This window comes from Dunckerocampus dactyliophorus, chromosome 1 (genome assembly GCF_027744805.1).
Source record: "Dunckerocampus dactyliophorus isolate RoL2022-P2 chromosome 1, RoL_Ddac_1.1, whole genome shotgun sequence".
In the NCBI taxonomy this organism is placed as follows: domain Eukaryota; kingdom Metazoa; phylum Chordata; class Actinopteri; order Syngnathiformes; family Syngnathidae; genus Dunckerocampus; species Dunckerocampus dactyliophorus.
This window is the reverse complement of record NC_072819.1, coordinates 16,510,494-16,798,851: the sequence shown is the minus strand read 5'-3', so window position 1 is coordinate 16,798,851 and position 288,358 is coordinate 16,510,494. Positions and strand designations below refer to the sequence as shown.

The window sequence follows — 288,358 nt, the reverse complement described above, 5'->3', positions numbered from 1 at the left end:
GGCCTTGAAAGCACTGATCACGCCTTGGTCCATGGGCTGAATCAGCGATGTAGTGTTTCCAAAATAAGCCTGTCTCATCCATATTAAAAACTTGTTCAGGCTTATATCCCCTTTCCTCGATGATGGCTTTAAATTAGTTTTATGTATGCCTCTGCTCCGGCATCCACAGAGGCGGCCTCTCCGTGGTCTTGTTTGCGGACAGTTAAAGCCCTTTTTGCATCCTAGTTAAAATGTATTGCTGCTGTAGTCCTTATGTTATTTTTCTCCTTCTTTATGGTACGAACCAAAGATTAATTTATTCCATAATGGCGCCCTACAGCTGCGTAAGTTCTACCTTCCATCAGTATGTCCAGAATTCCAACTTTTTTTGCATCTCCCTCTGCCTTTTGGGTGCAACTGCAGATGCCTTTGTGAAGTGTATGGACTGCTGATTTGGACATGTGAGTCTCTTGTAATAAGACAATGTCTGCTTGGATGTTCTTCAAATGGTTAAAAAAAATATTTGTCTTTTTCTATAGACCCAACTACCCTGACATTCCAAGTGACAAATTGTATTGAAGTCATCCTAGACTAGCTTTTGGTGATGTGTGTTTAGACAAGTACAAATGTGAAGTACAGTATGTGTACCTGTAAGTAAAAGTCATGTGAATATATATGTTTAAATTTAAGCTTAAATTGTGCATAGGCAAACTAACATGGTCATCCTGAGTTAACTAAACTACCGTAACTAAAGTGAGGATGTGATATGGGTTTGTGCATGTGTGAGATAAGCGTGCTTGTAAGTGGGGGTGATGCAATAAGATTATAGTTATTACAACTGTGTGCATTACAGTTATTGGGCGGTTATTAATCCTCGGGCACTCACCTCAACCACAAAACAAATGAGGAAGTTGAGAGCAGCCACAGCGACAATCAGCATCTTGAAATTAAAGTCTAAGATGTCGTAGAGCTGCAGAACTTTGATGAACAACGACCCGGGATACAACGCCAGGTAAGTCATCGCGGCAAAAAGAATGAGGAGTAAACACAGGAAAATGACTGGAAAGATAAACAAAGAAGACGTAAACGACTGAGGATTGCAAATGTTGAATATGATATCTTCTAATATGTGTTACCGTTGCGGTACAGAGGGTTCTTGTGAGGGTAACCTTTGGTGACCACAACGGCCACAAAGATGTACTGGAAACCTGACAAGGAAAACACTGCAGTGTTTTCCATGTTGGGTAGGTTCGCTGCCCCAAACACAGTGGAATTGAGGGGACTATACCTGAGGGAACAGAACATGACTTCTAAATTCTAAACAAACAAATATCTACTATCTACTCTTTAATTATAGGTAGCAAATGAAGTAGGGCTCACTAAATGGCAAGAATTAGGACAGACTGGCAGGTCTTGCTAATTTAGCTATTTAGTCATCTCACTCATAAATAACCAATGTATGAACCCATTACTGTACAGAACAATGTTGATGTACATCCAAATAAGGGCTGTAGATCTATTGCAGTTTTAACTGCTCTAACTTGTCTTTGTACTGACCAGTCCTGTGAGACGGTGAGAAAGAGTGCAGCCAGCTGGCCCAGTATGACCATGCAAATGTGGATGAATAGGCTGCCCAGGACGGGCAGGGTCAGGAGATTGGCGGGGGGTCTGCGGGGGCTCAGCTCCTTACTGGGGCCTCCTCTGCCCATCACAATGGCCAGCTGGGTTACCAGTATGAGATCAATGAACAGGAACTGCATGTCAGCCAGGTTGGTGCCCATCTAGAACAGGTTTAACAGTGGCAATACAGTTCTATCCTCCAGACTGTCATAAGGTTTGTGTGAGACTCACTGTGTAGAGCAGGAGCACAGATGTGAACTGAATAATGCTGTAGAGGGCCATGTATCTGAAGAGACTGAATGAAGTCACCAGCGAGCATCGGCCTTCTCTGCGGAGACGAGAGGAAACTCGGACATCAAGTTATATTTTTTTTAACAGTTTACACTATAGGAGGTTTAATTGCCTGATGAGCAGCGGCACACAGCTGATGTTCTCTGTCTTGGAGGTAAAAGGCGACGCAATAGAGGCCTCTGCTTCTGACAGCGAAACCCCGACATCAGCCGCTCTAAGAGCGCCGCAGTCATTGGCGCCGTCACCACACATGCCCACCCGGTAGCTGTGGCAATGAAATAGAAGCTTGGATCAATTTGGTGTTGTTGTTTTGCCCCACTAAAAATACCTCTTTTTTTAGTTAAAACAATGAAAAGTAATGCTGCAGTGTCTCAGAATTGATTTTAAATTAATACAAATGAATTTAGTGAAAGTCAAACATCCCAGAGGTCGTACAATCTTGAATTCAAACGCAATGCAAAAGTCCGCAAAAATATGCCTTAGTTATGCCATGTGTGTCACACGAGACTAGACAATTAATTACACAATTATTATTATACACTGTATATCTTATTTTTTTTGTGAAATCACCACAGAACATTACCCACGCTGGCAAAGAGGAAAATAAAGATGATAACCATAAAACCACAAATGGAACTTCCAGTGACAGCGGAAAGAGTCTGGCTGCTCAGTACAACGAGCAATACAATTCATTCAGTTTCAATGACATAATACCTATAAAATGCCACTAGGTGTTGGCATCGCTTCTTCTTAATTTTCTACTACCTAACTGTCAAAATGACGTGAGAATGTTAAAATTATACCTAACACTTTGCCTGCAAACTTAATAAAGCTTTTATGAGGGCTTGAGTGTTCTCTTCTTGTTTGTGTGCACAGACTCACTTCAGCTTCTGTAGTTCTTTCACCAGTCGGGTTTTCTGGTCAGGTGCCATGCGTGCAAAGACTGTGGCTCGCATTAAAACCTGCAATGACATAATGTCACTTCGGTGTATAAATGTTACGTCACAGAGAAGACTTATTGGTAGTGAATAGTCATTACCTTTGACAGATGTTCAGGGAAGTGGTCACAGACGACAGCGAAGGAAGTGCCACTAATAGCCAAGTGATAGCCAAAATCTCCCTGGTAGACATCCTGGGAAAAGAAGGGAAAATATCAACTACTGCAAAGTTAATGATTCTAGTACTTAATTAGGCATAACCTTTAAGTATTTTTAGCTCATGGGATTTAGGCAACAAAACAAAACTGTCAAAATTGAAATATATGCAGGCTGCAGAAGACGTGATACTATCATTCCTAAATCAAGCCTTTTTGCCAATCAGATGACCAAAAAAAGGAATTTCCAGAAAGACATGAAAAACAGAATTACTTGTGAATATCACTTTGAGTAGGACAACAAAAATCAGCTGAATACATGAAAAAATGTACAGTCAAACTTGTCTATAGCGGCCACTAGAGGGAGTCTGCAAAAGTGGCCACTATAGACAGGTGGCCTCTATAGACAGGTTGGTGTCCAGGTTGAATGTTGACCAGTAGAGGAAAAAAAGAAAAAAAAGGGAAAAAATAATAATAATAATGTTGACCAATAGAGGGCACTGCGGACTGCGGATAAAAGTTGTACAGCACTACTAGGCTTGTTATTATCATGGTTCATAGTTCATGGTTTTAATTCATCCTGAACATGCATATGAGTCAAACAGTAGCACATCACATAGTACAATTCACAATTTTGCATGTCCAAAAAGGAGTAGGAAGAAGCAAAGCTTATTTAATCCTACCCCTCATCAGTTTCACATCAGTTGCAATACATGTATTCACCTCTTGTTCTTCCAAGTGTACTTAGTAGGTCTACATGACAATGTAGTGCAATCATAGCCAAGTTTTTTACTTACTAAAAGGAAGCTAGAGGCTTAATAATAACTGGTAGAATATATCCACGACCCACAGAACAAAGCTGTGCTAGTAATGTCTTACGCTTGTTTTTAATATTTTACTTTTTATACGGCAGAGTGTCATTACAGCTTTAGTTCATCAAGAAGTGACGGGAAGTGACGGTGGGCGTCCCGAGCAGGAGAGCTAGGCTCAGTGCTAGCTGTGAGTTTCGAGAGAGTTGGGAAGTGTGTTTATGTTGGCGTGGATATAAAGTGCTGCAGTGTTCTCCGCTGTTAATAAAGCCATTAAAGTGCATCGGCGACGTGAGTTTCTCCTTCTCACAACAAGTGGCATTACAGTATTGACCAGTGCACACCAGGAAATAGCGAGCTCAAAAGAAGACGTTTTTTTTATGTGGAACAACTGACAGTTTGTGTGGATCTTGTGAATGTGAGCTAGGACTCAGACACCCACAGATTACAGCACTTCATTTGCATGACAAACTGGAGTCTCAAACATAAAAACATAAATAAAAAAATGTTTCTTCTTGACAGTCTCCTACAGGCCTTCCTTGCTCACAAGGCAGGGGCAGGACAAATAATCATCCAGGATAACATCACCGTTTCCAAAACATTTGACCTTTTTTTTCCATTTTCCATGTTTTCCATGGCTGGAAAAATGGTCAATCATTTTCCAGGACGCGTGGGAACCTTGTACAAATGATAAAATAAAATACACTTGCCCATGTGGACATCTCTAATAATAATAATACTAACACGGAAAGTAAATAACAAGAATCAACAAATGATGGGGTTTACTAATACTAGGCATGTCCGATAATATCGGCATAAAAAATGAAATATCGGTTCGCATTGGTGCGTTTTTTCTGCCGATAATGATATCGGTGCTTGAGTGATGACATGCTCCACACAGCAACAATCTTGCTAGCCCAGTACATCCGCAGTCTGCAATTATTTCCAAGTTTCGCCTTTGGACTATAAATATGCCTAATACCGAGCATCTCTAACCAAGACTGTACTTATTTTGGTCTGTGAGCATCGACTGACCCGGGTTGTGACCACTGATCCCTCCCCATCCTCCATGTAGAACCTCAAGGTGGCCGTGGCCTGAGTTGTGTGGGCGGTGGCTTCAACAAACATGACCACCTCATCGGACCTCACCATGCCGCAGCTTTTAGCCACATTGACTGCTGTTAGGATGTTGTCTCCTGTGTTGAGAATAGCAATGTGTGATTGATGTGAAGGTTTAGCACATTGTTAAGAGGTTGTCGCTCACCTGTGACCATTACAGTACGAAGCATTGCCGTCTTTAGCATTTTGATGACCTTGCTGCTCTCTGGTTTCACCAGGTTCTTCATCATTAGCAGACCCAAGAAGAACATGTCTTGCTCTACCTCGCCTCTACGGTTAAACATATACATACATGTAAATAACCAGGATCTCTAAGTAACGGCAGGTCATACATAGATATATATTTGCATTAACAACTGTGACTATGGGAAATGGCTTGGTGTATTTTTTTTTATTTTATTTTTTTTAAATAACTCTACAACCAGCGACATTTGAAGTAACATGAGTGGTCAGCATCCAGCACCTTTATCTACCTCTGTCGTTACTTTGAAACAGTGATTCTCAGCTGGCGGGTTGCGACACAAAAGTGGGTCACAGAGATGTTTTCACAGGGTCGCAGGGTCTTTGCCAAAAAAAAAAAAATAGTGGAATGGCCTGATGTCCTTGAACACACCTCACGTCTGTGCTATTTGCTTTGCTACGCAACCATGGGGTGCGTGCCATGTTTATGGGTGACTTGGTCAAGCTTGAGCGGGAGGGGAAGGACATCAAGTATAGACTTAAGGCACCGTCACACAGCTAGATATCTCCTGGAGAAGAGCGTGGCATAAAGTGAAAGCTCATGTTGTCCTACGTGGGCAAATTCCACCCACAATGAAGACTATCAGGTACAAAATGATGGTACCGTTTAATGCCCAATCAGAAGAAATGGTCCTCCTATTATTATTAAACTTATCTACTGAGTGTTGAATCAGAGCAACTGGACTTGCTTCATTTTTATCTTCTTGGATCACTTCTTATCCAGGTCCAAGTGCAAATGCTCTGATTCAGCTCCCCAGATATAACATGTACTGAAACCTTTACCCCCACTTTTTTTTATTTTTTATTTAAATTGAATTTTGAATTTGTGGATAAAAAACGTATTGTTGCTGAAATGATCATGAAACTTGTTTTGTGCTGGTACACCGTGTTATTTTGCATTACCTTAAATACAAATTGCACTTTAATGTTTTGTTTACAACTGGCTCAAAATTACACCGCCAGTGCTTAGCAAAGGCTCCTGCGCATGTGTATGTAACCAGGGCCGCAACTTACATGCTCGGAGCTTGACGAGGGCGGGATATAACACTTGCAACACGTTCGAATGTTAGCGCCCTCTCGGCAGCCCCGTAACCAGGGCCGCAACTTACATGCTCGGAGCTTGACGAGGGCGGGATATAACACTTGCAACACATTCGAATGTTAGCGCCCTCTAGGCAGCCCTGTAACCATTGCCAACAGTCTTTTTACATTTAAAATTTACATTTATTCATTAAGTTTACATTTAACAATTTCCGCAATCTGGGTCACCACTTGTCATTGAAGGGTGATGGTGGGTGCCGCAAACAATGTTACAATGCTGTTGGTGTGATACTCATGCGTGCTACACTTGCCCTACTATTGTCTGCAATTAACTCAAAAGTGCTATTAATGCTGGCTGAACAGTTTGCTCCTTACCACCATTACAACATTGGTTCTGTTGCTGCCGTGTTGTGAAATAGCGTGTTAATAAATGACGATGAGGTTCAGAGAGAGCTACAGTAAGTCGTCCTTTTCACTTTCTCATGCACTCCAAACAGTTCTTAAAGTTAAAAAATAAACTTATTCTATATAATAAGTTTTAACGTCCTACCGTTCAATGGTGCTCAGATTAGCACATTTGTCCATTGGTTTATAGGCAAGAGCAAGGACCCTGAGACCTTCACTTGAAAAGCTGTGTAGTTTGCTTGAGAACTGTGGCGGCACTGTAAACATAAAGTATCTTATTTAGCATTGCTATACTATCTACTTAAAAAGCTGCAAAAATGACCTTGATGATCAACAGATCTATAGCATTGTGTAAAAAAAAAGGAAAAAAAAAGATGGAGAACAACTAATAAGACCCTAGACCCCTTTAAGTTTCCCATGAATCTTAATTCTGACCTGTGTCTTGTCGGCAGAGGCTGGCCACCATCTCCGGGGATCCTTTCATAAAAGCCACAACCGAGCATCCCCCGCAGGCCACTGTAACCACACTCATCCTCTGCAGGGCTGAGCAGAAGGGAAACCTCTGGACTATCGCCACCGGCTCGCTTGCAGGCTAAAAGAAGATAAGCAAGGCCCCGTGATGTTATGTCCCCGTGGCTGATAGATTGGTTCTAGTTAGTGTAGGCAAGGACACTCACAGTTTCATGAAAAGGAAGCGGCATTGCAGGAGGTCTCATCACAGCTAAAACTCTGTGACCTCCAAACTCTGCATCCAACACCCCACCGTCCTCTCCTGGCTCTTGTAGTGACTGCAACAGAAGCACAGAATTGTGGTTCTGCAGAGGTCTAAAAATGTAAATAAAGTACATTTAACATGAAAAAATGTGACATAATAGGTGTAATTTCTAGGTGGTGTAAAGAAAGTTTTAAAGGGCCCATATTATAAATTTTTTTAGGCAGAGCCCTAGGCTTTATTTGAATAAAGCCTCTGTCCTCTGTGGGCAGATACATGGAGCGGGCTCACCTAGACACGGGGGTCAGAGGCAGTATCACACCCATGAGGAAGGTGTGCCCTACTATTTTGTTACTGAGGTCAAAAGTCAACCGTTCCTTGTCTGTAATGTGCTCCAATACTTGTCTTGTGAAAATATCCAATTGTTCAAGATGTGAATGATGGTGTGAAAGCAGTCAGTTTTTTAGGCTCCTACCCAACCGGTGGAATTGACCATTTTCATCTCCAGAGGGTCTCCAACGGGCTGCCCTTGCAGCAGAGTCACAGTGTGACAGCAGGCCAAGCCCGAGAGCAGGGACCCCGGCGAGAGAAGCCTGGGGTCGGAGACCACCTCTGTGAAACCGGCAGGTCCGCCCTCCATCACGCCCCACACATCCAGCCCCTCCTCTGTCAAAGTTCCTGTCTGGAGAATAGGCATGGTGCTCAAAGACAACCTCAACATACTATATTTACTAGGACGTCTGATAATATCGGCCGAACAATATAATTGGCAGATAATGACATAAAATCGAGTTCATATCCATATTGTTTATTCTGCCGTTAATGATATCACCGCATGAATGATGGCGTGCTCCACACAGCATCTCAGTATGTCCACGGTGTGGAATTATTTCCATGTTTCGCCTTTGCATTGTAAATATGCAATTTGGAATGAAAGCGCTAATAATGCAAGGTGCAAGTAAGGCATCTTCCTTTAATACTTCTAATCTAATATGTTTCCTTGATGCTGAATTGGGGTGTCACAAGATCTCGCGAGATTAAAACATGACAAGATAAGAGAAAAAAAACGTTTTGTGGGCACTCGGCCAAGGACGATAATAAATTAATTAATTAATTAATCAATCACACAATAAATGAAAATGAACTCGATAAAATTGCCGGCCTTAAGATATTGCCATGTGCATGCGTGTCCGTTTCCAAAATCTCCTGCCTCCAAACAGGCAGGAAGGTGATTCACTCTTTGTGTTGGTTTCAGTAACCTTGGAGTGAACCCTTTGGTCTGTCATACAGTCTCTTTGTCTCGGTGGGTGGAGGTGGGGGCAGTAGTATACAGTACACACAGTGTGCAGAAGAGTGTAACGTAGTAAATTAAATTACGTACTAATTAAATTAGTAAATTGCAATATATTGTCATATATACATTTTTTCTTTGAACCTTTCTTAAAGGTAATGTTAAAATTCTGTCTTGTCTCATTCTTGTAGACCCAATCTCATGTATCGTCTCGTCTCATGAAGTGAGTGTCTCGTGAGATTCCTTGTGCTGAATGAGCCCAGTTTATAATTTCACTGATTGCATTACTCCAGAGTTACTCCATTACTGTAAAAGAACGAAACTGAAAAACAAAAACAATCTTATCGTTCACGAGATGTCTTGATCAGGAGCACGCAAGTGGAGAGTAGGAGGGGGGGGAGGACTAGCCCGAGTCGAAACGCGACTCAAAGAGTCTAAGAGTCAGCTGGTCTCACAGACAAACGCACACGCACTACATGATAATGCTGTGTGCAAAATTTTAATTTGTAACTTAACTTAATTGTTTATAAGTTAGTTTAAGGGCGACTACGAAGACGAAAGGAAGTTGAAGGGACAAGCCTGTCAATCACACAAACTCACATATGCGCTGTATGAGTCAGCCAATGAGATGAGAGCATAGGCGGTGCCCCGATAATCAGCCAATGAGATTAGAGCGGAGGCGGTGCCCCGATAATCAGCCAATAAGAGTGTGAAGCGTCAGAGTTTCTGGATCATTTCCTGCTTGGTTTCTATCGACAACTTTTCCCTTTTTTTTCTTATCACTTACACTACAATGAGGAAGAGAGGTTGAAGGGAGCAGCATGTCTCACACAAACACACGGACGCGCTGGATAAGTCAGCCAATGAGATGAGAGCGTAGGTGGTGCCCTGATAATCAGCCAATGAGAGCATGAAACGTCAGAAGGCGTCACCAAGCACTAAACAAATGGAATTTCTGAACTTGCACCGACTTGACGCTTTACGTTATATGGAATTTCTTCCGTAATACGATGCAAAAACTTTACATAAATTCTTTACATTCAGTAGAATTTACATAAAAGGAGGTTTACATTATGCGAGGTACTAATGTATATCGGATATAGGTAAGAATGCCAAAATCTATCAACTGCAGAGCGTACCAGCCTATTTTTTGTTTGTTATTGAAATTGTTGAATTATGTTTGCTCTGGAATTGAGTACTTTCATTTAAACCCTTGAGACCATTTTAAAATTAAGGTGCACTTCTTATCCTTAGGTCCCAAAATGGGCCCCTGTCATAAAAGTCTTTTCACTTCCATTACAAGTCTTCATACTTAACCGTATATCCAGTACAGTACAGTATATCCTTTTCAGAACTCCTGTTTTTCCCCCCATGGAAAAACAAAAATAGGCAATATTTTCCAAAAATGACATGCAAAATGGCCGCATGGTGGTCTAGTGGTTAGCATGTTGGCTAATTGGTGACTCTAAATTGTCCATAGGTATGAATGTGAGAGTGAATGCTTGCTTGTCTATATGTGCCCTGCGATTGGCTGGCGACCAGTCAGGGTGTACCCCGCCTCTGGCCCGAAGTTAGCTGGGATAGGCTCCAGCATACCCGTGACCCTAATGAGGATAAGCGGCATAGAAGATGGATGGATGGATGGAAAATGTTTATGTACCTGTGACAACCTTTGAAAATGCAGCATACTGAATCGAACCTACAGTATACAGTAAGTGCACATCCAAAGTTGTTTTGTTTTTCATTCTTCTTAACATGTCCTTAACATTGACTCATAGTCGACCCCAATGACAAAAAAATGTTAGCTTTGCTGTAAAAAAATATCACAAACAATTGGTTCCAAACCCAAAGGTGATAAGCGAATGTCCGCAATGTAGGATTCCTTATTTATAAATGGAATGTTTTCATAGTTTCATAGTCATAGCATTGTGTTTCTCACCTTCTAAATACGGTTTGTATTATTAGAGCGGAGAGGACATGCAAAATGTAAGAATGTAGCCTTGAGTAGGTCAATAATTGATAACAACATTGATTTTGATGCAATATTATTTTTGAAGCAAACTTCTGCAAAAAAGTTACAATCTTTACTAGGGATGTCTGATATTGGCTTTTTTTTGCCAAAAACCGATGCCGATATTGTCCAACTCTCAATTTCCGAATCCGATATCGGTATGTGTAACATCACATATCTTTTCTTGAGCAAAAAGTAACAATACTCTTAAATGAGTACAGTTGTTTTGTTGGCTACTCTATGAGTAGATAATTAATGTATAACATATTTTATGTAAGAATACATTTGTGTTTCTTGTGCCTTGATTTATGTTATTTTTGGAAAGATTTATTTTTAGTTTAAGGGGTATCGTTTAAAATATATTAATTTGTTGATTATTATTTTGAGTGATAACTTTCATGTTCTTATTTTATATTCTAGTTTTATTGCATTAAAACTACTATATACTCTCCTGATCAAAATCTTCGGACCAGCTGAAAAATTGCTAGAATTTGTATTTTGCACATTTGGATCTTAATGAGGATTTAAGTAGAGCTACAATATGCAGAAACAAGAAGGGGGAGTGAGACAAAAAGCATTTTGAAAAAAATTAAACTGAAATAGGTTGTTTATCAGCTGATCAAAAGTTTAAGACCATCGCTCAAAAAATAACAAAAAACTCTCAAACCAGAACAAAAAATGTTCTCAGTAGGACTCAGTAATGAGTAGCTCCACCCTTCTTGTTAATCACTTCAAAAATTGCTTTGGGCTTGCTTGATGCGAGTGTTTCCAGGAGGCTAGTGGGAACATTGCTCCAAGTGGTGAAGATGGCTTCATGAAGGGCATCAACTGTCTGGATGGCTATTTTTATAAACTTCCCTTGCCATCCATCCCCAAATGTTCTCTATGGGATTTAAATGAGGGGAACATGCAGGATGGTCCAAAAGAGTGATGTTATTCCCTCTGAAGAAGTCCTTGGTCAAGCGAGTATTGTGAACTGCAGCGTTGTCCTATTGAAAAACCCAGCTGTTACCACACAGACGACCCTGCATCACCTGAAGCTCCAGTGTTCCACTGAATGAAAAAGCACCCTAGATCATGATGGACCCCCTCCACTGTGTAGAAAACATCTCAGGTGGATCTCCTTGTCTTGCCAGTAACGTTGGAAGCCATCTGGACCGTCAAGGTTACATTTTTTCTCACCAGAGAATAAAACTTTTTCCACCTTTCAATGTCCCATGTTTGATGCTCCCTGGCAAAGTCTAAACGAGCAGTTTTGTGGCGTTGAAGGATGAATTTGTTTTTTGTTTTTTAAACCCTTTTCCCACAGGTGCCGTCTGATGGTTATTGCGCTGCAGTCGGCACCAGTAAGGGCCTTAATTTGGGTGGAAGACCGCCCAGTGTCTTGATGGGCAGCCAATCGGATCCTCCGGCTCAGCACAGGTGTGATTTTTACCACTTGACTTTTTTGTTCCATAATGCTCAGGATCTTTAAAAATGTTTTGAATGACTGTTTTATTGCGGCCAACCTCAGCAGCAATGGCACGCGGCGAGAGGCCTTGCTTATGCAGCTCGACAATCCGACCACGCTCAAAAAAAAGAAAGCTTCTTAGCTTTAGCCATCAGGTGGGCATGACAGTGTGAATGCCTGACAGAAAATTAACATTTTAAGCAGATTTGGGCTTTGGGCTTAAACTTCTGATCAGGAGATAAACAACCTATTTCAGTTTTTTTTTTTTTGTTTAAAAAAATTACAAGTTCCAAATATTTTTTGTCTCACTCCCCCTTCTTGTTTTTGCATATTGTAGCTCTACTTAAAACCTCATTAAGATCCAAATGTGCAAAATGCAAATTCTAGCAATTTTTCAACTGGTCTTAAGATTTTGATCAGGAGTGTATATACACTGTGTGTGGTTTTTCAGTGTTTTTTGTTCTATAGCTGATATGATGTGAATTATTACTGTGTTGGATTAATAAAGTTCTTATCTAAGCCAAAATGTGCCTAACTGTTTCCCAAGTATATTAGTGCGTGTTTGAATGTATAAATGAGAGGCATTAACTTAAATTTCTTTGTAGAAAGGATCTTTATGAAGTACATTTACTTCTATTCACCTACAGCGCAGCCTTGCCACATCCAATATGGTGGCAATACTGACATACGGCTCAGCGAAGCGGCATCTACATATATGGTTTTGACAACAGCGCTTCCTGCATCCCAGCGTGCTTTGCTGTCCTGTTGTTGTAAATAGCCACTAACTTAATTTTTTTTTTTTTTAGCTCTTTCTTTAAAAATCACAGTGAGAAAGACGAGTGTGTGGAATGGCAACCCCCCCCCTACTGTAATTCTCAAAGACTTCTGAGCAGCACAGTATGCATTTCATGATGTAGCAAGTTCAGCAGTGTTGCAAATTTGCAAGCTTGGCGCTAAAAGTGAATTTCCCCGCTGTGGGATAAATAAAGTACAAATACAAAAGCTCTGTATCGGCTTTTATTTCGGTATGTTGGCCGATCACGTTTTTATGCCAGTATCAGCCCGATAATTACCGGTGGCCAATAATATCGGACATCCCTAATCTTTACCCAATACGGTTCCTCTCATAAGAATTTTAAAATAAGACTTAAGAAAAAGCAAATCCTGGTCAACCAAGTGTCATACAATTAGCCTTCAAAGCGATTGATATATTGAGACTCAAAACAATTAGATAAGCAGAATGTACACTTTTGGTTCACTAAAGGACTTATCATGGTAAAACATCAACTTTACAGATGCCACATCTGCTGTGCAGATAGGTGCGTGTATTGTGGTAAAAACATCTGCTGCTACACATGGCAGCATTGGATGTCATATAGAGGTAATTAAAAGGTAAATATACTTCACACGCAAAATATGCTTTCTGTTTGGGGAGATGGTTTACTTATTGACGTAAACAATGCAAACCGTGATTGATTGGAGCACGGCATCTATTACAGCAGAGACCACTATTGAAGGAAATATGGTATGTATACATACAAAGCACAAACCTGGTCCTCACCTTGTCAAAGCAGAAGAGCGACACTTTGCCACTGATGTTGATGCGCGGCGGACTAATGCAGAAAATGCCGTGCTTCTTGAGCCTGTGCTGGGCGTAGATTGTGCCAGTGGTGATGGCAGCGGGCAGGGCCGGAGGCACGACTATAGTGACTAAATCCAAAGCCCGAATTACCATCTCAATCCAATTCATCTGGAGACAAAAATGTCATCAGTGAGATGGGTTTGGAAAGTCAGCAAAGTCCTTAATTTTCCAATCCAGTATACACTTACATCAAACCATGAGAAGACAACCAAGCTGTAAATGGTCCCGAACAAAGCTGTATCAAGCAGAAAGATATAAAAAAAAAAAAAAAGTTGGTGTGCATCAGAGTTGAACCGATGACCAATAAGGTGATATATGAAAATATATATGGATAACTTATCCAATATATGGAAAAAGGTTGTGGGTCACACACCTCTCAGGTAATCAATCGGGAGTTTGAATACTACTTTTTCTCCTGAATTTTAAAGGATCCATAATGTACTATTTTTCAAGAAGCCTCAGAGGTCCCACAATATTGTATTAGAAGTGTGTTGTCCAAAACCTAGCCTTAATGCTGGAAGTTTAAAAGTACTTTTAGTAACCCATACTGGGGACACACTTTTGTGTGTCTGTAGTTTTAATGTTAATGAGCTTAGTTTGTCCACACCCGTCTCCGACAGTGTGTGTCTCTCCAAGAAGCGCTACTGTGTACTTTATCCACTTCTTACACATACACTGTAACTCTGCACTTGTCCAACGTAGTAGAAGCCATACAGTATATCATATACAACAAACTAACATTAAAGAGTGGGACAGGAGGACAGAAACTGCACCAGGATAGCTATGTGAGCTACAGTGATAACATTACACTAACATTTTAACAGCAACGCCATGTTGGTTAGGCTATTCACTGAAGAAAAACTAAACGATCAAACTTACAACTCCCATGTGTATGTGCTCCAATCTGTGGCTGACTGACAGATACTGTAGTTGGGTGAGTTAAAGGCCTTATTTTAAGATGTGTAGCCAAGCCTTTTTGTAGCCGTTTATACATTAATTAACTTGCTGTTTTGGTGGTCTTACCCAAAATGCCCAACGTGATCAGGAACTTGGTGGCATCTTGGTAGAAGCGGAAGTTGGTAGGCTGAGGGTACAAAATGGAGCTGACCAAGCTACCTTTGGCGGTATAAAACCCTGTAGATGACACATACAATAACTGTTTTTTGGATATTATTGTCATTCTAATTACAAAGCAATGGAAAAAAATAATGTGCAGTGTCATGCCTCACTAAAACACTCCACTTTTCACTTTCACTACTTACCAGTGCCCGTGACGATGGCGACACCACCAGCACCAGTGGGCCCCCCACCTTTGGCCCGGATGACCTGTGTTCCACAGAACAGTGCATGCTTGCGCTCAGCTTCTGAGATATATCTCCTGTCGGAAGCCGGCAGGGGGGTTTTCAGCACTGGGACACTCTCACCTGGACACATGAAATAGTAATTATTGTCATATTGATACAGTATATATGTGTGTCCCCGTGGTTTATGCCATCAACACCAGGAAGCACAAACATCCTTGCAGGCTGGGCGGCCTCACCTGTCAACATGCCTTCATTGACAAGACACTCCCCGATCAGCAGAGCAGCGTCACAAGGTAGCAGCAGACCATCCTTGGGTAAACATATGCAGTCACCAGGTACCAGCTCCTCCGAACTGACATTCTCCTGTACTTTGACAATACGTTTGAAAAGGTAAAATCCTCTAATCAAAAGAATATATAAGAATTTTAAAAAATAAAATTACCTCCTGAGCTTCTTAGCACTGTGACTTTTGTGACCAAGCGGGCCATGCTGTGAAGAGTGGTACTTTGCTGTGGAGGGCACAGTGTTTATCCATTCTTTCTGTATATACCTGTATATACTGTACCTGTGTGTACAAAAAATCAGTATACTAGATACCTTGCGAATCTCATAAAGTGAGATACCGATGGAGAGCATGGAGACAAAAAATATGCACGCTGCGTAGAAGTAATATTCATCAAACAACCACAGGATGATACTGAATATTTGGAATAAATAGAAGGGGTTGAGGACCTGAAAAAGAAGAGTTTAATTGATATGAAGAAAAACAAATCAGTTGGTGCAGTATCTGACAAAAATGAGGACACCCTCAGATTTCAGCAACAATTGCTACTACAATATAGAGTATCTTCTTAAGGGACAATACTTTAGTAAGTAAACTTGGACTACTTATACATTAGAATAGCCAGTGTACCGTTTGTATCAAATATAGTATACTATCCACTGAAAATGAACCATTATTGTCTAAATGGCTGGCAACACAAGTGAAAACCAACATAATTGTGTCTTGCCTACAGTCAAGCAGGGTCGCTTGATCTAGGCTGCACGAATGCTGCTGGCCCTAGGGGAGCTGCGGTTCATTGAGGGGAAGGATGAATTCCAACATGTACTGTGACTTTGTGAAGCAGAAACATGATAAGGAGACCAAACACTTCCAAGATGACAAGTGTCTTGCTGAGGAAGCTGAAGGTGATGTAGCGGTCAAGTAGGTCTCCTGCAGACCTGAACCCAATAGAGGACCTGTGGGGCATCCTCAAGCAGAAGGGAGAAAGGTGGAGGAGTGCAAGGTGTCTAACATCCACCAGCTCCATCAGTGATGTCATCATCGAAGAGTGGTAGAGAATTCCAGTAACAACCTGTGCAGCTCTGGTCAATGCCACACCCAAGAGTTAAGGCAGTGCTGAATAACAATGGTGCTCACACACACTTTAAACATATTCACTATGAGGTGGTCTCATTTGTGTTGCCAGGTATTTACACAGCAATGACTGACCAATTTTCTGTGGACAGTAAATCTATACTGCTATACAAGCTGTACACTGAGTATCCAATTTTACTTACTATAGTATTGTCTAAGGGTGTCGCGAGATCTTGTGTGACGAGATTTCTCGTTTGGAGAAAAGCTGTATCGCGAGGACAGGGCAGCGAGAAGCCAATCAGAATTAGTATAGTATAGTATATATACAGGATAATTAGTATAGTATAACTTAGTATAACTGCCTGTTTTACTATGCATATGACAATAAAACTCTTGAATCTTGAGAATGTGAACAATCGCATCGCTACTATGAACGATAATACAGTAATATGGAAGTCGCAGTGTGCAAGACATTATTGGAAGCGCACATCAAGTGCTTTAGGCACACCTTGCAATCCGACCTACAGTACCTCGGTGTTCACAGCACCAGCGAGTGACATGTGGCTGTTTTTTTCCATCAGATTTGAACAGCTGCGTGCTACTTATGTCCAAGCAGAAGCTGTAGAAATCTACATTTGATCAATTTTATGTAAGATTTGTCTTATCAACCCACATAAATGTTCGGACTTGTCAGCACCCTTAATCACCAAGCGCTCATTGCATTTGGCTAAGTACCGGCTATCATCTGCTTCATAACACTCCTCATACATAGAAGAGATCCGTGTTGACAATTTAGCGGCATGGTCATATACACCGTATAACAAGTAAGGGTGTGCATTTAAGTGTTTCTTGCGCCATGCATTTATTCAGAAACTAAATACAAGCAATCAACAAAGTGTCCGCCAAAGTGTCCTTCCTGGCAAAATACTTTTTCCCCATGCCATGCAACTTTTCAACACAAAAGAGTGGGGGGCAATAAAAACACACAGGACTGGACTTATTACCTTATTAGGTATTATTATGATTTATTATGTATTATTGCACAACAAATTTGAGGTGATCTGTTCCATATTTAGTTAATTAGTCTTATTCTCCTTTTTTATCTCTCATGTCTTGCCTTGGTTGTTTTATTTTGAGATTACGTGATTAAGTTCATTATGACATTTGTGTAGAGCTGCTGGAAATGTGAATTTCTTTTTGAGATTTTAAAGTATCTATCTATCTATAGTATTTATAGGTGTACAAAGTCAGGCACAGGGGCCATCTGTGGAACGTGGCTCATTGCAGAAATAAAATGACCAAAAACCCAGCAAAATTGGAAAAAAATAAGAGCAAAAAGGCATAATGTAACAAGAAAAACTTAAAATTTGGATACTAATGACGAATAGAAACAAAGATTTGTCTTTAACTACATGTATAATGTTGTCTTTTTATAATAAAAAAAAATTACAACAATCAAAGGGCAGCTGGACACACTATATGCTGCTGTACATAATACAAACAACATCTTTGAGCGTCAACTTGTGCGACAAGAAAAATGCATTGTTTTGTGACTCAGTTAAATAAAAAAAGTTTGTCTAGTCATATTTTTTCATTGTATTTTTTTTTAAATTAATGTGAAAATGTCGCCGCATCTCTTTCTCGTGGACCCGAACTCGTGTATCGTCTTGTGAGTTGGCTGTCTCGTGACACCCCTAGTATTTTCCCTTGATAGAACAAATAAGATATAATAAAATGCTTGCTGAAAGTTGAGGGGTGTACAAACCCTTATGAGATATTGTATAAAATATAATCTCCATCTCACCTCCTCGGTCAGTAGTGTGTAGTAAGACTTCACAGGCACATCAATCAGGTTGGGTCCATACACTTGTTTCCTAGAAGATGGCATTGAACTGACTTATTAACTAATGAGTTGTTCATGACAAAATATAGTTTTGTAGTCGGCTTCTGAAGAGATTAATGTACAGTTGTCCCTCACCACATTGCGGATCAAATTTTGCGGCTTCACTCCATCACTGTTTTACAAATATATATTAATTAATGGATCCTGCTATTTTGTGGTTGAATACGGCCTAATATTTGTAAAAAAATATGCATATTGAAGCAAATGTTCCGTATTTATTGCCTAAATTAAGCACTGTCAAGCATAAAATGGCTAAATGAACTAAAATACAAATACAAGGAATTAATAAGTCGCATTAAAATTGTGAATGTAGCATTCTACATTGGTCACTAATTGTCATTAATTGTTCGGTGAGACAAGCACCAGACTTGATCGAACAACAGGCTTTTGTTGCGGGTTTAAATTATCTCACAACAAACAGAATAACAACAACATAAAAATCAAAATAATAATAATAATAATCATAATAATAACAACACAGGCAACTGTTGTGACAGTAATCCAGCTAATACTCAACTCTGAACCCCTGACATCACTTCCTGTCCGCACATCCAGAAGACATTTATTACAACACACACAAGCATGAGTCTTATTTATGTCTTAAATGGCTTATTTTCTCTGATTGTAGCCACTACATTGGGTATTACAAATGTAAAGGTGACTCTATATGGGTGTTATTTGATGTCTAGAGGGCTCTAATACAGTAATGTTAAAAAACATATTTAGTAGCGCGTGAACAGGTTTTGTATTTCATAACTACGAAAATATTCAGTGGAAATTCACTTGTCACGGTCCTGTCAGGAGCCAATTAACCACGATAAACGAGAGATTAGTGTATATCCGTGCTAGTATAAATTTTCAATTAATGTGTGAAAACATCACCTCACAGTGCTAACGGGTGTTGGACATGTGCTCACCTCACAATCTGCTCGGATTGACTCAAACCTTTTTTGAAGCCATGGAGGTCCTTGCCGGTCCAATCGTCATTGAGGACACTGCAGCCAAAACATATACCATTGTGATGATTCTCCCAGATTTTCAATGTAATGAAACTCATTTGAGTATCAGTACTGTATGTAGTGGCTACTTGCATACTACCTAACACGACAGAAAGATGACCTCGTGTCCAGCCATATGTAGCGCAGCCCTTCAAACAGGTAGTAGCGCAGCAGCGTTTTCTGTTCCAAAATATTAGTAATTGAGTAATATTAGTAATTGAGTAATTGCTCAGCAAATTCCTTGTAAAAAGCCACAATCGTTCCTCACCTTCTCTTTGTAGAGCTGAACTGTGTCTCTCCATTCTCCATTCTCTTCGGAATCTCCCAATAATTCCAAACTAAAGGAACACAAAAACTTTTAGGCCTTTCAGACACACTTTTAAGTGCTACAATTAACGCTTCTGTTCAGCAAATAACCGCCAGGGTCTGTAATTAGCACCAAGTCACAAAACACTGTCATAAAATGGATAGTTCAGATTTTTTTTACATGAAGTTGTATGACATCCCCATCAACAGTGCCAGTCAACAGTATCAACAGTGACTTATCCCCTACTTTGTTCCGTGAGCGGAGTTCTGGTCGGATTTTGGTGAGAAGGAACGTAATTCCGGTTAGCTGCTGGGGTCACTGAAGTAAAGAGTTTAGCTTCTCAAAACAATATGCGTTCAAAAGAGTAATACATTTGCATCACAAAACCATTGCTAACAAAAAAGTCAACCTCTCAGTCACTCTGCGTTATTTCCTCTCCGTTGCTGTCACTACACACTCTCACCTGCCCATTGTTGTGTATGTGTTCCACAGTGGATGGAGACTCATCATAGCAGTCGAACACACACACCGTGGAACACACACACACACAACAATGGACAGGCAAGCACGTGTAGTGATACGAACAGAGAGGAAACAACACCAAGTGACAAAGAGGTCTGACTTTTTTGTTAGTAACGGTTTTGTGATGCAAATATATTATTCTTTTGAACACATATTGTTTTGAGAAGCCAAACTCTTTACTTGCCGCATGTTATTTACAATGAACACATCAGCAATATTAACTGGTGGAGCTGCTTCCTCCTTACCGGTATTACAACATTGGTTCAGTTACTGCAATATACTTTAAAAATGACCATGTGATCAAAGAGAGCTGCAATTTTCTTTCCACTTTCTTATGCACTCTAAATTATTCAAATTTAAAATGTACTTATTATATATGATGAGTTTTCACATTTAGGAAATAATAGCCTCTCCAATTTTTGCCTGCTTTCTATAACACCACTGTCTCTTTGTACTTTTACTAATTAAACATCCCAGGTATAACTGGTTAATATTTATTAATTAATTTGAGTATTTAAGGTATCCACGTAGTGTTGTACATTTAATAAATATGCAAAGAGCCTAAAGCTGACCTGCCCTCCTCCATCTCCTCTGTGAGGACTTCCACCATATGCTGTTGGCCAAAAGTATCCTGAAGGAAAGACAAATATTTCATTGCTATGTTTTCACTTGTGAGCAAATAGCAATATAGTACTTAAGCAACAATAATCTTACTCTTATTAGCACGAAGTCCGCTAGTGCCAGAGGGCAGGGGCAGCAGCGTGCCAGGAGAGCCAGGCGCGGGAACCAGCGAAATACAATCAGAAGAAAACCAAAGGACAGCAAGGCCACAATGCGACACAGCCACACCCGCCATCTGACCCACTTATAGCCCTGAGCGTCCTGGTGGGAGCACAATGTGAGGTTGTTAAGTATATGCAATCTATGTACAGTGGTGTGCCCTCTTCCTGGTTCCTGATTTATTTGCATGTTTGTCACACTCAAATGTTTTAGATCATTAAACACACATTTAAATATTTGTCAATGACAACACAACTGAACACAAAATGCGTTTTTTAAATGAAAGTTTTTATTATTAAAAGGGAAAAAACAAATCCAAACCTACATTGTCTTGTGTGAAAACGTAAACGTAATAACTGGTTGGGCCAGCCTGAGCAGCAACAACTGCAATCAAGCGTTTGCGATAACTTGCCAAACTTGTCTCCTACAGTGCTGTGGAGGAATTTTGTCCCAGTCATCTTTGCAGGATTGTTGTAATTCAGCCACATTGGTCATGCCACAGCATCTCAATGAGTCAGGTCATGACTTTAACTAGACCACTCCAAAGTCTTCATTTTGCTTTTCTTCAGAGGTGGAATTGCTGATGTGTGTTGAGTCATTGTCAGCTTGAGGACAAGAACACATGACCGGACATTCTCTTTCAAGATTTTTTTGGTAGACAGCAAAATTCATGGTTCCATTTATCACAGCATGTCTTCCAGGTCCTGAAGCAGCAAAACAGCCTCAGACAATCACACTACCACCACCATATTTTACCGTTGGTATGATGTTCTTTTTCTGAAATGCAGCGTTACTTTTACGCCAGATGTAATGGGACACACACCTTCCAAAAACTTCAACTTTTGTCTCGTCAGACCACAGAGTATTTTCCCAAAGGTCTTGGAGACCAAGATGTTTTCTGGCAAAACTGAGACAAGCCTTCATGTTCTTTTTGTTCAGCAGTGGTTTTGCTCTTGGAACCCTGCCATGCAGGCCGTTTTGCCCAGTGTCTTTCTTATGGTGGAGTCATGAACACTGACCTTCACTGGGGCAAGTGAGGCCTGCAGTTCTTTGGATGTTGTTGTGGGGTCTTTTGTGACCTCTTGGATGAGTCGCCGCTCCGTTCTTGGGGTCATTTTGGTTGGCTGGCCACTCCTGGGAAGGTTCACCACTGTTCCATATTTTCGCCATTTGTCGATAATGGCTCTCACTGTGTCCCAAGAATCAGATTTGGCCGCCGAAGACCAGGTCGCCCAGGCGCCTGCCCTCGACCGCCACACAAAACACATTGCACCAGACCCTTATGCTTGCCCATGCAGGTGGTGGGTCTACAAGGGGGAGATCCTGTGTTTGTTCTTCGGGCTGTTATGTTTAATAGGGGCAATCACTTTTTCCACACAGGGCCATGGAGGTTTGGATTTTTTCTCCCTTCATAATAAAATTTAATTAAAAAACTGCATTTTGTTTTCAGTTGTGTTGCCATTGACTAATATTTAAGTTTGTTTGATGATCTGAAACATTTAACCGTGACAAAAAAGCAAAAAAAAAGAAATCAGGAAGGGGGCAAACACTTTTTCACACCACTGTATGTAAGTTTTTGTGGCATTGTGACATGCAGAGAGCTGCTTACTTACCATGTGTTTACAAGGCAGTCATGAGGGCTGACTGTGAGAAGTCCACTCTGAAGCAGTTCAACCACACTTCCTACGTAGCAGGTCACCAAAACAGCTCATGTCAGTTGCATTAACAGCCACCAGACAAGATGACACACTTGCAAAGTCAATATAAAGAAGATACATAATGCACTGACATGTAACAACAAATAACAAGTACATCATTAATTCTATGACAAACACGGTCCAAATGATAAGGGCAATGAGACCTTCAGACCTTTAGGGAGGACTGTATCAATAATGGGCATAAAGTATGACTCTAATCAGCAGGTGACAGTCAAGAGAGGAAAGTGAACCGCCTGTCAACACAGTACAGTAGTACCTCGCATAACGTAAACCTCCTTTTACGTAAATTCCACTGAACGTAAAGAATTAATGTTAAGTTTTTGCATCGTATTACATACGAAATTCCATATAACGTAAAGCGTCAAGTCGGTGCAAGTTCAGACAAACAGCGTACACTTGGTGACGCCTTCTGATGCTTCACGCTCTCATTGGCTGATTATCGGGGCACCGCCTCCGCTCTCATCTCATTGGCTGAATATCGGGGCACCGCCTACGCTCTCATCTCATTGGCTGACTTATACAGCGCGTACGTGACTTTGTGTGAGAGACAGGCTTCTCCCTTCAACCTCCCTTCCTCTTCGTAGTCACCCTTAAACTAACTTAAACAATTAAGTTAAGTTACAAATTAAAATTTTGCACACAGCATTATCTTGTAGTGCGTGTGCGTCTTGCGTGCTTCTGATCAAGACATCTCATGAACGGTAAGATTGTTTTTGTTTTTCAGTTTTATTCATTTACAGTAATCTTATTTATTACCTTATTTTATATTGGAATGTTACTCTACTATGTTTATGCTAACGTTTTCTTATATTTTCCCACCATATTTGGTGGACTTTGAATATTATGAAGGGCCAAAGGGGGGAGTTTGGGAAGATCTTGGAACGGATTAGGCTATTTACATGTATTTTACGCATCGTATAACGTAAAAACCCTATAACGTAAAGGTTCTCGGAACAGATTATTTACGTTGTAGGGGCGTCACCTCAGCAAGTCTGTCAGACCTCAACAAATAAACAAAAAAAATACATATGCACAGGAAGTGAAGCATAATTGAAAACATATTTTTGCTTGGTTAAAGTACAATTATAAATACACAAGAGAAAATAAAACATTTCATAGATAATAAACAATTTTATTTCTTAAATTCACATTGCACATAGGAACAAAGTGTATTTTCTTGGGTCTGATGCACTGCATGACTGTGTTTTTGTAGATCAATTTATCCATCCCAGACTCTAAGTAACTATTTACTGGAAAAGGAGAGAAATAATAATTACTTTACTAAGACATTACTAAGACTAAATTATATATTACATTATGTTGATGGATGTGCATTTATAAATCCTAAACATAGACAGGCTGACTAGAAATAAACAAATAGACAAATATTCTTTATAAGATATTGAGTTTTTGCAGTCTTCAAAGTAAAATGAAGACACCTGTAGTGGAACACATTACTCTCAACTACTGTAAGTGAGTGAGACATGCACTTCCTTGTTCCATTACACATCATTGTTCACTACAAATGAGCAGCTACTGATTAGTGAGCTAAATTGTTTTTATTTTCCATCTTCTTAACTCATGGCACTGTATTTTTGCGGGTGAAATAAACCCTGTATGAAGTCACCATCGTAATATAAACTGGCACACATTCAACAGTAGACATAACTAAGAGAAAGCCAGCCCTCCACACGGCCACCGTTATGTTAGTAATCTAACTGATTTGCGCTATGTTAATTTTACCTTGTCTCTGATCTTCTGCTCCATTCGGGAGGAGATGATGCAACATATAAGATGTGCTGTTGTAGTTTATAAGGGCCACGTTACAACGGATACACGTCACGGTGTTCAACTTGCTGGCTAGGCACATTTTCTGTCTGTTTTTAACGTTTTGTTTTCCTTCTCTTTCTTTGCCTTGTCACGTTCTCTTGCCTCTTCAATCTTCCCGCACCCTCCGCTTCCTTCTTTGTCGTCTGCGTGGGTGACGCAAGCGCATTGGTGACGTAAGCGATTCCTTGAGGCAGAAAAAAATCCTTGATTATTTTTTGTAATCAAGGTACTCGATGGAATCAAGATATTCGAGGAATCGTTGCACGTAGTTATTGCTAAGGGTGCACAATAAATATTGGGCTGATAATTATCGAGCCAATATGAGAAATTATGATGTCATACCAATAAATCCAGGGCCCGCTCTTATCGCTGTGGCATCTTCCACCATCCCCAAACCACACTAAGCCACGGTTTGTATTTCTGAGCCGCCACTATTTTTTGTTGTATATTTTGTTAATGGTACTGATATCATGATATTTGATTAGGACAAATCTACAGGTCCAGTTTGGCAAAGACAACTTTGGTTGAGTCGTTCTTACCTCCAGGTGTGCACAAACCACAATTGAATCTAAATTAAAAACGAAAAGACATAAAGTTATCGGTTATCAGTATAGGTCTTGAGAAGCAGGAAGTTATCAGTATCGGCTTGAAAAAAATATATTGTGCATCCCGTTACTACATTGGTTAACTTATTTTTACACTTTAAAGAATAATAAAAATGAGATGTGTGAGGCGACCACTTATCAAACCATCCTTTTGTTTGCTGCTTTTGATATTAAAATGTGGTTAACTTGCTTTTACATTTATATCACAGTTAAGAATATTAAAAATATTTTACTTAATACTTTGCTGTTAATTCATATATTTCTTATGATGGTGAAAGTTTGACCTGTTCATAAAATCATAAAATTACAAAATGAGGACGAAATTTTGGGGCATTATTCTTGATAATGACAGTCTCCCACTCTCAACTATAACGAAGAGAGCGCATCAACGGACACATTAACTTTTACGGCCATACAGAGAGGAAAAGCACTGTAAAACGATTAAGTGGACAAACTGTCGTCTCGTTTAAGATAACAACGCCAAACATAATCGCAGTGTTGTAAGCAAAATGTCATTTACGTTGGGTGCTTACATTTAAGAGCGCTTAACATGGCACAACAATCCACATTGAGAGTTCCCGACACCAAGAGTGGACATGAACATACCGTGAACGGGAAACAGTCATTTGAAGGTCTGTAATGTTCTGTTTCTTGCTTTGCTTTCCAGGAGATCGAGTGTGGAGAAAACGGATGACCGCGGTGAGGTGAAGGAAGGGGGCGAAGAAGGTGCAGGATGTGCTGTTAGCACCTGGGATCGAACAACTGAGCGCCGAACCCGGCATACGTCACCACAACCAGGAAGTGTCCATCACAAGGCAGGGGCAACAGTACGCATGCGTACACTGCGTATCAATGCTAAACATTAGAGAGTAATGTTTTATGCGGTATTTACTAGGGGTGTATATTCTTATGATACATCGATCTGGGTTCTCAAGTTTCCATTCTGGACGACATACTGTATAATATACCAATCTAACATTGTTTAAAAGGTAATCAATCGATTTAATTAATACTATGAAATGAAGCATTGGCTTTTTGTGGATGTGTTTTTTTTTTTTAGCACTTTTAATGATAAAGACGTTAGACACCCCCCCAATCAACTTTATTAATGCCTTACAAATTACATTAACAATGCATCAAACCATGGGCATTAACAAATAACAGTTGGATAACAAAAACACATAAAATAAATCATACAGAAATCGAGATTAAAGAAATAAAAACGTAACAGAAAAGTGATAAATATATAAATTAATAAAAAATAAAGATAATAATAATAATAATAATAATAATAATAATAATAATAATAATAGTAATAATAATAATTAAAGTAAGATACACCAGGGGACATGAGCAATGAAAATTAAATTGAATTAAGGATATTGAAGTGGGAGCACAGATTTATCCTCTTGATAGCTTTCTTGTTATTAGCAGAGGATATTGATTTGAAGTACAGCTTCAGAAAACATAAAAAAGGCGTTTCACTTTGGCAAATTTACATTTGTGGATGTAGAATTTTGCAAGAATTAAAATGAGATTAATTAAAAAATATTCTTTGTAAAGAATGATGCTCCAGCTGACAAAGGCAGAAAAGGACATTTTGCAGCAGGAGCTCCACATCACAGCAGATATTGTCATGTTCTGTGTTCTGCTCTGCTGCCCTCTGCTGGTTATGTGTTGCAAAACATCCCTGAACATGACCCAGACCTAATTACACACACCTGCAGCTCATTACCACCGGCCTACTTAAGCTCCAGCCTAACTCCAGACCAGTGCCAGATTGTACTCCCTGACTCCTAGACGACCTGCTTCCTGTACCGCTTTGTCCGGCTTCCCGCTCCTTACCCTGCTCTCTGGCTCCCCGCTTACCCGAACCTTCCTGCTTAGTGTTTGTATCGACTCCTGTAAGGTTTGCCTACAGTGTATTTTTGTTATCGCTCGTTTTTGTCCTAACAGCCTTTGGCTGTTAGTGTTTTTTGTTAGTGACTCTTACCCTTGCTGGATTTTCCTTGTTTGTACTTTGTGTTTTCATGTTTGGACTCTTTTTGTAAATTAAATTTTCCTTTTTTTTGTATTTTGCCTCGTTGTCTGCATTTTGGGATCCTGAGTTACTCGCCGTGTTCCACGGCCTCGCATGACAGATATGATGTAAAATAAATCTACAAACATCTTGCCACAGTTTACGGGTATATTCACATTTCCAAAACAGATGAACAACAGTCTCAGTATGGGAGTCACAAAAAGCACATTTCAGATCTAAATCATCATACTTGAATTTGGTAAAGAAGGATTTAACTGGATAACATCTGTGAATAATTTTAAATGACACTTCTTTCAATTTGTTAACCACAAAAAAATTTTGAGGAAGAGACCAGATTTTTTCCCAACACAAGTTATTAACACGACTGTTCCAGTAAGTTATTACAGGAGAAACAGAAACAATATTATATTGGAAAAGAGCACGGATTTTACAGTTGTTCTTACTACCAGATGGGTTGAAGCATATTTTACCAACTGGTGAGTCTGTTACGACAGTAAAGGGAGCATCAAGTATATTAACAGACATACTACTTTTGAACAACATGAGTACAGCAGATGGAATAGCGTCAAATACTATGGCATACTGTTTGGGAGTTATAGGCATACCTTAATATTGAAGAAACTCCTCACAGGAAAACAAACACCATTGCCGTTGAATAGCTGCCTTACCCAAATAATATTACTGTTAAACCACTCCCCAAAGAATATGGATCTGTTCTTGTAAAGTATATCCTTGTTATTCCATGTAGAGTATCGGTGTGGTGAAAAATTGTGTTTGAATATCATAGACCATGCAAGCAGTACTTGTTTATCAAAGCTGGAGAGATGAATAGGGATTTTTTCTATGTTATAGTTACACACTAAAAGGAATTTGAGACCACCAATTTTAGAGAAAATATAATTGGAGATACAGTTCCATATTGAGTTTGTTTTTTTCAAGAATTGTTTGATCCAATTGATCTTAAAAAGGTATTATTTAGAGAAGCAAAGTCCAAGAAATTAAGTCCCCCATTCTCATATGTGAAAACACATATGTGCGCTGCGAAACTTCTGTCAGTGTATTCTTGCTAGTTGCTACACCGTTCTTTCAAATGGCTGCTCTGATCAGGAGGATTATCAGTCCAAAAAAAAAAACCCTGCTGCCATAGGCCCGTACAGGTGAGAAAGCTTCAACACCTAATTAAAAGATACCAGAGGCGGATCTAGCTTTTTTGAAAAGGGGGGGTGTGGCCGAGGCCGTAGTCTGAGGCGCTGGAAATGTAATTGGGGGTCTGGGGGCCCTCCCCCAGAAACATTTTTAAAATTAGACCTCATTTCCTGCAATCTGGTGATAACTGAGGCCAATTTTATGTCCTTAATCTCAAGAGCTTGTTGTTATTTTTATCCTTGGAATATGTCGTTTAAGCCAAAACATTCTATTTATAAAATTACCGGTACTAGGAGAATCCCATTTTAGCTCAATTTCCTGAAATATTTTCCAATTTGAAGCAGCTGTAAATTCCGAGGATTTGAGTATAATTTTATGTCACTGGGGATCGCTTTTCTGGTTAATTTTCATTGTGAATAGACAACAGTTTTCCTTACAGTCATGATGCCAGAACCTTTATTTTGCACCTCCACCTGAATAACCATGTACAGCACACGTTCAATGTCCCATGTAAATTATCAGCCTGACAGTGGGTTCAGGAATAGCATGCGTCTCGGTTGCATTCTGGCGTATGCGTCCACCACGCGCCCATAATTCAGATGCATGTCCCTATGGACATACGTACATCAGAATCAGGCCATTGAGCCTGTCCTGGCCCATTGATGACCTCATGACACTTTTCACCTGCTTCAGCGCAGAGTTGGCACGCTCCACGCCTGCACTGGTCACAGGGATGATCAGCATCAGGAACAGGATGTGTGTTGGGGTACATCAGCCGATTTGCCTGAGCAAGAGCTTCAGGGAGGGTGTCCGGTTTGGGAAGAATGTCAGACTCCCACTTCTTTCTCCAGAGACTGACCTCTGTCTACAATGTGTCTGGGGATGGTAGATCTGGCCCGTACCGCTGCTGGAGATCAGCTACGTCTTGATCGGTCAGGCTGGCGACATTTGATGGAAGGAGCTTAAAGCCAATCAGTGCCCTTTTGGTGTCATCACTGAAACGATCCTTCAACTGCTGCAGAAGGTCATCCATGAAGGGCACAAATACAGTGCGCCTGTAATAGACCTCTGGTGACTCCCCTGGCATGTTGTTGCGCCTGCTTTGTCGACCACATCGCCTCGGGATGCTCATCTGTGTTCCACCAATCTCAGCCATCTCTTCAGTTGCATGGAAGATCTTGGCGTACGCCACAGTTTCCTGCTGCCTCAACTCATCCAGAACATCATACACGACCTTCAACTCAGGAGTCACTTTATTGACACCCAACTTCGTCTTGACCCTTCTGGCCGTCACAATAAAAACAGCAGCGCGTTCCATCCTGTCTGACTGCACTGAACAAAATCAGAAAAGTAGCTTCCAACAACACTGAATTAAAAGTACAAAATTAACACAAACTCAATATTGGTACAAGACTGGTGTTTGTTTTTCCAGAGAGACTATGATCACATCGTTGTTGGATGTGTGGGTTACAGGCAGTGTGCTGACATGAATTAAATTGACACCCGACGAATAGGAACACCAGCACTCAACACACATATCATAACGCCCTCAAAGATCACCTTAATACTTGTACATTCACACAGCATCAGCATTTGGGAACAAAGATGAACAGCAAAAATATGAGTCCATTTGTGGCAGCATCAGAGAGCATCAGCATCAAAGTTATACGTTACTTTCACTTTCTTCACTATCTTAACTATAGTGCATTCAAGGACCACTGTGAGTAAACGCTTGACGAAACGGAAAAAATTAAACGGATTTTATAGGGCCCGAAAAAAAATGTCATCTATTCTAAATCACACCACAAATTTATTTATTTACAATGTCGAATGATTAGTCCTACCCTAAAAGTATTTTGCACGCTCATTTTTTTTCAATTTGATCTTTTATTGGATCAGGTACCTGACTCACAGAGGTTTGTTACAAAAGCCAAACAATATTGTTGGCCAATTCGCCAATACTTTGGCTGCATTATTTTTAATGCTTTGAAGAGCTGTTTTCATAACCACATTTAATTCCACAATTCATGTTTGTAACAAAAGCATAATATTATAAAAAAAAAAACACACAAAAAAAACATCGGTACCAGATCGGATCGGAAAGACTAAAAAAAAAAATCGGATCGGAAGCCAAAAAATGTAGACCGGGACATCCCTACTGATTTACTCTTATTTTGTCTCCTATATTGGGTAGTACGAGTGTAAAGGTGACTACAGGGGTGTTATTTCATGTCTAGAGGGCTCTAATAATACAAACCGTATTTAGAAGGTGAGAAACAGAATGCTATGACTATGAAACAATGAAAACATTCCATTTATAAATAAGGAATCCTACATTGCGGACATTTGCTTATCATCGTCGGGTTTGGAACCAATTGTATGTGATATTTTTTTTACAGCAAAGCTAACATTTTTTTGTCATTGGGGTCGACTATGAGTCAGTGTTAAGGACATGTTAAGAAGAATGAAAAACAAAACAACTTTGGATGTGCACTTACTGTATACTGTAGGTTCGATTCAGTATGCTGCATTTTCAAAGGCTGTCACAGGTACATAAACATTTTCCATCCATCCATCCATTTTCTATACCGCTTCTCCTCATTAGGGTCGCGGGGCATGCTGAAGCCTATCCCAGCTGACTTCGGGCGACAGGCCAATCGCAGGGCACATATAGACAAACAACCATTCACACTCACATTCATACCTATGGACAATTTAGAGTCGCCAATTAACCTAACATGCATGTTTTTGGATGTGGGAGGAAACCACAGTACCCGGAGAAAACCCATGCACACACGGGGAGAACATGCAAACTCCACACAGAAATGCCCAACATTTTCCATTTGTATGTAAACCTACAGTGTTTGCTTATCTTTGAGCCACTGTTTATCCAAAAAAGGTCTTAAATCAATTTGTCATTGCAGCTTTATCAGAATAAAGAAAATCAAAGCCTTGACAGAAGTATCACAACAAATCCATAATTTACAACAACATGACTGGCCTGAAATCATGTGAGAGTGTGCAAAGCTTCATGTGGTGAAATCACATGCCACCTTCACATTGTCTAAAATAAGCAAGTGTGCAGCCACAACAGCCAACTTCCCCAAAGGTTTTAAGAACAGGTGGTTTGTGGTTATTCATTTGTTTCTGTTAAGGCAGTGGTTCTTAACCTTGTTGACGGTACGGAACCCCATCAATTTCATATGCCCATTCAGGTATATGTTTGTTTATAGGTATGTTTGTTTACTGGTGCACAAAATGACAGAAACAGGACACTGACTCCCATCACGGTTCGTGATACATGTGAATCCATGCTGTACATATTCGTCCGACCACTTCCTTTTTTTGCTCGACACAAATCACACGACGTAGTACCACATCAGTCACACATTGACTACTTGACAGTGCGTTTCATTTGTACTCGGAACTGGGAAGTCGGAGTGAGAGTGACGTGATCTCTGAGTTAAAAGCGTTCCAGTTGCCAAGTCAGAAAAACTTCACACTATAGCAATACATTTTTTAATTATTTATTGATTATTTATCCTTTACACACAAGGCAGCCATCATTGATTGTTAACTCAGAGGTGGTGTGGATGCTCTGACTTCCAAGTTGAACATTCCGACTTCGGGGGGCGTTTCAGTCGGGTGTTCCCACTCGGAACTCGGAAATTCTGACTTCCAAGTACAAATGGAACGCACCATGAGCGCACTAAATTCTTCGCAGCACTGATTGGGCAAGGCAAGCAATGTAATGTGATTATCTGCAGCCAGTGATGGCTAAGCGGCAGCGTGTCATCACGAATTGACACGATGCGTCCGATGTCTTAACCTCCGTGGCGGAGGCTCCGCCGAACCCCTGGGGCCGAATCACCGAACCCCTAGGGTTCGATCGAACCCAGGTTAAGAACCCCTGTGTTAAGGTAATGCATGTATTGTGCAATAGTTATGGGTGTGTAGGAGTTAATAAGGTTTGTAATGAAAACACTGATTACCATAACCTCACCCAGTGCAGCTTAGCATACTCCAAGCTATTCAAACGATAAACAGACTCTTTTTCACACATAATTCATGCTGCAATGTCAACTTTCAGTATGTCAACATTTACTAGATGCACGCTCTAAGTTGTCATTCTAGTTAAATATAAAATAGCAGCAACTACCAAGTGGCTAGGAAATCTAATGTATACGGGTTTTATAGACACTGATTATGCTACACTATTGGTCATATAGTGTGTATATTGTGTGTATATTGTGTTGAAACTAGCTCTTATAGTGCCTCTTGCTAAAGTGTTAGCCCCTTCCTGATTTCTTTTTTTTCTGCATGTTTGTCACACTTAAATGCTTTTTTTCATCAAACAAATTTAAACATTAGTCAATGACAACACAACTGAACACAAAATGCTAAATGCAACATTTTATTATTAAGGGAGAAAAAAAATCCAAGCCTACATGGCCCTGTGTGAAAAAGTGACTACCCTCCCTGTTAAAACATAACTTAACTGTGGTTTATCACACCTGAGTTCAATTTCTCCAATCACACCCCAGCCTGATTACTACCACATCTGTTCTCAAGCAAGAAATCACTTGCATAGTACCTGCCTGACAAAATTATGTAGACCAAAAGATCCTCAAAAGACAGACATCATGCCAAGAATTGTGAGCACTGGGACCCCACAGGGGTGTGTGCTGAGTCCGCTCCTCTACACGCTCTTCACCTACGATTGCGTGGCCTCCCAGAACAACACCAGCATCATTAAATTTGCGGATGACACTACAGTCATCGGACTGATCACTGGTGGTGTTGAAACATCATACAGAAGAGAGGTGGTGGACCTCATAGCTTGGTGTCGTGATAACAATCTCCTTCTCAATACAGATAAGACTAAAGAGATGATCATTGACCCAAGAACAAGGGAAAAGGAGCCGCATAAACCCCTGTTTATTGATGAGACTGAGGTGGAGAGGGTGAAAACCTTCAAGTTCCTTGGCACACACATCAGCGAGGACCTCACCTGGTCTCACAACACCCAACAAATTATGAAGAAGTCCCAAAGGAGACTGTACTTCCTGAGAAGACTGAGGAAATTTGGCATGTCCACCAAAATCCTTAGTTGCTTCTACAGATGCACTATCGAAAGTGTCCTTACCGCCTCCATCACTGTTTGGTACGGTAACTGTACAACACGTGATAGGAAGGCACTCCAGCGGGTGATCAAGACCTCACAGAACATTGTTGGGGCAGCCCTCCCCTCACTGCAAGACATTTATAAATCTAGAGTCCTACGGAGAACACACAACCTCATCAAGGACAGCACTCATCCACAACACTCATTATTCACACTCCTACCGTCAGGCAGACGCTACAGGAGTTTGAAGTCCAGGACCACAAGGCTGGCAAACAGCTTTTACCCACAGGCTTCTCAACGAAGCACTCACACCCGCCGCACGCAACACACGCACACACTCATAGCACTATTTATTTATTTATTTGTTTATTTATATGTATTAATGTCTCTTCTATTGTTGTTGCTTAATTTATTGGTATATATGTTTATGTTTCTTATGTTCTTATTCTTTCTTGTGTTTTTCTTTCTTTTCTTGGGAGAATGAACAGAATAAGATTTTCATTGCATAGTATAACTGCTGTTTTACCATGCACATGACAATAAAACTCTCTTGAATCTTGAAGACCAGGAACAAATGAGAAAATAATTGAGATTTATCATTCTGGAAAGGGTTATAAAGCCATTTCTAAAGCTTTGGGATGCCAATGAACCACAGCAATTCCATTCTATTCCATTCCATTTTCTTTCGCTAATCAGGGTCCGGGTCGCGGCGGCAGCAGTCTGAGTAGGGAAGTCCAGAATTTCCGGTCCCCGGCCACCTCTTCCAATTCCACACCAAGGCGTTCCCAGGCCAGCTGTGAGACATAATCCCTCCAGCATGCCCTAGGTCTGCCTCGGGGCCTTCTCCCGGAACACCTCACCAGGGAGGCGTCTGGAAAGCATCCGGACTAGATTCCCAAGCCACCTCAACTGGCTCCTCTCGATGTGATGGAGCAGTGGCTTTACTCTGAGCCCGACCCAGATGGGCGAGCTCCTCACCCCAGCTCTTAGGGTGAGTCCAGCCACCGTACATGGGAAACTTATTTCAGCCGCTTGTATCCGCAAGCTCGTTCTTTCGGTCACGACCCAAATCTCATGACCATAGGTGCAGGTGGGAACATACAGTACCTGTAAATCGACCGGTAAATTGAGAACTTTGCCTTCTGGCTCAGCTTTCTCTTCTCCACAACGGCCCAGTACAGCAACCGCTTACTGCAGACCTTGCAGTGAGCCGCCTGTCGACCTCACACTCCAACCTTCCATCACTCGTGAACAATACTCTGAGACACTTGAACTCCTCCACCTAGGGAAGGGCCTCACTCCCAACCCGAGGGTGTAGTCCACGCTTTTCCGACTGAAACCCATCGCCTCGGATTTGGAGGTGCTTAGTCTCATCCCAAGAGCTTCACACTCAGCTGTAAACCGGCCCAGTAAATGCTGAAGGACACAGCCTGATGAGGCCATCAGGACCACATCGTCTACAAATAGCATAGAAGAGATCCCCAGGCCCCCAAACTGGACCCTCTCGACGCCTTGGCTGCACCTAGAAATTCTGTCCATATGAACAGAATCGGTGACAAAGGGCAGCCTTGGCAGAGGCCAACGTTCACTAATGTTCTCTGTGAATCACCTTATCGTGGTGGAGGGGTTTGAGTACCCGAGTGATCCTAGGAGCTATGTTATCCGGGCTATACGCCCCTGGCAGGGTCTCCCAAGGCAAACAGGTCCTAGGTGACAGGCCACACAAAGAGTGATTCAGAACACCCTATGAACAAAAGCAAAAGGAGGGACCGCACCTCGCCTGGATGTGGGACACCTGGTCCTCACCCTGGAGCCAGGCCCGGGAGAGGGGCTCACAGGAGAGCGTGTGGTGGTCAGGCCTTCACCCGTGTGGGGCCCGGCCAGGCCCAGCCCGAAGAACAAACACAGGATCTCCCCCTCGTAGACCCACCACCTGCATGGGCAAGCATAAGGGTCCGGTGCAATGTGTTTTGTGTGGCGGTCGAGGGCAGGCGCCTGGGCGACCTGGTCTTCGGCGGCCAAATCTGATTCTTGGGACACAGTGAGAGCCATTATCGACAAATGGCGAAAATATGCAACAGTGGTTAACCTTCCTAGGAGTGACTGGCCAACCGAAATTACCCCAAGAGCGCAGCAACGACTCATCCATGAGGTCACAAAAGACCCCACAACAACATCCTAAGAACTGCAGGCCTCACTTTGCTTCAGTTAAACTCAGTGTTCATGACCCCACCATAAGAAAGACACTGGGCAAAAACGGCCTGCATGGCAGGGTTCCAAGATGAAAACCACTGCTGAACAAAAGTAACATTTAGGCTCGTCTCAATTTTGCCAGAAAACACCTTGATGATCCCCAAGACCTTTGGGAAAATACTTTGTGGTCTGAAAAGACAAAAGTTGAACTTTTTGTAAGCGTGTCCCATTACATCTGGGGTAAAGTAGCGCCGCATTTCAGTAAAAGAACATCATACCAACAGTAAAATATGGTGGTCGTAGTGTGATGATCAAGGACTGTTTTGCTGCTTCGGGACCCTAGAAAAATTGTAGTGATAAATGGAGCCACGAATTCTGCTGTCTACCAAAAAATCCTGAAGGAGAATGTCCGGCTATCTGTTTGTGACCTCAAGTTGAAACAAACTTGGGTTCTGCAGCAGGACAATGATCCAAACACATCAGCAAGTCCATCTCTGAATGGCTGAAGAAAAACAGAACTTTCGAGTGGCCTAGTCAAAGTCCTGACCTGAATCCTATTGAGATGCTGTGGCATGAACTTAAAAAGGCGGTTCATGCTCGAAAACCCTCCAATGTGGTATTCTGTAAAAATGAATGGGCCAAAATTCCTCCACAGGACTCAGTGCAAGAGACTCACACTTGATTGCATTTGTTGCTGTCAAAGGGTGGCCCAACCAGTTATTAGATATCACTTGTTCACACAGGGCCATGTAGGATGGGATTTTTTTCTCCCTTAATAATGAAAAGTTTAATTTAAAACTGCATGTTGTGTTCAGTTGTGTTGTCTTTTTTTTCCAATCAGGAAGGGGGCAAACACTTTTTCACACCATTGTACTTGTATATTACAGTGTTTCCTTTTAAGTGTGTGGACGTATTTGCATAAAACAGTGGGGGATGTTCGACAAGTTTGAATGTTTTCGAGACGGATGTCCGAAATCCGATTCCACTTGAAGCTTTCGAGGTCCGACCTCGTCGTATCGTTGTTCCTCATACAAAAACAGAACATTTGGCTATATTGCTTAAATAAACTATGTGACATCCCAGATTGTTTTTCTACGACTTTAACCGTCACATAATAAACTCCTACTATGGCGTCGGTGTGCAAATATGTGCACGCTGCATTGTACCTCCATAAAGTCTGCACAACTAGCAGTAGCAGCAGCGTAAGCAAATAGGTTAACCCGCTGGACTGTGCCAACTGCACTTCTCTAAACCATTTTAGTATGGAGCACAGAATTAATTCACAAGTAAAACGCACTTACATGTACCGACGTTACTCTGGTCCAGATGACAGCTTTATGCCGGCTTGTGTCACCGTACATTTATTTACACCATGCTGACCGCCCAAAACAAAACACATACTCTACGTCATCAAGACGTTACGAGCCTATGGGTACAGACGAGGTCCAAAACTTACTTCACGCCTTATTGTAATATTCTTGTCGATTGTGGTAATCAAGTTGTTTCTTGCTCAATTAATTTACCCCTCAATTAAACAGTATATGTACTGTGTGTATTTTACATACCAGCAAGTATAGTATAACTATAGGTTGTGGCAAAACCAGCTAGACGGATTATTAGTGTATACTGTACTCAATGTCTGTTGTGACCTAAATATGTCAAATATAGTAATGATACCACACAAATTAATTTAATAAGTACATTTAATGTCATTATTCACAGTTTAAATACATTTACATTGTTGCTAGAAATGTTCAAAACTCTGTTAGAGAATCTCTGTGGAGTATGTATGTCCTTCCTTCCCATGATTGCTTGAGTTTGCAGGTTAACTGGACGTTATCTGTTAGGTTAACTGGATACTCTAAATTGTCCATAGGTGTGATTGGGTGTGAATGGTTGTTTGTGTATATGTGACTGACTTGACAACCAGTCTAGCGTGTACCCTGCCTTGTGCACCAAACGTTAGCTGGAATAAGGTCCATATCATGCAAGTACCACAAGTAACTATATGGACGGTGGAAATATGGTCCAACATCTTGCTCGCTTCTCTGTTTTTACGGTAATGTAGTATTCAATCGCAGACAAACACATGAACAGACACAAATGACCTCTCAGCCTCAGCAAAACTATCACTGATTTGCAGCGGAGAGAGCTAATTAAAAAATCAATTCTCCACCGTGACCCCAGACATCTTTAGATTAGATATCAATGAATGATATCTGAAGATCAAGACTTGAGCACTCAGCTACTTCGGCTAGCTTGTGTGAGGTATCATTCAATATGTGTGATGTTTTTTTTAATAAGTGATCATTAATGGATGGTAGATTCGTTAAAAAAATTGGCCTTGAATCTTTGATTTCAGCTCCCTCCCTGAGCATGATTCAACCAACAATAAATGGATGGATCCATGGATCTTGATCCGGTGTTCACGCCGCCACCGCTTTCTTGTCTTTGTAGGTCGCCATCATTTTCTTGATCTCTGCGATGGCCTTCCCTGGATTGAGTCCCTGTGGAGGCAGAGAAAAAGAGCAGTGAGAAAGCAGAACTCATCAGAAGGAGAGAGTGTTTATGTTTAAAATACCTTGGGGCAGGCCTTGGTGCAATTCATGATAGTGTGGCAGCGGTACAGAGAGAAGGGGTCCTGAAGCTTAGACAGACGCTCCTCGGTAAACTCATCACGGGAGTCGATCATCCATCGGTATGCCTGTTTGACAGCACAGACATCGACAACTATTACCTGCATTCCTTTTGAGTACACGCAGTAAAACATTGAAGCAAACCAAAATGTGTCACAAGTTTAGTTTAAAAACTGCTAAAAAGACATTATATATTTAAAGACAAAACTTTGTGTTATATAGTTATTAGTTCCCATATTTGTGTAAAATTACAACAAAATTATTGTTTGTCTATATGTGCCCTGTGATTGGCTGGCAACCAGTCCAGGGTGTACCCCGCCTCTCGCCCCAAGTCAGCTGGGATAGGCTCCAGCATACCCCCGCGACCCTAATGAGGATAAGCGGCATAGAAAATTGATGGATATTTTACTGTGCAGTAACTCAACTCAACTCAAAACTCAACTCACCTTTTTTTCTCTCCTCGCAGTGAGAATCACTGCATACACTAGCCTACCTCTCCCTCCCTTGCTCATCCAATCAGCAGTCAGAACCTAGTCTAGATGCATTCACGGACTTGCGGTGAGTCAGCTATTTCACATCCATTTCGAAAATGCACATTTCCCCGACTTCGGTGTTAAAAAAAAAAATCACAGCGCTCAGCCGAGGGAGCCACAAGAAGGAGGCTGAAGAGCCTCATGCGGATCCGTGTTGCCACTAACTATGGTGGAACTATAGTGTGCAGTTTAATACCAGAGATTCACGGGGGTTTGCAGCTGAATCTGTCCAGGTCACTGGTGTGTGTGGGGGTGACAGGAAGAAAAGCTCTGACTCCTTGGGGGAGAAGCCATTTGGTGGCACCTTCTGGTTTGCATGTATACATCTGTAGACAACGGATATATAAAATTCTGGCCCTTGGACAAATGTAACTGAGGGCCCCTGGGCTACAGTGTTCCCAAACAAAGTAAACATTACTTTGTTTGGTCACGTGGGAACACTGATTAATCAACCATACGTAAATAGTTTGAAAGTACATATCTTGCAGTGTGTGCCCAAGTGTGTGTGTGTGTGTGTACAGAACATACCTGCATGAGAACAGCAGGTCCGAGGTATTTGTCCCCATTCCACCAGTAACTGGGACAGCTGGTGCTGCAGCATGCACACAGGATACACTCGTACAAGCCATCCTGTTGGGATTATCACATTTGAAAGGACACATGGATGGGATGTAAACAATTTTAATATGATGTGAATCAATTTTTAATGTGATACAGTCAAACCTGTCTTAGCGGCCACCTCTATAGAACGGCCACCAGCCTATAGCGGCCACTGAAAATCCCCCGCAGAAAATTTACGTGTTGTAGACCCTGTGTATAGCGGTCACCTGTCTAACACGGCCAGCGGCCACTCATTTTGTATCCCTTGGTCAATATCTGACCGCATATAGCGGCCAAAATGCCGACTCAAGCAGAAGCTTCATGCACGAAAAAGTTTCGTTTTTTAAGCAATGAAGCCGTCGTGTGTAGACTTTAATTACTGAGTCCTAGTTTGACATAAAAAAGCTGTCTTCTTACTTTGCAATGCCGCCCTGAAAAGATTCAATGACGGCCAAAACGGTAATCTTCCCACTTTGCAATGCCGTGAATAGATTCTAAAATAGCCAAAACACCTGAATAAAACATCTAAAATATCACTTAATTGCCGACTAATTAGAGATTAGAAGCCCATTCAATAAGAAAGGAGCGATGGTATTGTTAGTTTACGCCGATCTTTGCACCTCCACCGCACTCAATTGTTCACGCACATACCCATTCATGACTGCTTCACGCGTATCCTGTACATATATCCTCAGGCTCGTTCACTAAAATTTTTATTTCTTGCTTTTAAAATCGTGTTTTAAAAAAAATCAAAGATGGAAATTTGTGACGTTCTGCAGGACAGGAGCGAGCGTCCTCTGTCCTGCGCTCTTATTTGGCGGGCTGTGCCTTCTCCGGGGAGGAAGAGTCAGCTGCTTCACGCCTTGTGGCCGCGCAGCTGCGGTCAATTAACATTTGTGGAGGATAAAAGGCCAGCGCCGTCAAATGTGCTGCGCTGGTTCATTGTTGTTATTGATATTACTAGTTTCCTCACCGGAGCTGTTACCTAGATTTACCTACCTGTTTATGTGTCAACAGAGCGTTTTCCCCTATGTCTCTTGGTTTTGCTCCAGTCTTTTTGTGAATACATGTTAATATGTGTGCGCAGAAATTCAAAATGGCCGCCAACCTGTCTATAGCGGCCACTTTTGCCGTTTCTCTTCAGTGGCCGCTATCGACAGGTTTAACTGTACTATTAAAAACTCAGATAAACGGCCCAAAGTTGTTAAAATCCATCAAATGTGAGACAAATCTATCATCTCCCTCACTTGTGCGCTGCACCTTTGAGAGAAGAGGCACTCCAATCCTCCTTTTTGAAGTTTTGAAGCAACTTTTCATGTTTTCATGTTTCATGAAGAAAAAATCTTCATCCTCATAGACTCGATACCACCTCTGACCCACCGCTCGCTAAATAAGCCCGCCCCATTTATACACTCACCACTTCACGGAGGATAGCTAGAAAAATAAAATAAATCAGGATTTGCTACACATCTTGAAGTCAGGCCTCTGCCAACTAGTCAAGTCAGCTACAGATTTGTGAGATAACTATGTTTGATCATTTCGTTTTTTTTCACTTAACCTACCGTGATGTTGCTGTTAAAATGTGAGTGTAATGATAGTACTGTAGCTCACGTTGCTATGCTAGTGATGACTAATGTTTGTGTCCTCCTGCTGCTTTCCAAAATGTTATGTTGTCGTATGTCCCACAATTGTGGGATTTATTTGGTGAATAATAGTAAAATATGGGACAAACCATATATTACGAATATTTAGTGATGACTGTTAAAATGCATATTGACATTTCTGCTGCTAAATCTGCCCAACAACTGTAGTTTGCTGAACTGAACCGTTCCACTTGGTGGAATCTTAAGAAGCTAAGGTAACTACCAGCTTTTGTCTGTCCTCCACAGACTGGTAATACTGGTCCTTCCCCTCTTTAGACTCGTCCTTCTTTTTCAGATAGGGCTCAATAGATTTGTACTGTGCGTAGAAGTTGCTCATGTCCTGGAAGACAAAGTGGGGTGGGGGTGAGACGGATCATTAATGCGCATCATAATTTACCAATGTTGAAGCAGAAATGTAGAAGACCAACATTTCAACATCCAATTACAAAACACATTCACTATTCATCAACATCGTACAAGAATAGAACATTTTTGGCCTATGTTGACATTTAACACTGTGAGCATATGACCAAACACGCTTGCATTACTTACAGGCACCAGATCTTTGACCACATACATGTGAGGAAGCGGGTAGATTTTGGTGGCTTTGCCTGTGTTGCTGTCAATTTTGTTGAGGCACGCCAGAGTATTACCTCCATTGATGTTCATGGCACAGGAGCCGCAGATACCTGGAGAAAGTCCAAACATTCAGATTAAAGGTACTTGTGTTAAGGTGTTAAGCAGGGGTTGGGAACCTATGGCTTGGGAGCCAGATGTGGCTCTTTTTATGACTGCATCTGGCTCTCAGACATTTGTAAACACGATAAAATTTTGTTATTTTAATTTTTTTTGCTAATATTTTCAAGTAAAACATTACAGAAATCACAATGCTGAAAATAATGTTCAAAATATAAAACTTTGTTATGCATTTTAATCCATCCAAATTTTCTGGGTCAGACACCAAAACTTGATTATTATTGGATAATGCAGTAGCCTACTGGGGTCTTCTCTTCTTTTCTGCAGAGCAAAGCCTTTTGATGAAGAAGATGGCGAAAAGAAAGGAAGATACAGAGTACGGTGCAAAACCATACAGCACCAGAAGTCACATTAATAGTAAGAAGTCATTTATTTATTATACTGTAGGTTAGCTTCAGTATAACAACATTAAAAAGAATAATGTATATATATATATATATATATATATATATATATTCTAAAATTGTTGGTCTTGCTTAAAAATACACACATTTGGTTGTATTCGGTGTTAAAAAAAACATTATATGGCTCTCATGGAAATACATTTTAAAATATGTGGTTTTCTCTTATCCAAAAAGGTTCCCGACCCTTGGTGTAAAGGAATGTCCGTGCGATGATCTCTCACCCTCGCGACAGGAACGTCTGAATGTAAGGGTGGGGTCCAGTTCGTTCTTGATCTTGATGAGAGCATCCAGAACCATTGGACCACAGCTGGATTTAGGAGAAACACAATACTGAAGATTTTCATACTGAATGCTAACATTAGCCACAATCTAACAGCAACATCATGCTAGGTAAGCCTGAAGAAAAACAAAACGATCAAACTTAAAGCTCCCACATCTGTAGCTGACTTTTTATAGATGTGTAGGGATGGCTGGATGCTTTATTAATCTCCAAAAGAAATTCACATTTCAAGCAGCTCTCCAAAAATCATAAAGTCGTAATAAACAATCAAGGCAAGACAGGCAAGAATAAGAATAAATACATAAATAAATAATGTGGAAAGGTTCACTTCTACCTAATTAGGATAAGTGGCGTAGAAAATGGACAGATGGGTTCACATGCTGCAACTATTTACGCTGCATTTTAGGTAAGAAACTTTAGTAAAAATAAAACAATTATCGCCCTGTTCAAACTCTTACTGTAGCACTTGCACCTTCCTAAAAAGAAACACTGAAAACCAAGGGTATCCAAAGTGTGGCCCAGGGGCTATGTTTGGCCTGTAGCTTGTTCTTTATTCTTTCTAATGAGATTTGATTACATATTACACAAATTTGCTTTGTCACCTATAATGCAAAGTTTATATAGCTTATAGTACAATATAATGACCTACATTGGATTGGTTTTAGCATCTTTAATGTACATATTAAAGTGGCCCCCACATCCTTCATTTTTACTATATGCTATATCATTATTTTTATTTTTAGTTGAGAATTTTATTTATTGGAGAAATACCTGCCAGTAGATTGCAATTTCATTTTCATGCTTCATTTTCAACATTTTGTGACAGTCTTTTCGGGAATAAAAATGTTGTTCTCTTTGTGCACAAATAATGCACTGAAACCATAGCAAAAGTGTAGCCCAAATACCGAGGTACGGACCGTGCCGTGGGTTACCTGCACCGTTGCACCCCTAGTAAATACACAAAATTTTGTGTATTTTTTAAAAATTTTTTTCAAAAAGTTGAAAAATTATTACTTATTGGATTTTACTGGATTTTTGGATCTTAAGGAGGTTCTAAGTACAGGTTCAAAATGCAAAAATAAAAAAATGGGAGTGAGACAAAACATTTTTTAAGTAATTTACTGCAAACAACCATCAAAGTGAAATAGGCTGTTCATCAGATGATGAAAAGTTTAAGACCACCGCCTTTAAAAGCCAAAATCTTTTTGTGAGATATTCACACTGTCCTGATCTGTTGATGCAAAGGAAAAAAGCTGTCTCACTTTCAATGCAGTCAGATTGTTGAGCTGCATAAGCAAGGACTCTCACAGCGTATGTATTGTGAGTGTGCATATGTACGTACGTGTGTACAGGTATCTCTGTATGTGTGCAAGTCTTCATATATATAAAGGTGTGCGAGTGGGTGAGCGTGGAATTGTCACTGAAAATGCATGAAAGGAAAGGGGCCCGCCTCCACTGCCCAGAAAGCCCCACCCCAAATAGCCAGGCCGAGCCCCCACCGCCAGAAAGCCACCAGGCCCACAGGGGCAGGCAACACAAAGATCAGCCCCTCAAAAGCCAGCCCAGACAGCCCCCCCCCCCCGGGAAGACCAGCAAGGGGCCGCAGAGAGGCAATTCCAACCAGAAACAGGGCACCGGCGGGCTAGAGGACTGACAACTCCCGAGACCGGCGAGAGATCACACCCCACAAAGGCCACACACCAGCAGGCCCAGAGAGGCCACCGCAACTGGAAAGAAACCCACACAGCGCCAACCGACACCCGTGGGGCACAAATCCCGGAGAGGGGGTGGGAGTGCCGCACCCCCAAGCCGCAGGGAGGCCGAGCACCAGAGCCGGGAAGGAGAGACCAGCAGCAGACCAACAGCCAGACGCCACGAGCCACTGGGAGCCAGACCACCCACATGCCACCAGAGTCAACGGCGCGCCACCCGCACACCGGAGCCCCACCCCCAACAAGCCCGCAGACAGACCACAAGCCAAGAAGACACATTTAAAAACATGATATGTCTATGAGTATAGAGGGTGTTATTTCGTGTCTACAGTGCTGTAATAATGTTTACAAAAAAAGCGCATTTAAAAGGTCATACACGTTTTCTATGCTCTAACTATTCCATTTATTTAAGAAATTCACTTACCACGGTCAGGTCTGGAACCAATTAACCACAATAAATGAGGGATTACTGTATATTCATTCTGTTCAGTAAATAATATTCATTTCATCAAAGTGTACGCGCTGCACATTACTCTATATTACACTCTGATCAAGTGAATACATTGTATACTGTTGTGCACTTAGCTCCGCCCATCTCGCATCATGGCAGACTTTGTGCTCCATTGCGTACTACATTCTATTACATGCAATCACAGCTAATAGGCTGTCTCCCTGATCTAGAGTCTTTGCTCTCAACTATGTTGCCTGCAATGACTAACACAACACCGACACGGCATCAATAGGCTGAGTAATGTGCTGCAAGGCTTCACGAGGCCTCATCCACCGTCCTACATTCAGATTTGCACTTGCTGCAAGGCGGTAAGACCATACTGTCGTGTTAAGTTTGTCATGTTTTACTGAATTTTTTAAGCAGGGCCTCCACCTTTTTGTGCTACTATGGGATGTCACAGAACGGTACTTCTTGATGGAAACTTTCCCAATGTTGATATCATTACAGCTACTTACAGCAGCCACCTTTTACTTTTTCCTGAGGAAAAAAAAACACCGGTAAACTGTTTTATTGGACAACGGCTTCTATTTGTGCAGATACACTAGTAGTCATGTCTTACGTGTTGAGGTCAATTTCATATGTCTGCATCCTTGGCTTGTCTCCTGCAGTGTCCGGGTCCCAGCGGTAAATCTGGAACTTCTTGATCCTAGGCTCAGGAGCTGGAGCAGCCACTGTCTGAGCATAGCGCACCATCTGCATCATAGACAACAAATGTAATATCTATAAGAATCAAACTGTAAAGGGCATGTGTGTTTTCATCCACTGTCCTACTATTATACAAGAGTAAGTATTAAAGAATTGTGTGTCAGCTAAACATAACTTTAACCTGCTATTTGCACCATTGAAGCCATAATGACCAGCACGTCCATATTGCAGTGCAAGTTAAGCACTAACATTCCATATATGGAACTCAAATACATGCAAAAAATGAGCAACAGACAAAATACGTTTTACATTAATAAAAAGCACAAGCAAGCTACGTAAATAGAGACATTTTGGTACAGATCTTGAATTGGCTAGAGATTGTTGAGCTGTACCTAATGATGTGGCCGTTGAGTGCCTCTTTGTATAATCCAAGTCTTGCCTCGCCCCCTTGTGGTCGTGAACTGTCATAGCTGCGTTACATCACTGTGGTTACCCAACTGTCATTCGTGACAATTGAAGGGTTAATTTAAGAATAACCCTTGTTATTGTTTGTAGAGTTTTTTAATGCAGTAATTTTGTACAATATGCCAAATACATCAGAAACTCGGTTATGAAATTACACCTTGAAGGACAACTGCCAGCTTCAAGTACATCAAGGACGTTTTCTGGCGTATTATCACATATATTTCGCCTCTAGAATGGCCTATATTACCCCTATAAGTTATTTAACGTGGTGTTAAAATAAATATGACATATAAATAGTATAGCCGTGCATGATAATAGCAGATATTTTAAACACAAATTCGGCAAGTGTCCGAACGACTGTAAAAGTGTCTTTTAGGCGACTTACCACAGTCGTGCTAGAGTTCCTCGCCGCCAAGAAATTCCGGGCAAAGGCGACACAAATTACCGACATTGTGTAGGAAATAAACTAAACTAAATCTACGAATAAATTCGCTGTACACTACAGCCAAGTTGAGATAGCGTAAGCCTTAAACCACGCCCTTTTATCTATGGTGCATTCAGGCGGCGTACGTAAAATTTATTTTCACGTTTGTTGCCTTCAGTGCCCTCTTTCGAAATGTACTAAAAACAAATCACCTTATATATGCTATGCTAAGATTTCACGTTGAAACCAAATTTAATATACATAGATTTTTCCACTTACTTTATTGGGAATAATATAATATAATTAGTTAATATAAATAACGTGAAACAAGTTGGGTTTTGTCATGTCCGATAGCAATTGAATGCAGCCTTCTTTCACAACTGCAGTTCAGCACTAAGATAGCTGTGGATGACGGTCAGTTACATATTGTTTGCATACAGTACATTAAGTAACCTAAACATACTGCAGCATATATTAGTAATTCATTTATAGTAACGGTTTAGCTCATTTCGAACATGCTCAAAGTTACATTAAGGAACATTATTATTGTTATTTATTGTTTATTTGATGTGGACATCACATTACATTGGACAGACCAGATGCATTGTTTGAGTGTTTTAGCACATGTACTAATTCGCACATAGGCTTTTGAAATTATAAAAAATTAAAAGTAACAAGAGTAAAAAGAAAGAAAAAGAAACTGGAAAAAGAAAATACAATGTACAATAACATTCCAACAATAAAAAAGAGGCAGTTTTTCAAATTAAATATATTTGTAAGTTAAAAAGCAATTAATGTGAACACTGTTGTATTGATTACTGGGGGTCAAGCACTCGACAGCTCCACAGATCGTGACAGAATGAACCAGCCAGAAATGACCCCCGCAGAGAGAGCGCAAAAGCATTTTTTTTTTTTTAATGGCCGCTCGGAATGGAGCGGGCTCATGGAGGGCCTCCGGAAGATGAAGACTTCTATCGCTCAGCTCAGCCAATCGCTCGGACGCAAGACCCACCACCAGCCTCTACTCCACCCTTCTGGCTCTCATGGAGACGTCCGGAATCCGTCTCTTGAGGGGACGTCTATGGTCGTCTATGGCGTCCACAGCCGCACAGCTGCTTCTGGATCCGGTCACTGTGACAACACTTCACCAGACCGAGGTCAGGTCACCTCCAGCACCCGCTACCTTTCCACGCAGGGCCGAGGTTGGATCACCTCCGCGGCTGAGAGCAGTTCCACGCAAGAGCGAGCACTTCCTGTCCTGCGCTCTTATTTTGGTGTGCTGCACTTCCTGCAGGGGGGAAGCTGCAGCCGCTTCACCTCAGTGGTTTGTTGCGCAGCTGGCAGCAATTGCAATTAGTGGTGTTTAAAAGCCCAGCACGTCTCAAGTACACCGCTGGTTCATTGTACCTTTTCTCTGACCTGTCGATTCTGCCTTGGACTATAATTGTGTTTTGTCACAGAGCCTTTTTTCACCTCTGCCGCTTTCTGTTTATCCCTGCTTAATTAAAAGACTTTTATTTTCCCACCGCTGTCTGTCTCTACATACTGGGGGTCAAGTGACAGTTCATGCGCAACACTCTTTCAGGGTTCGGCCCAGGGCCGGAACTTGGATCCCAAGATGCATGAGCCAGCGACTGGGTGTAATAATATTTATTACACAGGGAGCACAAAATACAAAGAGAGGATGCAAGAGTACAAACAAGGAAAAGTTCAACTAAAAATCACCCGGAGGGTACACAGGGAAAAAATACTAGTACTAACAAAAGGAGCTACCGAAAAGGAGTGATAGAAAAATACCGGGCAGGCTGGAACAAAGGACGAAAACACTGCAGGCGGCAAGTGTGGCAAAAAACAGAAAAACAGTGCAAGGCTGGCGAGAAATGCTGAGGGAAGCAACGGGTCAAAAACGCTGTGAGGTAGCGCCTGTGTTGGCGGGTAGTTGGCAACTATCTGGCAACGACCCTGCAGGAGCTTGCTGCTTAAGAGGAGAGCGCTCCTGATGGGCTGCAGGTGTGTCAATTAGAACCTCGGTGATGGAGGAGGTGCGCTGCAAAAAGACAGAGAGAGAGGGAGAGAGGGCAGCAGAGCAGCACACGGAACATAACAGTATCCCCCCCTCTTATAAAAGACGCCCCCTGGCGGCATACCTGGCTTGTTGGAATGGGACGAGTGGAATTGGCGAACCAAGGATGGGTCAAGGATACAGGAGCACTATTAAGTTTAACGAATAAACAGGTAAACAGAACATTAACTGATGTAAGCCAAGTCAGAGGTTACGCCTTAATACTGAAGTTGCGGATTAATTTACGGTAGAAGTTAACAAACACCAGAAACCTCTGTAAGTGCTTCTTTGATGCAGGAGAAGGCCAATCGACCATCGCCTGTACTTTGGCGGGATCGGCCAGGAGCTTGTCCTTCTCCACAATGAACCCCAGATATGTGACGGCGGCGGAGTGAAATTCATATTTCTCGGCCTTGACTAAAAAACGATTCGCCAGGAGACATTGGAGGACCTGGCGTAGTATTGGAGAAAATTAATATGTCGTCTAAGTAGATAAAACAAGACTGGCCTATCATGTGCCTGAGGACATCATTGATGAGGCATTGGAACACTGCGGGCGCATTAGTGAGTTCGAAGGGCATAATTGAGTATTCATAGTGGCGCAATGGAGTATTAAATGCCGTAATCCACTCGTCCCCCTCCTGTATGCGTACTAAATGGTAGTTGTTACGTAAGTCCAATTTAGTGACTACCTTTGCCGCGTGCAAGGAGGAGAAGGCTGAGTCCATTAAAGGTAGCAGATACTTATTTTTAATGGTGATATCATTTAGACCATGTTACCAATACAGGGACTGAAGGAACCATCCTTTTTAGCAGCGAAGAAAAACCCCGCCCCAAGGGGTGATGATGAGGGGCAAATGTGGCCTGCGGCAAGGGACGATGAGATGTAATCTCGCAAAGCCTTCTGTTCCGGGCCGGAAATATTGTACAGCTTGGAGCAGGCAAGAGGTGCGTCAGGGAGCATCTTAATAGCACAGTCATAGGGACGGTGCGGGGGCAGGCTCTGGGCGGAGTGCTTGCTAAAGACATCCCCAAGGTCATGGAAAACTCTGGGCACCCCAGACAAGTCTATAGGTGTGGTCTGAACCTTTGGCATGTCCCCCTGGTGGATAACGGAGTGTAAGCAACAAGCGTAACAATTGCTGCCCCACGTAACTACTTTCCCCTGGTCCCAATTAAACACAGGATTATGCAGGCATAGCCAGGGGAGACCCAGGACAACCGGGGCGGCTTGGGAAGGTATAATATAGAAATGCATCAATTCGTGGTGATTACCAGATAAGAAGTGTGACAGCGCGTCGGTCTGGTGCATGACAGGAGCTAGTAACCGCCCGTCTAAAGAGCGGACCTCCATGTATTGATGCACTAAAAGTTTTTAATGTTGTGTGACGTGTTTTTTTTTTTGCTTTTTCTTTGGCTGTTTTGTGACACTCGTTCCGTAAGAATGAGTGTCTTTTCTACTTTTCTACATCTATTTTACGCTGGATTAACAGCGGTTAACTTCTTTTTACACTTGTTTGACCGTACAAATGCGAAATATGTTACTTTGCCTGTACGGTTAATAAATGTTTTATGGTGGCTAATGTTTGACTCTGGAACAGATTTTTAATAATTGTCTGTTTAATAATCTGTAATAATAATAATGATACTGTTCTATTTGCATGATTTCCTACGGGAAATGTTGTTATTATACTTGTTGGCTGATGTCACTGACTGTCTTACACAACACAGTCACCGTTTGTAGATGGTGCAGTCCTGCAAAAAGTGGGCCACAGTGAGTTCAGCAGCAGTGCCATGCGCATGATGACGGTGATGATACAGATATGCATCAGCTTTTATTCACATATTTATGAGTCATGAATATTTTTGGAGCTCTGAAATAATTTAGCAAGGACTTCAGAGCTAAACCTCTGTATTTGTGTGCTTTTCTGGAAGACGAGCAAGAGGGTCTCGATTATATCAATATTATTCCGATTTTAAAAGGTCACAGGGCTCATCTATTTACAATATATCGCAGTCTTCTACTGCTTTTAAGTACCTACTACAAAACACTAGTCAAAGATCCACAACATAAAGGGAGCACTCTACAGTTTTGAAGGACCTACTGCAGAGAAGCTAGTCAAAGATCCTCTATATAACAAGAGCGCTCTTCTATTTTTAAGGGCTTACTGCAAAAATGTTGGTCAGAGATCTTCTATATAACTGGAACACTATGCCGTTTTCAAGAAACTATGCAAAGACGGCAGTCAAAGATCCTCTACGTGACAGGACCCACTGCAAAAACAATGAACAGGCATCCTTGTTCTTATTGGCTGTTGTAGTTGTTATGACACAATTAAACACCAGAGGTCACTGCTGTGCTTCAGTGGCACTTTTAATAAAACAGACATCTCATCCTCACAACAGCAATGCCTGGACAGTGGAGGAGGGGGGGGGCAAATGTGGGTTCCCCTCGCTTCATGTCTGATGGTGACAAAACATAAAATATTTTGTTAAAAAGACAAACTCAAATATGAGAGTTTACACTTAAATTGTGTCTTGCTTTCAAATATGTATTTTGTAATACAGAACAGCGATTTTGCTTGCAAAATTACTGGTAATTCTCATATAGTGTTGGGGGTATTTACTAAACTGCAGAGAGCACCGGGCATATACAGTATTAGGGTAAGGCATTCATTAGGAAGCCTTATTTGTATTAGTAATAATAATGAAAAGTATTTTTTCCAAATGGTCTATAAGAGAGGGCACTATTTGAGAAAATATGGTACATCGATTTGTTTTATAATTTTTTTAGGGCTGTGTGTGCATCATATTTTTCATTGACCAAGCTGATGCTTGAGCCCTGTGAATTCTGCCTAGCGGCAAGCAAAATGTTAAGAAAATAAACTAGAATGTACTAGTGTGTGATAATAAAATACAAAGCAAAGAGAACCCAAAGCACAACGATTTTTGCCCCCACCTCCCCTCTCCCTCTCACATATTTACAAGAAATAAAATTACATTCAGTTTTTTCACTATGTAACAAAGCTAATTCAATCTGTGTGTGTGTGTGTGTGTGTGTGTGTGTATGTGTGTGAGACACATGTTTCCGCATCCATCTTTCATTGGTTCCTTCGCTGTAATCCTGGACCCGTCAAGCCAATCATTAGTGAGAAACACGTAATCAAAATCCCCACTGACCCCTTATTTAGAACTATGTACACAAGCAGCAATCTAACATCACAAAAAAACCACCCTGCATTCACGCCCACCCAAAAAGAAAAAACAAACACTGCCCGCATATTACCCTGTTCTAAAAGAGCATGCCGAGTTAAACAATCAACACAGAAAATGTCTCTATACAGAAAAAACACTCTTAAAAATGTTTTTGTTGCCGATCCTCCTCCAGGTGATCACCTCCTTGCGTCAATTTGGGCCCATACAGGGTGGGGTTCCTGTGAGGAAGTAACATTTTCAGAAAGGGGAAGGAGTATTCTCGAAGGGCAGGCTCAGGTTTTTCTTGTTGTTGAGTCAGAGGTGGCGAGGGCTCGGGTGGCCGTTGTGGTAGAGCTTCTGCTTAATGTGCACCATGTTGCCGCTGGAGTCGTCCAGCTGTCGGAGCTGGGCCCGGCGACGCAGCTCTCGGAAGTTACAGAACTGAGGCAGCCACGACCAGGACGGCGTATCTAGAAACGAGAGACAGGCGGAGTCATGGTGCTCCAGTCAGATTTTGTATAAATTCATTGGAAACTTCACCTCAAACATCTCAACAGTCGTACAAGTTGGAAAAAAAAAATCATCATTGTTACACACGTATGTTGCACATCACAGCAGCAACAGAACCAATGTTGTATACCGCTGATGAGTTCATTGTAAACACCAGTATGGCAAGTGTAACACGCATGACTTTCACAAGAATAGCCAACATTTTCAAGTGCATTCAGAGGTGCTGTTGTATACTTTTTGTTAAATACTGTATGCTATCAAACCATTTTTCAACTTCTAAGTACCTAAATATTTTGTCAAATATATAACAACATATTTTAGTTTAGTTTTTAATGATTTTTAATGATCATGATTTGTAGTGCATGAGAAAGTGGAAAGGAAAACCCAGATCTTATTGACCAAATAGTCATTTATGAACAAGCTGTTGCACAACACAGCAGAACCAATGTTGCCATGGCTATAAGGAGCAAACTGCTCAGCCAGCATTAATAGTGCTGATGAGTTCATTGTCAACAACAGTACGGGAATTGTAACACACATGAGCAACAAGGAGCAACATTTTGAAGAGCATGCAGAGGTAGATGTGTTTGTAGATGCTATGTTGAGCAGCAAAATATGTTATCAAACCATTTTCCAAAAGTATGCATATATAACTTCATAGTAAACAACAGTAATGCAAATGTAACAACCAACCAACATTTTAAAGCGCATGCAGAGGTAGAGAAAGCTTCTGGATGCTAATGCTCTGACACTAATTTAAAATTGGTGAAAAATAGCATTGTATGTGACCTTTAAGCCGTGGTTGAGATCTATGCTCTCTGTGAGCACACTGTGTTTTGATTTTAATTTCCATTGTCAAACAGCTGTCATTTACAAATGAAAGTGCTTATCAGCACATCTTCCATGCAGCCTTTTAGTGTGTCAGGAGGGGCAAAAAAATCCAGAATCTTAGGCACTGAGGTTCCAGTCATTTGCGCAGCATAAAAGTGACTTATTGAGCTCACACAGACTTTGGACCGGCTTGGCTGAGATCGTTTAGTCACCGTTTTCATCATTACTCTAATAACATTTAATTCAGGCAAGTACAAGTTAGTGCTCTCACGCTGGCGGGGGTGCACTGTGCTGGATTTATTTCTTCTGATATCACGTCATGGAGATGAAGGTTGGATTTATATTTCAGCCCAGCGGTCAGTGTAATCTTTGTGTCTTTTCGTGAAGGATATGAACTTTGACATGTACTATTACTGATCATAAAAGAACCGCAGTACAATACACAACTGGATACCGTTAAAATGGTACATTGCTGAAAACAAAAGGGTTAAATTATGCCAACTTTTCATGCCTATTACAGCCTTTCATGCCTTGATTCTAAACATGAGTTAAGTTGGAGTGAAACAGTTTGGTAACACTTTACAATAAGGTACACTAAATTATAGTAGTTAATGAGGAACGAACCTACCTAACCCTAACCACTACTCATTAGTTACTCATTAGCTCTTCATTAGTTCCTCCGTAACTACGGTACTCTACTCATTAGTTCCTCATTAGTTCTTCATTAGTTCCTCAGTAACTAGTCTGAATGTATGTGCCTTAGTCATTAGTTCCTCATTAGTTCTTCAGTAAGTACTGTATTTTTGTGTACCTTATTGTAAAGTGTGACCAACAAAAACACTTACTGTAGCTAACAGACTACATACCAGAAAGAAGTACTAGAGGTGTCACAATACACATGTAACCCACCCTGTTTCGCACCTGGCCGCACCGGGGCTCGAACAAAGGACCTTCGTAATGTATCAATATGAGTTTTATATGAAAAAAACAACATTTTAAAGTGTTCCCATAATGCATTTTGGTTGACAAAAACATTTCATTAGCCATTTCATTGGAGGAGCATAGAAAATGCTGCTTCTGTCCACCAGAGTGTCCAGTCAGAGTGTTGTTATACTGGTATATATACTGACCTGCACTGACTCCCAATGGGTTGACAAGGTTGTTGTGAGTACACTAATAGCTCCTGATTGGCTCCTGACAAAGAAAGAGCTATTGTTTCACACGCTATTTAAACAATCAGTAGTAGTTCTGAAGTAAAGGAGATGTCACGTGATTAGAATTTAGCCATAAATTAGCTGCACAGCTGTAAAAGCCACAACGTTCAAAGTTTGAGAAAAAAGTAGCGACTTATACACCGGAATTTACGGTACGTGTATTATAGCGATGCCATAGTTCACAGTCTGATTGGCTTCTGCCTTCACTTTTCTTGCAAGACAGCTTTTCTCTAAACGAGAAATTTCATCACGGTTTAACCTAGCAATATGTCATGACACCCCTATGTTGTGACCAAAAAACATTTTCCGTGAAAATGTACAAATGCATTTTTTGTGACAAAAGTGGTTATTTATTAAATAAAGATTTAAATGTCATTCATTATTTAATGTGACTTTTATTCTATCCTTTTTTGGTTTATTTGAGATGCGGTCTTTAAAATATGCTGCAATTAAATAAGTGTTAGGTTTGGGTTTATTTAAGACACACACTCCAATTAAATATGGGTTAGGATTAAGGTTCATTGAAGACACACACTGCGTTTAAATAAGGCACGGCATCTATTAGGAATAAAAACAGCAGGCCCCCTTGCCTTTAAAGCAACATAGCCACTACTATGAATGTTGATAATAGGGGTGTCACAAAATATCGGGAAATTAAAATGTGACAAGATTTCTCGTTCAGAAAAAAATCATGGGAGTTCACTCTGTGCATTGGTTTCAGTACCTTGGAGCGTTTGCTCCATAAAACAACAGCATGAACGGAGTGATCTCTTTTATCAGTCATTGCAATATATTTTCATTTTCTATGCCGCTTATCCTCATTAGGGTTGCGGGGGTATGCTGGAGCCTATCCCAGCTGACTTGGGGCAGGAGGGTACACCCTGGACTGGTCACCAGCCTATCGCAGGGCACATATGGACAAACAATCATTCCCACTCACATTCATACCTATGGACAATTTAGAAATGCCAGTTAACCGAAAATGCATGTTTTTTTAATGTGGGAGGAAACCGGAGTACCCAGAGAAAACCCATGCACGCACTAGGAGGACATTCCTAGTTGATAAATATAAATAAATAAATAATATGTAAAATAATAAATATAAAGATCTTCCGGGGGGGCTCAGAGTAGAACCCCTGCTCCTTCACATCGAGAGGAGCCTGTTGAGGTGGCTCGGGCATCTCGTCCGCATGCCCAGCCAGGAGAAGGTCCAGGGACAGACCTGGGACACACTTGAGGGATTATGTCTCACAGCTGGCCTGCGATTGCCTTGGTGTCCTCCCGGTGTAACTGGAAGAGGTGGCTTGAGACCGGGAAGTCTGAATTTCCCTACTGAGACTGCTGCCCCCCGTGATCCAGACCCGGATAGACGGAATAAAATGGAATGGAATAATAAATATAAATACAAAATATGAAGAAAATGATTGAAAAATAGCTGCTTAAAATGTATAAAATTTGAAAATAAAATAATATTGCAGCTGTAAAAATAGGTAATATGTAAGATAATTTGATGTAGGTGCGCACACAAAGGCGGGGGCCTGTCAGGTTATAAAGTGAAGGAGGTAGACAGCTAAAGGATAGGAGGGAGGAGGGGTGGCAGCCATGGCACTGAAGTTGAGGGACGGTGTGTGTGTTTGTGTGTGCGTGTTTGCGTGTGTGTGTGCACGTTGGGGAGTTATTTATAGCTGTGAATGGACCATGCTGTCCACAAGGACTGCTCTGAAGGGTATCCAAAGGAAAAGGAGAGCAAACAAAGACTGGAGATGACAATGTATTAGCCAGGAAATTACCATTTAAAATGTGGTATTTGTTGTCATGACATTTACATATAGAAAATGGTCTATAAGTGGAGCGGGAGGAGCCTGAGCATCCCAATGTATGTGCATGTGTGTTTCCCACTTGCCATTCCAGCTGCCCACTCACAATCGCTCTCATTCTATTTTTAGCAGATAGTGGTGTATGTGTGTGTGTGTGTGTGTGTGTGTGTGTGTGTGTGTGTGTGTAAATGGCGGTGGGGGATGTGACAGCACCATCACCCTCACCCCCAATACACACACACGTGCAGTGAAATCCTTCCTCGCACTGTCAGCCTCACCTTCACTCCTCATCTCAGTGAGGCTAAATGAGTGTGAGCAAGCATCAATGTCTCACACACACAAAAGAGGGGCATTCCCTCCCAGTAAAAAAAATAAATACACTTTATAGACTACTCTACAGTATAGGAGTTTACCGTTTTATCCAGCCGCCCATTTCTTATCCTCATTAGGGTCGTGTGGGTATGCTGGAGCCTATCCCAGCTGACTTCGGGCGAGAGGGGGGGCACATATAGACAAACAATCATTCACGCTCACATTCATACCTATGGACAATTTAGAGTCGCCAATTACCCTAATGTTGCATGTTATTGGAATGTGGCAGGAAACTGGAGTATCCGGAGAAAACCCACGCACGCACGGGAAGAACATGCCAACGGAGATTCGAACCCAGGTCTTCCAGATCTCCTGAGTGTGTGGCCAACATGCTAACCACTCGGCCACCATGCAGCGTTTACTGTTTAAATGTAACATATTTTTTAATAGTTTATTTCTGTTTATTTCCACATTTACATTTGTTGTATTCATATTTACTATAATTCTATTGGTTGTAATTAAAATCATTTGTATTTTTTAATTGTTGAGATGGGTGTCAATAAATAAAATGTATTGATATTTTTCTCACTGTTGAGTTTATAAGGCGACCTTGAGCGTCCCTACTACAATTAAAAGGTATTATTATCATTAATATAATCATTAGTAGTCGTAGTATTGTTTGGATTTGTATTGTTCATATTTATTAATTTGTTTACAGAATATATATTATGTAATTTATAGATTTATTATTATTATCGCTGATGTTCAAGAGATTCAAGAGTTTTATTGTCATATGCATAGTAAAACAGGTAGTTCTGCTATGCAATGAAATTCTTGTTCTGTTCATTCTTCCAGAAAAAGAAAGAAAAACACAAGAAAATGAATCAGAACATCAGAAACATAAATATCAGTAAATTAAGCAACAACAACAGAAGAGGCATTAATACAAATAAATAAATAAATAAATAAATAAAGTGCTATGAGTGTGTGCGTGTGTTGCGTGCGGCGTGTGTGAGTGCTTTGTTGAGAAGCCTGATGGCCTGTGGGTAAAAGCTGCTCGCCAGTCTTGTGGTCCTGGACTTCAATGTTGTTGTAATGGTACATGCATGCATGAACTCCATTCCCGGGCCAGGATTGTATAAAGAGACGGACCCGGTGTAAAACCTCAAGCTCCCAACAGGGAAAAGACAAAAGTGATTTTTTAAAAATTAATAGTAGTAGTATTCATTTAAGTGACATCATGTTTTCTTTAATAAGACTGCAAGATATTTTTATTTAGTTTGATAGATATAGCTATCTGTTTGCGAGGATTATGTTCTGAGAACACCAGCAAGTCATTTAGACACTCATAAAAATGTCTATTTTTGACTAACAACTCGCCCCTCTGCTCCAAACCCTCCTGCTAGCTTGACGATTTCGGATTCGCACCGGATTAAATTCAGCTCCAGAATCCTCCCCATTTTATTGCCATTGTTCGCTCATGACAAAGGAAGCTAACAAGCTATATGCAAGGAAGCACAACCCCACAATTGAAATTATAAAAGGTATAGGTATTCACCACTAATGAATGACAATGAAAAAAATGAATCAGAGTCATGGTCTACCTTTTATCCTGGTCGTCAGGCCAGCGCCACAACTGCACTTTTTTTGTTGTGGCGCCACCTACATCTCCCTCTCAAGTGGCTTATGATGGTATGCGGCTGCACTGCTCCGCACTACATAACCTACACTGCTTGCCACTTACGATCATATACTGTATTAACTTGTGTTCCCCCCAAGACAGGTTTTGAGGCTGTCTTCTAAGAAAGTTGACTGTAGAGGCTAATGCTTCTGTAGCCAAACAAACAGGGTGCCGCCATTATTACCGATTTAGGGTGAACGAGATGTGTTTTCTGTGGAAAAAAATTGCCTATTTTTTAAGGGAAAAAATGGTGAAAATTTTTTGGACCAAAAATACACACATTTTCAGGGGGCCAATGCTGAATTGCGACTATGCGGGGATCCACCGCGATTAACGTGCACACATCCTGTTTGACCCTCGGCCAACGTCGTAGTTTGAGGAAGCAGAGGTAACTGTGGAATCACAAGCGGGAACAAATACTGAGCAGAACTTGATAAAGAAAAGGGTATTTTGACTGGTACCTTTGTATCTACTGTCGCTGTGATTGAATTATCACGGATTACGTTGCCTGCCAGAGAAACGAGAAATTACTGGAGCACTGCCAGTATTTTTTTATTGTCATTTATGCACTGGTATCTTGGCATACAAGGGTCACAATTACGTCTCACATTATTTCTCCTTGGGCATTTTTAGGAGGCACATATGAGACACATTTTTTTTGACAAAATAGGAACTAAAATAAGGCTGAGTTGAGAATCTCAAAATTGTCTTTTGAGCTGTAGAAGAGCAAACTTTGAGCAGTAAAATTTTCCTCTGGGAACTAACGATTGTTTCTTAGATGCAAGCCCGTCTCGGCTGATTTTTTGCTTTGAACATGCAAGCTAAAATTTGGGTTACGAGCTGCTATTTAATGGCAGGCATAGCCGAGGACAGCTATTTGGGGGTTTGTGTCAATGAGACATGGCTGAATTGGAGAATGGTTGTGTACCACAAATATGCACATTAGCACTCAATAAGGTCAGCCAGTCTTACCTTTATGCATTCCCACATAATATCGGCATTTGGGACCAAATATGAGGTGAAAGAAAAAGGGTAAAATACAGTATACTAGTCTATCTGTACAGCATTGGAGAGCTTTAGAAGGTGCATTCAAGGACCGTCAAACAAAGTAGGAGAAATTGCCGCTCACATTCAACATTCAAAAACTGTGGGATTTCTAAATGTATATTATTTTTTGAATAAAATAATGGCCCATACTTCCAAAATTGATATCCCTTTACATAAAATTGTAGGTAGTTATTGTAGTAGTTGCGTATCAAATCATTTAGATAAAAACCTACCTGCAATTAAATGTGATTAATTATGAGTTTACTATGGGCAAAAATGTGATTAATCACGATCAAATATCGTTAATCAATTGACAGTGTCATGCTCCGCAGGACAGGAAGGGTGACTTCCTGCCTGTTGCTTTTATTTTGTGTGGTGTACTTCCTGCCGAGTGTGGTATGCAGCCTCTTCACCTCAGTGAATCTCTGCGGAGCTGTTGACAATCACAATTTGTTGGATTCATAAGTTCATAAGTTGGCTCATTGGCTCGGTTCTCCTTGCCTCTGCTGTCACCTAAACTGTTTCCGTACCTCTTGCTACTGCCCGTTATGTTTTTTTGCCTTTCCCTCTGTCGCTTTATGTTACCTGCATACTGTACCTGCCTGGGGTCCAGCATTCTACAGCCACTCCGTTTCATCACAGAATGCGCCAGCGGAGACATCCCATCTATATTCTATACCGCTTATCGTCACTAGGGTCGCGGATATGCTCTAGCATATACCAGCTGACTACGGGCGAGAGGCGGGGTACACCCTGGACTGGTTGCTAGACAAACAATCGTTCATACTCATACATACTTAGGGACAATTTAGAGTCTCCAATTAACCTAACGTGCATGTTTTTGGAATGTGGGAGGAAACCGGAGTACCCGGAACACGCAACATGTAAACTCCACATGTAGATGCCCAACGGAGATTCAAACCCAGATCTTCCCAATCTCCTGATTGTGTGGCCAACATGCTAACCACTAGGCCACCGTGTGTCCGTAAAGACATCCGGTGGACATTTTTTTTTGGAATGGGCCGCTCAATACCAGCGTATGCAGCATGACCATGAGGCACCTGGTGGTCTCCTGGAGCGCCTCAGGGGGTTCAGGGCACAGATTGCACAGACATGTGGATCTGCTGGTTCCCATTCCCTTCTACAGCCCCTTCGCCACTTGTCTGGGTCATCTGGGGACATCTGGGATCCGTCCATTGAAGAGGGGGCTAGTGCTCCAGCCGTGGCAACTGTGCGCGCTAGGGAAAGTCTTCACCTGCTGCAGCTCTACGTTCTGCCGAGGGCAAGTCTTCACCTGATCCCGCCCTCTAGGATGACCGTCCGACCGTCCAGCTCCTGCATTGCGGACCTGTCCGCCCCAGTCGTCTCCAACTCTGGCTCCGCAAACCTGGCCACGCCAGCCGCCCACAGTTCCTGCGGGAGAAGCAGCAAGTCCTTGCCAGTCAGTCACCGGCGACCCTCCGCCGTTCCTCTCTCCAACCACCCTGGATTTTCCTGGACGGTGGAACGTCTGGTATCCCTTGGGTGGGAGGGTGACTTCCTGTCTGGGGTTTTTATTTTTGGTGTACTTCCTGCCGAGTGTGGTAGGCAGCCGCTTCACCTCAGTGGGTCTCTGCGTGACTGTTGGCAATCGCAGTTAGTTGGATTCATAAGCCCAGCATTGTTCCATGAATGGCGCTGGTCCACTGCCTCGGTTTTCCTCGCCTGTGCTCTCACTTAAACTGTTTCCTTACCTCTTTCTACTGCCCAAGATTTCTCATTGTTTTTTTTTTTTTCAAAGAGCTTTTCCCTCTGTTTTTGTTACCTGTATCCTGCACTACCGTGAGTAGCTCCCTGATCATGTTAAATACTGTAAAGGACTTTTAACTGCACGCTGCATCTGTCTGTGCATACCGGGGGTCCAGCATTCGACAGTCACTCCTTTTCGTGACAGACAGCTCGAGTATGTACATATTAATGTATGTGTGAGTTTAAATTACATATTTTCTTTTATAGAAATGCAAGGACTATTTTTTCTTTAATTAAATTAATGCTTGTTTTATAGTATTTATTTATTTAATTATTTTAGATTTTTAATTATATGCATATTTTTAAACAGTTGATATTTTTCATGATCTGTTTTTAATAGCTACAGGTTTTACATCTGTAGGAATGATTTTATTTACTGTAATTTGATAAATACGTGTTATTTTTTTTATTTATGTGATATACCACACAGTGGTTTAGTGGTTAGCATGTTGGCTGCACAGTCTAGAGACTGAGGGTTGGACTCTCCATTTGGACATCTCTATGTGGAGTTTGCATGTTCTCCACCTGTGTGGGTTTTCTCTGGGTAGTCCAGCTTCCTCTCCAGTCCAAAAATGAGCTGCAGACTCTAAATGGTGTGAATGGTTGTCTATATTTGGCGTATGATTGGCTGGCGACCAGTCCATGTAGTAGCATGGCATAGGCTCCAGCTTACCTGTGACCCTAGTGAGAAGAAGTGGTATAGAAAATAGATGGCTATAACATACATAATTTAAATTACATTATTTTTTCTAGGAATGCAAGGATCTTAGCCTGTGTGACAGTTTAGTTTGTTTCCACTTTTATGCCTTAGTTTCTGTTAAGCCTTTATTTTGTAGTACTTCCCGTTTTGCCGTGTTTTGTTTGCCTGCTTTGCGTTTCTGTTCCAACACACCTGCCTTTCATTTGTGGGTGATTATTTACTTCAGCCGTTGGCGTCGCTCGGGTATTCGAGCATTATAGAAAATGGATGGATGGATTATTATTGTCACCGCTCTTGTGTGGGTTTCTGCCGCTGCATAGCAGCTTTAATAATTAAAGACTTTTACGTGCACTTTGGGTCCTGCTATCTGCATACTGGGGTTGGCGCCACAACTCCACAATGCCAAGATGTGACAGACTATTTGGTATTTAATTTCATTAATGCTATTTTCTTATACGTTAATGCTTACTTTTCTAGTGTTTATTTAATATAATTAAAGCTTGTTTTTTAGTTTTATTTTATTTTCTGTATAGATTTTTAATTATATATATTTTTAGATCATTTACATTTTAAATTTTGTTCTTGTTTTAAATGTGTCTGCGTAAAGGTTATTCATTGATAAGGATGAAAGTGTTTTGAGTTGTTTTTTCACAAATACTGTAAAGCGTTTATTCTTTTATAAAGCAAATTTCCTCTCTAAGAAAAAACATATTAGTTTTTCATCATCTCATCAGGCCTGAGAGGTTTTACTACACATGTCACACATCACCAACTTTGGTGTTATCCTTAAAAACAACTAAAAACTGCTCAATCCACAAGAATCCCATGCCAATTTGTGCCAAAAGACTGACTATAGTTTCCAAATTTGGATGTGAGCAGATGGCGTTGAAACAGCACATATAAGGAACATCCTGGATGTTGTTTTATCCAGTTCAGTGGCTGTTGTGTAATCACTTCACATTTTCATTTATCATGAAGCAGATATCAAAAAGAGGCCATTTATCACACTTGCTTTGACTTAAACACGTGATGTGTGTGACAGAATAATGACAATAACTGAAGATGGTGTACCTAATGCCGTGGTTAGTGGGTGTATATTAGGAATATTCCAAAGTGAGACGCTGCTCTCAAAGTGTCACAGGAGCAATATCACAGCTGACAAGGTTGTTCACATGAGCGATCAATTGTTTTGACAGCAGATAATCAACAGAAAGATAAAACGTGGGGTCATGTTGTGCGTGTGCTTGTGAGTTCGTGTGCGTGTGTGTGTGTGTGTGTGCTAAGTGTAGTATCATCACTTCAAAAAAAAGGAAAAACTATGTCTGACGTTTGCTTTGCTTTTTAGACCAGCGCTGTTCAAATAAATTGTTCAATCATACGATTTGACCTGACTTAGTTTTTACACTGAATGCCCTTCTTGACACAACGCTCCCATTTATCCGGGCTTGGGACCGGCACTGGACATCTCCAGTGGTTGGGCGTTGGGACCCTAGCCGGGAAAAGCCCCACCCCATCTGCACAAAAGGCAGCAGCGTGTACCATCACACCACCAGTGTGACTTTTAATCCTTCACTTTTATTCTTATTTTGTATATAATGTCAATGCAAGTCATGTCTTCAAATATTTACGACACCAAATAGGAAATATAGTCAAAGATCCTTGATATGACAGGAGCACTCTACTGTTTTTAAGCTTCTGCAAACACAAGTCAAAGATCCTAAATATGACAGGAGTGCTTTGTCGTTTTTAAGGACCGACCACTAGTCATAGATCCTCTCCTATGTGACAGGAATGCTCTGCTACCGACTGCAAAAATGACAGTCAAATAACCTCTACATGACAGGAGAACCTACTGCAAAAACTCAAGTTAAGATCCTCTATATCAGGGGTTCCCAACCACCAGGCCACAGCCCGATACGGTGGGCAAAAAGCTTTCAGGTACAATGATAAAAAAAAAATACACTTAAAAAAATTAGGGCTGTCAAAAATAGCGCGTTAACGGCGGTATCTAATATATTTCATTAATTGTGTTACATTTTTTAGCATAATTAACGCACACGCATCATGGCAAGCCACGGCTCCCCACAGAGTCACACAGTGTCAGATGCTGTTTTATAATTATTCTTACCTGAACACATCAACAGCAGTGCAATCCAACACCATATATGTATCTCCTACGGTAACACTTTATACTGTAATAAGGTACACAAAACTACAGTAGTTAATGAGGAACGACCCTACCTAACCCTAACCACTACTCATTAGTTAGACATTAGTTCCTCAGTAACTACTCTAAATTTATGTGCCTTAGTTCCTCAGTAACTACTTTACTCATTAGTTCCTCATTAGTTCTTCATTAGTTCCTCAGTAAGTAGTCTAAATATATGTGCCTTAGTCATTAGTTCCGCATTAGTTCTTCATTAGTTCCTCACTAACTACTGTATTTTTGTGTACCTTATTGTAAAGTGTGACCTCTCCTACTCCAAACAAACACATCTCGAGTCCATTTATTGCAACAACACTTCCTCATTGTCACGAGACAGACCGCGAGATGCATTCACGGACACGCCAAACATCACAACAACGTCTTTATCATGCGTATATGGGTGGTCTAAATAAACAGAAATGCAATGAAAATCAGTAAGTGGATATTCTTATCACTCACTTTGTAACTCCTAATGTGGAAGTACAATTTGCTGCATTTAAGTGTGCTGGGAAATCCCATAAAATTCACTCAAAACACGTGATTTCAACTGAAATGACGTAGTACCTTTGAACGCCACTCCTCATTGCTCATAATTACACAGTTAAAGTCTGATTCAAATATTCTGCTATTAAAGAAACCAGTGTTAGGTCATTAGATTTTCAGACATGTGTGCCATCTCTTAACTTGGTGCTAATTTGGTGCTGCTAATACATACAAATATACAGTATATCTAATCCTGCCCTGTGATTTCAATAAAATACAGTAAAAATGGGTATATTTCAGACATAATAATGGTTGAATTTATTTTGAACATGCATTAAAGTTACATTAGAATACATCACATAGTACAATTCACACTTCCACATGTCCAAAAAGGAGTAGGAAGAAGCAAAGCTTATTTAATCCTACCCCCCGTTAATGCAATACATTTGTTCACTTCCTGTGTTCCAAATGTACTCTTCGCTAGTTTAAAATACATAGGAAAATGATATGGTAATATTATAATATGATAAGGTAATATAAGGTAACATGGTGTGACATGGTGATTAATCATGATTAATTCATTTTTAAGGACATACTGCAGAAACACTAGTCAAAGATTTGCAGATAAACAAGCCAAATCTCAACTTATGTGACCAGAGCACTCTGCTGTTTTTTAACACCTACTACAAGTCACAAGTCAAAGATCCTCTATGTAACAGGAGCAGGCTGCTGTTTTTAGGGACCTACTGCAAAAATGCGAGTTAAAGATCCTCTACATCAGGGGTCCCCAACCAAACGGGAACTGGTCTCTGGGCGGGGCCGAACCGAGCCCCGGGAAACTTTCAGGTGCAATGATTAAAAAAAAAACACAAAAAGGACATTTGTAAATAACTACAGTACATTGAATTTTATGTAAATGCAATTTTTGAACTATTTAATTGTATTTATTTTATTTAAAAAATAACAGTTACAAATCCCATCGTTTTTGCATGTTTATGTTGTTTGTTGCGAGCATCCACTTTGTTCAACAGTCCTTGAACGCACCATTGTCCCTGTGCTCACATTATTCCACACTGCACAGACAGACTACTGTGCTGTATTTTCCCAGTTTTTTTCACCTCACATCTGGTCCCAAATGTTGATTATATGTGGTAATGCATAAAGGTTGACGTTATTGAGCGCTAATGTGCATATTTGTTGGTGCACAATCTCAAGTGAATTCATGCTAGCACACTGCCTGTTACACACATCAAACAACAACATAATAATCTTCTCTCTGAAAAAAAAAAAAAAAACAGGCTCGTACTGTTGATTGGTGGGTCTGTATTCATTTTGTGCTTTTAATTTGATGTTGTTACTAATTTTACCACTGCTCTAAATAACAGAAGTGCTCTGCTGTTTTTATGATATATTGTAAAAAGCTTCTATATGACAGGCATGCTTTGGTGTTTTTTAAAACTTATTGCAAAAATGCTGATCAAAGATCCTCTATGAAACAGAAGAGCTCTGCTGTTTTTAAGGACCTCCTGCAAAAGCACACGTCAAAATCCTTAATGTGATCAACGCACCCTGATGCTTTTAGGAATTGACAGCAAAAATGTTCATCACTTCCAAGAGTTGAACATAATTTGTGGGCCGCTCTGATGTCATTAATTGCAATTGAATATGGCCAAGTTATACAATGAGAGGAGCTGGTTAAGTTTGCAGATAAGTGTGTAACCATTGTGAGAGATTCAGAGTGCGGATTTACTGGAGGAAAATGTTTGCATTAAACCTTTGGTTTGGTTTCAACATATCAAGCCCAGTTCCGACTGCAAGAAATAACACAGTGACAAAGTATTTCCACGTATGAACGCCGCTGCATGCCTCGATAAGGGCAAGTATGGGAGCCCAAAGGCCTATATAAACTGCATTTTTTAAATTATCGATTTTCATTATAGGGAAAAAAGCAATACCTTTATCAACCGATATTACATTTTTATGCCAATATATATATATCGGGCCAATACTATCGATTGGCCGATATTATCGGACATCCCTAATTGTTTGATACTGCACCTCAGATAAAGGAATGTTTGAATCACAGAATGTGTACTACTGGAGAGTATTCATACCATCAGTTGTCCAGACTCGACCAACACAGAGAAAACAATGACATGGATGGACATAAAAAAAAAAAAACAACCCAGAAGACGTTCAACCGTGGAAAAGCGTGCCAAGGTGGCAGTAAGTAAATTAACATTTTTTTTTACTAGGTATCTTCTACGAATAGAATAAAATAATAATATGGGTTTCATGCCAAAATGCTAGCTAAACAGCGATCGCTGTCACTCGTCTTGTAGCCTATCTTGCAGTCCATCTGTCAGTTTGAGAAAGAAAATCCATATTTTTTTTACTAGATATATTCTCTGAATCTTTGAATAATAATATGGGCCTGTCAATATTCTCATTCATCCAGGTCACTGTATTCCCAGGGCATTGAATTGATCGTAGCTGGACTGTTCATGTCGCCCACTAACTTTTCAGGTCAAGACTCTGCGGTCTAGCTCCACCTCAAAGAGAAAGAGCATTCTTTTGAGGACTAAAATGTACACATTGGGGACAGAGAAGACAGATGGTTTAGAAGAGAAGTGAGCGAAGCCATCTAGGTTAAGGTTGAGAAGCCGCGCCTCCAATAAAACCTGGCATATCTATACCTGGAATATCTACACAGAACCGTTATTCAGACAGAAAGTGACTAGATGCTCTTCTCCCTCTATTCCTCCCCCCTCCCTCCTTATTCGTGGCCTTACTCCTATTCTAGTGTACTCATTCATTTTGTTTCAATATGGCCCCGTATTTTTTTTTTTAATTTATTCATCCTTATTTTTTCGATCTTATTTATTTTACATTTTTGTATTTGTTAGGTATCGTTTGTTGGTTAAATTTAGCAGATGTTACAATTGTACAAACATTGCCTCCATCCATCCATTCATTTTCTATGCCGCTTGTCCTCACTAGGGTCACGGGAATATGCTGGAGCGTATCCCAGCTGACTACAGGGGAGAGGCGGGGTACAACCTGGACTGGTCACCAACCAATCGCATACAGACAACAACCATTCACACTCACATTCATAACTATGGACAATTTAGAGTCTCCAGGTAACCCAACATGCATGTTTTTGGAATGTGGGAGGAAACTGGAGTACCCAAACTCCACAGAGAGATGTCCAGCGTAGATTTGAACCCAGATTTTACAGATCTCCTGACTATATGGTCAATATGGGAACCACTAGGCCACAAACCCACAAACATTGCATTTTATGATGGCCACTGTTTGACGCTGGAGACAATGATTTCAATTTCTTTTATTTCCTATGGAAAAATAACCCAAAGCGCGTCTTACCGTAGTAGCGGCTCGACCTCCAGGCCCTGACGGCGCAGTGCAGGACGCCGTCCAGCCACAGCAAGAGCCAGCTGATGCAGAAGCCCAGCAGCAGGCCCAGCATCAAGTCCATCTCCTGCTTGGTCACACTGTCACTTACAAAGTAGTTCTCAGACGAGTCCACCAGGGAATGGTCCCCGTCGTACGGGATTACGTAGTGGACATGATGTCTGCGGAAAGGGGGACAGACTCCTGTTAGATATAGTGAAGTCTATACTGTACTATGGAGCTTTGTTGTGGTAATAAAACAAAACAAATCAAAACAATATGTGATTAACTGCAGGGTCCAGACTGAAGATCCAAAGTCAGCTGGGATAGGCTCCAGCTTCCCTGTAACCTCTGAGTATATGTGGTATAAAACTGAATACTACTACTTTGACTACTAAAAATAAATATAATAATAATAAAATAAAATAAAATCTGATTGACTGGCGACCAGTTCAGGGTCCAAGCTAATGACCCTAAGTCATTTGGAACAGGCTCCGGCTCCCCTGTGACCCTGAGCAGGATAAGTGGTAGAAAGCTGAATAATAATCATAATAATAATAATCTGTGAATTCTAAAATAAATATTCCTTCAACAAATATTAAATATTCCATAAATATTCCATAAATAAATTACATTTCAACTAAACAACTAAATACAATCATAAAAATAGACTGAGCAATTCTGAGCAATACATATTGCTAAATAAAGCTATATGTATTTACTACTAGAATAACATTTGCTGCAACAACTGACCCCATTGTGCAACACTGACTACGGTTCAGCGACTTCCCTCAAACTCAAAGCTGTACTCCACTGAGGAGCACAGAGTCTTCTTCCAGCCAGTCACTGCACAGACAGAACACACAGCAGGGGGTTGAGCCTCAATGAAGCTACACTAGATGAGTACATGCTGTACTACACTGTCTCCCTATGGGACACTGACCATGTTATACTGTATGTTAGTTTGTTGAGTATCTTGATAAATAGTGGAAACGCCCACTAAAAAGTCCATTAACACAAACAACATGTCTCCATCTAGAATGGCACTCATGTCACTGCCTTAAATGCACACTGAATGCAATTAGGATGCATCTTGGCTCACAGTACTCCACTGCAATCTGAAGATAAATGTGCAAGTAGCTGGAGAGCACAACTCCAACAACGTCCAGCTAATCCTCATTTGGATCATTACCAAATTATGCACTTTGATAGATTATTCACTGCAAAACTGTGAAGTGAAAAGGTAAAAAAAAAAGTAATGGCAAGACAGGACAGGATAAGATGGAATAGGAAGAAAATACCATACCACCCCATGCAATAGGATAAGACAGGACAGAGTAAGATAAGACAAGATACGATACCATAAGGTAGGATAAGAAAGGCCAGGATATGATACAATGCAATGCGATATGATATGATAAGACAGCACAGGACAAGACAGAATAAGACAGGATAGCATAGGATATGCTACAATACGATAAGACAGAACGGGACAAGATGTGACACAACACCATACCATACAGGACAGTATATGATATGATTCAAAATAATATGCTACAATACATCAGGATTGGACAGGAGAGGACAGGATCAGACCAGACCGGACCAAACCGGACTGGACTGAAGACACAATGCAAAAAGTTTGGACAGGACAGGACAGGACAAGATCTGACAGAATACAACAGGACAAGATACAATATGACACGATACAATAGGACAGAACAGGATAAGCTAGGACAGGATGCGAAGCGGAATGACACAATATGACATGACATGACACCACACAACAAGACAAGTCATAATAGGACACCACACAATAATACAGAACAGAATACGATATGACACAAAATGATACGATACAATAAAATAAGACAGGACAGGATACGATACGATAAAACAGGACTGGACTAGACATGACAGGATCTAATGGGATAGAACAAGACAGGACAGGATACAATACTATACCATACCATACAATGCCATATGATACCATACGATAAGACAGGATCGGACTAACGCAATGCCTTGCAATTATCATAAATTCCAGTGTATAAGCCACACCCACTAAATTTTGAGGAAAAACCTTAGATTTGCACATATATAGGTCGCACTGGTGTATAAGCCACACGTGTCCACGTCAAATAAAATGGCATATTGTGGTGCACACAAGTCCGTGAGGACCAGGCACAGGAGCCAATCATGAGCTATGAAAAAGCTTACGATGAGCTTGTCAATTACTTGAAATTGCTTGAAAATTACCGGAGGTCATTACTCAACATAACAGTCTGACTCACGGTGTCATCTTACAAACAACACTAAACTCATCACACAGCAACCTAATACTCAAAATTTATACCTAATAAATATACAAATGTGTACCAATACAAGTTGTACCAATAAAACAACATTTTAAAGTTTTCCATAATGCATTCTGTTTGAGCAAAGCATTTCATTGGAGGACAACCAGCATAGAAAATGGACAGATGGCGCTGCAATGCTGCCTCTGTCCAAAAGCCAGAGGAGCCCAAAGCCCAGAGGGAGGCTGACGTCATTGCAGCACCAGAATACGTTGCTCAGTTGCAATGCATTATGAAAAAACTTCAAAAGAGTTGTTTTTTTTCATTTTAAATTTGTATTGGTACATGTTTGTGTATTTGCCAGGTATACCTTTTGAGTGTTAAGTTGCTGTGTGATGGCTTTAGTGTTCATACTAAGATGACACCGTGAGTCAGACTGTTATTTTGTTATACTGTTATATATAATGACCTCCTGCAATTTCCAATTAGCTGACACGCTTGTCGTGAGTGTACTGATAGCTCGTGATTGGCTCCTGCCAAAGAAAGAGCTACCGTTTCCTCACTGACTTGCGAGCGGCACGGTATTTAAACAATTAGTAGTACTTCTGAAGTAAAGTTGATGTCACGAGATTAGAATTTAGCCATAAATTAGCCACACCGCTGTATAAGCCGCAGGGTTCAAAGTTTAAGAAAAAAGTAGCGGCTTATACACCAGAGTTAACTGTAGATAGGATACGGTATGATACAGACAGATACTGCTAATACTGGTAACTTATACCAACACATTCTTCATGATTCACTGAGAAATCAAGGCAAACATTGATAAATCTCTTTTAAAATGGCAACAAATAGATCATATATGTAGAGCAGGTATCAAGTCGTCACATCACATCAGCACAGTGGAGCAATGGAGGCTGCCAAGTGCAATGACACTGACTGTGTCCTCCAGCCTGACAAGGTGACACCTCCAGAGTCCTTAGGTAGACTGGCTCAGGTCTGCTCCAGTCCAACACCACAACAACTCAACATAAAACTATCTCAACTTATCAGTCTGACTTATCAATCAAAATGTTCACCTTTACAAAAGACAGTAAAGCTCAGTTATGATTGACACTGTCGGAATGTTTTAATGCAACAATATGTTTATTATTGCATTATTTATATTATTGGGTGGGACAAAATATTCATACAGCGATAAAGTATTGATACCCAAGCGTCAAATATCAATATTTTTGTTACATTTTCTAGTACACAAGTTTTTTGAAGCACTTACTGCAAAGAGCCACTTGTTTGACATTAACCGTCTGCTGTTTTTAAGCACCAACTACAAAAAACACAAGTCAAATACTGGATGCTTTTACGTAACAGAAGTGCTGTGTTCTTTTTAAGGACCTACTGTGAAACCAGTAGCCAAGGATCCTCTATATGACAGGAGCGTGCTGCTGTTTTTAATGACGTACAGTACTGTAAAAATGCTGGTCCAAGATCCTGTATATGACAGAAGCGCGTTCCTGTTTTTAAGGACCTGCAAAAACACTCGTCAAAAAATCTCTACATTTCAGCGACAAAAGATAATGCTCAGTTTTGATTGACACTGTCCGAATATATGCTTGTTATTTCTATTATTTGTAGGTACAACATACAGCAATACAGTATTGATACCCGAGCATCAAATATCAATATTTTCATTAAATAAAATTCAAAGTACTCAAAGGGGATTCCACCATTGCCATTGTGTGTCAGTGCATCATGGCTCCTCAAAGTGGCACTTGCAAGCATAAGAGGTTTTGCTTTTTCTTTGGTTTGAAGGGTAGCAGAGCAGTCACCATCACTTGCTATCTTAGTTAAGCTAGACAGTTTTTTTGTTATTACATTGTTTAACTGCTTTTTACTCGTGTGCGTCAATTAAGAATGTTTAAAAAAAAAGAGCCTAGAACAAGACAGGATGCAATATACAATACCATAATATAATATAGGACAGAATACTAAATACGACACAAAAACAATACGACACGACAACAACATATGGTATGATATGATAGGATAGGATACGATACACTCCACAACAGCAGCTGGCGGTGTTCATTCAATGTTGATTCAATTTCCCGCTAATCTTTACTCAAGTTCGCCAACAGGAATACGTGAACACACACCTTCAATTCTTCATCATAAATACTTCTACATATAAGTTTCACTAATGCAAATAGAATGAGCAGAACAATTCATAAGTGAAGCAAGATGTTTGTACATAAAATATATTTTTTTGTAATTGAAGAAATATGTTCTTTTGTATGTGTAAAACATGCTATATTTGTTTCTGAAGCAGGATGTTCGATAGGTATGTTTCCCGAAATGCCTTAAGATCCCAGGAACATCACTGAAGATGTGTCCAGACTAGGCATCAGTAGATGTATGTACACAGCTTATTTGCAAAACAAAATGCATTAGTTTGTGGTTGATGTTTTGTATTTGCAAACCATACTGAGTTTTTTTGTGAGCTGCTGGCCGTGAGTAAAACATGTGTTGTGTCTTTGTGAGATTTTGGCATGATTTTAACTCCATAGGATGCAATGGGGTCTGATTTATTTTTACAGGCTACTATCAGGTTAACTTCTTTTTACACTTGGATGGAGCTAAGTATGTTCCAATGTCTGTACAGTTAATAAAGACCTTATGATGGCTACAGTTTGACCCTGGAACTGCTCATTTCTACATTCCCATTGATTCCTATTGGCTATGCCGCTGCAGTTGATAAAAAGGTTGTGAAAATATCGTATTTGTCATTCAGTGCTCTTTCACTGTCTGCTTCTAATATTCACCTTATTTATATGATGGAGTTAAAATAATAGAAACAGCTGTCAGTTATGATGATGCAGTGCAGAAACCACACACCCCAGCGCAATAATAAACACGTTGCTACATGCACAGCTCAAAGTATCTTTGCAAAGACTGAATTCTGTGATACAGCTCCTGCATAGGAGCTCATTAGCTGGTGTACCTAATGTTTTTCTGACGCTTGTAGCATTTTGCATCAGTCCAGACAGGAAAAAAAGAGGCCAATGTATGCCCTGCAGTATATGACACCCTTACTGTTAATAGCAATGCATTCTAGTGCAGCTGAACTCATAATGAATACATGAATGAGTTCATTGCTGCTGATGCTGATGCTGTAGCCTCATCCACCACCTCCTTTTTAATAGTTATTATTGCAGACAGCTTTATTTTTGCTTTATTCTCGTCTCAAGGCCCGTATGGAGTGTATACACTTGATGCTCACACTCCATCACCTATTTATGGCGCCTCCGACACACACCTTGGCAGGCTGCATGCAGCAAAAGGCTCACAATCGATGCATGCAAAAAAACCCGACCACCACCAGTGCATCTGAAAATAAACGCACCAGCTTTGCACAGCTCCATCGCACCCACACGCACACACACACACAAGAAAAACACCAACCTGCCAGGCCTCTTAATTGGTTGAAGATGGAAATATAGCAGCATGCAAATACACGATTTACCTCCCACAGTTGCAGTGACAGACGCGGTCCTCCCCTCGTAGATGTGGCAGGATGTAGTTGTGAAAGCGATCCAGTAGTGCGTTCATGTCCATTAAACAGGCGATCGCCTGCAAACACACACGTCAGTCAGCTGGGACATGACCAGCAAAAAGGTGCACATTTCTTGAAAAAAAAAACCCTCATTGCTGGAGAATCAAAATTATGAACATAAAATCACAGGGTTAAAAAAATAAAACTAAAACTGAGAAGATTCTTTGGTATGATCCTCCAGAAGATGAGGAGGAGAGAATGAGGATGAAGAGGAGGAGGGGGTGCCTGAAAATGGATTATTTATTTATGATAGAATGTGATTCTACAAGGTTACATTTGCAAAAAAATGTGTGTACATCTAATTAGATTTAGTGGTTTATTCGTGACGTATGTTTGTCTTACCATTACAACTGAGGCACCCAGAATCATAAAAATCATGGTGGTTGTGATCATATGCATCCAAACTTCCAAACTGGCCCACCGCTGGTCCTCTTGGCGGGGACTCTCTCGCTACCCGCGGCGGTGGAGACGCTCCGGCTGGGCTCTGCAGGGCTGTCCCTCCTCCCGGGGGGAGCCGCTCATGGAGCCGCCGCACAGCCCCTGGCTCCCGGTGTACCCCTCCCTTCTACCTCCGGTGTCCTCCTCCCTCTTCAAGCACTAGCAGTGGGGCCCTTTGCCGTCCAACGGCACCCCCTTCCCCGGTGTCAGATAGATGCGAGCCGGTCACCTCCTAATGAGGATGCAAAGGGATCCGAGTCATTTTAGGCTGAATACAGAAATATTCAATAGATATCCTCTAAAAAAAAGGCATCTCATTCGATCCGGGATTATTCCACCTCAGTACCGGCAAATTCTGTCTTCCATGCGGCCAAAAACGCTCACTTTCCCCCAGGATAGACGCGTCAAAGACCTGCACCTTTTCTTTTCATTGACATGGGAGGGGAGGTGGAGTTAGACCCACCCTGCATCCCGAGTCCCGGCCGCTTCAAGAAGCATCACAACCCGAAGATACATGACGAGACTATCCCATCCTGGCTAGAACCCCCCAACAGCATTAGCAGCTAAGCTTAAAGACCAAGACCAGTACCCACGACGGTGTGCGCGGGCGCCACTGCTTGGTAGGGGGTGGGAGGATCGATACAAATATTGATAGAATCGATACCAAATGTAGTATCATTGTCGGTTAGATACTAGCGTCATGAGAACCACATTTTTCAGTTCACTTCTAGGTTTATTTTCACAAATATGTGTTTTTCGTTGAGTTGTTTATATTGTTATATTATTAATATTGTTATATTTTTATATTGTTTATTGGAAGCCCTTGGACACGGGAGAACCGTGGTTTAAAAAAACCTTAATTTGCTCAAACATTCTTTGGATTAAATGGAAATAACTAATATGTTGTTGCTATTGATCAATTGTCTTATATTAATAGTGTTATATTTATATATTGTTAAGTTGTTCACAAATAAGTTTGTTGATTACAATTTTTAAAAATGTTTTATTTTGATTATAATTATGGTCAGCAAATTAAAGGCAACAATTATTCAATGATCTTGACTAAGTATCAGCATCGGTAATAGTTACCCAGATCGACACCAATATGTGCGGTATCACTGCATGGTGGGCGGTGTGGAGCAAGAGAGGGAAAAAAAAGGGGAGAAAGGGGGACAGGGGTGGGTGGGTACTTCTACACTGGGCACTTTATTAGGTACACCTGCACAATCTAATGAGATGCTTTTATCTCTTGGGATACAGTATCAATATACAAATGCCCAATATTGATTTTCAGAACTGTAAATATTGTAAAAAATTGATGGCATGTATCCTCCAATACATCAATATCACATAATCGCTGTATCGTATTGTTGGACAAAACAGAGATGATCACCAGGATTTTAGTCACCTTCGGTAGCTATGTAGGTTTTTCTTTGGCTTTTTTGGGCTGATGTCATAACATCTTACTCAACAGTACTTAGCTTATTTTTACACTTGTATGATGGCTCCAGCATAGTGAGGATAAGTGGCATAGAAAATGGATGGATGTTTAGTTTTTTTTTAATTAATAAAAAATGTGAAAATGTTTACATTGCCTATAGTTTAAAAAGTTGTTTATGTGGTGACAGTTTAACCCTGGAACGGACAAATTCAACAATATCCACTATAAAATCCAACAAATCAGAAGACAACCAGTGTCCTTAAATAGTGTATACACTTTATTAGAGTTAAAATGTGTTTCTATTATTTTTTATGGAAGAAATCCAACAAATTAGAGGATCACTGAATAGTTAATGTGGTAGGCTTCTCTAACTACGGACATTATATATTGCATATGTTTTTATATTTTGACCAAACTGTATTTTGAGAATGCATGGGCCAAGAAAAAAAAATAGTGATGCCACATGCCGTTTTTACACTTTTTATATTAACAGACGATTGCTTCTGTTTATACTTGTATGACAGTGACGAAGATATGTTAATGAAAAATCTACTTAAAACATTGCCTGAAATAAAAACTTTATTTGGTGACAATTGAGCCTGGAACCTAAAAGTTAAATTTCCGTCATTTTCTACCGGAATAGATGTTATAAAATCCAAAAATTACAAGTTAATTCATGTTTTTCAACGCTAATCTCTGTATACAGTAAATCCATCCTATACCATCAGTCCTTTCTCTATTGATAATTTGTGACCAAAATGTACTTCATTCAGCATAGTACCAGGGTTTCCTTCCATTGTGAAGGTTTTGGGGTTGCATGTGCCAAGAAAAAAGTGCATTTCACGATGCCTCATATTGGTTTTACGTTTTTAAAGAAAAAAATTTAAGCTGTTACTTAAAAGATTGCTTCGAGAGTGCTGTTTTGTTTTTTATTGCGTTACCCCTTGACGCTGGTTGTGACAAAGTCAAATTCAATTTTTTTAATTGTAAAAATATCCAACGAATCAGACATCCACCCTACTATTCATCTATTTTCTTTACATTTAGCACTTTTCCTGCTAACCCTATACTCACTTTATCTATCTCATATGTCATCTGGACCAAAATGTACGTTACCCTGCCAAGTACCATCTTATGCCATTATCAAGGGCTGCGGACGCATGGGCCAAGAAAAAAAGGCATTACATTTGGGTGCAGATCCAGATAAATGCGCAGGAATTTTCATTACTTTTGTTAACATGGTGAGATAGAACATTTTCCTTCATTTCTTTGGAAATAATGCATCAAGTTCTATGACAGAAGTCAGGCACAATGTAGATGTATATAGTGCAGAATTTGGCGCTGACCCAAAAATAGGATATCATTGTAAAATGCTGTATATAGACACAAATTCAATCAATGTACACATAACCATCTCAGGCTTTCAGGCTGTTATTTTTAGGCTCACTCAAACAAACATGTACACAGACAAATAGAAATGATGCCTTGTCCACACTCGGCTGACTGCTCTTCTATTCCACTCAGGTGACCGACGCTGATTGCAGCACATGTATGCATCAGTGGCCTTAAGGCCATGACAGCTGTTTACACGCAAGCGCCCCTCTAAACTACTCATCAGCTTGTGCAACTGTACATGTTTTTCGTACATGTGCCACATTGTACCTCTCAGCTTCTACTGATACAATTTTCATGCTCTTGTCTCACTGCAACTTTTCCTTAGTAAACATCCTGTTTATTGCTTCTCGGCCCACGCCTCCCCCACACATTGCATTCTCCAACTGAGTGGAGTCATCAGGAGGAGAAGGTGATGAGTAGATTTGAAAAGAGCTGAGAACAGCAGACGGGTTGGCTTTTCAGATTTTTTCTGTAAATCATAATTTGACTCTCCTTTTTGAGTCACAGTCTGCTCTGTGAATGACTCACAAGATAGATGGAATTGCCTTTTATTATTATTTGAAGTTCCGAGCCTTTGAAATTTTTAAAAGGCCATATACAGCCTAGTGCGACGGCGTATTAGGGCCACATTGAAAAATAAATAATCTATTTATATATATATAGATATATATAATATATATCTAATATTGTAAATTTATCAGAATAAAGTCTTAAACTTAAGAGAAAAAAAATCGTAATATCACGAGAATAGTTAGTTAGGCCCATCACTTCTTGGCACTCCGTAGTGGCGAAGCATCTTCCAGAGGGTTTTGCGATCCATGTTGTCGAAAGTCTTCTCGCAGTCAACGAAGTTGATGTACAGCGAAGAGTCCACTCTAAAGACTGCAAGACGATGATGCGCAAGGTAGCAATTTGGTCAATGCACCATCTGTTCTGGCGGAAGCCGGCCTGCTGGTCTTGGAGGAGAGGGTCGACAGCACCTTTCATTCTCTCAAGTAGACCTTCCCTGGCACTGACAGAAGTGTTATTCCTCTGTAGATGGCACAGTTGCTGAGGTCTCTTTTCTTGGGTAGCTTGATGAGGTAGTATTCTTTCCAGTCTGCTGATTCTTGTTTTTCTTCTCGTATCTTCTCGAAAAGAGGGTACAGCATCTCTACGGTGGTCTCCAGGTCTGCCTTGAGTGCTTCTGCAGGGATGTCTGGTCCTGCTGCCTTGATGTTCCTCAGTAGCTTGATGGCTTTCCTTCTCTCCTGGATCTTACGTAGAGTGTCTGATGATAGTCACTCCTTCTGTTGATGAGCACTTGGTACTTGTTGGTGAGAGACAGTCTGAATTCTTCTCTGGTCTAGGTATCTTTCAGCATGCTGACATTGTACTTCAGCCTCTTTGTTATTACTCCCATCCAGTTCTTCTTCAGCTTCAGTTTCAGCCCGGCTACCAGCAGGTGAGTGGTCAGATGCGACGTCTGCTTCTCTTCTCACCTTTACATCTTGTAGGGACCTCCTTTCTTGGCCATGCAGATGTGGTCGATCTGGTTCTCAGTCACAAAATCCGGTGATACCCAGGTGGCCTTATGTACTCTTCTGTGGGGGAAAATGCTGCCACAGATGACCAGGTTGTTCATTGCACAGAAGTCTGCAAATCTCTATTTCTCCATTCTCGTATACCACTCCCAGTCCACGTCTTCTCATCACTTCCTCATATCCAGTGTTCTTTTGTCCAATGTTGGCGTTGAGATCGCCCATGAGGATGTTGACGTCCTTCTCTGGGTACTTGGCGATGACTTGTCGCAGTCTGTCGTAAAATCAGTCCTTGACTTCTTCATACCTGTCGTTGGTTGGGGCGTAGCACTGGATAAAATTCATCTTGATCCTCTTCTTCTTCATTCTGAAGGATGCTGCAATTATTCTTGATCCACGTGCTTCCCATCCTATCAGATCTCACTGTGCGGGTCCTAAGAACATGAGTGCCTTCTGTGTGTGGAGCGTTGTCTTCTTTTTGGCTGGAATTAAGCAACATCTCTCAGGTGAGCAGTATTCTTTGGCCTGATTGTGTCCAACAGGTCTCCCTTATTCCAAGCAGTGTGACGTTGTAGCTCTTCATTTTTGCAGCTACTTGTGCTTTTATTCTCGTCTCATACATGGTCCTCACATTCCTTATTTCGACATTGATGGTCGTAGTCGATAGATGTGGTGGTCGGCCTTGTAGCTTCCGTAGACTCATGGCTTTCACCACACGGCGTCATATGTCTCTTCATCTGTTGGTGTTTCTATAGCATGTAGGTTTTTTTACGGGGTTGCTTGTCACGCTTGGGCTGCGGTGAGGGTCTGGAACCCCGAACGCAGAGGCAGGAGACAGGTAAGAGTCTTTACTGAATTTATTCCAAGTAGAGCAAGTGAACATAAAGCGCTGGTCCCAACAAACAGGTATACCAGGAAACAACTGAAACTAAGTGCCAGCTGAAGGCGGGTGCTGCTGAACGCTAAAGAACATCGAATAAACAAGGACTAGAGTTGCAACGCAGGTGTGTCCAGGAGTTTCTGGCAATAATCCGGCGTCTCCCAGATGTCCGCAGTCAGCTTAAGTAGGAAGCGCGTGTAATCAAGCTCAGGTGCGTTCGATAGCTCCGCCTCCAGCCAGGGCCATGGGATCTGGGAGGAAGACAAACGAAAAAGAGACAGGTGCACCACAACATGGCACAATGACTGTGACATTGCTAGCCCCATGTCCAACTCTTCACCTTTGTCATCCAGGCTTGGGACTGGCCATGGCCAAGTTAATATTAGGTAACATTACGAGAATAAAATCGTAAATTTACGAGAGTAAAGTCACAATGTTACGTGTCAACATGTCATACGTGTCAGAGGGAAAATAGAGCATAGCTCTTCAGGAAGGAAGGAAACTTTCTTCTTGCTTCAGGCAAGCTTTTATTTATAACATGGCAACAAATCAGAGTACTTGAGCACAAACGGATTAGCATGTCTAGTGTCATTACACAGCCCGTACCAGAAATACAATCGGATCTAGGCATGTGCAGAATGCGGCCTATTTTTCGGCAGTCACGTGTTAGGCATGTGTAATGTACGCCATCCATCGATCTATTTTACAGCAGCAATGTACGTCACGCCCCCAACTTCCAAAAACGTTATTAAGATTTGAGAAATCACAGCATACCGTAATCGATCTTTTTTTCTTATATCATACGGTGCAAGTGGATAAATTATAAGCCCTCTTTTCTTGGTTCAACAAATAATTGTAATTTTTTTTCCACTGAAAAAATACAAACAAAAGCATTTGCTAGCAAGATATGTTTGGATTGATGGTATTTTTCCGTTTAAAAAAAAAAACTCTAGCTGAATCCTCTAGATTAATCCGACATTGCACTCTGCTTATGGTTGTTTACGTATAAATATCACTGCATTTTATGTGTTTATGTATGTTATTTATCTATGTTATTTGTAACCGGATATGACGTGTCTGCTATGTGCATTGCATAAGTTTTTACGTGGCTCAGTCTTGGTGAATAAAAACGATAGAAACATCTGCATGCTAAGAAAGTCTTGCAATAGGAGACATTTATAAAATAACCCTCCAATATATTACATATATGAAGTATGGTTACTGACCATTTATGTTCATACATATAAAAAATAATAACTACCACCGCACGGGACATCGCAAAAGCGCTGTCCTAAAAACTTACAACAGGAAGTGACGTAGTGCTCGCTCATGCGCAGAACCAATTGTGTAATGACATCTAGCCCTTCTCACTTTCGCTTTCCTTACCCCACACCCCCACATGCCCAAGGTCAAGGGTCACATAAGCTCCCCCCCTTTTCATAGCTCTCTCAGACACTTCTTTTGGGAACCCATCTCCCACTATAAATGACAGAACCGAACACTGTCCACTATTCTTGCCGCTAATTCATTTTGGTCCATCCGAGTAGCCATACTTTCCTATTGGCGTGACGTATGCGGATGCTATGTTGTAAACATTCCTGTGCGAACGTAAGCAATATAATTGCTCCCTTCTTCGTCGACAGAAACACTTAAGGAGACGTATTTACGAGTAAATTTCGTGAAAAGTAAGTAACCTATTAATTTAGAGTCTGACTCTGCAGTTGTTATCCTTCCGAAATGAGTTCGCTTTGCTGTGATTTGTTACGTAATCATTAAGACATCTGATGCTATTAGCTAGCATAGCTGTTAAACTTGATTTAATTGAACGTGGCATTACCCACAGTTAACATATTGTTGCTGTTTTTACGTTTTGCTTTCACGTAAATAAATGTTTGAGCTAATTAAATAGTTGTTGAGCTTGCTCAAAAAGAATGTCCAATCGTTCAGTCGTCAACTATGTTTATATGAATATTGAAATTAAACCAATGAAGGCAGTCTTTAACGTTTCTATTTATTTGAAGTTATTCACACAGTTTTGCACAGTATATCATTTAAACTTTTGTTCTGTTGTTTCTTATTGATGGATGGATCAGTGTCAGCCATCAGTAAGTTTCCATTAATTGCTCCCCAACCTTAAATTTCCGTCACTGTGACCGGCTTTGCAGGACTGCAGAAAAGGCTGCAGCAGAACATGTCGAAGAAACACGCCAAGCCAACGCGAGGCAACAAGAAGAATGAACTGGAGCGAAAGAGGGACGAACGGGCGGCACGAAGGGCCATCGCCAAGGACCGCAAGAACCGTCCTCAGGATGGCGACGAAGGAGCCGAGTTCATCAACTTCTCTAATCAGCTGCAGGCGCTGGGACTGAAGCTGAGGGAAGTCCCCGGTGATGGGTACGTCACAGAAAAGGCATCATAATTTAACAAGAAGGTGCCTACAGTACAGCATTTTTGACTGCGTGTTTTCAAGTGATCCACATTGAGTATCAGTGTGTTTGCATTTACTGAACTCCTGAAACAACCCACAAGCGCACGAAATGCAGCTAAACTGGTCAGTAGGTCAGCATTGGGTATAGCTGACCAGAGTTTAAATGCAGGTTACTTTGGCAATACAGTACCCCACTGATCCATCACTTACCTTATCTAATTGCCTCTACACCCCTAATATACCATATTAAGACTGCATTTAATGGTCTTTACACCCCAAATACTGTATTCAAAGCATATTTCATGCTTTATGGTCTGAGCAGAGCCGGCAACCCCTCCATATGCTTACAAAAGAAATTAAATAGTGTTTTTACCATCGCCTTTAATTTATAAGACAGTGTCACCCAATTTACATGCTTAACAAATTACAAATACAAAAAATATTTGAAATATAAATACCCTTACCTAAAAATAAAAATTCTGTAAATAAGTCAATAAATAATAATAGTAATAAATTATAAATACAGCAATCAACATCAAACAATTTAAATAACCACAGTTTGCACACAATAACCTGAATACATAAGCTACATTTACATTATGCAATAACTATATACAAACACTCAATAATATATACAAAATCTATATAAAATACCTACGTACAAATATATGCAAAACTATGTACAAAAAATACTTATTTGGTATTATAATTTCTTGTAATATTGATTGGGTATTGCTTTACATTTGAATCAATGTGAGCTTTTCCATTTTAAGAGTAATAACTACTTTTAATATAATTATATGGAAGGTTATTTTTTTTACCACTTCTGTGCCGCCCCCTGGCGGCTGTGGCCCCCTTAGCATTTGCCTATATTGCTTAATGGGCCAGCTGGCTCTGGCTTTTAGTGTAGTTTTGATTGACAGTGGGTGTTTTTAATTTACCACAGGTGTGCACCCATTTTTGTTGCTCGATGTTAGCAAGCAAGCTACCTTATGGATAATGGAGAATGGCACAAAATATGACGATTCAGTGGACGGGTCCATACCATTTTGGGACTGGGCGTTTCATTGTGAAGTAATAAATTTGACATTTTTGTTGCGATTTACGTTCTACCCATCCAAAAGCCAAGTTTCAAATCAGTTTGTTTTTAGTGGTCCATAGAAAGGCAGCACAGTTTGGTAATGTGAAAAAACAACAAGAAGAATAATGAAACACCTATACAAATCTGATTGTAATGATTCCACAGTGGAACACCTTAGCAATTGGACATGTGTCATACTGGTTTGTATTGTGTTATCTCCAGGAACTGCCTGTTCAGAGCTCTTGGAGACCAATTGGAGGGACACTCCAGATCTCACCTGCAGCTCCGTCAGGAAACCGTCCAGTACATGATGTCCCACAGACAAGACTTTGAACCCTTTGTTGAGGACGACATTCCCTTCGCGCAGCATTGTAAGAAAAAACGAGCTGAACGATTTGATGCATGAATGGTGTGAATCGGTTGAAAAATGAAGGAGGAGTTAGCCAGCAAAAAGCGGTGGAATAAAAATAAAACAAATAAATGGCATAGAATCTTATATTTATAGGCCATTGTTAACACTGTATAATCATCTAAATGAGGAAAAAGCAGTGAACTTTTTTAAATATACCAAATCACCGATAATAAAGTATTGCTTCCTTTGCCCTTTAAGTATCCAACCTCGCACAGCCTGGAACGTTTGCAGGCAATGACGCTATAGTGGCTTTTGCCCGCAGTCAGCAGGTGAAAGTGGTCATTCATCAGCTTAACACACCACTTTGGGAGGTGAGACTTTTTTTTTTAACAACCATTGTATAATGAATGCTTGGTGAAATCTTTTGGCCTTTTGATTAAGCACTTGTGTGTCTGTTGGCAGATTAACGGCACAGATAAACATGTGTGCAGAGAGTTGCACATTGCCTACCGCTATGGGGATCATTACGACAGCGTGAGGCGCATTGGCGACAACTCCGAGAGCCCTGTTCAGCTCCGCATTCAGGTGTGTACACTGGAATGAAAGCTAGAACGATTTATAGACTCATAGCTAACTCATCCTACTTAGCAACAGGAACTGTCTGACTTTCAATATAGCTCATAAATACTTCAATTCGTGATTGGCATTACATTTTATTGATGCATAATTGAGAAAATGTAGTTATCATAAATACTGTAATTATAGCCAGGATGTTTACTTGCCTAACCCGTAAAGAGGACGGAACTATAATTGGAAGTAGGCGACTTTTGTGTGTGCCTGAGAAAGTACAAAAGATAATGTAGCCCTCTTTAACCACATGGTAATTTCTGAACAAGTATATTGTATTGCACAACACAGCAGCAACAGAACCAATGTTGTAATAGTGGGAAGGAGCTAAATCATCCAGCATTAATAGCGCTGATGGGTTCATTGTAAACAACAGTACAGCATGTGTAACACACATGACTTTCTCACCACTAGCTGAGGAGCAACATTTTAAAGAGCATGCCAAGGTAGATAAAGCTGTTGTAAGCTGACCTGTCATGATACTTGAAATGCAGCTACTACCATCTTGTGGAGTAAATAAAAAAAAAAAAAAATAGCAGGTAGTAAAAAAAAATTAAATTTGTAACTTAACTTAATTGTTTAAGTTAGTTTCAGGGGGACTACGAAGAGGAAGGAGTTTGAAGGGACAAGCCTGTCAATCACACAAACCCACGTACGTGCTGTATAACTCAACCAATGAGATAAGAGCGTAGGCGGTGCCCCGATAATCAGCCAATGAAATGAGAGCGGAGGCGGTGCCCCGAAAATCTGCCAATGAGAGCGTTATGCGTCAGAAGGCGTCACCAACTTTTAGTCTGAACTTGCACCGATTTGAGGCATTAATAAAGTTGATTGAAAAAAAAAAGACTTGCACTGACTTGACGCTTTATGTTATATGGAATTTCTTCTGTAATACGAAGCAAAAACTTTACATAAATTCTTTATGTTCAGTGGAATTTATGTAAAAGGAGGTTTATGTTATGCGAGGTACTACTGTGTGTGTGTGTGTGTGTGTGTGTGTGTGTGTGTGTGTGTGTGTGTGTGTGTGTGTGTGTGTGTGTGTGTGTATATATATATATATATATACATATACAGGTTGAGGTTTGCTCATGAAGCCGACGCCACAAGCCCAACCCTGACCAAGAGCCACAAAAGTAGGTGTGCCCAACGTGCGGGTCAGGGGCCATCTGCGGCGAGTGGCTTATATACAGTATCATTGCATCACTGCAGAAAGAAAAACAAAAAAAAACAGCAATAAAAATACAGCAAAAGGCTTAATGAGAAAAAGCTGAAATGTTGAAACCAACAACCAAGATCTTGTGCAGGTTCACGGCCGAGACCGGGGATCTTGGTCTCAAAAAGGTTGGTGACCACTGATTTATGCTATTACGTGACTGTTTAAGTCTAATTCAATAACATTAATAATCTAAATGTAATGCAGGTTATGGGAAACTTGATTAGCCTGAATTAATTGCACGATCTTGTGGTTTAGACTAAAAAGTGAAATCCATTATTTATCCAATGCCTCACAATACAGCAACTGCAAAACACAGTATGATCAATATGACTATTAAATATGAAATTATTCTTTTTAAGAATACCAAGTGTTTGACAAAAATGATGTGATCCTAATGTCTTTTGCCCTTTACAGAATCTGCAGAACTCACAGGGCCAGCAACGGGAATTCGGGGACGGCCAGAGGGACCGACAAGAAAAACATTCGCCAGCAGGGTCAGAAGACGACAACGTAATACTAAGCTCCATCAGGAACCGAGGGATGCCGGGTTAGTTCATCTCATTAGCTGCTGAGAAACCATCTTGTGGTGTACGTGAACACAAACACTCGTGTACGTAACTTCATCTTCAGGTGATGAGGAGAACCTGCTCCAGCTGAGTGCAGCCACCATTAACTCAGAATGGCTTGTAGGTTCGACGCTGAACCTGTCCTGCCAGGGTGACTGCGGCCCTGGATCCTACTCAGCCTGCACAGATGTAACTTCACAAAGCAGTCAGCACAAACTAGCAGCAGACAGCAGCAACATAAATAAACCTAAGGTAGGGGTCACATGTCAATATTAACTTGTGTTTTTGTCAAGATTTGAATGAACCTTTCATACGTGTCTTTGTGCTTTGTGTAATGTTAATACAACAATAACTTACAGTCTTCAGTGAACTTAATGTAAACATCAATTTAGTCTTCATTATTTAAATGTAAGCTTTTTTTGTGAACATTGTGGACAATTTGGTCATCAAAAGACCAATTAATAAGCATTTTCGTTAACATCAAATACCTCGTAGAAACTGAATTGTTCTTTTTTTAAATAAACATTGTTGACAATTGAGTCTTCTTCAAACTTAACGTAGTAGTAGTAGTACTTTATTAATCCCACAGCAGGGAAATTCATCTGTTACAGCAGCAAGCAAGATACACAAGTATGTACACAAGTAAAGAATGCATAGTCATAGACAATGCATGCAATGAATAGACATAGTGAATACAAAACGGTTCAGGTGTACGTACGTGTATTTGTATAGTGTAGACACTTTACTCTTCAAATAGCCGATAATACATTTCTTTGAATGAATATTGTACACAGTGTAGACTTCATCTGAAGTACGTTTTTTTTTAACATTACACTTTTTTTATACATTGTAGATAATGTGTGTTTTTAAACAGCAAAGACAATTTAAGTACTTAAAACAACTTCATTTAAATGTTTTTGTAAACATTGAATATCTTGTTGCTGTGAGTTAGCATGGCCAGCAGGATTTAATCAACATTACATATTTAAAAAATAAAATAAAATCAATAAACACAAGTTGTTTTCTGTCATCGTCAGGTGTCCAACAAGCAGAGGAAAGAACAGCAGCGGCAAGAGAAGAAGAAACGTCAAGAAGAGCGCCATCGATTCAAGGTCCTCCACAGTAGAGGAGACCAGAACCAGAACGTTCCTGAAGCTGTCACTTTAGTACCAGCTCTGAACACACTCAGTATATAAGCCAAATAACAAAGATACCTACTGCTGTTCTCGCTGCTGGTGGCTGACGCTTTCCACTGAGTTTTGCATAGAAGTCAAATTTGACGCAGAAAGTCCGAGTGGATGACTTTCCTACAAACGTTTGAGTGCCTGCAAAACACGTGACAGACTTTGACACTAAGTATTCTTTTTCTGATTAGCATTTTTTTGTGTTTGAATGTGGCCACAGTTAACAGGTCACATGACCCCATCTCTTCCTGTGCTGGACATGGAGCTTTTTTTTTTTTTTGACCGTTATTTCACAACAGCTAAGCAAATGTGTTTTATTTTGCCACAAATTGTTTTTCAAATGGTCAGATCCTTCTTCCAAATCGTTGTTCCATCTAACCAAAGAAAGAAGAACAGGGAGGGAGGAGAGGCAGACAACTAACCTATCATGCACCCTGTGTAAAACGATGTGGCAATAAATGTATTCTTTGTGTGTGCAGCAGATTATATATTCTGTATTTTTAGCGTGTTTGTGTTGGTTCTTTTTTTTAACAATTTTATTTGGAATATCAACATATTTCCTGTGCTTGAGATGTCAGCATGGGCAAAAAAAATCAGCATCCCCTTCAGTCTACGTCCTGGCTCGAGGAGGCGGATGTAAAATGATGGGATTGGGCCATTTTTTGTTCCCTCTGGTGTGGGTGGGAAGGGTTCCATTAAACATTAACGACAGACAAAATAAATTGCTCTAACAAAAGATTTGTTTTTAATTCAAAGCATCATATTTGTTTATCCGTCCACGTGTTGATTAGGAAGCCACTTTGTGGTTTAATAAGAATAACATGGACTGTACTATTTCTTCCATTGTTGTAAGTAAATAAATTACACCTGAAGTGCTTTATTTGCATTTAGTTAGCAGTCTACTTCCTGGTTGCTAGAGCAGGTCACTTTAATACAAATAGACATCTACAAGATGAAAGAGTTATCTTGTCTGATGGAGTTACGTTTACACAATTTCACTCACATCTGCAGTCAATTTCATCCATCCATCCATTTTCTATGCCGCTTCGCTTCTCCTCATTCGGGTCGCGGGGACCTACAATTTCAACGGATTCATAATCACAGTGGGACTACATTTTCGGAGACGTTAATTGCGTTGGTTGCGGATAAGTACTACATTACCCAGAAGCCGTAGCGCTCGAGGGGAAACCGAAAGTATATCCCCTGTTGAAGCTACGAGTGAGTAATGGTGATGTGCTAATAAAGCAATAAAGAGTTCATAAATATTGCTGAACACCGCTGTTCATGATGTGTTAAATCAGCAACAGACATAACATTAACTAACTATTTGGATTGTAATTGTGATGGTTTCGGCGGAGCAGTGAGTGTATATTTGTGCACTACTTAAAGTATTGCAGACCGCCTCTGCAATACTTTGCCACGCTTTCTCTCTTTGTTTTATGACTGTCGCGGCGTTGCCTTACTTCTTTATTTGCCCTTTTACCTCCTCGTATACCTCCTTGAGGATTTCCGCTTCCGACAGCGGAAAGTATGCCACTCTCGTTGCCATGGTGAATCAGTGACTCTGTGATCGATAGCGGGGTCTATTTAAGCAAGACGCGTGCGCGCACAGATTACAGATGTGATTTATGGCTCTTTGAGGGGGAACTTGGTGAGTCGTTCCTTTCAAAGAGCCGTTCAAAAAACTGGCTCATTTTTATATTTAAGTTTTAAGAGGCCAGCCTGGCCTTAACTCGTTTTATCTTGGAAATAATCACTGAGAGGAATGAATTTCGATATCCCACCAATATGAGTTTGAATTATTCTGAAATATTGACTGTAACTTTATTTTGACATGTGTGAATTCAATTTAAAATCTGATCTGGATTCATTGTTAATATTCCACATGGTGGCGCCATATAACTCTGCTTTGGCAGTGACGTCACTATTTGGAATTACCCCTTGCACAAATTCTGTGTATAAACCAGGGGTCACCAACGTTTTTCCTTGTGAGAGCTACTTTTACAAAATGAAAATGGCCAAGAGCTACTCATTTTTGTAACATTTATTTTCAGAGCTTATTTTAAACCCAAACAAAGCGAATATGCTTGTTTTACCAGAACATTAACAAAATGCTGGTGTCCACAAATTACATTTTGTATTTCAGAATTCATTTCTTTCTAATGTTCTTTCATTATTAACTGAAAACCTGAATGAAAAGCAGGCATGCGGGCACTTCATGTGGTCGTGGGGGGCTACCTGGTGCCCACGGGCACCACGTTGGTGACCCCTGGTATAAACCATGACTTGAACACGTATAAACATAGAAAAAACAAAGCTGGCTATAATGAATATTCGTGCAAGACAGATTTTAGTGCAAAGGTTTTCATACAAGAATATTGTTAATCATAAAGAACAATAAAACTACTCTGACTGACTCTCCTCGTCCTCATTTACACCGCTCGCTGCTGCTGCTGCTGCTCTCCGAAGCAGGGGGCATTCATGTGTTTCTGTGCTGTTTTTTAAGCACTCACGTGAAGGAAGCATGTACAATGTGGCGTGATACTATTTGCATATCGATTAAGCTCCTCCCCATGTAACTGGGGGAAAAAAAGAACGGTTCCCAGCTGCGACTCGGTTCTCATCGTTCATGTTAACGAGCCATTCAAACGAAACCGGTTCGTTCATGAACGTCACAACGCTAGCACAGATCCGTGATTGCTTTCACCAGGTTTGATTAAACCTTGTCTGCTCACTCTGGCTTGGGTTTTGTGCAACCAATTGAGCCACGACGCTCTTGTTTCGGTTTAGTTGCGCTCAGCTCAGTCATTTATCCTGAATATCCTGAATGTTATTCTAAAATACAGTAAATACTGTACATTCATAGCACGATATTTGTGTTTGTCCATCCGATTTTTAGTTGGCACACCACTTCCTGGTTCAAGGAGGATAACGCCACGGGACCGTACCATTTTTTTCTTGCAAGGATGGAATGGTTCCATCATGACTCATCGTGAGAAAGTAAATTCCACCTGAAGCATTTAGCAATCTTTTTCCTGGTTCAAGGAGGCTGATGTAAGGTGTTGGATGATTCCATAATCACTCAAATGGAAATTGGGAAATAAATAAATCTAACAAAGGTAGAAAAATACCATATTTGCGGTATTTTTCTATTTTTCTTGTAACTTTCTGATTCATGAAAAATAAAAATGTTATTAACTAAGAAATAGGAATGAAAGACACAGAAAAGAATGTCATTGCAATCAATTGTTTGGATTGCACTTTGTTTTGTTCATAAAAACACAATTTCCACAGTAAATGTGTCTTTGATGGGAGGTACATCAACAAAACATTGCAGTGCAAAATACAAATAATAGAGATCAAATCAATAACTCTTCCTTTTGGTGCAGGTCTAAAAATAGTATAGTTACTATAAAAAGCAGAAAGTTCTTATAAACAAGTACGTATGGAACATCGAAACTCGATTGCTCTGTTGTACAACATACATAAGATACTGTACAACATAAAACATACAGGAAAATGTCCAGTGGGATACAATCGTGGTTTTCAGTGACCATGCATTTCCTTCTTATATAATTCCCTGTAAATGGCTTCATTTTCACAACTATCAAAAGCAAATTTTTGCCAAAAATTGGTGGGATGGGGCGTGGACAACCGTGAGGCTGTAACTGGTTGTCAGGACATGGATCCCCTTGAGGCGAAGCAGCCTGAGAAGCTTTAGCCAATTATTGCGGAGATGTAACCTAATTAGACGCTATTGACTTTTAAAGAGGAAGCATCAGAATTTCACGTCATTGAATATATGAGTCATTGAAGTTAAACCTTGTCGGCAGGAGTGCTCCCACTTGACTAATCCCATTAATTGGACGCCAGCATGGAAGCCTGACTAAGAATAGCAACTGAATACATGATGGGATACTTCTAGTGAAATTCAATCACATACATGTAGACAAAAAAAGTCAGGAAAATGGAGTACAGACTGTATCTCACAAACGTTTCTTCCAGTATATCTTCTTCAAGGACAATGCTATAAAAAGTAAAATTGAATATACTTTAGAGTAGTCATTGTACAGCTTGTATAGCAGCATAGATTTACTATCCACTGCAAATGAGTCAACACACAGCCATGATTGTATAAATAGCTGCCAACACAAGTGAGTAAGACGATAACGGTGCCTTGCCTACGTTCAAGCGTGGTGGTGGTGGTAGCATCATGGTCTGGGGCTGCACAAGTGCTGCTGGCATTGGTGAGCTGCGTTAATTGAGGAGAAATATGAATTTCAACATGTATTATGACTCCAGACCTGAACCTGACTGCAGAAAAACCAACAAACACAGGTTCAGGTATCACACTGTCATGATCTCTTGATGGCAAAGGCTTGCTTTCTCTCTTTTCTTTAAGCAAGACCTCTCGCAGCACGCCATTGGACGCAGTAAGACAAAGATCCTGAGGGTTATGGAATAAAAGCATCACGTGGTAGATGCAAAATAATTTCACTAGCCTTGAGCCGGAGGATCCAATTGGCTGTCCGTCAAGACACGGAATGATCCTCGGACCAAATGAAGGTTGTTACTGGTGCCAATAACCATCAGATGGCATCTGCGAGATAAGGCTTTTAAAACAAAAAAATTTATTCAGATGCCTCATCTCCTTCAATGCATGAGAGCACCAAAAATGGGACATTGAAAGGTGGAAGAAAGTTTTCTTCTGTGATAAGAAAAAATGTAACCTTGATGGTCCAGATGGTTTCCAACATGACTGGCATGACAAGGAGATCCCACCTGAGATGTTTTCGACACTGCACAGTGGAGGGGGCGCCATCATAATCTGGGGTGCTTTTTCCTTCAATGGAACAGTGGAGCTTCATGTTGTGCAGGGGCGTCAAACGGCAGCTGGCTATGTGGAGATGTTGCAGGGGGCATCGTCTGTGTTGTAATGACTGGGTTTTTCAACTGGACAACGCTGCAGTTAACAATGCCCGCCTGACAAAGGACTTCTTCCAGAGGAATAACCTCACTCTTTTGGACCATCCTGTGTTTTTTTCCCCTGATTTAAATCCAGTTGACATATGGGGATGCCCTCCTTGAAGCCATCTTCACCACCAGGAGCAACATTCCCACTAGTCTCCTGGAAACACTGGCATCAAGCATCCCTAAACCAATTTTTGAGGTGATTAACAAGAATGGTGCAGCTACTCATTACTGAGTCAATTTTTGAACATTTTATTTGTATATTAGGGGGATTTTGAGTTTTTTTTTTAAGCTATGGTCTTAAACTTTTGATCAGCTGATGAAATGCCTATCTCGGTTTAATGGTTGTGTGCAATAAATTGCGTACTTAATTTTTTTTTGTCTCACTCATTGTAAAAAGGTGAAGAAAAAAACATTATTTTGCAATGTGCCGCAAATGGTCCCTGGGCCGCATTGTGGACACCCTGCTTTTATAGTTCTTCATCAGCCGCGAATGTGAGACGTGACGTCAACTCTGTGAGCAACCACAACTCGTGTCGACTATTTAGCTTGTTTGCTTCCTTTCATGAGCAAACGATAGTAATAAAGTGAAGGGGAGTGTCACTGCAGATGGAACGAATCGATGCATTACAACAGTCAGTACAGTGGTGGGCAATTAGGACGAGCACAACCTTCTCTCCTTGCCTAAAAACTATCAGAAACTTACAATCACATCAAATCAATAACATCATCAGCTTTTTACCACCTTAAAAACATTGCCAAAATCAATGGAACTGTGTCTAAGACAGACTTAGAGAGACTAATCCATGCCTTTATCTTCAGCAGGCTGGACTACTGTAACGGCCTTCTCACTGAGCTGTAAAACAGCTGCAGTACATCCAGAATGCTGCTGCTCGTGTCCTGACTAGAACCAGGAAATATGACCATATTAGTCCAGTACTCAGGTCTCTGCACTGGCTTCGTGTTGCTCAGAGAATAGACTTTAAAACAGCGCTGCATGTATGGAAGTATTTTCATGGTCTTGCGCCAAAGTACATCTCTGACATGTCTCCGTCTCGGGCTCAAAGAAGCCCAGAGAGTGGTCTCCTGCGGGTGCCCAGAGTCAGGACCAAACACGGTGAGGTTGGGTTTTAGTTTTTTGCTGCCAAATCTGGAACAGTCTTCCAGAAGATGTGTGACAATCCTCAACTTTGGTAATGTTCAAATCCAGGATGAAAACAATTCTATTCGACTGTGCATTTGACAACTGAAAGTATTTTATCTGCCCTCTTCATTTTTTTTAGTCTTATGGAATTTTATGTAATGATTTTATGTTTTATTGAATGATTTTATGAAGTGATTTTACCCTTCTTTTCGGTAAAGCATTTTGAATTTGCTTGTGTGCGAATTGTGCTCTATAAATAAACTTGCCTTGCCAGTAACACTGATCTACATCCATTCGTCCATCTTGTTCAGCTTATTGAAGGTCAGGTCGCACAAAAAAAAAAAAGGTCAGGTCGCAGGGGCAGCAGCCTAAGGAGGGAAGTCCAGACTTCCCTCTCCCTGGCTACTTCATTCAACTTCTCCCGGCAGATCCCGAGGGGTTCCCAGGCCAGTTGAGAGACATGCGTCTCTCCAACGTGTCCTGGGTCTTCCCTGAGGCCTCCTACCAGTTGAACGTGCCCTGAACACCTTGCCAGGGAGGCATCCTGACCAGATGCCCGAGCCAACTAATCTGGCTCCTCTCAATGCAGAAGAGCAGCAGTTTTACTCCGAGTTTCTCCCGGATGACAGTGCTTCTCACCTTATCTCTAAAAGAGCACCCAGAGAAAACTCATTTCGGCCTGAACGTAGATCGACCGGTAGGTAACTTGAGCACTTTGGCTTTCGACTCATTTTCATTGGACAGTAAATCTGTAGTGCCATACAAGCTGTACCCTGACTACTCTGAAGTATATACTAATCTTTTCACTTCCATAGTACTGTCCCTTGACGAGATGCCACCTAGCGTTAGAAGACAATATAACCCATGTCAACACAGAGAAACAGTCTTAGATGACAAAAAAATCACTTTTAAGAAATAATGTTTAACTTTATTAAAATGCCATACAAAAACATGAATGCTCTTTGAGACCTGACAGAATTTGTTGGAACTGCATCAACACTATCATTTGGGTCTCTTCCTGTCATCAAGTTAAAAATGTTTTCATGTTATCCACATTGGTTAAAGTTCCTCCATGGCTGCATTCCCAAACCCCCAGCAGCCTGACAAAGGTCTTTTCAGTCTATCAGAACATCAGAAGTCCTGCCTGATGTTTTCCTTGTTTTCGTCCCCTTGCTGTTGTTTCAGCTGGCCAATTTCGTTTTCTAGCTGAACTATGGCGCGCTCAATCTCGTAGTTCTTGCTCACCAGGGACACCCAGCTGTTTGGGCGACAAGCACAAAGATGGAAATGTTCATACAAACAATTTAAAGTAAAAAAAAAATAATTTAGCTAGAGGCCACGTACTTTGACTCCAGCTCTCGCAGCTTGGCTCCTCCAGCTAATTGGTCGTTTTTACGCTGCCAGTTTAAATCTTGAATTTGCTTCCTGTGTGTGTCAGACAAACAATTAAAAAATCTGTAATTCCACTTGAGAGGATGTCTCATGTCCAAGCAACTGTTCACCTGAACTTCTGAAGCTCCTTTTGTGCCATCTCAATCATGAAGGCAAGGTTACTAAAGGAGCAAGAAGAAAAAGAGTTGCGTTAGTCGTCCTTGGACCAATCAGACAGAGCGGACATTCTCTTACTCGTTGTAGACTTTCCACGCGTTGGTTCCGTACTGCGACATGAGCTCCAGGTTCTCGATGCGAACTGCCTGGTGCTCTAGCTGGGCCATGGAGTTGTTGACACACTCCTGCCAAGCGGTTATGTCGTTCTTCTGACCCGAAGACGGTGCTGGCAGCTCATACCTCCACAGGACAAGACAACATCACAACTTGATGTTTTTTCCCTGTTGGCTCTTCCCTGTTAGGGGTCGCCACAGCAAGTCGACTGCATGAGTGGTTTTGGCTTAGTTTATGCGTCAACGCAACCCTGGCTGGGAATCAAACCCAAGGCCACTTCCATGAAAGGCAGAAGAATGTGAATAAATACTGTATATGTATTAGCTAAAGGATATTCATTTTTAAAACATGTTCCAATTGTCATCTCTGTTTCTTAAATTAGCCTACAACCTCAATGCTACACATAAAGCGACTCATGTCAAACATCCCTTTGAGAACCGATTAAAATGCCCTTTTTAATTTTACATTTATCTTAAAGTCATGTAATATCCATCCATCTGTCTATTTTCTATGCCGCTTATCCTCAGTGTCGCGGCGATTTGCTGGGGCCTATCCCAGCTGACTTCGGGTGAGAGGCGGGGTACACTGGTCACTAGCCAAACGCAGAACTAATGTAATAATTTGTGTTAATATTTTAATTTGGACTAGTGGCTTTTTTATGTAAATACAAATACTTTTACCCTTTTAAACCATGCAGCAAAATTTCTGCAACCGTTAAAAAAAAAGGTACATTCAATATATATAATTCATGTTTGATACTGTATGTGTCAGGCTTAAGTACTGTTTAAAGATGGACTATGGATTGTTAATGTAAGAAGCTGATTTCTTGTTGTTCGGGTCAAACGTGCGAGTGAGGATTAAAACCAAAATTTGACTTCTCATTTTGAGTACCACAAATAGTATTCAAAATCGACATGTATAACTCACCTCTTCATACTCAGGAGGTCCATGGGCTGCCGAGATGCCAGGCGCTCAAATTCATTCTTCATGATTTCAGTCTAGAGGACGACAAGAGGCAAATTGTGCTACTTTATTTTTTTGTCATACCCCGTGAAGCGGTAAGGAGTTTTCACGTTTCTAAGGTTTGTCACCTCAAAAGCAGAAAAGTCAGGCGTAGCCAGGTAGCTTAGGTAGTTCTTGGTTGGTCTGTATCTTCTGGTCTCCTCCTCCACTAATGCTGCAGCCTTTAGGGAAAAAAAATAGAACGTTTTTGATTGGAATGCTCCGATCAGGGTTTTATGCTGCCGATTCTGATACCAATCATCCATGAGTGCAGTCGGCCGATGCCGATCACATACATTAACTGTAAATTTTTCAATTTATTTATGATGAGTGCTATTGGCCAGCGATGCTGTATAAGAGGGAAACATTAGGTCAATTCCAAGGTCCCCTGACTGCCAGAGTCCCCATTGTGATTTTTTTCCCCCATGGGGCCCAGAATTCCTGGTTGCACCCCTGCTACTGGCTGTATGATATGAAAAATTGAACTATAAAATCACCTTCATTGAGACATAAACACATTTGACTTACTTTCTCAAAAGAACATATACCACTTGTGAAACTTGTGAAGTGGATGAGAAGCCATTTTTAAGGAGACTTTGGATGTGAGAGTACATTGTCTGATGGCGCTCGAGCAGGACTTCCAGTAGTCGGCAAACCACTGAGAGGCTGGTCATCTCGTCCGATGAATTAAATTATTCTTCGGGTTATTTGCTTTAGACTTCTGACTGTCAAGTACATACAGGCGAGTGTTGCCAGTATTGGCAAAATTATCAGCCGTTTCACTGATGATCACATCGTGAGCCTTGAAAACTCACCATACGTCGTCAAGTGTTTGTTCTTCAAATGTCGTAGTAAATTAAAGCTTCGAGATACTTTTCGTGGCATGTTTTGCAGGGTGCAAAATTTGTATTATTTTCACAAACGGCTGGTAAGTTCTACATAGCAGTTTGTTTTGGGGTTGGCACGCCTGCGCAGTGTGAAGGAAATGGGGGACGCCTGCTACCGGCTGCATTCTGCAATAATACGAGCCACAGTACGGACCACAGGTGATCTGTGTTTAAGGCATTTATCGGCATATGCTGATCACGTGCTTTGTCACCGCCACCGTCACTAATGGATCGGTACTGGCCGATCGATGGAGCATCCCACCTTTTTGACCAATTATGTCTCAATGGCAAGCCCTGACCTACACACGGCAAACAGTGGTCGTCAGTGGCTCAGAGCCGACGGTAATGCAGCCATATAAAACAATTTTTCACTAAAAAATGCAAATATATAATAAATGGCTTAGAATGACCAAGAGCCAAAGATACTTGTTTCGAAACTACCCCATGTTCTTTAAGCAATGATTTGCATTGTAGCTAGCACATGCGGCTATTATCATTCTAGCTCTCCGACAGAAAAACTTTACTCACAGCTTCTCTCACACCGGCCGCATCGTAACCTTGGTCGAAATAGGGTAAAGCATCAACAAACACGTCACCCGCAACTGAAGCAGTTCCAGCCATAATAACAATAAATGTAATAATGCTCAACTAATAATAACTTTCGCTTCTTAAACGTAGCCGCTTTTCTTTTGGCGTGCACGCATGTATTTCCGGTTCCGACTTTTTTCTTCTTTGGTTCTTTTTTTTTTATGGCGCGTGGCACTCATCGTAAAAGGTGCATTACTGCCATCTACTGCATTGGCATGTGACACGGATTTCCCAATTCCCTCTTACATTACTACATTTTATATATACAGTACATTATATACTTGTACCTGTACAGTATATATATGAACTTCCCCAGAATCTGTTATATGTTTGATACTCAGAACATTTTTGAGACTACTGTAACCCCACTTTGTCCCTCCCTGACTTCTGATTTCATCTTTTGTTTTACTTTTGTTTTGGCTGTTGTGAATAGTAAAATGCATCACTGCTATCTAGCGGCTGCGGGTTTTCCAAAACTGTCATTTGAAATTCTGCAGAAGGAGACCATTGACTGATCACCGAGCAGTCTGATACAAGAGCGAGACAGAATAAAAAGCACACGTGCAATTGTGTCCGTAGACATTGGAATGTGCAATTGGCGAAATTTTTTTGGGAGATGAGATACTAATTAGTACTCTTTATATTATTTTTTTTTTTTACAAGATTAAAGAAACATTATGATGTCATAACAGAGAATATAGGATCCATATCTAGTAAAAATGCGATGACGTCATATAAATGTAATCAGTAAAAATAACAGGTGAAAAACTAACTGTCAAAATGTGATTGATGACTTGTAAACAATGGTCTTTTTTTGCTCATATCCGGTGAGATTATTTTGAAACTCGTGCTGTTTTCCTACCGGAAGCTCTCACGCACAAAGGGGTGATGGCATCCTTGGGGGTGCAAACTCTATACTACTGGAAGGGGCGTCCCTGCTGACCGCATGAAGCCATTGGTCGGCCATCTTGCTTCACCCAAAAAGCACACAGGCCACACAGTAGATCCAGGTTGATACTATAGGATCAAGCTCAAAGTACTACAGAATTGATAGGCACTGTTAAGACCATGAAGAGTCTATGTCTGCATTATGAGTCTGCATTAGTCCTGTCGAACTTCTCCTCGGTGAAATGACTTGAACAGAGTTGCGATGTGGCTGCAGGAATCCACCTGACTTTCCGCATATTTACTACCCATTGCTTTAGAAGTTGAGCATTGCAGTGTGGAAATCTAAAGGAGAATAAGGGGTCATTTACAACTACTTAGATGAAAAGATGCTGACAGATTTAAAGTATCTTTTTTTTAAACTATTTTTATTATTTATAAGTCCCTTCTCACGATTTTCACGAGTATCACGATTTGTGCAATTGATAGCAGCACAAGACGGCATCTCGAACTCTTAGTTCTGAGGCTTTCTTGTTTTGGGTGAAACAACATGGCGACTTCTATACTTCCGGTGGCTTCAAGCCTCCAATGCGCAGCAAGCGACCCGGGCCATTCCATGTATAGAGTTCAGTGGTACGTGGTAGCTAGAAACATTTGAGGCCTCGTGTTTCCTGAGGAACAGGATGTGATTGATAACTTGTAAACATGTGCACCATTTAAACATTCCCATTGTCCTAAGTTTTTTTTCCCTCCTTCCCCTCCTACTAAGTGTTGTAGTATATCTATTTATTTATTGTTTTTAATGCTTTTATTGTTATTGTCTGTGTGGCTTGTGCAGCACTTTGGTTAATCCAGGTTGTTTTAAATGTGCTGTAGAAATACAGTTTGACGTGACTTGACAAACTAATCGCATCTCATGTACTGAAGGAACACACTACGCTTCTTTTACTGTGATTTATTTTAAACATTTTGTCTCAACAAAAGTAATTTTAAAAATTATGACCAATAGTCAACTAAAATAACATGTTACCATCAACAAGTAAGACAAGTTGGTCTTTTAAATTTCTAAATTTGGAAACGCTGTTTGGAAAGCTGCAAATTTGTATGTGGTGCAAACATCCATGTAAGTACAAAGTGCACAGTAATAAAACTCTGGACTAATACAATCTATGCAAATGGTATGAATGCACCATGAACGAAAAGCATGAGTACAAGTGTTAAAGATAGTGTAAACATTTTAAGTGTACCAAGTGTACTCTGTTAGTCATGGAAAATGTTTCCCTCTCTCTGTCGCACGAGCTATTCAAATCGAATTTCTGAACTTGCACCGACTTGACGCTTTACGTTATATGGAATTTCTTACGTAATACGATGCAAAAACTTCATATAAATTCTTTACGTTCAGTGGAATTTACGTAAAAGGAGGTTTACGTTATGCGAGGTACTACTGTACAAGAAGAAAATTTACAAGAGGAAAGCCGAAATGAAATAGTTGAAAAATTAAATAAAACACTAGAAATGGAAAAAACAGCTGTAATTTTACGGGAATAAAAAACATGTATTTATAGGCTAATTGGAAACTCTATATCTCATTGTCCATAGGTTTGAATGGTTGTTTGTCTACACGTGCCCTGTGATTGGTGACCAGTCCTGGGTGTACCCCGCTTCTCACATGTGACTTTGAATAGGATCAGTGGTAGAACATGGATGAATGAGAAGAGCTTTAGGGTTGCCAGACTAAAAATCAGTCAACTTTGGACAATCACAAACTAAAGTATATTGCATATAGCAGTAGATGCATGCTACTTAAAGGCCCTGTCACACCTTGACGATTTAGCCATCTTACGTCAACGTATGAAAAAATTGGCCAATACGCTGGCGTACGTCCAATAAGTTATGGGTAAGTTTTGTATAAGTTAAGAGCACGCCGAAGCACGCCGGCATACGTCATAGTATGTCCAAGTCATCCAAAAATTTTGTGCATGCACAAAACATTTCGACGTATGTCAACGTATGATTAATACTTCCCGCATCCGCGGGCAATAAGTTATGCGATCGTTGACGCCCGTTTACACACGTTATTTGTAAGTTACGTACAAGTCAAAATACGTCAACATACCTTGAGACAGGACTGTCTTCTTGACGAGTGACGATGGAGAGGAGGAAAGACTGTCGTGTTTGTATTTGCAGGTAAGTTTGCAGCTTGACCAGTAGAGGGAACTGTGACACTGGGAATGGAACCAACTTTTGATTTTTTTTTATCAACTTTATTAATGCATTAGCGAGTCACAAATCCATGAGTGGTAGCGTCTGCAAGAGAACAATAGAGAGTATGGAGTGATTTTTGTTCCAGTACGTATTTTGCTTTATGCAATATTGAGATATTTCTTGCCACTTTATACTGTACATTTTTAATGTGGGATTTCCAACTCATTTTGTCATCCATTATAACACCAAAAAATGTATTTCTATTTGTATTTGTGTGTAAGTATCCTTTTCTGCTATAACCAATAGCATTATTTGAGTTTGGCTCAGGTTCAGGGATAATCTGTTTTTATCAAACCATCTTTTTAGTACAGTTATTTGATCTGTGATTTTTCTTAGTAGCTCTTGTGTGTCGTCTCCAGAACAAAAATGCATTCGTGTCGTCTGCAAATAATACTAGCTTTAGGTCTTTAGCGGCTTTACAGATATTGTTTATGTATAAGCTGAACAGTTTTAGCCCCAGTACTGACCCCTGGGGTACGCCACATGATATATTTCAGCTTGCAGATGTACTGTATATTCTTCTAGCTTCACATATTGCTTCCTGTTTGCTAAGCAGCTTTTTAAATCCATAAATACTGCAGCTGTACACTCTCTGCGGTCAATAGTGTTGGTAATTTCCTCAGTTATTTTAATGAGTGCCATGGAAGTTGAAATGTTAGCTCTGTATCCCGTATTGGCTGTCCGTGATTAATTTATTCTTATTTATAATTTTTTACAGTCTGTTGTTGAATAGCTTTTTGATGATTTTAGAAAATTGTGGGAATAAAGAAACTAGTCGGTAAGTAGTGAATTGATGATTGTCAGGGAAATCCTGGGGAAATCTTTTCAGATAACCAAGACAAGTACTGGACTGTATAACTACTCAAAGGAACAGACTCACACCAGCCAAGATTGTCTTTCACTCGAGTGGCACAGCAGAGCTTACACCTGCATGTTTGCTCCTCCAGACTGTCAAAGTTCCGCCGTCCGCGCCCGCTTTTTATTAAGTAGGAAGTAAAGTCACACAAAGAAATGGAAAATTACTGGAACAGGGTGAGGAGGGGGTCAGCTACGGGGGTAAGGTGAGGAGGGCGAGGAGGGGGTCAGCTACTGGAGTAAGGTGAGGAGGGGGTGCTGACCCATAAACTATGACCTTGGCTATGTGCACAGCACATGGGCCAGCACATCTTATCACAAGGGAACTGCTTTGGTGTTTTAGGATATTTTCATAACTGCACAAGATAGCTCTAACAAAGACTTCTTTCACAATGGTTTATCTCCAGTTTTGAAAATTGGTACTACTGTAGCTATTTAAATTTTATTTGGAAATATACCAATCTAAAATGATAAGTTACTAATGTGCATCAGTGTTTTTTGTCACACCAGTGAGGAACATGCAGGAGTTTGGATTACTGTCTATACTTTCATCCCCTCCTTGTGTTGACAAGTAATTTGGGAACCTTTCTGACTGAACATGCATGTATAAAATATTGAGGGTAATCTGCTTTCTTGGTTCCATTCCTAATAATACTGTTTAAGATGCCCCATGTTACTCTAATGTTATTTTTATCGTTGTCTAATATATTACTGCGATTGGCTGGCGACCAGTCCAGGGTGTACCCCGCCTGTCACCCAAAATCAGCTGGGATAGGTTCCAGCATGCTCCTGCAACCCTAAAGAGGAGAAGCGGTATAGAAAATGGATGGATGGATGGATGTCTAAATAATTACTATATTCTCTCTTACATAGTCTTAAAATATATGATAACTTGTTTTTGTACATCTTATACTTATTTTTTGCTTCTTTAGTGTTTAGTATTATAAATCTCCTATATAATGTGTTTTTCTTCTTACAAGCATTTGGAGACACTTTGTCATCCACAGTTGAATTCCCGTCTTTTGTTTGTTAGACAATTCTCTCAAAGGACAGTGCACATCATAGAGCTTCATATAAATATTTACAAAGTGCTCACATTCCCAACTTTGTTCTTCCAGATCTTACTTAAAAACGTTAATACTTTCATCTGTTCTAGTCTTTGAATTGTCTTTTTTGTTTTCCACCGTTACCCTCCTGTATGCTTCATTGTAAATTGAAAAACACTGGAAGATGATCACTGATGTCAGTTATTAGCAGGCCACTAGTTGTGTTGTTATCAAAATCATTAGTGAATATATTAGCAATTAGCGCGGCACAATGATCTGTTATTCTGCTTGGTCTGGTTATTTCAGGATATATACTCAAACTGCACATTGTATCTATGAAGTCGTCTATTATCTTATTCTTATTTGAGTTATGTTAATAAGTTACACGATTAAAAACGGCAGCACTATTACACCCTGTCTGTACAAAATAACACCTTAAAGAGGCGTATGACAGTCAAGTTGTTTTAACTACAACAAAACATGTTGGGAAATGCATAATCTGCTCGTTCCATAGCTGCAAATTCTTATGGGTTACACACCTGACGGATTGTGACGATTTTGTGTTGATATAAAATACTGTAGCTTTTGCCTGGACATTGAGAGAATGACGATATCAGCAAAAAAGAAGAAAAAAAATATGAATTTGTTATGTTTTTAAAGCAGGTTTTGGGAGAATACTTTTTGTCCTCTAGGGATCCGAAAGTACGGTGGCCGACAAGTGCAAAACACGTTAAAGAGCAAACCCAATTGCAGTTACACCAGCCGGAACGGGATTGTACCAAATCTCAGAGTTATAGAAACTGATAACGTTTGGCCCAGTCAGCTCCAGGGAGTTGATACATTCCTCTTCTGGTATATCTTTGTGGCCGAAAAATGCAAAACACAAAACAAAAGAAAAACAAATTACAATTACACCAACAGGAAGGGGATTGTATCCCCGTTATACGCTCGTTAAAACATTTGATGAACTCCTGTAGTACATTTGTTCCTTCCGTCTGGAATTTTCACACACGCCGACATCTGCATAAAACGCAGCTAAAATCTAAACTGGGGTCACCAACGTGGTGCCCGCGGGCACCAGGTAGCCCCCCACGACCACATGAGGTACCCGCAAGCCTGCTTTTCATTCAGGTTTTCAGTTAATAATGTGAGAACGCTGGAAAGAAATGCATTCTGAAACATAAAATGTGAGTTGTGGATACCAGCATTTTGTGAATGTTTTGGTAAAACAAGCATATTTGATCCGTTTGGGTTGAAATAAGGTATGAAAATCATTTCTACAAAAATGAGTAGCTCGTGGCTTCATTTTCTAAAAGTAGCTCTCACAAGAAAAAACGTTGGTGACCCCTGATCTAAACGATGAGATGTCATGCTATTTTCTAAGGCACAGTACTTCATGATAATGAAGTGATATTTTTTTGTCAGCTTTATCAGTAAGTATAAAACACCCGAAGTGCACGGTATATGAAAGCTTAAAAATTGTTCGATATGTTGAAGAATTTTATGTAAGCATACATATCCAGAAATACAGTGAGAGGAGCAGGTTAGAAATTCACAATGTATGTGCGGCACGCTGTAAAATACTTGTACCCCTATTTACTTATTTTTGTACAGCAAATGATTATTACCACTGTGGTTCATAATGCTGTTGTGCAAATTCAGTTCACATGTTCAGCCAATGGTCAGCAGGTGGCGCACTATTACTGCATTACAAATGAGATTAGGGAACCGTGACCAAACCAGTGATGAGTAGATGTGATAAAGCCGTCAAAAAGCCGTCAAAAAGTGTCACTCATTTCTTTTATTTTAATTTAGCATTTATTTAACTAGGTTAGTCCCATTGAGATCAAAGGTCTCCTTTACAAGGGAGACCTGGCCAAGAGGGCAGCAGGCATAGTCACATTAAAAACAATAAACAAGACAACATTAAAAAACTTGCTCACATAAAACACTGGCACACAGACAAGGTAGACTGCAATGATTTCACCAGAGCTTTAAACTCAGTGTAACAAGGGCTTGAAATTGAAGTTCAGATTGTAAATTATTCCAAGCATTTGGTGCTGAAAATCTAAAAGCTTTCTTGCCCAGTTCAGATCGTACTCTGGGGACGACAAATTGCAGAGTATCCATAGATCGGAGATAGTGACTTCCATGTTTCCTTGTTAAAAGGCAACACAAATAGGAAGGAGTAATACGCAGAATGCTTCTGTAAATAAACACATACCAATGACTGAGGCGTCGGGCACATAAAGATGTCCAGTTAACTTTGGAATAGAGTACACAATGGTGAGTAAGCGGACCACATTTGGTGATGAACCTCAGTGCCCCGTGGTACACACTATCCAGCCTGCTAAGACAGTTAGCAGAAGCATTCATATACAACACATCTCTATAGTCAATAACAGGAAAAAAGGTTGTTTCCACCAATGTCCGTTTCACACAAAAAGAAAAGCAAAATTTGTTTCTGAAGTATTTGTCGAAGTATTATCACGAACGTCTGTGCCTTAGAAAATAGTATGATTTCTCATAGTTTAGGTTTTAGCAGACGGTGTGCACTCCCACAACGTTCCTGCAGATATCGGCGTGTAGTTAGTTTTTCTTTTTGTTTTGTACTTCTCGGCTACAAAGATAAGCCAGGAAAGGAATGTACCAACTCCCCAAAGCTGATTGATCCAAATTGTAGATGTTTTTTGCACTTGTATAGCGCTTTTCCACCTCCAAGGCACTCAAAGCACTTTGAGTTAGCACATTTACCTACTGATGACGGAGCTTCAGGAGCCACTGGGGGTGTCTTTCCCAAGGACACTTCGACAGGATCACGGGAACACTGAGAATTGAGAGAGTGGGAGACAACCACTCGCCACCCCAATCGTTCTCACTGCCTATAACTCTGGGATTTGGTACATTCCCTTTACGGCTGGTGTAATTGTAATTTCAGTTGATTTTTGTTAAGGTGTTTTGCACTTCTCGGCCACCATACTAAAGCATGGGAAATTCCCATATGGAAAAAAAGAAAAAATAAGTAAACTTTCAGTCACCTTCAGTTTATCAGGGGCGGATCTAGCTTTTTTGAAAAGGGGGGGTGTGGCCGAGGCCGTAGGCCGAGCACTGATCTGTATAATATATCTGGATAGCTCATTGGCATGACTTGTGAAGCCACACGGCCGCCATATTGCCACTCTCAAGAAATACTTCTCGACAAGCTTTTGCATTCGTGGTGAACTTATTTTATTAATTCGGATTGGACACAAAGTTTGCCTTAGGATGCCTGCATGTGCAGCTATTAACTGCACAAATCGCCAGTTCAAAGGCTGTGGACGAACATTTCACCTGTAAGTATGATTGAAATGTAGATTTATGATCGATAATTTAAGGGTTTTGCACTGTCCATCTCTCAGATATTTTCGATATTTCGTGTAAAATTCCTCTGATTAAATGTATGTCCAGAATTGATACGTTTATATAGCTCTATAATAGCTAAGAGGAAATTTGCGTACTTTTTTGTTATATCATGATATATGTATTTCTTTAAGGGACGAAGGTTGCGTTACTTGAAGGAATGGGAGAATCTCAGTGCTTCCATGATGCTTACCAGGCATTGTGTACAGTGCAGTTAGCAAGCCAGTTTGCATACAATTGACCCGGCATGACCCTTAATTTGGATAAACAACATTTTTTTTTTTTTGCTCCTGAATGACTGACGTAAAAGGATTCATTCATATGATATGTTCTGGAAAATAATATTACTGAACATGCATACCGGTATGTTTGAGATTGCAAACAACGTATTGTCTTACCCAAAGCATATGGTTTTGCGTCAGTGTTGTTGTTTTTTTCTGTGTGTGTGTGTATGTGTTTATGGTTATTACACATTATGGTTATCACATATTATTCCTGTGTTTTTTGTTAGAATATATTTCTATATCAGAAAAGAGGTTATTTCTATTTCATAACACAAACAAAAAAGATCTGAAAAAAAATCAGCAAAATGTTAAATGATTTTAAAGCTTGTCCAAAGTCACTCTCTTTTATGATTCATATTTTGTACTGACAAGAGCATAGTGAATTGTATGAAAGTAAGAAAAAAAAGTAAAGGATTATGACCATGGATTTTAGTGGAAAAAAGGGATGGGATATGCAGTTAAAATGAAAATTTCTTTCTAGAGGAGTAAAACTATGCATTGCTACAGGGGAGTGCTGAGCCAGCGTGCAGAGTAGAATTTTGTCCTAAAGGCAATGAGAATTGGAAGGGGAAAAAGTACATTTATGATAGCCAAAAGATAAAGAATAACGTATCAAATCGTTTTTAAGGGACGAAGGTTGCGTTACTTGAAGGAATGGGAGAATCTCCCCTCTTTTAAATTTAAAATATAAATGCATATAAATATAGATGCTAAATCCACGCCTGTTTATGTTTCATATATTGTGCACAATATAAGCCTTTTGCATTTTTTCATACAAGATAATAAAATCAATTTTATAACAATCATGTGAAAACTAAGGAGATCTGGAATAGGTGAGTTCGAATCTCCGCTTGGGGATCTCTATGTGGAGTTTGCATGTTCTCACCGTACGTGCGTGGGTTTTCTCCAGGTAGTACGGTTTCCTCCCACATTCCAAAATTGCCCATAGGTGTGAATGTGTGTGTGTGTGTGTGTGTGTGTGTGTGACTGATTGTTTGTCTACATGTGCCCTGCGATTGACTGGCGATAAATAGCAATCTATAGCTATAGTAGCTATAATTTAAAAATAATATGAAACATGTATGGTATGTTGACATGTGATTTCCTTATATACCACTGTACATAGTTTTCACATGATACTTATGAAATGAATTTTATTATCTTGTATGAAAAAAAGTGGCCACTTTCAAGAATTAATCATATAAGCCTTATATGATGCACAAGATTTGAATCATAGTGACTGAAAGCTGAAATTTTTGGATACGTTTTTTTCTATTTCTTTTCCATATGGGTTAAAGGGACTCCAGAAGTTTATAGTTAAAATATGGGAAATTTACAAGAAACTATTTAAATGTGAGAGTGACGGAAAAAGAGCAAAATACGGTAGTTTCCCAAAGAAAACAATGGACAAGTGTATTTATATAAACTATTTTCGTGAAGTGCTAGAAAGATTGAAAAACGGCACCATGTGGTGGAACTGAGCGATGAAAATTATTGTGATTGCTCTTAATTTAACTTCGAATATGATGCCCATCATACGTGCCTTACGTTAAAAATGACGTCATATCTAACGTCAACGTATGTATTTTAGAAATGCGCAGGTGGCTAAATATCGTCAGAAAATCCAACGCTGACGACGCCCCGCTGTGACGTCACGACGCACTGGCGTTGTCGAAGTTTGACAAGTCACGCCGCTGACGCAGTCACGTAGTGTACGTACAGCGGTTCAAAGAGGAAGCAAGATGGCGGATAACAAAGACGCCGATGATATGGAACCGTCACATAACGCGGAGTCAGTTCCCTCGGCACAGGACAACGAACATACCGAGATTCAACCCGAAACTGCGCTTTTGGTCGTAGAAAGCGATACTAAGGAAACGGAAGAGGCAGAACCACGTTTTCCCTCTAACGAGACGCCAACAACAACAAGCACCACCACGGGAGACGGAGGGGAGGTTAGCATCAGCAATGTTAGCGGCAGCTGCAGTACCATCGACGCGAGCCCCATGGGAACCAACGCGGAGCCGGGTACCGCCGACGTTCCAGTTCCAGTTCCAGTTCCAGTTCCAGTTCCAGTTCCAGTTCCAGCTCCAGCTCCAGCTCCAGTTCCAGCTCCAGCTCCAGCCCCAGCCCCAGCCCCAGCCCCGACCCTAGCCACGGCCCCGGCCCCGGCCCCTGCCCCTACCCCTGCCCCTGCCCCTGCTCCGGCTTCGGCTCCTGACCCGGACCCGGCCCCGGCCACAGCCCCGGCCGCCAGCGATACCGCAGTCAACGCTCTTGCCACGGAAATGTCCCCCCCTCCCACAGCTCCAGCTGCAACACCTGTGCCACTTAATTTATTGGATACGTGCGCAGTGTGTAAACAGAGTCTTCAGAGCCGAGACCCAAAACTTCTGCCATGCCTGCACTCGTTTTGCCTGAAATGTATCCCGCAGCCAGACAGGCAGATCAGCGTGCAGGTACCTGGACCACACGGGCAAACAGACACACACATTGGTGAGTTTGTTTTTTTTTCAGCTACTCACCAACAAAAAGTAGCTGCTTGCTGATTTTATTTTTTTGCTTGCTTTTAATGAATGCATCTTGACATAAGTTAAGTTCACACATGTAATGTTTGGTTGGGTTAAAAGGAACTTTGGTCCGTTTGTTCTGTTTGTTTAAGTGTGATCACAATCATCCGAACCCTGGTGTTCACCAAACAGGCAAGCTGATACACCTTGAGAGATGGAACTCTTCGTTCTGCCTCAGCTGGTAAAATGCCAATCGGTTAAAATTCTGCCAGAGAAATGAAAGTCCTACAAGTGTACATTACACAGTAGTTATTGTTTGAGGTCGTTGGACAATGTACGCATCACACGCCGTCCAATTAAGGCAGGACATTATGCATTATGCTTAGCTGAGCATTATTTGGTCGGCTGACAAAAATAGTGTGAATGCAAACTAGACCAAACCAAAGTAGACACAAACTAAAGTGACCATCTTGTTTAAATTTTAGTTCTGGACCAGAATACAGTGTTTAAGTTGTGTTTAAGAGTCAGGAGAGCAACCTGTAAGTAATGTGGAGTAAATTACACAGATCGTTTGGGTGGGAAGCAGAAAACCCAAGGAAACACTGCAGGAAGAGGCGCAGAGTCTGGAAGATCAAGCCTTCTGTGCGGGTTATTGTGTTTAGCTACTCTATAGGAGTGCGGAACTCAATACAAAGGCTCGAAAATGAGTATAAAAGGTTTTCTTTAACAATTTTTACATTGAACTTCAGTTTTTGGAGCGTTTCTGGTTGAATTTCTTTGCAAGATGTCAGAATAGCCTCCCACAGCTGCTGTTTTGTTGTGATCTGCCTCCCACCTCATAGATTTTTGCTTGACGATGCTGTATAGGTTCTCTGTTGTTTTGAGGTCAGGGGAAAAAAGGGGGGTTCTTCATTTTGTACCATGGAAGAAAGTGGTCAGTGCATAAGGGCATAGGCGGCTGACGGGCAGAGAGTAAGTAATTAACAACATCTTATCAAAAGCTCAATCGCTACAACAACCACATAACCCGGAAACGGAACTGAAAACTCTTGCCCCACTGTACAACCCCCTGGTGAGTGTCTTTAAACGATGTTTTAGGGCACCACAGACTGAACTTTAATTTTTTTTTTCCAAAATGGATAGTCAGTAATTTTATCTCCAACGTGGGCAGCGTTAACTTGCATGATTGGCGTAAATCAATTGAGGCCCGGTCCACCCGGAAACATTCATGTTTTTTTTTTGGTTGGGTTGGGAGAAAAAAAATTGTGTCCACACTGTTCCGGATTAGTAAATAGTTGCATCCTTACAAGAATTGATTGCTGGGTGAAAACGATGTAATAGACAAGGCACACCTATGTGTGGCGCTGTAAACAGACACAGATGGAACCAAATGACACACCAAACTATAGAAGAAGAAAGAATACATGCGCAGAAGTCTTCCGCTTTCCAAAGCTCGTCTTGACTTATGTCGACTGGGGTGAGTCATGCCAGTCGAAATATTCAGATATGTTGGCTTGTCATCAAAGCTCACTTCTGGTCACTTGACGGCAATGGGTCGGCGACGTTATCGTTTCCATAAAGCCGTGGTTTGCTTGTCGACACAGAAACAACCAGCCAGTGTTTTCAGATTTTTTTCACTCTGGACACCGTTTAAAAACAAACCAAAAAAAATTTCCGGGTACCCAGAATGCTGTCTCCATGTTGATGAAAGGCTGAAACGAAAAAACGTCAATCTTGGAGTTTCTACGCATGCGCTTTGTGACGGGCGACCCGGTGAATCGTGAACCAGACGTGAGCTAGGTTCCAGTGAGTCAGGTAGGTCGACTTTTTTGTGCATGTGCGAGTTTCTCTGGTGACGTAGACGCCGCATTGAGCGCTTACGTTGATGTCACTGCATTATTGGATATGGCAAGAGAGAACGGGCAAGATGCCTAATTCATGTTGTGCATAGAATTGTACCAACCGAGTTACACTCCAAACAAGATCTCATGAGATTACCTTTCACATATCAGGCTGAAAGAATAGTTTGGATTGTATTTGGCCATTATAACATCATTTTATGAACAGAATTTGTTGACTTTATGGTATAATGCCTTGGCATAATACTGTGGATTCCTACAAAAACCTTGTAGAAAGGCACTTTAATAAGTTTGGTCCGTTTTCTTGCATTTGTTTAAGGGGAAGATCTACCACATCCAAGCATATCGCTGCGAGCGGCGAACCCTCTCAATGAGGTGTTTGCATAGTTCATACATACTGTATATATTTATGGGACTCTCTGTGAGAGTTTTTTTTCTGTGCTCTGACACCATTATTCAACATCATTCAAGTATTCACTTCACTTAGTCAGAAAAACTTCAGTAAAAGGAAGGAGCCAGTAAAAGGTATTGAGTTTATCATTACTGCTAGAAACAACAGCAACATTACACATCGTTATATATAATTAAAACTTACACTCAGTGAATTCCTGTTCAGTGCAACGTAAGCTTCAAAATACTGTAGAATCATGGCAGTATTAACCTGGATTCTAAATCCATGTTATTATTGATTGTTGCCACCATAAGGAAAATTTGTGCAGAACAAACATCAAAACTTGCATGTATGAAACTGCACTGTATACATCACTGGTTCCCAAACTTTTCAGTCATATACCCCTTCAGCCATCTGACTGGAAGTCAAGTACCTCCTACTCCTGCACACAGAAAAAAACGTAAACCACACAATGAAACATTTTTGATATATTTTTAAATACACTGCTCAAAAAAATAAAGGGAACACTAAAATAACACATTCTAGATCTGAATTAATGAAATATTCTTATTAAATACTGTACTTTTGTCTTAACATAGTTGAATGTGCTGGCAACAACATCACACAAAAATTATCAAAGGAAATCAAATTTATTAACCCATGGAGGTCTGGGTTTGGAGTCACGCTCAAAATTGAAGTGGAAAAACACACCACCTGTTGTCTATTCCATTTGCTCAACAGATTGTGAAAATGATTGTCAATCTGTGTTGCTTCCTAAGTGGACAGTTTGAATAATGGGGCAGCACTTTTGACTGAGTGTGGATTGAGTGTTCCCCCCCTTTTTTTTGCGCAGTCTATGTTATATGGTATATTATGACATTATATAAAAAATAATGTCTTATTTTCGGCTATTAATTTAAAATTGGGAGGGTTTTAGAGGGCTAATATCTCCTTGCAGTTTTGTCTTCTATTAGGTGAATTTATTTGTATTTGTATGTGTTTCGAGTATTTAAGTGGTCAGGGTGACAAGCTGTGTTAAGATGTGGTGAACTGTGATATTAATGCTTTTTTGCTGTGCTTTGGTCTGCAACAACATGGAAATAATCAGTACACTTCAACTAATCTTACACGTAATCGTAATCATAAATAATTATGAAAACAAAGGCACAAACCTACAGAAGTCAATTAGGAAAAAATCCTTACATTTATTGATGCAATGCATCATTGGACAATTTTTCCCAGTATTTCACAAACAGGTGTAGTTTCGCTACTTTTTCATTGCTACATCATCCTCAACAAACGATCATACCTGTGCTTTTGCTTAAAGAAGACGTAATTGCAGATGCAACTGTGATAGCTTTATTAATGTAAGCTATTTTTGTGACACCCTTATTTTATTACCACTATTAGACAGGATGTGCGCTGCTCTTATTTTGAAGGCCAGAAGTGTGATGTGTGTTGAAAATGTGTTTTGACTATGGCTAAGTGAGATAGCTATCCGTGTGCCGCTTGAAGCCGTGGCTGTCGTCCCTATTTCACACACAACTTGCACAAAGTCAGCGGCCAACCTAAAACACTCGATTAAATTAACAAGCAATAAAGCACAACTCATACAGGCTGAGTGGCGCACACACACAGCCGCATTAGCATGCTCCTTAAACCAAGCTAACTCAGCTAGCTTACACTGGATATTGCTGTATGTGATTTCACGCTCACGCTCGGAGACAAGTAAAAGTATCAACATTTTTTGCCGACTTAGCCAATGTTTCCATTTGCCGCCATTTGTGAAGATATGCTATGAATGAGCGGTCCGCTGGGGGAATATTTCCCCACACTTAATGTTTCTTCTCCACACGGTTACAGCATTTCATTCACACTGTCAATTTCCGTGAGATTCCACATTTAACAGCAGATTCCATTTTTATTGGCCATTTCCGAAATTCCATCCGAGGTTCCGTTAATGCGGAAATCATAGGGCTCTACACAGTGCTAACATTATTAAACCTATCCTCTTTGCATTTACGCACAGCATTAGCATTTGTGAACAAGGCTGAGATGAAAGGAAGAATAGAAAATACACGTCTGTCTGTGCAGCGTCGGAGAAACTCATACACATACAGTAAGTCTCAATCTACATCATACATGGCGTGTTCAAGGACCTCCTAACAAAGTGGTCGCCACGCCCGAAGAAGATACAGTAGATGCCCCTACAACGTAAATAATCCGTTCCGAGAACCTTTATGTGATAGGGTTTTTATGTTATACGAAGCATAAAATACATGTAAATAGCGTAATCCCTTCCAAGATCTTCCCAAACTCACCCCTTGGCCCTTCAAAATATTCAAAGTCCACCAAATATGGTGGGAAAATATAATAAAACATTAATAGACATAATAGAATAACATTCCAATATAAAATAAGGTAATAAATAAGATTACTGTAAATGAATAAAACTGAAAAACAAAAACAATCTTACCGTTCACGAGATGTCTTGATCAGGAGCGCAAGTGGAGGCAGGAAGGAGGAGGAGGACTAGCCTGAGTCGAAACGCGGCTCAAAGAGTCTAAGAGTCAGCTGGTCTCACAGACAAATGCACACACTACACGATAACGCTGTGTGCAAAATTTAAATTTGTAACTTAATTGTTTATAAGTTAGTTTAAGGGCGACTACGAAGACGAAAGGAAGTTGAAGGGACAAGCCTGTCAATCACACAAACTCACGTATGCTCTATATGAGTCAACCAATGAGATGAGAGTGGAGGCGGTGCCCCGATAATCAGCCAATGAGATGAGAGCGGAGGCGGTGCCCTGATAATCAGCCAATGAGAGCGTGAAGCGTCACAATTTCTGGATAATTTCCTGCTTGGTTTCTATCGACAACTTTTCCCTTTTTTTCTTCTCACTTTATACTTGGTTTAGGGCCCATGACTACGGTAGTTTTGACACAAAAAAAAGTAAAAACATTAAGAAGAGATTTCAATGCGTGCAAACTAGTTTAAGGGCGACTACGATGAGAAAGAGAGGTTGAAGGGAAGCAGCATATCTCTCACACACAAACACGGATACGCTGGATAAGTCAGCCAATGAGATGAGAGCGTAGGCGGTGCCACGATAATCAGCCAATGACAGCGTGAAGCGTCAGAAGGCGTCACCAAGTGTACTTTGTTAGTCTCTCTGTCGCTTGCACCGACTTGACGCTTTACGTAATATGGAATTTCTTCCGTAATACAATGCAAAAACTTTACATAAATTCTTTACGTTCCGTGGAATTTACGTAAAAGGAGGTTTACGTTATGCGAGGTACTACTGTACATTATTCATGAAAGCATAAATTTACTTACGCCTGCACAATCGGGGGCTTTCTAACATAAAGTGGTGCGAAAAAGTGTTTGCCCCCTCTTTTGCTTGTTGGTCACATTGTTTCAGATCATCAAACAAATTTAGACATTAGTCAATGACAGTGCTCCACAAACAGTGGGGCAGGCCCGCTCCATTTTGTTGCATTGTCCTGGTTTCAGTTTCGAGTTCAGTCTGTACAGTACAGATAAATATAATCTTTATTATATTTCTAAATAATATTTCAAATCAAGGGGGAGAGGGGGGAAATGGGCGTGAAAACATTTCTGTCCTTTGGCAGTCCCTTTTTCACACAGTCCCGTCAACATATTACATTATGTTGATGGCTGTGCATTAATAAATCCTAGACAGGCTGACTAGAAATAAGACAAATATTTTATGTAAGATATTGCATTTTTGCAGTGTTCAAAGTAAAATGAGGACACCTTCTGTAGTGGAACACATAACTGTCAACGATGGTGGTTGAGGGGTTACATTACAACAGTCAGTCATAACGAGCAGTGTCTTTTGGAGCTGCACATCGATGGAGTTATATTTGTGCCTTAATTTTGAGGTAGCAATGGCAGATTTTGAGCCACATTAACATGTAATAATTACAGTTGCGTGAGCAGGCACATCGCTGTGCCCTGTCACGCTCTTTCTCCTCCTGTTGCTAAAATAAACCCTGTATGACGTCAAGTTACCATCATATTAAACTACCGCACATTCATCAGTAGTCATAATTAAGACAAAGCTAGCCTTCCACACGGCTAACCTTGTGTTAGTAAGGGATATTAACCTTAATATCACTGATTGTTACCTTGTCTCGGATCTTCCTCTCCATACGGGAGGAGACGCTGGAACAAAAAAAGATGTGCTGTTGTGGTATAGAAGTGCTAGGGGTGTAACGATGCATTCACTACATCGACGCATCGAGTTATATTCCTATGATTCAACTACAGTCAAACCTGTCTTAGCAGCCACCTTTATAGAACGGCCACCTGCCTATAGCAGCCACTGAAAAATCCCCCGCAGCAAATTTACATGTTATAGACCCTGTGTATAGCAGTCACCTGTCCAACGCGGCCAGCAGCCACCCATTTTGTCTCCCTTGGTCAATATCTGACTGCATATAGTGGCCAAATTACCAACTCAAGTAGAAGCTTCATGCACGAAAAAGTTTTGTTTTTCGATCAATCAGTGTGTAGACTTTAATTCCTGAGTCCTAGCTCAGTCACAATCATTCACAAGATCCACACAAACTGTCAGTTGTTCCACATAAAAACGCCGTCTTCTTTTGAGCTTGCTATTTCCTGGTCAAACATGTAACTTTAAGAGCATTTGCACCAAAACATTACCGCAAATTAGGCTGGGAACAGGACGTGCTCCCAGCGACGCTACAATATAAAAAAAACATACGCGAGCATGCATGCGGCAGCGGGAGCAAAACTGAGTTCGGTTGTACTTAATTGAAGTATTTTAAAATGTACTCACGTTATTTTTGATCAATCCTCATCCACAAATCCATCAAAGTCCTCATCTTCTGTATTCGACACAAAAAAAGCCGTCTTCTTTTCCGTTCGCTACTAGTCTGTTAACTTGTCAGTGTTATTCAGCTCCGAAGCAAAGAAGGAAACTTCTCCTGTTGCTTCTGCCAACTTTATTTATTGAACGCGGCCACCAGACAGCAGTTCAGAACACACACACATCTCTCAGCATCGTCTCTCCTTCCTGCTTGCCCACAAGGCAAAGGTTAAACAAGCCCCACTACATAGCTGTCCAGCCAATGCCTGTAAGAAATGACACCGTTTATTTCCTGGTGTGCACTGGTCAATACTGTAATGCCGCTTGTTGTGGGGAAGGAGAGACTCGCGTCGCCGATGCACTTTAATGGCTTTATTAACAGCGGAGAACACTGCATCACTTTACATCCACGCCAACATAAACACACTTCCCAACTCTCTCGAAACTCACAGCTAGCACTGAGCCTAGCTCTCCTGCTCGTGACGTCGCACCGTCACTTCCCGTCACTTCCTGATGAACTAACTAAAGCTGTAATGACACTGCCGTATAAAAAGTAAAATATTAAAAACAAACGTAAGACATTACTAGCACAGCTTTGTTCTATGGGTCGTGGATATATTCTACCAGTTATTATTAAGCCTCTAGCTTCCTTTTTAGTAAGTAAAAACCTTGGCTATGATTGCACTACATTGTCATGTAGACCTACAAAGTACACTTGGAAGAACAAGAGGTGAATACATGTATTGCAACTGATGTGAAACTGATAAGGGGTAGGATTAAATAAGCTTTGCTTCTTCCTACTCCTTTTTGGACATGCAAAATTGTGAATTGTACTATGTGATGTGCTACTGTTTGACTCATATGCATGTTCAGGATGAATTAAAACCATGAACCATGAACCATGATAATAACAAGCCTAGTAGTGCTGTACAACTTTTATCCGCAGTCCGCAGTGCCCTCTATTGGTCAACATTATTATTATTATTTTTTCCCTTTTTTTTCTTTTTTTTCCTCTACTGGTCAACATTCAAACTGGACGCCAACCTGTCTATAGAGGTCACCTGTCTATAGCGGCCACTTTTACAGACTCCCTCTAGTGGCCGCTATAGACAAGTTTGACTGTACATCGATCTGGGTTCTCAAGCTTCCATTCCGGACATATATAGCGACCTAAGGTCTTTTAAAAGGTAATTAGTTGATTGAATTGATACTAGGAAATTAAGCATTGGATTTGACCACAGTAGGCTTTATACGGATGTGTGTTTTTAACACTTTTAATGATAAAGGTGTTAAACCTTACTTGATTCTCTCTGCCTGTCTGTAACGTCATCGCCTTCTGCGTATAAGGTGGTCATGGGAATTGTAGTTGCCCTGTGAAATACAGTTGATTTGCTTCTTCTTTTGGTCAGTTCATTCACGTCATTTAGTATTCATACACTCAACAAAAACATAAACGCAACACTTTTGTTTTTGCTCCCATTTTTCATGAGATGAACCGATAGATCTAAAACTTTATCCACATACACAATATCACCATTTCTAAATCTGTGATAGTGAGCACTACTTTGCTGACTTAATCCATCCCACCTCACAGGTGTGCCATATCAAGATGCTGATTAGACACCATGATTAGTGCACAGATGTGCCTTAGACTTCCCACAATAAAAGGCCACTCTGAAATGTGCTGTTTTATCACACAGCACAATGCCACAGATGTTGCAAGATTTGATGGAGCGTGCAATTGGCATGCTGACAGCAGGAATGTCAACCAGAGCTGTTGATCGTGTATTGAATGTTCATTTATAATAATGGTTGCGGTGGGGTTATGGTATGGGCAAGCGTCTGTTATGGACGAAGAAAACAGGTGCATTTTATTGATGGCATTTTGAATGCACAGAGATACCGTGATAAGGTCCTGAGGCCCATTGTTGTGCCATACATCCAAGAACATCACCTCATGTTACAGCAGGGCAATGCACGGCCCCATGTTGCAAAGATCTGTACACAATTCTTGAAAGCTGAAAACGTCCCAGTTCTTGCATGGCCAGCATATTCACCGGACATGTCACCCATTGAGCATGTTTGGGATGCTCTGGATCAGCGTATACCACAGCGTGTACCAATTCCCGCCAATATCCAGCAATTTCGCACAGCCATTGAAGAGGAGTGGACCAGCATTCCACAGGCCACAATCGACAACCTGATTAACTCTATGCGAAGGAGATGTGTTGCACTGCATGAGGCAAATGGTGGTCACCCCAGATACTGACTGGTTTTCTGAGTCCCTCACCCCCAATAAAACAAAACTGCACATTTCAGAGTGGCCTTTTATTGTGGGCAGTCTCAGGCACACCTGTGCACTAATCATGGTATATAATCAGCATCTTGATATGGCACACCTGTGAGGTGGGATGGATTATCTCAGCAAAGGAGAAGTGCTCACTGTCACAGATTTATACAGATTTGTGAACAATATTTGAGAGAAATGGTGATACTGTGTATGTGGAAAAAGTTTTAGATCTTTGAGTTCATCTCATAAAAAATGGGAGCAAAAACAAAAGTGTTGCCTTTTATATTTTTGTTGTGTATTTAACTCATTTGTCCTTATCGAAACTCCTTTTAAGTGACATTAAAGGGGACAATATGCAAAGTAAGGACGTTTTGTACGTCACTAGATGGTAGTTTACGGTCTAGTGGCAGTGATGCTTAGTGATGTCATTATCCAGCGCGGCACGTCCAGTTGAAAACACATATGTGCGTTGCGAAACTTCTGTCAGTGTATTCTTGCTAGTTGCTGTACCGTTCTTTCAAACGGCTGCTCTGATCAGGAGGATTGTCAGCCCAAAAAATCCCCTGCTGCGATGATTTCTAAGGCGAATGCCACAACACCAGTGTGGGAATATTTCGGTTTTGAACAGAATGAACAAGGTGAGCGTATGAATACCAGCCGAAACCGACAGTTTTCCCAACTGGGAAAAAAAGTAACAGATGCAGGTCCTGTGGGCAGTGGAGACTTCGTCCTGACAGTCAACGCTTATTGAGGCGTTTGGTCGGCACACCCACAGTGTTGTTCGCTCTCAATTAAGCCTTCCTGTTAAGGAATAATACCCAATGTTCATTATATATTCAAATGCAATTTTGTTTACAGAGAATTGATACTCATTTTATTTATTATTGCATTTATTGTGTGTGCTTTTTATTGGAGTGAATTTCATTCTTAACAGAGAGATGGTCTCGTTTTGATTGTTTTTGGTTATGATTGTGTGTTATATTTTAGTGCAATTTTTGCTAAAAGAGACAATGTATTTTATTTTCATTGGGATTTTTGCCTTTGTTTAATTTATCATGTTGTTTAATTTGTTTAGTTAAAAGCTCCTGACATTCCAATTACAATGTTAAATATTCTTGACAAAGTCTTAAAAAAGAAAAAAAGATTTACTCGCATTATTATGCCATATAAATAATGAAAAAAAGGTCTCAAAAAATGTTGTCAATAATGTCGATTATCGACAAGTTGTCATCGTGACAGGCCTATGCACGGGCGAACAAATGCATTATTTGTGGGATACCTTTGTGAAAGAGGGCAACGAAACCAGCATAATTCATAGTTTTATGCTTAAATTCCTTCAGGCAGCGATTGTAGATACTCATTAAAAACACAGCATTGTCAAACACGTTTTTTATTGTTTTTTTTTTGGTCAGCTACACACCTTTTTAATAGTACATCATTTTCGTTATGTTACAATCGTCATAAAGTGGACTTAACAGGGTTATCATCACACAGTGTTATGAGTATTTATGATGCATGTGTTCCTGTTTGTACCACTGTGTTTATCTTCATGTCTCTGTGTTATGTTTGTAATAATTGTGTTAAAATGCAGTGAAGTGTAGCATGCAGATGTGATTTTATACTGATGAGAAGCTGGTCACTGATCAGTCTGGTTTAGCGGTGTGCTTGTGTCTGTGCGTGCGTGGGGGGTTTACGACTGTTTTGGCACTCCATCATTCAGGGACCCAAGCAGATGGAGCCTTCATAAACTGGCCTCATGCAGCTCAAACCGGTTCTGACTGCCTCAAACTACTTCACACTGGTTGTCAGCTAAAATGTCCGGTCAAGGACTTTGCATTATTGGCTTTTACTTTCAAAAACATCACGTGTGTCATATAAGCACTGGGGGAAAATAATTATCAGCTGTACAATGGTAATTGAATTATTGGTTACGCGGCAAAGGTGTAATTTTTGCTGTAATTCAATTAATTGACAATCTTACCTTGAAATGTTTTTTTGGAGAAAGTCCCTAAATTTGATTTAATTAAATAATGATGAGACCCATGCACAACGAAATTACATTTTTCTCTAAGCTTCTATGAGGTGGCTGAGAGGTGGCTGTGAGGGTCCCACAGACATAAGAACTTTTGTTCATTTCTTTCAAGCAAATTTTGGGAAAAGCTGTACTGCACTAGGCTTTTTTTTAATTCATGCTCTTTGTTTTAAAAAGTGAAATAATGACTATACAGGAGGTTGTTAGGGTGATAATTGGGTTTTAAAAAAAATTACGTTCTTATGAGACAGTTTGCAAAAACATGCAAATCAGCCATTTTGGGCCCCACTTTTATGTATTCTCTCATTTCTATCCTCAGTCAATGTGATGCGATGCTCAGTGTGCCACCAGGACTACAAACAGAATGATATTATCAACAACTACTTTGTTAAAGATACCTCAGAGACCACCAGCACATCTGATGAAAAGTCTGAACAGGTGAGTTAATAATCACTTTTTGTATAGCTATGTAGGGGGATCTTTGACTAGCGTTTTTGCAGTCAGTTCTTAAAAACAGCAGCGGGCCCCAACCTTTTTGAGACCATTGACCTGCTCGTGTTCTGTCAAACTGCTGACAGATCAGAGGGTGGGGGGGTGGTCAGATGTTATAGTAATCGAATGCTATTCCCATTTACTGATGTATAAAACAAAGAAAAGCACAACATCAAAACCACAAAATGAATCCTGACTCACCATTGGAACCATAATAACGTTGTTTGATCCAGTCCATATCGATATCAACAATATGGTTGGTTTTGATATCGTGCTTAAAGTAAATACCCACTTCTGTGGTTCCAGCCCAATTTTCTGCCGTTCTGGCAAGTAGCTTCTCCTAGATGACATGTACATTGGTGACCGTTGAACAAAATGGAACAGGTCGCCGCTCGCAACAAACTGAGGGATTCTAACTATGTATTTTTTGTAAGTGTTTTTTTTTTTATCATTGCGCCTGAATGTTTCCCGTGGCCTGGTTTGGCCCCGCCCACCAAATTGGTACTGGTTGTGGACCCCTGATATAGAGGATCTTTGACTAGAATACAAATTAAATAAATACCTACATATTAAGTATTATTAAAATATGCATGGAATGTAATTTTGTTAACCATACTGAATAGGGATGTCCCGATCCGATCTTCAGGATCGGGATCAGCTGCCGAGTCGTATTTTGAAGGTTTGATAATGTCGGCTTCTGCCACCAGATTGGGCAGATCCGGCTGACGTATCACGTTCGTAACTGTGGGCAACACTCCAACATGGTAGATGCAGTAATGCGCCTCAAAGCTGGTTGCCACTCGTTTCCCCCTACCCGCAAGAAGAAGAAAACGCAACACCACCATGCAGACCACGTAGCTACAGCGGTAGTTCCCCCTCACTGTGCCCGGACTGCTGTGCAATTGTGCGGGGAGCTCACACGCGGTGGTGGAGCTATGTGGTGGCTGTGGCCACCCTTGGTCACCCTATGGCCACCCCACTGGCCATCTAGACATTTCAGGTATCAACTTATTGTCACCCTTAAGTGAGTAATGGTCTCACCTTGGCCACCCCAATGAAAAATCTCTGTGCTACTCTAACGCTGCTTGTTTACACTCGGGACCGTCAGTAAATTACTATTGCGCTAAGGAGAGTTTGTTAAAAAAAAGTCATATTTTAAATCACACACCAAGTTGATCTATAACCATGTCAGATGATTAGTCCTAGTGTTTTGCACGGCCATTTTTAAATTTAGCAATACTTTGGTTGCATTATTTTTAATGCTTTGAAGAGCTATTTTCATAATCATATTCAACTCCACAAATTCTTGTTTGTAACAAAAGCTTATTAGGAAAAAAGAAAAGGATCGGTACTGGATTTGAACGGATCAGATCAGCAGGACTATCAAAAAAAAAAAATGGATCGGATTGGAAGCCAAAAAATGTGGATCGGGACATCCTTATTACTGAACGTATCAATTACTTAAATTATATTTTTAGAATGTGCCGCAGGCTGTAATGAATATATTTTTTTAAAACTGTGATAGTGTAAAGTTGTTAAAAAAATTCGAACCACAATGTTGGGAAGGACGACTGCATATGGAGGCAGCGATGACTCATCCAGGAGGTCACATCCTTTTCTGTCTGATGAGTTTTCACTTGTTTTATAGTTTGTTTAGCCATTTTTATGCTTGGAGTCAAGCGAAACGTGTGCCCGAGTGCCTCCGTTCCGTCCTCACTTTTTTGGGGGATGTAGTGGGATAATACCAGACAGCAGTAAACTATGGCATGTCAAACTATAATTGTAAAACTATAAACGTGTTTTGTGTTAACATTTTTGGATTAATTAGATTAACATGATTTCTTATGGGAAAAACTGATTCAGTTGTGATGGAAGGCAGATATCATCCGGTCATGACGTCAGGGTAAACATGAGAACACGTGACACAACCAGGAAGTGTCTAAAGCAAAACTATCGTGAAAGCAGCAACTCTCAGTTCTACACAAACTTAACTTTTACTTTCTAGAGGGGCGTGGGTATGTACAGAGGTGTGAAAGTGTTTGCCCCCTTCCCGATTTCTTTTTCTTTTTTTTTTGCATGTTTGTCATACCTAAATGTTTCACATCATCAGACAAATTTAAATATTAGTCAATGACAACACACTTAAGCACAAAATGCAGTTTTTAAATGAAAGTTTTTATTAAGGGAGGAAAAAAAATTCAAACCACCATGGCCCTGTGTGAAAAAAGTGAATGCCCCCCCCTGTTAAAACATAACTTACCTGAGATTAATTGAGATCTATCAGTGTGGAAAAGTTTATAAAGCAATTTCTAAAGCTTGGGGACTCTTGTGAACCACAGTGAGAGTCATTATCCACAAATGGTGAAAGCATGGAACAATGGTGTACCTTCCCAGGAGTGGCCAGCCAACCAAAATGACCCCAAGAGCGCAGCGACGACTCATCTAAGAGGTCACAAAAGACCCCACAGCAACATCCAAAGAACTGCAGGCCTCACTTGCTTCAGTTAAGGTCTGTGTTCATGACTCCACCATAAGAAAGACACAAGGGAAAAATGGCCTGCATGGCAGAGTTTCAAGATGAAAACCACTGCTGAGCAAAAAGAAAATTGAGGCTTGTTTCAATTTGCCAGAAAACATCTTGAATGATCCCCAAGACCTTTAGGAAAATACTCTGTGGTCTGACGAGACAAAGTTGAAATTTTGGAAGGTGTGTGTCCCATTATATCTGGCGTAAAAGTAACGCTGCATTTCAGAAAAAGAACATCATACCAACATTAAAATATGGTGGTGGTGGTTTGGAGCGGTTTTACTGCTTCAGGACCTGGAAGACTTGCTGTGATAAATGGGACCATGAATTCTGCTGTCTACCAAAAATCCTGAAGAAGAATCTCCGGCCATCTGTTCGTGACCTCAAGCTGAAACGAATTTGGGTTCTCCAGCAGGACAATGCTCCAAAACGTCCACCTCTGAATGGAAAAACTAAATGAAGACTTTGGAGTGGCCTAGTCAAATTCCTGACCTGAATCCTATTGAAATGCAGTGGCATGACCTTAAAAAGACAGTTGATGCTCAAAAACCCTCCATTTTGGCTGAATTACAACAAATCTGTAAAGATGAGTGGGCCAAAATTCCTCCACAGCGCTGTAAGAGACTAACGCAAACACTTGATTGCAGTTGTTGCTGGTAAGGGTGGCCCAACCAGTTATTAGGTTTAGGGGGCAATCAACGTTTTCACACAGGGCCATGTAGGTTTGGGATATTTTTTCTCCCTAAATCATAAAAAGTTTCATTAAAAACTGCATTTTGTGTTCCGTTGTGTTTTCATTGACTAATTTAAATTTGCTTGATGATCTGAAACATTTTAGTGTAACAAACATGCAGAAAAATAAGAAATTATGAAGGAGGCAAACAGTTTTTCCACACCACTGTATTTCATGACCAATTTATACATTTCATGTCGTTTTCATTTACATACTGCGGACCTGACTGACTTGTTGCTGTCCCCAGGTGTGCACAAGCTGTGAGGACAACGCTGGAACCATAGGTTTTTGCATGGAGTGCGGAGAATGGTTATGCAAGACTTGTGTGGAGGCTCACCAGAGGGTCAAAATAACCAAAGACCACAAGATTCGCACAAAAGAGGATGCTGACACAGGCTCCGGTAAGACAGCCTGGTAACTAATAGAACGAAAATGGTGCGAACATCACACCCTCTCTTAATCGTGGGTTTTCAAAAATAAACAAATGATTACTGTTTAGTGGTTGACTATGGCCTATTAGTAAAAAAATATTGAAAGACAATATAGTATTGTGGTCACTACAAAGTGTCGGTAATGTTACATTGATGAGACATGACCTGCATTAAGTCAGCTATGGACGAATAATAGTCTGATATAAATAAGTGGAAAAAAATGATGAGTGATGAATGTTAGACTTGCTGTCCTGTATACAGTGGGTACAGACAGACATTCATTGCAGCCAGATGCTAAAATCTTTTAAGTAAAGTAAAATCATGAATTTACACTCAGCACCCTATCTTGACAGAAAAAACAAATGTAGACATTTTTCCGAAGCCACTCTGTACTTGGCGGCATTCATCTTTCCTTCAATTGCAACCAGTCGTCCTGTCCCTGCGGCTGAAAAACACCCCCATAGCATGATGCTGCCACCAACATTCTTCACAGTTGGGATTGTATTGGGCAGGTGATGAGCAGTGCCTGGTTTTCTCCACACATACCGCTTAAATTAAAACTTGGTCTCATCAGACCAGAGAATCTTATTTCTCATAGTGTGGGCGTCCTTCATGTATGTGTGTGTGTGTGTGTGTGTGTGTGTTTTTTTTTTTGGCAAACTCTGTGGGCTTTAATGTGTCTTGCACTGAGGAGAGGCTTCCGTTGGGCCACTCTGCCATAAAGCCCAGACTGGTGGATGGCTGCAGTGATAGCTGACTTTGTGGAACTTTCCCATCTCCCCACTGCATCTGTGGTGCTCAGCCACAGTGATTTTTGGGCTCTTCTTGACCTCTCTCACCAAGGCTCTTCTTCCATGATTGCTCAGTTTGGCTGGATTGCCAGGTCTAGGAAGAGTTCTGGTCGTCGTCTTCCATTTAAGGATTATGGAGGCCACTGTGGTCTTAGGAACCTTGAGTGCTGCAGAAATTCATTTGTAACCATGGCCAGATCTTTGCCTTGCCACAATTCTGTCTCTGAGCTCTTCGGGCAGTTGTTTCTGTTGTTTCTGTTGATTCTCATTGGCTCTGAAAAGCACTGTGAGGTGGAAGGTTTTATATAGCAGATGTGTACCTTTCCTAATCAAGTCCAATCATTTTACCGTATTAAAACGCGCAGTCTCAGTTACAGGTGCTATTTCTGTATTTAACACATACATAAGTGTCACAACAAAGGGTCTGAATACTTATGACCATGTGATATTTCAGGTTCTCTTTTTTTAATACATTTGCAAAAATTCCTACATGTGTTTTTTCTGCCAAGATTGGGTGCTGAGTGTACATTGATTTTCCTTAAATTGATTTTACTTGATTTTAGCAACTAGCGGCAATGAAACAAAGAGTGAAACATCCTGTATACAGGACAACCAGTCTAGGTTTTCTATGCTCTAACAATGAAAATATTCCGCTTAATATTATTGAATCCCACTTTGCGGAAATTCTCTCATCTGTAACCAGTTAACCGTGATAAACAAGGTACGACTGTATGTGGAATTTCTTTTATTATTTTAAGTAATGATCTGGGCTCTGCCTTATTTGTACCTTTCATCATTCATCTTCTATTCTTGTCTTCCTGCAGAGTCCATGGGCACATCCGACCGCAGGCTTGTTTTTTGTCCCATACACAAGCAAGAACCACTAAAGCTCTATTGTGAGACCTGTGACACTTTGACCTGTAGGGACTGTCAGCTGCTGGAGCACAAGGAGCATAGGCAAGTAGTTTGGCATATCTTGAGGCCACAAGTATGATAACAATGCTGTAGCACTGTTGTTGTATTAATATAATATATAATATACTGCTCAAAACAATTAGAGGAACACTTGGAAAACATATCAGATCTAAACTGGGGGTAAAATGATCTTGAATATCTTTCCTGATAATAAGTGGGTGATGTATTAGTAACAAAATAATGCCACATAATTTGATAGAAATGAAAATGATCACCCTATAGAGGGGGGAAATCAAAGACACACCAAAAATGAAAGTGAAGAAATGATGCAGCACACTGGTCCATTTTGCTAAAATGTCATTGTAGCAACTCAAAATGATTCTCAGTAGTTTGTGTGGCCCCCATGTGCTTGTACGCATGCCTGACCGATCCTGCTGAGGGTTGAAGGACTTTCTACGGCCCTGTCCAGCTCTCCTGGAGTAACTAACTGTCTCCTGGAATCTCCTCCATGCGTCCAGGTACCGCAGTGATGCCCTGGTCCAGATCTGGGAGGAGATCCCCCAGACACCATCCGTAGTCTCATTAGGAGCATGCCCCGACGTTGTCAGACATGCGTACAAGCACGTGGGGGCCACACAAACTACTGAGAATCATTTTGAGTTGCTACAATGACATTTTAGCAAAATGGAGCAGTGTGCTGTATCATTTTTTCACTTTCATTTTTGGTGTGTCTTTGATTTCCCCCCTCTATAGGGTGATCATTTTCATTTCTATCAAATTATGTGGCATCATTTTGTTACTAATACATCACCTACTTACTATCAGGAAAGATATTCAAGATAATTTTTCCCCCAGTTTAGATCTGATGTGTTTTCGAAGTGTTCCTTTAATTTTTTTGAGCAGTGTATAATAGATTTGCTTAGTTGTTTATTAATGCAGTCATTAAGCACATTGATTTAAAATACATTATTTGGAAGTTCTTGGTGACCATAACCGTTCTTTTCTTTTCTGTTTTTTAACACTAAAATCAGGTACCAGTTTCTAGAGGAGGCTTTTCTGAACCACAGAGGCCTCATTGAGTCCTCCATGGGCAAACTGCAGGAGAAGAAGAACTATGTCCACTACTCAGTCTCTCAAGTACAAAACAGGTCAATGAATTATTTATTTGCTTTGGTGTTCCTGCTTTCTCTTGACATAAGGTCACCTGACTACTACTGCATAGAATTATCACAGTTTTCCTCAGCTGTACCATTTGTGTGTTTTTAAATCCAGGTTAAAAGAGCTGAATGACACTCATAAGAAGGTCGAACATGAAATCAAGATTGCGGTGTTCACTCTGATAAATGAGATCAACAAGAAGGGCAAGTCCTTGCTACAGCAGCTGGAGGTAAGACAGCTAAGTTAACATGAAAGTCTCGATCTGCTATTGACTAGGGTTGTAACGGTACGCCATAATCACGGTTTTAAGGTCACGTTTGTTCATTTTCTGTACAGTGGTTATTTTTTATCTACCATCTTTTAATATCTGAATCGTCTCCCTTTGTGTCCAGACTGTGACCAAAGAGCGCAGTGCGAGGCTGATGGCCCAGCATAAGGATATCGGCCAGCTTGCCCAGCAGATCCACCACGTGCTCAACTTCTGCCATTGGGCCATCTCGACTGGCAGCAGCACAGCACTGCTGTATAGCAAGAGGCCGGTATGTTTGCACGCATTTTACATTTTGCTTAGGAAAAGAATGAATCAAAGACGGGCATTGAATTACTATCTCAGGTGACTGTGAAAAGGCTTAGGGGCTAGTTAAATAGCAGAATTATACCACAAAAAATCAAACTGATGTGCCATTAAATTCAATCTGCTGAGACGCAGCGCAAGTGATCAAGGCGCACACATTCAACCAAGTCTCTCCGAAAATGTCTTTTGATGTTGAAATAGTTATAGCAATTTTTATCCAAAATTAAGTCCAAATTAAATATAATAGAGTCACAATTAAATTCCCTTAGAAAAAATCCAAGTTGAATTCTTAAGTTTCTTCAGAGAGGAGTCCGAAACCAGAGTCTCTGAGAGAGTGTGGAGCCGGTTGAGCTCTCTTCAGAAAATTCTTGAAAAATGTTGAAAAGTGTTACAGGTGGGGTTGGCCCAATAGAACTTTTTCACCTCTGATTTAATTCCGATATTGCACCCTTGAATATCGTCCGATACTGATATTGATCGAATCAAACGATATTACTCAAACAAAGAATAGTAGTCAGCAACAATAGGTATGACCAAAAAATGACCCATTAACCTCTTGATGTAACTGGTGTATATCGACAACTCGAGGTACTCAATGAAGCATTTAAACACATTACTAACCACCGATAGCCAATGAGATTTTGCTTGCAAATGTGTCAAACAGTGGTGGATGTTTCAGGAAACCACGCTGTTGCGAAAATCCTTCTTCAGATGCATGATGAGTTTGGTTGTATTAAACTTCTGTGCCACTACGGGAAAATTGTGCAGGACAAATTTTGCACTCAGCTGCGATGTTTGTTTTTTTTTTTTTTACTTTAATGACAAACACAACCACACGGCTTACACCACTACTACTACTTGCTAAACAAGTTAGCACGTGCAGTTTTTGTGATCATATTTCCCCGCTGTGGGATCAATAAAGTACATACAATACAATATGGGTTCTGCATGCTGAATAGAAACGCTGCTGCTGGGTAGAAGCACCGATTCCGACTCTGGAATGGACTGCTTGCATGGGAGTGCCAATATCGGAGATTTTATATGTGGTACCCCACAGCGGCTGGCTTTGTTTACTTTAGCAAAAATGTGTCGTCTTTTCATAAGAGTAATCACGGTTTTCAAATGAATTAATCATGATTAATCACCATGTCACACTCTGAAATATGCGCATTTTTATGGCATTTTATTGAAAGAATAATAAATGACAGGACAGGGTTATATATATTTGGATGTATTAACAACGCCAAACTAACAAAAAAATTAAATGAAGTTAAGAGATGGCACACGTCTGAAAATCTATTTACCAAACACTGGTTTCTTTAATAGCTAAATATTTGAACCCGACTTTAACTGTGTAATTATGAGCAATGAGGAGTTGCGTTGCACCACGTCATTTAAGTTGAATTCACATGAGAAGACTTGGTGTGAGCGAATGAGTGAATTTTCTGGGATTTCCGGGAATACTTAAAACACAACAAATTGTACTTCCGCATTAAGAGTTACAAAGTGAGTGATAAGAATATCCACTGATTGTTTTTCTTTGCATTTGTGGTAGTTTAGACCACCCATACACGCATAATAAAGACGTTGTGCTGTTCGAAGTGTCCGTGAATGCATCTCGCGGGCTTTCTAGAGACAGAGTCTGTGTGACTCTGTGGGGTTGTTACATTGTGCCGCTTTCTGTTGTCATAACAGAGAGCCGTCCGTATGCGTTAACTATGCAAAAAAATGTAACATAATTAATTAAATAAATCAGTTACCACCGTTAACACGCTATTTTTGACAGCCCTAATAGATATCTATTTCATTTAGCTACTACTACTGGAGTCAGACGTTTTTTAAGTACCGTATTTTCACGACCATAAAGCGCACCGTATTAAAAGATGCAGTCTCAGTTACAGGTGCTATTTTTGTGTTTAACACATATACAAGGCGCATCGTATTATTTGGCGCAGGTTTTAACCGTGTTGCTCAGAAGTCAGTGAGGAAGCAACAGTACTTTATTTCTTTAGACAGTTTAAGAGCAGAACTCTCATTCAATTTATCAAACCCACTTGAAATCAGGAGGGTCATCACTCAACACAAAAGTCTCAGTCATGGTGCACAACTAAAACATCACACAGCAACGCAAAAATAGACAAGACACTACCGCTATTTTTTGCAGAACAATAACTAACAACTATGTAGCTCAAACATGTAACTTTAAGAGCATTTGCAGCAAAACACTACCACAAAGCACGCTGGGAACAGGAAGTGCTCCCAGCGATGCTATAATATGCTAGCATGCATGCCATTGTATGTTTTTAAAAAGCCAGTGAGAGCAAAACTGAGTTTGGGTGTACTTTATTAAAGTATTTAACAATGTACTCACGTTATTTTTGATAAATCCTCATCCACAAATCCATCAAAGTCCTCATCTTTTGTATCGCAAATGAACAGCGGGGCAAGTTCTCCATCAAACACCTGTCGTCATTGTCAGTCTCGTTGCCGTGCGGCGCCTCAGAAATGATGCTGGCTTTTGTGAAAGCTCGAACAACAGCGCATCAGACACGTTAGCCCAAGCATCCACAATCCACAATCCATTAGTGAAGCTATGTTCGCTAGCTGTCATTCATCGCTTCCACGCCGCTCAGAATTTCACTTTAAACGCCGTGTTTACATCCATTCACAAATAGTGGCGAAACTCGCACGGCGCTGCCTCCCAGTGTTAGTGAAGCTGTGTACACTAGCTGTCATCTATCGCTCCCACGCCGCTCGCAACTTTAAACGCTGTGTTTACACCGATGTCCAGCGGTTGGAGTTCCTTCGTCAAGCCTCCCGAAATGATGCTAAGCTCCAAGTTAATTTGCTGCACTTGTGACGCGTGTGAAAAAACATCCGGTCTCTTTCCGTACACGACACTCAGTCACTCAGCCTTTTTCTCCTCCTTCTTCCATCCGCTTTGATAGGTCCAGCTGGAAACTTTTCTTCCTCTTAAAAACCACCACAGGTAGCAGTTGCTGTCCATTACCATGGCAACCAAGCACAACAGTAAAAGCTGACTTCTCATGCCCCGTTGTGTGTGATGTCGAAAGTGAGCGACACGTCGTCCATGTTGGTGATGTAGTTGGGTAGTAGTTGTCTGCAATGTTTTTACTGCAGTAGGAGCGGAAGATGGCCAACTTTCCTTGTAATCCGCTGGATGTTGCTGTGCCACGGTAGTCCTTGCCCGGATGGATAGATGGCACCATTTCATCAAATATACTTATATAACTACTGGGGCGTGCCTTTAGCGTCCTCAGTCACGTCCACGTCCCTTTCCTCTATACAAGCAGCGTGTCGGCAGGAGATGCTCCCAGTCAGTCGAGCGGAGCGCTCATAAAAGTCACACAGCAACACTGACAGATTTTGGAAATTGGTACACACATTCAGCGTGCCGCATTATAAGGCGCCCCGCCCATTTTGGACAAAATTTAAGACTTTTAAGTGCGCCGTATGGTCGTGAAAATACGTTTCAAAAATAAGTTACAGCAGAAGGTTATAGCACAGTTATGGAAGATTTTTTTTTAATGAGATTTGGGAGACAACACACATATTTGTACTCTCTGTGCTTGCAGATTCTGTTTCAGCTCCGCCAGCTCTTCAAGGCGAGAATAGAGCCAGTGCCGATGTCCAATGGAGAAGTGCGATTTTTCTGTGACCCCACCTTCTGGGCCAAAAATGTGGTAAATCTAGGTATGAAGGTATTTATTTTTGATATATCGACAGACTGTATTGGGTCCAGCATGCTCCGTAAATGACAGTATGTAAGATGTTCACAGAATGCTGTCTTATATCCCTTTTCCACTGTAGCGAACTCTGGTGCTAGTGCAGATTTAGCTCAGAGCTAGTGTTGAATTGGTGTTGGTCGTGACCTGACTCTACACCAGTATCACTTTCCATTGTCCAAGGGAGCCGTGTCATTATGTCAATTAATGTTTATTTTGTCATATGCCAGGACGAAAAGCAGTGAGTCTGCTGGAGCGCAGTTTACGCTAGAGCTTTTATTTTGAAAATTCTTAATCTTCAACCATTGGAAACCAAACTGTCAGAATTTGTCTTCAATAAGACTTAATAAGTCTTCAAGGAAATCGTCGTTTGGCACGTGCTTGGTGGGCCCAAGATGGTGCTCCACCACATCGGAGGAGAACAATAACTGATTGGCTGACAGAGCTTTTTGCTGACCATGTTATTGCTTTGAACCACCCAGTGGAATGGCCCTCGAGGTCACCTGATTTGACACCACTGGACTTTTTTCAGTAGGGCCATTTCAAATCAAAAGTGTATGTGACACCACCGTGTGACCTCGACGACATTGAACAGCGAATCAGAACGGAAGATAACATCCTCCGGAGGGACAGGGGACTGATCAGGCGAGCAGTCCTGGACATGCGAAGAAGAGAGCAACTGCATCCAAAGAAATGGAGGTCATGTTGAGGACTAAGCTGGCAAAACTGAAGCCAGGCAAAATGTGTAAACAAAGATTGTAAAAAAGTTGAACTGCTATGCGATTCAAATGTGAGTGATCACACATGCTGGCATCGATAGGCTTAGACTGTGACAAGCTGTCGTCAATTGATTCCACATTTCATAGACTTTCTTTAATTCTCACAGTAATAAGGAACGTCACTTGTCAAGTCAATACGGGATGCATACGTTTATCTGGTCGTACATGCTGTAGGATAATGTTTTTTTTTATTAACTTGTTAGCTGAGTGAGTAAATATTTATTACAAGTAGATTTTAGAGAAACTTTTTAATTGATGTTTTTTGACTGAATTATTAACTGAGTGCCTTTTAATATACAGTAGGTACAATGTAATAACTGTTTTATGAATTAGTCTAATAACTGAGTGAGTGAGTACAAGTAGTTTAGAGAAATAATGCTTTATTAAACAATTGGCTTGGTAGATGAACAACTGTTTGAGTATGTCAAAGGTTAAACAGAAATAGTGCGAGCTCACACATAGTGTATAATCAGCAAGGCCAGCCGGGACCAGCAGCCATATTGCCAGATGTTTATGCTGTTTTTGTTTCATTGTTTTTCTCCAACTTGTTAGGCGTACTTGAACCAAAGGAGAGTCTGTATTTATTTTGTGTTTTTAATTCAATGTTGCGGTAAGATACAGTACTTTGATTTTGTTCGGTGCAGTCAGACATTATGAAATGTGCAGGGCTTTAATTGTTGCGGCCGGAAGTGTGTTGTTGGTCTTGAGCGTCCTTAGTTGCAAATGGTAAAACAATGGAGGTATATAACCCAACCCTGACTTCTGGTCCGACATATGCAGAAATATTTACCCCATCACAATAAACACAAACTTAGAACTAATACAATAAAAACTCTTCACAGATCTCATCTAACGCCAGGTCAATTGCACAAAATGGAAGTATCAGACACTTCGTTGATACAGCGCCGGTTCCCCCTCACTGTGCCCGGACTGCTGAGTCATGTTGCCGGGAGCTCACAGGCGAATTGACGCTCTAACCGCTGGTTGTTTTATACTAGTGACAGTCAATAAATTACCATTGTGTTGAATATCCAACATCCAACATGAAACTTAACTTCACCACGGTACACCGCGGACATGTCTGCATGGTGGTTTTGCATTTTCTGCTTCTTGCGGGTGACTGGAGTCGAGTGGCAATCAACTTTGAGGCGCATTACCCAGAGTTACAAAGGTTATACGGTAACTGGATCGGCCCAATCTCGTGGCAGAAGCCGATTTTATCTGATCTTCAAAATACAGCGGATCGGTGCATCCCTACTTCCTATAGCACGTACTCCATCCTATACTTCCTATGTTTTATGTATTGTGTTGTATAACCCCCTCACTTACTGTAGGTAAATAAACACTTTATATGTTCATCACTGCTATAAATACACCCTCAATGTTTGCAAAAAGAAAGGTTCCACATCATCGGTAGTCACCTTAAGCGCTTGGTTACATTGTGCTTGTATTTGTTTTATACACAACACAAAATAAATGTTACTAATTAATGAGAATGACTGAATGAATAGGGTTCTGGTGTTGTATCTAATCTTAATAATTACACTTTTATTGCAAATGTTGATCCAAAATTGGAAGAGAACGTGAACGTCAAGCTAACAGGAGAGTTTGGAGTAGGAGCAAGCAGTGTGTCAAAAAACATTTTTATGGGCATATCAATGACTTGACTTGTTTTTCACCATGCATTGGTGGCCCCCGAACGTAATCAGGGTAAGCAGGGTCTACTATATTTCTATATTTCTTATGGGCAAAGTTATTTTTAAATCCCAACAAATCCAAGGTTGAACTTCCTGGAAAAAATAGAGTTTCAAGTGTCCACTCTGTCATTCAAATTTGATTTTGATTTGTCATTTGATGAACGTGCCTTCACTACACTTTTTCAAAATCTAGGTAATCTGGTCATTGAGAAGCCACCTCCGCCGACGCAGCTGCCCGTACAGCCACCCACTTCGCCAGGCCAAGGTCATCCTGGCAAACACCCAGGCCAGATCAGCCTGGCCCAGTTGAACCGTATGAACCAATTGCGGGAAGCAGGCTTTGTTCCAAAGCCGCCTCAGCAGCAACAGCAGCCGCCGCTGCACCAGCAGCACCAACAGAACCATCAGCACCTCCAGCACCATCAGCACCATCAGCACCAACAGCAGCAGCAGCAGATGCAGCAACAGATGCGCCTTGCTTCCCAAATATCCCAACAACTTCCCAGACCAACTGCCCCGCCCATGGTTCCGCAGCAGGTATTACATTGTGTTTATTTTTTTACCAGCAGTCTTCAAAAAGAAAGGATGCTGTGTGTAACCAATCACACCCGGTTTGTGTTCTCATCCAGCCTCCCAGGCTCATCAGTATGCAGCAGCTCGCACGAGGGCCAATGGTCCTAAATGGTGGACCCATTCCCTCCATGTATTCCTCGTCGCACCACATGCGTCTACCAGGTCCACCACAGAGTAGGATGCCCTCAGCACAGCTCAGGCAAAACGGACAGCAGTATCCTAGCATGATGCAGCCTCACTTACAGCGGCAGGTCAGCACGCACCCTCAAACACACAAACTACCATGGTTTGGCTGATTTATGTCCACATACAAACTAGAGAACAAATCTTATTTGACAATGTGCATTTTTGTTTGTTTAGATTTTTTGGGTAACTGTACACACACAGTATTTTTACTTTTTTTTTTTTTTTACTTTTTGCCATGTCTGGAAATTACTTTCTTTAGCCTACTGATATAGATTAGCTTTATGGTTGGAAGTGATAACGCCACCTGTCAGCCTACAACAGTTTTTAATGTGCACATAATTAAAAGTGCTGTCCCTCTTTGTCTCCAAACGACACTTTTTTCAACCAAAAAATGTAAGACCACCACCAGCGACTAGCACGTTATCAATAGTGGTATAAAATAACAGATTGAAGTGTCTATATTTGTCGCATTCTAAGTTAAACTTTGTAAAAGTCTTGTTCGACTGGGATAAGAGGATTGGTATGTATGGCTTTCACTCACCACTGTGTGGTATTTACGTAACGGTCCGTGACGCGTGAACCACAGCAGTCTCAGAGAAATGGCCCCGACAATTGTGTGGTTGTGATTGGCTATACCAGGGGCGGCGATTATGTCGATCGCAAGCTACCGATAGATCGTGAAGGTAGTACGGGTCGATCGCATAAACTTCATATATGTCATATGACATCAGTCAGCTGTCATTAAGCTCCCCTCCTGATTCGCTCCTCCTCTCCCGAGGCAATGGTGAATTTCACGTCTCAAACTACACACAGAGATGCAACTTTCGTCTTATTTCGTTATCCGTTCACTTGTAGCGGCTAGTTATGTAGAAAAAAGTGAATTGTTTCCTATTTCTCCTATCGAAATGCCTGTTTTTCTACACTTATTATTTCATGATGAATTTTCATTTCTTGTACTGTATATTGGTAATGTTTGATAGCAGATGCTAACTGGACGTAATACATGAACTGTTTGTCTAATGAAAGCTGCGTAGCTATTGTGACGGACATATTTCCGGTACTCAGGTTATGTACACAACTATTGAGGAATTACGTGTAATTATCTTTATTGCCATATTAAATTGAATTGTGAATTACTTGGGAATGATATCAGTTACTTTTATTACCTAACCTTTTGAAACTGTGAATGTGAAATACTAATCATTAGTATTTACTGTAGTAGTTTAAAAGTTTACCGGATAGATTATACAGTATATAGTTTATTATTCGATATATTATTTGTATAGTTAATATTTTATATATTGTTATCTTATTTATATTTTTTATAGTAAGAGATAGATCATGTTGACTTATAGCTTGCTTGCTGAAAAAGTGCGTGCACCTCGATATACATGTACAATGTATACTCATATTTATCGAGACAGTAAATACATATTTTCTATATTTATATTAGGTCTTAAGTTCCCAAAGTGGGGTATGCCAATTGTGATAAGGGGTACGTGAATAAAAATGAAAAACAATTAGTGCCTAAAACTCACAATTACGAGTGTGGCTGAACACCTCACAGCGTGAGAGGAATGGAGCAGAAAGGAGATGGTGCATGAAGTTGTTCATTGCTTTGTGTGCATTATATGAACTAATAAGTACGTTTGGTGATTATTTTGTGCCTTAATAGTGATTAATCTTGGAGATTTTATTTATATTGGGGTTCCAGTCTTTCCAATTCAATTTTATCCAATCCGATACCGATCTTTCAAATTTTTTTACTTCAGGTATTGCTTCAACATGACTGTTAAGAGTTTCCCCTTCAATTTGGTATTAAATTAATGTGCAGATTTAAACCGTAGCCATCTTGAGTGGCCAAAAAAAAGTGATGCTCAAATTCAACCCATTCAAATGGGGGTATGCCAACATTAGATTGGAATAAAAGATATATAGGATGATTACTTGTGCTCATGTGAAACTTTTATCGAAATGTGACCTTGCAAAACACAAATTTTTGACCTGGAATTACTATAAAAATAATGAAACAATTCATTATTTTCACTATTTTAAGTTAATTAAGATAAAAAAGGTTTGTTTTTAAGTTTGCAGGATTTGGGGGTACATGACTTCAGGGCAATTGTCTGAAGGGGTACGCGACTGTAAAAAGTAGTAGTGGTAGATCTTTGGGACTTGGTCGTTTTAAAAGTAGCTTGCAGGCTGAAAAAGTGTGAGCACACCTGGGCTATACATTTGATAATGATAGCTAATGTTACACTAACATTACAGTACTGACAAGAAACACATCTAAGGCGCGTGTGTGTGTGTTACATGGGTGTGGTTTGCAGCGTTACAGTGTTGGAGCTTTAGCACCCCCATCTAGTACGTAATCAAGGGAGACAGCACCTTTTTAATATTTTTTTAGCTCTGAATGGGGGTGGGTAATTTTAAGAGAACTATGTATGTATGGATCTCATGCTAAAACATGTCTATTGGTCCTAATATTATGTTTAATATTATGTTTTTAATGGTGCGGCGATACAATGCTGGAAAATTAAACCAATAAAATATTTTAATAACTATGTTATATAATATACAGTAATAAATAGAATCAATTCTGTAATATAAGTGCAACTATAAGCTAACACACGGTTGTGATTTTATATGAGAGGTGTAATCATACGTAAGGTAAGAAAATGCAAACCTGCCGGCCTTTTGTGTAAAAGCTTTAATGATTAAAAAAAAAACATTAAAAACTGCTAGCAGGTAAAAAAAATAAATAAATAATGAATTGAATTGAGTCTCACCAGGTTATACAGAAAGTCTGCATCAACTATAAGTTTATTTCACATTGTTTTCTACATGTAAAACTATAATAATTCTCTATATAAAATGTATTTTTGTTAATATTTTTTGGTGTGGGATGAATTACATTTGATTCCTATGAGAAAAATTCCCTTAGTTTTCGTAGGTTTCAGTTTTGTCTAACCTTTTGGAACAACTTAATAAAGAAAACCATAGGTACCACTGTACTACATTGTACTATTGTTGATGCTCAAGCCTGAGAGCAGTGGTCATCAGCTACATTTTTCCAAGGACTAGATTTTTTCTCTACATTTTTCTCTAAAATAAAATTAATATTGTATCCTAAGTAATATATTATTTGATATATTAATTTTGTACAGTATTACCATTTTTCAGTGTTACCAGATTAATTTATTACATATATGTTATATATAGGTTATATACGCACAAAACAGGGCCTGAACGCGGCATGCTTTTTTTAACGCCAATATTGTGACTATTTAAAAAAACAATTTGGGAGGCGACTGTGCAAAACTGACCTGTCCTACATACATTTTGGAGGCAGCGAGAACTGGAGATAGGGACACGGTAACTGAAGTCACACGACTCTCACACACAAAGGCCTGTAGAACAAATTTTGCTGTCCTATAAATTATTGCCGATAAACGGTATTATTGTCAACATTATTTTGAGACCATTTTTTCATTAATGTAATGATAATGTATGGCATAATAATGCGAGTACACCGTATGCAAAGAAATAAACTTTAATTTCTGAAAGAGTATTTACCATTGCAATTGGAATGACAAAAGCTTTTAAATATGGTTAAATTAAACAAACAACATAATACATTACAAAACAAAAAAAAACAATGAAAATAAAATGGACTCTCTGTCTCTTTTAGCAAAAATTGCACTTAAATAAAAATCATAGCCAAAAACAATTGTTGGTGTTCATGGGCTCATCTTGTTAATTCTGTCTAAAACTGAAATATTCCCACACTGGGATTGTGGCATTCGCCTTAAAAAAACAAAACAAAAAAACATGGCCTTTGTCCCTCATATTCATGGCCTCATATTTGTATTTGCTCACTTGCAGGCTGCAGCACTCGCTAGTAGTTCCAACTCCACCCACTCGGACAAAGAGACTGAATGACTGACAGGAGTGTTCACACACTCTTTTCATTCCACTATTGAACCAACACGCTGTGGTTTTGAAACAGAGGCATAGAGCGAACCCTCTTGTCATCCTGCCTGTTTGGTAACGAGAGAGGAAGAAAACAAAAACGGATGCAAATGTCAGTTTATCCAGTCCAGCAAAATTATCAAGGTCGTTTTTATTTATTGTGATTTATTAATTATCGTGACAGGCCTACTACAACCCCTGGCAAAAATTATGGAATCACCAGTCTTGGAGGATGTTCATTCAGTTGTTTAATTTTGTAGAAAAAAAGCAGGTCACAGACATGACACAAAACTAAAGTCATTTCAAATGGCAACTTTCTGGCTTTAAGAAACACTAAAAGAAATCAAGAAAAAAAGATGTGGTAGTCACTAACAGTTACTTTTTTAGACCAATCAGAGGGAAAAAATTATGGAATCACTCAATTCTGAGGAAAAAATTATGGAATCATGAAAAAAACAACAACAAAAGAATACTTCAACACACCACTAGTACTTTGTTGCACCACCTCTGGCTTTTATAACAGCTCGCAGTCTCAGAGGCATGGACTTAATGAGTGACAAACAGTACTCTTCATCAATCTGGCTCCAACTTTCTCTGATTGCTTTTGCCAGATCAGCTTTGCAGGTTGGACCATTTTCTTCAACTTCCACCACAGATTTTCAATTGGATTGAGATCCAGACTATTTGCAGGCCATGACATTGACCTTATGTGTCTTTTCTTAAGGAATGTTTTCACAGTTTTTGCTCTATGGCAAGATGCATTATCATCCTGAAAAATGATTTCATCATCCCCAAACGCCCTTTCAATTGATGGGATAAGAAAAGTGTCCAAAATGTCAACGTAAACTTTGCATTTATTGAAGATGCAATGACAGCCATCTCCCCAGTGCCTTTACCTGACATGCAGCCCCATATCATCAATGACTGTGGAAATTTGCATGTTTTCTTCAGGCAGTCGTCTTCATAAATCTCATTGGAACGGCACTAAACAAAAGTTCCAGCATCATCACCTTGCCCAATGCAGATTCATCATCGCGATGAATCGCGATTCATCACTGAATATGACTTTCATCCAGTCATCCACAGTCCACGATTGCTTTTCCTTAGCCGATTGTAAACCTTGTTTTTTTTTCTGTTTAGGTGTTAATGATGGCTTTCGTTTAGCTTTCCTGTATGTAAATCCCATTTCCTTTAGGCGGTTTCTTACAGTTCGGTCACAGACGTTGACTCCAGTTTCCTCCGATTTGTTCCTCATTTGTTTTGCTGTGCATTTTCTGTTTTCAAGACATATTGCTTTAAGTTTTCTGTCTTGACGCTTTGATGTCTTCCTTGATCTACCAGTATGCTTGCCTTTAACAACCTTCCCATGTTGTTTGTACTTGGTGCAGATTTTAGACACAGCTGACTGTGAACAACCAACATCTTTTGCAACATTGCGTGATGATTTACCTTCTTTAAGAAGTTTGATAATCCTCTCCTTTGTTTCAACTGACATCTCTTGTGTTGGAGCCATGATTCATGTCAGTCTACTTGGTGCAACAGCTCTCCAAGGTGTAATCACTCCTGTTTAACTGCAGACTAACGAGCAGATCTAATCTGATGCAGGAGTTAGTTTTGGGAATGGAAATTTACAGGGTGATTCCATAATTTTTTCTTCAGAATTGAGTGATTCCGTAATTTTTTCCCTCTGATGGGTCTAAAAAAGTAACTGTTACTGACTACCACATCTTTTTTTCTTGATTTCTTTTAGTGTTTCTTAAAGCCAGAAAGTTGCCATTTGAAATTACTTTAGTTTTGTGTCATGTCTGTGATCTGCTTTTTTTCTACAAATTTAAACAACTGAATGAACATCCTCCGAGACTGGTGATTCCATCATTTTTGCCAGGGGTTGTACTCCTAACCTAACCTACTCGCACTCTTATGCAATCAGTGAAGTACTTTTAAGTGTACAGTAGGAGTGTAGCAATACATGTCTGTATCGAACCCTTAAATACGCATGCATAACGAACCGTGACCCCTGTATCGAACAATACGCAGTTTCATATTTATTTCATCAACTTCTGACGCTGCTCGGTGCTGACAGCTCACTGTATCTTCGGTCAACTACTCTGGCTTAGGTTGCATTGTCAAGCACAGAGCCACTGAGCTCCGCCTTCCACATTCATTCATACCATGCTGAAAAATGTTGGCAATTAATAAAATAAACATTAAAAAAGGCAAGGTAATTTTTTTTTCGAACCGAACAGTGAATTTTGTGTATCGATGCACCCCTAGTGTACATTATATCGCTTTTCTTACAAAGTACATGGTTATTGTACCGTAACTATTCCACTTTTATTTAAATTTTAAAAGATATTAGCCAACTTGTATGTGAAATAGATCATTCCATCTAATTATCATCATGATTGATCACGGGACTACAACATGACACCGAACAGCATTAACATTAAAAAGTATGAAGAACAGATTGTCAACGATTGTCAATTTTCTCCAATTAAAAGTTACTAATATTGCTTGCTATCTTAGACCTGATCTCCCCCCTTAAACAATTGAATGCCTTCTGTGCTTGCCTTAGTCGCTGCAAAATGAGGCGAGTTAGTGTGGGGCCGTCTTGGATTTTCACAAGAAATTGACCCACCTTCAGTAGATTTTGTGCCAGGAGTCTATCCTGAATTTATTCATTTTTTTCTGGGGCTGGATGTTGACCTTTATTGCATTAGAGCAATAAAGGCACCAGGTAGCCCCCCCACGACCACATGAGGTGCCCGCAAGCCTGCTTTTCATTCCGGTTTTCAGTTAATAATGAAAGAACAGTAGAAAGAAATGCATTCTGAAATACAAAATGTTAGTTGTGGACACCAGCATTTTGTTAATGTTCTGGTAAAACAAGCATATTCGCTTTGTTTGGGTTTAAAATAAGCTCTGAAAATAAATGTTATAAAAATGAGTAGCTCTTGGCCATTTTCATTTTGTAAAAGTAGCTCTCACAAGGAAAAACGTTGGTGATCCCTGCCTTAAAGGATGTTACTTGTACGATAATAAAATAGAACAGATCGTCAGTAGAAGGTCAGAAACCCAAACTGCAAATTAAAGGCGTGCATGGATTGCTACACTCAACAAAAATATAAACGCAACACTTATTTTTGCTCCCATTTTTTATGAGATGAACTCAAAGATTTAAAACTGTTCCCACATACACAATATCACCATTTCTCTCAAATATTGTTCACAAATCTGTGTAAATCTGTGATAGTGAGCACTTCTCCTTTGCTGAGATAATCCATCCCACCTCACAGGTGTGCCATATCATGATGCTGATTAGACACCATGAATAGTGCACAGGTGTGCTTAGACTGCCCACAATAAAATGGCACTCTGGAATGTGCAGTTTTGTTTTATTGGGGAGAGAGGCGCCACACACGCTGTCTGCCATCTGCCCTGAACAGTGTAAACCGGGATTCATCCATGAAGAGAACACTTCTGCAATGTGCCAGACGCCATCGAATGTGAGCATTTGCCCATTCAAGTTGGTTACAATGATAAACTGGAGTCAGATCGAGACCCCAATGACGATGAGCATGCAGATGAGCTTCCCTGAGACGGTTTCTGACAGTTTGTGCAGAAATTCTATGGTTATGCAAACCGATTGTTTCAGCAGCTGTCCGAGTGGCTGGTCTCAGACAATCTTGGAGGTGAACATGCTGGATGTGGAGGTCCTGGGCTAGTGTGGTTACACGTGGTCTGCGGTTGTGAGGCTGGTTGGATGTACTCCCAAATTCTCTGAAACGCCTTTGGAGACGGCTTATGGTAGAGAAATGAACATTCAATACACGATCAACAGCTCTGGTTGACATTCCTGCTGTCAGCATGCCAATTGCACGCTCCCTCAAATTTTGCGACAACTGTGGCATTGTGCTGTGTGATAAAACAGCACATTTCAGAGTGGCCTTTTATTGTGGGCAGTCTAAGGCACACCTATGCACTAATCATGGTGTCTAATCAGCATCGTGATATGGCACACCTGTGAGGTGGGATGGATTACCTCAGCAAAGGAGAAGTGCTCTCTATCACAGATTTAGACAGATTTGTGAACAATATTTGAGAGAAATGGTGATACTGTGTATGTGGAAAAAGTTTTAGATCTTTGAGTTCATCTCATAAAAAAATGGGAGCAAAATCAAAAGTGTTGTGTTTTATATTTTTGTTGAGTGTAGATGTGATGTCATTCTTAAATGTTAGTCCCCTTCTTTACCCAGTAACTTACAAATACAATTTTGTCAAAAAGCAGACATTATAATAAAATGTACATTTGCATGTAAGACAAGGCAAGAGAACTCTCCACTATACACAGCCCCTGTTTGTTTCTGTGTCCAGATGTCGTTAGACTCTGAGATGAGCCACCAAAGATTTCGTTTCTTACTGCAATCAGGGGTTTGGCACCTTCTTTTCCTACTTTTTGTCATTCGTGCATCTTGTGTAGCATGTTTTGTCACTCCAAATGCATGATCGGCAACCATGTTTACAGCACTCGCTCACTGAGGGAGTACAATTTCTTTTCCTCGCTGTCATTTGCCCCCATGAATTGTGCTTGTTCTTTGCTTCAGCATTCAAACCCAGGCCATGCAGGACCTTTCCCAGTGGCGTCGGGCCACAATGCGAACCCTACCAGTCCCACCAGTGCCAGTATGGCCGGAGCCCACAGTCACAGAGGTCCTGCCAGCCCTGTCATTGGTCCCATCGAGCTCATCCCCTCAGTCACCAACCCGGAGAACCTGCCCTGCCTCCCTGAGATCCCGCCCATTCAGGTGTGCACATTATCCTTCAAATACAGTTACATCATGAATTAGAATATGTAATGTAATTAACCTAATAAATGCTTATGTTTTTCATGTAAAACATGCATTGATTGTTACCACAATATCCCGCTTTGTCGGGTTTCTGTGTAAAAAGCACAGGTGATAAATGCAACTGTTGTGCCTCTGATGCCACTTTAGAATATTGATTAATTACGTGATTGTTAATCTCCAGTTATAAGAAGATTGTATTAGATTTACAAAATGTATTTAAAAATAAGTCAGACAGAATAATTTCACATTCTTCTAATATCTGGGTATAAATACCTCCAGTTGCTTCCTGACCAGAAGGAGAGAGAGAGTCGGCCTTGATCGCTAGTCCCCTCTGCCTTTTTATAATTGTTTTCCTCAGACCATTGGCGCCAGTGTCTCTCAAGATAACTGTCTCTCGGATTCTTTCACAAAGTTGTGTGACACCAGCAGGTGATAGTCTGAGCTTTTGCTGACTTGTTGACACTTTTCTTGCACAAACAGCACATACTTCTCCCCGTCTGTCTCAAGGCCTATTTTGACTGTTTTTGTTCCCATATCTGGCTGCTGGTTACAGCTGGCCTTCGCTGGTTGTACACTATGTGTAAGCTTGCACTATATCTGTTTGACCTTTGACATACTTAAACAGCTGTTCATCTACTCAGCTAATTGTTTAATAAAACATTATTTCTATAAACTACTTGTAATCACTCGCTCAGTTCATCATAAAAGTTATTTTTATACTATACTTATATTAAGTCACTCAGTTAATAATTCAATCAATGAACATCAATGCAAATAGTTATTCTAAAATGTACTTGTAATAAATATTTACCCACTCAGTTAACAAGTTAATAAAACAATATTAACCTACTAAGCGGTCATTGATACCACCATGTGTCGCGGTAGACTACACGTACCACCTCACCAGCACATGGTGACATGGCATCGGTCAAGTTGAAGTTTATAGGATCTTTTAAATGCTACTGTAGAACATAACAAAATATGCTTAGTACTCTCTGCAGTTGGCCAAATAAATACCCCTGAGCCACTATTTGGGTTATTTATGGTAGCATGCCACCACACATCATAGCCTGGTCATGAAACTGGCCACATAATCATTACTTATGCACTCCCTCTTCATGATGCATTCCTTTACCTTTGTAGCTGGAGGATGCAGGCTCCAGCAACCTCGGCCACCTCCTGTCTCGCTACATCACGGCCAGCACGCAGCAGCAGCAGCAGCTGTCAGGCTCACTAGACATGAACCCCTCACCTGGACTTTCCACACACTCGCCTGGATCCTCAGGTACCCAAATCCATGCATTTTGTCACATGTTCTGTAAATTTGGATATTCACAGTCATGTTGTATTAATGTTCTAATAGATGTCAGACTACAGTACTATACGGTGGAACACCTTTATGTTGACTGGCTGACTGAGGTTGACATAAGCCGTTGTCAACATAACAGAAACTGAAAATAGCCATTGCTTTCACATTTACCTACGGCAGTTTGTCAACATCGTTTACCTCCATTTATACATGTTTTTCTTTTGATTCTTTTGTTTTCATATCATATTTTATATTGTTATGTAACAGATATACTCTATATTGTTGTTGTTGTTTTGAGTACAATTGTTTGTAAATACACAGGACTTGATGGAAACTGTCCTCTGTGCCGATAGATGGTAATCACATGAGGCATGGATGTTGAGAACGTGGGAACTTTATCTCAGGCATGGGAAGGATGTAAATTATTGGACACATTACCAGCAGTGTACCTTTTGAATCAGTGGGTGTTTTGACACCCTCATCAGAGGCGGCCAACTACAGAGTGTTCATAGGGGGCGGGGCAATTGAGACTCCTACTTGGGACCAAAAAATGCCCCACCGACTGGGTTGTCACTCAGCCGCCCCCGTTCTCCCCACACCCTATCCTTGGATAAGGGCAGAAAGGGGGGTGTGGGTTTCAAACTTCATTAGGGTTGTCAGGTGGGCACCCTCCTTCATTGGTGTTTTGATGACAGGCCCACTGATAGGCCCATGACACCTCCAGAGAGCTCTTTGGCAACACCTGGCGTCCCAGGTGTGTCCCCTCTGCTTTGAGCCCAGCAAGGGTCCTTGGGCTTGATCCATAGCTGCTTCTTTCGGCCGCTTCAGAGACTGAACTTATTCTCTGTTGCAGAGTCATGAGCCTGATGGTAGAGGAAGCCACAAAACCTCTGCATCCTACTTTAGCTGGGTAGACCTTTGCCTTCCGTCCTCCTGGTTCTATATCTGCTGCCACGTCTGTGTAGTGCAGCTTCAGTGGAATCCTCCCATGGGGCCGTGAGCTGTATCATGTCTACCACCTTTAGTGAAGTGAAGGGGACCATAGCACCATGTCTGGCATGAGGGTGGTGGTTGCAATCACTGGGAGAACGATTAGTTGCATCCGAATATCAAGTAGCATCTTCCAATCTCCGGCCATGGCTAGCTGTCCAGTTTCTGGTTTGGTAAGGCTCTTTGTGTCCCTCTCGAATAAATGTTGGCACAGAGATGGAATTGTTAGCTCTCAGGAGCAAGGAGTTGATGGTGTTCCTCTTGTTTACCAGACTCTTGAGGACCTGATTGTGCCTTCAGGTGTAGCGGCCTTGTGTGAGGCTGGTCCTACAACTGGTCAAGATGTGTTTGAGAGTTGCTGGGTTTGGGCAGAGGGCGCAGGTTGGGTCCTCGCCATACCACTGGTGAAGGTTTTTTGAGGATGGGAGAACATCATATGTAGCTCTTATGATGAAACTGATGTTGCTTGCTTCCCTTTCCAATTCTGCCTCCAGGTGAGCTTTCTCCTCTCTACACCTTCCCACCTCATCCACTGTCCCTGCTTGACAACAGAGACAGCCTTTGCACTTCTTTCAACCTCCTCCTGACGGCGCGCACCTTTACCACCAATTTTCTCCTCTGTGAGGCTGAAGCTTTGCGCCAAGTTGGTTTATTCACTGCAATGCCAAATCCTCTTGTTCCCAGCTGCACATGTCCCACGATGTCGTTGTGCCTCAGGGCTGACATCGCGTGCTGTACTGCATCGGATGGTGTACATTTCCGTCCCGTTAACAGAGGTGGTACAGCATTGCTGACACTCTGATCTCTGGAGTCCTTCAGTGTCATCTGTAGTTTCAATTTAGAGCACTTGTATTCTTCGGTGAGGCTTCTGAGTGAGGCTTGTGATAGGCAATTCAAGTACTCCTTTGCCGCCGATGCTAACATTGGTCAGACTACGTGGGACCCCAAGCCTCTTCACATACAAAGTGATGATTCGCTCCATCTTCTCCACGGTTGTTTTTGGGACCTCGTAGATCGTGAGTGGCCACATTATCCTAGGGAGAAGTCCAAATTGTAGGCAACAGAGTTTGAGCTTTCCTGGCAGCAGTGTCTTGTTGATGGTGTCTGGGCCCATCTGATGTTTTCCTGCAGCTTTCCAAGTAGCCGCCTGGTGCATGCTGCAGTAGTGGTCTGCATGGTCATGTCATCCATGAATGCTCGGATATGTGGAAGGCGGGTTCCGTTGTTACTCCGCTCGCCTCCCAGCACCCATCTGGAGGCCCTGATGACTTCCATGGCCATTGTGAATGCCAGGGGTGAGACTGTGCATTTCAGAGTGGCCTTTTATTGTGGGCAGTCTAAGGCACACCTGTGCACTAATCATGGTGTCTAATCAGCATCTTGATATGGCACACACATCTTGATATGAAGTGGGATGGATTATCTCAGAAAAGGAGAAGTGCTCACTATCACAGATTTAGACAGATTTGTGAACAATATTGGAGAAATTGTGCTATTGTGTATGTGGAAAAAGTTTTAGATCTTTGAGTTCATCTCATAAAAAATGAGAGCAAAAACAAAAGCGTTGCCTTTATATTTTTGTTGAGTGTATAAAAAACACAAAATAGTTTCAAAATGTTTTGTACGTTTTATGCTGTGTAGCTAGACAGTAGTTATGTCACTTTTGTCGTTTCTCGCCTCTTAGATGATGAAGATGACAATACTACCACACGTCAACATAAACGGACCGTTTTTCATAGAAATGATCCCTTTTGGGTAAAATTTTATGTTGACTATAGCGCTCAACCATGTATGTCAACCTGGGCACCTTTTAGTGAAGAACAACACGGTGCACCAGTACTTGATGAGTTGTTTGACATAGACATAGTATGTGCTGTTTGTTGTCGACATAAGCGGGTTCCACTATACTGCTGATGAGCCTCACACTCTCCGTAAACTGTTTACGTGTCTGCAGGTCTTTCCAATGCACACACGCCAGCGCGACCCTCCAGCACATCCAGCACAGGCAGCAGAGGCAGGTAAGAACATACGTTTTAGCGCACCGAGGACCCTTTGCTGTGTTTTGCTGTATTTCATATTGAAATCTCTGTGTACTTGTGCACAAATGGACATATAGTTTACAAAAAAAGCCCTCTTTTGCCTAAATTTACTGTAATTAAATCCAACAATTGTGAAATGTGTTTCACACTTATGTGTCTGTATTTGATGACATGAAAAAGAAAAACATTTTTTTGTGCATAGGCAAGACTATGGCAGCTGTGGCGTGTTTTTTTATTTTATTTTATTTTTTTTAATTCTTATCTTTTCAAGAGAGATGATTTTTTTGTTTTACCTTGAAGTGTGTTAGAGGTGTTATTTCTGTATACGAATGTGTTTTTTTTTCTTCGTTTTTTCAAGTGTTAGCTCGGCAGGGAAGACTGTGTCAGGAGGGGCAGCTGCTGTGGAGCAAGTGCGGGTGAAACAGGAGCCCGATGTGGATGACAGCCATGGCTGTCCAGGTTCTTCCATGAAGACAGAGCTCGGAGCAAACGGTGGGAGGAGTGCCTGCATGGTAAGAACACTTTTTGGATGTGCGTGTATTTGTGCACGCCTACTTTGTTACTTGTGCTATTATTTTTTTTGACAAATAAATCACACGGTGGCACTGTCATGAAACCGCAAAGTTCGAACCCCCTAAGTTGCATAGACTTCAAATTTCTCATACAGCTCTACAAAACACCCACTGTAACTTTTTGGCGTTTACCCGAATCATCATAAAATATTATACACGTCTTTAGGGGACTGAAAGGGAAGCACATGTCTGTAAAATTTGAGCTAGATTGGTCGAAAAACATGGCCATCAACAAAAGCAAAACGTCTTTGCAGGGGCACGGGTGGGACTTTAGCAACTAAATGTTCATTAGTCACTGACCATTTATTTAATGATTACAAAGTTTTGAGGGTACCTATACACTAAGTCCCCAACTAACGAACACAATTGGTTCCAGACGACCGTTCTTAAGTCGAATTGTTCTTAAGTAGGGGAAAAGTTAATATTACCTATGATATAGGTACTACATGTACGTGTATACATATACAGTATATGTATGTAAATATGAGTTTGGATGCAGTAGTAATATTAAACAAGGATAATCAAAGAAAAAAACAATAATAAAAATGATATAATAATACGTAATGATAAATTATATTTACCTTTGAAGAACAGTGGTCAAGCATATATCGTTGGTGGTAGTGGTGGAGCAGGAGGAGGAATTATTGAAGAAAAGACAAATCTTCGTCGTCGTTAGACTCCTCTTTGTAATGATAGTGAATGCCATTGGTATAGAAGTCCTATGGTTGAGCGATTCACGTTTTAAATAAAAACGTGTTAAAAAATAACAACTTCCGATTCCTCTGGAGTAGCAGCTGCACAGGGAGGGGATGGAAGCCTTGCCTCGTGGCCCAGGTCTGTATACAGACTTAGTCAATGGCACTCCGAAAAACTACGGTGGAGAAGTTAAACTGAATTAAAAAAATATATATACATTTTTCCCATTGCCTACCTGAAAGTGGCATCTTCCTGATCATGGCCCTAATGCGCTGGTCCAACTCAAGACAGGTTTTGGGTGTCTGCTGTTTCCTGTCGGAATTTCACAATGTTTTTTTTGTCGTCGGATTTTTCAAACCTTTTCTTTATCACCTACTCTGTTGTGCATCCTTCTCTTAATATGAAGTTCACTGCAAGTGTGACAGCCTTCCCATGCTTGCTTTTTGTTGGTGTAGCCTGCGCTAAGGCTACTGAATAGATTCTTTTTCTTGTGGCACATTTCCTGTAGTAGTACCTCTACCTCTGTACTACCAAAGTTTTTAATTCTCTTCACCTGCTGCTCTCTAATTAATTTACCTTTTGCTATGGGCATTTTGAAATCTGCATCTGCTCACGACCCTGCAGTCTCATGCCCTTTTATGGGCTGTTACCCATGCTAATCACATGTTAATTTGGCTCACCATGCACACACTTTCAGTTTACGAGGAGATGGGATTCATTTAAGAACACAGCTGCGAACAATTCTGCCGTTAAGGAACATGATGATGATCTGATTTTTTGACATGAAGTTGTATGACATCCCCATCAGCAGTGTATTCCATCAGTAGTGACTTACCCCGCACTTGGTCCAGTGAGCCCAGTGATGAAAAACATCGTTCCGGTTAGTTATTGGGGTTACTTAAAGGGTCACGGACATGATTTATCAACTTTGATTCAATATGTTCTACATTGTTTGTAATTGTGTTCTATGTTGTTCGTTTTTTGAAAGCGAATGGTAAATTTGTAAAAATTCCATTTAAAGTACGTTGTGGGAAACATTTGTAATATCAGTCTTTGAAAAAGGGCGTTTCCGGAAGTGACGTTGCAGAAGGCGCAACTCTCATCTTAGGCAGAGTAAACAAACATGAGAGAATGGACGAGACAGAATATGGTTACAGTGAGCGATGTGTCAATAGTTTGAGGAGGAAGAAACATCTGGAGTTGAAATAGAGAACTTGCAGAACATTGAATTAAGCTGTATTTATTCAAACCACCAACGATTGGACTATATGTCTCATGCACAAAGACATGGAGATGAAGACTGGTCAGCTTCAAACATAAAATGGTAAGTGTAAATCAGGTTGGAGTTGCTTATCCTTCAATTATTGTTATAAATCTGCTTCTTAATGAGCATAAAGGGGCCTTTTTATTGTGTATTTTGTCGCCATCGATGCCCCGACCCACCCCCACCATCAACATATCACTGTAAAAGTTTGTTTTATAGCATGTATGATGCTTTGAATGGTTGTCGCTATGGTGGCATAGTGTTTAGAATACAATATGAAAATAAGACATAACTTCCTGTGTTCTGTGGCAAATGATGCTGTCGTCCTCCTTTTGTTCTGTCTGTGTAGCATAGCATTAGGAATAGCATCCTAGCATACAAAATGCATTTATACCGTACTTTCAAGACAAATGCTTTTTGTAAAGGTGTTTCTTCATAGCAGTCTTGAGTGAAATGAACTCCAGGCGGTGGTCCATTTGTCCCTTGTCTGTGCACTTGCTTCATTCATTGTAGTCTTAAACCTTCGTCTTTTGGAAAATAAAACAAACTTACAGTATCACTCGGACACTGAACAGCCAGCAGCAACACTATGTTTTGGTATGACTACTATTTTGATGAAAAATATACCAAACAAAGTCGCCAAGCTAACTCTTGAAGGACCTTTGCCGACGTCACTTGGGGAAACCCCCCTTTTCTAAGGAGTTCAGACAATAATGGCGCCCGTCACGTACAAAAATGTAATGCAAAGTTGAAAATTCATGTCAGTGACCCTTTAAAGGGATAGTTTGGATTTTTTGATTTTGATTTTGATTTTTTGTTGTATGACATCCCCATTAGCATTGTAGTTCATTAGCAGCGACTTACCCCCCACTTGGTCTCCTAAGTCCAGTTCTGGTCAGACTTGTTACAAAATCTGAACTATCCCTTTAAGAACAGCCTATGAGAAAATCTAAGAAGATTCTAGGAACATATTGGTGAATGAGGCCCAGAGTATTTCATATATTCACTTTGGCTTTGATCACTAATAACAAAAATGGAAGAACGTTCTGCTAATATTCTATAAAGTGTATGAATAGTCTAAAGTCTGCATATGGTAGCTAATTAATGTGTAGACTAGTTAGGGAATCAGCAGTGTTCAAAATGAATTACATGTGTAATGAAGTTATCCATCCAACAGTGAAATAGATGCAGCACATTTTTAAAAGTCAATTGTAGTTCTGTTGGTTACTTGCTTAATGGTAGCTTTCACAGCTTAATAGTGAGACAAAAAATTTCTTTGTTGTCCCGACAGATGAGCAGTCCTGAGAACAGCGCCTTAGGGGAGCGCATCAAAACAGAGCCCCAGTCTGAGACCTCTTGTTCTGGGCTTAACAGCTCCGGTGTTGCCCCCTCATCCTCCTACACTTTGTCCACACAGCTCACTAATGGAAAAGCGGCCAAGGGGCAGGGTGCGGATGGTGTTGGCAGTAAAGAGGACGACCCCAATGAAGACTGGTGCGCGGTTTGCATCAATGGCGGCGACCTGCTGTGCTGTGACCGCTGTCCTAAAGTGTTCCACATGAAATGTCATGTGCCCACCATTAAAATCTTCCCCAAGTAAGTGCTCTTTAAAAGGGACTTTTCTTTTGAAATCCTTTGTTGACTTTTGCAATTGTTTCTCAGGGGGGATTTTCTCTGCACATTTTGCCGGAGTATATTGAGTCCGGAGATTGAGTACTGTGACGACAGCAAGAAAGTCAAAGGAGAGAAAGTCCTCAATCCAGAGGACCAGAGGGTAAGTGTCGGATAGTGCATCCTCACCGGGCTAGACCAGTGTATCCCCACTTTTTATGTAGCCAAGGCACATATTTTACATTCGAAAAAGCTCATGGTGCACCACCAAACAAAAATGTCATAAAAAGTATATACAGTGGAACCTTGGTTAGCGTACACCTCGGTTAGCGTGTTTTTCGTTTGTCGAAAATGCACACCAAAATCGTGCCTCCGTTTGCATACATTTTCCAGTTAGTGTGCAGTATGGCTCACATCATGTCGTGTTAATACAGTACATGAATGTACTGTGGTAATTTATTTTTATCACAAAACAGCCTTGTTAGCAGCTGGCTATAATACATGGCAACAGGAACCGGTTGTCTATGGTGTCAGCGGTTCAGTCTGTTACGGCAAGCTTTTATAAGTATAGTTTTTAGGAGTGCATGATAAATATCGGACCGATAATTATTAGGCTGATATGAGGAATTATGACATCATACGGATAAATCCGTTAACATTTAAAAAAAATACCTCTGATAATTTGAAAAAAAAAAATGTTCCAATGAGGCGACATTCTATACTGTTCTATAGGTGGGTAAAGTGCTCCTTTTCTCCTACGTGTGACATGCCGTAAACACGTGTCGTAAAAAACATCACACTAAACCCCACCAGCATCACCACGACGGCACCCCAAAAGCCCACAAAGAAGCCCACGCCATCAAAGAAGCTGCCGTAAAGACAGCCGCAAAGAAAGGCCTGGGGCCTGCTCCCATCGCCATGGTGTCCTCCACCATCACCGAAGACACCGGCCCCCGTCTGCCAGCAAACCACTCCAAGTCACACTTCTGACTCTTACTTCTGATTTGCCACTATCTTTTATGTTTTGTTAATGAGAGTCATGGTATTTGGTTACGACAAATCTACAGTTTATCAAATCCAACTTTGTTTGAGTCATTTTTTTTACCGCCAGGTGGAACGATTTAACAACAGTTAAACAAAGATTTATTCATTCATTTTCTATCTCGTTTGTCCTCACTAGTGTCACGGGGGTATGCTGGTGCCTATCCCAGCTGACTTTCATACCTATGGACAATTTAGAGTATCCAATTAACTTAACATGCGTCTTTTTGGACTGTGGGAGGAAGCCGGAGTACCTGGAGAAAACCCACGCAAGCACGAGAAATCTACAGTTGTCCTTACCTCCAGGTGGAATGATATAACTATAGTTAAATTGAACAAATATTTAATCTTAACATAATCTAAATGTAATCTAAATTTCAAAAAGGACAAATATATAGTAATCAGTATTGGTCTTGAGAAGAAAGAAGTCCGGTTGGAAAAAAATATATCTCGCTTCCCTAATAGTTTTACAAGCATAAAACAGCTTATAAATGAACAATTAAGGTTACTTTTACCTTCAAGACGTGTTGTTGCCACTGACACAATGTAGCAGCGCGATCAACACGTGTGTTCCCATGAGTTATTTCTCAATAGTTGAATAGTGTTTCTCACCTTCTTTATCAAAATGCTGGCACTTGCAATGTTCTTTGGCTCCATTTTGGGTTATTTTTCAGCCGTTATCAAAACAAAAACATATGAGGTGAGAAACACTATTTGAATTCAAGAAATAACTCGTAGCAAAATACAAAGGTGTTGATCTTGCTGCCACATTGTGTTTTTGGCACCAACACACCTTTTAATGAAGGTAAAAGTAACCTTAAATGTTCATTTATTTTTTTCATTCATCATTTATATGTATTTATATACATTTTGAATTGTTTCCTGCCTGTAAAACTATATAAACAAATGTTTGGTAACATTTTTGGCTTTCTGAATGAAAAATCAGGACACACCATACAGCTGTTGTATTTAATGCTAATTATGCTCTTCTTACCTCTGCAGCGATGTGAGCGCCTCCTGCTGTACATCTTCTGTCATGAGCTCAGTGTGGGTTTCAGGGAGCCAGTCCCCAGCTCTGTGCGTAATTATGCAATACGCACAAATACACAATTTACTCTGTTCACGTACATATTGATGGTATTTTCTTTTTCTTTAACTAAGGTGCCGAACTACTATCGAATCATCAAGAGCCCTATGGACCTGAAGAAGGTAAAGAAAAAGCTACAGCTGCGGAGCTCCATATACTACAAGACCACCCAGGAGTTTGTATCCGACATGCGCATGGTCTTCAAAAACTGTGCAAAGTATAATGAGGTGAGTGGCATGACTTTTTTTCATCGGCTTGGGGAAAGACATCTCGTGTGAGCGTGTGCATGACAAGGCCATGAGGTTCGAATTGCTATATTGATCAGTAGGGGTGAGCAGTACGCCATAATGACGGTGGTCACGGTTAGGTTCATTCTGGTTACAGTAAGGGAACAAAACGTAAAACCATATTTTTTTGTACAACGCACGCATTTTGACGCTTGTACTCGTAGCTGCTTTCAGGTACACATTTTGTAGCACATAACACTAAGTACATTTTCAACATGTTAAGTCAGGGTGGCCATTACGTCGATCGCGAGCTACCGGTAGATCGCCAAGGTAGTTTGGGTCGATTGTGTAAACGTCACTTTGTAGTTGTCATATGACATGAGTCAGCTGACATTAAGCTCCCCTCCTGATTCGCGCTTACTCCCCCGCAGCGTTTCAAGCTACACATGAAGATACAACTTTCATCTTTATTATTGTGATTTTGGATGAACTAACTCTGCGGTAAGATGCTTATTGTTTACTGGCTTTGCTTGGCGTCATGAACTCTACTACAGAAATCAGTGTTTTCTACACGTTCGCTTCTTAAACTATTATTTCGTGATGAAATTAAAAATGTGCCCATTGGTGAAACCTTTTCAATATGTTGCCTTGACTTTGGCTGCATTGTCTTTTGCATAACCATTTAAAATTCTTGTATATGGGTAATGTTTGATAGCAAATGCTAACTGGATTAAATACATGAACTGTGTGCCCTAATGAACGTTACGTAGCTAATTTGACTGACATATTACCAGTACTTAGGTTATGTACACAACTATTTAGGACTTACGTGTAATTATCTTTATTTCCATATTGAAGTGAATTATGATAGCAACTACTTTGATTACCTGTAAACTTTGAAAAGGTGAATGTGAAATACTAATCATTAATATTTACAATAGAATTTGAGAGTTTACTGGTTACATTTTGTATATGTTTTGTAGAAAGAGGTAGATCAGTTTGACTTGTACTTGCATGCTGAGAAAGTGCATGCACTCCTGATATACATGTACATAAATATGTACTCATATTTTTTTAAATAAATATAGTAAATATATATACTTTCTATATTTATAGTAGTAGGTAGATCTTTGGGACTTGGTCATTTTAAAAGTAGCTTGCAGGCTAAAAAAGTGTGAGCACCCCTGTGTTAAGTGAAAATCACAACCTAATATGTCGCAAATGTTACCATTTAATTGTTTGTAGTGTAAACAAAAATGTATTGACACTACATGTTGCAGCTAAAAACGCATAGTAAATGACAAACAAAATACACTAATGTACTGTAGCTGTACTCACGTGAAGGATTCGTTCAAAGCGATGTATATTTAGAAGATTACTCCATTTACAATATGTTTCTTTGAATATGCGTGCACATTAGTTGGCAGAACTGGATGAAGGCACATGTGTCGTCATTCTACCGGCACTGCCACGCTGTTGTCATTGTCGTCGGTCAACAGATTACTCAAGTTGAGGGTCACCAAATGGGGAGATGATTCGGAACGAGACAGGAGTCGAGGATAAGTGGAATAAACAGTTTACTTTCCGCTGAACAACAAGCAACAAGTTTTTTTTTTGTTTTTTTTTTTACAAAGAAAAGTTGTGCTGCGTTAATTTAACGTTGTCTCGGATTACCGCTACATTTGGGAGGAGATGATGCAACATATAAGATGTGCTGTTGTGGTAGGTAAGTGCCACGTTATAACGGATACACGTCACGGTCTTCAACTTGCTGTTTAGTCACATTTTCTGTCTGTTTTATACATTTTGATGGCGACCAAATTGCAACTTTATTCTTCGTTTTCCTTCATTACTTTCATTGCCTTCTCGCATTCTCTCACCTTTTCAATCTTCCCGCGCCATCCGCTTCCTTCTTTGTCGTCTGCGTGGCTAACATAAGCGCGTTGGTGCCATAAGCAATTCCTCGAGGCAGAAAAGAATCCTCCCTCCATTTTTTTGTAATCGAGGTACTCAAAATTATTCGGGAAATTGTTGCACCCCTATTCTTGTGACATGAGTCACAGGATTAGCCACCGTAGACTGCATTAAGAACCACATTTTATTTATTTAGGAATGGTTGACTTATTTATTTATTTTAAATACATGTTTCACTTCCATCATGCCGCGACAATGATGGTTAAGGCTATGATTGGTCAGCTTGTAGTTTGTAGTCAGCAGTAGTATGTGCATGCATGCGTGCGACTTGTTCGGAGAGTTGACAGCCCACCTCCACAAACGCCTTCTCCGATGAGCGACTGTTGTCACGAATCAATTAGTTCCAGCTGCAATAACACTCCCCTTCTCTCTTTAATTAACATTGTGCGCTTGCGATGGAAAGATACCGACATGTCCACACAAATGTGGATATTTTTTTAAACACACATTTTCCCACTCCAGTGTTAAAAAAAATGTCCGTGCACATGAGTGTAGTTTAAAAAAAAAAGTGTCCACATAAAAATATATTCACCAGCTGTCATGTACATTTTGGCCAATCGGAAGCCTAGAAAAAATCAACCACAGCCTATCTGGTCTAGCATCCAACGCCTTTGTTCATCAATATAGTGATATGGTAGATGTACATTAGCTTTAAAATCAGTGCACACTTTACATGAAGTCCAGGAAACATCATGAGTGTTTTTTTTTTTTATTGGCTGTGAACTTGATAATGTGTGCTTATGCGCGTCAACTGCTGCACTACATGAAACCAACAATCAGTTGGGAAAAACAGATGAAAAAAGTATTTTAAAAAACCGTTCAACAGAAAAGATATATCACATTTACAGTGGTGTGAAAGTGTTTGCCCCCTTCCTGATTTCGTTTTTTTTTTTTTTTTGCATATTTGTCACACTTACTGTAAATGTCTCGTATCATCAAACAAATTTAAATATTAGTCAATGACAACACAACTGAACACAAAATGCTGCTTTTAAATGAAACTTGTTATTATAGGGGTGGGGGGGGGAATCCAAACCTACATGGCCCTGTGTGAAAAAGTGATTACTCCCTAAACCCTAAACTGGTTGGAACACCCTTAGCAACAACTACAAACAAGCGTTTGCGATAACTTAGTCTCTTAGCGCTGTGGAGGAATTTTGGCAAGGCAAGTGTATAGTACAATTTGTACGAACGTATGTACGTATGTATGGATGGATGGTTTTCAAGCATGAAGAGCCTTTTTAAGGTCATGCCACAGGATCTCAATAGGATTCAAGTCAGGATTTTGAATAGGCCACTCCAAAATCTTCGTTTTGTTTTTCTTGCAGCCATTCAGAGGTAGACTTGCTGTTGTGTTTCGGATCATTGTCCTGCGACAGAACCCAAGTTCGTTTCAGCTTGAGGTCACGAGCAGGTTGCCGGATATTCTCCTTCAGGATTTTTTTTTGGTAGACAGCAGGATTCATGGTTCCATTTATCACAGCAAGTCTTTTTGGACAAAATCAGGTGTTTTTGCTGAAACTACCCTATGTTCTACCGCCAATATCTAAAGACCCAAAAAGGCTAGAAACAAACTTTCAAAGTTTCTTAGTTGTGCAGTTCTTAGTTTCGATGTTTATATAGCCACAATATTCTGTGGGTCTTGAAAGTTCAGCAAAAATGTCCCAAAACTCTGGCGGTATCGACCTCTCTGCTCTGAACATGACTGGCAGTCAATGGGTTAATGTTCTTTTGTTCAACAGTGGTTTTCATCTTGGAACTCTGCCATGCAGGCCGTTTTTGCCCAGTGTCTTTCTTATGGTGGAGTTATTAACACTGAACTTAACTGAGGCAAGTGAGGCCTGCAAGTGAGGCCATTGTTACATGTTTTAAATCTTTTATATCGGCCGATATCCAATATATTGACCGATAACCGCTGTATCAGCCAATATATGAATTAAGAGCACTGATATACACAGGATATGGACATAAATTCTTATAATACCCAACATACGATTCAACACAAAGAAGCCGAAGACTGCTAAATGAAAATAAGGAGCTTTTAATTAGTAACACTGTCAACATAAGAACATGCCTCTTTAATGATTTACTTTTAGGTGTTGCCACAAATTTGTAGTGTTCTTTGCTTTGCTGGTGCTGGAGCGCTGATGAACTTGCACACAGCAGATGTTGCACCTAACGTAACGCCTGTTGAGTCTATTGTGAAGTGGCTACACACCTTACTCTTACCCCTCTGCCTAAAAATGAAAATATATAAATGTAGTGCATTTTGGTAAATAGAGTTTTGGTAAACAGCATAGAATTTGATACTATAGCTGAGCTTTTTTTAAATAAAAACAAGTGGCTGCATTTGGCTGAAAATGATAATACATAGGCTAATGTGAGGTGTTTTTAAAACTCATACATTGTGTTTATAAAAGGCTTATTCATCAACTTCTTACCAATATCAGTTAGTCATATTTGCTGCAGATATTTGCTATCTACAGCCACTGAGTACTTGCAAACGGCTGAAAACAAACATTAAAAAAGTGAAAAAACAAGTTGACTACAGCCGGTCTAGTGGTTAGCACGTTGGCCAATACAGGAACAGCCTGGAGATCGGGAAGACCTGGGTTCGATTCTCCCCTGGGCATTTCTGTGTGGAGTTTGCATGTTCTCCCCGTGTGTGCGTGGGTTTTCTCCAGGCACTCCGGCTTTCTCCCACATTCCCAAAAACATGCATGTTAGGTTAATTGGCGACTGTAAATTGTCCATAGGTATGAATGTGAGTGTGAATGGTTGTTTGTCTATATGTGCCCTGCGATTGGCTGGTGACCAGTCCAGGGTGTACCCCGCCTGTCGCCCGAAGTCAGCTCGGATAGGCTCCAGCATGCCCCCGCGACCCTATTGAGGATGAAGCGGTATAGAAAATGGATGGATGAAGTTGACTACACACAAAATAATCAAAACATGCATCACGTTAATAGACTTGTACAATTGACGAAACTACATTTTATGTAACAATGTAGCTGCTTTCAAAACACGCAATACATAACATTTGGTATGTAAGAAGGAGAGGTTCCGCAGGTCCTTCATACCGACTGCTGTCAGGCTCTACAACACCTGCACCACCTGAACCATGTTGTAGACACTATGCTTTCTTTACACTGTTCTCTTTACTTGTCTTGCTGCTGTAACAAGTAAATTTCCCCGCTGTGGGATAAATAAAGTACATACAATACAATACAATTACAACTAAATATATTACTTGGAACATTTTCAAAATCATTTCAATGAAGACATGAACTTGTGAATGTATGGGTCCCTGTAAATCCTGCATGGAAGTAATTAATATAAGTTAAGTAATTAATATAATGACAAATGAGTACACTGAGTGGAGGTTTACTTTGTAAATAAAGTACAATTTATAAGTGGGCAGTCACATAAAACACAAATAGCTCACCTCTTCTTTCTTTTTGTCAAAGTAGGTTTAATAGTGCTGCATGTTGGATACGCCTGTGCTATCATAACCCTGGACTCTCAATTTATACTGTTTATACAGGACTTTCATTGTTAATCGTGCTATTTTGAACAAAAAAATATACGGTACTGTTGAACAATTTATTTCTCATGTATTCGGAATACTCTAAAACAGGCATCAAATTAAATTTAGGTTTGTGTCAAAAAGATTTTATACTTTTGTACTAGTCACATAGTACTATTGGACTAAATAGGTCAGGTAACAAAAGGAGCCTCATCATTGTAGACTCTCACTTTAAGTGCTTTCAGCAACTTTGCCATTAAATTAACAGTTTTGCAGTGTTCTCGGTTCATGTTCTGCTGGTTGTTGGAAAAACATTAAATAAATAACTAAATAAGTCATAAAAATGATTTGTCATAATAAAAAACAATTGCTGCAGCCCACCACCACAGCTTCAGAAATTCCTAGAAGACGCAAATTGTAAATATGGAATGAATCCATTAATAGTGAGATATATTTAGATATTACACTCTTGCTTTTGTCATCTGTAAGCTACAAGCTCAAATGTGGATGTTTTGTTCCGATGACTGCATGCACCGACCTACATTGAACTGATTTTTTTTTTTTTTTTTTTTTTGCCATTTTTTACTAAAATTAATCTCTGGCAGTGATCTTGGTCTTAAGTTTGATGTTTGATGGGCAACTATGAGCAGGTGTAAGGGGTGAGATCACTTGAGTTCAGCATTTTCTTGCAACCATAAAAATAAGGTAATGTTACAATAAATTAAATTACTCTCCAACGTAACTTTGACGACTCACGGGTATTGGAAGTGCAATGGGTTCAATGACTTTACAATTTTAAACATGAATTGTCATGCAAGTGTAAAAAAAACATAACCATAGTCTATGAAGGGTAAAATGTAAAAACAGTAGATTGTGTACTGGCCATTACCATTCAATAAGTAATGACGATTACTGCTTGTGTGTCGGAAGTTTGCTAAGATTCCGTTCTTGTTTTGTTATCGTTGAATTAGCCATATTGTACTGAGCAGCCAGGACCGAGGGTTCAATTTGCAGTTCTGAGTGTCATTACATGTTCCCTCCTTGCCATCACTGGCATTCTTTAAAACACAAAAAAGTCGAAGAAAAAGGTTGTGCATTGCATAGTTTTGTGCAAAACCAAACCTTTTGTTGAATTCTGAATTATACGACTTTGCAGAGTCCACTGATTATCCACACCCTTAATGCTTCTATTGTATTAACAAGTGGACTTAAAAGCATGTTTTAAAGGAAATCACCATTTCTCCCCCTGCTACTTGACCTGTCTGTGTTGTAACGATATTGCCCCTTTTTAGATGTCTCGAATAATCCGGGTTTATGATGACGACAAACCCATTAATACACAGGTAAGACGTTTCAAATAGAGCACAGATGTCCTCCCTCCCTCCCGCTGAGGCTCTAAGAAACTTTTTTGCCCTTCAGCATAGACATTTTGTCCAAAACAGGAATATTAACTGATGGCAACATGGAACAATGAAAGACTGTAGTGCTGTTGTAGCATATTTGTACATTTACTACACCAAAAAAAGCGCCCAATACATGTAGTGCTCTAACACTGGGTCATTTCTGTGAAACCATGTTTTAGCAGAATATTAATAACTGGTAGAAGGCGCTATGTCATTCATTATATGGCACATCTATTTTGTGTGCCTGTGCTTGTGCTCATGCGTGTATACCATGTGATTTTGTGTTTATTGCTACTATTGCAGTTATTCAATTAGTACCATTAGTGCAAAGTAACAGAGTTAGCATTAAAGGTGCTGTCTGCTCCATGTAACACTCTCGTATGCACATTGTGTGTTGTCGGCTAACATTAGCGATTTGGCAAAGTTTAGCTACTAACATTAGCGATCATAGACTGTATAGCATAACCACACAATGGCTCCAAATTGTCTGTTGCTTCTCTGTGTGTGTGTGTGTGTGTGTGTGTGCACGTACTAAGGACCTGTACGTCAACTTTTCTGCCTGCATGACAATTTTTTTTTTTTTTTTTTACAAAGTTTAACCTAGAATTGTGACAAATATAGATATTTATTTTCAATCTGTTCTTATATTTTTTGGTTGAAAATAGTGTAGTTTGGAGCCAAAGGACAGCACCTTTAATATTTGGCTGGGGGAATAATTATATGACACATCCAGGTGATGTGCGTGTGCTGCATGAGCAATTGTGTCATGGATATTTAGTTTGTAGATTATTTCATGACATTCTATTTATTTCTGTAATGCAAGGGGACAGTTAAAACCAATCAATAAGCCAGTGTTCCGTGGCCTTTGACCTTGTGAGTTATTTTCAATTAATACGCGTATTTGCCTGTATATTATGCCAGGTGGCCAGTTATCATCAATAACTGGCAGAAGGAACAATATAATTGATCTTGTGATTTATTTATTTATTTTTTTTTAGGTTGCACGCTTGTCCCTGTGCATGTGCTTGTACATGTACAATCGTGCCTTGGGGCTCTTAGTTTTTGGATTATTTTAAGTGTGTTTGCTTCATTTTTAATGGGAAACGGTAATAACTGGCGAGGGGAACAAACACATTGATTGTGTGACACATCCAGGTTGTGTGTTGGTGCATGTGCTGGTGCCATGAGCAAGTGTGCCATGGGCTTTTAGTTGGTGGATTATTTTGAGTTAATTTCTATTGTCATGTTGGTTATCATTAATAACTGACATGAGGAGCAATCACAGTAATTATGACTCATGATTGGTTTTATTGATGTTATAAAGCGACAGAAAAGGACACCTTCAGTGAGTTTCACTTTGTGATAGTTGTTATCGGTGGCTATCTTACTAGGGCTTTTAGTTTGTGGATATCTTGGTATTTTGAGTCATTCTGTTTATTTCTATTATGTCAGGTCACCAGTTATTAACTGGAAGGCGGAGCAATCACATTAATTATACCACTCATGCTTGTGGATGTGCTCTCGTTCCGAAACCAGGCCCACCTCTGCTAAATGTTCTGTGGCCAGGGATGTGTACTATACTTGAGCACAGCACAGACATCTTGTACCTGTCAAACAAGCCGAAATTTAGGTTTCAAGCATGCCCATATGTGATACCAACTGCCTAGTACGGGTGCTGTAAGTGCTCGCTAAAAAAGGAGGATGTTACTGAAGTCATAGGATTCATGCATAATGCATGAATCAGCATATGTAAATCAAATTATTGGAAATACTAAATTGCATGTAAATGCAACAGCTGAATGGCAACAATGTGTTCCAGGAGCCGCACTGGGTAGGGGGGGTGTTCACATGTGATGGCAGGATATCAGTGCTCTGTACAACAAGCTTGACCCAGGACGCCCTGTCAGCACCACTTTTAACCGCATCTAATTTGTCTCTTCAACCCATCCTTTTCCTCCCCCATTTGTCTTTTTAAATGCCCACCCCCTCTCCTCCTTCTTACCCCCTGGCAGGAAGGATCAGAGATGGCGGTCTCCGGTAAGGCGGTGAGCCTGTACTTTGAGGAGAAGCTGCAGGAGATCTTCCCGGGACAAAGCTTCCCCGATTTGCCTGATGGCGATGCCACAGAGGTAGAGGATGGGAATGCGGAGGAAACTGAGGACTCTGAGGACGACTTTGTTCAGCCGAGACGCAAACGGTTAAAAACGGATGAGAAGGTGGTCCACATCAAGTGAGGACGGACGACACGAGGGGGTGAGGGGGGGGCAACTCTTCCTCAAATCCCCCCTATTTTCTGATGAAAAGGACAAACGGAACAGCTTTGAACTGTTGTACTGACATTTGTGGAAAAAGAGAAAAGACTGCCTTCGTCAGAACTGTCAACAGTTTCATAAACATGTACAACCTTGCCTGTTTGAAGTTATTTTACAGCAACATCAAGGACTTCTTATTTTCATTTGTATATTATGGCATTTGTGTCATGAAACCACCGGTTCGAGTGTAAGATACAGTATTTTGTTTTTAGCACATGGAGAAATGTCAAATGTTGACTTGATGACTATTGTGGGAAACATTGTGTGCATAAGAGACTTTAGCTCCACTGAATGGAAGTACAGGTATTCCTGCAGTATTCATCGTTGGATGCATCCTCAATAAACAGCTGTTCATGAAATATATTAAAAGAAAATGTATGTTGTGGAATGCTGAGCTGGTGAGTCATTGTTTGGCATTCTGCAGACTGATTTTGGGTTGTTTCTAAACTCAGGCCAGCTTTATATTTTGAACTAATAGTGAGCATTTTGTAATCACAAATGGGCAAAAAATATTTTGTCAAAACAGTCAACAAATTTGTAGTTTGCTAACTAGGTGGAGCAACTTCACTCTTTGATGTTTGTGTAAAATGGGTTTATTTTTCAAGATTCAAGATTCAAGAGAGTTTTATTGTCATGTGCATGGTAAAACAGCAGTTATACCATGCAATGAAAATCTTATTCTGTTCTCAAGCTGCTGGGCCTCCCTTGAAGTCTTTTGGTGCCTCACAATGTTAAAGCCCCCCACGAACATTCAGGTGTCCAGTGGCTTACATTGTGGTTGTCTCCAAGCATGCATATCAAGTTATTTTTTAATTAATTTACCTTTCAGGGGCTTATTGAGATACTGTATGGCAAGCAGGCTGATGTTTTATAAGCTGTAATCACGTGTCAGTGCCCCATTACAAAGGAAATGAGAAGAAACAATATAGCACCAAAGTTGGAATTGGTCTTTTAATGTAAGTATTTCATTAACTTTATCCTATTCAAGGGTTCTAGTAAATCACAAGAGTGTGACAGGTAGTAACTCAATGGAACTCTGCCATCACCTCACATTGCTAATGTGAACAGAATTAAGTAACAAAGATAGTTATACCAGCCATTAATATAAGGAGGCAGTAAAAGTGTTATGAGCTAGAAGGGAAAAATTCAGTGTATGTAATAATGTAACAGCTATTGTTATAACGTATTAGAATGCATAAGTCCTTTATGGTATCCGGAAGTGATTTAAAACACGTGACCCGTGGAATGAAACCACGGAAGAGCTGACTATCCGGAAGTGATATAAAACACTTGACCTGTGGAATGGAACCACGGAAGAGCTGACTTGTCGATACTTAGTCAGCAGTCTGCCCACGTTCGGCTGACAACGTAGGAAATTATTTCCTTCTCTCTTTTTTGGGATTGGATTACATCGTCTTTAAAAGGTAAGACTCACTTTGGTCCTTGACCTTCACATTGTGGAGTCAACACTGCTGCTGTGTTTACGCAAACTAGTCGCTAATTTGTGCATCGAAAGAAAGATGCTTTGTTATTGCTGTCTCTTTCGCAACTGCATTCTAAAAATGTAAAGGTGGTGACAGCGTTAACTAAGGACTTGAATACCCCTCCACACACACACACACACACACACACACACAGATGCATAGCAATTTTTGGCGACGTTTATTGATATGTGATGAGAGTGTGTGAAATGTTTGCACGCCGCCGGACTGTAGGTACACGACATGAGTACAACACAGAGGTTCCAAGCTTTCTTGGTTGGGGGAGGTACTTAAAGCTAGCATTTACTGATTGTTCTTTAAATAAATGGATGCTTTACCTCCCAAATCAGTTTTAGCCTGAGCGGAGTTTTATTTTGAAGGACGTTTAGGCACTTGCAATTGGGCTACCATGCGTCACGTGATATAACTACACCATCCAATCACCTCGCAGCTATGTTGTCTGCTTCCTTGTTTTTACCTCAGCTCCTTAAAGGCGTTTGTCTTGCTTTAGGTGGTTCCACCGCTTACCAGCTGTCACACAGGTTAAACATTTATTGCTTTGTTATTTTACTTTCATTTAATACGTTTTTATCGACGTTACAGTTCAATAATGAAAATAATGCTTTTTATTAATTTAGTTTGCAGATTTGTTTTTACAACGACGTATGAAAGCTCGGTTGATCTAATCAGCGTGGCAAACAGTGACCTGCCTCAATAGGTCTTTTTATGTTTCCGAGCGTTCGTTAACAATTGTCCCCCTTGGAATCATGTTTTATGAATCAGTTCAAGATTGTTGTTCATATCTGACGCCATTTAGATGTTAAAATTTGTGTTATTGGATGTGTGTAAACCTCAGAAAATCTAATAGCGCTCTGCTGCTTAACTTTCTCTACTCATAATTTCTTACATGTACTGTTTACTAGACTTTGCTTGAATGCGATCATTACAATGGATTTTTCCCTGCTATGTTTGTCTGCAGATTATGTTAACGCACAGAGTCCTCACACATGGACCTTCTGGGTCGGCCTCAGGTGGAAACTTTACTACGTTGTGCCCCAATGGGTCCGAATGGGTCTGGGAAGGTCTCGGCGAATGCGCCCAGGACGCTAGAGACATGGCCAGCATCTACCTTGGCCTGCTGTCCATTCTCTGCTTCATGATGTCTTCGCTGCCGTAAGTAACATCCTTGGCTTGTCTTCTCCTGACCACGACACATGTATGTTATGTCATATGTCATGTTTGGATTGTTCACAGGCAGTACTACAGCTCCTGCAAAACGGGTAATATGGACAGTGCCCTCTCCATTTGGTTTCTGCTGCTGTGGCTGGGAGGCGACACCTGTAATTTGGTTGGCTCCTTTTTGGCAGACCAGCTTCCACTTCAGGTTGTATCTCTTTAAGTTCAATAATGATTTGGAGTGCATGAGAAAGTGGAAAGTAAAACGTAACTGTCTTTGAAGAGTAGTATATTGAACAACACAACAGCAATAGAACCAATGTTGTAGGGCTGGGCGATATATCGATATTATTAATATATTGATATTTCTTTATAAGCACGATAACAAAGACAACCATATCGTTCATATCAATATAGACTAGATGTGCGCTGTAGCTCTTAGTATCTTTATGTGGAGATCTCACTCATCGCTTTGCACTGTGTGTGAGCTCCTGCCCCACCCCTGTGACTCAGTAATTTGGAGGTACTTCGGATTCAGAGCATAAACAAATTGTTTTCACCACCTTTAAAACGTGGCACAAACTCCAATACGAGGAATGTGTGAAGCTGCGCGCTGGCTGCACATCCTCACAAAACTCTTCCTGTTGTATTTCATGAAAGGAAAAGCAAAGTTGTGTGCTATTACTAAAGTGGCGTCCTATTACATTGCTAAGAAATGGTCCCCATTGCAACAGTGGAAAAAAACAGCTTTAAAAACCTGCTGAAAACGATGGACTCGTCATGTCCAGCCAGTCACAATTATTTTGCACGACAAGCGCCTGATGCAGTTGACAGGTTGGTGTTCCTGGCACAAAATAAGGACATGCTTGTGTCTACTAAAAAATACTACTGTTCAATTTAAAGTATTATTGAGTTGCTGACATTTAAATGGGACTTATCATACAAATTTTCGGGCTTTTGTATTGAGTTCTGGACTCCTATAGGGCAGCTATACACGGTAACCCACATAAAAAGCTCTCTAGATCTTCCAGACTCTACACCTCTACCTGCAGTGTTTCCTGCCTCCCACCCAAACAATCTATGCAATTTACTCCACCCCCAGCCCTTTTCCAGGTACGCCTCCCGCCGAGCCCATTCCTCTATTATTGGTCACAATCCCTCCACTCGCTGTATGCACACTCTATAAAGCTACACAGACAACCGCTTTTGTCCGATTACTTGCACAAAAGACAGTTAGGACGCTGATAAATTGTTACTTACAGGTTGCTCTCCTGACTCTTAAAAACTACCAAGTAATGCTGAAAAGGCGACCTTAGCAACAGTTTAGTCCAGCTTTGTATTGGCCCATGTTCACAAAACAGTCCCGTGTGAAATGCCGTGAACAGATGAGCATATTTACTCTTGCTGGCCGGGAATCAGCAACTCCAACCAGGCGCCTGTTGCTTGCCTCTTTAGGCACGCCCGAACAAACATTTCCTGGGAGCCATACACGCTAACGCGGTGAGCAGAGCGAAGCAGAGCGCGGGAGGGCAGGCCTACATCGTTTAGCATAAAAGGAAGTTCAGGTTGCGTTTACGTCAGTGGAACTCTGTGTTAAAAAAACTCTGTAAAACAACTTGCAGAGCCATCCAAAACTGCTTTCATGTCTCACTTCTAAATGCGCAAACCTCATTATCTGATGCGTTGGCATCGTTTAACATGGGAATACAACATTGTAACAACATTTATAGGTCACAAAAGAGGAAAAGCATCATAGGTCCCATCTATTAAAAAAAACAACAACAAAAAAAAAACTCTTAAACTCTTAAACCAAGCACTCCTTCATATTTTGTTCTTTTGTGCTTTTGTTATTAGCTGAATATTTGAGCATAGCTAAAGGTTTGTTATAAAGAAGATTATACGGTAACTTTTTCTATATTTATTTTAAAAGGAGAATGGCGTACTTTATTTTAGCGGCTATTTGCTTGACATGCTAACTTGACATGCATATTTGGCTTTGACTTTGTCTAAACTCACTTTGCAGGAAAAAATATCGGGATATATCTCGTAAATCCATACTGCATTCAACTTAAATATATCTGGATATAAGTTTTGGGTCCATATCACCCAGCCCTACAATGTTGTAATACCAGTAAGAACCAAACTGCTCAGCCATCATTAATTAATAGTAGTAAGGCAAATGTAACACAGATGTGTTTCACACTAACAGCTGAGCAGCGTGACCAACCTTTTAAAGTTCAGACAGAGGTCGATAAAGCTGTTGGAAACTGACCGATCACGATACTTTAAATACAACTACTGTCATTTTGTGGAGTTACATCAGGATCAGGTTGCTTACAGCCACAGCTTTTAATGCCAATGTTTTTTTGACCCGGCGGTAATTACAAGGTATGTGCAGGGGCTTAAAACGTCTAAAATCCAATCATTTGAATTTAAGGCCTTTAAAATTGTCTGGAAATCTCAAACTGTCCTGAATGCAACTTTTAAAAGTCTAAAAAATGTATTAACCTTACTTTTATTTTAAGCAAATGCATACACGTCAGTCTCAATTTCAAATGTTCAGATTTTTATTTTTTACAGAACTACTAAATGGAACAAAAGTACCTTTGCAGCCCGGTCAGAATTTATCGAGGACAATCAGCTATAGTGCTGTGCTGTGCTGTGCGCCATGGAGCATAGCAGCGAGAAAACTTAACCCATTCAATCACAGATATTTTTCAAAAGACAACCCCTTCAGTACCGGGCCATTTTAGACGATTTTGACTTATGTTAAGGCACACAGAATATTGTGTTGTATGGCTATATAAACATGGAGCATACCAAAAGAAAGATAAACTCCCGTCTTTCATCAGTAAAAAAAGTTTGTATCTACCTACCACATCATAAACAATACAAAAAGGTTGGGTTTTTCTTTTTTTTCTTTTATTTTATTTTATTTTTTTTACATCAAAATAACTATTTACAAATATAACACCATGAACTATTTACAATTTTCACATATGGAACGGAAATATGTGTGTGCATGCACGTGCATGCGTTAACATTTCCCTACAATGCGTAACCTTCTGCACGCTATACTCCTCCACGCTCTTCTATTTCCTCCTTCCTGTCATGTGCAATTTTTCTATTTAAAGAGAGCTGCCGAGCTCTTATCGAATTCACTTCTGATGTTTTTATGGATTAAAGCTACTCTACAGCTACATGCATTAGTGGAGAGTTGGCTCATCACCTCTTTTAGCCTCTTGTGCAAAAAAACCCCGTAAAATATGTAGCGATCAAGCATTCGGGTTTATAAAAACCTATAGTTACATCTTTGGTGTTGAATGAGCTAATGAAAGCCGACAGCAAAGCCAAATTACTTTTATAGATGTTTTAGATTATTTAGTTTGTGTCGTATTCTGTATTGTATTGGTCCGTACGGTGGCCTAGTGGTTAGCATGTTGGCCACTCAGTCAGAAGATCTGGAAGATCTGGGTTCATCCATATTGACCATAGGTATGAAAGAGTGTGGATGTTTGTTTTCTATATGTGCCCTGTGATTGGCTGGCGACCACCACCTCTCACCCGCTCAAGTCAGCTGGGATAGGCTCCAGCGTACCCTGCGACCCGAGTGAGGACAAGCAGTATAGGAAATGAATGAATGAATGAATGAATGTATTTAGTATTCTAATAGAAAGAGCTGTGAATAAATTCATATACGTACTTTGCAAGTAATTCTGGGCCTCCAATTTTCTCTAATGTCTTTTGTACTTTTTTGCCAGTATGAATGTGAAATGTGTCTTAAATTGTATTCATTATGGTCTTTAAAAAGTCTTACATTTGACTTGATGAAACTTGCGGGGATAGGAGACTTTGCATTTGAATTGAATAGGGACAGTAACTGGAGTATTTATGATAATCTGTTCCAGGGTCAACCTGTGGCCATGTAAGAATAGGCAAACTATTATCAATTCTAATGATTTTATTTCTATAGCACCATATAACATCTCAGTGGTGCCCAAGGTGCTTCGCAAGAATAAAACAGCTTAAAACAAATAAGAACAATGAAGCTCGAATAATAAAATAAAAATAGATGTACGTACAGATGTACATGTACAGAATCACATCTAAAATACATATGTTGATCATGCGACCATAACGCAGGTGGAAGGGAGTTCCGCAGCTTGGGAGCAAAGGCAACAAAACGGCAATAGCCCCATTTTTTGTATCTCGTTCTCGGGACTTCCAAAGTTGTATGCTCAAATGAGCGCAGGGCCCTGGAGTGGTGACGGACAGTTAAAAGTTCAGCTAAATATGCTGGGGAAAGACCATTAGTTGCCTTGGGCACAAATAGGAGGTTTGTAAAATGGATTCTAAAATGTATCCGGAGCCAATGGAGAGAAAAGAGAGTGATATGGGCGTGTTTTGGAGCATAAGTGAGAAGGGTAGCAGCTGAATTTTGCACCAAATGGAGCTTGCGAAGGAGGGACTCATTTACTCCAGTAAAGAGCGCATTCAAGTCAACATTCATTAATATGAGGTTTCTCAATATTGACCTTTTTACTGGCAACATTTGTACTCCTTACACAAGTGGAATAATAAGTTAACCACTGTAAAACCTAATAATGACAGCGACTTGTTGAGTCTACTCCTTTTGGAATAAGTGTTTTATAAACGCTGGGATTTTATGCAACTTTATATAATTTTTCCTTAAATTCCGAACTGTATGACCGCAGTGGTGTTTGACCTTCGAGATTCCACTGTATTGTAACAGCTGAACGCCTCGTATAACTATCAATCACATTATATAATAATAGTGTGTGTCTTGATTAATGTTGATTACCCAATTATTCAACTGTAATTGAATCCACAGTCTCTTCATCTTACAGCTTCATTGACCTGTCAAATGTGTGGAAAAGTGATTAATAACTTTGTGTTCTTTTGTGTGTCTGTCATCATTTAGACGTATACCGCTGTTTACTACGTTTTGGCAGACTTGCTGATGCTGGCCATGTACTTATACTACAAGATGAAGAACAAAATGGTTGAAAGTAAGTCTTTAGTTTTTCTTAATTAGATGTTTTTCATATGGCAAATGTGAGAACTCCTGCCAATGCAGCATTTAGTAATGTAACGTTATCTACTGTTTTGCTAGTTACTGTCATTTTAAAGGTGGTTGTCTCAGAATAGAAGGGAACATTACAATGGAATTGTAATTTGCCATGCTACTTTTGCATGACTTTTGAGTTACATTCAACCGAACATCTGCAGAAGTGTGACTTGAACTTTAGTGCCTTGATGATCTTTATCAAGTCAACAATGATGAAATAAAATGCTAATCATTTTAATAGGCCTGCTAATCCTTTTACAGTCATAGATATGGAATTACCTTGGGCTCTGTGCTACATTAAATATGTAAGTTGCTGTGACGGACAAGGACATGACAGGAGGAATACACGTCGTCTCAGATCATAAAATCTTGAATAATTTTGGCCAGACTTTTTTATAGGTCCCAAAATAAGGACATGTCCAATGAGAAGAGAAGATCTAGTCAGTAATATTATCTAAATGTTATTATGCCTTAATCGCATGGTGGATTAACCTTACACGGTTCACAACTGACATTTACCAAAACAGAGTCAGCAGTTATGTCAAACAGGTCTTTTGGGAACTCATTTCTGCTGTCATTGTGGTCTTGTGTGTTTCAGACAAAGGAAGATGTCATGACATCACATGTCACATGTCGCTGTCACACTTCCTCCCTTAATTGTTGACCTTTGACCTTTTAGCCCTGTCTGGAGGAATGTGCTGAAGTGTCTGAAGTATTGATGGTGAACTTTCTCTCCTCTCTCCAGACAGGAGGGTTTTACACGTGGTGGGCGTGGTCTGCATCCTGAGCTTCACTACAGGCCTCAGCCATCTCCCAGGGTCGGGCGCTGCCCGACAGGAAGTGGTACCCCTTGGGTACAGGGGGCGCACGTTGCTCTCCAACACTAATCTTGGCGCTGTCAGGGTGAGGTGCCTTTATTTGTATTTATGTTTATTTATCCGTTTATTTACAGTTATATAATAGGTTAATGTTATCATCTGTGCGGCTTAATCTTGTTTGTGTAAAAGTATAAATTTCTGATACATCATCTTTGAAAAGCATTCTAAATTACACCAAAAATTTCACCAAAATATATTTTTATTTGATTTAGACTTTGATATATTTCAATCTAAAAAATTATGATAAAATTTTAATACAATTAGCTTTGTGTACACCTGGAATTATCAACATAAAAAACAATAGAAATGGTATGTTTGTCCCACAAACTGACGCTAAACGATATTATTGTCAACATTTTTTGATACCAAATAAACCACTGATGTTGTGATAACATATAATAATATATCATAATGCAATATTTCCTTTTAATATAAGCAAGGCCTTTTAAGATAATTAAGATAATTTTTGTTGTTCCGTAACCCTCATTTATATCAGGTCGGACAGGATCGTCAAGACTATAAAAAATAAATTGGATCGGAAGGCAAAAAATGTGAATCTACCAAAATTAACACACTCCTGATCAAAATGTACCCCCTACTCCCGCACACTTAAAAAGCAAAACACACAAAGAAACAACTTTTAAATAGTATTAAATATATTTTATATAGGACGTTAGATAAAAAAAAATCATGTGTGTTATTTTTGAACTGCACACATGGCCCACACTAATTTAAAACAAAGAGGGTTTTACAAGAGTAAAGTATCTGGCAGGTTTGTCTTTTGCTTGGTTCATTTATTTGTATTTGCATGTGTATTGAGTATTTAATGGGATAGTTGGGATTTTTTGACATGAAGTTGTATGACATCCCCATCAACAGTGACTTACCTCATCAACTGGTCCTGTGAGTCCGGTGCTGGTCGGAGATCCGTGATGAAGAACATAGTTCTGCTTAGTTGCTGGGACCATTTAAGTAAAGAGTTTGGCTTCTCAAAACAATAGGCATTCAAAAGAGTAATTCATTTGCATCACAAAAATGCCTGGGCAATGTGTGCAGTTGAAAAATAAGACACATTATTTTTTTTTTTAAATCTAATGTCCTATATAAAATATATTTAATATTATTTCAAAGTTGTTTCTTTGTGTGTTTTGCTTTTTAAGTGTGCGGGAGTAGGGGGTACATGACTGACAAATGTAAATTATTGCAATTTTTCAACTGGTCTAAAAATTTTGATCAGGAGTGTGTTAATTTTGGTAGATTCACATTTTTTGCCTTCCTATCCAATTTATTTTTTATAGTCTTGCCGATCCTGTCTGACCTAGTAAAAATGCTTTTTTTTTTTTTTTTTTTTAAATAATAAGCTTTTGTTACAAACATGAATTTGGGAATTGAATATGGTCAAGAAAATAGATCTTCAATGCATTAAAAATAATGCAACTAAAGCATTGCGGAATATGCTTTTTTTGTTACACAGCATGACCAACAATATTGTTTAGCTTTTGTGACAAACCTCTGTGCGTCAGGTCCCTAATCCAAAGTTTAGGACTAGGACTAGTGTAGGACTAATCAGAATCAGAATATATGACATTTTTTTTAACAAAGTTGCTTCAGTTTATTAGTAATTTATTGACGGCCCCTAGTATAAACAACAAGCGGTTAGAGCAGCACTTCCTGTAGCTGCACATTTTTCGTTTGTGTGGCCAAGGTGAGACCATTACTCATATAAGGGTGGCAATAAGTTGATACCTGAAACCTCTTGATGGTCAGTGGGGTGGCCGCGGCCACTATTTGGCCACAAAGTAGCTCCGCTACTACGTGCGAGCTCACTGACACGACAGTCCAGGCACAGTGAGAGGGAACTACCGCTGTAGCTACGGAGCCGAATATCCATTCTCCAACGTGAAACTAACTTCACCACAGTACACAGCGGACATTTCTGCATGGCGGTGTTGCGTATTCTTCTTCTTACGGGTGGTGGGAGTCGAGTGGCAACCAGCTTTGGGGTGCATTACCGCACCTAACATGTTGGAGTGTGGACCACAGCCAAATTTTATACAATTTGAATAAAAATGTCAAAATACATTTTTTTTTAAAGAGGGATTTTAACAATGCTTATTGTAAATAAAGGTGGAAAAAACATATTTCTGTTTTTTTCAGGTAATAACTGTTGTTGTTAATTTTGTTCTATTGCCTTTTATATCTTTCAGTCCTTCACCCCAAAAGAGATCATTGGTTTCGCCATTGGCTCCGTGTCGTCTGTGCTCTACCTGTTTTCCAGACTTCCTCAGATGTACACCAATGTGAGGAGGACTTTTTTATTCACATGGAATTTACATTAGAAGTCTGTCTCATGTAAGATTACCATAGGAAATAATGGATTTAGAAATAATATTCCAGGGTCAAACTATGACCATAAGAGCTTTACTAAGTTTATAGGATGTAAACAGTCTTACAGGTGTGACAATAATCAATCACTCAGTCAAACAATAATTCAAACACTGTTACTATTACAATGTATTGTGCAAGTTAGCTCGAAATACACACGCCTTATGTCTCATACTGATTGAACATGTTGTTCTCTCAGTTCAAGAGGAAGTCCACCGAGGGAGTCTCTTACTTCCTCTTTGCACTGGTCATCCTGGGAAACACCACGTACGGCCTGAGCGTGCTGCTGAAGAACCCAGATCAGGGCCAAGGAGAGAACAGCTACGTCATCCATCACCTGCCCTGGCTCATTGGCAGCCTTGGAACGCTCTCCCTGGATCTCTGTGTATCCTTCCACTCTCTTTAGTTAACCAACCCCACTGTGTCACCTACTTGCTACATTTTTTATAGTGTGTGTGCGTGTGTAGTACAGTATATCAACTATCACACATCTGCCTGCACGTGCATTAGAGATCTACTAGCACGCCCCCCTGAGGCCATACTTGGCTTTACACCTCAGGTAACCTTCTCTTTCTCTCTCTCGCTCACCCTCTCTCTCTCTCTCTCTCTCTCAAGTCAAATGTCACAATTATCTTTATATTGAATGAAAAGATGGTGCAATTTGATTTGAGGTAGTGCAAAATAACACAGGGTGCTAGCGCAAAACAATTATAATATGAATATTTCGGGAAGAAGAAGTAAGGAGTTGAGTCCGAACAACTGGACTTGGACCTGGATGAGAGGTGAAACATCTTACAAAAATCAAACGAGTCCCGTTCCTCTTATTCATTTCTCCCTATCTGTACCCTCTGTCCCTCTACTTTATCTCTGTATTTCAACCCAGCTGCTCAATCAGTTTGTTTTTATTTTCAACCGTAAAGGGAGTTTTTCCTTGTCTCTGTCACCAAAGTGCTTGCTCATGTGTGGTTCAGGTGCTTATCTTCCTGAGTATGTGGAGGCCTGCTCCACATTTTAAAGTTGTAATTCCCTGTCTAGATTTTTGTCCCTTTCTTCTTTTGTCCCAACATCCTCAACTCAGTGCCTCAGATTTCCATCCAGTTCATCATGTACCGCAACGCTGCAATGAGGCTGGATGCCAGTACCCTAGAGACAACTCCTCTGATGGGGAGCTAAACTCCCACTAAACCACTCAATCTTCAAGAGCCCAAAATCACAATGAAAAGTTGATTTTAATTGTATAGTTTTATTTATTCTACTAATTGTTGTGATTTTACCAGACAGATGTTATTCCTGGCATTTCCGCTGAGGTCCAGGCTTAGTTTTAAAACAGAATAAGAGGTTTTCAAGACGTCTTGACTGGAAGAAAAAAACAAATCTCCCGTCTTGATGTGTTAAATCTCTTTTAAGACTTTCAACACAACCTCAAAGAAATATTTTAAAAGTTGCCAAACACTTGCTGCTGCATGAATTCCTGTGATCTTGTATGCAGAACAACTGTAACTTGAATCTTTCTTTTAATTTTTTTTATTATTTTGACTTGTAAATGTAGACATCTTTACAGTCGTACGTTTTTAGTCATCAAGTGGATGTAATCATCAAAAAATGGTGCTTTTTGTTTTTGTGTATTTTAATTCCATTTCAAAATTTTGTTTTATGATGCTTTTATTTGACTTATGTTTTTTTAACGCAGACACATGACCAGTTGTATTTGCACTGGTGATCACTTAACAGGTATTCACTATATTATTATGCATGTTTATTTTACAGTTTTACTGGACATTCTCACTTTTTTTGCACACTTGTTTGTACTTTAGAAGGGAAAAAAAGTTTTCTTAGGTCAGTGTACTGTTAAAAAAATAAAACATTTAATTCTGCTTGCTGTCCTTTTTTTTTAACTTTCATTTTTGATTGAATGTGGAGTCATGATTTATGGATCCCCCCCCACATTGTTTCACCTCATTTTTCACTTTTCTTTCTTTCAGGTCAAGATTTGCCCTTGGACCTGAATGCAATGTTTGAACCTTTGTACTGTTTTTCCTTCATTAGCAGCCTCACAGTGGACCTTTTGACACCTAAAGCAACGGCAGCCCACCCACTCAGGAGACAAGGTCAGCCATGTTTTGTGAGTGTGTGTTTGTGTGTGCATGTTTGTGATGATGTATTTTTGGGGGGAGTCTGAAGGGAAGCAGCCATCCATCAGTGGGATGAACGGAGACAATTTTATAAACACAACTAGTGGGAATGTCTTAATGAGATACTTGCAGCTAACAAATGACTATAATGCTAAAAATATCTTCATACTCAAGCTCTCCTACATTATTTCATTCTTTTGTGAACTCTCAAGCTTTTTTCCTCCCCGAGTGTCACCCAAACCCCAGCTCTAGTCCTAGCCCTAACGCTAGTCCTAATCCTACCCGTGGTCCGAACCCTTACCCTAATCCCAAACCTAACCCTGGTCCTAACACCGGCCTGAGCTCTAATCCCAGCCCTTAGCCCTAAACCTAACCTATCAGATAAATTCATTTCCACACATGAATTTCACATAAAACTAGAACAAAGGTCAAACATCACCCTCTGGTGGACCTTCTCCTTATATGCAGTCACCTCTTATTTACATTCCACTTCATGATGCACAGTGACCCAAATCGGTGTTGACCCTGTCCACTCTATTGTAACTCTTCCTCAGTCAAGGCTATTATCAAAGCTACCATGATAATTTGTTTTTAAGAGAGCATGCGTGATTTATGAGGTGGCAGTGAGTGTCAAAGGACTGATGATTGTGTTGTGTCCTCACATTCATTTTGTTTCTCTCCTCATTCTTCTCCCATGAGTGAGAGCTGGCTTGTCCAACGACAGCGTGACGCCACCTTTAAAGATGCACTGTGACACGTTACAGTCTCAGATAAAACATGGACATGTCAAGACAAAAGTGTACGAAAATGTGTCGATTGATACATTACAGTAGAGTTTTGCCGCTTTTTTTTGTTTTTTGTTTGGATTTATATGTAATATCACCCTGCCCCCACATAGGACACAGAAGAATAGAAATAATCTGTTCCAGGGTGAAACTATGGCCATCACAAAACCTATCCTCACGTATTGTTTTAAACAACATTTTATCCTTTTTAGCTCATGCAAGTGTAAAAAGAAGTAACCCACTAAGACATAAAAACAATAAAACACAATTTTTTAAACATTCTTACGAGTCACGTAAGTGTAAAAAGAAGTTAACCACAGTGAGTCATGTAAGACAGTCCAACTCACATGTCATTTGAAAGACGTTAACCACTGTAGGACACATAAAAACAAGCATCTTGTTTTTTAACACCACACACATGAGTAAAAACTTAACCACTACAAAGCAACAAAACACTCTCCCTCGGACCATCAACATTCATTTTAGGGTCTGCATTAACTATAAAATACATGAGGAAAGAGAGAGGAACATCTGCACGTGATTCAAAGGTGTGTCATTATGGATTTGTGGTCCAAACGATGCAGCGTGTGTGTTTGCTCAGAGTAGCAAACGTACACTTTGGCCGTGAGTCAACAGCAAATGTTTCTTTCTTTTTTTTTTTTTTTTACGATCGATCGTGACGATTGGACGCTCTCCAGTTGTATTCCCTGCCAAATGCCGACGTCCTCAAACAGCATGCTATGTGTCAAACTAAGATTTACAAGCACTGTCTTGTCATGTGATTTTGTGTTTTAGTGTTTGGTCCGTGCCCAGCTTGGACCTCTCATCCTCTCCTCGGGGAGCAGACAGGAGGAGGTCTTCTTAAATCAAACTAGTGTCCAATATTAACTGCAGCACAAACACAGCATTGATAAACAAAAGGCAGAGTAAACAGAGTGTAGTAAATAATTCATTAAACAAGGATCGTCCGGAAAAGCCTCCTAAAACTCACCCGCTCAAGTTGTTTAAAAATAAGCAATACACGCTATGAAATAATGTATAGAACTAGTTCATCTAAATTTGGGTCTAACAGCATACATACACACTGTACAGACAATAATTCATTCAAAGTGTTTTGTAAAAGCTTGTAAAAGTGTAAACCCAGCTGAAACCCTACCCCGATCCTGTCCCTAACCCTAAACCTAACCCTTTATAGCAAATCAGTTTAATATTCTAAAGACTCGGCGCACACACATAGACCCACTGTATACACAGACATAGAGTACAAACACACCACAAGTGTTGCACATCCCTCATGGTGTTACCAAAGAGGTTAAAGGTCACCATGTTTCCCCTCCAAAGCTGACATGGTTTTGATGTATGAAGTCCCAGCTGTTTGGGTCCCAGTCCTACACTGGGTGTCCCCTCTTGGTTCTCGCCCCCTTCCTCCCTCAGGGGTCCTAATGGGACCTCCTCCAACGCATCATCATCTATCACAGACCCAAACCAGCAGCATTCCGCTGGACTCGTCCTCTCAGAGACCTGAAACACATCCTGGGGGATTGTCCCATGTTTTTTTTCCCACATAGTCGTCTTCATGACAATTGACGTGTAGATTGTCGTCTGATTTGGGACACGCTTGATGACACACTGTGTGTGTGTGTGTGTGTGTGTGTGTTTGTTAGTACATGCAGAGACACTCTTGTTGTGTCCAGATGAGAGAGTGGACAGACTTGGACATGAACTTCTCAGCGGGAGGTTTTCTCTCCTCCTCGGACTCTTACTGCTCCACGGAGCCCATCCAGTTTTACGGTAAGTAAGTCGTCTTTTTTGTTGGTCTTCAGTTCAGACATTCAACCTAAAGAAAAAGATTACAAAAATACGTGTTATCACCCCAGCGTGTTATTAATGCCAAAAACTACACTTCTGAGGTTAAGAAAATGGATTGAAATAATTCTCTCTCTGGCCACCACACAAGCTTTTTTAAAATCTCCATGCAATGTTTTAAGTCACATTTTAACAATATTAACTATCATACAAGTGGAAAATTAAGTGAACCTCTCTATTATAATAATGTAGGGTGAGTCATGAGTGGACAGGACAAAATGTCCACAGTAGGATGTCAAAATAGAGAACACACGCACACTATAAAGACTATAGGCAATGCAGTCACATTTTAAACATTAACTGTCATGCAAGTGTAATAAGAACATAGCAAGTAGTGGTAGTAAGACATATAAAATAGTATATAAATTATATAGTAATATAAATTATAAAACAGTCTAATAGAAATAGGGTCAAATTTTGGCCATCATAAAAACGTAATTAACTGTACAGGCAATGTTTTGTGTCACATTTAAACATTATTAAACTTTCATGCAAGCGTAAAAAGAAGTTAACCGCTCCTAATAACAAAACACTGTCTTAACTTTAATGGGCCTAGAGGGAACCAATCACATTTGGGTGCAGATCCAGATATTTTTCGAGCTTTTTCCCTCTTGTCAAGTTTAAAAACATTTGACTCACTTTCTTAGTAAAAATGTCATGAAATTCAGGTAGTTCAGATTTGGCGGACGTCCTGCGCTGTACTCCACAGATTTTTCAAGTTATCAGTCAATAGCGTCGACGCGTGTAAAATACATTTAGTGAGGATGAGCAGCATAGAAAATGGATGCATGGATGAATACTTTCGTAAGTACTTTTCATTCATTTCAGGCTCCGACAGCTTTGACAAAATATTTTATAAAAAACTATTAAAACATCACTGTATATAACTAAATACTAATACAGTACTTATCACACAGTCTAAGTAATGAAATAACTTTATTGATAACTAATAACTTCATTTCTTACCTTGTTTTTACAGTATACAGTGGAACCTTGGTTAGCGTCATTCATTTGTTCCAGAACGTATGACTCTAACTGAAACGGACGCTAACCAAATCAGCTTTTCCCATCAGAAATAATGTCATGTAGCTTGCTAACAAAATGGTAACCGGAGCCGGATGTCAGCTATGTTACCTGTCTGTGATGTCATCAGCGGTTGACTCTCAAATGTTAACTCAAAACACGTTTTTATAGTTTTACAATAGTAGTTTGACATGCAGAAAACAATTCAAAATGCATATAAATACATATAAATGATGAAAGAAAGGGATAAATGAACATTTGAGGTTATTTTACCTTCATAGAAGACAAACTTCTTGATGTTACTGTTCCCAAAGACATGATGTGGCAGCGAGACACCACACGGACACCACCTTCCTGTTTTGCATGTTTTGAGTTATTTCTTGAATTCAATTGTGTTTCTCACCTAAACAAAGAAAGTTAAAAGTGCATTTTGATAAAGAAGGTGGGAAACTCTACTAAATTCTATGCATTTAGAATTGTTGTATGCATGTAAGCTCTACTTGTAAAACTATAAAAACGTATTTTGTGTTAACATTTGCGAGTCAACCACTGGCTTCCGGTTGTGGTTGCCATTTTGTTAGCAAGTTATGCAACAAGGATGTTTGTGATAAAAAATACATTAAGAAAAGAGTTGAACTCACGCGGTGTGTTATTATCACGACAAGACATACGCCATATTTTATGCTAGCCGTTAAATTTACGCAAATCGAGGCAAAATTTCGGTGTAAATTTTCTACATTAACTAAAAAAAAACATGCTAGCCGAGAGGGATGCTAACCAAGATTTCACTGTATGTCGTCACCGTCCTTTGAAAGCATGCCTCTCCAAATTTTGTCAGTTTAAAAAAAATATATGATTTTTTGTCTCCCAAAGTTGGTGTTATAAGTTTTTTTTAATTAAACAAAAACAGTGTAATACAATATTTTGAAATGGTAAAAAAAAAGAATATTTTTTTTTGTGTACAATTTTTTTCATTCAATCATTAAAAAAGTTTCAATTAACAATTTAATCCACTGTCAAACTGTGGTACGAGTACTACTAGTTGCACATAGGCTACATCGAGTGGTACTGAGGAAAACCTAAAATAAAATACAATTTAAAGATATCCGTATGAAATAAATAATATATAAATGATACAAATATAATGTATTAAACAAAGATTGATTGATTTTCCTTTGCTGAGATATTAATGTTTAACTCAGATCCAAGCCACCAGCCAGTTACACAAAGCTAATGATGGATGCTGTGATGGCTAGCACAGGTAGCAAAAATGGTGGTAGGCCTACAACATTAGAGTGCATATCTCTGCCAAGGCCTGACAATGCTAAATATGTCCAACTTAAAGGGTCACTGAAATGATTTTTCAACTTTGCTTAAATATGTTTTATATTGTAGGGAATTAGGTTTTAGCTTGTTCGGTTTTTGAAAGTATATAGAAGGTAAGAATGTAAGTGGCACTACTGCTCATTAAATTGTTTTTTTTTCACCACAGCGCCATCTGTTGGATCTGGTGTATTAGTGCGCCCAATTAGCCCCTAATGCTAGCACAATGTAATAGTCCAAAGTGAAAATAATCCAAATGTGCACTGAAAATGTTTTTTTCCCTCTCATATCTAAGTACCAAATGAAAGCATGACCTCTCACCCCGCAGGGTAAATATATGGTGAGGCAAGGTCCGCAGCATGTGTGTGGTTTTTAATTTTAAAGGGACAGCGTTACTAAGATCTATTCATCTTTTCAGGAAGAAGCTATTTCCAGCACATGTCATGAATGAGTAAAATGATATACTGTAGGCTATGCTAGCATGGTAACAATGACTTGTAGTGTAGTTTCAGTCCAGTGACTCTTTGATGAATGCTGTTTATTTGCCACTCAGGGAGGTCCCAGCATGCACTGCTAACCAGTTCGCTGCTGCTTTTGTTGGCTGCCAAACATGTGTGGGATGGAAAGGGAGGGACGCTCGGGGGTTGTTTAGACAGTTTGCTAATGGTTTGTAAACACTTGGGTCACATGATATTATGATATGACACTCCCCTTCCACACGCACGCACGCACACACACACACACACACACACTTATCCATTTTCTATACCGCTTCTCCTCATTTGGGGCGCGGGGGGATGCTGGAGCCTATCTCAGCTGACTTCGGTCGAGAGGCGGTTTACATCCTGGAATGGTCACCAGCCAATGGCAGGGCACATATAGACAAACAACCATTCACACTCACATTCATACCTATGGACAATTTAGAATCGCCAATTAACCTAACATGCATGTTTTTGGAATGTGGGAGGAAACCGGAGTACCCAGAGAAAACCCACACACACACACGGGGAGAACATGCAAACTCCACACAGAGATACCCAAGGGGAGAATTGAACCCACTTGCGTGTTTGTCACACTTAAATATTTGGGAATGGGTGGAGGCGTTATATTTTTTTTCTCCATTAATAATAAATGGTTTCAGTGTGACATGCAAAAGAATAAGAGATCAGGAAGGGGGAGACACAAAGCACTCAAGGTAGGTAATAAAAACACTTTATTTGTTCATTTGTCATCTGTTCTTCCCTCCATCAAATATATTAATTCATGTATTCAATAGTCACCCATCAACCACCAAGGTCCATTTCTTCTGTAGACCACCCCTCTGCCTGGGTCAATAGGAACTGGACATGAAACCATAGCTTCGAGTCCTCATTGTGGGCAGAATTCACACACAGTGAGCTGGAATGGTGAGACACTCGTCTCCTTATAGCGAGCTCTGCTCTAGCAGATGTAAAGGCGATCTAGCTGTGTGTCGGACGGACGGCACGTTAAGTTCACACTCGATGTTCTTCCCCTGTTTCCCATTCTCCTGCTCAAGCTTGGCCGAGTATGAGAGTCCAGCTGCTCTTTAGGAGGCCACCAGTGGACTCAAATGTCTTCTCACTGGAGACCAGACTTCAGACGTGGACAGAAATGCTCAGAAGACGTCACTGGGACTTCCTCAGCTGCATCCTGTCTGACACGTTCACAAGCTTTGTGGTCCAGACCAAAGAGCCACGACACTCAAAGAACAACACAATTACGCTTGTACATCACAGCACATCAGATAGCATGAAAATATGCCCATTAGTGGCTGTGAGCAGTATAGGTATGAGCAATCAGAGCAATCTTATTGGCTGAGCAGTTAGTGCTATGATCCCCCATGACATCATCACTTTTCTATCCTTAATGGTAGTTTATTGTAGTGGGAAAGTAACTCATTCATCCTGACAGAAGCATACATTTATAATTTAATTTGTAATCTTTTACATAAAAAAAAATTAGTTAAGTCAAATGTATTTTTTTATCAGGTACTAGGGCCATGTGTATTTTTTTTTAATCATTTAAATGAAAAAACAAAGAGAAATGCTAATCAAACTGGACATTTTTAATTCGATTTTTAATATCCATATTTGAAATGTATTTTAAATCAAACAAGTGGAAAATATTAAAAATGAGACATTTGATTTTTAACATTTCTATAAATTTTTAGCAACTTTATATGTAAATAAATATATTTCTTTCCGATCTGTTGGAAAAAAAGTAGTCTTTATTTTGTTTGAATGCATGATAAGAAAAAATGAATACATTTACATCATTTTACAAGAGAAAATGAATACCCAATTTATAGGGGTGCCACGTGACCCAACTCAAGAGACGAGACGATGCACGAGATTGGGAGTTGAGGACGCCATCATCTTCTTAGTCTACCAAACTTGCGCTCACCTGGTCAGAGGCAGTGGTGCTGTGAGGATTACATTTTTGGACTTCCCCAACGCCTTTAAGGCCATCCAGCCTCAGCTCCTCAGGCGCAAACTGACACAGATGTGAGGAGGATCACACCTGGTGGGAGGGATCACAGACTACCTGACTGGCAGACCTCAGTACGTGCGACTGGGGAACTGCAGGTCCGACATTGTGACCAGCAGCACGGAGCACCACAGGGAACTGTGCTCTCTCCTGTTCTGTTTATCCTGTACACGTCTGACTTTCAGTACAACTCTGAGCTCTGCCATGTACAGAAGTACGCGGATCGTGGGATGTATCAGGACTGGACAGGAGGATGAGTACAGAAAACTTATCCAGGACTTTGTCAACTGGTGCAACACAAACCAGCTGCACCTCAGCACCACCAAGACCAGGGAAATGTTGGTGGACTTGAGGAGAAACAGGACACACCCTGAACCTGTTCTCATTAAAGGTGACCTTGTGGAGGTGGTTCACACCTTCAAATACCCAGGAGTGCATCTGGATGAGAAACTGGACTGGACTGCCAACATGGATGCTCTGTGCAGGAAAGGGCAGAGCCGTCTGGTGTCCTTCAACGTATGCAAGAAGCTGCTACAGATCTTCTACCAGACTGTGGTCGCTATTGCCCTCCTGTAGGCAACAGTGTGCTTGGGGAGCAGCCTCAAGAAGAAGGATGCCACACGCCTGGACAAACTGGTGAGGAAGGCAGGCTCTGTCGTTGGCACTGAGCTGGACAGCCTGACATCTGTGGCAGAGCAAAGGACACTGAGGAGGCTCCTTTCCATCATGGACAACCAGCATCATCCAATGCACAGCATCATCTCCCAACAGAAGGGCAGTTTCAGTGGCAGATTACTGTCACTGCCCTGCTCCTCCGAATGACTGAGCAGATCATTCCTCCCCCACACCATGCGGCTTTTAAACACTACAGGACTGGATTTAGCTTATATATTATAGAATTCGAAGTGATCTGTTCCGTATTTATTTATTCTTATTCTATATTCTTATTTTTCTTCTCTCCTATCTTGCCTTGTTTGTTTTATTTTTAAGTGATTAAGTTTATTGTGACACTTTTGCAGAGCTGCTGGAAATGTGAATTTGTAATGGAGATAAGTAAATGGTCCATGAGAACGTAAAAAGTACAATGAAAAATATGATTGGACAAACTTTTTATTTAACCGAGTCACAAAATCATGCAAGTGCGTATTTTATAACATTTGTTCCAAAAATTGACGCTAAACGACATTATTGTCAACATTTTTTGACACAAAATAAACCACTGTTATGACAATATATAATAATAATAGAAATAATACTAAATAATAAATCATAACAATGCAATATTTCCTTTTAATATATCGTCTTTCACTCTTTCAAGTCGCGAAATTGATGTTTGTGACATGTATTTTCTCACAGGCAATTCGTACTGTCTGTCAAACGTTTACAGCATTTCTTGAAATGCTGGCTTTCCAATAGAAGTGTCAGCATTCATGGTTCCAGCTTGTAGTTGAACAACGCCAGCTCAATGGTTTTGTCTTATCTACTTGTCTTTGTCTATTTACTGCAGAGATGTCCAGCTGTCCGTTTATATTTATAATTGTAAAAAACCCAAACACGTTAAAGACAAATTTTTGTGATTTTACTAGTTATTAGTAAGGGTGTAACAAGATCTTGCAAGATTAAAACGTGACCTAGGCCTGGGACGATAATAAAGAAATAAGTTTATCACGCAGTAAGTGAAAATGAACTCGATAATTTTGCCGGCCTCGATATATTGCCGTTTGCGCGTCTCTTTTCCTCGTCTTGCCTACAAACAGGCAGGAAGGAGAGTTACCTCCGTGCATTGGTTTCAGCACATTGGCGCGTTTGTTGCATAGAACAACAGCATGAACAGAGTGAGCCCTTTTGTCAGTCATAGTCTTTTTGTCTCGGTGCGTGGAGGCGGTAGCATAAACACAAAGTGCAGAAGAGTGTAACGTAGTAGAAATTAAATAAGCAGATTGCAATATATATCATATTTCTTCATTGTACTTTTCTTAAAAGTAATGTTGAAATCTTGTCTCGTCTCATGACACTGCTAGTTATTAGTATCGACATTGTAGCTTTTTCTAGTTTCATGCCTTTTTGCCCTATTTTTTTATTTATGGGCAAAGTTCCACAAATGGCTCCTTTGCCACGCCACACTTTGGACACCCTTGAGTCTTTGCCAGGAAGACGAGGTGTTGTCAGGCGCTGGAGGAGTGTGTGTCCCAGGGCTGGTCAGGAGTAGGGTTGCATTGTGGCGGGGTTTACGCAGCTTTCAGAATCGGAGGTGGAGCTCAACTCCAGCTCGTCTGTGCGGCAGATATTTCACCTTCGTTGACCTGTGTGTATTCAATTACGGAAAAAATGCATGACGCAAGAAACACTTCCTGTCTTTCACTTTTAATGTGAAGCGCTACTTGCTAAATATGGCGATCATGTCACTAAATTGTCAACATGGATCTCTTCTACGTATGACGTGTGTTATGAAGCGGAGCTAGGGTCGGCACAATACTATTATTAATGAAGCAAGACACCCACTTAACTTAACCCTTTATTTTCCAATACTTTGTCACCGATATGCCTGACTTTCATTAGTGCTACTAACGTGGAGCATTACTAACTAACTTGTGCTTGTGAAGTTGGCGCTCAGCCAGATGTAACAAGCATAAATGGAGCCCGTTCGGGGATTATCCACACATCTACGTGTTTTAATCTGAGAAATTACGACAGCTTCTGCTTGGACATTAACTGTTCAACTCCAATGGGGAAAAAAAAAAAAAAAAAGTAGTCACACGTCACTGGTTGATACTGATGCTAGGCTATGTGTGAAGCTTCCAATAATACCTTGCACACAGCCACTTCCATATTACTGTATTATCATTCAGAGTAGACATGCCATAGTTCACAATCTGTTCTCACTTTTCTCCAAACGAGAAATCTTGTCACATTTCAAACTTGCAGTATCTTGTGACACCTCTACTAATTTATCATGTTACATTCATTATTAATTCATTGTAATTTAAGTCACATTTAGTTCATTTTAGTTTGAATTCATCCATCCATCCACTTTCTATGCCCCTTATCCTAATTAGGGTCGCGGTATGCTGGAGCCCATCCCAGCTGGCTCCAGGCGAGGGGCAGGGTACACAATCATTCACACTCACATTCAGACCGATGGACAATTTAGTGTTGCCAGAGAAAACCCACCCACTCACGGGGAGAACATGCAAACTCCACACAGTGATGCCCAAGCGGAGATACAAACCCAGATCTTCCCAAACTCCTGACTGTGAGGCCAACATGCTAACCACTCATCCACCGTGCGGCTAGTTTGAATTCATGAAAAATACATTGTGATGCCATGTGGTGGAATATTAATAATACATGTTTTTGTCAAACATATTGTAAAAAAAATCATCACAAAAATAGATGTATTAAATATGAAAAATACATTTAAAACAGTAACATTTTGGATGGACTTTCAAAAGCGTCAGGTATATTCCATAATAGTGAAATGTTCTTTGTCCAAATCAGACATGTTGGCTGACCCCCTAGCCTGCCCCCTGCCGGAGCCCGACCTCCAGCTGCTCCCCTACAGCCCTCAACAGTACAACCCTGCCAATCTGTCCTTCCCCCTCTACGGCTCCCCGTCCTCCTCCACGTCCTCGTCCTCCTCTCAGCCCTGCCACGCTCCATATAATTTCGACTTTCTGGAGGGACCATGTGAGCCCGTCCCACCCGAGCCCCACTGCGGAGGCCTGCCGCAGGGCTTCGGACTGACCGGTCTGCCTGTGGTACGGAGGTCACGAGTGGGGTCGGGCAGCAGGATCCGAGGTCAGGACGAGCTGTGCGTGGTGTGTGGCGATAAAGCATCAGGGTATCACTACAACGCCCTCACCTGTGAGGGATGCAAAGGTGATCACGCCATTACACTGCCGTTGCTGTGCCATTGCTGCCTGATGCTAACGGTTTCTTCCTGTTGTCCACCTGCAGGTTTCTTCAGACGTAGCGTGACGAAGAAGGCCGTGTATCACTGCAAGAGTGGTGGCGGCTGCGAGATGGACATGTACATGCGCAGGAAATGTCAAGACTGTCGCCTCAGGAAGTGTCGCGCTGTTGGAATGCTGGCTGAGTGTGAGTAGAGAAACGGATAATACATGAGTGCGAGGATTGTTACACATTCAAGAGCACACTGTTGGTAGTTCTTGCACATTTTAGCAGTACTGTATGTTCAAGATTTTTGTAGAAGGTTAGGCAATGCTGGTGATTGCTGCAGAATTTTGATTAAAAAATGTTGCAGAATGAGTGAGAATCTTAGAGAATGTTGCGGAAGGTTTGTAGACTGTTGAACATTTTGGAGTGTGTTAAAGATTGCTGGGAAACGTTGGGAAGTGTTGTCAAAAGTTGGAGAGGGTCGGTAGGTGCTGCTGAAAGTTGAAGCATGTTGTATTTGAAGCAATGCCGCAAAATCTTACAGGACGTTGAAGACATTTTGGGGGACGTGAAATAATGTTGGGCAATGTTGCAAAGGGTTGAAATGTCGGACAATGTTGCAGAAACTTGGATGTTGGAAAATGTTTGCAATTGTTACAGCATTTTGGAGAATGTTGAAGAACACGGATAAGGTTGTAGAATGTTGCAGACTGTTGAAATTGTTCATGAAATGAACTGGGACTTCCTCAGCTGCATCCTGTCTGACACGTTCACAGGCTTTGTGGTCCACGACACATGAACAACAACACAATTATGCTTGTATATCACATCAGATTTAAACAAACCAAAAACAAACTTTGACTGCTAATTTCCACGTGTTTTAGAATGTTTGCAAATATTAGAGAATTTGCAGGACGTTGAAGAACATTGCAGAATGTTTTGCGAATGTTTGAGAATTCTGAAGAACGTTTAAGAACAATGCAGAATGTTGGACAGTGTTGCAGAATTCTACAGTTGGAGAATGTTAGCAAATGGTGGAGAATGATTAGAAATATTGCAGGATATCAGATCTTTGACCACATGGTCATTTATTAACAAGTATATTGCACAACACAGCAGCAACAGAACCAATGTTGTAATAGCGGTAAGTAGCAACCTGCTCAGTCAGCAGAGTTCGTCGTAAGCAACAGCACGACAAGTGTAAGATGCATGACTTTCACACCAACAGCTGAGCAGCAACATTTTAAAGCGCATGCAGAGGGAGACAAAGCTGTTGAATGCTGACCACTCAGGATACTTCAAATGCAGCTACTGCCATCTTGTGGAGTTAATTTAAAAAATGACATCAGGAGGTTGCCCACAGCCACAACTGTTAATAACAATATAAACCCAGGGCTAATTAGAGACCTTGATAGTTATTTGCTTTTGTAGACCACACACTCCTGGCGACTGTAAGAGTCTCAGTGGTTAATTGAAACAGAGGTGTTAATTGGATCATTTACGGCAGCGGTCCCCAACCTTTTTTGACCCACGGACTGACTTGTGTTCCCGCAAATCTCCCGCGGACCGGGGGGGAGTTTGTACATTATAGCAATCTAATTTATCTTATTTATGATGTATTGTGTAAAACTAAGACATGAATAACATCAAATTAAAAGCACAAAATGAATGCCGACCCACCATCCACCAATTCAAGTTCCAGCCAAGTTTTTCCAGAGAGATTATTACATGGCTGTTTGACGTGTGTGGTAAAAGGCAGTGTGCTAGCATGAATTAACTTGAGACAAATGTGCACATTAGCACTCAATAAGTCATCAAAACTTACCTTTATGCATTCCCACGTAGTATCAGCATTTGACACCAAATATGAGGTGAAAGAAAAATGGTAAAAATACAGTAGTAGTCTATCTGTGTGGCATGAGATAAAGTTAGCACACACACGGTGGAGTGTTCAGGGACGTCGAACAAAGTGGGACGGGTCACCGCTTGCGACAAACAACATATAAATGCCCAAACTATGTGATTTGTAACGGTATATTATTTTTCAAATAAGATAATGGTCCATATTTCCGAAATTGATATGCATTTACATAAAATTTGATGTAGTTATTTACAAGTGTATTTTTTTTTTTTAATCATTGCACCTGAAAGCTTCTCGTGGTCCTGTTCGGCCCCACCCACGGACCGGTACTGGGCCGTGGCCCAGTGGTTGGGGACCCCTGGTTTACGGTATTGAACACTTTGGGGAATATTGAAAAACTTGTGGAATGTTGGGCAGTGTTGCAGAATGTTTAAAGAACATTGCACAATGAGGTTGCGAAACCTGTCGAATATTTTAGAACGGTGTACAGTGGTATAGAATAGTGACGCTCCAATCAGGGTTTTATGCTGCCGATTCCCATACCTATCACCCGTGAGTGAGGTCGGCCGATACCAATCACATGGATTAACTGTACAGTTTTCAGTTTATTTATGATGAGTGGTATTGGCCAGGGCGCCGTTGGACAATTTCTAGGGTCCCTGACAAATAGGTAATTACAAAAAAAAACGAATTGTCGTTTTTTTTTTTTTTTTTGCCTTTATTTGTGTCAGGCTATTTTTGTGCTCTTTGACACAAACCTGAATTGAATTTGATGCTTGTTTTGGAGTAATACGAATACATGGCAAATAAACTGTTCAATAATTATTTATTAGCTAAAGATATAAAATGAACAGAATAAAATATTATCTAATATCGTTATGAAATAGAACTATGTCCTGCCCAACTGAAAAAACAATAAATTCAGTGTCCAGGTTGCAGGGGTTCTAACTTTCATCACTTTTATTGCTGTCAACTAATTGTGTTTTATTATCGGCTTTGAAAGGCGTTCATCAGCATACGCCGATCCCGTGTTTTTTACGGAAATCAGCCGATATTGATCAGTGGCCCGTCGATCGCATGCATCCCTAGTATAGTCCTGTAAAGACGTATACAGTAACACTACTTCCTGTCCACAGGCCTTCTGACAGAGGTCCAGTGTCAGTCCAAACGACTGAGGAAAGGAGGAAGAGGAAGAAGACAAGAGGAGGAGGGTGCAAACAGTCGTCAGGTCAGCTCCACCAGCAGACTACCTGGCGGACAGGTACGACAGGGATGGTTTGCTTATTGCTTCTAGTGCGTATAAGACGGGTATCGACTGCACGGCCGCAGGTAGCTGGTGCCACTTTAAGCCGAGAACAGAAGCACCTTGTGGACAAGATGGTGGCGGCCCATCGAGAGTGTCCGGCTCTGGATGGCAACCACTGCAGGGCGATGCAGCTCTTTGATTGGCCGTGTGCAAAGGAAGGGGAGGGGCTTCCTGAGGTTGCATCACCAATTCTGCAGTTTGCCAGGACAGTGCCAGGTAAGACAACATGAACCAACACTTAATGATATATACTGTATAAGATTACATTTGCTTTGTCCTCACACTTTATCACCATGCATACACCGGACAAAAGTTTGGAGACACGTCCCCATGCTTTTGAATGACCAGGTGTCTCCAAACCTTTGGATCGTACCGTGCATAGTCAATTTCTTTCAAATCTTTTTTTTAAATCTGCAATATTGATCAGAATGTTGGGAAATTATTTTAAAATGTTGCGGAATGTTGGAAAATGCTAAAGTTGCAGATTGTTGTGAATTGATTGAAAGAATGTTAGATAAAGTTGGAGAATATTGGAAAATCTTCAAGTTGCGTATTGTTGCAATGTTATGAGAATGAAGACTACGGCTGCTGCTCAACATTCTGCACAATATCGGTGAATGTTGCAGACGTTGGAAAACTATTTTAAAATGTTGCAGAATTTTGGAAAGTGTTAGATAAAATTGCAGACTGTTGCGGAGCGATTTAATAAAAAAAAGGCTTAGATAAAGGTTAGCTAAAGGTAAATTGTTTTAGAATGACTTAAAAGGTGTTGCAAAACATGGAGTTGCAGAATGGTGGAAAATTAATTTAAAAAATGTTGCAAAATGTTAGACGAACAGGCTCCTGCATACCCCCGTGACCCCGGTGAGGATATGCGGCATAGAAGATGGGTGGATGTTAAATGAACTTTCAGATTGCTGGAAAATGATTAACAAGCGTTAGCGTTAGAACATCCTAGATAAAGTTGCAGATTGTTGTAAAATGTTTTTTTTTTAAGTTGGAAAATGTTAGCCTAAATTGCCAATTGTTGTAGCGAAATCGTTTTTAAAAGCTGCGATACAGAATGTTCTACAGAATGTTGGTGAATGTTTTAGTTAAGACATGTGACATGTTACGACATTCAAAAATGTTGCAGAACGTTCAGTAATGTTGAAGAATGGTGGAAAGTGTTGGATGATTTGCACACGATGATTAAAAAATGTCAAATAATGTCGCAGATTGTTTTAGAATGATTGTTCTGAAGTGTTGCAAAATATTAGATAAAGTTGCAGAATGCTGGAAAAAGATTTTTTAAAATGTTGCAAAATGTTGGGGAATGTTGCAGATTTTTGCAGAATATTTTTGTGTGATTTTTGGCTCTTAAAGCAACATTTTTTTTTAATAATAATTTTTTTTTGTAACTGTAATCTCCATACAGGTTTTGACCTGCTGGATGTGTCAGACCAATGCTCCCTCTTGTCAGCGTCTTCACTGGACCTCATGTTCCTGTTCTCAGCACAGAACTTCTGCAGTAACCAGCCAACAAGGAGCAGTCCAGGTGAGGACACACGTCTCTGACGGCAGCCTATCATTTACCTGACATTACTTTAAAGCTCTTTGATCTCTTTGATCAGCACTGCAGCATTTCGGCACAACGGCAACAACACACAATTGGCTGAGGCATGTCTGCTCAAAGGACATTTCGTCAGGTGAGTCCCCGTAAGAAGCGATAGTAAGAATTGCAACCAAAAAAAGTAAAGAGTAGTTTGTTTGTACAGGAAGCAGCGAGGATCTCCTGAACCCCGTGCTTAACTTCTGCCACAGCATGGCGGCGCTGCAGGTGAGCGAGGCTGAATACGCCCTGCTTGGTGCCACTGCTCTGCTTTGCTCAGGTAATTATTACAATATTCTTCCTACACTTTACATCAGGGGGCTCAAACTCGCGGCCCACCAAATCGGATCTTGCGGCCTGCGACTGGACATCAAAGTAGTGTAACTGCAGCCCGCAACATCCGGGCAAGCTCAGTGTTACTTAAATACTTGCAGGGGCAAGTAAACACCAACACTGAACTAACAGTGGTGTTATCATATGGATGTATTGTGAATTGTATCATATCATGAGGTACCCTGAGATTCCCAGCCCTACTCCCAATACTTGATGCGGCCCAGCCTCACCCAGACTCTACCTCCAGTGGCCCCCAGGGAAATTGAGTTTGAGACCCCTACTTTACATAGATACGTATGTGTATAGTGAGATAGATACACATACAGGCTGTCCCCCCCCCCAAAAAAACGTATACACACTTGAAGTAATTGTAAACTAGTTGTTAATTTGTTCAAATTTCAAAATGTAATAGAATTTACAAACATCATTTTATTGTTTTGGGACTGCCTTTTCTCAAACTGACGTGCCTTCTGGTCCAGACACTGCTGACATCACAAAGCAATGCTAGCTTTAGCATTTAGCATATCACAGTAAATCATTTAGCACTTTAGCAACCGTCTATTCATCTGTCGTCCTTAGTATTATTACATAGTCTGATTTCAAAATCCTTTTCCCAATAGGAAATATGTTTTTGCCCTCATAAGACTTGAAATACTGTTGAAAAAAAGGTAACATTTGAACATTGTCATGTATGTGCCAAAAGAAGTGATGCAAGTAGCTTGTTCAGAGTAAGTCTTAAAACCAAGTGTAGCCAGCCATAACAAGAGTACTGCGATAAGCTGCTTTTTAGTTGTAGTCATCATTATGCTTTTTCTTTGTCATCACTATTACACCCTAACAAAAGGTCAACTACTTTTAAAAAGTCAAAGAAAAAGCAAAAAATCTGTCAGGTGAACAATACAATTTGTACCCACTTTTCGATGGCTGCTTGTGCCAGGGAGACGAGTCTCTTCACCTAAAACCACAAGTCACAATCCAGGACATTTCATTCTGTACTTCTGGACAGAGACGTGTGTGCCACTTTTCGACATCACAAAAAAGTACACCTCTTCTTCCGTCACTGGAAGGCTTCTGTGGCGACAAGGTTCATGCGGTTCTTCTGGCGTTCCCATCCTGCAGACCGTGCGTCATTGCTGGCGGCCAGCTACGTGGACCAAATGCAGGAGCTGGTACTGGACCTGCTGTCACGCGTGTGTGGGACTCGTGCTGCAGCAGGAGCGGTGGGAGGAGGCGGGCCGCAGAGGTTTGGTCGCCTCCTGGGCCGTCTCACGGAGCTTCGGACCCTGCGTCACGACTACCTCCTTCTGACCCGACAGAACCGTGGACCCTGATGGAGGAGCGCCACCGTGTGGCCACCGATGTGCACTACAGCACACGCAACGTCACTAACTGCACTGAGGGCACACGTCATGTTACTTTTCGGGACTGAAAGCAGAATGAGTCACTGTTTTAAAAATATTGTCTTTCCTCTAATAGTGGCCTCCGCTCTAATAGGACGTCATGTATTACGAATAAATGCCTTACCCCAAGGGGGTGCCACAAAAAAAAAAAAAATTGCTACCACTACATGACAGTAATATACAATTCAATACCACACAAGCTAATATACTAGTAAATAATAATAAAGGCCTCCTCCCAAATAGACGCCTGGCACTTGCTGCTATATTTTTAATACAACAAAAATCACTATAAAATTGATATCTTCTCAGTATTTTATTACAATTTCAAGCCAATTTAATCAATGATATAAAAGTTCAAGTTAAAAAAAATGCAATGATATAGATGACCTGAATATTTTACATTAATCGTAAAATGTAATTAGATTTTTTTTACTTTTTAAATTAAAAATAAATTTAAAAATAAGAAAAATACATTATCAACATTTTACAACAATTGTTGAATTTCGTTTTCTTTCTTAAAATAATGTAATTACAATCCAAATATGCATCCTGTATATTAGGTTTGCTTTATTCAATTATTCAGTAAATGAATTATTAAAATTAAATTGGAATTGACGAACTCCTTAATAATATGGCAATGTTTGACATATACAACTATTATAATTGGTCATCTTGAGTGTTCTAAAAGGACACTGAATGGGACATCAGTGTCAACTAACTAAATCCTGTAAAAAGTAAACGTATGCAGTTTAAACCGATACACTTCAACACAAATACATAAACTATAACATCAAAAAAATAATTCAAATGCAAAACCTTGCCAAAATGGCAAATGAATACATTTCAATATCAATTAAAAGCCATATTGTTTGACGTTTCCATTAATACTTTAAAACCCCTAATGTTTATGGAAATGCCTTTTTAAGTGTGCATAGTAATAGTACAGTATAGGGATGCTCCGATCGGGGTTTTATGCTGCCAATACTGATACCGATCATTCATGAGTGAAATCGGCCGATACAGCTACTGGAACCGAGCACGTGTACATTTTTAAATGAACGATTGGCCATATCAGGGGTCACCAACGTTTTTCCTTGAGAGCTACTTTTACAGAATGAAAATGGCCAAGAGCTACTCATTTTTGTAACCTTTATTTTCAGAGCTTATTTTAAACCCAAACAAAGCGAATATGCTTGTTTTACCAGAACATTAACAAAATGCTGGTGTCCACAACTCACATTTTGTATTTCAGAATTCATTTCTTTCTACTGTTCTTTCATTATTAACTGAAAACCTGAATGAAAAGCAGGCTTGCGGGCACCTCATGTGTTGTCAGAGGCTCCCTGGGAGGCCCCGCGGGCACCATGCACGTTGGTGACCCCTGTGCTATATGATATGAAAGGGGAGCCATCACATTTAGACAAAAACATATTTGACTTCCTTTTTCTACATCACTGGTGAAACTTAAGAGGATCAGGCGCCTTCTTTAAGGAGAGTTTGGATGCCAGATCAGCATTGTGCTCGAGCAGGACCAACACCCTCACCACACCCTGCCAAGTGCCCGCCCCCCCAAATGCCACGCAACGCCCGGCAAATGCCCGGATAGACATTTTAGGGCATGTTTTGCAGGGTGCTTATATTTATATCACTCTCACGACGTCCCACGAAGTCCCACGGCAGCCATGCTTGTTTTGGCTTTGTGAAGGGAGAGTGGCTGGGAGACAGTCGCTATAGGCTGGATGCTGCAATGGGGGCGCAGCTGATTGGCGGATATGATCGGTCTTATAAAGCAAGTACAGGTATAGGCATATGCCGATACCGTGCTTTTTTCACGGAAATCAGCTGATACTGATCGGTGGCCGATATATCAGAGCACCCCTACTATAGTAGCGTTGGACTCGGAGTATTACTTTTTTTTTTCCAGTAATGGAATTTTTAAAAAAATGACTTTTTTTTTTTTTTTACCCGGGTAAGAAGAGAGCTCATAAAGACTCACCGTTTTACCTCTAAACATCGCAATACTGCTCACGACCACTAGACGGTGTAGTTGAATCAGAACCTTGGCTTGCACATTCATAGGGAGACTATGGATACGTTCACACTGCAGGGTATTATGCACAATTCGGATTTTTTGTTTAAATCAGATTTTTTATGTGGTCGTTCACATGACCAACAAATGCGACATGTTAATATGAGCGTCTGGAAAGCAACGCGCATGCTCAAAAGATCATCGCTGGCATTTCCGTGTGTTTACGGAAGCAGAGATTCCTGCAGTGTGTGCTCGAGTGATGTGCGATACTAATGATTTCATTTCCGAGCAGATACTGGGTAAAAATTTAGGCTGGTATCGGCGATACCGATCTGACTCTCTGTGCAAATTCACCTTGTCTGATAAATTTTAAAAAGCTCTTAAGTATACTGAGGTAGTGGGGTGATTTATAATATAGTCAAGCTAATATACGACATCAGGAAAAACTAAGGACCCAATCATAGAGATGTATCAAAAGTATCGCTATTTTTATTCCAGAATCGACTTTAGAGCACGAAGGAGCTGGTATCTAAAGGCCCGGTCACACCGCCCGAACTTTGCTGTAGCGTTCCTGGAGCGGTGAAAAAAATTCATCACCGCTCGTAACCGTGCACAAAATGGGAAAAAAATCTAAAACACGGGCGTTGTCCTAGCGGTGCACCGCTGAAGCCGGCGTTGCTTTAGCGTTGGTTTAACGGTAGTGAACGTTGGTTTAGCGGTAGTGAACGTTGGTTTAGCGGTAGTGAACGTTGGTTTAACGGTAGTGAACGTTGGTTTAGCGGTGACGCGAGCGTTGATAGAGCGGCATTCTGCGCATGCGGGCTGGTGGCATCCTCATGAAGTGCTGGAAGGCTCGTGGATCCTCATTCCTCAGCTCCACCATCAGCTTGTCATACAGTCCATGTTCAGGCCTTCTCAGTATCCACTGTCTGACCCACACAACTCTGTCTCTTCTTCTTCTCTCTCTTCTCCTTTTGTCAACAACCCAATTTTCCGCCACTGTGCCGTGGCGGAAAATTGCCCGCTCCTCACCGCTCGCAATATTTTGTGCAGCTCAAAACTTTCAGAGCGGTAGGAGGGGCCATCAGCGGTGGCCGAGCGTATACGGCGTTGCCTTAACGGGGGCCAACTTCTGTTAAACGGTGGTGCGCGGTTACGAGCGGTGATGAATTTTTTTCACCGCTCCAGGAACGCTACAGCAAAGTTCGGGCGGTGTGACCGGGCCTTAAGTATCGATCAGCACATTACTAGCTTGCTCTCCTTAACGCGCTTGTGGCACAATTTCAAGGATTTTGTGCAATTTTGTGCAACCGGCGTCAATATTTTCTCAACCAAATGATTCCGTGCAGCAGATTAAGAAGAAAGAGGGTGAACATTTTGGCTAGGGCAGGTTGTAGACAACTTAACTTGCTGCCGCGTCTGTTCAAAGGTACGCGTGGGTGACAGGAGTGGTGAGACATTGACGAGAGCTGCTTTGCTAACACCTTTTAAAAATCACTTTCAGATGAGAAGAATTTTTGCCTACATCGGTGAGTACCTTTATCCAAATTTTGCACAATACAGCACGCCTTTCCATGACTGCCTACATCCGTGAGTAGTCTCCGTAAGCACGGCAATACACGCCTTTCACATGCGACCTCACCGTTCATACTGTAGTCGCATCGCATACATATCGGATTTATATCCACATACGAATGAGGCCTGAGTCGCATTTGAAAAAAATCAAACTGTGCTGTTCACACTGACATGAAAAATCAGATACAGGTCACATATGAGCAAAAAAATCGGAACTGACCTCCAGTGTTAATATTGCCCAAGTAACACTTTCATTCAAAAGAAAAGGGGAAAAAAGGCCAATGTTCTATATTCCAAAAGGTTTAATAGAGCATTTACTTCCCCACATGAGGAAATAATTGATTCCAACAAAAGTATTTGGTGAGTAGTTCAAATATGCAAGTGGCACATAAGCTTATAAAAGATGTATATGTTTGTGATATTTCGTAATAAATAGCTGGGCTGGGTGGAGCTACAGGGGTGAGGAAGATCTTGTTAAAAACAACTAAAATGTATAACCTTGCCCGTTAAAATGTGTTTTTCTTATCCATTTCTTATTAAAGCCTCACAATTTATTTTTTAAATACAATTTAAAATTCTTGCTTTTTTACCAATATAGTTTTATTTCTATAAGCTGTGTCTTCCATAAATAAATTATTTCTCTTTGTATCAAAAAAGAGAGAATTTCATAATTAAGAACAAACGGCTCATTCATTGTGTAGTACACACACACACACACACACACACACACACACACACACACAAACAATATAAACAGCATAACTTTGCCTAATGTGGCCTGATTGAAAAACGCATTTAAAAAGAACAACAGCAACATAAAATTAGATGTCATCATAGACACATATGTACACAATGTGTACCTTTGTACTGTACAAGTGTATTTGTAAAATGTTAAAATGTGATAAAAAGCTATTTTATAAAATATGGCAGTGATCCTCTGCACTTTATAAATATTGTTTCAATTTCTCTTCTCTTGCGACTTCTTGGCAGGTCAGCATCACACACGCACACGCCTGGACTCACTTGCATGTCAAGCATACCCAGTAGAACAGGGTTGGCGGGATGATGGTGGGGGAGCCACTTTTTGAAGGGGTCTACAGGAAGTTGGAGGTGACAAAGCCTTGGCTGTGGCTGACTCTGCTCTGGTGGATCATGGCGCGGTCATAAGCCACCTGCACAGACTTGCGGATGCTGGGCTTGCGGCCCTCCATGATGCGCAGCTTGTCCGCTGTGTCGTCGGCGCCCAGAGGTGTCAGCTTGTCGCGAGGGAGCCACTGCCTAGAGTGTGGGGGGCGGGAGAGGAAGGAAATGTGAGACCTGGTGGCGCCATCTGGTGGTGTGTGTGTGTATAACTCCGTGAAAGCATGATTGTACATTTTTAACAACATGGTACTAAAAAATAAATATAATTCCTGGACAGTTTTGCAGTAACAGCTTACATACATATAGTATTAAAAAATAACTGATTGTTAACTTTCCCAAGCATTTACTGATCAAGCATATGTACACCCAATTTGTTTCTTGTCACAAGTTAATAAAAAAATAAATTACATTTTAAAAATGTAAGTATGGTAGAAAGGCATCTCCCACAAAAAGGTCCTTTTTATTTTTTAATTAAAAAAAATATTTATATCATAGGTAGGTATCCTCCACACGCACCACATTTTTTTTAACAATTTCTTTTTTTTTTTATTATGAATGAAAATTCTCAACAAAAAAAGATATGATGAAAACAAATTTAGGGGGGTCAAATTAAAGCATTCATTGCAATTAATTAATTAGTCATATTTAGTGTTCTCCTTTTTAAAATCGCGTTATCTAATTTTTTTATCTTTAACTTTACTGTTTCTGTATGCGAGCTGCCTTTTTATAAAAATCAGTTTTTATGCTTTGTGCATGAGTTATGCTGGTACTTGAGTTGTTGGGGGTGGAGAACAATGGTCGGTCACACCCTGAAGTGGACACTGATGAGCTGTCATTGTGTTTGGGCTTGGACTACAGTGATGACCAAAATCAGCAAGCTGTATGACGGCCAAAAGAAAAACAAACTGTAATAAACTTTGTTTGCTCAGAAAAAGAGTTCAGTTTTTTGATGTGTTAACTTTTATTTTCTACTTATTTGGAGATTGACAAAAGAACACAGCAATATTCCCACCGGTGTTCAAAACTAAAGGTTGCAGGCAGCGCTTGGGACAAGTCTCAAATACGGCAGAATGTAAATGGGTTGGACAGCATCTGTTCATGTCTGTTAAAACAAGAAATGACTTTATAAAGCCACTTTTGTTATATATCAATATTTTGATCTGCCACAATGATGTCAAGAATTTTTTAATGAAAATACCTCAAGGTGAGGGGCTTTTCTCGGCAATTTCAGCTCAGAAAAAAAAATTACAGATCATAATTCATTAATCTCTCCTTTTTAAAAAAATCTCAACAGCAGTAAAAAAGTAATAAGTAAAAATAAATCTATATGTATACATTTTAAAAAATGTAAAAAAAAACAACAAAAAAACAACAACAACAAAAAAACCCTCCACATGATGGGTTGGCATTGTTCATGCATACAGTCCCTCGCTACATTTTGGTTCGAAAATTGCACCCTCACTCTATCACAGTTTTTCCAAAATTAATTAATAAATGATTGCTGTTTTGTGGTTGAATACAGCCTATTAGTAAAAATATGCACACTTAAGCAAATTGTACATATTCTTGGCCTAAATGAAGCATTTTCAAGAACAAAAATGGCTAAATTAAAAACAAATACAAATATAAGTCATGATATGTAGTGTAATAAAGCATCTGAGACTTGCTGTGTGCGCCTTTAAAGGAGCAGAGGTAGGAGGTGACATTTCTGATGTCAGTTGATCGTGTTTAGCTGAGTGTTAGCAGTGTGGAGAGTGCAGTGACTGGCGTGAGTTGTGGCCGACAGCAGCTCCTGTGTGAATGTTCACTGCACATGTGTTCTCTGCTTATTAAGCAACTGAAGTGCTTTGTGAGTCTCTCCTTAACCACAAACAGTATTTAAGTAGTATTCTACACTGGTCACCTGCCATTAACGTTAATTGATGAGACAATAGTCGCCACAGGAAGTACACTGTCAATGCTAATGTGTGAGTCTATGTTATGTCTTACTCATGTCTAAAATGTCTCATGTTCTATTTTTATGTCTACTATATTGGGTAATACGAGCGTAAAAGTGACTATGGGGTGTTATTTCATATCTAGAGGGCTCTAATAATGCTAAAAAAAAAAACAAAATTAGAAGCTCGTAAACAGGTTTTCTATGCTCTAACTACAAAAATATTCCATTTATAAATAAGGGATCCTATTTCGTGGAAATTCACTTATCACGGTCTGTTCCGGAACTAGTTAACCGCGATAAACAAAAAAACTAAATTAACCCGACAAGTAAAACCTTCTTCTATTTAAAAAAAGGAAAAAATTAAATAGAAAACACTGACAGGTGTAGATGGTCTTGCAAGAATGTTCCTATTGAATTTCACACAGAGATGCATCTTCACAGATGTGGCATATCAAGATGCTGATTAGACAGCATGGTTACACAGGTGTGCCTTAGGTTGGCCACAATAAAAGACCACTCCAAAAAGTGCAGTTTAACTGTATGTTCAAATTTTCAAAATGGGGCCGAGCAACTGTACCAACTACTCTCCCATATCTTGTGTAACCTGCACGCTTTCTCCCAGATTACATTATTATTATTATCAAGCGAGGAATCGTATTACTCTGTATTAGCCATATACTGTAGAACAGGGGTCACCAACGTGGTGCCCGCGGGCACCAGGTAGCCCCCCACGACCACATGAGGTGCCCGCAAGCCTGCTTTTCATTCAGGTTTTCAGTTAATAATGTGAGAACAGTAGAAAGAAAAGTATTCTGAAACATAAAATGTGAGTTGTGGATACCAGCATTTTGTGAATGTTTTGGTAAAACAAGCATATTTGATTTGTTTGGGTTGAAATAAGGTATGAAAATCATTTCTACAAAAATGAGTAGCTCTTGGGCATTTTCATTTTCTAAAAGTAGCTTTCACAAGAAAAAACGTTGGTGACTCCTGCTGTAGAATTTCCATGAAGCCATATTATAAGTGACTGACCATGTGCGCTTGTTGTCAAAGAAGAGCACCAGGTAGAGCCTCTGGCTGGTCTCCTCCTGCCTCTGTTCCCCCAGGCGGAGGACGTCTTTAGGGGGAACAGGGATGGGCACCCCATTGAGCAGCAAGCCTTCCTCCGGCATTTCTGGGTCGATGATCTGGAACAAACTTGTACACGTCAGCCACACCGGGAGGAGTCTGATGCTCGTACAGACATGGTTTAAAAGAAATAAGGAACTAAATACAACAAAACAATACCAGGGCAGGATAGGAGGGATATCCACGACATTTGGCCCAAACCAGATCTAGAGGCTCAAGCTCTGTCTCATCCTCTGATGTATGGCTGCCATTACCTAAAAGTAATAATAAAGTACATACACGTAATGTCAAATCAAAAATGAAAGAGGATCGGAAAAGAAAAACCTACCAGTGTAGTCAGCATCTCCATTGACGATGTCCAGGAAGGGAACTTTGGATAGAGCGGGCTTCCCCAGGCTTCTTTTGGGTGGTGAGGTGCTATATAAGACAGCGTGTCCTAATTAGTCCAATTTTTACGTCCAAATGACAACACAAACACTACAACGCAAAACGAGGTGTTTACATTTCTTTGCGGAGGACTGGGCAGGGGCTGTACTCACGATCGGACCCGCCGTCATCTTTGTGCTTGTCGAAGCCGTTAGTCAGTCCTGAAAACAAACCAGACAGAAGTCAGAAAAGAGAAGCGTGGTGATTAAATGATTCACTTGCACTGTACTCAATCCAGGTATTTGTTTTTTTCAGTTTTTGACCAAATAAAACCCTAAGAGACAGGTTTCTGTCCCTGAATTGAACCGGGCTGGGCGATTATGCGATCATTACCAGAGATTGCGATATATTTCAGGTCGATTACGGTGATCAGCTGTTAGCATATTTACAACATAGTGGAAATGTCCGTGACGACAGCCAGTCAGAGTCAACCTTTTCTTGCTCCACTTCCGTTTGTAAGTTGCCAGAAAAGTAAACAGGATGATTGAACATGGGGCTAAAGGCGGAGCTGAGGGCAGTGAAATAGATGTCAGTAGAAAGAAAGGTTACTCAGCGTCGGTTGTGTTTGGGTAATGGGTATCTCCAAAGTGATGTGGAGCAAATGTGCAAGCGATGTGTAAGGGACGATGGCAGTCGCTGCCCTCAAAAACCGGCAGCAGAAGTAAAACCCAAACGATTGCTGACACCACGTACATGTATTTTCAGGGATTTCCGAGCATACTCAATGCAGCAAACTGTATTTCCGCAGTAAGAGTTAATGTTACTGAGACATGAGAATATCCACTTACTGTTTTTCTTTGTCTTTCTGTTTATTTGGACAACACATACATGCATAATAAAGGCTTTATTGCCATTTTCGGAGTGTCTGTGAACGCACCTCGCTGTCATCTAGTGACAATAAGGAAGTGTCGTTCCCAGGACAAGCTGACTAGAGATGTGTTTGTGACTTGGAGATACATGTGGTGTAGGAATAACACTGCTGTTGACGTGTTCAGGTCAGAATAAAGTTATTGAAGAGCGGCAGACTCTGTTGGGATGCTATTGTGGCTCCGTCTGCCGGTGGATATTATGTTATATATTCTGAAATTTTAACATAATTAATTAATTAAAAAGTTAGTTACCGCCACTAACGCGTTATTTTTGACAGCCCTAATTGCGATTCCCCGCCCAGCCCCTCGCCCTCACCCAGCCCTAGTTACGGTTGAGTCGAACATTGTATAGTGGCTATCCTGCCCTCATGTAGTCACTCGTGTATGGGTATGGGAGACTGTTTTTGACACGCTCATAACATACAAACTGTCCTGATGCTTGTTGACGGTTTGGTGACATTCCCATTTAATGCTCAGAAAGTTACAACCAAAACAAGGCTACACTGATGCAAAAAAAGCAACATTCTCTACTTTTGAGAGACACTTTCAAGTTGCAGCTTTTCATGACATCATGAAGGAAAAACCTCCTTCCTCATAGACATGTTACTGCCTCTGGCCCGCTCTTGGCTACATGAGCCTGCCCGAGTAGACAGCCCCCACTTCACGGAGGACAGGTACCAATTATCTGTCAGTCGGCTACAGACGTGACAGTTGTTTTTGTTTTTCCTTCAGTGAATAGGCTAACCTAGCATGATGCTACTGTTAGAATGTGACAGAATGTCAACGACAAAAAAAAACAACAAAAAAGTATACCATATGGACCGATTAATAGTCCTTGCATTGAATTGTATTGTTCCAGGTGCGTCTACTATCCAGCTTGAATAAAATCAGAACCGTGGTAAATGATACCAGGTTAATCACTGTAAAAATGTATTGTTACATTACCAGTCATAATAAAAAAAGTGTATTATTGTTTTTGCATATTAAAAGGTCCGCTATTAAAAATTAACAGCTTAAAAACAAAAAATCTTTTAAAGGGGCTTCGCTACACATCCTAAAATAAGATGCCAACTTGGGGGAGGTTTAAGTTTTAGAATATAATGTTTGCTTTTCTTCAGCAAGTAGGACAACCAAGCATGATGTTGCTGCTAAAATATGATTTAATGTTAACAGCTAGATCTTAGATTGTAGCTAGATTGTGAAAAGCAACATCTCAACTACATCATCAATGAACATAACAAAACAAACCTGCATTCAGTGTTAAAATGGCAAAGAAAAGCTTCTTACCACATTTCTTATTTGGTGTTCTGTCATGCTCTCCATCTGAGCTCAAGTCTTGACTGGTGGTCCATTGGTCATTTAGGCAAGGTGGTCCTATGGCCTTCTGAGGGGTTTTGGTGGGAGTGGACAAAGGGGTAGTCGAAGGGGTGTCTGGTGAGCTGAGGGAGACGCTTGAACTGTCGTCCTGTGCTGCCTTCCCATTGGGTACAGGACTGTCTCTCTCTCTGAACAGCTTAGCGCCATTTTTTGCCTTTTTGAACAACACAGAGGTCCGTCGCCCAACCCCGCCGGTGATGGGCCGCGTGGGGGTGCAATGATCTGACAGGCCGTTGGCCACCGCTGACCCCTCACTGTGCAAACTTGGCAGCGACGACAGTGATACCTCCTGGGTTTTAGTGCAAACAATATCCTCTGCAGTGCCGTGGTCCTCCAGCTTTAGGCGTTTGCAGAGCCAGCTTGTGTGGGACGGGGGCTGCGTCGTGATTGGCCGAAGGGTGGGAGGCTCCAGTGGTGCGTCTCCTAGCCGGGGAGGAGGGGCCGGCCCGGTGGGTTCCAGTGTGGGGGGCGAGGCTGGTTTGAAGTCTTCTGGAAGAATGGCGGGGAAAATAAAAGTGTCATTGTGCGTGCATTTAAAAACAACAATGCCACGGAGTATGTGGTGTGATGTGGTGGTATCCTAGTCACACTGGAGAATGGTGTCTTGTCTGCCAAAAAAAGTCTAACCACAACCCAATGACACATTAGGTGCACTGGAACCTCGAGCGTCAAACACTTTCTTCAACATAGAACCAGTTGTTCCCAGAAGAAATGATCTGTTCCAGGGTCAAACTGTAGCCAGCACTGTTAACAGTACAGGGCAATGTTCTAAGTAACTTGTAAGCATTTTCAACTGTCCTACAAGACATTTGTCACTGTTAATAATAAAATTAAAACAACAAATTACAGACTGAGATTACTACCTATGGTTGGGAGGGGAGTATCTTCACTTAAAGACTACCGACAGCTGACTTTCCAATGTACACTTTGTTATTCTTTTATTATTACAGGTGGTCCTCGTGTTTCATACACGCTCCATAAATTAATTAAAAACTTCAATTTGGAGGTAAACATGAGACTCGCTTGAGAACTAGCTACAGCGCTGTGCGCTGCACACTGGACTGTCATGACCATAATTAAAGATAAAGATCGCATTTTAATGTCTATTGGACATTGTGAGGATGATGAGGAGGTGGTCAATGAACAATATCTTTATTGCAAAACCAAAACAGACTACTGTCGACAAATTGAACTGTCCTCTCTGCAAGCAGCAGGACACATGGCACAATCACAGACGTTCGGAAAGCACAAAGCCGCTGATCCTTTGAAAGCGACAGTAATAACTAGTATATTGGTCTTAATATTGACATGTAAAGGTGGCTAGTGATTGACTTTTATTTTTTTGTTACTGTTTCATTTAATTCTTGTATTTAGTGTTTTAGTACTGTATTTTAAGTCCTTTGTGTGTTCGCTTCACAGTGTGTGTGACTTAGAAGTTAAAGAAACAAGAAGGGAGAAACTTTTGGAGATGAAATAGAGAACTTGAAGAACATGGCCTTAAGACATGGAGATGAAGGCTGGTTGCCTTCAATAACAGAATGGTAAGTTCTGGTAAGATTTTATAGCCTGTTTGATTGTATATGTGGCCGCATGTCGAGGATAAATTTGCGCTGTATAGCGCTGTGAAAAGATGTTTATATAACATGTATAATGCTTTGCAGCCTTGTTGCTAGGGTGGAATAGTGTTTACAAGGCATTACACGACCAAAACACGACCGACATCAGTCTAGGAAGGGAACTCGTATATAACCCAAGGACTACTTCTATTGTCAACTTAAGTTATATTGTATATTGTACACCTTTCCTCTCCCCTTTTGGAGGGGCATCACAAAAAAACACACCTCTGGAATGGATGCTTTTGATGCTCACTGAGGCATTTCAACTCTAATATTTTTCTTTTGGGGGTATATTTTTCCCGTACATTCTCTAATTACAAATCACAACCAAATGGGTGCTAGACTGTAGAGGTTCCACTGCATTCTACCAGTATGTGCACATACAATTTTGAGACGAGTGAAAAATTAACAATGCTCTCACAACTGTACATGGTACCACGACGAGATTTAAATGACGCCACAGATCACAAAAAAGTATCAGCCCAACCACCCCGCCCTCTTCTAAGACGAGCACGAGGCTGTCCGAAGGAGACAATCCCGGGAGTCGGAAGTGGGATGATATGGCATGACTGGTACGATACGTGGCCAAATGGAGTGGTGAGTCCATGAGATTGATGTGTAAAAGGTGAGCAGAGTGCACTTGGGAGAGAGGAGTTGTGAGGCAGCCATGGCTAACGAGACTCTGTGGGCCCCTACTTACTAGACTGGAGACAGTGGGGTGGTTTGGGTTGGTGCGTGGGGGGGACCCTGGCTCAATTACCTGAGGACAATGTTCCGTTAGCTCATGTTCACAACTGGTCTCATTGGAAAAAACTGGGTTCAAAGGAAAAGGAAAAGTAACATGCATGCAGTATCTTGACAAAAGTCTGTATGTCCCTCGCATTTCAGCAAGCATTTTATTATATCTCAAAGGAAAATATAGTACTATAAAAAGTAAACTTAGACATACTTTAGAGTAGTCGGTGTAGAGCTTGTATAGCAGTATACATTTACTATCCACTGAAAATGACTCAACATACACCCATTAATGTGTACATAGCTGACAACACCTGAGAAATTGCGTCTTTGGTGTGAAGTACTATTGTTAGCTAGCACTGCCTTATTGGGCATGGAATTCACCAGAGCCTCACAGGTTGCTAATGGAATCGTCTTTCACTTGTCCACAATGACATCTTTGGTTGATCTGGTGAATGTCAGACACCCTGTGCTCCTCCACCTTCCTTCCTTCCACTTGAGGATGCCTCACAGATGCTTAACTGGGTTCAGGTCTGGAGGAGACATACATGACCACTCCATCACCTTCATCTGCAGCTTTCTCACTTTGGGCTCACTTTCTGCTTCACAATGTCACAGTACTTGTTGGCCTTCATGTTTCTCCTCAAAGAACCACATCTCCCCAGTGCCAGCAGCACTGATGCAGCCCCAGACTGCGACGCTAACACCGCCATGCTTGACTGTAGGCATGACAATTATCTTGCTACCCACGTGTTGCCAGCTATTTAGACAATGTATACTAAATCGATACTGTCGTAAAAGCTATACACTGACTACTCTGAAGTATATCCAACTTTACTTCCTTTAATATTGTCCCTTTGACAAGATATACTGTCGTGAAAATGGTTCCTGAAATGTGAGGGGTTTACTCACTTCTGGGAAACACAGTAGGTAATTTTTCTGGAAACACAACAGCTTGTGACATCACTCACCTTTGTCTGAGGATGCAAGGCCGTTTTCTGCCTTGACCTCATCTGCCTTGTCATCATCATTCTCCTCCTCCTCTTCCTCATCATCATCGTTGTTGTCATTGTTGTCCTCTTCGGTGCTGTCTTCTTTGAGACGCCCGTTGTGAAGGCCGTAGCGGTGTTGCTGCCCTTGCCGGTACCGAATGCTGTTGATCTCGCGGCGGAGCAGGCGCATGCGTCGGGTGCGGGCGCCACTGCATCGCATTGAGCTGACATAGTCCAGCTTGTCCAGCAGCTCCTTCAGTTGCTCCTCCACACTCATATGGAGACGATTGTCTGGGTCCAGCATGCTGTCCACTGGACAGGGAAGCACAATTTGCAGGAGCAATATTTTCCACTCAGACTCAATGAATAAGAATTAAAGCCAGGGAAATGTAAAAGGTTCTCGACTAAACCAACAAGGTTGAGCGGGGAAAAAAACCCTTCACATTAGCTAGCATCAGCCTTCAATTGTATAACTGTCTACAATCATCCTGAATAAAAGGATGATTAATGTCAGAACTCTTGATTTGTTATTACAAAAGGGGAAAAAAGGGGAAAACCAGCACTGTTTCACTGTTGTGAAAACTGCACGTTTCCTGACGAAACACATAAGTCAGTAATGTTTGACTGATGCTGACAAACAGAAAATGGAAATAAAAATGCGCACTACATACAGAATGATATATAAATTGCAATGCATTATATGTCATGTTATACATACTGTTAATCCTGCATCTTACCATCCTCCCACGTGCAGCTGTAAAACTCTCGCTTGTGGGGCGACTCTGGCAAATGCATGCCCGTGTTGGGCTCCAGGCCCGTGTTGGTGGCCTGTCGCTGTGCGTGGCGCAACACGGCTCCCCCTAGGTCCCGGAGACGTAATGCGGCCCGGTGGAAGACCGTGTCCTTGGTGTTGTACAGGAGGCAGTTGGACACCATCAGGTTGAAGTCAGCTTCCAGGTCAGCCACAGAGCGGTAGGCATGACTTTCAAGCTTGGAGCGCATGGTGGAAAAGTCCATGGGCTGGCTTATGAACTCTAGGTAGTCTGGGACCTGAGGAGAAGACATTAAGGAAGACAATAAGCATTCAATGAGTATAGGTTGAGCTAGACCCCATAGTTCCACCTGAAACTGAATTCTACATTTTGGGACAATTGTATGCTTCCAACTTTGCATTGACAGTGAAAGTTTTAGAAAAACTGACCTCTGTGGTGTCGACCGGCTCTGCAAAGATCTGGGCTGTGTCCTTCTCCTGCAACTGGTCCAAGGTTGAGCGGAGCAGTAACAGCATTGGAGTCAGCTGCATGTCCAGAGCCGCCTGATGGACTTTGATCTGCCATTGTACAAAGACATACAAGTGAGAGGAAGATTACACCAGTCAATCCAAGATAATCCATCTTTGATTCAAAGTGCTCATGACACCAAAACATATTTAGGTCATGATAATCAATAAATCAATGAATCGCATGATAAACAAAAATGAAGTCTATCATTTTTCCAGCCTGGATAAATTGACATACGCATGCGTGTATGTTTTCCTCCTCCCTCTCTACCACACAGGCTGGATGACAGGAGGTTTCACTCTGTGCCTCTGTCTTAACAACAGGGCGCGTTGGTTCTATAGTGGAATGAACTGAGTAAGTGAACTCTCCTGTCAGTAACTCAGTCTCTTTGTCTCATGACGAGAGGTGGGGCTATAAGTGAGCTCACACACAGCAGCAGCACTCTTAGGGCCCTATGATTTCCGCAGAACAGAATTGCAGATGGAATCGGCCAATAAAAACGGAATTTACTGTTAAACGCAGAAACTGTGGACTAGCTGTTCCTCTGGTCGGGTCAGAACCATCTGGAGCTGAACCCGCTCAAGACTGTGGAGATGACAGATGATCTCTCGGGACCTGAAGTGGTCCTCCCACATAGACACTGGAGTTATGCTCTTAAATGTTTGATTAGCTGATGAACAGCCTGTTTCAGTTTAATGTTGTTTTTTTTTACTCAAAAAAAAAAGTTTCACTGCAATTTCTTCTTTTTACATTTTGTTCCACTCAGAACCTCCTCAGAAGAGGCAAAATGTAAATCGTGCAATTTTTCAACTGATCTTAAGATTTTGATCAGGGAACACACACACACAGACACACACACACACCCTTATATAACAGTTCCCAGTTGACCTTCCTAAAAGCACTTTTAAAACTAAATTCCAGCATTAATGCTATATTTTGGACAACACACTTCCAATACACTATTGTGGGACCTCTGAGACGTATTTAAAATTGCTGAAAAATAGCATAATATGGGCGATATGCAGTAGCCTTACTCCATGTTACCTGTTCTCGTTTAAGTTTCTCCCTTTTACGTATGAGCTCCACCAGCAGTCTGGCCTTCTCAAGGTCGTGCCGAAGCTTCTGCCAGTATCTCAGCGCTTCTCTGGCGGCAGACACTTTTTCATCCACCTCAGGCTGCCAAAAATAAAAAATTGTTTCATAGAATGAATTTAATTTCCAATTGCTGTAAATTATTACGATAAGATGGAACAAGAAAGAAAGAAAATGCAACAGGGGTGAAAAATAACTTAAAAGATGTCATTGTGAATCCTGGGCCTGACCTGTTCAGTGTTCCGTTGGGACTGGACGTTACAGTGCAAACGCCGGACGAGTGGCACACCGCTGCGGGACTGACGCTTCAATAGCCAGTAACTATGCAGCCTCTGGATGAAATGGTTCTTCTTTTGGAAAATTATACCTTTGCAGATGGCATTCAACCTGTGTACAGCACAAAATTCCACTGTAAACCTCAGCTTTACAGGTGCCATGTCTGGTGTGCAGGCTGTTTATTGTGGTAAAGATGTCACAATGGGGGTATTAGATAGTTGAGCCAATTCCAGCCAACCAGTGATACCACAAGCATTTTTTTTCTGACAGAGAAAAAGGACGCACTGTTGACTCAGTCTCAACTAAGTTGAGGTCAAAAGAAGAACATGACATCAGCTATGATGGTTACTTTTCCCCAATTAATCAATCTAGGAAATTTAGCAGATAATTTTAAGTGTTAATTTGATTTATTTATTTACTTTTTATGTACTTTTTTTGCTAAATTCCCTTCAAAATGCACAATTTACAGCGTCCGATAGGATTAGGATACCAATCTTATAATAATGTCTGTTTTCATCTACAGTTGCTAAGACTAAGGTTAACTGCTACTAGTATGCTACAAATATGAATGAAGGCACAAAAGCAATGGTTTCTAACGTGAATGCCACAGCCCCAGTGTGAGAATATTTCGGTTTTAAACACAATTGTAACAAGGTGAGCCCATGGACACCGACGACCTGATATGAAAGAAGGGAAATACGACCAACTTGCATGCACACCCTGGACCAAAACTGTTTAATTTGTACATCAACGACATTTGTAAAGTAACAAAGGACTTAAAATTGGTATTATTCGCGGATGATACCACCGCTTTCTGTCCTGGTGAAAGCACACAAGAACTCATTAAAAAGGTCAAGGATGAAATGGTCATATTAAAGTCATGGTTTGATAGGAACAGATTATCCCTGAATTTAAGTAAAACTAAAATAATGCTATTCGGTAATAGCAGAAAGGATACGTACGACCAAATACAAATTAATGGAGTGGATATTGAAAAAGTGGAAGAATATAAATTCCTTGGGGTTGTAATAGATGAAAAAATGAGTTGGAAATCTCATATTAAATATATACAACAAAAGGTGGCGAGAAATATCTCTATATTGAATAAAGCAAAATATGTTCTTGACCAAAAATCACTCCACACTCTGTACTGTTCCTTAGTATTACCATATCTAACGTATTGTGTGGAGATATGGGGTAATAATTACAAAAGCAATCTTCACTCACTCACTGTACTGCAAAAAAGATCTGTAAGGATCATTCACAATGCCAAGTATAGAGAACATACAAACCCTCTATTTTTTAAATCGCAGATATTAAAATTTGCAGATTTAGTACACTTTCAAATCGCTAGAATAATGTTTAAAGTTAATAACAACTCGTTACCCAAAAACCTCATACAGTATTTCTCAATCAGAGAGGAGAAATATGATCTTAGAGGAAAATTAAACTTAAAACATTTATACGCGAGAACTACGCTGAAAACCCACAGCATTTCCGTGTGTGGAATTAAATTATGAAACGCATTGAGTAAGGAACTAAAACAATGTACAGAGATGAGCAAATTCAAAAAACAATACAAGCAGTTGATGTTTGCTAAATACAAGGCAGAAGAGTCCTGATTGTTCTGTCAGGTTTGTTATGTTTTTGTTTTTTTGTTTATAAAAAAAGTTATTTATTTATTTATTATTATTATTATTATTATTATTATTATTATTATTAATGTATATGTATATATATATTTAATTTTTTTTTTTTTTTGGGAGGGCTGTCTTACCGTTATCTATTATGTATTATCCTGACTATCACAGAAAACACGACATGGAATGCAGGAAGTGAACTACATGTACTGTACTAGATGTAGAATGGATGGGGGGTAGGATTAAATAAGCTTTGCTTCTTCCTACTCCTTTTGGACATGTGGAACTGTCAAAGAATGATTCATGAGATGTATTCCATTGTAACCTTCATGTTCAAATAAACTAAACCAAACCAAACCAAACCAGAATGATTCATGAGATGTATTCCATTGTAACCTTCATGTTCAAATAAACTAAACCAAACCAAACCAAACCAAACCACCTGACAAACAACAATCCTGTCCAGATTTCCCTTCCCTAGACAGGTGCAAACTAAGTGCAGCAGAGCCTTCGTCCCGACAGTCAACACTCACTGAGCCGTTTGGTTGGCAAAGTAAATATAAACAAAACAGCGCAAAATAAATGCTCCTCTGTGAATCACCACCTTATCGTGGTGGAGGGGTTTGAGTGCCCGAGTGATCCTAGGAGCTACATGCCCCTAGTAGGGTCTCACAAGGCAGACAGATCCTAGGTGACGGGCCAGACCAAGAGTGATTGAGAAGACCCTATGAATAAAAGCAAGAGGAGTGACCGCACCTCACCCGGACGTGGTATACCGAGGCCTCACCCTGGAGCCAGGCCCGGGTGAGGGCCTCACAGGCGAGCGCCTGGTGGTCGGGCCTTCACCCGTGGGGCCCAGCCCGAAGAAGCCACACGGGATCTCTCCCTGGTAGACCCGCCACCTAAAGGGGCAAGCATAAGGGTCCGGTGCTATGTGTTTTGGGTGGCGGTCGAGGGCGGCCAAATCTGGTTCTTGAGACATGGAATGTCACTTTGCTGGAAGGAGCCCGAACTTGTACGAGAGGTTGAGACATTCCGACTAGACATAGTCAGACTCAGCTCTACCCACAGTTTGGGTTCTGGAACCAAACTCCTCGAGAGGTGCTGGACACCTTGTTCTACTCTGGAGGTGCTGCAGGGGAGAGGCGGCGAGCTGGTGTGGACTTATTAATAGCCCCCTGGCTCGGTGCCTCTGTGTGGGAGTCATCCCCGGTGAATGGGAGGGTCATTTCCCTACGCCTTCGGGTTGGGAAAATGGTCCTGACTGTCGTTTGTGTGTATGCGCCAAACAGCAGTTCAGAGTACCCAGCCTTCAGAGGGGTGCTGGAGAGCACCCTAACTGGTGACTCCGCTGTTCTACTGGGAGACTTCAAGGCCCATGTGGGCAATGACAGTGCTACCCGGAGGGGCGTGATTGGGAGGAACAGCGTCCCCGATCTGAACTTGTGCAGTGTGATGTTATTGGACTTCTGTGTGGACCACAGTTTGTCCATAACAAACACCATGTTCGAACATAAGGATGTCCACAAGTGCACTTGGCACCAGGACACCCTAGGCCGCAGGTCTATGATCGACTTTGTCGTCGTATCACCAGACCTGCGTCCGCGTGTTCTGGACACGCAGGTTAAGAGAGGGGCTGAGCTGTCAACTGATCATCAGCTGGTGATGAGTTGGATTAGACGGTGGGGAAGGATGCCTGACAGACCTGGGAGACCCAAACGTCTAGTGAGGGTGTGCTGGGAAAGTCTGGCAGAGTCTCCTGTTCGTCGAGTCTTCAATCAATCCCAGGGGAGGACGAGGATATAGAGTCCGAATGGGCTGTATTCCGTGCCTCCATTGCTGAGGCATCGGAGCTGCGGACGCAAGGTGGCCGGTGCCAGTTGTGGCGGCAAGCCCCGTACCCGTTGTTGGACACCAGAAGTCAGGGCTGCCTTCAAGCTGAAGAAGGAGTCCTATTGAGCATGGATGGCTTGTGGGACTCCTGAAGCAGTTGACAAGCACCGGCAGGACAGGCGTCTCGCGGTTTCGGTAGTGATCAAGGCAAAAACTCGGGTGTGGGAGAAGTTCGGTGAGGCCATGGAGCACGACTTTTGGTCGGCCTCGAAGAGGTTCTGGCAAACCGTTTGACGCCTCAGAAAGGGGAAGCAGTGCCCGGTCCACACTGTCTACACTGACCTGCTGACCTTGACTGAGGATATAGTTGGATGGTGGAAGGAATACTTTGAGGCCCTTCTCAATCCCACTGACATACCTTCCAAAGAGAAAGCAGAGCCAAAGGACACGGGGCAAGCATAAGGGTCCGGTGCTATGTGTTTTGGGTGGCGGTCGAGGGCGGCCAAATCTGGTTCTTGAGACCATGGCAGAGGTATCTGGGGTAGTCAAAATGCTCCCCAGAGGCAAAGCTCCGGCGATGGACGACTTTCGCCCTGAATTCCTCAAGGCTTTGGATGTTGAGGGACTGTCTTGGCTGACATGTCTCTTCAACATTGCATGGCAGTCAGGAACAATACCTCTGGATTGGCAGACCAGGGTGGTGGTCCCCCTTTTCAAGACGGGTGACCGGAGGGTGTGTTCTAACTATAGGGGGATCACACTCCTCAGCCTCCTTCGGAAAGTCTATTCCCGGGTGCTGGAGAGAAGGGTACGGCCGTTAGTCAAACCTCGGCTACAGGAGGTGCAATGTGGTTTTCGTCCTAGTCACGGAACACTGGACCAGCTCTACACCCTTGCGAGGATACTGGAGGGCACATGGGAGTTTACCCAACCAGTCTACAGTGATTTGTGGATTTGGAAAAGGCATTCAACCATGTCCCTCGCGGTGTCCTGTGGGGGGTGCTATGTGATTGGTGGCGCGCTACTATGTGCCATTTGGTCCTTGTACAATCGGAGCAGGAGCTTGGTTCGCATTGCCAGTAGTAAGTCGAGCCCATTTCTGGTAAACGTTGGCGTCTGCCAAGGCTGCCCTTTATCACCGATTCTGTTCATAATTTTCATGGGCAGAATTTCTAGGCACAGCCAAGGTGTCAAGGGAGTCCAGTTCGGGGGCCTTAGGATCTCGTTTATGACTATTTGCAGACGATGTGGTCCTGATGGCCTCATCGGGCTGTGACCTTTATCGTTTACTGGGGAGGTTTGCATCTGAGTGTGAAGCTTCTGGGATGAAACTCAGCACATCCATATCTGAAGCCATGGTTCTCAGTCGGAAAAGGGTGGATTGCGCCCTCCGGGTTGGGAATGAGGTCTTGCCCCAGGTGTAGGAGTTCAAGTATCTCGGGGTCTTGTTCACGAGTGAGGGAAGGTTGGAGCATGAGGTCGATAGGCGGATCGGCGCAGCGTCTGCAGTAATGCAGTCACTGTACGGGACCGTCGTGGTGAAGAGAGAGCTGAGCCGGAAGGCAAAGCTCTCAATTTACTGTTTGATCGATGTTCCCACCCTCACCTATGTTCATGAGCTTTGGGTTGTGACCGAAAGAATGAGATCGCGGATACAAGCGGCTGAAATGAGTTTCCTCCGTAGGGTGGCTGGACTCACCCTAAGAGATAGGGTGAGGAGCTCAGTCATCCGGGAGGTGCTCAGAGTAGAGCCGCTGCTCCTTCACATCGAGAGGAGCCAGATGCCTCCCAGACGCCTCCCTGGTGAGGTGTTCTGGGCATGCCCAGCCGGGAGAAGGCCCCGGGGCAGACATAGGACACGCTGGTGGGATCATGTCTCACAGCTGACCTGGGAACGCCTTGGTGTCCTCCCGGTGGAGCTGGAGGAGGTGGCCGGTGACCGGAAAGTCTGGGCTTCCCTACTGGGACTGCTGACCCGGTGACCCGGACCCAGATAAGCGGAGGAAAATGGATGGATGGATGGACAGCGCAAAATGGTGCACACTCACAGACAGTGTCATTCGCTACATGTTAAGCCTTCCTGTTAAGGAATAATACTCAAGCACAATTGAAGCAGAATTTGTTTACAGAGACTTGATAGTCCATTTTATTTATTGTTTTTATTGTTGTGTGTGCTTTTTATTGGAGTGCTTTTTTTCTTAACAGACAGGGTCTATTTTTTTAAATTGTTTTTAGTTGCGATTTTTTATCTAAATGCAATTTTTGCTAAAAGAAACAGTAAATGTTATTTTCATTAGTTTTTTTGTTCTTTTTTTGTTCTTTTATTGTATGTATGTATGTATGTATGTATGTATGTTGTTTGTTTATTTCATTTATTGCTTTTGATACAGTATAGTCACATTATTATGCCATAAATGTATTATCATTACCTTAATGAAAAAATAAATATATAAAATAGTCTCAAATAATGTTGACAATAATATTGTTCAGCAATAATGTGACAGGTCTAGGTATGTTACTCATACAATATCCAGGTTAAAATGTTAATAAAAACATACCTGCTTGTGGGTATTTCAGGCACTATCACTTGTGGAGAAGAAGTATTCAGTGTTGTGGACCCCGTGTCCCTCTTCCCTTTCTTTTTGTCTGCCTTGCCATCGCCCTCAGATTTTCTGCCTTTCTTCGGCGTAGCAGGACCATCCGTGTAGGCACTCCGACCTCGACTGGCCCTGCCCCGGCTGCCCACCACACGTCCTTCGTTCTCCTCATCGGAGGTGGTGTCCTGGCTGGCGGGCGAATGAGTCTCGCAGTACGCAGTCTTCTTCACGGAGAAGGTGGTTCCGTTGACGTTTGTCTCTCGCACCGGGTCGATCTTCATGAACAGGCCGGCGCGCTGGGCACAGGTGACATGAAAGGCTGTGTAGCAGTTGGCCTTGTGGCACTGGATGGATGCCCCGCGGCCCTTCTGTTTACACAGGTAGCAGGTGAGCTTCCAGCGTGCTGGAGGAATGTTGTTGACGCCTTCCACCGGTTCCAGAAAGACAGTGTTGGCAAAACAGACTTCAGGGATCCATATAGCGCAGACTACATGTGCCCAGCAGCCGTCGCTGGTTTGCTTAAAGGCGCCGCCTCTGTTGGGGCACAGGATACAGTCAACGGGTTTCTGCGGGGACTGAAGACAGCAGCGGCACAGCCACTGGCCCTCTGGGATGTAGGGAACACCGTAGCATTCCTGGTGCACGGCCAGGTTACAGGCGTCACAGAAGAGGATGACGTTGCTGTTGAGGCACTCGTCGTCCAGGCACACGCAGCAGAAGGCGTCATCATCAATGTTCTGAGAGGGTACCCGGACGCGCGCCTCCCGGTATGACTCATCCTCAAGACGGTCCACCAGCAGCTCAAAGACATCCGGGGAGAGTGGGGAGCAGCCCTCTGCCGTCCGGCCATTGTTGACTATCTCCAGCCAGGCGGCGTCTTCTTCGTCCATGTCGTACTCAGCCACAGTTTCCTGCTCCTCTGATGAGCGTTCAATGTAACGGTAGTAAGCTGTGGGCAGAGGAGGTGCCTCAACAGGGGTGAAAGTCTCTACGACACGAAAAGAAGGCTTGGGGAGGGGTGTGAGGTGATTGTGTGCTGCATTCAACTTTTCGGGTGTTTGAGCACGGGCGCAGTGGTTCTTTGAAGGTTGCGGCGACTTAAAAGGCGTTTTACATTTGGAGTCTTTCCAACGGCCACGTGACGGCGTGGCGGGTTTGCTGACAGTCTGTGGGGTGCTGACAGGAGGTGATGGCTGCTCACTGTTCTCCTTGTTACTGTTACACTCGCTGATGTCCTGTGCCGTCATCTCGTCCTCAGTTATGACGACCAAGGGTTCTAAAACGGAGATCCGGTGAAGCCGACCCTCCAGCTCCACCTCCACGACCTTCTGGGCCTGCGCGTAGCTCAGCGTCTCCCTGCTCGGAGCCACTTTGAGGCTGTAAGGGGATGGGGATCGCTGACGGGTACCGCCCCCACCGCCACGACCATTGGCTGGTGTCCCCTTGGACTTTTTCGCATCGGCTCCACTTCCTGGGGCCACATGGCCTTTTCGCCGTGGTTTCCTCATAGGCCAGCGATCACACCGTGCCTCCTGGTCATTCAAAATGAACCACAATGACAGTTGAGAACATCATTATTATAGTACAGTACATGACACATACACAGCATGGGTATTTAAAGTGTGTCCCAGTGGCCATTTGCAGCACACAGCAAATTCTTTCGTGGCCTGTGGAACATTCTGAAAATACAATTAAACAAGAAAGCTACACGCAAAATTTAAAAAAGGTTGAAACCTTGATGTGAATACAGTCATCCCTCATTTAGCGCGGTTAATTGATTCCGATCGCGACCGTGATTAGTGAATTTCAGCAAAGTAGGATTCAATATTAATAAATTGAATATTTTCATAGTTACTGCATAGAAAACCTGTTTACGATCTTCTAAATGCAGTTTTTTTTTTTTTAGATTAGAGCGCTCTAGACATTAAATAACACCCATATAGTCACCTTTCCATTTGTATTACCCAAAATAGTAGATATAATCAGAGAAAATAAGACATTTAGACATACATAAGATAACATTGACTCACATCTTAGTAGTTCCTTGTTTTTTTCTGGATAGCATACTTCTCATCAGTGTATTGTAATGTCGGCTTTAAATGGCTTTAAGCTCATATTACCGACTATAGTAGACATGATAAGAGTAAATAAGCCATTTAAGACGTAAATAAAACTCCTGTTTATTTGTGTCACAGTAAATTTGTTCCCTAGCGGACCTTTATGGTGGGCAGACAGATGTGTAGAGGACAACAAGTGACGTCTGAGGTGCAGAATTGAGTTTTAGCTTGTCATGGGTTATGACCCCAACAGTAGCCGTGTTATTATGATGATGACTGTTATTGCGTGCTATTATTATGGTGATTATTTTATTATTATTACTGGGCCTGTTGTAAGATCATTTATCATTGTCTCACTGAACACCGACACCTAGTGGCCAATGTAGAATACAGTACTACATTCACAATAAGAATGCTTCTTCTGCCTAGTATTTGTATTTTAGTTCATTTAGCTTTTTTTATGCTTAATCTTTAATTTAGGCCAAGAATAAGTATTACTTGCCTATATATTTTTAAACTAATAATAGGCCGTATTCAACCACAAAACTACGATCATTAATTCCTTTGTGAAAAACCATGATAGAGCGAGGGTGCTATGTTTGAAGCGCGATGTAGCAAGGGACAACTTTAATACCACAGATAATATGATTTGTCAACAGATGCAGTCAGTGTCTTGTACAGTGGTGTGATTTCTTATTTTTTTGTATGTTTGCCACACTTAAATGTTTCAGATCATCAAACCAATTTAAATATTAGTCAATGACAACACAACTGAAAACAAAATGCAGTTTTTAAATGAAACTTTTTAATATTAAGGGAGAAAAACATCCAAACCTACATGGCCCTGTGTGAAAAAGTGATTTCCCCCTAAACCTAATAACTGGTTGGGCCACCCTTACCAGCAACAACTGCAATCAAGTGTTTGCGCTACCTTGCCATTAGTCTGTTATGGCACTGTGGAGGAATTTTGGCCCACTCATCTTTGCAGAATTGTTGTAATTGAGCCACATTGGAGGGTTTTCCAGAATGAATCGCCTTTCATGCTACAACATCTCAATAGGATTCAGTTCAGGACTTTGACTAGGCCATTCCAAAGTCTGCATTTTGTTTTTCCTGAGGCATTCAAAGATGGACTTGCTGCTGTGTTTTGGATCATTGGCTTGCTTCAGAACCTATGTTGGTTTCAGCTTGAGGTCACGAACAGATGGCCGGACATTCTCCTTCGGGATTTTTTGGTAGACAGCAAAATCCATGGTTCCAGCAAGTCTCCCAGGTCCCGAAGCAGCAAAAAAGCCCCAGACCATCACACTACCACCACCATATTTTACCGTTGGTATGATGTTCTTTTTCTGAAATGCAGAGTTACTGTTACGCCAGATGTAATGGGACACACACCTTCCAAAAAGTTCAACTTTTGTCTTGTCAGACCACAGAGTATTTTCCCAAAGGTCTTGGGGATCATCAAGATTATCGTCTTGGAACTCAGCCATGCATGCCGTTTTTGCTCAGTGTCTTTCTTATGGTGGAGTCATGAACACTGACCTTAACTGAGGCAAGTGAGGCCTGCAGTTCTTTGGATGTTGTTATGGGCTCTTTTGTGACCTCTTGGATGAGTCGTCGCTGCGCTGTTGGGGTCATTTTGGTTGGTCGGCCACTCCTGGGAAGGTTTACCATTGTTCCATGTTTTCGCCATTTGTGGATAATGGCTCTCACTGTGGTTCGCTGGAGTCTCAAAGCTTTAGAAATGGCTTTATAACCTTTTCCAGACTGATAGATCTTAAATTACTTTCTTCCTGGGGGGACAATCACTTTTTCCACACAGGCACATGTAGGTTTGGATTTTTTTCTTCCTTAATAATAAAAAAAAGTTTAATTTAAAAACTGCATTTTGTGTTCAGTTGTGTTGTCATTGAGAGAGAAAGAGAGACAGAGACAGATATAATATCTATCAAGTGACATAAAAACATTTCACTACACCTTTTTTTTTTTGGAAAAACATGCACCGGAATCATCTGTCTGCCCTGTTGGCAGGAGTTGAAGAAAAGGCAGAGAGAAAGGCATTTAAGGTAAATTAATGCATTTGTTGCTCAAGACTGTGAAAACGACCCTAATGTTGACATTATTAACAACAGTAAATTTTAATATTTAAAAAAATGCGACACAGCAGACTGACGCCACTGTGTCGTGCGTTATTACAAAATGTGGCAGAAACATTTTTTTTTTAATATTTAAATTTACTGTCGGTAATAATGTCAAGATTAAACTCGTTATCACAGGCTTAAACAACAAATGCATTAATTAACTTGAAATGCCTTTCTCTCTGCCTTTTCTTCCACTCCTTATCTGTCAAGTGCCAACAGGGCAGACAGGTGATTCCAGTGCACGTTTTATCAAAATAAAGTGTAGTGAAACATTTTTATGATATTTGATAGATATTTTATTTCAAATTAATTGTGGTCAATATGTAAATAATAGGCTATACATGTATCCAGCACAGGGGCGCTCACACTTTTTCAGCCTGTGGGCGACTTTGTCCCAAAGATCTACCTCCTATAATAAACATAGAGAATATATTTATTTATTTATTAATATGAGTATTTATGTACATTGTACGTGTATATCAGGGGTGCGCACAATCAAAATGATCTGCCTCTTACTATAAAACTTATAGCATATTTAAAATCTAACAGGTAAACTTTGCAACTATTTTACTAAATATTAGTATTTCACATTCAAAGTTTCATAGTTTACAGGTCATCAAAATATACTGCTCAAAAAAATTAAAGGAACACTTCAAAAACACATCAGATCTTAACTTAGGGGAAAAATGATCTTGAATATCTTTCCTGATAATAAGTGGGTGATGTATTAGTAACAAAATGATGCCACATCATTTGATAGAAATGAAAATGATCACCCTATAGTGGGGGGAAATCAAAGACACCCCAAAATGAAAGTGAAAAAATGATGCAGCAGACTGGTCCATTTGGCTAAAATGTCATTGTAGCAATTCAAAATGATTCTCAATAGTTTGTGTGGCACCCACGTGCTTGTACGCATGCCTGACAACGTCGGGGCATGCTCCTAATGAGACTACGGATGGTGTCCTGGGGGATCTCCTCCCAGATCTGGACCAGGGCATCAATGAGCTCCAGTCTGAGGAGCAACCTGGCGGCGCCAGATGAACCTACACATAATGTCCCAGAGGTGTTCTATTGCGTTTAGGTCAGGTGAACGTGGGGGCCAGTCAACGGTATCAATTCCTTCATCCTCCAGGAACTACCTGCATACACTAGCCACATGAGGTCGGGCATTGTCGTGGACCAGGAGGAACCCAGGTCCCACTGCACCAGCGTAGGTTCTGACAAGGGGTCCAAGGATTTCATCCCGGTACCTAATAGCAGTCAGGGTGCCATTATCTAACCTGTAGAGGTCTGTGCATCCTTCCAGGGATATGCCTCCCCAGACCATCACTGACCCACCACCAAACCGGTCATGCTGAATGATGTTGCAGGCAGCATAACATTCTCCACGGCATCTCCAGACCCTTTCACGTCTGTCGCATGTGCTCAGGTTGAACTTGCTCTCATCAGGGAAGAGCACAGGGCACCAGTGGTGTAGTTGCCAATTCTGGTGGTCTATGGCAAATGCCAATGGAGCTCTATGGTGCTGGGCAGTGAGCACAGGGCCCACTACAGGATGTCGAGCCCTCAGGCCACCCTCATGGAGCCTGTTTCTGATTGTTTGGTCAGAAACATTCACACCAGTGGCCTGCTGGAGGTCATTTTGTAGGGCTCTGGCAGTGCTCATCCTGTTCCTCCTTGCACAAAGGAGCAGATACCGATCCTGCTGAGGGTTGAAGGACCTTCTACGGCCCTGTCCAGCTCTCCTGGAGTAACAACGTAACAACAACAGCTGTCTCCTGGAAACTCCTCCATGCGTCCAGGTACCGCAGTGACGCCCTGGTCCAGATCTGGGAGGAGATCCCCCAGGACACCATCCGTAGTCTCATTAGGAGCATGCCCCGACATTGTCAGGCATGCGTACAAGCACGTGGGGGCCACACAAACTACTGAGAATCATTTTGAGTTGCTACAATGACATTTTAGCAAAATGGACCAGTCTGCTGCATCATTTTTTCACTTTCATTTTTGGGGTGTCTTTGATTTCCCCCCCCTACAGGGTGATCATTTTCATTTCTATCAAATTATGTGACATCATTTTGTTACTAATACATCACCCACTTATTATCAGGAAAGATATTCAAGATCATTTTTCCCCCAGTTTAGATCTGATGTGTTTTCGAAGTGTTCCTTTAATTTTTTTGAGCAGTGTAGTTTATATCGTTCAGTAATTCACAATTCAAATCAATACGGCAATAAAGATAATTACAAATAATTCCTCAATAACTGAACAGATAACTTTTGTTATAGATATCGGCATTTTACTGCTAGTTAGTTTATCCGTAATCCTAACACAATACAACAATAATAAAGATGAAAGTTGCATTATCCATGTGTGGGTGCCAACATTTGTTCTCCACCTTTTTTATGCCACAGCACAAGATCAAATCAGGAAGGGGCTTAATGTCAGCTGACTGATGTCATATGACATCTACGAAGTGAGGGTTATGATGCAGGTGACACGCGACCAACACTGCCTTTGCAACTGCCGTAATGGGCACCCCTGATATAGCATATACTGTATGTCCATTCATATACTGTATTACTTGTTTATTATGTTACGTATCGATCCGATCCTTTTTTTTTTTTTTTTAAATAAGCTTTTGTTACAAACATGAATTTTTGGAATTGAATATGTTCTTGAAAATAGCTCTTAAAAGCATTACAAATAATGTAACCAAAGTATTGCTGAATTTACTTTTTTATTACACAGCATGACCAACAATATTGTTTGGCTTTTGGAACAAACTTCTGTGAGTCAGGTCCCTAATCCAATAAAAGTCCATCCCATAAAAGATAAAATTGGAAAAAATGGTCGTGCAAAATACTTATAGGGTAGGACTAATCATTTGACATGGTTATAGACCAATTTGTGGTGTGATTTAGAATATATGACCTTTTTTTTTTTTAACAAACTATTTTTAACCATTTCACTTTTCCCCAAATATTCTGTTTTAATCTTTTAGAATTCCGTTTTTTTTTACCTTTTACACTTATTTTACCACCATAGAGTGTGTGCTTTTTGGGTTAGTGAATAAAATGTCCATGAATGAAATGCAAAAATCCTTACATTTATTGATGCGATACATCATTGGCCCATTTGTCTGGATCGGCCCGATCTCGTGACGGAAGCCGATATTATCCGATCTTCAAAATACAGCGGATCGGCAGCCGATCCCAATCCTGAAGATCAGATCGGGACATCCCTAATAAGTAACCCAAAATAGAATGAAATATGCAAAAAATATTGCCACAGTGTATCCCGCCTCTCGCCAGTCAGCAGGGATAGGCTCCAGCTCTCCTGTGACCCGAATGTGGACAAGCGATAGTAGAGCCCTATAGTTTCCACGTTAACAGAATCGCGGACGGAGTCACGGAATTGGTCAATAAAAACGGAATCTCCTGTTAAACGCGGAATCTTGCAGATATTGACGTATTGTGAAAGAAATTCTGTAATTGTGAGGAGAAGCAACATTTGTGTGAGGAAATATTTCCCCAGCGGGCCGCTCATTCATAGCGGCATGTCCTCAACACCAACCAGCCCCCTCCTGAAGTACTGTAAGTCTGCAAAAACACTCTTCACTCAGCACAGTACAGCAATGGCCAGTGTAAACTGGCTGGGTTAGCTTAGTTTAGCGGAACATGCTCGCGCGACAGAGTGTGCCAAAATTGTATTTTCGGTCATGTAAATGAAAGTTTTAGGATGCCCATGGCACCCAGCTAGCTATCTCAATTAGTAACTATAAAAATTTTCAACACACACCACACTTCCGACCTTCAAAATAAGAGCGGCACACATCCTGTAATAGTAGCTTACATTAATAAAACAACTGCATCTTCAACTACATCTTCTTTAACCACAAGCACAGATATGTTTGTTGACAATACTCTAGCAATGAAAAGTTAGAAAAATACTGGGCAAAATTGTCCAATTATGTATTGCATCAATAAATGTAAGGACTTTTGCATTTATTTAACATTTTATTCACTGACAGAAGTAAATACACAATCTATGGTGATAAAATAATTGTAAAAAGAAAAACAAAAAAATGAAAACGGAAAAAGCAGAATTTAGAAAAAATATATAACGGATGGACATTCCTACACATATATTGATGTTACATGTATTCACTTCCCACAGGGGACTTGCTTGAGGTTGCAGAATTACTTTCATAAACTGTAACTAACAATTTAACACTAATCGGAGGGTAGTCACAACACCAAAAGCTCTGAGCCAATCAACTTTCCGGAAAATGTGACTGATCACTCGTAAGCCAATCACCTTGAAGAACGCCGCAGCCTGTGTCCCTATTTCAGGAGTACACAGTCAGCCATATTTACAGTTTAAAAACACAATAAATAAGCGGGTTATGGTCAACGTTCAGTCTTGTAATTCTGAAGCATTGACGTGGGTCCATTTTTGAGTGAGGGACGTGTAATGACAGAGCTTCGGTATAATATTTTTATTAACTAGCCAGGCTGCTAACTTCATATGATGTTTCTAACCTTAGCTGCCTTATTTCTACGTTAACAGAGACAAGAAACAATATAAATAGTAAGCATTAAAGTATTAGTAACATAGCAATACGCAATCCTTACCTATTATGGTAACCGGGTGGCACAAGTAGATCCACAGTCGGCGGTTTCTTGAGCAATGGTTGCCAACCAAGCCTGTGGTCTGTACTCCAATAGCCACAAGCTAACTTACTGTTTGTTGCAACAGCCGGTGTGTCGTTTTATTTATTAACGCGGCCGTCCCTCCATAAAACGCCGACGAGGGTCTGTGCGCTAGGATCCATAGATTCGACGAGCGGACTAGTTACATTTCCGCAATAATCTTGTAACAAACAATGTAATGTCGACCTAATTTTGTAGTAAGCTAGCTAGCTCACTTGCGAATGTAGCGTACTCGGCTACATTAGTGCTGGCATGCAACTTCCGTGCACATCAAATAAAAGTACTACACAAAAAACCCGCAATTGGCCATATTGAAGTAATCGATCTTTAACATTCATCAACACTTAAGGTATCGTGTTGGTTAAATATATTGATTTGACAAGTATTGCAATAAATACTGGCATAATACTCGCGCTCGAGCGCTTCGGTCTACTTTAATTTGAACATGAAATTCTTGATTTCCGCTTCTACCATTTGACCCCGCCTCACCATGATTTTGGCGCCCAGACTAATAAACAGAGCCAAACATGACAACAGCAACAAATAAACAAGACACGTACACATGTACGCTTCAGTAATACAATTGTATATTCTAAAGTTGACACAAAGCATTCAAATGGCAAATTGAATCCGCAAAGAATTGACTGTGTGCAACATAATTCCGCATGTGAACGGAGGGTTTTTGTGCCAAAATTAAATATCAAATCGATTAAATGATACGTAAATCTATTGGAATTAAATATCATTTGGTTGCAAAAATTCGTAAATTCATATATTTAACACATCAACAAATTTTTTCAGTTGCAATTTAATAAACTAATTCACAATTTCATTTTTTCTCTTCTCACTTCTTGTTACCTATGTATTGACACAAAAAAAAACCTTCCTTGTAAATGCACAAGATAATTAACATTTAAAAAATATCAACATTTGGGGAGTGACAGACATTTGTCTTAAAATTAACTCATTAAGTGGACCAGCACAAAACAGTACACTACCAGTCAAAAGTTTGGAAACACTTTCGGATTCAATGGTATAAGAAGTGTGTCCAAATGTTTGTTTTACTGGTAGTGTAGATGTGTATGATTCAATAATAATTGTGTATTCTAAAGTTGACACAAAGCATTGAAACTGCAAATTAAACTACTAAAATTAAACCCCCAATGAATGATCTGGGTGCAACAGTGTATCATTTATTCAGCAGTCACCCAATGTATAGAGGTTTTTGGCAAAATTGTCAATTAAATAACTTAAAAATGTATATTAATCTGGTAAATTGTTGATTCATTCAAATATCACCTGAAACATCTGTATTGAATGTATACATTTTTCTGCTTATTCAGATTTTTGAGTGTTAATTAATCAGCAGTTTATGTGACAATACATAAAAATAACATAAAAATTGACATAAAAATAGCTTTTGTGGAAGACATACAAATGTCTGCCTTAAAATGAAGTCATTACATTATACATAAGGTTGTATAGAAAATGACCCCCAAAAAATGTCATAGTCCGTCTGACATTACATATCATGTACTTGGGGTGATATTAATGCTAATACTATACTACAGTATTTGGGAATTGAGCACACACATTCTGATGTTTAATTTGCACAGAAATGTAATGAGCAAGGAAGTTTTACACCTACACTTGAGTGAAAAGTGGCAAGACAGTTCAAAATGTAAACATAATCATGGCAAAAGTAAAATAACAAAAATCCTTAATCCTTGCATATTAACAAGGGCACACGTGGCTGTGTAGTAGTCAGAACATGAGCATATACTGTATATACTGTGTGTATTTACATGACATGCAATCGTAAGTCAGGGAGACATAGTCAGTGTGTTTTTCCTCTTCGAGTCTCGCCGGGGGAATGGCACAAAGCTCTTCACCTCTCGGAAACACAACCCTGCAAGACCAGAGGACAGCACTGTGCATTTTTACAGGAAAAAAAACATTTGTCATTTTAACATCAACTATTCACTAGCAGCTCTTCCGCAGCATGTTTGTGAAGTTGTGGATCCAAACAGCATAAACACAAAATGTCCACTCCAGGGCAGTGGTTAATTATTTAAAAAGTAAATAATAGATAAGAGTTTACTCTATCCACTACAGGACACATGTGCAGTGCCTTTGCTTATATCCGTCTGTAAAATTCACACAACCTCTCAATTGTTAGACACTATATGAGTAAAAACTGCATGTAATTGCAGATAAGCCAAAATTCCAAAGACAGAAATTAATTAAGGACACTGGTTATCACAGCAGAGCATATCAAAGCCCAGATACAGTGCAAATATGCCTCCTAGTGACTGTGAGTGGTATAATGATGACAGCAGCACACTCTCACCTTGATGATGGAATTTAGACAAGTTTAAGAAAGAAGTGATTTGTAGCAACTGGGCACAAGGTGTTTTGTGTGTCTGTAGCTTCTATGCTAAAGAGCTGAGTTTGTCCACGCCTGTCTCTTATCTAATAAAATATCTAGATATTCCAATGTTGGCCTAAGCCTTTTCCACAGTCCTAGACTGCTGTTTTTTAATTTACTTACTCTTCCACTCCTCCAGAGATAGTGAGGCGTTGTCGTGGCTATCGTCGTAAGGTTCGGGCTCAGGAAGGTCATCGGGGTCCCTGAGGCTGTCAAAGTATGGGTGCTCCAGTGCCAGTTCGGCTGTGGGCCTCTCGTCACCGTCCAGAACCAGCATCTTTTCCAGCAGGTCGATACCTGCAAATTGTGGAAGTCAGTGAATGTACATGTAATACAAAAAAGTTTTAAAAATATAAATTGAACTCACCCTTTGCACTGGCTCGGGGAAACAGTGTTGAGAAGTCTTTTCTGGGATAGTGAGGAAGGGCCTTCACATAATTTTTTGCCTGTTTTTAAGGGGGAAAAAATAGATCATCAGAGATCAAGGCTGGTTTTGTACATCATGATGGTCCCCAGATAAATAACAGCTATCATTTTGATCAGTGTTTTTAATAATTCATTAGCAGGACTATACAAAAAGATCCACTGAACATTATGGAGGGATGTGCATGGGTGAAAGGAAAAACTAATTCAGTTTGGTGAGCAGCTAGATCAAGGTGCACATCATATATAAGGCTGCTTTGAGGCGATTTCATGACATCGTTACTTTGCCCTTCATGATCTCACCTTAGAGAAACAGTTGAAAATTTGAGAATTGCTACATGTTCCAGCTACCAAAATGTATGGCTTTCCACATTTTGTTATTTATATTCATTTGAATGTGTTCAGTAATAGATAACAGGGAAAAAGGGATTAAACATGGTGGTATCGGCTGTGATTCAAATGATTCACAATAACAGCAACTATCCACAGTAAAGTTTACCAACTTTAAAATAAACTTTTGTCACATGTTGTACCTCCTGGCTGTCTAGCTTCTGTATGAACTCTGGTCCAGGCACTCCAGTCACTTTCATGATCTGTGTCAGCTGGTCCATGTCTGCAAGGTTTGAGAATCAAGGCTTTATCGGCACGACTTCTGGAAGGTGTCCTAGTATGTAATAAGAAGTTAGATTTGTTGACATTCTGCCACTGTTTTAGTGACTAGCCCAGTGGTCGGCAACCCGCGGCTCCCACGCCGGGCTCTGTGATTTTTATTTTAACACCAAAGTGGAGGAACTGTGCATTTTCAAAACCTGGTACTCTAGTTTCCTCTCACATTCCAAAAACATGCATGTTAGGTTAAATGGAGACTCGAAATTGTCCATAGGTATGAATGTGAGTGTGAAAGGTTGTTTGTCTATATGTGCCCTGTCATTGGCTGGTGACCAGTCTAGGGTGTACCCCGCCTCTCGCCCAAAGTGAGCTGGGATAGGCTCCAGCATACCCCCGTGACCCTAATTAAGATAAGCGGCATAGAAAATAGATGGATGGATTATTATTTTATATGTTGATTGTTAAGCGTTGGTTACACTGAAAGGAAGGAAAAAAGTAAATTAAAGAAGGAAAAAGGTTCTTTCATACTGCTGCAAAGGTTTTTCTGTAGGTCATATCTCTGCAGTGTAATGGATTTTTACACATTATATATATATATATATATATATATACACACACATATATATTTATTGGGTTTACTAAATAACATTAATCCATTTTATAAAATTGTACGCACAGTGTCTAACTTCATTTTATACTCAGCTCAGACCTAGTGAATACATTGTATTCTATTTTCCGCCTAGCCCCACTCACCTCTCTTACTCTGGGCGCAGTCCTAGTTCTGTAAACTACTGACTGTTCTTGTGACCTATCATGGCAGACTTTCAGCTCCATGCCGTACTTCACTCTGTTCCATTAATTTGCAGCAGAGTCGTTTATACTGTTCTTAACTCTACAATCCTTGGTCTTGAGTGTGCTACCCCGCGGTAAGCTATCCATAACTATTAATTCGTCCCTAAAAAGAAAAGTGTCAGAAGAAAATAGTTTAATTCTGAATGGACATATTAATTTTCCTTCACTGACAATGACGCTGGCTTACCCGAGAAATTTTTAAACAACAGAAAATGTAACGTTGAAAGTAGGGGTGCTCCGATCAATGGGCCACTGATCATATCGGCCAATTTTTGTGATAACGCACGGTATCGGCATATACCGATATGAAAGGTGCCCCTTTCATACCATATAGCCCAGGGGTCACCAAAGTGTATAGAAGATGGATGGGTGCCCAGGGAGCGATTTGGGAACTACTATGGAAGGTTGAGCAGATAGAAGTGGATGAAAGCTCAACTACCGGTGCCGGTGATGACTACAACTGGATGTGACGTCACGTGCAACCCAGCAATGGGCGAGCTGGTGAGCGCCGTACAGCTGTTAGATTCAGTGCGGTATTATTATTGTAGCAGCTTCAGTGCGGTATTATTATTGTAGCAGCTAACACAAAGTACTATATTTTTCTGGCGTAGTAACACAACACCTCGCTAGTCTCCGCATCACTCACAACACCTCACTACCTACTGCAGCTGCTACTGTGTTGATTGCGGGTTTTAAAAAGTTAACGGTAGGTTATAAATCATGCCTCGCATGTGTATTGTAAAAGGTTGTGGCAATAAGTCAAAACATTGGTCACTTGGAGATTCCACACACTACCAACTTAACACCTACAAACACAGCCAATTGCCTGGGGCCCGGAGATTTCCAGGTGCCCCCAAACGTCTCATTAAAAATTATTGATTATTTTTCTTTAATTTAAAGTACATACTACTTTAATCCTAATTCATGTGCTGAAAACTACATCAAAATGCTTAATCTATCATTAGTTAGTTAGTTTTGACCGCTGCCCCTCCCTTCTCATGCAATGGACTATTCCATGTTACCTTGCATGTTGTACAGAAGACGGCAGTGAAGCAAGCAAACTTGTTGGCGCGATTGGAGCGGAAAAGAGGCAAAGGCACAGTTTTTTTAAACATCTAAACTACCAAAGGTGTCCACCTTTTTCACAGTCACAACAAACGTAGACACGAGTACAGCAGCACTGCTACTGTCAGTGTCAACTGAGGAGAATGCATCGAGATGAAGCTGAGAGTGGTGCTTTTCATCACAAAGATGTAAGTATTAACGCGGTAAACTATGTTCCATGCCGCTTAATGTTCTTACACTAAAAGCTTTGAGATGATTGACTTGTTTGAAGGATTTTTAAGGACTTTACTTTTTGGCCAAAATTTGGCCAAAATAAAAAAAAGTGGACTGACTGCAAAAGCGCTAAAATGTATTAAACATTTCAATAGTAAAGCTATTAACACAAACAATATTGTTATTTCCATGGCAGAGAGGCTGATAAGGCTGAAAGGATACAGTCTTTGCCTTTGAAAAGGGTTTTTCCATTGATCATTTCGGCCATGATGCATCCCACAGACCAGATGTCCACTAGAATAAACCGCACACAAGAACAAGTGTCAGTGACAGCACTTCATCATTGGCCCAGTGCTCTAAAAATGTGCTACAAAAATGAGCAGAATTCCAATTTTCAACAGTGCGAGAGGACACTATTGTGTTTCTCCTCATAGACTTGGAATTTGCTAGGGAAGCTATTGCTTGGAGCAGCATACATCCTTTTTATTGCCCTGGACAGCAGAGCCACCTGTCTTTTTTTCTGATAGAATGTTGATGCAACATCGAGTGCTAGAATGCCAAAAAAAAAAAAAAAGACCCATAATGCCCCTCTAAAGCCAATGGTTTAAAAAGAAACACTTAAAACAGAGACTAGACCCGCTCAGCACTGAGACAACAAAAATTATATAATTTCTTAAAATAACATTAATAGCTATGATTGTCTTGCCAGTCTGTGTGTAGTGCATCCAGTTCAGAATGACCTCAGGCGCCCGGTACCAACGGGTCACCACATAGCCTGTCATCTCAGCATCTGTACTCCGAGCCAGCCCAAAGTCCAGGATCTGCACGGGAGGGGGGAAAAACTCAATTAAACACAAAAATGCAATTAAAGAAACATATAATAAAACAAGCCCTGACAAAGAAAGATTTGTTTAATATGTCAGATTAAATGACGGCCAATTCAACTTGGGGCTGCACGTGAATGACAGCAGATCGGCCTGCGACTTCACTTTAAAACATGGGAAACAAGATCCTCGATATAAACAGGGGAACTGCTGCAAAAGCATCTGCTGCTATAAAACATATAATCAAAAATCCTCCTTATGACAGGGTCGCACTGCTGTTTTTAAGGATCTATTACAAAATACTAGAGATGCTCAATGTGAGAAGAGTGCTCTGCTGTTTTTAGGGCCACTGCAAAACATGCTCTTCAAAGATTCTCTACATAACAGGAGAATTCTGCTGTTTTTAAGGACCTACTGCAAAAACACTAGCCAATGATCCTTTGTAAGACAGGATGCTCTGCTATTTTTAAGGACCTTCTGAAAAAAAACACAAGCCAAAGATACTCTATATGACAGGAAATCTCTGCTTTTTTTAAAGGACCTACTACAAAGATGCTAATCAAAGACCCTCCAGTACGTGTTTGTCTCTGCAAAACCCCTGCAAACAAAGTACGAACCTTCAGTTCACAGTCTTGGTTTACCGCCAAGTTTCCAGGTTTGAGGTCCTGCAATAGAAGAGGAGATGAGTGAAGGATGTTTCTTGTTGCACCTTGCGGTTGCTTGTACTGCAAGCTTTATTATTTTCTACACTGCCTACTTCAGTGGCGCTTTGACAGGAGAGCCAAATATAGGCTGAGCACTTGCATTTCCATGGTTACTCATAAAGTGCTGTGACATAATATGTGTTGAGTGTGTACTGTGACTAAAGTGAAAGCAGGGTAAATCCTCCAAACCAGGTGTCATCAACCTTTTTGAAACTGAGAGCTACTTCTTGGGTACTGATTAATGCGAAGGGCTACCTGTTTGATACACACTTCTGAAATAGCCAATTTGCTTAATTTACCTTTAACTATATGTTATTATTTATGATTAATGATGTTAATCTATAGGAAGACATTGATCATGTTAATGATTTCTCATTAAAAATACCAACAATGATTTAATAAGAACAGAATAAATTCAGGGTTTCCTCTACATGTAATTGATCGTGGCGGTGCGCCACTACAAAATAAAAGCCGCCACACCTTAAAAATGAGTTGTTTTTTTACTTGAAAACTATTTTAAGTAAACAATTAGTTTGAAAACGATTTAAAATATCATACAAATGTTTCACTGCGCTTTATTTTGATAAGCATGCACCGGAATTGCCTAGTGTCTGCCTTGCTTTCACTTGACCAGTGACACTTCAGGTCTTGTGTTGACTTTCACTTTGTTTCTTATTATCGGGAGAATGAACAATAGCCCGTGAAATGTGTAGTAAATTGATGACAGCTTGTCACATGGTAATCCTATCTATGCCAGCGTGTGTGATCGCTCACATTTCGATGTCATTCCACTTTCTGGCATTTTTGTATACATGCCTGGCTGGCGGCATCTAACTAGCTCGAAGCTACAAGTGGCTATTACGTTCATGGGATACATAAATCATCGAATATCATCACAACTTACTTTTTTAAAGTGTCACTTAACAATCTTGCTCTCTTGTTGTCATTATAATACTGAAGGCTTATCTTGAAAATACTAGTTGTGTGTCGACGTTGTGCACCAGAAACATGTACTGTGTACAACTTTAGTCGGCACGCTATCACAGGGATCTCCAACAGGTAGCACGTAAGCAAAAAGTAGCTCACCAGATAACGTTGAGTAGTTCACCACAGAATATTTGGATCACCGCTTAGTATTTTTAAAGGTGTTCGATTCAAACATGACACCTCTATTTAATGACAAATGAGCACACATTGAGTGGAGATGTGCTTTGTAAATAAAGATTCAAGAGAGTTTTATTGTCATGTGCATGGTAAAACAGCAGTTATACCATGCAATGAAAATCTTATTCTGTTCATTCTCCCAAGAAAAGAAAGAAAACACAAGAAAGAATAAGAACATAAGAAACAAACACATAAACATATATACCAATAAATTAAGCAACAACAACAGAAGAGACATTAATACAGATATAAATAAATAAATAAATAAATAAAGTGCTCAGAGTGTGTGCGTGTGTTGCGTGCGGCGTGTGCGAGTGCTTCGTTGAGAAGCCTGATGGCCTGTGGGTAAAAGCTGTTTGCCAGCCTTGTGGTCCTGGACTTCAAACTCCTGTAGCGTCTGCCTGACGGTAGGAGTGTGAATAATGAGTGTTGTGGATGTGTGCTGTCCTTGATGAGGTTGTGTGTTCTGCGTAGGACTCTAGTTTTATAAATGTCTTGCAGTGAGGGGAGGGCTGCCCCAACAATGTTCTGTGAGGTCTTGATCACCCGCTGGAGTGCCTTCCTATCACGTGTTGTACAGTTACCGTACCAAACAGTGATGGAGGCGGTAAGGACACTTTCGATAGTGCATCTGTAGAAGCAACTCAGGATTGTGGTAGACATGCCAAATTTCCTCAGTCTTCTCAGGAAGTACAGTCTCCTTTGGGATTTCTTCAGAATTTGTTGGGTGTTGTGAGACCAGGTGAGGTCCTCGCTGATGTGTGTGCCAAGGAACTTGAAGGTTTTCACCCTCTCCACCTCAGTCTCATCAATAAACAGGGGACTATGTGGCTCCTTTTCCCTTGTTCTTGGGTCGATGATCATCTCTTTAGTCTTATCTGTATTGAGAAGGAGATTGTTATCACGACACCAAGCTATGAGGTCCACCACCTCTCTTCTGTATGATGTTTCAACACCACCAGTGATCAGTCCGATGACTGTAGTGTCATCCGCAAATTTAATGATGCTGGTGTTGTTCTGGGAGGCCACGCAATCGTAGGTGAAGAGCGTGTAGAGGAGTGGACTCAGCACACACCCCTGTGGGGTCCCAGTGCTCACAATTCTTGAGCTGGATGTGCGGTTGTGGACTCTGACTGACTGGGGTCTGCCTGTGAGAAAGTTAAACACCCAGTTACAGAGGGAGGGAGACAGGCCAAGTGTGAGGAGCTTATTTGTGAGTTTGTGGGGGCTGACTGTATTAAAAGCAGAGCTATAGTCTATAAATAGCATTCTGACGTATGTGTCCTGGCCCTCTAGGTGAGAAAGGGCTGTGTGGATGGCAGTGTTGACTGCATCATCCGTGGACCGGTTCTGGCGATATGCAAACTGTAGAGGGTCCACAGTTGCCGCCGGGATGCTCTTTTTGATGTGGGTCATGACTAATCTTTCAAAGCACTTCATAACAATAGGAGTGAGTGCTATAGGGCGATAGTCATTCAAGCAGGTCACATTGCTCTTCTTGGGTACGGGCACTATGGTGGTGGACTTAAAGCAGGTCGGTACAGATGCTTGTGCAAGCGACAGGTTAAATATGTCAGCAAGCACATCAGCTAGCTCTGATGAGCAAACCCGAAGTGCACGTCCTGAGATGTTGTCTGGCCCTGCTGCTTTTCGTGGGTTTGTTTTGTTTAGAACCCTGCGCACATCAGCTGATGTCACCATGAGAGGTGAGTCCTGTGTGCTCCCCAGGTTCAGTGCCATTTAAATGTTGGCAGTGCTCTCAGCAACTTTGCCATTAAATTTAAAGTTTTGCAATGTTCTCGGTTCATGTCCGGCTACTTGATAAAAGTTAAATAAATAAATAAGTAAAAAAATTGCTATTTGTCATCTAAAAAATGTATTGCACGACCATGCAGCCCACCACCACAGCTTAAAAAAATAGGGGAAACCCTGAATATCAATATACAACACTTAATTTCTATATTTTCTTTAAGTGCACGTGTTTTTCAAGTTGAATATTTTGAAATGATCACTTCTACAACAGTTACAGGACATCACAATGTCCCATTTTCACGAGCCACTAACATTTTTTCACAAATCATGGATTACTATGTATTTTTTTTGTACAAATAATAAATCATGTGAAACATCGCCGACACTCTTCTTACCATTCTAGTTGCCCCCTGTTGAACACCGGAGAGAGTGGAGATTACATTGGTTCCATTCTCGTCTTGAAGTACAGTTTTAGCAATTAGCATCATTGCTTCTTTGACAACCTCCCTGTCTAAAAAGGCTTTCTTTTTCTTAATCAAGAATTGCACGGCTCTAAATGAGGCTTCTGTTGCTTTTTGGGAGTTTTTAACTGGTCTCCTGAGAAAAGATTGCCGTTTGCCTTTAACTCGCGGGCTCTTTCTGCTGGTAGTGCGCTTCCCTGTGGGTAGTTAGCATGGTAGCGTGTGTGACACGTCTCCAGATTGTGTCGTAGAAAAAAAAAAAACCCTCTCATTCATTGTGAAAATTGTTTTCTTTCTTTTCTCTGCCATCTTTTTGGGGGTCAGTCATCTCATTTTCGCTGCGCCTGCTAGCTTGTTTCCACCATATTTGTATGACCTCCACAAATGCTACGTTTTGGTCATGTGCACAATAGTGACCTTTGAACTGTAGCACACAGTATTAATAATTTCGAAAAATCTTCAAGATGAAACACTTTTAATGCACATCATCAATCCTACTTATTTGCTCATGTAACAGACACAACAATGAACAACCTCATGCTCTGACTTTTCTTCTGCACTGTACTTAGCTACTACTTGCGCTGTGGCTGTTCACATGAGGTGTCAGTGTTTGGCGCTAATGTAGGCAAGCCGTTTTTAATTTTCACATACCCCCTACGAAAATCTGCGTACCCCACTTTGGGAACTTAGGAGCTAAAAGGTACCACACAAGTCTAAAAGTCTATTTGTCTAGCACTCGTCTCGTTAATACTGTAATAGCAGAACATTTGAATCACACTTTAAACCGCGTTATTATGAGCAATGAGGGGTTGCTTTCAAAGACATCACGTACTTTAAGGTAAATGTACTTGTTTTCAGTGTATTTTCCAGCATACTTAAACGTAGCAAATTGCATATCAGAATTAAGAGTTACAAAGTGACTGATAAGAGTATCCACTTCATGTTTTTCTTTATCTTCCTGTTTATTTACACACACCCACACACACACACACACATTCTAAAGCCCTTTTTGTGTTGTATGGAGTGTTCCTGAATGTATCTTGCATTCTTGTCATGAGAATGAGAAAGTGTTGTTCCCAGGATGAACTGACTAGTGATGTGTGAGCTGGAGATACATACGGTATATGGTGTTGGAATTGTACCACTGTTGATGTGTTCAGGTCAGAATTAAGTTATAAAAGTGTCAGACTCTGTGACTGTGTGGGAGCGCTCCACTGTGCTTCATTGTGCTATGTGCTCCACTGTGCTTATGACGACGGATCCGTCTGCCGTCATAACAGAGAGACGTGCTTGCTCTGGTGCGCATATGTTAATTACACAAACAAATTTAACGTAATTAATTAAGTAAATTAGTTACTGCCAATAACACCTTATTTTTGACAGCCCTAGTTAATAGAGAAACTAGTGTCAAACACATTGTTGTACAGTATTTCAAGCACATTCACATATTCCCATAATTTCCGGTGTATAAGCCGCTACTTTTTTCTTAAACTTGGAACCCTGCGGCTTATGCAGCAGTGCGGCTATTTTATGACCATGTTCTAATCTCATGACATGTCCTACACTTCGGAACTACTACTGATCATTTAAATACTGTGCCGCTCGCAAGTCATTGAGGAAACGGTAGCTCTTTCTTTGGCAGGAGCCAATCACAAGCTATAAGGGAACTCACAATGAGCTTGTCAACCCACTGGAAATCGCAGGAGGTCATTACTCAATATAATAGTCTGACTTACTGTGTCATCGGACAAAGAACACTAATATCATCACACAACAACTTAACACTCAAAAGGTATACCTATGAAATATACAAGGCAAGTACCAATATGAGTTTAAAATTAAAAAACAACTATTTGAACTTCTTCCCCATAATGCATTTCATCCAGCAGAGCAGTTCATTGGCCAATTGCTGCCATGGCAGGCTGCCGGGCCATTTGTTATGACATACACGTGTTATGTGTTATGACATACACTTTTAATAAAGTTGTTAAATAGCCATTATTTTTTGTGTGTGGGTATCAGCATAGAAAAAAAATGGCCAAAAAGTAATTGGTATCGTATCAAATTAAAAAATATTGTATCGTTGATCACTAATATCTTCAAAGGGTGAGTAGTTTAAGATTCAAGAGTTTTATTGTCATATGCACAGTAAAACAGGTAGGTTTTATTTATTTAGTTTGAATTATACAGAGGTTAACTTATTTTTATGTTTGTACGGCAGTTGAGAATGCTAAAATGATACATAACACATTGCCTCTAATAAATAAAGGTATTATGATGGGGACAGCTTGAGCATGCAACAAATGTATTCACTTCTCAGAACAATTTGGAAGTCAACCAGTACTAAAACCTAAAAACATGAATTATGCTGACTTTGCACAGCAATACGCCTTCTAGAAGTAGAAGTGAAAAAGAAAGATGGAGTTGTCCCTCCTTTGCGGCCGTGTGAGACTAGAACATTAAAAAAAGTATGACAAAGTAATCTTTGGTGAGAATGCGTGGTTCAGCTTGGGGTGGAGTCAGTGCCACACTTGATATTCAAGTTTACACAAAGCAATGAGGTGGAATGGCTTTGAGTAAATTGTACTTGGGTGGAGCTAGGAGACAGAGTAGGTGGAAATGTATTGTATTGTTTTGTGCATTATGTAAGTAAATGAATTGAAGGTAAGAAACTATTGAAGGATGTGTAGGACACTTTTATACATTGAAGATACTTTGTAGGCCAATACATGCTCAGCCATCTGAACAAAACATCTTAGCTGTGTGTTATCCATGACAAACAAAATTCATGTAACATCATATCATCATTTTTAGAATATGCCAAGGCCAATAAAAAGGGAGCACACTTTGGACACCCATAAAATGTAATCTTAAAAAACAAACATCTGTAATCGATAATCGGCCCGGCCGCTATTATCGGCTGATATTCAACATTTTGACACATATCGGCATCTGCTTTTTTCAAAATCCGAATGCCGATCGATTTAAGAGAGGTTAAGAGAGTTCGATTTAAAAGTGGGTTATTTTGGCTCTGATGCAGCCGCTGAGGCTCTGTCTGTAGTTCTGACTCCAAGCATTGTCCCACCCTCAGCACCATCTGATTGGTTCCACGCAGAGTCATGTCACGGGTAACAGCCAATCAGCAGTAAAAGCTGTGCATACACTGTGCTCACAGACACCGTGCTCACAAACACAGTGGAGAGGATAAAAACTTTTCCGGGTGAAGATCAGTAGATCAGATATACTACGGTATATCAATTTTAAGACAAGTTGAAAAATTGCAAGAATTTACATTTTGCACTCTGGGATCTTAAGGACGTTTTAAGAAGAGCTTCAAAATGCAAAAAGAAGAAATGGGAGTGAGACAAAACATTTTTTACATAACCAATTTATTGCAAACGAGCATTAAAGTGAAATAGGCTGTTTATCAGCTGATGAAAAGTTTATAGGGATATTTTGGATTTTTTAACATGAAGTAGTCAGCATTGTAGTCCAATAACAGTGACTTACACCCCCCCCCCAAAAAACTAAACTCTAAAAACAATATCTGTTCAAAAGATTAAAACATTTGCATCACAAAAATGCTTGCTCAAAAACTAAAACCTCACAAAACGCTCGGCGTTATATCGGTCCCCCACTGTATCCCTGCACACTGTCACCTCTGCGTTCATGTGAATGTGACGAATACACGCGCATCTTCTTCCGCTGTGGAACACATATGTAAACAATATAGCCGCGGCGCTCCGTTGCAGGAGTAGATGCGAGCGTCTTCGTCACATACACATGAACACACAGGCAATAGTGCGCAGGAATACGGCGGGAGACAGACATATAACCCCAAGCGTTTTGTAAGTTCTGATTTTGAGAAGGCATTTTTGTGATGCAAATGTATGAATCTTTTGAACGCTTATTGTTTTGAGAAGCCAAAGTCTTTACTGAATTGTCCCCAGTAACTAAGTGGAACTATGTTCTTCATCATGGAAATCTGACCAGAACTGGACTTAGGAGACCAAGTGGGGGGTAAGTCACTTTTATTGGACTACAATGCTGATGGGGATGTCATACAACAAGACCAAAGCCTTTAAAAGCCAGAGTCTTGGCAAAAATGTGGATTCGGTGTCATTTTCTGTCAGGTATTCACACTGTCATGATCTCTTGATGGCAAAGGCAAAAAAGCTTTCTCTCTTTTTAGCACGGACAGATTGCTGAGCTACAATTCACAACTACTGGTAATGTTACTGTGTGCCCAATAACATTCTAGAAACATAAGTGGCAGCTCTGCTCACTTGCAGTAAATGATCTAGCTAAAATAAAAATGCTGAATATGGTTTAATTGTTTAATTCATTTTGTAATTCATTCAATATGTTTTAATGTATACCTTTACTGAGTATATGTTAAACAATACGTTTGCACACCTTGCATTACTGCATGAACACTAATGGCACACCATGACCTATAACCTAACTATGAGTATGTCTGCTCACTACCGTACTCTGATGAATTTTACTGCACGGAATAAGCAAAATAATTTGAGTTAAAGCAAGTTAAAAATGTGTGTTATGCTAAATTTTGTCGCCAATGCTGCAAATGAATATTGGCACCAAATATCGGTTATTGGCCTCCTTGACTACTAAAAAACGTTATCGGTATCAGCCCGATCAGTCGATCTCTAATTAAAACGTGACAATATTTCTTGTTTAGAGAAAAGCTGTCTCACGAGAACAGGGCAATCAGAAGTCTATCAGACTGTGACCTATGGTATCGCTACTGTGAATTATAATACACGTAATATGGAAGTGAGTGCATGAGGCAGGACTGAATCCGCACATTGCTTTACACACACTCTAAACCTTGCAATTCAACTTTCTTCGGTGTTCCCAGTCTCACTCATGACGTGTGGTTGTTTTTTTTCCATCGGAGTTGAACAGTGACTGCTGTCCAAGCAAAAGCTGTAGTAATTCTACATTTGATCAATGTTGCTTAAGATTTGTCAGAAAAACACAATCACTGCATAAGACCTCTATCAAAACATGTGACAGTAGCATCTATTTCACTATTTGCTGGTACATACACGTATCATGGGAACTGTAGTTCTTTCAGCGTAAACAAAACTAATCTACTGCAAACTGCAATCTATTTTACAGGTGTCTTTACCTAACTACATGTTAACATACAGTAAATGATTAGTAGTGTCAGCAACAGTTGCCTTCATAACTTTTATCATTTTTAGTTTACGTTTCAATTTGTTGAAAAACGTTTAACAGTTAAAAGCATCATGTTGAGGTCATGCATGCAAAGTTATAAAACATTTCAAAATGTATCTGCATTATTTTGTGAGTCAGTTAAATAAAAAAGTCCAGGCCTATATTTTGTCATTGTAGTTTTCTTAAAAGTAATGTTAAAATATTGTCTTGTTTCGTTCTCGTGAACCGAATATCATGTATAGTCTCGTCTCGTTAGCTGAGTGTATTGTGACAGCCTGACCAAACATTCTCGAGTGATTTCATGCTTACTGCGTATTTGAGAATCATACAGTATGATCGTTCCTGAAGTGTACTTAGTAAAATGCACTTTAAGTATGCTTCTTCTTGTTAGGGATCTTATAAAGGAAGAAATGATAAAAGTTTATTGGGAAATTTGATTAACAAAAATCATTAGGTTCACTTTTTGTTTCTCCAGAGGCCTCCGTCCAGTATTTTTTTTTAACCACAGTCTATGTTCCACTCATTAGGTGTTAACAGGGCTGTAAGGTGTGGCTTGACAACTCCAGACATGTAGTCACAATTAACTCATCCTACCTGTTGGTGCACAGTTTTGATCTGACTCAATAACAATGAATTAGGTCAACTTTCTCAATTCAGGAAGACACACACACACACACACACACACACACACACACACACATACATTCAGCTGCAGTCTGAGTCAGAATAATTCATATAACACAAAGCACTCTAATGTAGGAGCCTTCTACTTGAACTTACCCTGTGAATTATTCCAGCCTTGTGAATGTACTGCAGAGAGGGAGACAGGGTAGATTACACCATCACAACCCACATTTAGGATATATTGTATGCCATTATCCAAATACCAATTACAACATCAACCATTTCTGAAAACTCACCCTGAGTCCACAGAGCATTTGGTAGACAAGAAACTGGACTTTGTCTTCTGAGAGATGACCCCGCACCTTTGACAGGTCCGTAAACATGTAAGGCATCACCAGGTAGCTGAGAACAGGATCAAATGGAGCATCAATCAATGGGAACACAAACACCTCATTTGACCAAAACTTTGTTGACTCGCTAATATGACACAATGCAGCCGTTTTTTTAAGAGCACCGCAATTTCAATGCTTACACTTCCATGCTTTCACTAAGAGGATAAGAGCATGGTTATATAAGTCTCATTGTTATGTAAACTTTTTTTTTATTTCCATCCATTTGCGGTTAGTACAAAGGTACTTTGAGGTTGTTCACTTGCGAGGGTTTGTCTATTCATTTGTTCCTTTACTTGTTTGTCTGCAACTGTTTTTGATTATATAAACCTGCGTTTCTTTATGATGGGTCTGCTTGCTTCCAACAAATCAAATACAGTGGTACCTCAGTTTTCATTATTAATTCTTTCCAAAAGGTCAGATGAAAAGCGAAATGAACGAAAATCAAAGCAATTTTTTCCATGGGAAATAATGTAAATCCAAGGTCAAATGGACTAGTTTGTAATGCGCAATTTTGTATGAAACAATCTATGAAAACCGAGACAAAATTTTTATGAAAATTTGTCAAAAACCAAATCATATAAAAACGAGGACTGCATAGTCATCCCTCATTTATCTCAGTTAATGGGCTCCAGACTGCGATAATTGAATTTCCACAAAGTAGGATTCAATATTAATAAACGGAATATTTTCGTAGTTAGGGCATAAAAAAACACAGGAGACGGCCACTGCTTTAAAAATATCATGCTACCAAGCTAACTGGTTAGCCTCCAATTTGTTTATTCTAAACTTCAAACAGAGTGGGGAAGAAGCCAAAAACTTAGCAGTTCCACATGGAATGTTGTCATGTTGGACATGCCATGGCTGACTCCATGCAGTGTGAAGGTAATCTAATGTAATATCATGTGTCATCAACATTACTGATGCCTAGTGACCGGAATACCACATATAGCTTGTCTTTCAATAGTTTTTGACTAATAAAAGCCCATATTCAACCACGAAACAGTGGTCAATTCTTAATCATTTTTCAAAAAACCACAATAGAGTGAGGGAGCGATGTTTGAACCGCGATGTAGCGAGGGATGACTATATCTCCTAAAAGTGTCTCCACCCGGCACAATTCAACATCTTCTCAAGGGACAATACTGTAGAAAATAAACTTAGATATACCTTGGAGTAATCAGTATACAGCTTGTATAGCAGTATAGATTTACTATCCACTGAAAATGAGTCAACACAGCCATTATTGTCTAAATAATTAGCAACACAAATGAGTAGCAAGATGATTGTGTCTTGACTATAGTCAAGCATGGTGGTGTTACCGTCATGGTCTGGGACTACATGAGTTCTGCCAGTCCCAGGGAGCTGCAATTCTTTGAGGGGAAACATGAATTTCTGTGCAATGTACTGTGACATTGTGAAGAAATCTGGGCAGTATGGCAGTTTTCCAACATGATAAGGTGTTCGCACAAGAAGTGTGCCTTCTTGAGGAAGCTGAAGGTGATGAAGTGGCCAAGTGTGTCTACTATGAAGCTGAACCCAATTGAACACCTGTGGGGCATCAAGGAAGGAAGGCAGAAGAGTGCAAGGTATCTAACATCAACCAGCTCCACCAGTGATCTCATCATGGAGGAGTGGAAAAGGATTCTAGTATCAACCTGTGCAGCTCTGGTGAATTCCATGGCCATGACTTGTTTCATGTTGTCTCAGTTCATGTTGAAATCCTTGTTTCCCTCAATGAACTGCAGCTTCCCCGTGCCAGCAGCACTAGTGCAGCCCCAGCCAGTGTAGTTATCACCACCGTGCTTGACTGTAGGCAAGACACAATTATTACACAATACGCTGCAGTATTAGTACAGCATACTGTATATTTGATATGTTGTTTTGCACATTAAAAACCACAAAGTTCTACATTTACTTGAGGAAAAACTGGCACGGCTACATTTGGAACTCAGTAGAGCACAAATCTCTGGCTAGAGGAAAAGAACTTTAACCTTCTGTTAAGCACAGAGGAAACAATTTGCCAACAATCCAGTCATGGGATTAGTGACTCTTAGTGCCTGAATGCACCCAACACACTGTGAGAACCTTTAAACTTGGTGTAGTATTCGATCATTCTTAAAAGAATTAATTGTAAGCACAGCTACTGACATTTGTATATTACATGTTTACTAGAACTGAACCGATAAAAAAATGCCCTAAGCTATAAACAAATGCCAAATAAGAAGACAAGGATGATTGTGAGCTGCCCCTGTGAGTATTTAGCAGCTGAATATTAAATACTGCCTGGAGAGTTTGCTGATGCGCCACAAAATACTCACAAGTCCTGGAAGTCGTCGAGGCTGGAAACAGATGAAAACACATCAAGAAGTCCTATCACCTGTTTGGAATGAAAAGGTGATAAGTAAAGGGATATTGGGAGCAGAGGTGTCTGACTCGTTCATTTTGGTTTGTGCGCCATTGGCCCCCTAATTGTTTTTCATTTTTATTCACTTATCCCTTATGACAATTGGTGTACCCATGGCAGTACGCATACCCCACTTTGGGAACGTAGGGTGTATCGGATATCGGTAAAAAGGCAATTCCGAGCATCTCTACTTTCTAACCATTAAAATGATGTAAGACAAACATTGCCAAACAAGTAAAAATATCCACTTTCAATCACTCGTTGGCATATTATGCTCAAAAGTTACACTGCCAACTACTGGCCTGGCATGCGCACTACACTGGTAACCGCTGGCTTTAGCGAAGTCATGCTCACTTTAGCTACCAAACAGGTTTGTCCGCTTCTGGTTAGGAACCAACCTTTACCTTTAGGAATATGTATTGAACTGTATTTCCTTGATTGACTATAGGGAAAAATATGATAATTTAATTATTCTTTTCAATATTATTTTCAATGGGGTAGGAACATCTTTATCTGAATGTTCTGAACTCTGAATGTTGTACTGATTAATGTTGGCCATTGAGGAGCTGCCATAGGGGATATCAGAAATTTCCATTACTGATGTCATGTTGTCTTCTTTAGACACTGCAGAGTGTTGAAGGTACACGTGTTAGCTTAATTCTACTTACGTTTTCATGCTTCATGTGTTTGAGCAAGCGCAGTTCCCGGTAGGCCCTTTTAGCAAAGATCTCTGATTGAAAGGGCCTGTGAAGCTTCTTGATGGCCACTCTCTCCTTAGTCTTCTCATTTATTGCTGAGCTGCAGTGAATAATTCAAGAACATACAATTAGATTTGCCTTCTTAGCCTGCACGTGTCCAGTGGTTACCACTTTTATTGCCTTATAATCTAGAAGGTTTCAAGTTTGATCCTGGTTTTGGGTTTTTTGTCAGTATAGCTTGTATGTTCTACCTGAGCTTGTGTAGGCTTTCTCAGTGGGCTTTTCAGCTTCCTAAAACTGTCCAAAACCGTGTATGCATGTTACTGTCATTGTAAAAGCACAGCGAAAGTAAAATGCATTAAAAACACACTTAAACACTAAAAATACAACAATTACGCCTAAAAGAAAACAAAGTCATGTACGATAAACTCTCCAATTCGTGCATCTATTCATTTAACCGCTGAGTATCATATAGTCACCACGTACGTGGAATACAAAAGCTGCATTCTCTAATTTGCGCCGGGTCAAAAACATTGGCATTAACAGCTGTGGCTTTAAGCAACCTTCTGATGACTTCCTCTTTTTAAAAATGAATTTCCCAAAATGGCTGTAGCTCCATTTCAAGCAGTCTAAGTAACATCGGGTTGTATGGGGACACCAAAAAGCTCAGGCTCCTTTTTAGCTTTGTCAGGGAGGAGTTGCAGTACGCAGGATCAAGAGACGCCAAAGCGTTCGGGCAGGAATTGTGGTGAGGGAGGGAGGAAGTGGAGGGCAGCGGAGGCAGTCCAGCAAGCTGAAACTCAGCTGAAGCACAAGGCCATCCTCGGTACAGTGGTGCAAGGCAGTGCAGGATTTGGGAGCATAACATGAACCCGGTACAAGTCTGCCAGTGTGAGGGAGAGACAAAGGCTGGTGCAGAAGGAAGTGCGAGCTGCAGTTGAGGAAGAGCGAACCAGCAGGGCAGTGCCCATTAGGCAGCAAGGTGCCTGGATGAAGTGGGAGCAGGCGATGGAGCGGCTTGTCCCCTGGATGGACATCTGCAGTGGAACCCTCAGAGTATCAAATTCCTAATCCAGGTGGTCTATGATGTTCTCCCGATCCCATCTAACCTGTGCACCTGGGGTAAAATATAAAAACCTGCATGCCCTCTGTGTTCCGAGGTAGGAACACTGAACACATCCTGGGCAGCTGCTCCAAGGAGCTGAGTAAAGGCCGCTATCGAGTCCTAAAAGTCCTGAGGCAATCAGCAAGGGGATTGATGTCAGTCGATGCAACCAAGCTACTGCCAGAGCCATTCAGTTTGTCAAGGAAGGAGAAAGGCCACAAAAAACACCAAAGAACTGCTGTAGACATGTCTGCGGTATACCGTGGTGAAGTTACTTTCATGTTGGAAGTTGAATATTCGGCTCCTTAGCTACAGCGGTAGTTGCCTCTCACTGTGCCACTGCTACTGCGTTCTGCAAATTTATGCAGCGCACGAAATAAAAACCAACATGAAATGTAAATAAAATAAACACCTAACAATTTATTCTGCTAGTGGTAACAACATATAACACAATGACAAACACCGTCCAGGCAATGATAAGATTTGTTTTTACTTACGCAACCAATCAGTGCATTAACAGCACGTTACCTCGTACATGTCACTGTTTTCCAAGTTAGCATATACGGTAGCTAATGGGACAGCGAAGTTGAGAGAGCTGCAGGCTGCTTGCTATAACCCATGTTATGGCGAAACGAACAGGCAGTACCGCATGATATGAGCCACACATCAAGCCAAAGCGGTTCTTTGAAGGTGAACTGGAAGAGCTGAATCTCGGTGTGATTTTAAATTTTTCGACCGAGAAAGGGCTTCTCAGAAAGACGTGCTGCAAAGCTGAAGTATCAAGTAAGGACTGAATATCATGTGTACTAACAGTGCATGTAGTACTTGCGTGCTTTTACTTTTGTATTTTGATGGCTGGATTTACCAGAAACAGGAAGTTTTATGCCGACTTTTCCTGAGTGTTGCTGAAGAGATCGGAAGATGGTTGTTTTTTTTGGTTGACATTTTTTCATTAAATTGTTTTATTTAGACAAAAGTAAAGATATACAACAAATATGGCATCAATGTCAAGTACATTCCCAGGATGAAATAGTGCCACAACAGAAAGAAAAGAAACAGAAAGGAAATTAAAGCATACATAATTAACAAAATAAATGGTAAACGAGAAAAACATAGTAACAGAGAAAATGAAATGATAAACTCTGCGTTTCCTACAAGATTAATTCAGATCATGAATTGGATGAGATAGTTCTACAGCTTGTTTTGTCTTAAGTTGACAAAAAAGAAAGCTACAGTAATGGAAAAAATTATTAGCCCACCCTTGATTCTTCCGTTTTTTGTTCATTTTAATGCCTGATACGACTAAAGCTACCTTTGTTTGGACAAATATTATCACAACAACAACAAAAATAGCTCATAAGAGTTAAACTTTTTGGCAGTAAGATGCTACAGCTATTCATGTAAGAATTTAAGTGATTTTGGTTATTATCAAGAAAACCATGAAAGTTAAATTAAACACTTATGAGCTATAATTGTTAGCATCATTATATTTGTCCAAACAAATGTACCTTTAGTTGTACCAGGCATTAAAATGGATCAATAAACTGAAGAAACAAGGGTGGTCTAATCATTTTTTCCATAACTGTACAAATACGGCTTGCCGTTCTTTTGAACTCACTCATATACAAAATACCACAGAATGGAGGTTGGATGACCTGAAGTTCTCAGGTCTTGGACAGGTGTGATACTACTGATGGTGCTCATAGAGATCCAAGGAATGCTCAGGTCATTTGTATGTATGCTCAGACACCTGAAAAATTAGACGGAACATTGCTGCTGTGTCATTGTGCGGGGAGCTCACACAGGAAGTGCTGGTTGTTTATACTAGGGACTGTCAATAAATTACTATTGCATTGAAGAGAGTTTGTTAAAAAAAATGTCATATATTCAAAATCACACCACAAATTGATCTAACAATGTCAAATGATTAGTCCTACCCTAAAAGTATTTTGCACGCCCATTTTTTCAATTTGATCTTTTATTGGATGGACTTTTATTGGATTAGGGACCTGACTCACAGAGGTTTGTTAGAAAAGCCAAACAATAGTTTTGGTCATGCTGTGTAAAAAAAAAAAAAAACGTGAAGCAATACTTTCGTTACATTATTTTTAATGCTTTGAAGAGCTATTTTCCTAACCATATTCAGTTCCACTAATTCATGTTTGTAACAAAAGCTTATTTAAAAAAAAAAAAAAAAAGGATCGGTGTCGGATTGGATTGGATCGGATCGGCAAGACTGTAAAAACAAAAAACAACTTTTTATTAAACCCTTATTTTGTGAACACAGGTAAACAGGATATAACTGAAAGCACTCTTATTTGAAGGCCGGAAGTGTGTTGTGTAAGTTGAAAAGGTCCCTTGACTGTTGCTAACAGAGACGTAATAAACTTGACCAGCCATAGCCACAGATCTCGTCCTTTATTTACACCCACCTTCACATCAGCTAGCATCCTGAAACCCTGGTTTACACTGACATGAGACAGATGTCATTTATTGTCCAATTGTAACTGCATAGAGGATGATCGAGACTCGATGCCCAATACTATACTGGTATGTAACCAGTACAAAAGTACAAAATTTTGTACTGTTTGACACAAACTTAAATTTTATTTGATGCCTGTTTTAGAGTATTGGGAAATTAATGGAAATTAATTGTTCAACAATATATTTTTTGTTCGAAATAACAGAATTAACAAAATAAAATAAGAATTAAAATATTTTTGTTATCGAAATCTATCCTGTATAAACAGTATAAATTCAGAGTCCAGGGTTATGATCGCACAGGTGTATCCAACTTGCAGTACTATTAAAGCTACTGTGACAAAAAGAAAGGAGAGGTGAGCTATTTGTGTTTTATGTGACTGCCAACTATTTAAATTGCACTTTATTTACAAAGTACATCTCCACTCAGTGTGCTCATTTGTCGGTAAATACAGGTGTCGTGTTTGAATAAAACACTTATAAAATACTAAGAGGTGAAGCAAATATTCTTTGGTGAACTACTCAACAGCAGCTGGTGAGCTACTGCTAGCTTCCAAGCTACCTTTTGGAGACTGTAATAGCATCACTATCTTAAAGCTGGACACACTACGTGTTTATGTTGAACAAATTAGGCCCTGTCCATACGAATGCAGATATTTTAAAACCACATATTTTTCTATTTGTTTTGGCCCGTCGTCTACACGCATACGGAGGTTTTTGGCCTTAAAAACAGAGATTTTGTAAACTCCGGCCAGGGTGAAGATTTTCAAAACTCCGGCTTCAGCGTATTCATGTGGATGGCGAAAATTGAGCTTTTGGCTTGTTGCTGACAGATGGCGTAACAATTATGTGCCGTTATTGCCAATGTAGTGTGTGCAAAGGCAAACGTAACACTTCTGCTTTGAAGCTTATGACTTTCTGTGTGTATAAGAGTAAACATATGGCTACTTTTATTTTACGTTGACAAACAAAGTGGACGACGAAGTGTGGACTTCGGAGGATGCTGCTGCTGTTTTGCTCGCTTCTGCTACGACATCCTCGCCAAAAAACTTTGTGAATTTCTCTAGGAGATGAATAAAGTATCTATCGATTTGGGACAAGACCCGATCGGACATCTAGCTGGTGGGACAACTTTCACAAGCGTGTTGTTATTTTGACAGAATGGCATGGGAATGTTAGCATGGCAAGACGTTTGTGATTGTATTTGACTGAGCTGCTTCGCCTGCACATTGAAAGCTTTGCTTTTATATGTGCCTGCCTTGTTCTGCATAACTGCTCTCGAGACACAATTATTTCAGCAATGATAGTGTCAGAGCCAATGGAGTTCTTTCTTAATTGATAACTACACTTGAACTACACTTCACAGTCTTGTAGTGATAAACATCTGCTACATTTGAATAAAAAACATGTTTCATCCATTTTCACTTTTGCATTTAATACATTTTGCAGACAAATGTTAAATAAACTACTGAGAAGTAGTCCACATCGCCATGTTTGTTATGGCACGTCGACGGAAATGATGTCATCGGCGCCTCTGATTGGTTAAAACTGCCTTACCCTTACTTTGGCATGCGCATGACAGTCTGCCTAAGTGTATCCGTGTGGATAGAAATAAAAATGTCACTGTGTGAATACAGATATTTTTGACACCGGAGGTGGGCAGACGTGCGTTTTTTAAAATATCCGTATTTGTGTGGACATGGCCTTAGACACACAATTAGTGTTTTCAATACAAGCCATAAGTATTATAATGATAAAAAAGAGCGCAAGATTGACATATTATATATTACTTAACATTGTTTTCAAGTTAAAAAAAAACAACTAATTTATAAGGTGTGGCGGCTTTTATTTTGCCATGGCATGAGCCACGATCAATTACATGTAGTGGAAACCCTGGTCAGCACAATCTCATTGGACGTTTAGGAAGTGCTATTATCTTCAGGAGATGACATCATTGCTATTTACTGATGCACAAAACATTAGTGTGCACACTTGACCCTCAAAATGCATGCAAAGAGAGGCTCAATGGTTCTATAGTGTTTGGATGTCTGTTGAGGAACCACTATAGGGGACATTCCCATGATGTCGCCATGGTGTATGTTTTGGATCCAGTCCTGCAAGGCCCAATGCTGTCTGCATGTGCGTGTGAGTGTGTGTGTGCGCGCGCGTGCATTGGAGCTAGCCTTTAGCTCCCATTCACACACAGCCAAGTAGCACTCTCTTTTCAAGCCTACAGTAAGAAAGACAATTCACTCACCACACGCAGCCGTACGCCCCGGTTCCGATCTGCTTGAGGCGGGTGTACTTCTCCGGAACCTCCCACACCGTGCTGTTGATTTCTTCGCGGGAGAAACTCGCCCGAGCCTCCATGGCGAAGCAGAGGAGAAGGCGAAGGGTTGGAGGAATAACTTCTCCTCCCTCCTGGTGAACGAACAACTGACAGTCTCGCTTGAAAAGGTAAATCACAAACAATAATCAAGGGCAAGACAATGCACACTAGACCTCATTTCTGGTTTGTTCACAAAATAAAGGTCTTAACACGGGACCGGAAATGGAAATCCCCAAAGCAAAAAATATAACTAACATACTTTGGTGCTCATGACATCAAAAAATGTTTGAAAAAAAGCAATATAAAATATAAGTATTCACTTAATAAAGGTTTTTGTCATACTGCTGTCATCCACCAATAAACAATAAAAAGTACAAATAAATTAATAAATACGAGTGAAATGAAGTTGTGATTTTCAAAGCGATTTTTCTGAACCACCACCATCTTGGCTGTGGCATCAGGCAGAGAACCTTTTCTGGCAAAAAAAAAAATAGCCATGGATGTATGAGAGAAATTTGTGTCTTTTGATCCAATCAAACATAAAATGGATTTGAAAGCAAAACATTTTGCAAAACAATAAAAAATTTGCAAACAAAATTATTTTTACCAAAATTAGAAAAATGCTGCTTTTGTTTACAAATAAAAAAAAATGTCATGAAATTATAAATTTTCCTGAAGTTTTATTTGCATTTCCGGACCTTTTGTTTCCATTTTTCAAAGTTTGCATTTCTTAATTTTTCGTTCGCATTTCACCTACTCTCTTGTGGGCAGGGCTCCTCTGAGCGATGTTAGAAGCTGTTTTATTGGTCAGTCTTAAATACTGGACTGACAACGTCCGCCCTCAGTTGCAAGGCTGAGCTGAAAAATCTTTCAACATGGCGGTGCTACACAGAGTGGAAAGAGCAACTTTAAAATGTAAGTATAGCTTTTTTACTCATTACAACACCTAACGTCTATCTATATGACATCTATATCAAACTTAGTGTGACGTTTGATACTTACATTTGTGTTAAAATAAGAGACTTTGACTATTATAATGTTGATCACCGTCCTGCTATGTACTCTTCCATAGCAAGGTCGTCCAGACAGACCCCATTTATGGAGCTTTTTCAGCCATAAATCTTTCTTTCAAATTGACAGACTTGAAGAATTTGCCTTGTTTTATTAGTAATGTTACAGTGGGGTTATAATGTGGATTTTTTGAGTTGGCACGGATTGCAGGTGGAATACTGTATTTGGAGTGTGACCCAGTACGTGAGCAAGTATACATCTCTAACCGCTCACGCTTTATGGTTAAATAAGTGATGCACTAGGGCACGGGTCAGCAACCTTTGTTATCAAAAGAGCAATTTTGCTCCCTCACTCACTAAAGAAAAATAGTCTGGAGCTGCAAACATAACAGGTTAGTACACTAAGTCCCCAACCAACAAATACAATTGGTTCCAGACGACCGTTCTAAAGTCGAATTGTTCTTAAGTAGGGGAAAAGGCAATATTACCAATGATATAGGTACTACATGTACGTGTATACATATACAGTATATGTGTATGTATGTAAATATGAGTTTGGATGTACTAGTAATATTAAACGAGGATAATTAATGAAAAAACTATAATAAAAATGATCTAATAATACATAATGATAAATGTTATTTACCTTTGAAGAGGAGTGGTCGAGCATACGTTGTTGGTATTGGTGGTGGAGGAGGAGATATTGAAAAAAAGGACAAATTGTCGTCGTCGTCGTCGTTAGACTCTTCTAAAAGAGGTAGTGTTCTGTGGGTGGTGTAGAATTAAGCAGGCCTATTAACTCTTCATAATCTTTAATCACATGCTCTGTCTGGGTTGTATCATACAGCTACAATTTAGCTTTCCATTTAGCTTTCTCTCAACAGCTTAACTCTTCCTCTGTGGGTCCCATTAGCAGTGTCACAGTGCCCTCTACTGGTCAAGCATGTAGCAGTGTAAATATTTAGTTACAGTACTACAAGGCAAAATACATGAAAAAATAGACCAGTCGGCTTGTTCGTATCTCCGAAAGTTTGCATGTCGGATGTTCGTAAGTCGGGGACTTAGTGTATAGTGACTACGCGAGGGAAAAGATATCTCTGTCATGTCATGCAAGCGAACACTGGCTGCCCCCCGTCCTCACGCTGATCCAATCACCAATCAGTACTCAGTCAGGATGCGTTCATGGTCTTACAGACAGTTGTATATTTGAAACTTTTTTCAAAAATGCACATTTTGTGTTTAAAAAATATTTGACCATCGCAAAGGGAGCTGCAAAAAGGAGGCTGAAAAGCTGCATGCAGCTTTGGAGCCGCGGGTTGGCGACCCCTGGACTAGGGTGAAGCAAATATATGTGACTGTGGAATAGTTTATTATTATTTAGAATAGAATGTAGTGCCTTTTATTGTCACTGTACACATGTACAATGAGATTTAAAGCGGCTCCTTCTTTGTGCAGACTGTTAAAAATACAGAAAAATATATAGAGAAAATATTTGCAACAAAAAATAAAGTAACTAATGGTTTAGGAACGATAAAAATAATGAAGTGATATGTTATTGAGTATGAGTAGTGATATGATATTGCCCAGTATACAGATATTACACAGTATTTCAGTCAGTATTGCAGTCATATTAGATATTGCACATTTTGTGAAGTATGACAAACTGTTCTTTAGTCTGCTAGTCCTTGTACTGATGCCCCTGTAAAGCTTTCCTGAGGGCAACAGGTCAAACAGCTCAAAGTCAGGGCGGGAGCTGTCCTTGACAATGGTCCTTGCTGTGCTGAGGCAGCGGGAGGTGTAGATGGCCATCAGGGAGGGCAGAGGGCAGCTGATGATCTTCTGTGCTGCTTTTACCACTCTGTAGATTTATAAACTATTACCACTACTTGTGAATTTATATTTTTACGTGCATTATTACAGACATAAATAGACCGGAGTTTCGTAGTTATGTTTTTGTTTGGCAACATCATTTTATTGGCAAATGTTGTCTGTTAACAAAAAAGAATGGTTAAATGGACTGAGAATGAGTAAATGTGCTCACAAGACAATTTGAAGGAAAACTGGCCAAAAATAAATGGATAATAAGCATATATATACAACTTGGAGGATCATTAGTTATTTTTTGACCTGTGTAAAATAATAATGTGCTGAAACTGCTGTTGTCATTCATTTCCTCTCCCTTAATTAAAAAGATTCAGAAAGACAATCTGCTCTTCTAATTTGCATGATCTAGAGCGGTCGTCCAGTAATCGGAGGGTTCCCGCTTCCTCCATCCCAGTCACTGCTCTTGTGTCCATGGGCAAGACACGTTACCCACAATGCCTTCAGGGTCACCCATACTTAAATGTTTCGCTGACTAAGGTGCTGACCTTTGACCCGAATCCGATCCCCTGTTAGCATGTAAAGGCTGCCCACTGCTCTACACATCACAAGTGCAAATGAATTGCTATTTCATATATTCACCAGAAGAGTGTGCTACTCACGAACCACATCTGCCATGTTAATACTGTAAGAGCCATAGAATAAACACAGCATAATCTGTTATTCGCTGTTCAATTGCGGTAATGTAAAAAAGTTCTCAATTGCCAACGTGTGATGGAAGAACTTTGAGAGGCGCTGGCCGAGATAAAATATTAGTTATTTTACTTTGAAGAAATGCTTGTTTTAAATGAACAAACCAAGAATCAAGTTTATTTGTAGTTCTAAACTTAAGGTGTTTTTACTCGCTCACCTACGAGGTTATGCTTCTATCTATCTTTTCTTACAGCATTTTACAATATATGCAAATGATATTCAAATTAGACAATGACATCATCTAGCGACATCTTGCAACTTCTAGGATAGCTAATTCTACTTTTTTTACTGAAAAGTTGGCAACAGTGGGCAGGACTGCCTGTTTCCTGTTGTATGATTGCTAGCTGTTAGTGATCATAATGACTGAAAGCAGAAGTTACGCGGCCGTAGGTTGCCTGGAATACTGTAAATGAATCTCTGGCTCATGGAGGACGAGGAGGAGGAATATGTTGTAACAAGGATACAAAAATGCTACAGCCTAATGGCGCCAGGACAAGCCACGATCAGAGGAGTGAAATATGCGTCAGTCACTTAATTTCTTGTGTCCAATCTCGTAAGTTGAACATTAAAATTAAAGCTAAATTTGAACTTTGAGAGTGTTTAAACAAGAGAGAAATATGATACAATGTTATTGCCTGTCTGAGAAAAGTGTATAAAGTGTATGGTGAGGGGTTTTACAGCCTTAAAAACATATATAATATTTGGACAAAATATAGTTGGCTATTTCGCGGATTTCACTTATTGCGGGCTATTTTGGGAACCTATCCCCCGGAATAAATGAGGGAACACTATTTTGATTAACTTTGAAATTGTGAAAAACTAGTCATTAATATTTACAACAGTATTTCAAAGTTTACCGGTTAGATTTTATATATGTTATATGTTTTATTGAAAAAGAGGTAGATCATTATGACTTGTAAGTTTCATGCTGAAAACCTGTGTGCACCCCTGATATACATGTATAACGTACATAAATACGTAGTCATATTATTTTGAAATAAATATAGTAAATATATATTTTTTTTTCTAGATTTATAGTCAGAGGTAGATCTTTTAAAAGTAGCTCACAGGCTGAATAAGTGTGAGCACCCCTGTTGTAGGTACAAGGGATTATTTGTAACAAAAATTAAGTCTGGGCATTTAAAGAAGACATTTCTAGTTAGAGATTACATTAGACATTTAAAAAAAACATTAGCTGAGAAGGACTGTGTGGTGTTGCTGAAGTGACTTCTGATGACGTCTTCATGGGACATCTAGTAGAGTATTTGTGAGGTTTGTCCACCACATCATCCAACAAGTAAGTTTCAACGCTGATTGACTGTCATGTCATGCTACTAAGACTTTTATTTAAAACCAAAAAATAAGACAAGCAAAGTAATCATTAACAAACTTGTAACGACAAAAAAATCATCCAAAAACTCAGGACCATGAAATAATAATATCATTAAGTGCTTTGACTGGCAAATAAAGAGATTCATGAACCCTGCAGATGTAAATGAATCATAATACAGTATAATAGTGACACATTAAAAAACTTAATACATAATGTTGTGTAGCTATCCAAATAGCCTATTATTGCACAATTCTCTATATAAAGCCTATAGTAAAAATAACCACGTTAAGTCAAAAGTAATGAATAAAGTAGTTAGAATAAAGTAGTTAATATTATTACCTTGAGGTTACATCCATTAGAGGTGATTATTTTGTTTGACTCAAAGAAGGCCTTCAATAGAATGGAGTGGCACTTCCTTTTTTTGTGTGACAGGAATTTGGTTTACAGAATTTCTTGGATTTGCCATGGGAATTGAGTCTTCAGCCATCTGGCTGCTTCAGGAGAGTGGATGTTAATAAAGGTTGCTCAATACGAAGATAACCAAATATAGATAAGAATAATTTACTTTGGTTAAAAAAATGTTTTAAAAAAGTTTTCAGATACTTCTTAGACACAATTATTTATTTTTTTTATAAATTGAAAAACGTTTGTGTGCTTAACTTTTATTCGTATATAGAGTACATTCAGCCTTTCCTTCTCCAGGAAAATTTTGGATACTTTGTTGTTTTGGATGCTTTGTTACTCCTGGTGAGTTGGGTATGCACCCCTGATAAAAATTTTAAGACCAGTTGAAAAATTGCTAGAATTTGCATTTTGCGCATTTGGATCTTAATGAGGTTTTAAGTAGAGCTACAATATGCAAAAACAAGAAGGGGGAGTGAGATAAAAAGCACTTTGAAAAAGTAATTGATTGAAAACAACAATTCAACTGAAATAGGCTGTTTATCAGCTGATCAAAAGTTTAAGACCACAGGCTATAAAAGCCAAAATCTGTGCAAAATGTTCATTTTCTGTCAGGCATTCACAATGCCATGCCCTCCTGATGGCTAAAGCTAAGAAGCTTTCTCTTTTTGAACCACTGATCTGTATTGTAGCTCTACTTATAACCTCATTAAGATCCAAATGTGCAAAATGCAAATTCTAGCAATTTTTCAACTGGTCTTAAGATTTTCATCAGGAGTGTGTAATTGTTCATCTTGGTAGTCAAAGTCATTAATTCTTTCAGCAGTGCATGAAATATCTTGAATGCATTTGATATGCAGAAAGAAAAAAAATACGCTGGCTTTTCCTCTGTGGAAGGACGTCGGTGACAAGAAGCACCTAAAATATTGGCGACATGCTGACAAACAGAAACTGGCAGGCGCCACGATCCAACTCTGTGTGCACTCAGACAGTAGGCGGGGCTAGCGCACTAATCTGAGAAGCCACACTCACCGTGACCTCACCTTAGGTTTCTGCCCTGTACTTGATCAGGATCATACAGAAAATACATTTATAATACATTTCAATGGACAAAAATTTAAATATCTAAAATATATTTTTTAATGTTATTAATAATTTTTGTATTTTTCATTATGACAGGCTCTGCTTCACTTGCCTCCCCTGACTGCACGTCACTGCACCCGAGCTGGAAGCGTTCATAAATTGTCATGACTGTATATGCTGACGACCTCCTTTTGTACATCTTCGAAATCTTCGACAACTTTGGGTCTTACTTGTGTTACAAACTCCACAGAAGCGAACTCCTCCCCCTCAATTCTTCAGCCAAAAATATATCCCAGTCCTTCTTCCCTTTCACATATGCTATGGATGGATTTAAAGATTTGGGAGTGTACATTACGGATTACATAAACCGGCTTTTCTCCAAAAATTCCTCTCCTCTCATGGTAAAATGCAAAATGGGCTTTGAAAGGTTGTCTGGTCTCCCAATGCAGTATCTCTAGTTAGTCGAGTTAACTTGGTCAAGATGGTCATTTTAACCAAATTTCTATATCTTTTTTCTCATATTCCGGTGGTTATTAGGAAGTCTTCATAACAGTGATACAACCCCCCAAAATCTCTATAGGTGGCCTGTCTTCTACACTACTGTTGGTCTTGCAATATTCACAAACATTTGTACTAGATTAATAACAGTGGATGAATCTTGCCCCTTGTGGGTGGATACGGAGCTTCCATCATCTAACGTGCTTCCACCACTCCCTGGTCTGCTCTCTATCTCCCATTTACCTCCAACCCTGTGGTATCTAATAAGCAGTGGCGTACGGTGAGGTTCATGGCTGGTGAGGCACTGACTCCTTTTGAGTTAGTTTTTTTTAATGTTAATACAGGTTGTTCATTAAGAGGATAACTAAAAAAAAGAGACAAGAATAATTCACTTTTGTGAAAAAACATTTTCAAATTGTTTTCAGATACTTCTTAGTCACATTTATTTATTAACTGAAAAAAAAATGTGTTCATAAAGTTCTGATACTTTGTTGTACAAGTCTGATCACATCCTGGTGAGTTTGGGTATATAATCCTCCATCTTGGCAGTCAAATTCATATATTCTTTCAACAAAGTATAAAAAATATCTTACATTTGACTTGCTTGTAAATCTAGCTTTAGCCGGCACTGCTGTTTATGTATTTAAATAGTTTTAAATAAAAAAAAAAACACTGGCTTTTCATCTCTATAGAAGGACGGCAATGACAAGCACCTTCCAGCTCACACACGCTTGACCCCTTCAGGATGAAGAGGTACTGCACGTGCCTCCCGTATGACATTTCTATGTATTTTATTGTCTGATTAGCAAGAATAATGATGTCACACTTACATGAAAGGGATAGTTTGGATTTTTTTGACATGAAGTTGTATGACACCCCCATCAGCAGTGTAGTGCATCAACAGTGACTTTTCCCCCACTTCGTCCCGTGAGCCGAGTTCTGGTCGGCTTTTGCTGTTTAATAAAGTAGTTCCGGCTAGTTGGTGGGGTCACTTAAGTACAGCGTTCTGCTTCTCAAAACAATATGCGTTGAAAAGACAATCGCTCGGTGTTATTTTCTCTCCGTTCGTATCACTGCGCGCTGCCGCTTGTCCATTGTTGTGGATGTGTTCCACAGTGTTTACATACGCAGATGAAGACCGCTGCAACGCGAGAGTCCTCATCTGCTGTTGAACAATGTTGAAAAATAATTTATCCTTTCAATAATTAAACTCAAAGTCCTCTACAATCACTGTACTTTTACGTCTTTTACTGAGCTCCCAGATGAATTTGATTTGCCTAGCTCACTTACTTCGCCTTTTTTCAAGTCACGACATTTGTTCACACTCAAAACCTCAAATTTCCTAGTCGTCGCTCGGAAACTTTGATTGACTTGTTACTAGCCCTCGATGCTGTGCTTGAGCCCTTGCTAGTATTTATTATTTATGCCATTATTAACACAACTGACAGCCCATCGTCTGCCCCCAAGGAGTCCTGGGAGCAGGAACTAGGAACCAACTTGCCTGATGATTATTGGTACTGCGGTTAGTTCACTTCTTCTCAATTTGTGCAAGACTTTGCCTACTACAGTGTAAAGTGGTGCACAAAAACCCACTACACCAATTTTAAATGAACTCAGCTCTATCCTACAACCGATTCATGTAATAGATGTAAACAATCTACAGCCAATAATTCTCACTTTTGCCAAATTCAGGTCAGAAATCTAATATGAAAGAAAAAATGCAACAACAGAAAATCAACAAAAAATGTAACACAACAATATGAAAATACTGTATTCCATGGGTAGTCCTGAATGGGAGGTATTGAAGTGATGTCCACCTTCTGTCCTCCTTCTTGTCCAGTCTCCAACAGGATTGTTTTTCTGTGGCGAAAAATGTAAAAAAAGGTCAATGTGTCATCATTCAAGCACACAACAAACACAGGAAATATGCCGGTGAATATTATTTTGCACGGCGAAAATACCAAAATAGCATGTATTTTGGTGTCATGAGCACTTTAAACTTTGAAAAAAATACTACACATTGTCTAAATCCAACATGAGCAAACAGTCTGGTGACAGAGGAAGGAAAGCGTGACGGTGTGGGGGTGGCCACTATTAGGCTAACTCAAAAATAAATTAGCAAGGTTGCAGAGTCTCAGGTGTTAAACACATTACGGAATACCTTCACATGATGCTGATACTACATCATTATAGGTGAAAAATTGCCAGGTCAGATTTATCTAATCCATGTTGCAGTGTATCCCCGCACATTTGCAGATTTTTGGCCAAGAATGAAAGAAAAAAAATCTTTACAAAATATTTTGTTGTTGTTTTCTCCAAATATAGGCACATTTTTCACAGAAAAAAAGTATATCATAATTAAATTAATTAATTAAATAATTAAATATGTGATGATAAAGATTAAAATGGACAGCATACTGTAATAGTACAGTAAATTCTAGCAATTTTTGAAATGGTCTTAAAATTTTGATCAGGAGTGTGGAGACATTTTTATGATTGTGTCAATTACTTGCCATTAGTGGGTTGTCTCGGGTTGTAACCCCCACGATCTACTGTAACCATTTATAAGGAACAGTGCAACAAGAAAAAAGGCGCGAAATGATACTGTAGCTTAAAAGTAAGGTGCCAAAGGCCAAATCTGACCCATGAGTGACTTTTTTAATGATGTATTTATTATTACAGTATGTATTTATTATGATGTATTTATTTTATGCCACTTTCCCGCCTGCCCAGAGGTGTACTGGCATCAGTGAACATCAGTGAACAGGAGAGAACACATTACCTGTGGGATGACATTATTAGAAACACTTGGTCTAGAAGTATGATGACTTTGTCTAAATTTCTTATTATTATATTTTGGATTATTTTTTCTGTTTTCCCTGTACAGTGTCTAAGGTTTTTGAAAGAAGCTTATAAATCAAATGCATTACAGTATTATTATGAACTAGTGGTGAACCAGCTGCAGACATCCAGTTTGGACCACAAGATGGAGCTAGTATGTTGCTGCGAGTTAAGATGTTCATTATGGCATCTCATTACAAGGAATGCCATAACCAAGGTACAGGGAGGCTTACATTATATTGTCTCTGTTTTTCTTTTGGAAGATTCAGTTTCAGTAGCAGATTACTATCACTGTCCTGCTCCACTAAGAGACTGAGCAGATCATTCTTTCCTCACACCATGTGGCTTTTCAACACAACAGAGGGGGAGTGATTAAAACACACAAGGCTGAACTTATTACCGAGACTTGCTTTGTTTCTTCTTCTTGTTATTATGACAACTGTACAGCAAGTGTAACACTCTCATTTTAAAGCGCATGCAGAGGTAGCTACTTCAAATGCAGCTATTGCCATCTTGTGGAATATATATTTTTTTTAACTACATTGGGAGGTTGCCTACAGCCCCACCGTTAATGCCAATGTCTTTTGAAGCTGCACTGTTGGAGTTATTTCCTTTCGCAGCACATGACGACTATAGGAGACTGAGCAGTACATTGAAGAGGCGTTAATTTATGACATTTTGGTTTGAAGGTGACATTTTGAGGGGGATTTGACCATAGCCATGATTCGTACTTGAACAGACTCCTCTAAGAGAATTTGCCAGATTGCTAACAAAATTGAACTCGGTATACTAGACAGATAGAGGATGCTAAATTGTGAAGGTTGCAAGCTTTCACCATAGCGTGCGGTTGGAGCTTTGCAACAAAGTTTGCACACAACTGTTTGAGTCGTACCTTTGTTCCAATAATTTGCACGGCGGAGTGGAAACAATAAGTCATTGAGTTGCATCATTGCATGTTGTGACACATGCATTTTGGTGAACACGTCACAGAACAACATTACCGAAGTGAAGACTCAGGGCGCTACACTGCAGCCCCACCGCCTTGCTGTCTTCCCATCATACAGGCCAGATTGTCAGATCGTAAAACATTATGACATGTCCTTTTGAATTTGCCTGTAATGCAAAGTCAGTGGCGTGACTGGTGGCATGCATGCGTGTGACTCCAGACAACAAACACACACACACACCAACACACACATATACTGTACATCACAACCCAGCTGTGTGTGTCTTTCCCCGTCGTTCCCCATGCTCCAACCCATCTGCCAAATTCCTCTCCAGCCAAATGTGACTTGACATTTTCCGACACTGAATCAGCAGCGAAAGTAGGCTAGCACGCCGACCGCGGCCCCCTGGAAGATGGAGCTTCTTTGGAACAAGGGGGGTGGGGGAGAGAGCGTGCTTCCCAAAAGACCAAAGCCAAAAGAAGAAGAATCATAATAACATTATCCTAATGAGTCTTTAAACGCCAATTAAAGACTCCCAGCCATAATGACTCTTATGTGCATCTCCACCGGTGGACAATTCATTTATTAGTATCAATGAGTTATCTGTTGCTGAGTTCAGGACAGAGATGGGCAGGCATTGGCATTTGGCTGTGATTAATGAAACGACCTTCCCTACAGCCTTGGCTGGATTCTAGAAAAAAAATCTATTCCATTTAAAAGCTACCTCCAGGGAAGATGTCTGCTTTGGAACACCCATACGCTCAACCTCCACCAGGCAGTATCACCTTCATCACCAGGACATTACAGTTGCTGAAGATCAGTATCTGCAGCGGCCCCAACAGATGTATTTTATATATAATCAGAGCAATGATTCAAATAGATGTGTAGAAATAAACTTGTCTTTGGAACAATTTTCTTACATTTTACACTGGAATGTTTTCACAGACATAAATTGCAAAATACAACTACATAAAATTGGTCATATTTGCACACTATATTTAAAAAATTCTTTTGTAAACATAAATGCATAAATATTTTTGGATGCTCTGTTCTTATATTCAAATATGCACATTTCTCAATGCTTACTTAAAACATTTTAATTTTTTTTTTTACAGATTCCTGCACATTCCCAAAAAAACTCCAAAATATATTTATATACAGTGGTGTGAAAAAGTGTTTTCCCCCTTCCTGATTTCTTATTTTTTTGCATGTTTGTCACACTTAAATGTTTCAAATCATCAAACAAACTTATATATTAGTCAATGACAACACAACTGAACACAAAATGCAGTTTTTAAATGAAACTTTTATTATTAAGGGAGGAAAAAAAATCCAAACCTACATGACCCTGTGTGAAAAAGTGATTGCCTCCTAAACCTAATAACTGGTTGGGCCACCCTTACCAGCAACAACTGCAATCAAGCATTTGCAGTAACTTGTAATGAGTCTCTTACAGCGCTGTGGAGGAATTTTGTCCCACTCATCTTTGCAGAATTGTTGTCATTCAGCCACATTGGAGGGTTTTCCAGCATGAAGCGCCTTTTTAAGGTCATGCCACAGCATCTCAATAGGATTCAGGTCAAGACTTTGACTAGGCCACTCCAAAGTCTTCATTTTGTTTATCTTCAGCCATTCAGAGGTGGCCTTGCTGGTGTGTTTTGATCATTGTCCTGCTGCAGAACCCTGGTTTCAGCTTGAGGTCCGCAACAGATGGCCGGACATTCTCCTTCAGGATTTTTTGGTAGACAGCAGAATTCATGGTTCCATTTATCACATCAAGTCTTCCAGGTCCTGAAGTAGCAAAACCCAGACCATCAAACTACCACCACCATATTTTACGGTTGGTATGATCTTCTTTTTCTCAAATGCCTTGTTCCTTTTATGCAAGATGTAATGGGACACACACATTCCAAAAATTTCAACTTTTGTCTCGTCAGACCAGACAGTATTTTCCTAAAGACCTTAGGGATCATCAAGATGTTTTCTGGCAAAACATCGACAAACGTTTTTTGCCTTGTGTCTTTCTTATGGTGGAGTCATGAACACAGACCTTCACTGAGGCAATTGAGGCCTGCAGTTGTTGAAATGTTTTTGTAGGGTCTTTTGTGACCTCTTGGATGAGTCGTTGCTGCACTCTTGGGGTAATTTTGGTTGGCGGCCACTCCTAGGAAGGTTCAACACTGTTCCAGGTTTTCACCATTTGTGGATAAGGACTCTCACTGTGTTTCGCTGGAGTCGCAAAGCTTTAGAAATGGCTTTATAACCTTTTCCAGACTGATAGATCTCAATTAATCTCAGCTAAGTTATGTTTTAACGGGGGGCAATCACTTTTTCAACACAGGGCCATGTGGGTTTGGATTTCTTTCTCCCTTAATAATAAAAAGTTTCATTTAAAAACTGCATATTGTATTCAGTTGTGCTGTCATTGAGTAATATTTAAATTTTTGGATGAGCTGAAACATTTAAGTGTGACAAACATGCAAAAAACCACCACTTTATATTATTTATTATTTTGGCGCCAATCTGCACATCTAGCATTTAAGCGTTTAATTCAATAACAATTCTATTACATTACATGCACAGTCTTAAAAATGCAAAGCTTTATTATGTTATATTACCGTACTTCATTCACACAGTTTCTTCCAATAGGTGTTTTTTTTTAAACTTTTTGTTCATATTTTGTATCAAAGATTCTTAAACTGTGGTAGGAGTATGCGGGCTCCCTCAGGGGTGCCGGAGTCGTGCCACTGAGGGGCGAGACACTGCAGGTTTTCTTTCAAGACGGTCACTAAAGCAGGTGATTTTAACGATCAGCACCTCCTTCAATTTGAGGGAAGGAGCTCATCAGTTAAATCACCTGCTGGAGAAACTAGTTGGAGAGAAAACCTGCAGTGTCTCGGCCCTCCATTGACACAAGTGCAAGTGGTACTCCGGAACAGCAGAGATTTAAGTAAAAATAAAAGACAGACATATGAAATAATAGTTTAAATGTACACATACAAATGTATTGACGGAAGATTTGCTGAAATTAAATTAAAATGAACCTCAAAAAATGTATTTATGTTTAAGTCACGTCACAGTCACATATTGGAAGCTAAACCATGATGGCATGCAGACATTGCAGAAACGGTGGTACTTGCAAATGAAGACATTTTTGAGGTGGTACTTGGTGTAAAAATCTTGACAACCATTGAGTTGACGTGATAAATTGGGCAGTTCTGAGTATTCTCACTGAATGTTGTCCTGCAACAAGTGACCAGGCAAATTTTTACAGAAGTTTCACAATGAATCGCCAATGATTTTTGTTGCCGTTTGATTTATAACAATGTCACTAAAGAAGAAATTGGAATCAAAAGTTAATAAATGGAGGTCAACTTGCTAGCCTATCTTAGAGCCTCTGAGCACCCTTTGCTGGAATGCAAATGTGGCAGCAGCCGTGGTGATGATAATGATATTACAGGGTGCCCAAAGACATCTGTGAAGAAATTTCCATATTTGTCCCGTGGGCCCTTCATTGGTGGAGCATGGCATTAACATTTCTACATTGGTCCTGTTCCCACTAGAGCCAGTGTTGCCAACTTGGCGACTTTGTTGCTAGATCTGTCGCCATTCCAACCCCCCTTGACGACATACAGGTATTTTCTCAAAAGCGAATAGCGACAAATTTAGTGACTTTTTCCGGCGTCGCTGGGGAAATTTCCGGTATTTGGGGACTTAAAAGTGAAAGCACGTAGTCTGCATTTTGTGTTCTTTCGTTTTTAGGGTTTATTATCAACGGTTGTTAACTTTTGTTTTACACTTACACAATGCCTGTACAGAAAATGTAACAGTAGAACAGATGAATCATTTATGATTATCCAAGAGGTTCTTTCCTTTCTGTTTTCATTTCGTAAATGTAAGCGTCAGCTTTTCAGATGCCACGTCTGCTTTGCGGTAAGGACGTCTACTGCGACACATGGCGATAGCAGTCATACTAAACGTAACAATCCCGGCAGGAAATACAACACCAGGTAGTAGCAATATTTGAGCGTAATTACTTTTACTGTGACTAGTACCACCATTTTCACTGGTGGGGTACATGTTTAAACAGCTAAAATTATGCACAAAGCAAACAACAACCTGCTACCCAATAATTTACAAGCACTTTTGTCAATACGACCCAAGGGGAAACATTTTATTTAAAATGTTTGTACGCACGCAACACACTAAAAACTTTTAGCACATCAGCACATGGAAGGAAATGATTACGGCTTGAGCAAGGAACTCAATGTGCAATGTACTAATGTGAGTCATCAGCATTTATGATCTCATTATTTAATAAGGTAGTATCTGTCATCTATTTACAGCATCTCTTCATGACATTGTTTCTGTTAGTTTTATGTATTACACTACACACTCTGTTTTTATCCACAGTAGTCATTATAGAATGTTATGTCACTTGTTCTCCTGTCCTTATTTATTGATTCTTTTATTACTGAATAAATTAATCTACAAACTCTATTAACATTACTATTACAGCTCTTTATCCTTTTCTTTCATGATAAGAAAATTGGTAATGTGGTCCATGTTAGAAAGAGGAGTAAAGGAAGCTATTTTTGTCAAACAACAGAACCCATCATTGAATCGGAATGGTGGTTTGAGGTTTAATTTGGACCCTGTGTTCAGCAGGTTACTGAGACCAAAACCCACAGCTCTTAGTCTTGCAAATGAGGTGGAGCCAGGGCTGAGCCAGAACAATAGATGCTAACGAGCCAGTGTCAGAGTCGTTCATACACTACTCAGGGAGCGACACTTCCCTTTTATCGGAGGTGTTAACAGCAGGATAGGATTATACCACTACTCCGCCCAGGCTTAGTGTAAGGAACCAATAGGAGGGTGTTGGCACACCAATTCCGCCCACTCTTACTGTACTTAAGGCCTAGGCTACCAGCACTTATTAGTTCGCTGACGAAGCTCTTCGGATGAGGAGCGAAACGTCTGACACCTTCTTCACAGAAGTACAGATGACGTCTCAAGAAGCCTTTCCCTCGGTGGTCCATGTTAGACACGCAAAGTGAACAGAATACAGTAGATCCCCGCCTGCAGTCACATCCCCGCATATTCTCTTCCTTAAATCGAATTTTTAATTTTCATTTTCCAGCAGGAAGATGCTCTGACAAGACGCGATATGCACGAAAACTGCATGTTTTGAAAATACAATACTGTATACTGCATGTCTGTAGTTCTTTCTCAATCTGTAAAACTGCATTTTAAATGTGTGTAATAACTGTGAGAGGACTATTACAGAGTTAAGAGAACCAATCATTTTTTTTATGGGTGCGTCCTTTATTTTCACCATTCTCAGGGGTGTCTTAGACGTAACCCCACAAATAGCAGAGATCTAGTCTAACGATAATTGCTGAGAGATGAAGAAGGGGTAGGATTAAATAAACTCTACTCCTTTTTTGGACATGCTGAATTGTGCGATTGTAATATGTGATGTACTTCATTGCAACTTTGTTAAGCGTGTTCAAACTAAGCTAATATAGCCATTACCATTACCATGTGTCACGGTAGACGTCTTTACCACAGAGCGGACTTTTATGGTGGCATTTAAAAAGAAAGTGCCGCTCAAAATGAAAGCAGAAAAGAAAGAATAAATGCCTTTCGCCATTTGTTGAGGACTACTGTTTGTCCGGAGCTGTGTGCAGCGGCTTCCCTTATGGGACATAAGTGGAAAAAGTCTTAATACAGAAATTTTGTTTTACTTTAATCGTTGGGTTTGGGTTTCAATGTAAAATTTCATTAGTTGGACTGAGCGGAAGTTTTCTTTTCAGTGAAATCTAATAACAGCACATTGTACCGCTGTTGCTGCTGTAAAAGCACAGCTGAATATATGACGGAGAAACGTTTTGCTTATTACAATCACTCTCTCACAAGACAATGTAAATGTTAACACTACTCGAGTCATCATAAATGAAAAATTATTATTATTAGGCAATTTATTTAATTTTTGTAACTTAATTTCTCTGTGAATAATACATGAATTTTCATGCCAATAATGAATAATATGCAGGATATACATAATAATATATAGAATGCACATTGTAACTGTACTGTTGCATTAATGACACATACATTACCGTATATGTATGGGTATTTGCATCTTTGACATACTGTTGCATCTCTGATCTGATCTGCGTACATGCGTGCCTGTATTGACAGGTGACAGATCTTCTGGGCGGCTGAGCCGGACAGACAAGACGCATCACTGTCACCTCACGGCTGGTCTGACACAAAGCCGGAGCCACCATGACAGGCGTAAGTAACACATTTTAGCCTGGATGCTAACAATCTGTGACACATGCGCGCTGTGCTGCATACTCACACTGTTTTGGGAAACTCTCATTTGCGCCGAAATGAAAAATGCATTAAAATCAATGTTATCAATTATTGACCTGGACAAGGTTGCAATAACCTCATCCCATCATCTGCCTTTTTTTTTTTTACTCCTATTTGCTTAGTTATGTCTGCAACACTTTTTTCTTCCGTCTTTTCTGTTTTTCATCACTGCAAAAGCTCTACTATATATCTATTGGGAGTAATATACATGGATAAGGGGTAGGATTAAATAAGCTTTTCTTCTTCCTACTCCTTTTTTGAATTGTATGTAATGCAAGTTGGTAAGCATGTCCGAAAGAAATACGTGCACACAAAAAACTCTATATCCCTGCGTAGGCCTGAAATTTTTATTACACTTCTGTTACTATTTCTATTACACATATATGAGCGGCACCATTTTGGGACATAAGGGTAAAAAGTGTAACTTCATTTTTGCATGCGTATCGTTTGTAGAGTAAATCCATCTTAATAAAGCTACAGTATATGTGAGAAATGCAAATATGGTTTTAGATAAACCCACCTTTTGCCAGGGGTGCCATACAGGGAGGAAAGGTTAAGACAATTCCAAGGACCCGTGACTGACATGAGCCCCAAAAAATATGTAAAAATTAAAAAATAAAAAGAGGGGGCACCCATGTGAGTTTTTTTTATGGGGCCCAGAATTCCTGCCGGTGACTTTTGTCATTAAAAGTCATGCATGCATTACTACGGATTAAAGAAAATGACAGACAACAATGTGTGTTAGCACTTTTATCCAGAGCTGCACCAAAACTGGATAGATTCTTCTGGATGGACCCTGCACCCCACCAGAAAATTGTATGAAAAATTGGATAAGCAGTTTTTCGAGTAATTCTTCTTAGAAACAAACTATGAGGCCATCCAGTTGAGCCAAGACTGACATGACCAAATTATACACGTAAACTATAGTATGTCTGCATTTTGTTCATACTCACTGATAAATGCAGGAATGTTTTTATGTTGAGACAGTCACACACATCTCGTCACCAGTTACACTCATTCATATGGACGTTTAACCTTATTACTTCCTGTTCTCCATCCTTCCTTCTCCAAAAGCCTGAAGCACATCCACCATGCTATACCGCTTTCTCCATAACATCTCTATCAACACAAACACACATGCACACACACACGATGCGCACGCACGCACACAGTCCAGTGGCCCTTGTCTAAGTGTGTCACTCTGAGGTCCAGTGTGTTAGTGCCACATGACCTAAGAGACTCATGGCCAGTGGGTTACAGCTAAAACCATAAAAATGGAAACTCTGCTTTTACTCTGCTTTCTGTTAACGTTCCTGCATGAACTACATGAACAAAAGTTTTGTGACACAATGTTAGCATTTGGCTATCATGAATAATCATCAGAGAGACAAAATATTAGAAACAACAAATGGAACAACGGGAAAACTTAACTCTCTTTAACAGCAGCAGAACCAATGTTGTAATAGTGGTAAGGAGCAAACTGCTCAGCCAATGAGGTTCATTGATGAGCTCATTATTAACATTCTTTATAAGCAACAGCACAGCAAGTATAACACGCTTGACTTTCACAACAACAGCTGAGTAGCAACATTTAAAAGCGAGTGCAGAGATACATAAAGCTGTTGGATGCTGACCACTTAAGGAGGTTGCCTACAGCCACAACTCTTAAATGGTGGTTGCCCAGAGGGTGCTAAATTTTGAACGTGTTGCAGGCACTATATCCCACCCTCTTCCTGCTCCCAGCATGTAAACTACATCCTACGTAACACACACACATTCAAGATTCAAGATTCAAGATTCAAGATTCAAGATTAGTTGCATTAGTTATGTTTGTTGTCAGCTAATGATTGTGATTTGGCCAAGTTTAGCTACTAACATTAGTTACTGTACGTATAGCCTACGGTAACAACAGGTGACTGCAAATCAATGGTAGCAAATGGTAGCATCTCTGAGGCTGCTTTTGTCTGTGTGCACATGCGACGGCATGTACGAGACAGCCGTGAATGACAGCCATGAACACAAGTCATCTAATTTCCGCCAGATGACAATTTTTATGCAATTTCATTTGTAATTATGAAAAATGTACACATTTTTTTTCAATCCGTTTTGTTGAACCAACAACGTATGCTAGCCTTTGGTGGTGTTCTTATGTTTTGGTTTTAAAGCAATGAAATTTGGAGCAAGGGCCACACGGTGGCCTAGTTGTCAGGAGATCTGAAAGATCTGGGTTTGTATCTCCGTTTGGGCATCTCTCTGTGGATTTTGCACGTTTTCCCTGTTTGTGTGTGGGTTTTCTTCGGGTTCTCCGGTTTCCTCCCACATTCCAAAAACATGCATGTTAGGTTAATTGGCGATTCTAAATTCTCCATAGTTATGAATGAGCGTGTGAATGGTTGTTTGTCTATATACTGTATTGCCTGCGATTGGCTGGCGACCAGTCTAGGGTGTACCCTGCCTCTTGCCCAAAGTGGCAAAGAAAAGTGGCAAAGCGGTATAGAAAATGAATAAATTAAATTTGGAAAGAGTTGCAAACAGACCCTTTAGTGCCAGTGTTTTTTGACCCGATGCTAATTAAGATGATACACTCTCATGCAAATTGGAAAGGTTTTCCCCTCATATTTCATTAGAAATTTCATTAGAAATATGAGGGGAAAGCCTTTCTAAAGTCACACAAAAATTGTAAGTTGTAACTGTTGCAACACAAGACATTAACATATCACACAAAAAACAATGTTTGCAAGCTCCAAAGATGGACTTTTGGGTATGTGCTTTGCTTTTTCTTTGTTCTTTGTGCTGTTGCTGTTTACAACACTTATTCGAAAAGATATATCACCATTGCATGACATCACATGACCGTTCAGCAAATGTTGAAAATTTGCATATACAGTGGTTCACTTGTTTTTACACTTTCCAGACAGTTAAGAATGTTCAAAAAAATTCACATCTGCTTCGCAACTTATCCTGTTATTATGCCTTTTTCTGTTCGATTGTTCTTGTGTAAGTGTGCCCTAAGACTGAGTTTTTCTATTTCCAGTACCTTCTAATTGTTTCCAAATCCATATAAACACGAGGTCAACAGGAATGGATTGTGTGATTGTAGGAACATCAGTCTTTGAATGGCTGTAATGTACAGACTGGTACAGTATGCTAAAAACAAGGAGTTCCTTCCCCAGGCTGACATTCATCAACTCTTTGGTAATTATAAGGACCGTCCTTCACGTCCCTAAACATGACTGATGGCTTTCTGCAATCTCACAAGTGCACGTGTACGTGTGTGTCACTGGCATGCAATAAGAAAAATCAGATTAATGATGCTCATCTGGGCCTCCCGAGGCTGACCGAATGTAAACAGAGAACCGGGCTGCTTTGCTTGCGGTGTAATTACTCAGTGGTGACAGCTTGTGTCTTTCCCCGCTCGTCTTGTCAACAGGACACCTTGCTGTCGACAAGCCTGATAGCCGCTGCTGCCAGAAGGTTATAATTTACATAAAATACAGCAATCTGCGCCCGCATGCTTCATCGTTTTTTCCCCCTCACACTCTCTCACCTTTATTATTGCCAATGACTGTTGATGATTGCCTCTTCTACACACAAAAAAGCCATAAATGCTCCTCTTTGTTGAGCAGGAACACAACAGACTCAAGTTAATGCATGCTTATATATACCGTAAATTCCAGTGTATAAGCTGCACCAGTCTAAGCCACACTCACTAAATTTAGAGGAAAAAAAATGTGAACATATATAAGCCGCACCGGACTGTAAGCTGCAGGTGTGCACGTCATAAAATGAGATATTTAGTGCACAGAAAGATGTTACACAGAACGATCTTTTAAACTTTTAATAAAATAAATGCCTTTTTCCAAACAGTGTGTGCCAAACAGTTGTGCAACACGGCTATTTAAATAGTGCAGAACAGTACACGGCTAGTTAAACAGTGCCGAATAGTGCATGTAACATAGATAACATTAGCCTACCAGAAAAATAATTAATTGCCGTCCTCTTGGGAACTAAAACCATGAAAGTCTTCCTCTTCCGTGTAAGAATTGAACAGCGTCATAATTCCTTCATCACACACGTTGTCGGTCTCTCCCTCTTTCTGGGCCGCTTGACTTGTCCTCTTCTTCATCTGGCAGTAGTCCAGCCTTCCGAAGCCCGTTGATTTCTCTGACACTGTTCCGCACTGTAAGGATCCACCGACAGACCTGTGCAAAAGTTGCTCTTCGCACGTGGCCATCTGCTCTTTGTATAGTTACCCAGTCTTCAAGCACGTTTTCAAGTTCATGCCATCTGCTTTTCTGAACTCTGAAAGCTTTTATTGTCCTTTTGCTTTGCGTCAGCTTTTCATGTTGCAGTCTCCAATGTCTTGCCATACATTCATTGATGCTAAAAGCTTAAGCAAAGCATCCATGTTTCCTTGTCTTGACAGCCAAATCGATCATCTTTAACTTGAAAACGGCATGATATCCATTTCTTTGTGTGTTTTCTATTATGGAAGATTGCAGAATGTGAAACTTTATCAAAAATGTAACCATGCAAAATACACATTTTGACCCAGAATTACGTTAAAATTAATTAACCGATTAACTATGTTCAATATTTGTAAAAGATATAGTGGACGATTATTTATCTATTTTTAAGTGCTCATGTGAAACGTTATCCAAAATGTGACCATGCAAAATACACAATTTTGACCTGAAATTACTATAAAATTCATACCAATTAATTTTGTTCAATATTTCAAGTTAATTAATATCAAATGATGTGCAGGAGTAGGGTGTACATGGCTTCAGGTCAAATGTCTGAAGGGGTACGCCACTGTAAAAAGTTTGGGAACCACTGGACTAGGCCACTCCAAAGTTTTCGTTTTGTTTTTCTTCAGCCATTCAGAGGTGGACTTGCTGGTGTGTTTTGGATCATTGTCCTGCTGCAGAACCCAAGTTGGTTTCACTGTATTTTGGTTTGGAACATTTTGCATACACGCTGTATGTTCTTTGCTGTGCAGCATTTTTAGTATTTTTTTTTACCAAACTAAACCAAACCTCAAGTGTGAATGCTTACGAAGTTAATCTTTGGTTTTATTTGTAGAGCACATTTAAAACAACCTGGGTTGACCCAAGTGCTGAACAAGCCATATAAAACAATAACAATAAAATGAGTAAAAAACAATAACACAACAGTAATGGAAAGACATCACAAATGTCATGTCACATTTTGTCACAAATGTCAGCTAGCTGTCTTTTACATTAACTTGCGCTTGACATTTTGCGCTATGCTGAGTGTCTCCTTTAATCGGCAAGCACACGTGTATTTAATGGAACAGCATCTTCAAGACATCGAGGCCCACAACAATAAACAAAAAGTACAAAATGTGCATGCTGTCTGAACAGGTACAGATACAACATAACCATTAAAATGATGTATTCATCTGTGAAGGACGCACAGCGTAGGGTTTGATGAGGGCAAGTCAACATCACATAACATTGTAGTCTGTCATCCGAGGGTAAAAAGAAGCTAACCATATATAATAAAACTTAAAAACAATACACAGTGATTACAGCGATGCCTTAAAAAATGTTTTAAGTAACATTTTAACACTCTTGACTGCCATACAAGAGTAAAAAGAAGCTATAAGTAGGGATGTCTTGGCCGATAACAACTCTCAATTTCCAATACTGATATCAGCCGATACTGATACTGCTATGTATAACATCACATACTGTATCTCCTGTGAAACACAGAAGGCAGTGTAAGACTAGCTAACGGGCTAATCGACAACAGGGAGAGGTGTCAAACTCCTGATGAGCAGAGAGGGTGGCTGGACTTGGGGAGCACACAGGACTCACCTCTCATGGTGACATCAGCTGATGTGCGCAGGGTTCTAAACAAAACAAACCCATGAAAAGCAGCAGGCCCAGACAACATCTCAGGACGTGTACTTCGGGTTTGCTCATCAGAGCTAGCTGATGTGCTTGCTGACATATTTAACCTGTCGCTTGCACAAGCATCTGTACCGACCTGCTTTAAAGTCCACCACCATAGTGCCCGTACCCAAGAAGAGCAACGTGACCTGCTTGAATGACTATCGCCTTATAGCACTCACTCCTATTGTTATGAAGTGCTTTGAAAGATTAGTCATGACCCACATCAAAAAGAGCATCCCGGCGGCAACCGTGGACCCTCTACAGTTTGCATATCGCCAGAACCGGTCCACGGATGATGCAGTCAACACTGCCATCCACACAGCCCTTTCTCACCTACAGGGCCAGGACACATACGTCAGAATGCTATTTATAGACTATAGCTCTGCTTTTAATACAGTCTGCCCCCACAAACTCACAAATAAGCTCCTCACACTTGGCCTGTCTCCCTCCCTCTGTAACTGGGTGTTTAACTTTCTCACAGGCAGGCCCCAGTCAGTCAGAGTCCACAACCGCACATCCAGCTCAAGAATTGTGAGCACTGGGACCCCACAGGGGTGTGCGCTGAGTCCGCTCCTCTACACGCTCTTCACCTACGATTGCGTGGCCTCCCAGAACAACACCAGCATCATTAAATTTGCAGATGACACTACAGTCATCGGACTGATCACTGGTGGTGTTGAAACATCATACAGAAGAGAGGTGGCGGACCTCATAGCTTGGTGTCGTGATAACAATCTCCTTCTCAATACAGATAAGACTAAAGAGATGATCATCGACCCAAGAACAAGGGAAAAGGAGCCGCATAGACCCCTGTTTATTGATGAGACTGAGGTGGAGAGGGTGAAAACCTTCAACTTCCTTGGCACACACATCAGCGAGGACCTCACCTGGTCTCACAACACCCAACAAATTCTGAAGAAGTCCCAAAGGAGACTGTACTTCCTGAGAAGACTGAGGAAATTTGGCATGTCCACCACAATCCTGAGTTGCTTCTACAGATGCACTATCGAAAGTGTCCTTACCGCCTCCATCACTGTTTGGTACGGTAACTGTACAACACGTGATAGGAAGGCACTCCAGCGGGTGATCAAGACCTCACAGAACATTGTTGGGGCAGCCCTCCCCTCACTGCAAGACATTTATAAATCTAGAGTCCTACGCAGAACACACAACCTCATCAAGGACAGCACACATCCACAACACTCATTATTCACACTCCTACCGTCAGGCAGACGCTACAGGAGTTTGAAGTCCAGGACCACAAGGCTGGCAAACAGCTTTTACCCACAGGCCATCAGGCTTCTCAACGAAGCACTCACACACGCCACACGCAACACACGCACACACTCATAGCACTTTATTTATTTATTTATTTATTTATTTATGTATTTATTTGTATTATTTATTTGTATTAATGTCTCTTCTGTTGTTGTTGCTTAATTTATTGGTATATATGTTTCTTATGTTCTTATTCTTTGTCTTGTGTTTTCTTTTCTTGGGAGAATGAACAGAATAAGAATTTCATTGCTTAGTATAACTGTCCGTTTTACTATGCATATGACAATAAAACTCTTGAATCTTGAATTTTGAATCTTAATTCTGCATACTGAAATGCTGTGGGTTTTCAGCGCTGTTTTTGCATATAAGTGTTTTAAGTTTAGTTGTTCTCTAAGATCATATTTCTCCTCTATGAGGTTTTTGAGTCACAAGTTATTGTTAACTTTATGCATTATTTTAGCAGTTTGAAAATTTACTAAATCAGCAAATTTAAAATGTGTGATTTTAAAAATAAAGGGTTTGTATGTTCTCTATACTCGGCATTATGAATTATCCTCACCGATCTTTTTTGCAGTACAGTGAGTGAGTGAAGTTTGCTCTTATAATTATTACCTCATATCTCCAAACAATAAGTTAGATATGGTAATACCAAAGAACAGTAAAGACTGTAGAGTCATTTTTGATCAAGAACAAATTTTGCTTTATTCAACATTGAAGTATTTCTCGCCAACTTTTGTTGTATATTTTTGATATGAGAGTTCCAATTCATTTTTTCGTCTATTATGATTCCCAGAAATGTATTTTCTTTCACTCTTTCAACATCCACTCCGTTTATTTGTATTTGATCGTACGTATCCTTTCTGCTATTTCCAAATAGCATTATTTTAGTTTTACTTAAGTTAAGGATAATCTGTTTTTATCAAACCATGACTTTAATATGACCATTTCATCCTTGACCTTTTTAATTAGTTCTTGTGTGCTTTCCCTATAACAAAAGGCAGTGGTATCATCTGCAAATAATACCAACTTTAAGTCCTTTGTCACTTTACAAATGTCGTTGATGTACAAATTGGACAGTTTTGCTCCCAATATGGACCCCTGGGGTACTCCACAAGTGATATTTAAACTTACAGATGTGTATTGTCCTAGCTTTACAAATTGCTTCCTGTTTGCTAGATAGCTTTTACCCAATTCAAAACTAATCATCTGATTCCGTACCTTTCTATTTTTGTTGTTAAAATGTCGTGATTAATTGTATCGAAGGCTTTTGTCAGATCCATAAATACTGCAACTGCATCTTCTGTGGTCTATAGCATTAGTAATTTCCTCCGTGATTTCAATCAGTGCCATAGAGGTTGAAATGTTAGCTCTGTATCCGTACTGACTATCTGCGAGTAATTTATTCTTATTTATACATTTGTCCAACCTGTTATTAAATATCTTCTGGATAATTTTAGAAAATTGGGGTAATAAGGAAAATGGTTGTTAATTTGTAAATAGATGTTTATCTCCATTTTTGAAAGTTGGAACCACTTCAGCTATTTTCATTTTGTTAGGAAATTTTCCAGTCTGAAATGATAAATTATTGATATATGTTAACGGTTCTACAATCTCATTGATGACACTTTTAATTGTTTCCATTTCGATTCCATTACAATCAGTTGATGTTTTTGCTTTAAAATTTTTGACAATGTCAGTGATTTCCTTTCTGAACAGAACACACGAATGAATGATATGATTGTGACGGGGATTCGGATCAAACCCAGGTGTTATGCCAGGGCAGTTGGGAATAAGGACAAACCAGACGAAATGGATGTCGCTTCAGCGGAGCAGCAAGTTGTCACTTTTTTGCAATCAAAGGAGGTGGACGTAGACATCCAAACCATCGACACTTGCATCCCAGTGTACGGCAGGAACAGCTCCAACAACGTCATTAATATGTCAAAGAAAATCTACAATCGGACACCTTTTGTTTCACAGATCACAAACAACTGGAATTGGAAAAAGACAGATCCGGACACAAACTCTGGGTGAGGGGTTGCTCTCGGCTGAAGAAGGAGGATCTGCGGTGGATGAGGGCTTGCTCTCGCCCGAAGGAGGAGCTGCGGCGGAAGAGGGCCTGCTCTCGCTCAAGGCAAGAGCTGCAGCCGGATACGGAAGCAGCTGTGCGGCTGGGGACGTACAGCCAACCATAGCCCCTCCTCAAGGGACGGAGAGCCCGGAGGGTGGAGAAGGGGCTGGAGGTGGGCTCCAAATCCGAGAGACCGGCGCAGACGAGCAGTCCGGTCCTCCAGCTCCTGGAGACGCTCCAGGAAACCAGCCTTGCGGTCCCGCAGCATGCACTCGTATCGAGCGGCCACTTAAAAAAAAAAACATGCTGTATACTGTCTCTGCGGGGGCCATTTCTGGCTGGTTCATTCTATTCCATTCCAGTTGAGGCTGTCGGGAGCTTGACCCCCGGTAAGCAGAGACAGAGGCGCGGCGAGCGAATAAGAGTCTTTAATTGTGCATGAGCAGGTGCAGGTACTCACAGTTGTACACGTACAAACAATAAAAGGCGACAGAGGGAAAGGTTCTGTGGAAAAAACACAAGTGGCCGTCTTGGGCAGTAGCAACAGGTAAAAGAACCTTTTAAGTGACAGCACCGGTGAGGAGACGAGGTACAATGAACCAACGCCGTACATGCGACGATGCTTGCCTTTTAACCGCCACTAGTATTAATTGCTGCCAGCTGCGCGGCAACCACCAGGAGTGAAGCAGCTGGATTTTCCTCCCCGCAGGAAGTGCAGCCCGCCAAATTAAGAGCGCAGGACAGGAAATGCTCGCCTCTGTCCTGCAGAAACAGTAAAAACGGTTATCAATGAGATTGTAGAACCGTTAACATATATCAGTAACTTATCATTTCAGACTGGAAAATTTTCCAACAAAATGAAAATAGCTGAAGTAGTTCCAATCTTTAAAAACAGAGCCAAACATCAATTTACAAATAACCAACCAGTTTCCTTATTACCCCAATTTTCTAAAATTATCGAGAAGCTATTTAATAACAGGTGGAACAAATCTATTAATAAGAATGAATTACTAGCAGGTAGTCAGTACGGATACAGAGCTAACATTTCAACTTCTATGGCACTGATTGAAATCACTAAGGAAATTACTAATGCTATAAACCACAGAAAGTGTGCAGTTCCAGTATTTATGGATCTCACAAAAGCCTTCGACACAATTTATCACGACATCCTAGCAACAAAATTAGAAAGGTACGGAGTCTGAGGATTAGTTGTGAATTTGGTTAAAAGCTATCTAGCCAACAGGAAGTAATTTGTAAAGCTAGGAGAATACACATCTGCAAGTTTAAATATCACATGTGGAGTACCCCAGGAGTCAATATTGTGACCAAAACTGTTAAATTTGTATATCAATGATATCTGTAAAGTGATGAAAGACTTAAAGTTGGTATTATTTGTGGATGATACTACTGCCTTTTGTTCTGGGGAAAGCTCACAAGAGCTACTTATAAAATTCACGGATGAAATGGCCACATTAAAAAGATGGTTTGATAAAAACAGATTATCCTTGAACTTAAGTAAAACGAAAATAATGCTGTTTGGTAATAGCAGAAAGGATACGTACGATCAAATACAAATAAACGGAGTGGATATTGAAAGAGTGAACAAAAATACATTTCTGGGGATCATAATAGATGAAAAAATGAGCTGGAAATCTCACATCAAAAATATACAACATAAGGTGGCGAGAAATACTTCAATATTGAATTAAGCAAAGTTTGTTCAAAATCACTCGACACTCTTTACTGTTCTGTGGTATTACCATATCTAACCTATTGTGTGGACATATGAGGTTAGTAACTACAAAAGCAATTTTCACTCGCTAAATGTACTGCAAAAAAGATCAGTGATGATAATTCATAATGCCGCGTAAAGAGAACATACAAATCCCTTATTTTTAAAATGACAAATATTAAAATTCGCTGATTTAGTACATTTCCAAACCGCTAAAATAATGCATAAAGTTGACAATAACCTGTTACCCAAAAATGTCATACAATACTTCTCTACAAGAGAGGAGAAATCTGATCTTAGGGAAAAAATAATGTTGAAACACTTATATGCGAGAACAAGGCTAAAAACCCACAGTACATTTCAGTATGTGGCATTAAATTATGGAACGGACTGAGCGAGGAACTCATACAAAGCACCAAGATGAGCGAATTCAAAAAACAATACAATAACTTGTTTTGTTATGCTTTTTGCTACATATTATTATTTATTTATTATTATACTGATTATTATATTAATTGTGAAATTTTTTTTTTATAATTACGTCATATTGTTACATTACCTCATCATTGCTCCAAGTGTTAAAAAATCATATATGGAATACAGGAATGAATAAAATGTACTGCACAAGATGTGGAACGGATGGGGGGTAGGATTAAAGAAGCTTTGCTTCTTTCTATGCATTTTGGACATGTTGAACTGTGAATTGTATCATGTGATGTATTCTATTGTAACTTGCATGCTTGTTCAAATAAAATTACACCATAACCATAACCAAATTAACACATACTGTATCTGTTGTGAAGCTAATCGATACAGCATCAGCAATTAGCTTCTCCACGTGGCTGTAAACAACATCGTACAACATTGTAAAACATCTGAGAAATACTTGTGATTAGGCTTAAGCTGTGGCATTTATTTTAAAAGTCAACGTAGCCATTTACATTTTTTTGATCATTAAAAAGTCCAGGGAAGAAAATCAAGTGTCATAATTTTCATGTAGGCCTAGCACTCTTAGTGCAGCAGCAGTGACAGAGCCAGAAATTTCACTGGGGTGGCCAAGGTGAGACAGTTACTCACATAGGGTTGGCAATAGGTCGATACCTGAAATGTCTAGATGGCCAGTGGGGCCGAAAAGTGAACGGCCACGGCCAGCTCTGGGCATCACGCAGCTCCGCCACTGTGTAGCAGCACGCTGTATTTGTTTCCACACCACACATTACAAATTGCATGTACATCATAATTCCGGGCCAAACATATTTCACACCATCTGATTTTAATGTAATTTCATCTGCAAATAAATATTAAAGGGATTTTATAACCGACATAACTTTTATTGTCATGAGCAGTGGTGCTGCTTTTCTGCCGTCTGTTTGTTGTCTGCTGCAGCACACTGGTGACGTGGGAGGAACTACCGGTACACACCTGCATTCGATTACTCACACGGACTATTTAAGCCGTGCTGTTTCACTTACCTGTTCCCAGATAGTTTCCCGATCTATGTCTGCTTCCTGCTCCCCCCTGCCTTGTGTACAGTATTTATCCCTGTTTGTTAGCTTTTTGGTCATACCTACCTGTATTGTGAGTACTTTGTCATTTCCCTGCTCTGCTACTTCCAGCAGTGTTTTTCGTTGTACTTTGGCTTTTCGTATTTCCTGCTTGGTTTTCAGCAGCGCCTTTTGTTAATATAGGTTTTGTCCTGCTCGGTTCTCAGCAGTGCTTTTGTTAGTATAATAATTTTCCTCCTGCTATCTGCATGTCTAGCAGCACTTCGTGTTTAGTATTTTTGCATTTTGCCCCATGCCAAGGCCCGGCAGATTTGTGTTGTACTTTTACCTTTGGTGGTTTGTTTTTTGCTTTTTACTTCTGCAGACTCTACAAAGCATGCACGAATCACTTTCTATCAGCACTGAGCACAAAGTGGAGCTGCAGGCTCCTCCCTCTCAACTGCAAAAAAACACCTCAGGTTGCGACAGCAGCGCAGCTTGTTTGTAGTTCTAAACATGTTTGCTTTGCTCTTCATGGTGATCATGACTTTTTGCAAATGCTTCATGGCCATCATGGTCATTGTTGTGCCCGTTATTATGTAAAGCACACCTTTATTCATGCCTTTATTTTGAAGTGCGCTTTGACAGTAGTGATGGAAATTTTGGCTGGTTGTTTTGGCTCGGCTCACCAAAAAGAGCCGGCTTTCGGCTTCAAAGTGGCTCCTCAGATTTTTTATGTTGTTAATTTATTAACAAATTATGCGTATTTGTGGTGCCGCACTCCCACTCCCTCTCGGTTGGCACTGTGTGGTGGTTCGTCTGGCTGCTCGCCCGTTTGCCCACCCGCTTGCTCATTTGTTGGCTTTCCTCCTCGCCAGCTCCTCTGTCTGCCTTGCTGGTAGTGTCCTGCCGTTGGGATGGGGTGGCCTGGTGTCTTCCTGTTCCCTGGTGGTCCGCGTTCTCCACGCCTCGGGTTCCGAGTTATGTGTCTTATACCCCCGTTTCGCTTCCGGCGTGGGCGGGCTTCTTTCCAGTTGCGGGGACGTCTCTGGGCCTGCTGGTGTGTGGCCACTGGTGCCCGTTGCCTTTGTGGGGTGTGTTCTCTTGCCGGTCTCGGGGGTTGGCTGTCCTCCGGCCTGCCGGCGCCCTGTTTCTTGTTGGGATTGCCTCTCTGCGGCCCCTTGCTGGTCTTCCCGGGGGGGAGGGCTCTCTGGGCTGGCTCTTGGGGGGGCTGATCTTTGTGTTGCCTGCCCCTGTGGGCCTGGTGGCTTTCTGGCCGTGGGGGCTCGGCCTGGCTATTTGGGGCGGGGCTTTCTGGGCGGTAGAGGTAGAGGGCCCCTCTCCTTTCATGCATTCTCAGTGACAATTACACGCTCACCCACTCGCGCTCCTTTATACAGTATATATATGAAGACTTGCAAACATACATAGATACACATACACAAGCACATATGCACACTCACAATACATACGTACTTCCCCACATTATTCACTGAGTTAACCAGGGTGTTGTTATGTTGTTGGTTTTATTACAGCGACGGTGCTGTCGGCAATATGGTTATAGTTTTCACAATGATGTGCATTACAGTTATTGTCATTCTGATCATTCTGATCAAAGACATGTATGCAGCTGACCTGAAGAAAGCTACAGTAGCAGACAGAGTGAGTACAAACACTATGGGGCAAAAAGACTTTCAAACATCTTCACACAAAGAGGCAATGACAGATGTGGGCTCACAGTGTACTAACTCATCAAGATCAACTGGATGATCAGTCACCTTATGATGATCAGCAGAAGTGAGAGCGCTAGCAGAGGCTGCGCAAGCATGTGCCACATTTGCAGGAAAATAAATTGCCATTAAAATTGACAAAGTCAAAATAGAGGCTAAATTGGATGCCTTGCATCTTGAAAAAGAGGCTGCAGTAGCTATTGGCCCGGCTGAAATATTGGGGGCAGCAGCAGACAGGAAGCCCGCTCTTTTCGAAGCAAAAAGAGCTCTTCCCTAACACATGAGCGTATCAACGATTACGTGGATGACCAAACATCATTCCTGAAACATCACTTCGAGCAAGCTTTAAAACAATCGCACAAACCGGCTTCCGAGTAGTCCATTCAGCTCACAGATTGCGTTGTTCAGCACAGATTGTAGAGAAGCACCAACTTTACACTTCACTTTAGTGATCATCCAGAAAGCTACAGAGCATGGAGGTCACCTTTCATCAACACAACCAGAGATCTGGATTTTATTGCAAGTGAAGAATTGGATCTGCTATCAAAATGGCTCAGCTAAATTGATGTAGCCCTGTTTGTTGATGTAGCCCTGTTTGTTTCTGTTGTTTTCTTATTGTTTTCACAATTGTTGTTGCTGCTGTTGTCCTTATCTCTGTCTTTTTTGTCCCCCACTTTTCCCTACACTCCCTATTTTCTTTTCTCTTCTTCTCTATCCCCTCCTGCTCCTGCCCCGGACGCTTCAAATTTGCATAATAACAAAACATCAGAGTCAGGGGAAGTGTATCTCACACTTTTCCCTGGCAGAGTAAATCTGTTGAGCACGTGAGGGCATTTAGATCAACAATACTATCTGCTCTAATGGCTGGACAGGACAGGGGAAAAAAAAAGGCTCAGCAAAAAATCGGCGGAATACTTAAGACGCTTTAGAGCAGTTCATGTCCAAAACCCAGAAGCAGCACTATGAATGACCTGGAAACGACTCAACAGGACAAAAAAAAAAAGGAACCAATGGATTACTCAAGGTTCAAAATATAAGGAAGACTACAACGTGTCATACCCACCATTCTCGTTCTTCACACATTTCATCTGTCACCAAGCCAACACTAGAAACGATCCTAGCTTTGCGCTCCCTAGTTCTTTTTCCAGCTGGTATGAAAAACCAATCCACTGATGTGCCAACTTTGTAGCCTCAGTTTCAGTTTAAAAAACTGACATCTCCAGTACCTCTCCTCAGAGTACAGGCAAATCTAAAGACAATGCTGCTAAACACAGTGCATTAACAATTATCCCCATTCTCTAAAAAGGTGTGGCTTCTTACTGAAACTTTTAGAGGAATGTAAAGCTTACCTTAAAGAGCAAGGGATCTGCTTCAGGTGCTGCTCATCATCTTCGTACATGGCTCACAACTGCAAAGCTGTGTTAAAGTGTGAAGAGTGCAACAGCAATGATCATTTTGCAGCCCTACATCCAGGACCACCGCCACCGCCCCAAATCATCAGAGAACGGCGAGGAGGATGAAGAGGAGGATGCTTCAGAAACTGCTGTGTGCGGAAGCATGTGATGGTGCCATCACAGGGAAGTCCTGCTCTAAAATATGCCTATTCAAGGTGTATCCTGCAAAAAAGCCAGAAAACGCAGTGAAAATGCATGCTTTGCTTGATGATCAAAGTAATAGACTTCTGGCTAGGTCAGAACTTTCTGATCTCTTCAATATTCAGGGACCCACATCCAGATACCCCCTGAAGAAGCCCAGCTGGTCTACAGATCGAAGCATCAAATGGGGGAGTCAACCTTGCACTTCCCGAGTTGATTAAATGTAATGATATTGCAGACAATCGTGACGAAATCCCAATGCCTGAAGATGCTCTCAATTACCCTCATCTGAAATGTCTTGTCCCGCCTGTCGACCATCAGGCTCAAATTCTTCTCCTCCTTGGCAGAGACATAATTCGAGCTCATAAGGTGAGACGAAAGCTCAATGGACCCAATGATGCACGCTTTTCCCAAAAGTTAAATCTCAGTTGAGTCTTGGTCAGAGACATATGCTTAGGAAACCCACAGAAACCCACAGTTCGCAGCTTTAAGATGAACGTTCTAGAGAAGAGCAGACCTTCCATGTTTGCGCCATGCACAAACCATGCCCATTGGAAAGAAACAGTCAGCCCCAAACCACTGCTTCAGTTTGACAACAATCAGAAAAACAATGATAATCTAGGACTCACCGTCTTCCAGAGAACAAGAAGTGATGACAAGCTTGCGCTTTCCACAGAGGAAAAGAATCACGCTTCCAGATCAACCCCATCCATACCAACTTGCTTCAGTCAGAAGAAACCTCCCATGTGTAAGAAGGCGGATTCAAGGTAACTGACCTTGACGCCGATGTTCAAATCAAAGCTCAAGTGAGAAGCTTCAAACAGTAAATACAATTTGGACTCATTTTAAACAAAATGAAACCCTGAAATTAGAAAATTCATGTTTCTATTCCCTGATTACAATGGGGTGAAAAATGGTTATAATGGAAGTCAGTGGGGGGTTTTTTCGGTGGGAAACCTACAATGTGAAAATTGTCTGTTCTAACAGTAAATATGACAAATTGGACTATTTTTCAACAAAATGAAACCGTGAAATGAGAAAATGCATGTTTTATATTGTCCCCTCGGGACCCGAAAGGGTAGGAAATTTGGAATCTGACCCTGGAAAAAAAAAAAAGAAAAACATCAAAATATATTTTACTACTAATAGTAGTACATAGAGCCCCAGCCCCCTAACATTTATTATATGGAAAATAACTCATTTTGTTTGTATTTTTCTAAGCAAAAACAGTGAATCAAATGGGCATATAGAGGGTTAAAATAATATAAATATTTACTTGCTTGGTATGTTTTATTAGACCTCAAGTTGATTAAGAGATCTAAGCAAAAAAAGTACAAAAAAATATAAATCTGTTATGTTTTTATAGCAGTTTTTGGGAGTAGACTTTTTTTGTCCACTAGGGACCAAAAAGGGTGGGAAATTAAAGTGCCAGAACCAACCATGATAAGTGAATTTCCATGAAGTAGGATTCCTTATTTATAAATTGGATATTTTTGGAGTTAGAGCAAAGGATCACTGTTTACGACCTTGTAATTAACTTTATTTTACATTGTTGGAGCCCTCTACATTAAATAATAGCCCCATAATCACCTTTACACTTGTATTACCCAATATAGTAGACATAATCAGAGAAAATAAGCCATTTAAGACATAAATAAAACACATGTTCATGTGTGTAGTTAGTTACAAATGTGTTCTGGACACGTGGAGGACAGGAAGTGACACCGGGGGTTCAAAGTTGAGTTTGAGCTTGGAGTGGATCACTACCGCAACAGTAGCCTGTGTTATTATTGTACTGTAATTATGATTATTCTGATGTTATTATTGTGCTTGTTATGAGATTATTCAAACCCTCAATAAAAGCCTGTTGTTCCGGCGATCAAGCCTCCTTCTGAATGCCTTATACACTAGGTCCCCAAGTTACGAACACAATTTTTCCAGACGACCGTTCGCAAGTCGATTTGTTCGTAAGTACAACAAAAGGTAATTTACCAATTATATAGGTACTACATGTACGTGTATACATATATACTGTACATATATGCGTATGTATGTAAATATGAGTTTGGATGTAGTAGTAATATTAAACGAGGATAATTAATGAAAAAAAAACAATAATAATAAAAGTGATATAATAATACGTAATGACAAATGTTATTTACCTTTGAAGAGGAGTGGTCGAGCATACGTCGTTGTGGTGGAGGAGGAGGAGTTATTGAAAAAAGGACAAATCGTCGTCGTCATTAGACTCTTCTAAAAGAGGTAATGTTCTGTGGGTGGTGTAGAATTAAGCAGGCGTATTAACTCTTCATAAACTTTAATCACACGCTCTGTCTGGGTTGCATCGTACAGCTACAATTTAGCTTTTCTTCACTTCTCCTCCCCCCGGTCTTCCTCTACCTGTTGCTCCCATTCGCAGTGTCACAGTGCCCTCTACTGGTCAAACATGTAGCAGTATAAATATGGATACAAGGCAAAATGCATGAAAATATAGACCAGTCAGCTTGAGTTCGTATCTCTGAATGTTAGCAAGTCGGATGTTCGTAAGTTGAGGACCTAGTGTATTTGTATTTTAGTTCATTTAGCCATTTGAATGGTTAATTTAGGCAAGAAATATGTGAAATTGGCATAAATATGCAATTTTTTTTTTTACTAATAATAGGCGGTATTCAACCACAAAGCAGCATGACTTATAAATTCATATTTTTATATATTGTGTACTCACCCTATTATGACATGTTCAGGGGAGGAAGGATTGTTGAGGGCGAGTGCACTTTTTAACGTTGTAATTGTCATACAAGTGTAAAAAGAAGTTAATGTTATGATACAACTTGAAAACAATAATGTGTGTAATCACCCTTTAATGACCTGTGACAGCTACTCGTTTCTTTTGGAACAGGTATTGCAAAAGAGCCACATAGCGTTTTTTGCAGTAGGCCTTTAAATATATGTGTCATATAGAGGATCTTTGACTAGCATTTTTTGCTAGTGTCAAAAGGTTATCGTAGGTTAGACGTGTAGCATTCTGTCTACTTTTAACCAATGAAATGCTGCATGTTGTAATATCCCCAATCGGTCCATATTTGATCCCACTGCCTCTACAGCATGGGAGGCTTGCTTGCATTAGTCAGGACCTGCAATGATATGTACTGTTCACACATTCCAGGCAATGCCAGGCAGTCAGTCCCTCCTTTTACATGTTTTTTTTAGGTTGACTTCTTTCACCCCCTAAGCCTCCCACCCTGTCTTCTCCTTTTCCACCTTCTTTCTTCTGCTTTGTCAAAGTGGCGAATCATTATGCCAGAGATAATCCTTCCTTCATAGGGAGGTGGTGGTGGTGGTGATGTTGGTGGAGAGATGCGGGACAAGGGAGGGAGGAAGGGAGGAAGGTGGAAAAGGAGGTGAGGATGTGGGGAGGGTGCTTGAAAATGACTTCTTAGCAGAGCAGTGAGATATGAAGGACAGACTGACGTGAGGTGGTGTGGCGAGCAAACTAATGAGCAACGCAACTCCTGCTGAGGAAAAGAAGAGGAGGGACAAGATGATGACAGATAGAGTGGAGGGGAGAGAATGATGGAGGGAAAACAATATTGAAAAGATGAAGAGAGAGAGAGTGATATGAACAATGACCTTTCACTGCAAGATTTTCTCATTCATCTTGTCAATGATAATGAACAATACAATTAGCTAGGATGAGCTATATATGCTATATTACACAGACATCTTCTCACACAGGCAGCTCAGCTTCTGTGCACGCCAAACGATCCCATTCATTTGACCGCACGGAGACAAAAAATTGATATTTGATGCAGAAAGGTTTTAGAGGTTTGCTATAAAGATACATATATATATATATATATATATATATATATACGTCTTCCAGAGCAAGAATGCATCAGGCAGTCGGTCGGATTAAACAATGTTGGATTCAATAAAAAGGTAATGCAAAATGCTACACAGAAAGTCTGCAATCTTACAGTACTGTATATATACAATTCGATACGCAACTACATCAAATTATATGTAAAGGGATTGTCATGTTCTGTGTTTGTTTTGCACTCTGCTGCCGCCTCTGTTTTGTCCTTGCAGTGTCATGGCTGCACTGATGAGTAATCAGGGACACCTGTGATCAATCTTCTGCTCCCCATATATACCTCTGCCTAGCCACTACCTAGTTGCCAGTTATTCCCTTGCCAACCCTGCTTCCTGTTCCTCATCCCTTGGCTCCCAACTGGTCCCCTTTGCTCGCGTATTTTCTGCCATTGTGATTTGCTACTGCCTCTACCTGTTCTGCACCTTTTTTCCTGCAGCTCCTTTTGTTCAGTGAGTACCTTTTTCCTCCTGCCTTGCAGTGTTTTTTGTTCTTTGTAGTTTTTGGCTCAAGCCCTGTGTTTCTTAGCTATCT

The 288,358-nt window shown here is 40.5% G+C and overlaps 10 protein-coding genes and 1 long non-coding RNA gene across 27 annotated transcripts in view; 5 read left to right on the top strand and 6 right to left on the bottom strand.

The window, feature by feature from the left end:
- The window catches only part of atp13a2 (ATPase cation transporting 13A2), a 41,795-nt gene extending 4,856 nt beyond the window's left edge, over positions 1–36,939 (bottom strand). Inside the window, exons 1-29 of one of the 5 annotated variants that reach the window (XM_054775154.1) lie at positions 25,634–26,123; positions 24,336–24,606; positions 22,488–22,557; positions 20,809–20,976; positions 20,667–20,725; positions 19,534–19,603; positions 19,366–19,445; positions 19,185–19,262; positions 18,169–18,238; positions 15,605–15,739; positions 15,450–15,516; positions 15,244–15,375; positions 14,966–15,127; positions 14,727–14,837; positions 13,892–13,938; positions 13,623–13,811; positions 7,785–7,991; positions 7,275–7,385; positions 7,033–7,189; positions 6,743–6,854; positions 5,057–5,181; positions 4,828–4,988; positions 2,930–3,022; positions 2,773–2,852; positions 2,003–2,155; positions 1,831–1,927; positions 1,537–1,760; positions 1,116–1,267; positions 866–1,038 (exon numbers count right to left, since the gene is read on the bottom strand). In XM_054775154.1, coding sequence (XP_054631129.1) covers positions 866–1,038; positions 1,116–1,267; positions 1,537–1,760; positions 1,831–1,927; positions 2,003–2,155; positions 2,773–2,852; positions 2,930–3,022; positions 4,828–4,988; positions 5,057–5,181; positions 6,743–6,854; positions 7,033–7,189; positions 7,275–7,385; positions 7,785–7,991; positions 13,623–13,811; positions 13,892–13,938; positions 14,727–14,837; positions 14,966–15,127; positions 15,244–15,375; positions 15,450–15,516; positions 15,605–15,739; positions 18,169–18,238; positions 19,185–19,262; positions 19,366–19,445; positions 19,534–19,603; positions 20,667–20,725; positions 20,809–20,976; positions 22,488–22,490 — 3,216 coding nt within the window. In that variant the 5' untranslated portion in view covers positions 22,491–22,557; positions 24,336–24,606; positions 25,634–26,123. Of the gene's footprint in view, positions 1–865; positions 1,039–1,115; positions 1,268–1,536; positions 1,761–1,830; positions 1,928–2,002; positions 2,156–2,772; positions 2,853–2,929; positions 3,023–4,827; positions 4,989–5,056; positions 5,182–6,742; positions 6,855–7,032; positions 7,190–7,274; positions 7,386–7,784; positions 7,992–13,622; positions 13,812–13,891; positions 13,939–14,726; positions 14,838–14,965; positions 15,128–15,243; positions 15,376–15,449; positions 15,517–15,604; positions 15,740–18,168; positions 18,239–19,184; positions 19,263–19,365; positions 19,446–19,533; positions 19,604–20,666; positions 20,726–20,808; positions 20,977–22,487; positions 22,558–24,335; positions 24,607–25,633; positions 26,124–36,833 lie in introns of those variants that run through there. The other 4 variants (XM_054775152.1, XM_054775155.1, XM_054775153.1 and 1 more) reach the window with 4 other exon arrangements.
- A 278-nt stretch (positions 36,940–37,217) lies between these two features.
- On the bottom strand, positions 37,218–46,250 carry LOC129183093 (succinate dehydrogenase [ubiquinone] iron-sulfur subunit, mitochondrial-like). Its single transcript, XM_054779948.1, has 8 exons — positions 46,103–46,250; positions 45,167–45,300; positions 42,326–42,411; positions 41,497–41,633; positions 41,168–41,284; positions 39,230–39,331; positions 38,114–38,236; positions 37,218–38,039 (listed from the first exon to the last, which is right to left on the bottom strand). Exons 1-8 carry the CDS (start codon positions 46,166–46,168, stop codon positions 37,959–37,961), a joined length of 846 nt encoding a protein of 281 aa, XP_054635923.1. The 5' UTR covers positions 46,169–46,250; the 3' UTR covers positions 37,218–37,958.
- Positions 46,251–50,552: 4,302 nt separating this feature from the next.
- Positions 50,553–74,336, bottom strand: tmem240a (transmembrane protein 240a). The gene is made up of 4 exons (XM_054798331.1): positions 73,651–74,336; positions 73,219–73,325; positions 67,375–67,583; positions 50,553–51,868 (listed from the first exon to the last, which is right to left on the bottom strand). Exons 1-4 carry the CDS (start codon positions 73,705–73,707, stop codon positions 51,714–51,716), a joined length of 528 nt encoding a protein of 175 aa, XP_054654306.1. The 5' UTR covers positions 73,708–74,336; the 3' UTR covers positions 50,553–51,713.
- Positions 74,337–80,546: 6,210 nt separating this feature from the next.
- Positions 80,547–86,939, top strand: otud3 (OTU deubiquitinase 3). The gene is made up of 8 exons (XM_054781799.1): positions 80,547–80,667; positions 81,148–81,376; positions 82,714–82,862; positions 83,102–83,214; positions 83,306–83,428; positions 85,101–85,233; positions 85,317–85,504; positions 86,290–86,939. The coding sequence occupies exons 2-8, from the start codon at positions 81,174–81,176 to the stop codon at positions 86,446–86,448; spliced, it is 1,068 nt and encodes a 355-aa protein (XP_054637774.1). The 5' UTR covers positions 80,547–80,667; positions 81,148–81,173; the 3' UTR covers positions 86,449–86,939.
- Positions 86,940–93,472: 6,533 nt separating this feature from the next.
- Positions 93,473–96,811, bottom strand: bcas2 (BCAS2 pre-mRNA processing factor). 2 transcript variants are annotated; one of them, XM_054782715.1, is made up of 7 exons: positions 96,631–96,811; positions 95,305–95,397; positions 95,141–95,211; positions 94,178–94,339; positions 94,054–94,104; positions 93,896–93,976; positions 93,473–93,809 (listed from the first exon to the last, which is right to left on the bottom strand). In XM_054782715.1, the coding sequence occupies exons 1-7, from the start codon at positions 96,721–96,723 to the stop codon at positions 93,683–93,685; spliced, it is 678 nt and encodes a 225-aa protein (XP_054638690.1). In that variant the 5' UTR covers positions 96,724–96,811; the 3' UTR covers positions 93,473–93,682. The 2 variants fall into 2 exon arrangements, with proteins under 2 accessions (XP_054638690.1, XP_054638699.1); XM_054782724.1 differs by lacking the exon at positions 96,631–96,811 and adding an exon at positions 96,031–96,614.
- Positions 96,812–105,004: 8,193 nt separating this feature from the next.
- On the top strand, positions 105,005–163,727 carry trim33 (tripartite motif containing 33). 5 transcript variants are annotated; one of them, XM_054776358.1, is made up of 22 exons: positions 105,005–105,076; positions 107,019–107,923; positions 119,690–119,808; positions 123,370–123,523; positions 125,169–125,301; positions 126,291–126,407; positions 126,532–126,646; positions 126,810–126,956; positions 130,588–130,705; positions 133,407–133,750; positions 133,843–134,037; positions 142,319–142,375; positions 142,549–142,749; positions 143,935–144,076; positions 147,045–147,108; positions 147,488–147,641; positions 150,953–151,257; positions 151,324–151,435; positions 153,316–153,390; positions 153,475–153,627; positions 160,417–160,467; positions 162,540–163,727. In XM_054776358.1, exons 2-22 carry the CDS (start codon positions 107,170–107,172, stop codon positions 162,759–162,761), a joined length of 3,732 nt encoding a protein of 1,243 aa, XP_054632333.1. In that variant the 5' UTR covers positions 105,005–105,076; positions 107,019–107,169; the 3' UTR covers positions 162,762–163,727. The 5 variants fall into 5 exon arrangements, with proteins under 5 accessions (XP_054632333.1, XP_054632342.1, XP_054632359.1 ...); XM_054776384.1 differs by having other exon boundaries at positions 105,006–105,076; positions 151,079–151,257; positions 162,540–163,726; XM_054776367.1 differs by lacking the exon at positions 160,417–160,467.
- Positions 163,728–164,122: 395 nt separating this feature from the next.
- slc66a1 (solute carrier family 66 member 1) lies at positions 164,123–175,722 on the top strand. 2 transcript variants are annotated; one of them, XM_054780610.1, is made up of 8 exons: positions 164,123–164,263; positions 165,300–165,493; positions 165,575–165,704; positions 170,439–170,526; positions 171,331–171,488; positions 173,671–173,763; positions 174,048–174,233; positions 174,935–175,722. In XM_054780610.1, exons 2-8 carry the CDS (start codon positions 165,303–165,305, stop codon positions 175,019–175,021), a joined length of 933 nt encoding a protein of 310 aa, XP_054636585.1. In that variant the 5' UTR covers positions 164,123–164,263; positions 165,300–165,302; the 3' UTR covers positions 175,022–175,722. The 2 variants fall into 2 exon arrangements, with proteins under 2 accessions (XP_054636585.1, XP_054636586.1); XM_054780611.1 differs by lacking the exon at positions 164,123–164,263 and adding an exon at positions 164,783–164,862.
- A 2,396-nt stretch (positions 175,723–178,118) lies between these two features.
- On the top strand, positions 178,119–196,450 carry nr1h5 (nuclear receptor subfamily 1, group H, member 5). 3 transcript variants are annotated; one of them, XM_054793136.1, is made up of 9 exons: positions 178,119–178,556; positions 186,987–187,367; positions 187,446–187,586; positions 190,383–190,474; positions 190,576–190,768; positions 191,970–192,089; positions 192,166–192,240; positions 192,310–192,423; positions 193,596–196,450. In XM_054793136.1, the coding sequence occupies exons 1-9, from the start codon at positions 178,433–178,435 to the stop codon at positions 193,805–193,807; spliced, it is 1,452 nt and encodes a 483-aa protein (XP_054649111.1). In that variant the 5' UTR covers positions 178,119–178,432; the 3' UTR covers positions 193,808–196,450. The 3 variants fall into 3 exon arrangements, 2 of the variants coding, with proteins under 2 accessions (XP_054649111.1, XP_054649101.1); XM_054793126.1 differs by having other exon boundaries at positions 178,123–178,556; positions 190,383–190,507; positions 193,596–196,449; XR_008573047.1 differs by having other exon boundaries at positions 178,124–178,556; positions 190,383–190,507; positions 192,297–192,423; positions 193,596–193,741.
- A 692-nt stretch (positions 196,451–197,142) lies between these two features.
- Positions 197,143–225,412, bottom strand: brpf3b (bromodomain and PHD finger containing, 3b). 4 transcript variants are annotated; one of them, XR_008572986.1, is made up of 14 exons: positions 225,263–225,412; positions 216,385–217,955; positions 210,308–210,464; positions 210,030–210,161; positions 208,907–209,035; positions 208,443–208,755; positions 207,685–208,017; positions 204,273–204,851; positions 202,193–202,277; positions 202,019–202,107; positions 201,850–201,944; positions 201,595–201,749; positions 199,394–199,501; positions 198,611–198,758 (listed from the first exon to the last, which is right to left on the bottom strand). XR_008572986.1 is itself a non-coding variant. In XM_054792876.1 (13 exons), the coding sequence occupies exons 2-13, from the start codon at positions 217,929–217,931 to the stop codon at positions 198,575–198,577; spliced, it is 3,798 nt and encodes a 1,265-aa protein (XP_054648851.1). In that variant the 5' UTR covers positions 217,932–217,955; positions 225,263–225,412; the 3' UTR covers positions 197,143–198,574. The 4 variants fall into 4 exon arrangements, 3 of the variants coding, with proteins under 3 accessions (XP_054648851.1, XP_054648921.1, XP_054649052.1); XM_054792876.1 differs by lacking the exon at positions 199,394–199,501 and having other exon boundaries at positions 197,143–198,758; XM_054792946.1 differs by lacking the exon at positions 199,394–199,501 and having other exon boundaries at positions 197,143–198,758; positions 204,273–204,848.
- A 1,688-nt stretch (positions 225,413–227,100) lies between these two features.
- Positions 227,101–251,248, bottom strand: mapk13 (mitogen-activated protein kinase 13). Its single transcript, XM_054793242.1, has 12 exons — positions 251,002–251,248; positions 245,129–245,258; positions 244,375–244,433; positions 241,961–242,066; positions 241,821–241,850; positions 232,372–232,419; positions 231,637–231,751; positions 231,153–231,224; positions 228,725–228,804; positions 228,136–228,214; positions 227,892–228,065; positions 227,101–227,249 (listed from the first exon to the last, which is right to left on the bottom strand). The coding sequence occupies exons 1-12, from the start codon at positions 251,112–251,114 to the stop codon at positions 227,164–227,166; spliced, it is 1,092 nt and encodes a 363-aa protein (XP_054649217.1). The 5' UTR covers positions 251,115–251,248; the 3' UTR covers positions 227,101–227,163.
- Positions 250,908–268,059, top strand: LOC129190775 (uncharacterized). 2 transcript variants are annotated; one of them, XR_008573082.1, is made up of 3 exons: positions 250,908–251,201; positions 251,845–251,988; positions 267,966–268,059. It is a non-coding gene; the product is annotated as an uncharacterized LOC129190775 (long non-coding RNA). The 2 variants fall into 2 exon arrangements; XR_008573078.1 differs by lacking the exon at positions 267,966–268,059 and adding an exon at positions 257,572–258,052.
- Positions 268,060–288,358: the final 20,299 nt, after the last annotated feature.

Bases quoted from the DNA above. Each gene is read 5' to 3' on its own strand.
- nr1h5 (XM_054793126.1), top strand. From the start codon at position 178,433: ATGCAGAGACACTCTTGTTGTGTCCAGATGAGAGAGTGGACAGACTTG. The intron at 187,587-190,382 runs GTGAGTAGAGAA...TCCTGTCCACAG, and splicing joins TGTTGGAATGCTGGCTGAGT to GCCTTCTGACAGAGGTCCAG. The intron at 192,424-193,595 runs GTAATTATTACA...CCCATCCTGCAG, and splicing joins CACTGCTCTGCTTTGCTCAG to ACCGTGCGTCATTGCTGGCG.
- bcas2 (XM_054782715.1), bottom strand. From the start codon at position 96,723: ATGGCTGGAACTGCTTCAGTTGCGGGTGACGTGTTTGTTGATGCTTTA. The intron at 94,340-95,140 runs GTGAGTTATACA...TGTCCTGTGGAG, and splicing joins GACCTCCTGAGTATGAAGAG to GTATGAGCTGCCAGCACCGT. The intron at 94,105-94,177 runs GTAAGAGAATGT...TTGCTCCTTTAG, and splicing joins GCGTGGAAAGTCTACAACGA to TAACCTTGCCTTCATGATTG.
- trim33 (XM_054776358.1), top strand. From the start codon at position 107,170: ATGGCGGATAACAAAGACGCCGATGATATGGAACCGTCACATAACGCG. The intron at 126,647-126,809 runs GTAAGACAGCTA...CTTTGTGTCCAG, and splicing joins CCTTGCTACAGCAGCTGGAG to ACTGTGACCAAAGAGCGCAG. The intron at 126,957-130,587 runs GTATGTTTGCAC...CTGTGCTTGCAG, and splicing joins TGCTGTATAGCAAGAGGCCG to ATTCTGTTTCAGCTCCGCCA.
- slc66a1 (XM_054780610.1), top strand. From the start codon at position 165,303: ATGTTAACGCACAGAGTCCTCACACATGGACCTTCTGGGTCGGCCTCA. The intron at 170,527-171,330 runs GTAAGTCTTTAG...TCCTCTCTCCAG, and splicing joins GAAGAACAAAATGGTTGAAA to ACAGGAGGGTTTTACACGTG. The intron at 173,764-174,047 runs GTGAGGAGGACT...TTGTTCTCTCAG, and splicing joins TTCCTCAGATGTACACCAAT to TTCAAGAGGAAGTCCACCGA.
- brpf3b (XM_054792876.1), bottom strand. From the start codon at position 217,931: ATGAGGAAACCACGGCGAAAAGGCCATGTGGCCCCAGGAAGTGGAGCC. The intron at 202,108-202,192 runs GTAAACACCTCG...TGTCTTATATAG, and splicing joins CCAGTCCTCCGCAAAGAAAT to CACCTCACCACCCAAAAGAA. The intron at 201,945-202,018 runs GTAGGTTTTTCT...TATTACTTTTAG, and splicing joins TGGAGATGCTGACTACACTG to GTAATGGCAGCCATACATCA.
- mapk13 (XM_054793242.1), bottom strand. From the start codon at position 251,114: ATGGAGGCTCGGGCGAGTTTCTCCCGCGAAGAAATCAACAGCACGGTG. The intron at 244,434-245,128 runs GTAAGTAGAATT...CATTCCAAACAG, and splicing joins AACACATGAAGCATGAAAAC to GTGATAGGACTTCTTGATGT. The intron at 242,067-244,374 runs GTGAGTATTTTG...TCCTGTTCTCAG, and splicing joins CTCGACGACTTCCAGGACTT to CTACCTGGTGATGCCTTACA.
- otud3 (XM_054781799.1), top strand. From the start codon at position 81,174: ATGTCGAAGAAACACGCCAAGCCAACGCGAGGCAACAAGAAGAATGAA. The intron at 81,377-82,713 runs GTACGTCACAGA...TGTTATCTCCAG, and splicing joins AGGGAAGTCCCCGGTGATGG to GAACTGCCTGTTCAGAGCTC. The intron at 83,215-83,305 runs GTGAGACTTTTT...GTCTGTTGGCAG, and splicing joins TTAACACACCACTTTGGGAG to ATTAACGGCACAGATAAACA.
- LOC129183093 (XM_054779948.1), bottom strand. From the start codon at position 46,168: ATGTCGGTAATTTGTGTCGCCTTTGCCCGGAATTTCTTGGCGGCGAGG. The intron at 45,301-46,102 runs GTAAGTCGCCTA...TCTATGATGCAG, and splicing joins GGAACTCTAGCACGACTGTG to ATGGTGCGCTATGCTCAGAC. The intron at 41,634-42,325 runs GTGAGAGATCAT...GACTTTCTCCAG, and splicing joins CAGACGTTCCTGTCGCGAGG to GTATCTGCGGCTCCTGTGCC.
- tmem240a (XM_054798331.1), bottom strand. From the start codon at position 73,707: ATGCATATGATCACAACCACCATGATTTTTATGATTCTGGGTGCCTCA. The intron at 67,584-73,218 runs GTAAATCGTGTA...CCCTTTCCGCAG, and splicing joins TGTCACTGCAACTGTGGGAG to ACATCATGTCCACTACGTAA. The intron at 51,869-67,374 runs GTAAGACGCGCT...TCTCGTTTCTAG, and splicing joins GAGGTCGAGCCGCTACTACG to ATACGCCGTCCTGGTCGTGG.